Source organism: Triturus cristatus, chromosome 3_1 (genome assembly GCF_964204655.1).
Source record: "Triturus cristatus chromosome 3_1, aTriCri1.1, whole genome shotgun sequence".
NCBI classification, from domain to species: Eukaryota; Metazoa; Chordata; class Amphibia; order Caudata; family Salamandridae; genus Triturus; species Triturus cristatus.
The window spans coordinates 702,424,647-702,713,004 of NC_140583.1; positions in this window are offsets into that span (position 1 = coordinate 702,424,647).

The following is a 288,358-nucleotide window of genomic DNA, read 5'->3' on the forward strand; positions in this document are numbered from 1 at the left end:
TCTTCAAGCTGACTTATTTTTTGTGCAATCCAGAATGGAATATCCTCCTGTCTGATTGTAATCTTACCCAGGACTGCACTGATGGTTTGTGGACCAATGTCAGGTGCAGCCAATCATGTCAGTGCAGCTTGGGCAGCTTGAGCAGCCCTCGCAGGATTTATTGTAATTAGTGATGTAGTTTAGCATTAGGATTGTGCAAAATGTGATACCAACATGAAACATGGCACAGGGCTTAATAATAAGGTAACAGATGAGTGATGACATAGACCCCCTAAATTGTATTGCTACTTTGCCTGTATAGTGTCATAAAAGAAAATAGCTGCCACTATTATTTGTATAGTGAGTATGAATCTTATGTTAGGCATCCATCACATCATTTCAAAGGTTTTCTGGTCGGGAATGCCAAAAGTGGTGCAAATTGTGCATTTTAGTTGACCCCTAAAGAAGTATAAGACATTTTTTATGGATTCAGTAGGTAAATACCTAATGATGTAAATAAAAAAGTATGTTGTACTGCGCTTGTAAACTCACAAATTATTTTTTGTTGTTGCAGGTTTCTGAAATTGTGAAAAGATTATCCTCTGTCGATGAGTAAAAATGTCTACCAAAAGAAGATGTCAAACTGTAGATATGAATGAAGAGTTAATATGATAAGACAAAATTGTTAAAAAAATCATTATGTAGTTGAACAACTTTTAAATGAAATCTGTGGAAAATTCCATAAAACGTGTAGAAACAAATTTGGCAAACACAAACTTTCAAGATTATAAAAAAAACTAAACTACTTCAAGACAGTTTTCAAAAGAGTACTTCAAGGTGTACGCTTGCTTTATTTATAGTTGGTGAATTGAAAGATATGTGTTTCTTCTCTGACGCAGAGTTTGTTACAGAGAGTCAGGGGCAGAGCTTATAAGTGTACATACACTTGAATTGAGTAATCGAGTTCAAGATGCTTCAGTTGCATTAAGTGACTCAAAAGTACTCACCAAGTTAAGTGGTGGTGATATGGTTGCAACTGCAGCAAAGGTCTGCAAAAAAGTGTCTTATTCGTTTTTATAAAAGACTTCAGCAAATACAGAACAAAGAAAAAAAGACAACACATTGACATTATTTTATGGTATGGTATTAGGTGAAATTGTAAACTTCAAAATTCTGAAGTATCACCAGAATTTACTTTATCTAACATCAAATCACCGTAGTTCATTGTATGACAGAATTAGGTGTCAAAAATGCAGACAAATATGTACACAACTCACGATTAAAAGAAAAGATTTTTGCATTCATACCAGAGCTTAGAATTGAACCAAAATGTAGAGATATTCTTCTAATACGTAAAAGCGATATAAAAGAAAAGATATTCAGTATCTGTAAACAAAATGCTCTTAAGGATGGTGTCTGCCTGGCCAATGCAGATGCTATTATTCAAAAAGAAATGTTCCAACTTGAAGTAGATGGATTTATTGGGCAGTTTGTGCAAAATTGCCAAGAAAAGACAGTAGGGACTGCTATGCTAAATCTAATACGAATTATTATGGAAGGTTGTACCATTTCAAATGATAGCACAGTAGATGATAAGAGAAGTGCAGCTTTGTTAGTCTCACAGCTTGTTCTGTGTCATGCCAGTAAGAGTAAGAAGGCAAATTCTAAAGGAAACATCTTCCACAAAAAGATAATGAAACTCCACTACCTCTTTATATTGGCTTAATGGTGCATGGTAAAACTCAAAATGGGAATTAGTTGACAAACTGCACAAATTGTGCATATGTGTGTCATATGAGCGTGTTTGAGAAGTGTCAGCAACAATAACTAAGCAATTCTGCAATGACAGGGTTGCGTGTCCAACAGGCCTTCAACTCTCCACTTTCACTTGTGCTGCAATAGACAGTATTGATCACAACCCCTCATTGTCTTCATTCACTCAGACATTCTATTTAATAGCAATCTCTCTGATACAGAGAAAATCAGAAGCACAGGGTATATCGTTCTCATTAAAAATTGAAAAAAATGAGTGGACCAAGAAATGTACTTCATCCCCACCAGAGTGGTATTTGCAGTTACCATGTACAGTGAAAAAAAACTAAATGTACCTGTAGGTAATATCAATGACATCCAGCCTTCTCATGTTCATAATGAACCTATGTCAGATGAATGGCTGCAGAGGATTCAAACTCTTGATCTCCATAATATAAACAATATGTACCACACCCCGTTGGGCTGCGTTCTACCCCAACAGAAGTGATTCTGTAACAAAATGCCATAGTATATTGCTACCTTATTAAATGAGTCATTAAATTCCCCTTCTATGGTACCCAACTGCTTTGATAAACTAAAGCGTACACTGGCCACAATTATTCCTAATAAGATTCCTGCTCTGACATGTGATCTACCAGTCTATGCAACAGCTAACAATTACATTGGCTACTTCCAGAATTGTATGGAGAAGACAAAATGGTAGTCATGATGGGAACATTGCACAATAAAATGTCATTCCTTGCAGTTTTAGAAGTTTGGCTTGATGGTGTGGATGGGCCAATATTTTAGTTGAAGCCAAAGTTACCAATGTGAGTAAAGTTGGACAATGTCTAAAAAGGTCTCATATAAAATGATCCTGCTACATACACAAAGTTAGTGTTGTATCACTGTATATACTTTTGAAGAACACTTATGATGTATATACTTATGGGCAAATATCCATGAAAGGATGGATTCCACAAAGAGTTACAGAGTCAGTTCATTTTGGTCAACACATTTTGAGAAATTTACTGTAACCCTGCAAATGATCTGTCCTTGGATGTTTGCTATGGACCACACCCGCTATGACAGGTGTATGCCAGCGTTAATTTAAACGCTTGTTGTGCTGAAAGCAAGAATTCAAGATGGTTCTGAAGAATTTTCAAATGGATATTTTGTTGCTTGTAAAAGTGTTAGACCTTATTCCTACATATCACATGATCAAATGCATGAGTATAAGAAGGAAAAACAATCAGATAGCAGGGCAGTTGGTATTCTTGAAATCCTAGTGCACTGATTAAATGGATGGTGTCTGGACCCCTAATTGCCAACATACTGAGACCTTTCGATGAAGAATTGGGATTCAGTGAAAAAGAAAATAACCGTGTTCACCATGAAGACAATGTATCTTGCAAAACTCGATTTGTAAATGATGTTAAAGAACTTACACAAGTGTTTTTGCATGATAACAGAAATCCTTATGCCTGTGGTATTGGCAAAAATATTATGAATATTGCACCCTACTTAATCATGAGTGGTAATGCTAATGAATCTGTGTGCATTGCTGACGACATGGGAAAAACTCAATATGGAATGTTTGTTCAAGAATGCCTGGCATGCTGAAAAAAATCTATTTTTTAACCTATTCCTAGAAACAAGCTATTTTTATTTAATAAAGTAGTCCCAAAGTCAGTGAACCACAAAGTATCCATATTAAAAAGTGACTGTTTACTTTTCACTAGACTGTATATTGCTTGCCTAGATACAGAAGGTCATTTAAAGGATTTTTTTGCCTATTAGAATCTTGATTCTATGTCAGGACAGGAGGCGAGGATTATGCCTCACTCTCTGTGCTTTATTCAACAGCAGCTTATTTTAAAACAACATTTCTTCAAGTTCACATATAGCAAAGCAAAAAAACTAACAGTCCCAGGAGTCTCTGGGAATGACATCACAACACATGCAATGCGAGTCCAACAGTAGTTCCTTACATAACCAATCAGGGCCCACATACATGTATAAGGGTCCTTTCTTTGCTCTGATCCCCCTCTTTCTTCGCCTCTCGCTACCCCAGTTAAGTGCCTTTCCATTATTCTGTCCTTATGGGGCTTCGCAGAGTATCTGTTAATTCTTATTATGCAGCTTGATGTTTGCCTATTTTATTGAATGTATGCGGTTTTTGTAAACTGTAATTGACCAGATCGCGGGAGCGTCACTCGCTCCTTTTGCAATCGTAACTGTTAGTGCTGCGCCGTGGTGCCGTTCTCCGCCCACTATGGGGCGCGCAACCCTGACGGTCCTCGGCTCCTGACGCGAACGGCAGAGCCGAGAACGCTGTGAGCCTTTTTGACTGGGAGCTTGACGGGGTCTGTATTTTGATTCCTGAATGCCGTGAGGAAATAAGGTCTGTACTTCCTGTCAGCCTGACGGGGCGTTCTTAGAGATTATTCGTGACCGCGAGGGTCAATTGAAGAACAAAAGTCCCCAGGCTCGGATTCCCCAATTAAAATAGCACCAGGGGAGCAGTGTTCCTGGGGTAATACCCCGATTGTGCGGCTCAGACCTCTTAAATAAATCCTCTCAGTGCTGCAAACTTCAGCCGGTAGCTGGGCGAAATCCTAACCGTGTGGAGGTAAGTATTTAAAGACATTTACAGGGTGTTTTGATACTGTTCACCTTTTCTTACGATAGGTATGGAAGCCACAGAGGAAGGGTATGCGGGCCCCTTGGATAGTATCCCATGGGATGACGACTTCTACGGCGCGGTAGATGGTTCCATTTGCTGCGCAGTAGATGAAGCCATAGCCCCCATAAAAGAGCGCCTGACTCATCTAATAGCGTGAGAGTGCGCAAAAAGAAGCCAGCCAATCCCTAGTACAGGTAACCCAGTGCATACCCCACCAGAACCAGTTCCCTCTGACATTACCCTAGTTAAACACCCCAGAGAATAAGAAGTGGATGTGGACACTTCTGAGCGTCTAAGGCAAGCCTTTATGGCCAAAACCCTGCCTGCTGTTCCACCTGCAGAGCCAGAACATCAGACAAGGGACCCCTTCCCACCATCCCCGGACTTTCAAGACTATGATCCCTCGGATGAGGAAGCAGGCTAATCCAGACCTTGGCAACCATCCCTCACCCACAGTAAGGTACCAGTAGAGGCCACTCAGTCAGACATGTTAGACCCTGGCCACATCCTGCACCCCGTTAGGCAGAGTGGGTTCCATGCAAGAAGGTGGCGCAATATGTGGCCAACCGACTGCATAACCCACTTGAAAAAGAAGTACGCAGCTGCCTTAAGGCAGAGTTTCCCAGACCTTCCCTAAAAGGGAAAGTGGCACTGACACCTGACATTGATTCAAAGATGGGCACTTTCCTGGCAAAATTTGTCAAGGATCTGAAAAAAAGAATCGATTGGTCTTGGCGAGCTTGTCAGGATAAGCTTCTGAATGCTGTGGGATCCCTGACAAAGATCCTTGACATGGCGGAGGACGCCAAGCCTTCCGGTGCCTTGATTTCCCCGGAAGCGCTCTCAGGGTGGGCACATTTAGGTAATGCCAACTGTGCACTGTCCACAGAGCGCAGGTCGCTGCTTATCAAGGTGGACCTGAAACTTGGGGACTTGGCCACTTCGGAGGCAGGGGCAGTGGCCCAAGGGGGATATTTGGAGAACCTTTTATCAAGGAGCTTGGAAAATTTGTAAACACATTCACCTCCCTTGATAAAGCCCAGAACTCTATCAAAATGTTTTTCTCCCCTCAGGTTTTCCAAGGGGCCGGCCATGGCAGAGGCCGCTCGGCCAGCCGAGGTATCTCCCAACCCTACTGTGGTAAATATTCTTTTTACCTTGACTGAATTTCATACGGAATCTAAAATAAAGTAAAATAGCTCAGAATAACAAGAGGCAGAATCCGTGGTATAAGAGATTTTCTGAATGGGCTTTATTCCAAAATGGCCGACTCGAGTGGCGGCCTTCAGGTTCCGTCACCACGAGGGTTCAGGAAGTGAAGTACAATACTTTATTGACAAGAAGTAACTTTTATAGCTCATACATTACAATGAAATGAATGCAAAAGGCGTAACAATTGATAAGAGAAATGACATAGTGGTACGTAATCGAAACTAGGCGTAATAAGGAGCAGAAAGAAACATGATTGGCTCTGATTATCATGCATAGGTGGATCTATAAGATAATACTTAACATAGATGCGCGCGCAACAGCATGACGTGTGATTGACGTGCAACTAGGGGGTGAAGGGGACTTGACATTTAGCTCTACATGTGGAGACGAGAAGTCTGGGGGGTCAAGTCAACCTAATCCCAAATCATATCTAACATCCTATGTTTAGAGAACTATGTTATCCACAAGAAAAGACTCTCGGACAGAATCTATTCTATACTGACTGTGTGTGCGTGTACAAGCGTCTAAGTGTCTATATGAGATGCGAGGGGCAGAAAACTTTCCATGGCAACAGGGCTATGAATTACTTGCAGGAGGACGGAAAGGCCGAGTCCTTTGCTTGTGAGCTTAGAGGAAATGTTTACCTAAATCACCGAACAGGAATGCATCGGCTGAAGAGCAAAGTAGATAATTCGAAGGTGAAATACAGCTTCTTGGCAGGCAGGCAAAACTGGCCGAGGCAGGCACCGTTAGCTGCACAGGGAGTAGGACAAAGTTCATGGATACAGATGCGAGCTCAAGCTGAAGCTGTCAGAGACAGAGAGCAGGGAAGGCTTTAAGGACAGGATCGGGCCTACTTGCCTGAACTGTAAAAATGGAGTAACTTAGCCATATAAAGTCGGTGGCCTTTCATACTTCGGAATCGAATATCCAGCCCATTGATGGCGGATCTGACAGAGAACATGTTGACGGTGGACGCACATATGTTTGCGTTTTGGAAACTGGAACTGGAGGGAACATACATGTACTTGTGACATGCACATAGAACCGTTGGGGTCCAAGATAGGGGACATAACTGATCAGGAAAATCCACACTTCCACATTCCCTCCTTGTCCCCTACTTGCCCTTCAAGAGATATCAATCTTCATCATTCCATCGATTTGCTCATGGAGCATCATTTCTTCTTCCTTCTTCTTCCGGCATTTTGAACGAGAACCTTGATATGGAATGCATGATGTGGCACACAGACCACAAATCGCTGGTCCACATTGCAGGCATAAACAACAACTGAAGAGCATAAGAAGGCCAATACCTAGGAAGGATAGAACTCTCCATCCCCAGGCTGATATCACACTCCAAAACCACCCGGACCACGTCCAAGTGCCTGGATTTTCGTGTATCTGGCTCACAATCTTATGAAGGCGTGTTATAGCTTTATATACAGATGGCGAATTTTCTGGTATGAATATGCAGCAGCTGGATCCGATGATCCTGCAAGCTCCGCCCCTATCGGCCAGGATGACGTCAAGGACAAGACGATTCTGGAGAACAACAATTCTCATTACTGATTGTTCCTCTGTCAGATTGCCTAGGGCGGCTATAGTCTCGTTTACTACAGCTTCGAGAGTCTTGGTTAGTTTACGTATCAGCTTACTATTTGATATTGTACCTATATAGGGAAAGATACCTTTATTGAAATCTACATACTTGTCCCATGCCGTCTCAGTATAATCGACAACTGGGAGATCTCTTCGCTCTCTATTGTGTACTAAATGAACATTCCGATAATAATTAGGTGGAGCTAGGAAAACAGGTGGCAGAAGGAATGCTATGTAACAGGTACCATCCCAATCTAGAGGCAGACGCATATATGCCGTCTGACCACATATAAAGTAAGAATGGCGAGAAGCTCTAAATGAAGATTTACCTTGATCACTATATTCTACTGTAGTAACGCATTGGCTATGGCCCATATGTATGGAACCAACTTTTCTTACACATAATTCACCCTTAACTGAAAATACTGACATAGTGGGCAGAATTAGTTCAACTTCGGATTTGACATTCAGAATCATAAGATTAGGTGTAAAATTACCTAATTTATACACTTCATTTTCTAGATCAGTTCCTGTTCTACTGGGGCGACCCTCCTTATTAGGATGACAGACTTTGAATAAAACTAGATTCAGATTTCCCCATATCCAATGTTGTTGATAAACTGCTGTGTCTGGGTCTATGGAATTTAGTAAACTAAACCATGCTCCACAGGAGCCATTGTGTGTGAACGGGTGTGGAAAGAAAGGCAGAACTCCTTTGTTATTCTGATAGGGAGGGAGTCGGCCACACACCCAACAATTGGTGGCATTACTAGTCTGATGGGAATGATGTAACATACTAATGAAAGTGTTATTGCGCAGCGCAAGTCTATAAGATAATTCATGTGGCGGTAGGTCACTAAAAGAATGTTCAGCAGCAACATTATAAACATGTCTAGGAATAGGATGATATATGTGCAAAATCACACTCGTAATAATTACTAAAACACTCAATAAAAACAAAATTAATAATGTCCTCATACAGTAGCTACGCAGTGATTTACAATACGCCTGTCGTTTCAACATTTCTCGGGTATTTTCTCTACTCAGGTCCAAGGGATACATGTCGGAGACAATTCAACCGCTTCACCTTGGAGAGGACTTAAACAATCAAATTGTTCGACTATTTGGGCCTAAGCTTTAATTTATAGCACTGAGAGTCATTCTGTTCAACAAAAGGAAGTTTTGAATCAGTCTGTGAGGGAGTGCAGGGCACAGTGTCTATATCCGAGGATAGTCCATGAAATTTCTTAATGTGGCTGGAATGTATCCAGCCCTTGCGGCCCTCAACTTTCACGGCTGTTCTTGTGGTCAGCAGGACTAGCTTCGGTGCTTTCCACCTGGGCTCCAACTGGGTCTTCCGATCAAAATTACTCACAAACACCAGATCCCCCGGAGCAACGTCATGGGGTTTCACCTCAGTGTTGTCAGGAAAAGCTGCAGTTACCTGTGAACGACAAGATTGTAGTGCAGACATCAAGGAAGCCAAGTAATCTGTCAGCATATTACAATTAACATCAGTTATTTTACGTGGTATAGGCGTCCCCCACATATTTGGTGGTCTTCCGAAGATCACCTCATACGGGGATAGCCCTGTTCGAGAGTGTGCTACCATTCTTATGTAAAATAGTGCAACTGGTAATGCTACTATCCAGTCAACACCTTTCTCCTTACATATTTTAGACAATCTGATTTTCAAAATTTGATTATGTCGTTCCACGAGACCTGCTGCCTCGGGGTGTCGGACACAGTGGAATTTCCACTGATATCCCAACAAAAGTGAGACATGTTTCATTAATTCGGATGAGAAAGGCTGGCCGTTATCTGAATATACAACACGTGGTAAACCGTACCGCGGGAAGAATTCTCGAACTAACTGTTTGGCAGTAGTCGGGGCCGTGTAATCTGATACTGGGTACGCCTCAGTCCATCGGGAGAGAGCGCAGACAACTACCAGAACATATTTGAATCCTCGACATCGTTCCATCTGGATATAATCCATTTGGAGCACTTCAAAAGGATGATCAGGAGTCTGGAATCCACCCTGTTCTACGGGAACACTTTTTCCTGGGTTGAACTGACAACATATCATACAGGTACGGACTTTTTGTTTAGCTGCTGCTCGTAAATGTTTGTTGAACCAAATGTGTTGAATGCTATCTAGCATAGCTTTCTCTCCTAAATGCGCTGGGCTGTGAATTGTAGCTATAATGGCCTGGACCATAGAGTCAGGAAGAAACCATACAGATTTCTCCTTCGTCATCCATCCCTGATCTGTCTGGATCCCTCCTAGTTCAGTCCATTTCTTTAATTCCTCTGCAGTAGCATGTGTCTGTATGTCAATTACGTCAAGTGCGGGATCCTTAATTGTCATACACTGTGTTGGTGTCTGAACTATTGGCTTTGTCATGTCTAATGTGCGATTCTGAGCCGTCTGTTTAGCTGTTCTGTCAGCTAAATCATTGCCTTGAGAAATGATATCAGTAACCTTCGTGTGTGCTTTACATTTCATAATCGATATGGCAGTTGGTAGATGTATTGCGTCTAACAAGGCATGAATGAGGGTTCCGTGCTGAATGTGGGCACCATGGGAGGTTAAATAACCTCTCTCTCGCCACAGCACGCCGAAGTCGTGTACAACTCCGAATGCATAACGTGAGTCAGTGTATACATTAACTTTCTTATTTGTAGCTTGAATACAGGCTTGTGTTAGAGCAATAAGTTCTGCTGCTTGGGCTGACAAAGTATCTATACAATTTGTCTCAATAACTTCAGTGTCTGTTGTGACTGCATACGCGGCCACTAAGTCTCCTGTACTTGCTCTCATGCACGATCCATCTACATACAACGTCAGGTCTGGATCTAACAATGGAACGTCTGTCAAGTCTTGTCTAGGTTTCGTCTTTATTTCAATAATTTCAACACAATCATGAGCTAGTGGGTCTGTTCCAATTACAGGTAATAGTGTAGCAGGATTCAATGTATTACACCGTCGGATCTCTATGTGTGGCTGAAACAATGTCAGTTCATAACCGGTAAGTCTTGCTATGGTCAAGTGTTGTGTTTGTGTTCGGTTCACAAGAACTTCTACTGCATGTGGTACTTGTACTGTCAATGGATGTCCTAACACTATGGCATCGCTTTGTCTGATTGCTAAAGCTGTTGCTGCCACTGATTTCAGGCATGCGGGCAAAGCCTGAGCTACGGGATCTAATGTACTGGAAAAATAAGCACATGGCTTGCGTGATCCTGCTTGTTCCTGTGTGAGTACTGACAAAGCAGTACCTTCGCGTTCTGTGACAAAGAGTGTAAAATGTTTGCTATAACATGGTGTTGCTAAAACAGGTGCTTGACATAAAGCTTCCTTTAAGCTTTCAAAAGCTTGTGTATGTTCCTGAGTCCAAGGGAGAACAGTCGATGTGGCTGCCTCCTGTGTGGTTAACTGAATGAGTGGTTTTGCTAGAAATGCGTACTGAGGGATCCACTGCCTACAATATGAAGTGAGGCCTATGAAAGCCCGCACCTCCTTTTGTGTCTGTGGTATTGACATGTTAGCAATTAACTGGATGCGATCTGGTGTAAGCTGCCTTCCCTCCTTGGACAGCGAGTGACCAAGATAAATAACTCGCTGGGCACAGAATTGCAGCTTAGAGGGAGACACTTTGTGCCCCTTGTCGGCTAGAAAATGTAAAACTGTCAGAGAAGCCTTTTCACATTCAGGTTCGCTTCTCGCGGTGATCAGCAGATCATCGACATATTGAAGCAGTGCAGTATTGACTGGCATGTGGATACTGTCAAGTTCTCGTTTCAGTGCTTGGCTGTAGATGCTGGGGCTTTCTGTGAATCCTTGGGGAGCGCGTGAGAATTTAAAGCTGCGCCCATTTAAACTGAATCCGAACAAATATTGGCTTTCCGGATCTATTGGGACGCTAAAAAAGGCATTCTTGAGATCAATTACAGTAAAGAATGTTGCTTCGGAATCAATTGCTGTCAATAATGATGATATATCGGGGACCACAGGAAATTGTGGCACAATGCACTTGTTTAGTTCCCGCAAATCAATAACCAATCGGTATACTGGCGGAGCAGTAGGGTCAGTTCGTTTAAGAATCGGAATTATCGGTGAATTACATACATTGGAGTCTGTTTCTACAACTACTCCTTGGGCAATTAACTCATCAATGATTTTCAGCAAAGCCACTACAGCATCTTGCGGTAACTTGTATTGTCGCATTCGTGGTAATACCACTCCTGCCTTGAGTGTAACTCGGTATGGTGTAATGTTCATGCAACCAACATCAGTAGGGCCTTGTGCCCATAGATGTGCTGGTAAAGTCTGTAGTCGGGGATCCATGTCTCTAGACACATAGTGACCTTTAAAATCACGTAAAAACAACCTTATTCCTCCCGGAGAACAACATATTATGGCTCCTAGGGCTTTCAGAGTTTTAATTCCTAACAAATTTTCTGGGCATGATTTAGTAAGCAATAAATCTGTAGTTCGTGTCAAAGGTCCTATCGTAAGTGGAAGAGGCTGTGATACTTCGTTAACAATAGGTTTTCCTGAAAAACCAAGGGAAACATTTTGAGAGCCTGAGAGGGGTGCCCCTGGAACTTCACTACGTTTTATAGTTGTACGACTTGCCCCTGTATCGAGTAAGAATTTTCTATCTTGACCTAATAATTCACTATGTACATAAGGTCCTTCTTGATCTACAGGAATCTCGATAAGCGGTAAGTCAACTTCCCTCTCTAGGCTGGTTCATGCGTAACGCTGATACTCAGGATATTCATACTGTGCAGTCTGATACATTTGTCGTGTGGTGGTTTGTGTGGCAGTAACAGGCAACGGTGGTGCAGCTGGCACAAACTGTATTGGCTGTTGTGCGGCTGGCATGGCCTGGGAATGTGGCATAGCTCCTTGTTCATTCTGATCTTGTCTGAGTGGCCGTGATCTTTCTTGTGTTTTACCTATGGCGATATTGTGTTTTAAAACTGGACAATCGTGTACGTAATGACCTGGCTTTTTGCAATAATTGCATGTCCCTTTTACCGGTCCTGCTGAATCGGACTGTGTCATACCCTTTTTATGTCCTTCAGCCGGTACTGTCTGAGACACTAGCATTTTCATTTTTGTATCTTTCATACGTCTTTGTTCGTGTTCTTGTTCATCTCTAATTCTATTGTGATGATACTGTAACATTTGTAGCATTTGTGACGGAGTGTTACTTTGCCAGGTACTCTCGAATTTCAATATTCTATTCTTTACTGGAGGTAATGCATTTTCTACTAATTTTGTCACAAATAAATGTGGATACGACTCACTACTTGTTTTTATACCACTATTTATTCCAAAACATTTTTCAAATCGGGCATAATAGTCACTTGTGTCTTCATCATGCTTTTGTTTACAGGCCGTGATTGCACCCCAATCTTCCTTTTTCGTAGTTAACAAACGTGGCAGTACTTGTACTAGTAAACCTGGTAATGCTTTGACTTTATCCCCGAGCCCTGAACCTGCAGCTCGGGCCTTTTCTTCCGTTTCTAATGCTGTCCAATCTATCTTTTGGTCTCCCACTTCCCACTCTTTTTCTTTCAGTTTTTCATAAATACCAGCAGGTAAGAGCACCTTTAATATCGTCATAATATCAGGATAGGTATACTCTCCCATCAGCAACATGTCCTTAATTTCTCGGTGGAAACCCGCTGGGTCTTTGTCATGACTTGGTACTACTTTCTTCATTTCTAACAATTCAATTTTTGATATGGGTGTGTATACAAATACACGGTGAAACTCATTGTCTTCGCCTTTTATTGGGTGCACTTCTCGTAAGGGATTTTGTCTATCCATATAATACGGCGTTCTTTCTCTGCGGGGCAGCGGGAAAGAATCCGGATTTACAAAAAGGACATACTGTTTACGTGACACTAATATTTCTTTAATCAACTTGTTACTAGAACCTCTCCATCTGTTCGTGAGTAGTTCCGTTAATATATCAGGTAAAGGACCAGGGTCAGCATGTTGGCTCTTATATAATATAAGGAGTTGCTGAATCATATAGATTCCAGCTAAACGTTGTTCATCTGCACTAAGGTTAAAAAACGTGTGTGCTACGGTCTCATCACCGTATTTTTCAGGACTGTCAATCCAGTGAACGGCTGATCTGGCCAATTCTTGCTCATCCATGGAATCGAGGAGGTGGTAACCCCTTCGTTCTCGTAGTAGTTTATCTGCGGCTTGGAACAGATGTTCAGGAGACTTTAAATTTATTACAGGCGTCGGATACGTTCTGCTATTATTTGGACATACAGAGTGTATGGGATCAGAAAAGCATCTAGTATTATCACAGGATCTTCCTCTGCCTACGTATGCTATGGTTTCTGACTGTCTTGCGGAATTCCCTGATTCGGAGACTTCATCTTGCTCGAACTCGTCTGTTTCCAATCTTTCTTCGTGAATGCGTTCTATTTCTCTACGGATTTTTCGGCACATGGCTATTATACAGTTTTTCTTATCGTGTCTCCCTTCTGATATATTCTGGCTCCATCTTGTAAGAATAAGCATTGTATTCGGGTCTACCCCCGGACGGTCTTGATTTCTGATCACGCAGTTTATGAGGAAACGTAACAGTTCCCCCTTTATCTCTACTTTCTGGAATTCCATAGCTCTGTTAATACATTCTGGGTCTCGCCCTGTTTGGACAAAATGATATATGTTATCTAGATGCGTAGTCATTCCTGGTAACCTCGCTAAATACTCTGCGGCTCGTCTGATACGTAATGATGCCAGGACCATTTCGTCCTCTTTACCGACCACCGGGTCATATCTACAATCTATAAGGAGTTCCTTAAGCGTACGTTCACTTACGAATTTGGGTGTACGTGAATGCGCTGATTCTTGAAAAATAAGTTTATTTATTCTAGGTGGCGTAAAAGTATTGCTTGCACCTCCCGTGGCCCCTTCAGGGGCGTCGGGTGTGAATGGATTCGTCGAACGTGACACAGCAACTATAGGTGTCGATACCACCGTAGAATCGATTGCGGGGACAGATGCGGAAACAGACGTGCTTGCCGGAGCTCGCGTCGGGACTTGCTGTTGCACGGGGACAGATACCTGATCCTGACGTTGAACCCCTCCGCCAGACGGTCTATGTGGTGTGGGGTTAGCATACTCGGGAGCTGCGTCATCTAGATATGAGGAAAGAAAAACATCTTCTGCGGTTCTGGGATGCCCTTTTGGATGTACCTTAATTGGAAATAATGGGGGTGGCAAGTCTTTTGGCATCTCTGGAACAGCCTTAGGTAGTCCTTCGGCTAGGAGGGGATACATACCACTCATAAGAGCGTTTCTTTGTCTATCTACTTGTTCTGATTTTACTCGGATACCTTCCTCAATTAATATATTTTCTTGAACTTCCTTTGAACTCTCTTTACTCCTCTCTTCCTGTCTACGTGCTTTTTCTGTACGTCTATGAGATTCTTTACGCCATAACTCAACAGCGTCTTTCTGTGACTGTCTGACTTTTCTTTTCCATAACTCTTCTTCCACTTTCATGATGCACTCTGCATCCCAGGTTCCCGCTGCGGGCCACCTTTGACTTTCCGGCAATCCCTTGGTATAATCTACCCATAGATCAAGAAACAATATGGCATCTAAGCCATGCTTGTGATACATAAAATGCCCTGGGGTGTCCCTAGGAGGAATAGGAACTGCTTCTTCGAGCACCCCTTTTCTGGTAGTAATCTGTCTTAACTTCGAGAAGAGCGGCATCTCGACAACTGATCTGATACTTACTATTGAATTCACTTAATACGGAAAACACAATAATGAACGGTGAACAATGAACAATCATTCATACCACAATATGCAAGACATTTGAACACTTTAAACATTTAAACATTAAACATTTTTAAAAAATGACCGACGATGATGACAGTCTGCATGACTAATCACCACGCTGAATTCTTGACCATAACTGAATACTTCGGAATACTTGATATACTGCTAAACAGTACATATACACTGCTAAACAGTGCAGACCGGATTTGTGTACCCAAATCCGTCTTGACCGGCACAACCTATGTGCTGTCAACACGCCTCCCCGGCGATGGTACTCACCGAGTAGCTCCTTGAAACGGAAGGCCTCAGAGAATGAACGGGACTCGATGACTGCGGACAGCGGACCCTCTGGACATCGGGATTTCGAAAACCTGGTGGGCCTCTGTATACCTCGGATCTTGCTCTCTCAGCTAGGCTCTGGTCGGGATACTTCGCACTTCTCACCGCCTCGTCTGGGTTGATCGCAGCCTCAGTCGCCCCCGCTTGACCGGAGGGAGCTTACAGGAAATCCTGCTGGTACGCGTTTATGGTCCGTCCAGCTGTGGCAGGAGACCGGGCCTGCAACGCACCGCCGGCGCGTGAGATGAGAAAGTGTCCCTGTTCGGGCGCCATTATGTGGTAAATATTCTTTTTACCTTGACTGAATTTCATACGGAATCTAAAATAAAGTAAAATAGCTCAGAATAACAAGAGGCAGAATCCGTGGTATAAGAGATTTTCTGAATGGGCTTTATTCCAAAATGGCCGACTCGAGTGGCGGCCTTCAGGTTCCGTCACCACGAGGGTTCAGGAAGTGAAGTACAATACTTTATTGACAAGAAGTAACTTTTATAGCTCATACATTACAATGAAATGAATGCAAAAGGCGTAACAATTGATAAGAGAAATGACATAGTGGTACGTAATCGAAACTAGGCGTAATAAGGAGCAGAAAGAAACATGATTGGCTCTGATTATCATGCATAGGTGGATCTATAAGATAATACTTAACATAGATGCGCGCGCAACAGCATGACGTGTGATTGACGTGCAACTAGGGGGTGAAGGGGACTTGACATTTAGCTCTACATGTGGAGACGAGAAGTCTGGGGGGTCAAGTCAACCTAATCCCAAATCATATCTAACATCCTATGTTTAGAGAACTATGTTATCCACAAGAAAAGACTCTCGGACAGAATCTATTCTATACTGACTGTGTGTGCGTGTACAAGCGTCTAAGTGTCTATATGAGATGCGAGGGGCAGAAAACTTTCCATGGCAACAGGGCTATGAATTACTTGCAGGAGGACGGAAAGGCCGAGTCCTTTGCTTGTGAGCTTAGAGGAAATGTTTACCTAAATCACCGAACAGGAATGCATCGGCTGAAGAGCAAAGTAGATAATTCGAAGGTGAAATACAGCTTCTTGGCAGGCAGGCAAAACTGGCCGAAGCAGGCACCGTTAGCTGCACAGGGAGTAGGACAAAGTTCATGGATACAGATGCGAGCTCAAGCTGAAGCTGTCAGAGACAGAGAGCAGGGAAGGCTTTAAGGACAGGATCGGGCCTACTTGCCTGAACTGTAAAAATGGAGTAACTTAGCCATATAAAGTCGGTGGCCTTTCATACTTCGGAATCGAATATCCAGCCCATTGATGGCGGATCTGACAGAGAACATGTTGACGGTGGACGCACATATGTTTGCGTTTTGGAAACTGGAACTGGAGGGAACATACATGTACTTGTGACATGCACATAGAACCGTTGGGGTCCAAGATAGGGGACATAACTGATCAGGAAAATCCACACTTCCACACTACTCCAAAGGGCAAGGCTCCAGGCGCGGTAACGGCTACCAGGACCAAACTCACTTTGCCAACTTCTATCCTACCGGAGGACAGTGATTCTGCTGCAGAGGCCTGAAAGGACAATCCGCCAACAATAATGCCAATGAGTGTACAACCTTCTTCCAGGGTTCAGGTCGGAGAACAGCTAGCTGGTTTCGTCAGAGAATGGTGCGAACTAACGTCAGATGCGTGGGCTTTGCAAACCTTACAAGGATTTCAGATCAAATTTTACGGAACCCCTAGTCAAGCAACCAGGCCATGACCAATCCAATTCTCTGCAGAAGAGATGAGTCTCATAAATGCGGAAATACAGGACTTACTAGACAAACGCGCTATTCAACGCACAACCATTCATCCCTGGGGGTTTGTCAGCAACATCTTCCTAGTGGACAACCGGTGATAAATCTAAAGGAATTCAAGGAATTGCTGGTATATAGCCATTTCAAAATGGAGGGAATCCACCTTCTTCGAGATGTCTTACGACCCTCTGATTGGATGGCCCTTTTAGACCTCAAAGATGCATATCTTGTGATGCCGATTTTTCTGCCACATCGGCGCTTCCTGCAGTTCCTGTGGCGCCATCAGGCGTTCGAGTTTTAAAGTTTCCCTTCGGGGTATACTCTGCTCCCTGGTGCTTCACCAAAGTTCTCAAACCTGCGGTGGAACATCCTCGAGCACGAGGCATCAGCCTTATTGTTTATTTGGATGAGTTGCAGCTCATGGCTCAGTCCCTCACTCAACTGTGTCAACTGCGAACTGCGGTGCACCTCTTAGAGGGCTTGGTGTTTGTGGTAAACGAAAACAAATCCCTTCTGGTTCCAGCTCAGTCAGCAACCTTCTTGGAGTTCACAATCAACTCCTTAACCGCCACCCTCAGTCTACCGTCTCGGAAAATGACAAAAATAAGACAAGAGCAACGCCGCACATTGGCCAAATCTTGCACCTCACTGCAACAGATTGCTCGCCTCGTAGGCCTCTTATCCTCTTTGATCCAGGTCTTATTTCCAGGGCCCGTGCACTATCAGGCCATGCAACGCCTCGAAGCGACTCAGCTCTGGAAAGGTCTCACATATTCACAGATGGTAGAGCCCACAGGTGAAGTGAGGGATAAAATTTCTTGGTGGCTATCCCACATGGAAGTGTGGAATGGGAGGGCAATCTTCGGTTCTGCCCTGGATCTTATCATAGAATCGGATGCCAGCAGGTCGGGTTGGGGCACTCGCTTCGGAGATTTTTCCACAGGGGGATCATGGTCTCCTCAAGAACAAATGTTACACATCAACTGCTTAGAACTCCAGGCGGGCTCCTTTGCAGTTCAATGTTGGACAAAAGACAATCTTGCATGTTGCTCAAGATGGACAATGTATCTTCCGTTAGATAAACGCTTCAAAGTCCTCTCAGATCACACAACTGGTTTTTGGCAATAATGCCTGGAACATCAGATCTCCGCAACAGCAGAGTATCTTCCGGGCCAGGAAAATTAAGTGGCGGACTGGCACTCGCGCCACCTGAGGGACTCCAGCTTTTGGAAACTGGACACAGAAGTGTTTGCGAGCATACAAGCGGAATGGGGTCTGTTCTTGGTAGATCTCTTTGCATCCCACCTGAATCACCAGCTGGCCCATTTTTTCAGCTGGAGACCGGATCCACTGGCGGCTGCAACGGATGCCCTTTTACAGGATTGGGCTCAGGAACGGGGGTACGCCTTCCCTCCATTCACCATGATTACCAGGATGACGGCTCAGGTCAGGCGCCAACAAGCGGAGGTGATTTTAGAGATCTTAAGTGTGGTTTCCAGTTCTACTGGAACTTACCTTGTATTTTCCAATCTAACACCCCAGTTTCATCATCTCCTTCTCAATCCAGACAAGATTCCCCACCAGCTAGTCCTCAATGGCGTTCTCCAGCTGATGGCGTGGCGATTTACAGGGGATGTTGGGCGGTCCTGGGACTTTTGAGCTCGGCTCAGAACCTCCTTGACAAAGCCTGGGTGGATAGCACGGTCAAGCGATACAAGTCAGTGTGGACCAGATGGACACACTGGTGTCTGCAACGGTCTTTTGAGCCCTTGGGCGTCAAGGTAGTCCAGATAGCCCATTTCTTGAAGGAGCTGGCAATGGAAGGACTAGTCTATCTGTACATCAATACTTTACGCTCAGCAATATCCGCTGGACCTCATCCGGTAGATTGAATTCCGGTAGGGGAACATGTTCTTGTGTGTAGGCTGCTTTGGGACTCAGACAAGCACTACCACCATCGCCAAGATATTCAGCACTCTGGGATATCAGTAGAGTTTTGAACTTGTTTCTTTCCTGGCAACCAAATAGGTTTTTGTCATGTAAGGAGTTGTCTGCAAAATTAGCAATGTTGCTATGTTTAATCTACTGCAGGAGAGTCTCCGACGTGTGTGCCTTGGATATAACCAGCAGAATATTTTCACCCTCTGGTGTATCTTTCATAGTGACTAGAAGGACCAAGACTAATATGAGAGTTATTGAATACCCTGCCCTTCCTGACTCTCCAAAACTTTCTGTAGTCCAATGCCTCAAGAAATATGAACTAATGTCTGAAGAATACTGCCCTCCAGGCGAAAGACAACTTCTAATTGCACTAAAGAAAACACAGATGGCGGTCTCCTCACCCACAATTGCAAGATGGATTAGATGGATCATGCAAGCGGCAGGCATTGACTTGACCATGTTTGGAGCCCATTCTACCAGGGGAGCGATGGCCTCCAAAGCCTTCTCCTTGGGGGCAAGACTGGAAGACATTCTTAATGCTGCTGATTGGTCGACAGACTCGACTTTTAAGAGCTTCTACGTTAAGCCGGTGCTGGATATGAACAAGCTTTGAACCAGCATAATCCTCGCCTCCTGTCCTGACATAGAAGGAAAATTGTTCCTAACTCTCTTGTAGGAAAGTTTCAATTCCATTAAGGACGTGGAGGTGAGGGTCATCCCACCCGGCGAGAAGTTACTCTTCGCTGAAGAAGCCCGCCCTAAGAAGTAAGTAAGGCGTTTTAGAGATAATTTACGAACCTAAAGTGAGCGGATGTAAATGATGATTCTGTACCTTGTTGAGACATGTTTACTGTTCTCAGAGTACCTCTGATCCGTCTCTTGTGTTCTCAGGTTCAGATGGATCCAAATCGGACCAGTAGAAACATTACTGTCACATGACTCGTGGAAAGAAAGAGGGGGATCAGAGCAAAGAAAGGACTGTTACACCTGAATGTGGATCCTGATTGGTTATGAAAGGAACTACTATTGGACTCCCATTGGCTGTGTTATGATTTCATTCCAAGGGACTACTGGGACTGTTCGTTTTTTTCCTTTGCTTTATGTGAAGCTTGAAGAAATGTTGTTTTAAAATAAGCTGCTGTTGAATAAAGCAAAGACAGGGAAGCATAATCCTCGCCTCCGCGTCCTTAATAGAATTGAAACTTTCTTACACGAGAGTTAGGAACAATTTTCATTATCTCCCATTATTTTCTGAGGGAGGATTGCTAAGAAAAAGGACAAAGTCTGCCGTCATCTCTTGTCTGGAAAAGCTTGATGGTACTGTATATAACATGAATAATATTCCAGACCCTGCAAGTTGTGTTATTATGGATAAATTGACAATAATCAATTTCTTAAAATCTGACAACGTATGCAATTTTCGAGACTAGAGAACCTATATATTCCAGTCTCATGTAAGGAACATACTTAACATATCGAAAGGAACTGGCATAGTATTTGACCATTACATAGAGGTGTCTCTGAAAAAGGAAGAAGGAAATAGGTGAGGTTTTGGTCCATGCTATTTTGTAAAAGGTTCAACAAATATACAAAAAAACTGGGTGGCTTTTCAACAAAATGCAGATAACAAAAACTAATTTGTTCCAATTTGTGACTTCTAACTCTTTGAGTCTTGAGATACCAGATGGGAAAATTGTAGTAATGACAAAGGATGATAACATTGTGAATATTTCCGAAAATCTGAATGGTTTTGAACTCAGACCATGTTAGCAAGAAGAAGCTGATACTAGAATACTATTACATGCAAACATGCTAGTGAAAGTGGCCAGAAGTCTATAACATACTGTTGATTCTGATGCAGCAGTTATTGTTCTTTATGCATTTAGCAGCCTAAATATTTCAACTTTGTGGATTGATTTTGGTACTGGGAAACATCAAAGGCCCCAGCCTATTCATGAGTATGCTAATAAAATTGGCAAAAGTGTTTGTGATGGTATTTTATTTTTCCAACCATTTACCGGTTGTGACACTATCCGCATTTGCAGGTCGTGGCAAGAAAACAGGTTGTGAAATGAGGCAAAGTGTTCAGGCTGTCAAGGAAATATTTTTGGAGCTCTCTCATTGCCCACCAGATATTTAAAACAACAGTTTCAGTCAGCTTCAGCAATTTGTAATTAGATTATACAATAAGAACATTAAAACAGGTTCTTTTAAAGAGTGTCGAAGAAGCATTGTGATCAAACCTAATCACTGTCTAGAAAATGTGCCACCAAGAGAGGCTGCCCTTTTACAACACAGCTAGAGAGCTACTTTCCAAGCGTATAATGTGTTGTCTTAATAGTGGAATGTGCATACTGATATGCCTGATCCAGCTCAGTGGGGATGGCTGAGGGAAGATTTCAGATATGAACCTCCATAGTTACTTTTGCCTGATGCTTCAAAATATTGCAAGGAACTTGTCAAGTGTGGATGTAAAACATGTTGTTCCCAAGCATGTAAATGTAAACAATTGTTTCTTCCATGTACCAGTCTTTGTTTTTGTGATAGATAATGCAATCAGGAGGGCATGTTTTAGATGACTGACCAAATTGTATGCTTTGAAAAACTTGACTAAAATAACAATAAATATTAATGCCAATATCATTTGTAGCTTCATTCTTTTTCAATAAAAAGTTTTATTATTTAAATGTTACATAATCTGTTTTTATATTATTACAAAAAATATAGCACAAATAAGCAGGGTATCATTTAAAATGTTGTAATAGACTTTTGGTACACCCTGTATATGGGGCCCAAGTGCCGCTAAATAGTAAGAACATAAACAAGACATTTTTGATGACCATTATTTTTGTTTGAAATTTGTATCTTTAGCTATCCAAAAATTAAAGGGGGGCAAGCAAGTTATGTGGAAAACACCCTGTATATCTATGATATATCTGCATACTTATCATAGTGTATATTGAGTCAATTAAATTGGCAAAAGAAATTACAATTATGTGCTAGAAGACTAGTATTACAATTAAGATCATTTACATGCCCTTGCGGGGGCCATTTTGTATTTTGACATCACGTACCTGAAAAGAGGGGTCCATGTTTGGGGTCCATGTAGGGCCGGACTGGCTGTAGCGGGCACCTGGAATTTCCCCGGTGGGCTGTTAGGGTGGGGGCCGGTTTTGGACCCCTAGAGGGACGCTTTTGTTACTGGGGGTCGGCAATATCAGCCCCCTGTAACAAAATCGTCCGAAACCGGCCCGCGCAAACTGCTTGGCTGCACCCCCCCCTCTCCGAGGGGGCCGTCTGAGCAGTTTGCCAGGGCTGGTTTTGGTTCCAAGTCCGGCCCTGGGCCCATGAAATCAATGTTCATATGACTGCCTAACACTGTGCCAAGTGCCATATTACAATCACATTTTGCACAATTCTGGTGATTTTCTTCTCTAAGCTATCTCACTACATTGTTCACATGACACATTGTGTTAAACATCTATATGTTCTAACCAGATCTGTGAATAACGTACGTAGTTCTGGAGCTGTCATATTTTCTATTCCTGGATAAGGTATGTAGCTGACTAAGACTGACCATATTGCTCCCTAATTGCTAAGTGTACCTAGTCTAGCTTTGTTGTGTGTGGGTGAAAGGTCATATTCTAACCAATGTTGATGTTCTTGGTAAGTTAATGGTATTTCTAGTGCTTCATAAGCTGTGTAGTTATTAGGAACTGTATCTGCAGTGTATGTGTGAAAGACTCTTGAAGGTGTCTTAACTGCTGGGATTGGATCCCATGAATAGAATACCTCTGTCCTGAATGCTTTGTTGGCTTCAATCACGAAGATGATGTTTCCACCCATAAGGGGCAGACCACATTGTTGCAGCATTTGTGTAACCACATGTCTGCAGTTCACTAGTATGTGAATTGCTGGTTCGTCTTCAGCCATATGAATATGTGGAATCAGAGAGAGTGCCTTTTTGGGGCGATCCTTTAAAATCTTCAAGCTTGAACAACCTAGAGCCAATACACAGGGTTTGCCTACTCATTTGAGGAGGATATTTTCCCTAACACCAAGGATGTCTGCTGTTAGTAGATGAGCAGGGGTCTTTGGGTATACAAAAGAAAACTAAGCAGGCAATCCATTAAATAGGGACCCAAGCCAGAATATTGGCAGCATCATGTCGTGTGGCTCCGATATTCTCTTGACTGAATAGGATTGGCCACCAGATTTTGTGATGGATTGCCCCAAAGAAGAAACTGCAATTTTACCCATTCCTCCAACCTCGTCCCAGACACAGTTAAAAAAAAAAATATATATATATATGTGTTTTTACAGTGATGATTACACTTTCCATAGGAAATAACTTTGGCGATGAATCTTCATGCAGCTTTCCCCACCAAAAGTTCATCCTCCTCAGCGCCACCTCCCTGGATCATTTTGGGGTGATCTGCCAACCTGGAGCTGACATAGAGGAGGGCATGTTTTTCTTATTCAATTTCCCGTAGGAACTTTAGACCATACTAAAGCAAAAACAGCTGAACAGAATTTCACTTAATTTGGCAATTAGCTAAATCTTTCCCTAAAAAGCGTGCTTTTTGATTTGGTGTAAATCTGTTCAGTAGATTTTGAGAAATGAATGTTTAATGTTTACAGATATTTATTGCAAGAGGACTGCTGAGGTACTAGGAGATCAAAAGATAAGATCTGATTGGCTGTCGTCAACACCAGCAGAGATGTAGGGGGACCATTTTTAGACTCAGGGACTCAGTCCCAGTGTCCTGATTTTTTTTAAATAGCATATAGGGGTAAAGGTATGATACCATGACTCCCTAGGCCTGGTGGGGACGGTCAGTGAGAAATGCCCCCAGGGACCAATATTAAAAAAAAAAAAAATTAAAATTGTTTAGCAGTCTCATGCCACTCCTCCGGTACCTGCAGAGTATTTTGTTTTAAAAAGGGCAGGGCGCCCTTTTTCAATAAAATCCCGCTGGGATGAGCCAAAGAACCTTTGGTTGTCAAATGTTGTATTAATTTTTTTAAGTGAAGGTGGGGACAGGTAATGGCCACAAGAGCCCCATCTCCCAGGGTCCAACACAAGTTTGTGTCCCAGGGAACCCATCCCCTGGGACTCTGAAGGAGGCAGGCTTGTTCTCTGACCATGAAAGTGTGAGCAGGGAGCACTGGATGCACCACGGGCGGTAGCAGAAAGCAAGGTCACTCTTGCCAGGTGGCAGCACATACATTTATGGCTGGCTGTCACACCGGCACCTGAAGATGGGAGTCGGCAGGCCTATTAGGGTCCTTGGCCTTGCCTCCGGGCCCTCAAGTGGACCCAGAGTGGTGAGTGCCCCGGTGTGACTTGTGCACCTGCAAAAACAAAGAATAATATATTTTTTAGAGTTTGACCAGCCCTGTGTTGGCACCCCAGGATAGGAGATGGATGAGGGCTGGCATGGCTGTGGAGGCCTTGGGCCTCCCCCATAGCCTCCAATATCATGAGTGGGTGCCTTCAGGTGAGACTAGGGCACCCACAAAACTCCCCAAAAAGAAGATGCTGTGTGAGAGTACGCAGAAAGCCAAGAAAGCAGCTTCCCATAATGCTCTGCTAGGGCATTGTTTTGCAGTTTTTCACCCATGAATGGGCAAGGGGACCACCAATGATCAATTTAAGAGTTGTGGTGGACTGCAGGGGACACAGCAGTCCCCGAGGAATGTTTGAAATAAACTCACAGAGAGTAGTCTGAGTCCTTGAATACATGACCCCAGGAGAGTTCTCTATCATTTTCAAAGCACTCTTGAGCTGGATCTGTATGCTTGGGATTTGTCCAATAGCTTATTTGGCCTGAAATGTGTTAAATAAAGACTCAAACACATGTGTATGTGTAGTAAAAGAGCCAATGTTTTGGTTTGTCACCATATGATGACCCTCAACTACCACCATTTTCCCTGATTTTAGTGTGTTATTTTAACCTAGCCTTAATTTAGGATGGTCCTACATATGCCTGCTTCCCTTCTGGTCTGTAATCTTATTGTCTTTTAGTGGGAATTGTTATGGAGTAGATTTGTACATTTATGTTATAAGTGCTTACTATTCGCTTTAACATGGTTTCATATCATCTTGTTCTCCGACTTAGACTATTTACTTTGGCATGGTCTGATGCGATCTTGCTTTCTGACTTTGCCTTGCTTTTGCGTGCACAGAATTATGAGTTCCTACTATTGGATTTGACATGCCCTCATGTCTGAATTTGCCTTGCTCCTGCCTACACAGCAGTGCTTACAAGTTGTTTGGGTTATTCACATTCAAGGTCTTGCTGTTTTCCTGAGCGATTGGTTTTGTTTAATGTACTCTGGAAGGCCTTGTTAGAGCTTCGTCAAGATAGAGGCTGGAAGATGTGAGAATGGAAGAAGGGACGCGAGAGATCCTTACTGCCATGGGGATGCTTGCTTGGAACTTGGCCAGTTCTGGTAAAATTCCTCTGGCGGTGGGAGGAGGTCTTTCGCGAATCCTCTAGTGTGTTTAAAGCTGAGGGTTGCAGACTGAGAAACTGGGAGTTTGGAATCCGAGCAAGGGCAGACGTATTTATCTCGGAGTATGAACCCTGGTGCTGAGCTCTGAACCCCATTGTTAACTTCCCCGTCAGAAGTGGGCTAATATGCAGATGCAGTGTTTGCACCAGGTGATGTATTAAGTTTTGTGGTTATCGCCATTGTGATGTTTAGCCAGTGGCTTTGATCATTTTAGGTGTTTTCTTTGTGGTGTGGGAGGTGCACATCCAGAGTAATCCTCTGCTGTATATATATAAATATATATATAAATATATATGTATATCTTTCTGATCTCTTGCCAGGCGTCCATGCTGTTTGTTTAATAATCAGTATTATTCATGCATTTAGATTATGGTTTGCTACATATATTTGAATCTTGTGCATTTGGCATCTGAGACAGCCTTTGTTTAGAGCGCATTGTGTAATAAACCCCAAGCCTTATTCTACAAGAGAGAGAGTCCCTGCATTTTATTTTACTTGTTCGTTTAAAAGTGTTTAATACTAATGAATTTGCATTCACTGATATATTTGGCCTACCGTTCATTAATAAACTTGTGTGTGTGTTATTTCAAAGCACCTGACTTTATCTTTTGCCTCCAAAGTGGAAATGTTGTGCAAAGTGTGTGTGTGTTAAAGGTACAGTGATACATTTGCCCCTCTTTAGGGGAGCGCAGGGTTTGAGTGTGTCCTTTTTGTGAAAAGCAGATTCATTACAGTATGGTTGTTTGATTAGGAGTGTTTCATTTAAAATATTTCAGTGACAATGAATATTACTTGACATTGCAATGTGTGTATTAATAATGCATTGGATTATGATCATTTATTCAATTGGTGTTAATGGAAAATTATTACATGTAGTTGATTTACTAATATGGTGATTCTTTAACAAAGCTAGTTGATCTGCGTTGATGTCCTGGCCCCTTGACAAAGACAGGCGTCCTGCCTTATGTAAAATGTTTATTGTGAAGCAAAGGGGGAAAGGAGCACACTGCCTCACACCCCAGCTCTCATTTCACTCTGATTTATTATGATAAATGCAGTGCATGGTAACACTTATTTCAGTACAAGTCTTTTAGTTTTTACAATTGTTGATGCAGCCAGTGCTGCTTATCTCTAGACACGTGTTTTAGGATAGTTGTCCTTCATCAGTAGAGAGTAACATGTTGCTTTGGAGGTACTGGAAATGCTGCTCACAGTCTTCTCAGGTCTCTAAACCACTCACTTATTACAGATGCATATACAAAAGCCCATCAGTTCATCAGAACCTTTACAAAAAAAGGGGGAAGGGAGCAGTCTACCTCACATTCCAACACACATATTTGATGGTGCATCCTTTACAGGTGGGGGATTTGTATTGTGGGTGTCATTGCCCACTAGAGGTCACATGTGATTTGAGGGTGTCACCAAAGTTATTTCCATCTATTTAATGTGTAGTATTATTAGTGTAATAAATGACTTTTCCTTTTCATAAGAAAAAGCACAGACTTGACAATAATTTGTTGACTGTTGTTGCGTGTCAGTGAACTTGGTTGCTATCCCACACCACCTACCCTAAGTAGGCCTTGGTCTGCTTTGCTTCCCCGTCCTGTGTAAGTCAATTGTTACAATTGGGTTCTTGGTTCCAAGTAAGGAGACAATTGTGTAGCTATTGCTCATAATAAGATTTAACAAATGTGAAAAAAGCCTAGTAATTAACAGAAAAATGATTAAAGAAATGTTAGTTAGGTGACAATGTCAGTCATAATGTTACATTTTATATCCATAAAAACCTCTGAAACATGCCAGTTACAGTCCAGTGTATAACTTGCAATCCCCGCTATGCACTGGTTATGACCTTACACATCAATTTGCAGTCGTACTTGTTGCACTTTGTTACTGTAGTAAGATCTGAGCATTGCGTTTTATTCTATTAAAAACTAGCACGTTGATACCATATTTGTGTTTTAATTCATACTAAAATCTTAATTAGACGTGCTTCCTGCTTCTAAGATTAGGATTTTGGGGGGAACCAACAAGTGCAGAGGTGAGCGGAGCCTGTTAGAGATCCCTGACCATTTAATGGAGGCAGCTGCACAGATGCACTAGTATATTGCTGTCGCACTAGCCACACTTAGTTACTACTGTAAGATTTGAACATTGCACTTTATTCTTTAAAAAATAAGCAGTTTATGACCATATTTCTGTTTTAATTCATACTAAAACCGTACATAATTGTGCGCCCTGCATCTATGATCAGGGTTTTGGGGGAAACCGAGCAACACCAAGGTGGTAGAGCCTGTTAGGGCTCCCTGGCCATTTAATGGAGACAGCTGTGCCAACGCGTTGGTAAATTGCAGTCACACTAGCCGCACTTAGTTACTTCTGTAATATCTGTGTATTAAACTTTATTCTTTTAAAAACTAGCACTTTATCGCCATATGTGTGTTTTCATTCATATTAAAACCTTACTTAGTCTAATTTCCTGAATCAAATATTGGGATTTTTGGGGGAACCAATCAGCGCCGAGGTGGGCAGAGCCTGTTTGAATTTTTTGGCCATTTAATGGAGGCAGCTGAGTGGATGCTGGGGCAAGGGCCACCCACTATGCACAAAAGCGACCTATTCCTCAGACGTTAGATACCTCAACTAATTTAACTAACAATTAGACCCCTTGCTAATGTTGAAAGTACAAAATTTAGGTACACTAAACAACAACATTGCAACCATAGTATTTGCCAAACTAACTGCACCTTCCGTTGTGACCTCAGCTAGAAATTTCAACCCTAATTTTCGCAAGTTCACTATTATCCAAATAATGGTCATGTACCTCAGTACTCAATCCAAGGTAAAACATCAAACCGAAATATTCCTCCTACTTGACTCTTAATCCCCTGATATCCTGCTTTTAACCAAAACATATTTAACCAAGGAATCCTCTTTAGACATTTTAGCTGCCCTGCCAGAAGGATACTATCTACTGCAGACCAATGATCTGAAAGTAAAATTTGAGAGTGGGGTAGCAGCAGCAATCCAGAAACACCTTAGCTTTCCAGACTTACCTCATTTAAGTTTCTAACTTTCAACAGCCTTTTGAATACATTTCCCCCCTAGTTATCGACCATGCAAAAATACTGTTTATCGCTGACCTCAACTACTGGGCAAATGAAGAAACTGGTGGGCAGCCGTCTACAGATGTAAACCGACATGCTTAGCACCCTAAACCTTGAACAGCATGTCTTCTCATCCAACCATATGAACGGTCACACACTAGATCAAGTTTGGTCCACTAATCTGTCCCTGTCTAATCTCATGATCTCTCCCAGTGCATGGTCTGACTATTATCTGATTAAATTCTCACTAATTGGCCTGCCCCCTCCTAAACCTCCTCATGTCCTGCAATCCCTTTCCGAAACTGGTCTAGACTAGATTCGAATTCCTTTTGTGGCTCACTGGCACTCACTATACAAACTCACACACACGAGCAACTGATTACTCAGAGAGTCTTCTGAGAATACATCCGGTTCCCTATTATATCAGGATGTCAAGTGTTACTTCTGCTAAGTTCTTACTCTTAAGGGGGTATCAAAAGATATTGGAGTAGATACCTCACTGACTTATGGTGACATGCTTCATCATTGGTGCCAATCCACACTTTGTTAAGATGATACTACCAGGGCAGACTCAACCATAGGTGGAAATGGGAGTTCTTAGATCAAGCAAACTGGATAAGCAGGGACACAGAAAAGTTATGTATTAAAAATACATCAAGGTATACCCAAAGGTTTTACTTTATTAGGAGGTTACCCGGGTTATGGATAAAAACTTGAAATTGGTGGGTTCTATTCAATACAATTATTCAATTATACCTTTGTCTTGATGCCAACATGTTTTGGCCCTCGCTGTAAGTGTAATAGAGTCTGGGGCCTTCGTCAGAGCTGTCTCATCAGCACACCATGCACACTCGTTAGGCCTAATGCTCTCTCCTGTCTTGGTTCTTTGCTTCCAGATGGATTTTCCTGTAGTGCGTCTCTTTAAGGGTCATGCGATTCATGCGAAATGGTGTTATGTTAATTAGCGCTGGAATTTTTTCCTTTCCATTAGGGCTTACTAGTTAGTAAGGTCTAGGTCTAACTATAAGCTTGGGCGAAGAGCCAGATCTTCAGCATCTTCCCAAAGCGAAGGAGGTCTGACTCTTGTCTCAATGGGGGTGGCAGAGTATTCCAGAATTAGGTCCTAGTATTGGGAAGCGTGACCCTCCTGTTCGTTTGCGTCTAAAGTTTGGTACCTCTGATAAGTTCCTGTGCATGGATCTTAAGGTGCAGTGGGGGTTGTACTTATGGATTTTTGAGGATATGTACTTTGGGCCAGTCCTGTTTAAAGCTTTAAACAGGATACAGGCAGTTTTAAACATGGAGCACCGCTCCACTGGGAGCCAGTGCAGCTCTTTTAGCAGCGGCTTAATGTGACATCGCCTTCCTTGTTGGTATATAATTCTGGCTGCCTGGTTTTGTATTAGCTGCGGATGATGTATCTGGTTGCGCTGAAGGCCTAGGTATATTGAGTTGGCATTATCGATTTTTGATAGGATCAAGGAGATGATGATTTGGATGCACGTCTCTACAGAAAAATCTTCTGATTTTCCTCAGTTTCCACAGTTGAAAGAAGCAGGCAGAGGTGACCGCTCAAATCTGCGTAGTCATGTTAAGATTTAAATCAATGTGTATGCCTTGGCTTTTTATCGAGTTTTTTAGTGGGCGGGGGACCAATGCTGAAGTTTATTGTTGGGGATGATGATTTTAGTTTTTTCTGCGTTAAGCTTTAGTTGATTTTTGTTCTTCCAGTTCATGATGAACAACATGGAATTTTTGAGGAATTCCTTAGAATCTGTAGATTCGTTGATGGGGAAGACCAGCTGCATATCGTCAGCATAGTTATAGATTTGAACTCCCATTTGACGAAGCGTGAAAATGAGAGAGCGGATATATATATTGAAGAGATGCAGGGATAAGGATGAGCCCTGTGGTACTCCACATTTCAAGTTTACAATGCCAGATTTGGACGGAGAGAGCCAAACTGACTGTTTCCTATCCGCAAGAAATGATTGAAACCAATTCAGGGCATTACCACTGAGACTGCTGAAGCAATGCGGTCCACCAAGATGTCATGGTTGACGGTATCGAAAGCTGCAGACAGGATTTTTCTCAGTTTAGGAGTCGTAAAGTTAGGACTCATAACTTTACTACTACTGAACTGAGAAAAATCCTAATTTTAAGGCTTTTGGTATTCACAGAAGGCATTTAGGAGTCCTAAAGTTAGGACTCCTAACTTCTGTGAATACCGAAATGAGTAAGTGCCTTCTGTGAATACCAAAATCAGTAAGTGCCTTCTGTGAATACGAAAATGGTAGTAAGTTTAGGATTTTGTCTTAAGTTAGTTCTGTTAATCGGGCCCCCAGACACTGCCACATTACCCCTTTGATGAGAAAACTGCACTGGCTTTTTGTAGAACAAAGTACTGTCTTCAAGACTGGTTGCATCATTTTGAAATCCCTCAACAAAAGAATTTCATCTTGTATATCAGCCTGAATTCATTAATACACCCCCAATCGAAACCTAAGATCCATTCACATGAACCTTCTGACAATCCCATATTAAAAAAGATGAGAATGGGTGTTCTCAGTACATGCCCTTCGCATCTGGAACTCCCTTCCTCTTGCGATCAACTACCCCCAGGTACAGTGGCGTAACAAAGGTTTAAGGGGCCCCCCTGCAATGTACACCAAAGGGCCCTGCTCCACTTTTAATATGGAGTGCTCAAGCCTAAGTACTGTACTGAGGGGGCCCCCAGCAGCTCGGGGGCCCATTCACACCGCGAGGGATGCAGTGGCCTGTGCTACACCCCTTCCCAGGTATATGAGATTGAGACAATTACTAACACATGGCTCTTTAAACAAGCATATGACTAAAGTCTGCCAGTAGTGTGATATTCTCCTGTGGCCCAAGTGACAGAAAAATGCTCTGGTGTACGTGCTCTCAACAAATATGAGTAACATAACATCAGTCATGGCCTGCTCCTTACCATCATGACATTTAAAAAATTGCTAAGTCATTTGATTTTTCTTGAGTGATGTCATCAATGATGTCATTGAACATGGAGTGATTTAATATGTGAGGTCATAAGCAGTGATGTCATTGACCATGTCATGAATGATGCAATATGTGACATCATCAGCAGTGCATTGCGGGCGCGCGAGTTATAGTTAGTAGAACTAACTATAACGGAGGTATTTCTATGGTTTTGTACAAGTGAAATGGCCAACTAACTATAACACCCCTGAAACCTATGGTTTTTTCTGTGAATTTCTAAGGTTTTTTAAATGCTAATTTCTAACTATAACGTCTCTGAAACCTATGGTTTTTTCAGTGAATATATATACATACATATATAAACATATATATATATAATCTGCATATCTATATAAATACAAATATAAATGCATCCATACATATACATATACATATATGCATACATATGCATGTTATGTACATGAAAGTTTGAAAAAAACTAAAAAAAAGCAAAGCTAAAAAGCCACCTAATTACAAACAGAATTGCTTTAACTTAAACCTGGGCGAGACCTATTGAATTTTCAATGCTTGTTTACTTTGGTTCCATCAAGAAGGCATTCAGATGTGTCACACATTTGCCATAAATTCTGAATGTTAGCACTCTAGTTGCTCATTAGATCACTGTAGTAAAGCTACTGCTCACCAGGGAAGTCTGCTGCTGGTATTCAAAGTGCATGTTTCAGTCTGCACGTCAGAATTTTTTAATGAAATAGAAGAGGATTTGAGAAGTCAAAATGTGCCCTAATTTTTCTTTCGGCAGCATTAATCATAATTTTATTTGGCAAAATGAACCCCCTCATTTTGTTCCTTTGCAAATTAAATGTTTTAAGTGTTACCACTTTATTCCAATCAAGATGGCTTCAGGTGTGCCATACTTTTGTCATAAGTAGAGATGGGTGGAATTTGTGAAATCCACTTTCGCAAATTATCGCGAAAATGTTAAAAATTATCGCGAACACGCGGAAATAACGCGAAGATGCAGAAGTTTTTTTCCCGCATGTTCGCGAGATTTTCTGCATGGTTGCGGCTCGCCAACTTACCCATGTGGTTGCTCGCGGGCGCGGCCATCTTGTTTTCAGTTGTCTCGCGGTGCATGATCGCGAGCAGAAAGACGTGATCGCGCGACGCATGACGTCACTGCGGGTGCGAACTGTCGCGAGACAGCGCAAATGGCTAAAAACAATACAACATCTCATGGAGAACGCGACCGGATCAAGAAAACTTGTCGGCGAACGCAGGGATTCAGGTAAGGCGATCGCGCGCGCGCGAGAATGTATTATTTTACAGCGCGAGCAAGAACCAAATTATCGCTAAGCTGCGGAATGCGGAAATTTTGTCATTTTCGCGCTTTCCGCGGAACGCAAACATGTCAAATTATCGCAATTTCCGAGAACGGAACGAAATTTTCGCCCAGGCCTAGTCATAAGTAGACTATTAGCGCTCTAGCTGTTCTTTAGAACACTCTGGGACATTCTGTCATTGGGCTATACTTGGGCTACATCTGGGTGATAATTGTGCTACATTTATGCTCTTTTGTCTCTGGTGGCCATCTTGGGAGACTTATTTGTTATGAAGTTTCCTAATTTCCTCATTTACTACAGTCTCCTCAGTAGGAAATACTTTCAGTTTTTTACTTTGATTCCATCAAGAAGGCATTCAGATGTGTCACACATTTGCCATAAATTCAGAATGTTAGCACTCTAGTTGCTTATTAGATCACTGTAGTAAAGCTACTGCTCACTAGGGAAGTCTGCTGCTGGTATTGAAAGTGCATGTTTCAGTCTGCATGTCAGAATTTTTTTAATGAAATAGAAGAGGATTTGAGAAGTCACTCAAAATGTGCCCTTATTTTTCTTTCTGCAGCACTAATCATACTTTCTATGGCAAAATGAACCCCCTCATTGTGTTCCTTTTTAAATTAAATGTTTTAAGATTTACCACTTTATTCCAATCAAGATGGCTTCAGGTGTGCCATACGTTTGTCATAAGTAGTACTGTTAGCGCTCTAGTTGTTCTTTAGAACACTCTGGGAAGCTGCAGTAGAACACAAAGCAATCAACTGACAGTCTCTGCCCTTGTTGGATGTACATGTTTACTGCGAATGTCAGACTTCATTCTAACATGACTGAGAAAGATAATGTGAATTTACAGAAAATAGGCTCTCAGTTTAGCTTATAGATCACCTTCCAAACCTCTGTGGGAAAAGCATGAGAAAATAGTTTTCTCTCAAACAGGATTCATGATATCCCAGCAGAATGCTTTTTCACATGGTAAAATCACCTTAGAACACACCACAATTCCTAAAATGAGTATGGTACCATCAACAAATGATTTATAATGTAACTAAAGTCTTAAAACCTTCTATTAACTGCAATGCTTTTTAATGAGGTGCTATCATGTATATTGTTCCCAAGATGGCTGCCAACACTTCTTGGATGAAGTGCTGACAGCTAATCAGATCTCACGATGAGATGAGTGGTTAGGCTCCGCCCAGCTATATCTATCTTTTTTCCTTTAATATCTAAAAAACTACTGAACAGATTTACACCATTTAACCAAAAGGCACGAGTGTGAACCAAGGTCTACCTTTCTGCCAAATTTGCTTTAATTCCGTTCAGCAGTTCGGGCTGTAGCTGCGACTAACGGTCCCTATGGAAAATTGCATGGGGAAAACACGTTTTGGGACCCCCCTTTTTTCTCGGCCCCCGCTGGACGAATCATCCCGATGATATATAAGTGTGTGTGTGTTTGAAACGCGTTAGGCAGAATACTTATATAATGGAACTTGCCATAACTATACTTGCCATCTGAGTTAATGGAAGTTACCCAGTAAGGACTTCATCTTTGGACAAGTGTGGAACGGTATGTTAAAACGGCAGTCCTGCCGTAGAAGCGCACCACCGCCCTGGATGTTACGGCGGATCCCCTGCCTTGTTATAACAAGGCGGACTCAGGGAACACTGGGAGATGATATTTTGCAAGCAAAGTTAGGTAATTGACTGTTAGCCTATTTGAGGCAATATCAATGAACTATTGCAGTGGCTTTGTGAAATTATTATGTTAATGGACTACCTGTCCCATGGTGCACTTGGGTGTATCTTACAACTCACCTGGGGGTAATTGAAGTGAATAAAAGGAAGTGAGCAAAAACCCATATTGATTATTTTCGCAGCATATATATATATGTGTGTGTGTGTGTGTTGGACTTGGCCCTTTTGGCAGGTTCATCCCTAAACTTTTTGCCTTTCCCCCCGCCTTATTTCTGACGTGGTGTTGGTGGTTTTAGGCCTCTGGGCACTTTAGCACTGCTGTTCAGTGTAAAGTGTGTGCACTCTCTGTGTTACATGTGGTAAGGTTGCCCTGCCCTCCCATAGAAATGCATTGGGGATTCCCTGATCAGTGTGTCAGTGGTTATTCCGGATATGGGAGGAGCAGCATGGTTGAGTTTAGCATGTATAGAATTGTAATAATAAATGCTGTGCAATGGTGTTCACAGATTTCTTATGACTACTTGAGAAATGCCACTTTTAGAAGTTGGCATTTCTGTGTGCTATGTGTCTGCCTGGTGTGAATTGCATGTCTGGCTTGTGAGTGACAGGGGCTGGGAGGAGTGTGTGGCTCCAGGAGGGGCAGGGTGGGTCAGCGCAAGGCTGATTGGGACATCTGCATTGGGATTAGTGGGAGGAGTAATCCCCTGACCCTGAATAGGACTGTGCCCAGCCTGTACAATGCTGGCTCCATCCCCTGTGGTGTGTCTGATCACCTAGCCCCCACCTGGCAAAGGGGAAGAGGAGTTTGGTAAACAAAGTGCTCCAATTTTCCCCCTGAACCAGTTGCATCTCGTTCCCCCATGCCCTGTACCACATGAAGTTGGTTCTGTTCTGTGCTTCTTCCTGAGCCTGCTGAGGCGTGCTTCTGCTGGCGCCCAGGAGGAACCGCCATGAGGGCTTGCCTCCCTGGGCCCAGCATTGCCCCCTTGATCCCTAAGGACTTCTCGGGACTTCTAGCGCCTCATGAGCACTCTGCTTGATTTCTTTACTTTACCCAGAGAGAGGAAAAGGGTGGGCTGTGCAGCGCTGAGCTGCAGCCCTTTGAGAGGGAATCCACATCGTAGGGATTCCACCGTGATGCCTTCATTTTCGTGGGTGCCCACCCCGCTCATCAATATTTAAATTGCGGGAGCCCACCCCGCTTTGATACTGCAATTATCTTTATTTTTATAGCAGGTGCCCACCCCACATTCCTCTTTGCCTTTGCGGCAAAGAAATCACAGCTGTGGCCCAGTGCGTCACGGAAGCCAGGCAACCTTTGTGCCTGCTGGTGGCCGTGGCCAGAGTCCAGAAGTTGCTGCTGACCCGGGCGAGGCTCCCGTGTTGATGGGGAGAGCCCTGCATGCAGCCTCGGATGTTCGGAGCCTTGCAAGCTCCATGCGGAAGTCCCGGTCCCAGGAGAGGGACCGGGTGAAGAGCAGAGTTCCCCGTGAAGCCGGAGACGAAGCCTCCAAGTCTATTCCTGTGAGAGGAGACTGAGAGAAGAGGCCCCGAGAGCAGGGCCGACCCCCACCCCTGCGGGTGCCCATCTCAGCCCCAGCAGAGAGCCCAGTGAGTGGGGATGGCTGAGGGGGAAGTGAGATTGAGGCACAGGACCTGTGCTTAGGGAGTCTGAGCGGCCCCACCTGACAGAGGGCCACTACAATGATGGGCACATTGTTTTATAGCCCCCGTGGGGGTCTAGAGGGCCCAGGGGTGCCCGTGTCCTTTGTTTGGCGATTTTCCCGGATGCCTAGCAGATAGAGGGCAGCTGCAACGTTGGGGGCAGTTTTGTTCCTTCAAGCCCCAGAGGAGGTCCTCTCTGGTTATTTCCCAGTTGTGCCGCGGTAGCGGGCAACTGCAGCGTTTTGCTATATTTATTTTAGAGCATCCCAGTGGGGACCCACCCAGAGGGCACAGTCAATACCAAGGCCTTCTTTGCTTCACAGCTGCACAGCAATTAGCGTAAGCTGCAACGTTTAGGCCAGCAGTTCTTTGGGGGCATTTATTTAATGAGATAGGAGTGAGATGCACTCCTCTGCCTCAGCGCAATTGCGCACTTGTGGGCTCTGCTACATTGGCAGCCGCCCTGACATTTTGGACATAGGGCATTTGAGCCTTCTGAGAAGGCCAGTTGGCCAGGGGGACTGTTAGTTTGATAGGGCGCCAGGCGCTAATGTGATTTATGTGGTGCGCAGGAAATGTGATTCATGTACTGTGATTTATGCACCCTATGTTAGTCCTCTAAAGTGGTTTATGAATGAGGTTATTTGCATACTGTGGTTTTTGCTTGTGAGGTTACCCTCTAATGTGAGTTATGCTTAGGAGTTTATGGTCTAATAGGTTTAGGCTTATGAGGTTGGCGCATAATGTATTTTACGCCTGAGGTGATACTGTGCATAATATGGTTTGTGTTACAAGATGATGCTTAGTAGAGTGTTTGCCAGTAATTACTGGTTGTGTTCTACGCTTATTATATGTTCTACATTTACTAAGTTCACTTTGTGATGGTTCTGACAGTGGTGCAAGTAGCCCTGTCATGAGAATAAAATCCCCTGTAAATATTGCCTAGTGCCGGGTGGCACAGTGTATATGGTGTGATTACTATTCTAATTTGTTTTATGATAATACAAAGGCTATTTTTGATACAACCTTGTGTGGAGTTCCTTTTGTGGTGTACCTAGTGTGTTGTTGCTGTGTGTGTGTTGCGCAAGCGCTTTCCACATTGCCTCTGGGATAAGCCTGACTGCTCGTGCCAAACTAGCAAGGGGGTGAGAAGGGGTTATCTTTGGGGTGTAACTCCCTTGCCCTGACTAGAGTGGTGGTTTCTGCCTGGCTTTGGCGCAAGCCTTAGCCAACCAGAAATCCCATTTCTAACTATAAATATATATATATATTTATATTCTAAGTAAATTGTAGGGTCCCCTACGGCAGTACCACGCATAACATATACAGGGGTTTTAACTCGCTGTCGCTATTCTGTTTACTTCATGATGGACCTTTGTTTTCTATGTAATACTCATTTTGCAATTCTGATGTTTCATTTAATCTTTGTACTGTAGTAATGGCTGCAACAATTTAGGCACTAGCATTTTAATTGGCAATCTGCGATCTCTTGCACAGCTTCACAACTGTTTGATTTTATTGGTGTTTACTTGGGGTTTTTTCATTTATACAATAGCACTGTTTTACACAGATTTGTTAGGGAGCAATATATTAATTGATATTATGCTGTTTTAGTGATTCTGTAGTGATATAAATTTTTGTAGTATACAAACTCTCATATAAGCTATGTCCGATATTATTCAGTGTTTTAGAATAATGAGAATTCTTTTCCTAAATGAAGGGTTTTAGACAACTTTTACATCAGTTTTTATCGAGACTTTATTTTGTGTACTAAACTTATTAAGGCACTTGCCATTGATTTTGCCGGAATTTGTCTTTTAAAATGTTGTCAGTTATATTAGCCCGTAGAGATTGGATGAGTACTTTTCACAAAATTCATTAAATTACTGTACTTAAATGGATATTTAAAATTGAGCAATAATTATGTAATTATATATTTACTGTTTTGCAGTGCTACATATTTCATAATCACGTATGCAGTACTATCAACAGCATTTGTAAAAAAAACTATTTTCTTAGTTATTTGCTCTCTGATTAGTATGTTTTCCATGTTCACTTGTTAACCAATCCCCCATGCCTTATTGGCTACACTTAGTTTAAATGTGGTGCCCCGTCACCAGCGCGTCAGGTGATCAAGATCGCTGTGGCGATCGAAACGCGTCTGGGGCGGACACTTGTCTGTTCTATTGGGTGTTTATTGAATAAAGATATGGAACTGTGATCCCGTGTTTCCTGAACCTTTGGTGAGTTGCGTTGGTGGTCCGTACCTGTGGCGTTCTCCTCTGGGCTTCATTTAGAGGAACAGGACTCTTGCTGTATATATATATATATATATATATATATATATATATATATATGTACATATATATATATGTATATATATATATATATATATATATGTATATATATATATATCAAGGGCATTGAGTTGCCCGAAACGCGCCATGGCGGTGGTGCCGGCCATTTTCGAATAAACACAAAAATGCACCATCAACGGGTCTGCATTTGTCTTTTTTGGGACTGAGTGATCTTTGTGGCGAAGCTAGCAATATATATATATATTTTGTATATATATATATATATATAGTCATATAGGTGATGGTAAATCCGGCATTTCTGTTGTGAAAGCAGCAGGTACTTTGGACAATTCTCCTTGTAACCCACTTGGGGAGTACAGACTTTAATTTTTCATGCACACTAGCAGCAATCACTGTGAAGTATGAACGGACTTCCATACCCAGAAATCAATGTTAAATACGAAGTCCTAAATGGGCGGGGCGTATGGTTTATAGTCCACATGGCTGTCGTGAATGTTGTGGAAAACGCCAGTGAACAAGGGCATGGAGCCCGAAATGCATATGGCAGTTCTTGGGGGAGAGTATGATGTGCCTGCAACCATGAATAAAGCAATGGAGTTACTTACCATCAGTGTTGGCGTCTCCACAAGGGCAACCTTTTCGTGTTTGGAATATAATTATATATATATACATGTATGTATGTATATATATATGCATATACATGGATGTGTGTGTGTATGAATGTGTGTGTGTGTGTGTGTGTTTCTGGGTGTGTGTGTATATGTATATTACCTACTGGTGATAGCCAATAGTCAGTTATAGTTAGGACCAAAGTTTTCATAGGAAAAGCATTTTTGTTTTGTCAATAATTTTGGTGCTCCTTGACGAATCGTCACAAAATCTTCAAAAACATCCCCTTTTTGCTTCAGCTTCTGTGGTGAAAGTTTTGGGGTGATCCGTCATGCTGAGGCAAGGAAAAAGGGGGGTCCAAAAAACATTTTCCCCACGTTATATCCATAGGGATTTTCATCTTTGAACACGACTACAGCCCGAACCGCTGAATGGAATGACACCAAATTTGGCAGAAAGCTAGATTTTGGTCCCGAAAGCGTGTTTTCTGTGATTTGGTGTAAATCTGCTCAGTAGTTTCAGAGATATTTAAGTTTAAAAAATATAGATATGAGTGGACTCATGGATCCTACTGAAATTTGATTGGCTGCCAACACTTCAACCAGGAAGTGTTGGCAGCCATCTTAGGACTTGGCTTGAAGCTGAGTCTCACACAAAAAAGTAAAAAAATAAAGAAAAGGGGAGGCAGGGTAGGAATACCCAGACCCCCCAGATATGGTGGGAGGGGTCCCACAAGGACCCATCCAGGAGTTAAAAGCATTCTTTTTTTTTAAATGTTGCTGCAAATTCGTGTGTGGATCCATGGATTCACAGCAAAATAAAAACAAAAATGTGTGGGCTCCCACGTGTCTTTTATAATAAGTCCCCGAGTGGGCCAAATCCTGGAAGCATATTTTTTAATTATGCTGGGGTGCCCATGTGGCATCCTCACGCATCCCGGGGACCACCACCGCCCCAGAGCAAAGAACAGTAAAGTGATGCGGAGGCCTGCAAGGCCTCTACCCGGCCCGAGGACCGCCACCTCCCCGGGGCTAATGCAATGGGGGGACTTGCAGACTCCTCTACCCCAGGGATCACCACCTCCCCGGGGCTTTTTATTTTTTAAATGGGGTCTCACACATCCCCGATACCCGGGGACCACCACCTCCCCAGGCCAGACATTTTTTTTAGAAATGGTAGGGGGGCTGCTGGACTCTCTCCTGGGCCGTTCTGGTGCCATGGACTGCCACCTCCCCGGGGCAGGCCCTTAATCAAGGAAGGAGGGGGCAGCGTGGCCCCCTCTCCTGGAGCCATACATGGCCCTATGGACCACCACCCCCAGGGCCAGCTTCTGCTATCTCCCGTGGTACCCACCCGTGGGACATAGAAGTTTGCTATAGCTTGGCGGGAACTTCATCACTCCCACCAAGCCACAGTAAACTGTGCTCACTTTCAGCAAGCAAGGTAATTGAAAATGCTCTTGCATGCTGAAAGTGAGCACAATTGCTTTGACAGAGAGGGAACTGCATGGTAGCAGCTCCCTCTGTATCAAAGCAATGCCGGTTCTCGCAGGAGGTGTGTAGCTGTCAGGGACCTCAGGGGCCTGAGACTCCTCCGTGGTCTCAGTGGTGAGTGGGTGCCCTGGAAGTACCCACTTTAAATGGCAACATTCGGCCCAGGGGGAGGGAGAGGGGCCGCACAGCCCCCCTCCCCATTTGTGAATGGCCAAGCTCGGGAGATGGGGTCCCCCAGGCTGATATCGGCCCCCGGAGGATGGCCGCTCGGTCCCCCTCCCTTAAAAGTTTATTTAAAAAAACAAAAAAAGGCCAGTCAGCAGGGGATGGGGTCCCCGAGGCCGAAGTTGACTGAAGGAGGGGGCCGCGCAGCCCCCTCCCCTATTCAATAGCCTGCCCCGGAGCATGGGGCCCCAGGGCCGAAATTGTCCCAGGGAAGAGAGGCCGCGCAGCCCCCTCCAGTAATAAACAAAAAAAAGAAAAAATAAACAGACCAGCAAGTTGCTGGAGGCCCCGTCCCCTTTCTGCACTTCTCTAAAAACGGGCCTCATGGCACACAACTGGTTGGGGAATGAAATCCTCTTGGCTGCAGAGGGACCTTGGGGGCCAAGAACCCCTCCAGTTACCTCCAGTAAGTCCTACACAGCGGAATTGCTGAGAGGTCAGAAGTGGCCACTCCCCCTTTCTCCACCACTCTGTAAAAGCGCCTCCTGACATGCTGCTGGTTGGGGGCAGAAGTCCTCTTGGCTTCAGAGGGTCATTGGGGCATACAAGGCCTCCTGTTACCTACAGTAAGTTCGACACAGCAGATTGCTCAGAGGTCTTCTGAGGCCATGCCCCCTTTCTCCCCCACTCTGCAAACATGACTCCTGGTGCACTGCTGGTTGGGGGATATAAGTCCTCTTGGATTCTGAGGGTACCTGGGGGCCCAGAAGCCTTCTTGTTCCCTCCAGAAAGTCCAACACAGGATTTCTTAAAGCTGTGCGGAGGCCCTGCCCCCTTTCTCCACCACTCTGCAAACGTGACTACTAGTTAAAAGAACCTTAGAAATTCACTTTAAAAACCTAAGGTTGCAAGGATGTTATAGTTAGACTCAGATTTCACTCATACAAAACCAGTGAAATTCAGCAGTGATAATTACCTTAGCTAACTATAACTTACGCCCCGCAATGCATTGCTTATAGCCTCACATATTACATTACACATGACATGGTCAGTGCCATCACTGATGACATCTCAAATGACATCATAGATCACATCATCCACAGAACCACTCACACACCCACACTAGGGTTGGGCGGTGAGCTCCGCATCACCAGCAGAGTTTGTGGAGTTTTCACAACTTTTTGCTCCTCTTAGAGTGCAAAGTTCATTGAAACTCCACAAACTGCTGGTGGAGTGGAGTTTACTAACGCATGCCCACAGCTAGTTTTACAGTTCTGTGAGTTATTGCGACATCTATAACCAATTGGTAATGTCTGTGACCTATGGGGAGGCAGCGCAGGAATGGGGACATTTTTACAGGTAATTGCGGGTCATTAAAGAGTAAGACACTGCTGACCCGTCTACAGAGGCCTGTGCCATTCACCGCTAGCTAAGCATTCTGTACGGATGCAATCAGTATGAATGTCTCGAAGCACGGGGAGATCAATGCCTGATCGCATTACACTCTAATTCTATATTGTTTCTATGAAGCGTTTTGCAAACTAGAAAAGCAAACCATGCTTGCAGCATCACTTGAACGATCAGTGACACACACGACCTCCCTTACTTCATACGGTGTCTATTTTACGTTTAAATGTTATGCGTTTTATCATGCTGAAGTGCCATCTAGTGTTGTAATGTTGAATACATATTTAAACAGCACAGATGTTTATTGGTATGAATTAACAAGGACTAGGTTCACACGGGTTCTGACTATTTTTATTCTACGTTTGTGTTTTGACTGCATCACATTATGAAATAGAAGTATTTTTGCACCTGTCGTCCATTGTAATCTAGCTTTTGTTTTTTATTTAAAGTTTGTGTGCCGGAAGATGGAGCTATTACGAGGGCCCTCAGTAGTCACATGCATGTAAGACAGGAAGCGGGCAGGTTCAAGAACGATTAATTATTTCAGTAAGCAAAATATAGCTACAGCCTCCAATCACATGAGGCCAATGATGTGACTAGATTGCCATGGACCCTAATGCAAGTAATCCAAATCGGCCCTCACTCCCGGCTTTGATAGCTATAAAACGGATCAAACTGGGGCTCAATGGGAATCTCCCTCCCTGGGCCTCTGTTCCACTGCTGCATTACTGATTAATGAACAAAGCAGAACTGCACTCCAAGTAAGTAGTGTAGCAACAGACAATAGGTTATTACTCACACATCTAGCTTCCAACCAGTGCAGTCCTACCGTCATGCAAGTCATGCGACGAGATGGAGGCACACACTTCACAGTACTAAAGAAATGTGAGCAAACAAATGGACCGCAGCAAATGATATACAGATTGACAGACTTAAGAAAGGGACCAATCCACGGACCACACGACTCTTCTGACCAAGAGAATTTGAACAAAATTTACAACATTAAAATTCTAGTGATGCAATTATGTTATAGTCACAAGTTGTCCTTATTTCTTTAAGGACAACTTGTCAGTTCCGCGCGCCTGCCCTCGTGCGCTATTGTCATTTGATGTGCCATTCATTCTGGAGTTCTCGTGCTTCTGCCAGTTTGACAGTTGCAGCGGGAACATCAAGATGAGCGGTTGTGGGTTTTTCTTTCTCCATGCTTAGAACCAATAAAGGTCTTCAAACTATACTTACGCATAAGGATCATCATTTTCACATCAGAACCTACTTTCTACATATGGCGACGAGGATGGGATACGAACCCACGCGTGCAAAGCCATGTCCACACTTCATAGGTACTTTTCATTTGTTTTGTTCAGTGTGCCATGTCCACACTTTATAGGTACTTTACATTTGTTTGGTTCAGTGTGCCATGTCCACACTCCATAGGTACTTCACATGTACATTTTGTTTTGTTCAGTGTGCCAAGCCCACACTTCATAGGTAATTATGAACATTTTTCTTTGTTTAGTGTGCCATGTTCACACTTTAGAGGTATTTTACACCACATCTGCGCATTTTACACATTGTTTCATGTGGTACAACCACATCTGTGCATTTTACACATTGTATCATGTGGTACTACCACATCTGCGCATTTTACACATTTTTTTTTTCATGTGGTACAAGTTGTTTGACCGTTCCACCTTACGTGGATTCGTCACTTAGAATGATTCTACATTTTACAAGTAGTTTGACCATTCCACTTCCTGTAGATTAGTCACTTACAGTGTATTATACTATTTAAAAGTAGTTTGACCGTTCCACTTTCTGTGGATTCGCCACTTACAATGACCGTTCCATTCTCTTGTGGATTCGTCATTTACTCTTCAGTGTTTTGCGGTTCTACTATTTTAATATTGCTGTATATTAATTCATTTAGCTTTTTCGTTCTACACCTGTCCTTCACTCTTTTACTACGCCCTGTATTTCTTTCATCATATCACTTCTACAACTGATTGCTTCAACCCTGTACTTTACTCTTGTTAGCCTGGCCAGCTCTCATTATGTTTGTACTTAGGTTGTTGTTTTATTTAATTGTGTAAGGGAGTGGGTGTTTATCTTTTGTGAGAAAGGTGCATGAGGTGTTTGTATTTATCTTTCCTGCTGTCTTTTCTGCCTTTTTCTATTCATTTTCATAAACTATTATTTTCTTCATATGCAACTTCTGTTCCAATGCTCATTTCTGTTCTCTTTTCATTGCTTTTGTCTGCTCGGTGCGTTTTGTTAAATTTGACTTTCGCAGTTCTTGCTAATAATGTTCTTTTTCTTTTCTGAAAAAAAAGAGGGTGATGTTATAGTCACAAGTTGTCCTTATTTCTTTAAGGACAACTTGTCAGTTCCGCGCGCCTGCCCTCGTGCGCTATTGTCATTTGATGTGCCATTCATTCTGGAGTTCTCGTGCTTCTGCTAGTTTGACAGTTGCAGCGGGAACATCAGGATGAGCGGTTGTGGGTTTTTCTTTCTCCATGCTTAGAACCAATAAAGGTCTTCAAACTATACTTACGCATAAGGATCATCATTTTCACATCAGAACCTACTTTCTACAAATTACCAATGCAGTACTTTGTTTTTCAGTTGGTCAGATTCTTCAAATCCTCGGGCAGTGGCACAAAGTAGGCCCATTTGAGAAGATGCTTGAGGCAAACTAAGATTACTCAATGCGTAACAATGAGAAAAAGCTGATGACAGAGCAATTTGAAAGAGATATGATGAGTTGCCCCAAGGTCAGTCCAGTCATCGTAGTTGGTCTTTATTGCAACAGATGGGTTTATTAATGGGGACAGATGAAGGACATTTGTTGAAGTCAAAGACTGTGCGTTGGTCTGTAATGAAGTAGCCACTGAGACTCCAGGCAAAGAATTATGAGTAAAGACAGGTTCACAAATTACATAATTTAAAACATAATTTAAAACCTTGAGCAAGTTCTCCTCAATAATGCTCTATAAGCACATCAAGGGGCTGTTTCAGCTACTCTAGCATGAGAGGAAAGTGATTGCGTTCCCACTCCCTGAGACTTGCACTTTTCTGAATCTGGTCAGAAGCAGTGCATTGCGGGGCGTAAGTTATAGTTTGCTCAGGTAACTATAACGGGTGAATTTCACTGGTTTTGTATGAGCAAAATCTCATCTTAACTATAATGGTAGCCTATCTGCTGTTAAAGTTAGGGTTACCGGAGATAGGAATTCCTCAGATTTCTTGGTCCTTAAAACTTTTATCACGTTTGACGAATTTTTGTGACGCTTTCCAGACCTATTGCCCCAGTTACGTTGACAAAGGATGGAAAGTTTTGCTGCCTTTGGTCAAAGGAGTGCAAAGAAAAAAGGGAGCTTCAAAACAGGTTTTCACCTCAGTGCATTTTACATAAACTTTTTGCATTGTACGCATCTGAAAAATGGCTGAACAGATTTGAATAAACTTTCACAGCAATACACATTAGACTATGTAGATGATCCTCTTTCCAATTGCAAGCAATGTTGTTCAGTGGTTATGAAGTTATAGGGACCAAAAACATAGCGATATCTATCTAGCATAGTCCTACTAAAAGTAGCAAGGAACCCAAAAAAATAAACTTGACTGCATCTGTAAAGTTTCCGAATTACTACATGAACAACTAACATACACATTTGTGGTCGCCTAATTATATAAACAAATACATGACAAATATGATAGATAAAAAGAAAGAAATCACATTAAGGGTTTAATTTAGATCTTGGCGGAACTCCCACCATTGCTCCATAGCAGTTTCAAGTACTCTGTCGAGCTGATGGAGTTGCCGTATTTAGAGGTGGGCTGGCAGAACCGCCATCCGCATCGACAGACTATTTTCCATCGCGTAAGCGGTGCACCTTTTTCTACCGGAATAACTCCTCTGCAGGGTGACCGTTTTCTGGTGTCGTCATGTCGGTGGATTTCAACCGAGCCTCTTTAGATCTGCTGGCATTGTCCTAGCAGCGGTTTGTTGACCAAGTGATTCCCTGGTGGATTGGAGGTTGGTAAGCACAAATGAATATTGTGCCAATACCCATATATTTTGAGTTTGCTCTGCAAAACCTATGTAGGTATGGTTTTGTGCCCCTTTTTGATACATGTTGCATAGCACACAAACAACATACACACATTATTGAATGCATACCCACAGGCACCGCAAGTACAACACCCACAAGTACCACATTAGCTTTTTTTCTTAGTAGTGTCAACCCAATTGTGTTCATTTTTACTTTGATAAGTTATAAAATAAACACTACTGCATGACATGTAGTAAAGAAATTGCATGTAAGAGCAATGTGGAAATACACGAGGATACAGCAATGGTCAACACACGATTTATAATAAGACAATTGGAAAAGAAGCGTACCTTAAATCCCAGCAACAAAGGAATTGTTTGGCATTGTGGTAAAGTCAAAGCAGCTAAGCAGGACCTGGACAACGGAGTTCAATCCGCAAACGAAAGTGGAAGTTTATACGTCATTTCCTTCGATTTTGCCAACCTAGGGTAGGAGGTATCCCCTCCACAGTTTCCTCGACGGAAAGCCACATTATGATTAGCTCGGCGGTAATCTTGCTGCAATTCTGCTGACTACCGCTTCAGCCTATGACACTATTGCTGCTGATTAAAATTCCTGGCTAAGTCGGCGGCACTCGGGCGGTCTTTTGGACCGGCCATGATCTGCATAGAGTGGGTGGATCGCCAAGTAGGTAGGCTGTGAAACCGTTGACAAAAGTGATGCGGGATTAGATCCGCCAATATCTAAATCAGGCCCTAAATCTGATTGCCACTATGTATTTATAGTTAGGATTCACAGAGATAGGAATTTCTCCGATTTTTGCCCCATCATAACTTTCCACCTGTTTAACGAATCACTTCAAATATATCCAGACTTTTAGCATTTTCTATATTTTGCGATGATGTAAATTTTTGTGGTGAATAGTTAAGGGGGTGAAAAGATAAAAGCTGGGGTGGGTCTCCAAATTAATTTTTTTCACCTGTGCATTTCCATAGACTATTGCATTTGACATAGCACGAAAACGGCTGAACAGATTTACATGAAATTTGGCAGGATTATACATTATGGTGTGCACATGATCTTTTTTTGTGTAGTGCAGGTAAGTAGGGTAAGTAATGTTTACGTTATAAGGCATTTAAACATTAGTGATATCTGTGACTGCTGTACTTTCGAGAAATTTCATTTGATTTCGTGAATCTACTGTGGTACATGGTGATTGGATAATGACTGCCTTTACATAAGTTTAAGGCAGCCATGTTGTTTTAAGGCCACTTTGCTAGTGTTCCGACTTAAGGCCTCAAATATAGGTAAGTATTGGATTTTATTTGTTTCCCTATCTATTTTGTTAATAGGTATGGAAAAATACGTTTCGAAAGATTTTAAAAAAAAATGTTACAGAGTGCCATTGTACTACCTAGAAAGTACAGCGGAACTTAAATAAGTATCTTACAAAATAGAAAAAACACTTTAATATACTATATTTCCCAAATATAATATAGTACAGTGTTTTTTCAATTCTTAAAATATTTAATTGTGTAAAAAAAGAAGTGTACACAGTACAGCAGAAATACCTAAAAACATAGGGCCCGATTCACAGAACTAACTTAAGACAAAATCCTAAACTTACTACCATTTTGGTATTCACAGAAGGCACTTACTCATTTTGGTATTCACAGAAGGCACTTACTCATTTCGGTATTCACAGAAGTTAGGAGTCCTAACTTTAAGACTCCTAAATGCCTTCTGTGAATACCGAAAGTCTTAAAATTAGGATTTTTCTCAATTTAGTCCCCAGAGCATGGTTGGATGGCCATGCCTCAGAAGGAGGTACAGTCTGATGAGGGGGCAGATGGTCCCTGACCAGCACATAAAAACAAGCGACTAGGTCCCCACATCCAAGTCCAATATGGACAGGTTCCTTTTACGAGATCAAAAGGATCCATCTCAGGCCTCCAGCTACTGGAGGCCCCCTTTCAGTTCCAAAACGAGGTCGATGCTCCAGTGCCAGAAGCCAGATTTTCCATGAAGTTGGGATAATGTCAGCCATTGAACTCTGTAGCAACAATTTGCCACCAAGTCACTAGAGAGATTCACCAGGGCAATAAGCCATCTCAGTTAATTCCTGGCAATATGACAAGTCACAGCCGTGTACCTGACTCCCATCGTAAGCATGATATTTTGCCTCCTATTCTCCACTAGTGGTTCAAACCTCCAAAGTCTGCTCATGGGAGCACGTCCCTCCAAATCAGCAACAGTAGCAGGTCCCCGGGTAAGAAGTACCTGATCCCCGCTGTGGGCGAAAGACCCGAACTATCCTGGATTGAAGGGGGAGAGGGGCGCCCGGAGGGAAAGGGGGTTCTGTACATGACCTGTTCATCCTCCACACCACATGCAGATACACATGTCACTGTACCCAGTTTGTTGAAACAAATAACACAGGGCCTCACGAACATCGTCCAAGGAAGCAATAGGCCCAATCCCATTCATTGCCACATATGAACCTCATGGGGATTGCAGAGCAGCTTCTCAAACCCACCAGTATGCCACAACAAAACCAACACCTCAAGATCATAGGAAGGTGCCCCATGACCTGCAATAAGCAGCCCAAAAGTAGCTCCAAGGTAAAGCTTCCAGAAAAAGGGCATGCGCATGCCGTGTGAGAGACCAGAGGGACAAACACATGTCCTCAGGACACATTTAATTTACCCACAACCCCCAAAACTTGCAACACGCCCCCTTCCTTTCTTGGCACATCAAGCATGTTTAGGTAAAAGGTTTCATCCACATTGATAAAAATTACACACATACGTTGGGGAAAGTAGGATATTGAAGGGCTGACAAGGCCCATAAAATGATAGGTAAAAAGAGACATCCACACAACCACAAAGATCACCCCAGTAAAACATTCCCCTCCGTTATGGCGAGGGGGGAGGTCCAAATGACCCACCAAATAAAACTCAGGAGACCCAGTTTCAAAGTTCACTGAATCCTAATATGATGCCCAAACTGGGGCACCCCATTCAGTACCTCACCAAAGATAGGGCAAAATGGATGGACACAAATGCCTCTAAAAGGCAAGCACAGGAACTTTTAAGACTGAGTAACAATGCATGTCTATCTTCAACCAGCCAACCTACAATCCACTGCTCTCATCCAACAAGTCTGCAACCAAGTCACAAGTGCACCACTTTTACTGGGGTCCGCATCCTATTCAGAAGCAACCTCCCCATCTCAACAAGGCCCGCGGGTTCAAGCCAACAATGACCACAGACTATTTATTACGGACATTTTTTACATTCAGACTCTTTATACTGTGCCAATCAAAAAGACCCCCACCCCAGATGCCAGAAAGCTGCAGATGACACCTCCAGACACCATCCCAAGACCTGCAATGTTTCAAAAGTTTTGTATTATTTCACCTTTGTACATCATCTGCTTAACACAGGTGTGGCTGCATCGATCCATTGCAAGAAATCTGCCTAGTCACATGAAGCCTACCTCGTTATTTGCTTGCATAGGGACTGCTACCACCTCACTTACACTTATACTGCACTAAACGCTAGTACTTTACATGCCCTACACAGCGCACTCCTACACAAGACATGGTACCAGCACATTACCGCCGTGGGTGCCCAGATGTCAGCTAAATCATGCTATGTCTGATAGCTGATACCCCATGTCGTGGACTCAGGCAGACTTTACTTATTTCAACAAATAGCCCATGAGAAAGAAAAATGTCTCACCCACCTGTATCTAGGTAGGATTAGGGCCAAGATACAACCCAGTAGAGTAGAACCCCATAGAGTAGTGGCCAACATTACCCGGTATGAAATCAACCCCACAGGGTAAACACTATTTCACTGAGCCTAGTGACTTTCAAACTAAGCTAGACGGGATGCTTAGGTGGAACACCATATATGAAGGCACTGTCTGGCCTGAGCTTTTCTAGAGAAGATGGTCTTGGAGGTAGCAACACCACCTCACCAGCGCACAAACATATTAGCTCCCGCCTCTCTCTGTGGTCCCAGGGTGGCCCTTAGAGTATTTGGGTCAGTATTCTTCAATAATAAATGGACCCGACATGGAGCTCCCATGCAGGGGCAGTCAGCTCAATGATACCAGGAGAAATGAATTCAGAAGGGAAGGGTTGAATGCCAGCATAGATACCCCATGTCAGAAATACTGGGATGCTGAGATAGATAGGTACACGTGGCTAGAAGGGAAGGGGGAATCCCCTAATTGTATGGAAACTTACACTGTATTCGTTGTGTTTCTGAGGAAAAGGAACGATACCTCTTGGCACCAATGAACATTGTGAAGCAATGCTTAACGTACTAGGTATGCAATCAGGCACCTCCATGTTTATGGACACATACTGACAATGTGGGGAGTTTGCCTACATCCAGCTCGTTCCCTGATGGCAGGGCTGTGCACCCTCATAACCATATACACCGACCCCGGCATCCCTGGAGATTATATATTTATTTATTTTTATTTTTTTAATTTATAAGGCGCAACAGCTACTCAAGACGGGTTTCCCGGCGCCGAGACACAGCATAATGATGGCAGGGGAATACTGGCTGTTCAAGTTATTGTTCGAATAGCCAAGTCTTAACGTGCCTTCTAAACCTGGCATGATTTTCCTCCTTATGAAAGGAGGGAGTGCGTTCCAAAGGGATGGTCCAAGGTGGGCGAAAGATCTGCCTCCCATTTTTGCCAGTTTGAATCTTGGAACGCAGAAGTTGGCAGCTGATTGCGAGCGAAGGTTTTGCTTGGGAGTGTAGGGATGAGCCAACGCTAGAAGGTAATTGGGTGCAATGCCAGCTTTAATTCTGAACATGTAGTTCAGGGCTTTGAAACGTATTCTACTTTCTACCCTGAGCCAGTGGAGTTCACAGCGGTAGCTCGAGACTCCGCAGTTTTTGGGGATTCTGCACAGTAATCGAACAGCTGCATTTTGGACAAGCTGTAGTCTACTGACTACCGCTTTGTTGGAACCAAGGTACAGAATATTGCCGTAGTCAAGCCGTGATGTTATGAGGGCATTGACTACGGTTTTTTGAGTGGAGGAGGGCAACATCCAAAGGATTTTCCTCAGCCATTTGATAATGGTAAGGCATAGGCCGACAACTTTACTGGCCTGTTGATTCATAGAAAGGGAGCTATCCATGATGACTCCCAAATTACGTACTTGAGTAACTGGGGTGGGAAAAATTCCCATCTGACTGGGCCAGTGAGAAGGATTCCAAAGATCTCGTTGTTTCCCTAAGAGAAGAATCTCTGTTTTGTCTCCGTTAAGCTTTAATTGATTTCTTGTCATCCAGTTAAGGATGCTTTGAAGCCCTAATTTAAGGAGAGACGGAGATGATGGACAAGATTCAGATAGGGAGAAGATAATTTGGGAATCGTCGGCGTAGGTAATGAGGGTAAGTCCAGATCCTTCCGCTAGGTCGGCCAGGGGTCTGAGGTACAGATTAAAAAACAGGGGGCTCAAAATAGATCCCTGAGGCACTCCGTGAGGGGCTTTAAAAGTGTCGGAGGAGGCCAAGGAGGATGTAATTTGGAATGTCCGTTGAGCCAAGAAGGACCGGATCCATTCGAGAGCTTTCCCATGGACACCGTTTCTGTATAACGCCTTGATGAGTGTTTCGTGGGATATGGTGTCAAAGGCCGCGCTCAGGTCTAACAGCACGAGCGCGACCATTTGACCATTATCAAGGAGGTTCCGGATGTGTTCAGTAACTCCTAGGAGGGTGGTTTCTGTTGAGAAGCCAGCCCGAAAACCCGATTGCGAAGGGTGCAAGAACGAATTATTTTCAGCAAAGGTGGATAAGACCGAGTGGACGTGTCTCTCCAAGCATTTGGAGAAGGCAGGGAGCAAAATATAGGTCTATAATTTGCCGGGAGTTCCGGATTTGCTGTGGGCTTCTTTAGCAATGGCGTTATCATGGCGTGTTTCCAAAGGGCCGGAACTGTGGAAAGTTCTTACGAAGAATTGAGTGTATCCACAATGATTTCCAGGGAGCGATCGTCCAGTTGTTTAATTACTTTGATAGGAATCGGGTCCCTGGGAGAGCCGGATTTGATGGTCTTAAAAATGGTCTTCAGTATGTTAACTGTGATGGGAGGCCAAGATTCCAGGGTGTTCTCACAGGAGGGAGCATATTCCATGTCAGTAGTAGGGGATGGTTCATTATTATTTGTTTTAATGTCCCTGATGATTTTCTCAATTTTTTCGGTGAAAAAGCAGGCTAGATCTTGACATTGATGAGTGTTAAGAGGGGGAGCCGTAGCTGTGGCTTGTGCACCTGCAAGTTCTTTAACCTTATTGAACAGAGTTTTCGGCTTATTGGTAGCTTCCATGATGGTGTTTGAAACAAACAGAGCTCGCGCTTTCGCGCAAGCAGTGTGGTATAAATGTCTGGCTTCATGGTAGGTCTTTTTTACATCAGGGGCGTAGTCTTTACGCCATTGACGGTCAAGTGCCTTACATTTCGATTTTTCAATCTTCAAAAGGTCATTAAACCATGGGGCAGGGTGACGGTGTCTGTTTCCTTTGATATGAGGGGTGGGTAAGCAATGATATCCGAGTTGTACCAACATCTGCTACAGAAGAAAACAACTCTATTGCATCAGGCTCGAGAAAAAAGAACTGCTGATTACTTTGGCTGGGCTCAGTTCAAGGACAGTCTAAAATAAGACTGTTTTCTGACACTCAAGTAAATGCAGGAGGGTCCATAGTAGGCCTGGGCGGAGTTCACAGAGTTCCGCTATGCGGAACTCCGTGAAGTGCAAAAACAGCTCTGTCGTGCTATGCGAGCTTGCGAGCAGCGGAGTACATTCGATAAATGCAGTTCGCAGTGATTTTCAGTGCCAGGTGCTTGTCGGCACTGTGCAATCATCAGGAATGGCACAATGCACAGCGCAAGTAGATTTTTACTTGAGCGGCAGCTTTCTCAATGCGAACGGACGGTTTCTCAACTGGAGCAGTCGCGAGCATATGCGACCACTCGCAATGAGAAACCTGACCGCCCGCGTTGAGAAATCTTGCCTGGATGTTGATTTCCTACACTCACACTCGCCAACTTGATGTTGCGGATCGCGAAAGAGGGAAAATCTCACCGGGGATAAAGTTTCCTCGCTCGTTCTCTCCAACTTGCCTATTACCAGCGCGAGCAAGGGAAAAAAAACAGCTACGCTACGCGAAGCAGAATTTTTCAGAACTCTTGCCATCCACCAACTGTATGGTCTACAAGCTGACATGAAGAAGAGAGAGGTGCCCTTGAGCAAACCTAATATAATTTTCCTGGATCCCCTGATGGGTATCCATACTGTGCCTGTCATTGCTTCCCTTTGTTCTTTTTGTGCTATTTTTGTGTGGTTTTCCACAAGTGGGGGTTTCCTGCTTTAAAAATGCAGCCCTTATGTTAGGTAGAATTCAAGTAACTAGGGATTAGTAATAGACAGTCAGCAAATCTCAAATAATGTGACTGTAAGGAAGTATGGGGTAAATTATGTAGTTGAAAATTCAACTAGAGGGGGAAGGTTAACACCTAAACTGCTGCCCACTGTGCTGATCCCTTTTTGGGGTATTTGGGGTAGTTTGTGCTTAGGGCTTCATAACCGTTTTTCCACATAAGCTATCCATGCCAAATCCTGGGGATTCTAAAGGTACCTAGGGTTTGTGGATTCCCCTCGAAGGGATTAAGAAATGAGCCAAAATACAGCTACATTTATTTTTGGGGGGAAACAATTGGAAAAAAGTGCTGAAGAAGAAAGCGTCTGTGTTTCCCCTGCAAATGGTATCAACAAAGGGTTTGCTGTGATAAAACCACCATCTTCCCATCTTTCAGGAACAGGCAGACGTTTGTCAGAAATCCTTAATTTTCTTAAGTTTTGGCATTTTAGTGGGACATAGCCTATGTTTCCTATTTGTTGTGCTTTCAACCTCCTTCCAGTTAGTGATTGAAAGTGTTGTGAAACCAATAATGGATCCAGGAAAGCTCTATATTTCTGGAAAGTAGACAGAATTCTTAAGTCAGCAAGGGGTCATTTGTATCGATCCTGCAAGGGTTTCCTATACAAAGTAACAGTTGAAATAAAATAATATTGAAAGCAAGTTGAAAAAAATAGCAATTTGTGCGTGCGTTTTCACCTGTAACTTCTTCTAAGTATAACAGATGTTTAAAAGCAATATATTGTTATGTCCACTGGATCCTTCTGGTTGTGTGGGTATATAGGACTTGTAGGTTCTTCAAAAACCTGAGGTGCCTAGAACCAAAAACTGAGCTGCACCTTGCAATGGTTTTTCATTGTGTACCGGGTGTACAGCAATCCACTTTCTAAAATATAAAGACTGAAAAATAGGTATCAAGAAAAACTATGTATTTCAAAAATGGAAACAACATATGGAGTTTAGAAGCAGTGGTTATTTGCACAACTCCTAATATGTGGGTACCTATACTTGCATGTGAATTAGTGTGATTTTTTTTAAATGACTTCTTTTTTACACACTGTCTTACATTTGGAAGGCGGAAATGCATAGAAAATCAGTTGGTGATAACACTTGTTCTACTATTCTATGTTTCCCTAAGTCTCCTGATAAAAATGGTACCTAATTTGTGTGGGTAGGCCTAGTGGCCTCGAAAGGAAATGGCCGAAACATAACGTGGATGTATCACATTTTTTCCAGTGAAAACAGACCCTTTTTTGTCAAGTGCCTAGCTGTGGAGTTTGGACCCTTGTTTAGCCGGCACGTAACGAAACCTAGCAAAACTATACATTTTTTTAAACTAGACACCCAGGGAAATTTAGGATGAAGTGATTTGTGTGGCTCTCATAGGGTTCTGTTACCAAGAGTCCCTTACAAACTTCAAACTTTGTCTAAATAAACTGATTTTACTCACATTTCGTTGATGGAAAGTTCTGGAATCTGAGGGAAGCCACAAATTTCCTTCCACCAAGCATTCTCCCAAGTCTCCTGATAAAAATGGCACCTCACTTGTGTGGGTAGGCCTAGTGCCCGTGACAGGAAACGGCCCAAAACACTATGTGGGCACATCACATTTCTTCCAGTGAAAACTGACTGACTGTTTTGTGGCAGAAGGACTAGCTGTGGATTTTGGACACTAGCTCAGAATGCACTTAGGGAAACCTAGCAAACCTATACATTTTTGAAAACTAGACACCGAGGGACATTCAGGATGGGGTGACTTGTGTGGTTCTTTCAGGGTCCTGTTACCCAGAATCCTGTGCAAACCTCAACATTTCTTTAAAAACCACATTTTCCTCACATTTCTGTGATGGAAAGGTCTAGAAACTGCGAGGGACCACACAATTCCACCGACTCAGCATCCCCCCAAGTCTCCCAATAGAAATGGTACCTCACTGGTGTGTGTAGGCCTTGTGCCGTGACACAAAACGGCCCAACATGTACTGTAGAAATTTTAACAGTTGCAAAAAGACCTTGTTTTGCGAGAGAGTCACCTGCATTTTTGCTCCCGGGCTAGGTGGCCATCTAGGGAAACCTACCCATACCAGACATTTATGAAAAATAGACATCTAGGGGAGTTCAGGGAGGTGTGACTTGCATAGATTCCCTAACGATTTCCTACCCAGAATCTCCTTCAAACCTAAAATTTAGCTGAAAAATCAAATTTCTTCTCACATTTCTGTGTGGGAAAGTAGTGGGATCACCAGGCTGACACAAATTTCCAAACACCTAACGTTCCCCCAGGTCTCCCGATAAAAATGATACTTCACATGTGTGGGTGGGCCAAGTACCCAGGCAAGCGTCTAAAACGTATTGTGGAGACATCAACATTATCTATCACAAAACAACCTGGTTTTGCAAAGGGGGCACCTGCCTTTTTGATCCCTGGTTCGGTGGCCATCTAGGCTGGGGGGGAGATCAGGTGCTTTTGTCTCCATCTGCCCCCCAGGGGAGGCAGAAAAACTGCAATTTTTTTTGGGGGGGGGCATTGGTGTGCCCATTCTGGGCAGCCCCCACCCCTAGGTATGGTAAGAAACATAATCCCTGGTGCCTAGTGGGCTTTCTGCCCCCCTGGGAGGCAGATTGGGCCAATAATCCCTTATCTGCACCCCCAATTGTTTGGGGTTGGGGTCATTGGCATGCTCATTCCAGGCAGCCCTCACCCATATGTATATAAAAAACATAATCCCTGGTGGTTAGTGGGATTTCTGCCCCCCAGTGGGGCATATCAGGGGCCATTGACCCCTCCTGCCTTCTGGAGGGGCAGAAAGACTGTGGCATTTTGAGGGGGAAGGTGGGGGCACTGGCATGCCCATTATGGGCAGCCCCCACCCCTATAAACATAAATAAAATAAATCCCTTGGGCCTAGTGTGCTTTCTGCTCCCCGGGCAGACAGACTGGGGGTTATTGTCCCATCTGTCTCCCGGGAGGGCAGAAAGACTGGAATTAACCAAAACTTGGGGGGGGTGAGGAGCAAAAGGTGCTGATCCTCCCTCCTTGGTGCCTAGGGTGTGGCCTCTTGCGGCGATCCCCAAGCAGGGATCCACTAGGGAATGGTACCCTTTCATTGGAAAGGGATGATTCTCCCCTTTCCAAGAATACCTCTCCCATCTGACTACGTGCAGGGGGGCTGAGATAGCACCCTACGCATGTAGGCAGTAAAACTGAAATGAGCCGATCGGCTTGTTTCAGTTTCGGTGTAGTGAAATGACAATCAGCATGACGTGCACGCTGATCGTCATTTCACTAAAAACATCAGAACAGCCTCTGGAGCTGGGAAAGTCCTTCCCCAGCTCCAGAGGCTGTCTTGATGCAAAAGAAATCCCTCTGGTGATCGCAACAGAGGAATTTCCAGTACCATGTCGTCGGACGCACGGGAGCGGTCCAATGCACATGAGCACTTTTGCTTCAGACGGCTCTCGCGCATCCAGCGCATCGAACAGGTAAGTCACAGACTTAATTACATTAGCCACACCTCTTTGAGAGACCCTCCAAATTTCCTTCCCACTCACAACCCTAACAGAGATCTCTATCTCTATATATACATATATAGATATATATAAAGAGAGAATCTCTCTCTTTCTTTGTGTATTTCACATATATGTGTGTGTATATATATATATATATGTACATATATAGAGAGAGAAAGAGCCAGTCTCTCTCTCTCTCTCTCTCTCTCTCTCTCTCAATATATAATTTCAATTTGCTATCCCTGGGGGGGGGGTGCGATCGCACTTGCCCAGAGAAAAGCAATGCATGGGGGCGGCCAATTCCCATGAGGGCCGACACCCCTGGTTCCAGTGGGCGCAGCATCAAGAAAATCCCTCCGAAATGGTCCAGATCTCAGAGGGAACTGTGTTTGGGTAGCACAAAGCCGTCTACCTTGCCCAACCATATCTGACAGTGGTGACAGATGCATCACTCCTGTGACGGGGTTGCCATCTGGGAAAAGTGGAGATCAGAGGACTCTGGTATCTGGTGGAATCTGGATTCCACATAAACCTCCTGGAGGTCCGGCCCATCCACTGACATTTAAAGCCTTTCTACCCTCCATCAAGGGGAAGCTAGTGTAGATGTTCAGAGGAAACACCGTAGCTATGTGGTACTGCAAGAAACAGGGCAGGTGAGGTTGTGGACTTTCTGTCAAGAGGACCTAATGTCTCTGGACATGGCTGGAACGTTAGGGCATATCTTTGGTGGTTCAACATCTTGAAGGCTCTCTGAATGCCAGGGGAAACAAACAAAGCCAAAGATACCTAGTGGATCATGTAGGGCATCTCCATCCAGGCATGGTGGAAGGTCTCTTTCAGCAGTAGGGAGAGCCTTGGTTAGATCAGTTTGCCACTGTCGAGAATGCACAGTGTAAGCTATTACATCTCGAGTGGAGCTCAGGCATCTTGTATACCTTTCCACCCATAGAACTCCTGCCCAGAGTTCTCAAAAAGATCAGGAGCAACTGGGCCCAAGTCATCTTGGTGGCCCTTGACTAGCTCGGAGAGTTTGGTATCCCCAATTGTGGAGCATGGCCATCGGTCCTCCGATCAGGATGCCCCTTCGGAAGGATCATCTGTTGCAGCAGCAGGGGAGGGTTCTCTAACCAAAACTTTCAATTCTCTGCCTTCATCTGTGGCGATTGAGTGGTAACAGTTGACAGCTTTTGACCTTCCACCCGAAGTCTACAATGTTATCTTGGCAGCCAGACATCCCAGCATAAAGAATGTAGAGGCCTGCTGTTAGGGCAAGTTAGTGGCATGGTGTGCGGAGAAATAGGTTGACCCACTTTCTGCTCTCAGGTCCCTCATTTTATCCTTTCTCTTGCCCAGCAGGGCTCTGCCATGGGCATCCTAAAGGGCTATATTTCTGCCATCCAAGCACTTCTGTGGTTGCCAGATCAACCACCCCTCATCAAATCACCTGTTGTAAATAGGTTATTGAAAGGTTTGCAACACATTTCCACCTTCACACTTTATCATGCCTTAGTGGGAACTTTTCTGATGTGTGCTCGCTTTGACTCATTATACAATTATCCTCAGACTCCTTATCATCAAGATGGCATTCCTGGTGGCAAAACCTCTTCCCTGAGGGTCAGTGAGCTTCAGGCTTTGTCATCCAAGCCTCAGAACCTGAACATCTACCCAGACAAGCTGGTTCTTCGCACTAAAGCTTCCTTCCTGCTGAAAGTTGTCACTCCCTTTCATTTAGGCTAATCCATTACCCAGCCTCCTTTTTGCACTTTGCCACATCACTCCATTGAAGAGGGGCGACTTCACCATCTGGAAGCAAAAAGAGTGCTGTCATTCTACCTTCATCGCACAAAAGAGTTCTGGGTGGACACCCAACTCTTCATGGGGTATGTTGGGAGTGAAGAAGGGAAAAGCCATGCAGTAGCGGACCATCTCCAAATGGATTGTGATCTGCGTTAAAATCTGGTACGCATTGTCAAGAAGCAGCCCCTACAGAGTATAGATGCTCATTTCACCAGAGCAAAGACTGCGACCTCTACGTTAGGATGCGGAATCCCAGTTCTAGACATCTACCAGGCAGCAACGTAGTCTTTTCAGCACATATTCACAAAGCACTACTACCTAGACAATTTGGTCTGCTGGAATGGGCACTTTGCCTGTTTAGTCCTGTAGGATGTTTTGGTGTGAAATTGTTCCGCAGACCCACCTCCATGGAAGTATTGCTTAGGTTTTCCAAGGTAAGGAATCCTTTGGCAGAAGTTTCTATCAGATGAATGATTCACCTATTATCGAAAACAAATTATCTGGTAGAGGCCATATCTAGCCACACATTCCTTACTGACCCACCCATCCTCCCCACTCTGCAGATAGATTTCTAGGGACAGAGCCTTCCCCTTTCAAGGTCCTAGTTTTCCAAAGCAGTGGTCAATGTTCTTTGTAGCTTTGTACTCCTGGAGTGGAAAGTCGCAAAAACAAAACTGACATCAGTGCGCTGGGATGGTGCCCGTGTAGGCACTGCACGTCATTTCCGACACTGACGAAGCCACCTACTGGCATACAGGAGTAATCCTCACAAAAATAAATCCAGATGCAGGCTGACGCCTGGGGATAATTATATGGTAAGGATTCTGAGCCTAGATAAAGTCTCTACCAGATAAGGAGTTACTGATAGGTAAGTAACTTGATCCTCTACGCCACTACAGTTTACTCTCCTCTACTCTTTATACCTCCACGCCACAAAATTCTACTACATTCAGTGCTACCAGACTCTACTCCACGATATTCCATTAGACTCCCCCGTCCAAATTTGCACTTGATTCTTGGCCCATACCCTCTATTGTACAACGCTGTATTCCACTCTGCTTCCATTCTCAACTGACACAGCATTTCATTCTACTGTTGAGATGCCACTCCAACAGTTTTGTCGACTCTGCGCTACGCCACTTCAATGTACACTACTCCACATTATTTCACTCAATACCACTCCACTCTCCTACACTCCACTGTAGGGTATTCCACTATGCACCATACTACTGTTTGCTGCTGCACAGTACAGAGATCCACTCTATGCCATTACAGTGTATGCTACTCCTGTCTATGTTGCTCCACTGTAGGACACACACTCCTCCACTCTATAAAAGTGTGCTACACTTTATGGCACTCTACCACACTCTACTCTACTCTATCCCCGTGCACTCCACTGTCCAACTCAATACTCCATTACATGCCTGTTCACTCTATTGTACAGCACTCTATTCCACTATGCAACACTTTTCTATACTCTACAACACAGTACTCCACTCTACGAGACCCCACTCCAATTTATAAAAGTATACTACCTGCGTTACGCCACTATACTCCTCTCCATGTCACTCTACTCTATGACATGCCAATATATTCTATTATACTTTATTCCACACTACATTACACCACGCCACTCCACTCTACTCTACTTCACTGTACGAGACTTTACCTCACTCTACGCTACTGTACAACATTTTACTATACGCAGCTCATCTGTTTGACACACTACTGTACTCAATGCAACTCCACTTCACTGCACTGTATGCCACCCTGACATTTTACACCTGTTGATACCCCTACATTCCACTGTACCACACTGTATTTTACTGTAAGTGACTGTCCAACACTACTTCACTGTGCACTGCTCTACGATACTCTAATCCACTATACAACACTGTACTCAACTCTTTGTATGCCACTACACCCCACTTTAACACCACTGTATCTGACAAAGCACTTCACTCTCCAGCTACACTGTACACAACACCACTCAACGCCACTCTAGACTATTGTACTCTATAACACTGTTTGCCGTTCCACTCTACCACACTGTACTGTACACCACTTCACTCTCCAAAAATCAGCTAAACTGTGTCACTCTACTCTATTGGAGCCCACTATATTTTCAAATACTATATGACACACCACTACACTCTACTGTACAACACGGTACTCCAATGTGTAATACTTTACTCAGCTGTATGCTATGCCACTCTACTCTACTGCACTCCACACCACTATAAACCATGACACATCCCTCCACTCTATGACAGTTTACTCTTCTCTACCCTACCCAACTCCAGTGTACTTCACTAAACTCCACTGTACTACAATTTCTCCTGCTCTACGCAACTGTACCATACTCAGATCTACGCCACTCCACTGTCCGACACTCTGATCCATTATATGCAACTCAACTCTACAACACTACTACACTCTATGCCCATCAGCTCTCAGCCACTGTACCTCACTTTATGACACTCAACGACATACCAGTATGCTCTTCTCTACGATCCAACACTCCACTATATGACACAACACTCCACAACACTGTACTCTACATCCTTTTGACAATACTCCACTCTGAAACACTCTACTCTATGACAGTCTACAACTCCCTCCTCTCCTGTTTGACATGTCAGTCCACTGTCCAATTCGCCGCTCCCGTCTGTGATACTTGACTCCATTATATGAGACAACATGCCACTACACTATATAACACTTTACTACCCTTTACTGTATGAGACACCACTCTGCACAACTCCCCTCCATTCTACTCTACAACAATAGACTTTAATATACTCTCCTCCACTGTTCTGTCCAACAATCCACATAACAACATTACACTCAATGACATCACTCAATGACACTGGACTGGATTTGAAATACATTTTTATAAAAAAAACTTAAACAGGTTAAAACGTATTCCCTAAACAATCCAAATTTGAACAACACAATCTTTAAAAATTTGAACGTTATATTTATATCTTTCATTTACCATCCATCCACCACCTTCAAATTATTCTAAGTAGCACACCTCGTTACACACACTTTTCAGCTTGCTGACCAGACAACTCTAACTATAAGTTACCACTCTACCATCCACTGTGTTCTCACAAATATTGACGCTCCAATGTATGACACTACACCACACTCGACAACACTGAGCTGGAAGACACTCTCCTTCACTGAACTTCACTCCATGACACTACACTCCACATCACTCTATTACCCTCTATGCCACTCTGTGACACTCAACTCAATGACACTGCACCCACCACACTCTAGTGGACTTCTCTCCACTCTACAGCATCCAACTCTTCTGTTCGACACTCCACTACATTGTATAAAATGCAGCCCTACTCTACGGTACTCCACTCCACTATATGACATACCACTCCGCTGCACTGCATAAACCTTTACCACACTTTACGCTACGTCACTACACTCAACTCCACATTACAGTATTTCACTCTACGACACAAGACCCTATGACATTCACCTTAGCAGTACTGTACGACACTTCACTTTCTGACACTCCAATGAATGATGCTCCATACGATTTGAAACTGTTTTGTATTAAAAAATAAAAACCATCTGCATGCCATCAGAGATACGGAGGTGGAGGTGGTGGTGGTCGCCTTCCATATAAAGAAGGCATTTGATACTTTATCTTGGATATACCTCTGAGAGCCACTCAAGCGCACAGGATTTGGCCCACGGTATATGGCATGGGAACGTTTATTATGCGAGGCACCTAGAGCCCGTGGCAGACGGGACAGGTGGCCCCAGAAGCATTTAATATTGGGCGTGGCACCCATCAGGGTTGCCCACTGTTGCCGCTGCTCTCAGCTCTGAGTATTGAACACCTGCCGGTCTATCTGCGCGATAACCTCTGTGATAAGGGGATCCAGGTTTGCGACACAATGCATATCGTGCCAATGTAGGCAGATAACACGTTACTTTATGTGACAGATTCAAGTTGTGCAATCCCGAGATTATTACAACTTCTGGTCAGTTTTGGAATGGGGGGCGTCTTTGTGTAAACTGTCAAAAAACTGTCCTGTTTCCACTGGCCGCATTGGCTTCATGTCCGGTACGGGCCCATCCGGTGCTGCAACTCCCTTGGAAGTCTCACAACTTCAGATATTTAGGAATCCAGATAACCCATGATGATATCATTCATTATGACCTGAATATGGGCTGCTTGTTGATGGACCTTACCTGATGCACAGAATTTTGAAAGATTCTGACATCGTAGGTTATTGGCCTTGTAGCATTGATCAAAATGGTTTTGCTACCAAGATGCTTATATGTGATGCAGAATTCATTTTGTATGCTCTCTGCCGTCTTTCGGAAATTGGATGGATTCCTATTGTCGCAGGTCTGGGTGGGTAAGAGCAGTACGGTTCAGCTGGAGAACCTACAAGTGGATCTGGAACAGGGTGGGCTGGGACTTCCTGACCTCCAAATGTACCATTTTGCGAGACAATTTAACACACAGCATTGTGGTGTGAGGGGGAATCTAATTGGGAGAAACAGCTCCTGGAGGCATTGGTGCCCTGAACTCATCTCCTCCAGCTCCTGATTGGGAGACGACGGGCCCTGGTGAGCACACCATTTATAGTTGCTCAGGTGGCAAAAATTAGGGAAAGGACAGTGAGTTATGTATTGAGGCGTGAACCATGCTAAGAAAATGCTTCCAACTTGGTGACCTAAGCCCTTTTTATGACTGAAAGGCACCATAAATATGAGACCCTGGATTGAAGGGACTTGCCGAACCGTAGGTAAACAATATCATAATGGCACCTTCATCACTTAGGTAGAGGTGGGCAAACTGTTCGGGATCCGTCCTTGGCAATTTCTAAAATACACCGCACTGTTGCGCACAGCCCGCAAGGTATGTACTGGTTACCGAGACGAACCAGTAGAATCATACACACTTAGGGGCATGTGTATCAAGCTATTTCGAGGTCGCAAACACTGCGAATCAGAAAAAAACTGTGTTTGTGATTGCAAAATAGCCTCCTCCTATGTAGAACAGATTTTTGCAGTGCAAAATAGGTATTCACAAAAGTTGCGAATACCTATTTAGCGAGGATCACGATATGCGAATATGATTTGCGAATTTGCAAATACCGACACACTATTTGCGATAATCGCAAATAGCGTTATCGCAAATTTGCAAAACCTATGTATGAAAAAATCACAAATAGCGAATTCACGAAATTCGCAATTTTGCACATGAGTATTACCACCAACTCTGAGCAGGTGGTAACCAGGTGCAACCTATTAAACAGGCACACAATGCCACAGGGCTTTCCAAAATGGCAGCGCTGTAGTGTTAGCCAGGAGTATGCGGATTCGAGCAGCAGTACATGAAGGAGGCGACAGGAACGGGTCTTAAGAGTGCGCATCACTCTGTTCCAGCAGACAGAGGAAGAGATACATTAGCAGTATAGGCTGGTCTCAGCTTCCATACTGCACTTGATTGCAGAGCTAAAACCTATGCTTGAACACCCCACCCACAGGACCCAAACCATACCACCACATGTGCAGGTCCTCTGTCCACTACACTTACTGACATCAGGGAGCTTCCAGGGAGTGATAGCGTCAGCAGGAGGGGTCCCCCAGAGTTGCCTGTCGCGATTCTTCCATGAATTCCTGGATGCAATGATACAGAGGCTACATCATCACATCACATTCCCCTCCACACAACAGGCATTGCAGCAAACCAAACTGGACTTCTACCAGATTGCCCAATTTCCCCATGTCATTGGTTGCATAGATGGTACCCATGTAGCCCTCTCACCCCCCTCCAGCAATAAGTATGTAATCAGAAACCGCAAATCATACCATTCCCTCAACATACAGGTCATCTGCAACGCCAAATATATCATAACTGATATAGTGGCAAAATACCTTGGGAGTTCACACGATTCCTTCATTTTCAGACACAGTGGGATATACAGCTACCTGCTAGGTAAATGCATGTCAAGCACTCTTTAATACAGTTAAGGGCTGAAGTTAGAGGACACTGAATAACCATATGTCTTTCATCCTGCAGTCAACAGTGCATATGCAGTCCGCAAATTTATTCTTACACCTTACCTCAACCCGGCTAATCTAAGAGAGCAAAGATACAATGGCGCGCACAAGTCAACTGTGTAATTGAGCGGACATTTGGGATACTGAAGAGCAGATTATGCTGCCTGTATAAAAGTGGAGGAGCACTAAAATACAGCCCAGAGACCTGATGCAAGATTGTGGCTACTTGTGCTATGCTCCACAACATTGCAACTAGAAAAGGCATACCAGTTGAACTTAACCCCTTCTGTGTCACGCCCTTTCCCCCTCCTGTGCCGGGCGTTACATTAGTGGGTGGGGTTCATGACGAGATAGTCTCGTCATGGCCACAGCACGACCGTGCTCCATGACGAGACTATCTTGTCATGGGCACAGAAGAGGTTAATGATACAGATCAGATGAGGATGAGGGCTCAGGTCCCCGTTGTAGACCAGCAGGTGATGTAGGGGCAGCTCTGGGCCGACAGAGACATGATGAGATAACACAAAACTATTTCTAGGTGAGTAATGATGACATCATGCAAATGATGATTTGTGCATGACTGTGTTTTTTTTTTTTCCTTTAGCTTCAGGTAAATATCAGTCACACAGCCTACAAACACACTTTATGTGTGGTACAAACTGTTGCACATGTCATGTCCACAGTGCATGGATGAAGGCTAAACAAAAGTCCATATGCCATGGGTTACGTCACCCATTGGCATTCTACTGTGGTGACAGTTTATTTTTTGCATGCACGTCCTGCTGTGGCACGCTCAGGGTGCTGACTGCTCTCCCTTAAAGCATCCAATGGTGTTCCCTGCCTCACACTGCGCTGTCTGTGTTCAGCAATTGGTGGGGTGATGCTGCTTCGGCTTGAGAGCTCCTCACAGTCCCCTGAGCCCAGGGGACCTGTGCCACCTATGGTAGCTGTCTGCAGCTGGTCTACTGCATTTATCACCTGCACCAACCCTATGGCCATATCCTGGCTGCAGTGTGCCATCTCAAACTGCATGCTCACTGTGCGGCGTGACAGCACGGAAGCGGCATTAGACAGGCAGTTTACCCCCTTGCTATAAGTGTCCAGATGGGTGTAGAGACGTTGTTTACCCCTGCGTCTGGATGCCTGGTCTCTTTTCATGGTGGCACAGAGTTCTTTTATTGCACCCGTCATTTCCCTGATGATGTCCGCACACGCCTTATGTCCATCATCTATTTTGGCATGATGCCCTTCTTCATGTCAGTCAGGTTATGGTTCACAGACACCAGCTGCCTGTGTATTGACTTCATTGCTCTTGTTTGCAGCTGCTGTACCTTCACCATGGTGCCTTCCAGTCCGGAAAACACCGTAGGATCCTCTACAGCATCTGCGCTGGTGGTTGCCCTTGGCCTGCGTCTCCTGCATGTTTCTTCCCTACGGTGCACAGGGGGCTGATCATGGTCCTGTTGTGCACGCTGTTCCTGGTCTGGCTGGGCCTCATCCCCTATGGACTCTGGTACTCCCTCTAACAGTGGGAGTGGAGGCACAATCCGGCGGTGTCTCCGTGGGACAGGTGTTGGCAGTGTCGTCTGCTCTGTGTCTTCTTGCCCTGCCTGGTCCTCCGTGTGTGCTGTCTCCTCAACTTTAGTTTGTCATCCTGTGTTTCAGGTTCAACTGTAAATGAAAAGGCACTTATAAATTTTGCTTTTCTGAGATTCTGGGACATGAAGGGGAACTCATGGCTATGGACCATCTCTTTAATGAGCACCTCCTGCTCCCTCTCACTGAACGTGTGCTTCCTTTTCCTCCCAACCTCCTCCTTCTACTTCTCTTTTTCCCTGGGATCCATTTAGTTTTGGTGGTGTTGCAGTCCAAAGTGGTTTGCTTATCCTCCCAGCCTCTCACACAGCCTCAGGCAGTCAGGAACAGCAATTTGCGATTTCTTATTTGCGAGTTTGCAAATAAGGAATCGCTAATATGGAGTTTGCAAACGTATTTATGTGAATTTTTAAGAACCGCTAAATTATAGCCATTTTTTATTTACATCGAGGTTTGCGATTCTCAAATTGCGATTTGCAAAAAATTGCAATTTGAGAATCGCAAAATGCGTTTTTTGATACATATGCCCCTAGCTGCCCCGTTGGATCTAGGTTTACAGAGGCGTTTGGTTTCCTGTCTGTACGTCGCTATGAAAGGAGATAGACCAACAGAAATAGTTAAGTCACAGCGTAACTGGGATGCGGATCTGGAGGTCCATATAACTAATGTGGATTGGCATAGGGCAAGGGCACAGGTGCGCAAGACAGTAAGTAATGTGAGATTCAAACTTATAAAGTTCTATTACCTCCACAGAGCTTATGTAACACCTCAGTGACTCAGTCACATTTAACCTACTAGAGTGGCAGATTGTGTGAGATGTGGGGTCTCTCTGGCTGGATTTGCCCATGTTATATGGGATTGTGAAATCTTAAGACCATATTGGGAAGAGGTTAGCTCCACGATGATCCATGTGACCAGCATTCGCTTAGCACTCACCATCAAACACTGCTTGCGTGGAAGGGTAGGATGGGTTATAAATTCTGTGCTTTTGGTCCTGGTCCTTTCTAGACGCCAGATAGCTATTTACTGGGCATGGGCAGCGCCCCAACACACAATAAATTGAATTCATACCTATTGAAGTGGGCAGTGGCAGAAGGGGTGTGTCTCCGTAGGATCCACACAGATGAAAATGCGGAGAGGGAGCTGGGCCTCTGGGACATGGTGATTGATTGCATAGGGGCAAATCGTGGTGCTGTATCATTGGACCCTTATGCAAGCTGTTCCCGGGCTTCAGTGGGATGAGGACACTCTACCGCTTCCTCCGAACAGTAATCAGAGAGATGGAGAGTATGTGTTAGTCCTTTTATTCCTAGAAGTGAAAAAAAATATACTTTACTGTGACTGTGGGAGATGATCGAGAGCCACGTACTGCTGGATGCTGCATTGGACCCTCTGGGCTCCCCGAAGCAGGCCTTTTATGCAGGTTGCTGGCTGTGTTTCCCTTTCCCCCCACAACCAATGAATATTATGTGACTGTGTATCAGGAAAAATTCCTGTCCTTGGAATTGGAGTGTATTATATTGTATCCTTGAAATTGAATGTTGAAGAACTCTGCAGTCGTCATCTTATGTTTTGTACAGTTGTTTCATGATCTAAAAATGCCAATAAAGACATACAGAAAAAAACATTAACATACAATGACAAAAACAAAGGGGAACAACCTTTACAACGCAACTTTTACAACGCACTACACTTACAACGCATTTTTTACAACGCAACATCCACTACAAGGCATTCCATTACATAGCATGACACTACAACGCATTTTTAAAAACTACCTTTACAACGCATTCCATTACATCGCATACTACCTTTACAACGCATACCATTACAACGCATAATATTACACTACACTATCCAACACTTACCCTACTGTTGCACCCCCTGGAGTTAGAATAGTAATTTTTACCCCTATACTATCCAACACTTACCCTACTGTTGCACCCCCTGGAGTTAGAATAGTAATTTTTACCCCTATACTATCCAACACTTACCCTACTGTTGCACCCCCTGGAGTTAGAATAGTAATTTTTACCCCTATACTATCCAACACTTTCCCTACTGTTGCACCCCCTGGAGTAAGAATAGTAGTTTTTACCCCTATACTATCCGACACTTACCCTACTGTTGCACCCCCTGGAGTTAGAATAGTAATTTTTACCCCTATACTATCCAACACTTACCCTACTGTTGCACCCCCTGGAGTTAGAATAGTAATTTTTACCCCTATACTATCCAACACTTACCCTACTGTTGCACCCCCTGGAGTTAGAATAGTAATTTTTACCCCTATACTATCCAACACTTTCCCTACTGTTGCACCCCCTGGAGTTAGAATAGTAATTTTTACCCCTATTCTATCCAACACTTACCCTACTGTTGCACCCCCTGGAGTTAGAATAGCAATTTTTACCCCTATACTATCCAACACTTACCCTACTGTTGCACCCCCTGGAGTTAGAATAGTAATTTTTACCCCTATACTATCCAACACTTACCCTACTGTTGCACCCCCTGGAGTTAGAATAGTAATTTTTACCCCTATACTATCCAACACTTACCCTACTGTTGCACCCCCTGGAGTTAGAATAGTTATTTTTACCCCTATACTATGCAATACTTACCTTAAATGCAATTTAATATTATGCGTTGTAATGGTATGCGTTGTAAAGGTAGTATGTGGGAGCGGCTGATGTCTCTGCCCTGCACCCTGAATAGAAAGTCAGAGTCATGTCAACAAAGTGCTCAGGAACTGGTTTGGACTGGGCAAAGGCCCCTCTACCCCAGAGCAACAAAGGAATTAGGGGTATAAGTATTGGGACCCTGCCCCCAAGAAATTAGATCCTGCTTGACAAGAAGAACCTCTGCCTGAGAAGAAGGAACTGGGAAAGCTGTAAGGAGGAGTACTGTCCCTGACCTGGGGGATTGGCCTGCAGTGGTTGCCTTACTGCTGAAGCAGAGGAGAAAGACTACAAAGACTTTATTTCAACTTGTGGTTAAAAACATCTCCAATGGCTTGGAATAGAGCTTGCCTCCTGCTGAAGTCTCAGGAACAACAGACTTCACCCCCCAGCTCCCCCAAGTTCTTTGGAAGTGCCTGCTGCTGTTGTTGGGCCTTCTGAGGGACTGCATGGCGCAAGGAGCTGGAAGCGCGACTCAAGGAGGAGAAGCGTGCCGCCGTCGGAGCTGTTGTCGTCGCATCTCGTAAAGTGTGTCGCTGCTGCAGCAACGCATCGAGCGGAAGCGTCTCGCATCATCGAAGAAGTATCTCGCAACGCTGAAGAAGCGTGTCGCCATCGCAATCATCGTAGCTGACGCATCGCTCCGCATCAAGAGAAGAGTCTCGCATCTAGGAAGAAGCGTGTCACCATCGCAGCCATCGCAGCTGTCGCATTGCACCGCATCAAGAAAAGCGCCTCACATCCACGGAGAAGCGTGCCGCCGTCGGAGCTGCTGTCGTCGCATTGCGTGAAGGGGTGTCGCCGCTGCAACATCGCATCGAGCGGAAGCGTCTCGCAAACGTTGGAGAAGAGTGCCGCTGCCAAGGCCGCTGTCGTCGCATCGCGTAAAGGGTGACGCCGCTGCAGCTGACACATCGAGTCGAGTCTTCTCGCAACATTGGAGAAGCGTAACGCATCTGGAAGATCTTCACGTCTTTATTTCTTTGCACCAAAAACATCATCGCATCGACATTGTTGCAACCCTTTCGTTGCCCTGCGTGTCGCATCTAAAAGGTACATTGACCTAAAGTGTCGCATTTAAGAACTTAAGAGAACTAAGCAAAATTCTACCATCTAAAGTAACAGTATTGTGTATTTATGTCGTTTAATGGTCTTGTGGTAACTCTATATAAAGAATCCTTATTTTTAATATAAAACCTGTGTGGTGTCCCTTTGTAGTGTTGTCACTTGGTTACTGTATGTGTTCACAAATGCTTAACCTATAATGCTCTGAGATAAGCCTTGTCTGCTCGCGCCAAGCTACCTAGAGGGTGAGCATGGTTTATTTTAAGAGTGTACCCCCTTATCCTGCCTAGAGGAAAGGTTCCCTGCTTGTCACAAGTACCTACCTGTGCCAACCAGAGAACCCGAACTCTAACATTCCTTATAACATGTGAATTCAATCAATCAATCAATCAATCAATCAATTCTTGCTTTATTTCGATTATAAATTTCAAATCATAAAAGCGTACAATAATACAATCACATATCATAACACTATTTACAAGTTAAAATGGGATTAAAAAAATAACAACTAGTTAAAAGCGAAAAAAGCAAAAACTTGGGTATCCAAAGTGATACATCAAACTAAAATCTTGCGGTATTTGACAATAGATTTCAAATAATTTGCTAATACGAATACCAAATACTCCCCCTCCAACAACTGTAAAAATAATAATGCTGGGCGACATTGCCTGAAACCATTTCGCTTCAAATACGGAATAAGCCATTTTTTTCTTAGATCCGTATAAATTTGACAAAAAAAGATAGTATGCAAAGTCGATTGTTGGGATTTTTGATCACAAGGACAAGAGGGGAGATGTTTGGCCCAATTATTTTGTACAGGGAATGTGACCATTCGGTGGAAAAAATTCATTCTAAATCTTACCAATAGGTAACGCTCATAGCTTGTCGTATTATAGGTAAGGTACGGCTGTAATGTAGGGACCAACTGAATCAATAAAGAATGGGTGGCAGAAGGTTTAGCAATTTCATTCGTCAGTCTTTGTTCCTCCAGATGGGCAAGGGCTTTGTTTTTTAAAGTCTTCCTCGTGATCTCACTTATTAGGGAAGGATTGTGATAGTATGTATCCCAGCCCAGATCATGGAAAAAACTTGCGATATACGAGAGCCACCTAGACCTATGAGCGTTATCCATTGAAAGGCAGTCAGACAAAATAGACTGGGAGAGGGTTGCCTTGTCAGAGGTCCAGATCTTACGCCATAATAAGAGTGGTTCGATTTTGGCTTGGTCCGAGACATGAGCAAGGCCCAACTCTATGTGGCAGGCAAAAGTGCCCGCACTCCGGGGGACTGCGAGAATGTATCTCAAAAAAGAATTTTCCACTTTTTGAATACAGTCTGTGGTCACAAAAACCCATAAACCCGCCCCGTACAGAGCCACAGATAAGCATTTAGCTTTATAGATCATAAGAATTTCTGCGGGAGCTCTATTTCCCAGCTTCCTGGTGAAATTAATAAGGGCTGTAGTTAATTTTAAAAATAAAAGTTTTCTTGCTTCTACAGCCGGCTTCCAGGATAATTTATGATCCATAATAATACCTAAATAGGGATATTTTTCTGTGGTGGCTATTTTTTTTTGATCCAGGTGGATACCCCTCATTTTGGTGGTACTTTTTTTTTGGGCGAGACGTGCCCTCATTACAAACGTTTTAGAGACGTTGATCTTAAGGTCAAGGCCCGCCATAAATGTGGAGTATCTGTTCAGGTTCTTTTGCAATTCACGGGGGGTACGGGCTAAAATCACGGTATCGTCAGCATAAAAAAGTGCGGGTATAGGACGATTATTCACCATAGGGAGGTCCTGGGATCCCCTAGTCATCTCTTTCTCCAGACCATTTGTGTACAATGTAAAGAGAAAAGGGGCCAGGACACACCCTTGCCTAACCCCTCTTTCTACTGAAAAGGCTTCCGTCAACTCTCCCCCTACCCCATAACGTACTCTTGCGGTAGCATTGGCATAGAGTTCTCTAATAAACTTAACCAAATTTGATGGAGCCCCCATATCAGCCAAGTGCCGCTGCCAGGAGCAGCCTGTGACTGCACGGGGAGGCAAGTTTATTACAGCTTGCCCCACGGCCCGGCTTGTTCAATTATTGAGGCTGGACGTTGGGGACTGGAGGGAATCCCTGACACTTTTATTATGGCGAACATCTGCCACTACATGGCCCCCCCTTTTGCGAGGCAAATACAGCGCTCATTCGAGCACAATTTGACCCTAACCCTGTTGCAGTATACCATCCAGATGCACGCTGGGATCTGTAGTCTCCCATTTGACTACGGATATCCTGATAGGTGCATGGTCAGCTGTTCTCCCATCAATGGGAGCGTCGTAGCAACTTCAAAGGAGGGAGAAGATGTGAACCAGTTGAAAGCGGCGTCTGACGAAGGCTAGGAAGCCGAAATGCATTATGCCGCAATTCGCCTCGTGAATAAAGGATTCCTGAAACTTTCCCCGTTGTGTCCTTGGATTGCTTTCAGCCAAGTGATCTTCCTTTTGATATTTCCGCGTTTGCCAGGAGCGCGTTAACAAGGACCCGTCCATCAAGAGGCCTGGGACTTTGCTGGCAACGAACTTTTTTGCATCAAGGGATTGATTCATCCCAGGTCCGCCATGAGAATGGGCCTTGCCAGTGCCGCTGCCAGGAGCAGCCTGTGACTGCACGGGGAGGCAAGTTTATTACAGCTTGCCCCACGGCCCGGCTTGTTCAATTATTGTGGCTGGACGTTGGGGACTGGAGGGAATCCCTGACACTTTTATTATGGCGAACATCTGCCACTACATGGCCCCCCCTTTTGCGAGGCAAATACAGCGCTCATTCGAGCACAATTTGACCCTGACCCTGTTGCAGTATACCATCCAGATGCACGCTGGGATCTGTAGTCTCCCATTTGACTACGGATATCCTGATAGGTGCATGGTCAGCTGTTCTCCCATCAATGGGAGCGTCGTAGCAACTTCAAAGGAGGGAGAAGATGTGAACCAGTTGAAAGCGGCGTCTGACGAAGGCTAGGAAGCCGAAATGCATTATGCCGCAATTCGCCTCGTGAATAAAGGATTCCTGAAACTTTCCCCGTTGTGTTCTTGGATTGCTTTCAGCCAAGTGATCTTCCTTTTGATAATTCCACGTTTGCCAGGAGCGCGTTAACAAGGACCCGTCCATCAAGAGGCCTGGGACTTTGCTGGCAACGAACTTTTTTGCATCAAGGGATTGATTCATCCCAGGTCCGCCATGAGAATGGGCCTTGCCAGTGCCGCTGCCAGGAGCAGCCTGTGACTGCACGGGGAGGCAAGTTTATTACAGCTTGCCCCACGGCCCGGCTTGTTCAATTATTGAGGCTGGACGTTGGGGACTGGAGGGAATCCCTGACACTTTTATTATGGCGAACATCTGCCACTACATGGCCCCCCCTTTTGCGAGGCAAATACAGCGCTCATTCGAGCACAATTTGACCCTGACCCTGTTGCAGTATACCATCCAGATGCACGCTGGGATCTGTAGTCTCCCATTTGACTACGGATATCCTGATAGGTGCATGGTCAGCTGTTCTCCCATCAATGGGAGCGTCGTAGCAACTTCAAAGGAGGGAGAAGATGTGAACCAGTTGAAAGCGGCGTCTGACGAAGGCTAGGAAGCCGAAATGCATTATGCCGCAATTCGCCTCGTGAATAAAGGATTCCTGAAACTTTCCCCGTTGTGTCCTTGGATTGCTTTCAGCCAAGTGATCTTCCTTTTGATATTTCCGCGTTTGCCAGGAGCGCGTTAACAAGGACCCGTCCATCAAGAGGCCTGGGACTTTGCTGGCAACGAACTTTTTTGCATCAAGGGATTGATTCATCCCAGGTCCGCCATGAGAATGGGCCTTGCCAGTGCCGCTGCCAGGAGCAGCCTGTGACTGCACGGGGAGGCAAGTTTATTACAGCTTGCCCCACGGCCCGGCTTGTTCAATTATTGTGGCTGGACGTTGGGGACTGGAGGGAATCCCTGACACTTTTATTATGGCGAACATCTGCCACTACATGGCCCCCCCTTTTGCGAGGCAAATACAGCGCTCATTCGAGCACAATTTGACCCTGACCCTGTTGCAGTATACCATCCAGATGAACGCTGGGATCTGTAGTCTCCCATTTGACTACGGATATCCTGATAGGTGCATGGTCAGCTGTTCTCCCATCAATGGGAGCGTCGTAGCAACTTCAAAGGAGGGAGAAGATGTGAACCAGTTGAAAGCGGCGTCTGACGAAGGCTAGGAAGCCGAAATGCATTATGCCGCAATTCGCCTCGTAAATAAAGGATTCCTGAAACTTTCCCCGTTGTGTCCTTGGATTGCTTTCAGCCAAGTGATCTTCCTTTTGATATTTCCGCGTTTGCCAGGAGTGCGTTAACAAGGACCCGTCCATCAAGAGGCCTGGGACTTTGCTGGCAACGAACTTTTTTGCATCAAGGGATTGATTCATCCCAGGTCCGCCATGAGAATGGGCCTTGCCAGTGCCGCTGCCAGGAGCAGCCTGTGACTGCACGGGGAGGCAAGTTTATTACAGCTTGCCCCACGGCCCGGCTTGTTCAATTATTGTGGCTGGACGTTGGGGACTGGAGGGAATCCCTGACACTTTTATTATGGCGAACATCTGCCACTACATGGCCCCCCCTTTTGCGAGGCAAATACAGCACTCATTCGAGCACAATTTGACCCTGACCCTGTTGCAGTATACCATCCAGATGCACGCTGGGATCTGTAGTCTCCCATTTGACTACGGATATCCTGGTAGGTGCATGGTCAGCTGTTCTCCCATCAATGGAAGCGTCGTAGCAACTTCAAAGGAGGGAGAAGATGTGAACCAGTTGAAAGCGGCGTCTGACGAAGGCTAGGAAGCCGAAATGCATTATGCCGCAATTCGCCTCGTGAATAAAGGATTCCTGAAACTTTCCCCGTTGTGTCCTTGGATTGCTTTCAGCCAAGTGATCTTCCTTTTGATAATTCCGCGTTTGCCAGGAGCGCGTTAACAAGGACCCGTCCATCAAGAGGCCTGGGACTTTGCTGGCAACGAACTTTTTTGCATCAAGGGATTGATTCATCCCAGGTCCGCCATGAGAATGGGCCTTGCCAGTGCCGCTGCCAGGAGCAGCCTGTGACTGCACGGGGAGGCAAGTTTATTACAGCTTGCCCCACGGCCCGGCTTGTTCAATTATTGTGGCTGGACGTTGGGGACTGGAGGGAATCCCTGACACTTTTATCATGGCGAACATCTGCCACTACATGGCCCCCCCTTTTGCGAGGCAAATACAGCGCTCATTCGTGCACAATTTGACCCTGACCCTGTTGCAGTATACCATCCAGATGCACGCTGGGATCTGTAGTCTCCCATTTGACTACGGATATCCTGATAGGTGCATGGTCAGCTGTTCTCCCATCAATGGGAGCGTTGTAGCAACTTCAAAGGAGGGAGAAGATGTGAACCAATTGAAAGCGACGTCTGACGAAGGCTAGGAAGCCGAAATGCATTATGCCGCAATTCGCCTCGTGAATAAAGGATTCCTGAAACTTTCCCCGTTGTGTCCTTGGATTGCTTTCAGCCAAGTGATCTTCCTTTTGATATTTCCGCGTTTGCCAGGAGTGCGTTAACAAGGACCCGTCCATCAAGAGGCCTGGGACTTTGCTGGCAACGAACTTTTTTGCATCAAGGGATTGATACATCCCAGGTCCGCCATGAGAATGGGCCTTGCCAGGGCCGCTGCCAGGAGCAGCCTGTGACTGCACGGGGAGGCAAGTTTATTACAGCTTGCCCCACGGCCCGGCTTGTTCAATTATTGTGGCTGGACGTTGGGGACTGGAGGGAATCCCTGACACTTTTATTATGGCGAACATCTGCCACTACATGGCCCCCCCTTTTGCGAGGCAAATACAGCGCTCATTCGAGCACAATTTGACCCTGACCCTGTTGCAGTATACCATCCAGATGCACGCTGGGATCTGTAGTCTCCCATTTGACTACGGATATCCTGGTAGGTGCATGGTCAGCTGTTCTCCCATCAATGGGAGCGTCGTAGCAACTTCAAAGGAGGGAGAAGATTTGAACCAGTTGAAAGCGGCATCTGACGAAGGCTAGGAAGCCGAAATGCATTATGCTGCAATTCGCCTCATGAATAAAGGATTCCTGAAACTTTCCCCGTTGTGTCCTTGGATTGCTTTCAGCCAAGTGATCTTTCTTTTGATATATATATATATATATTATCTACTGGCAGTCGCCAGTAGATAGTTATAGTTAGGACCGTGTTTCCATAGGAAATCCGCAACATTCTATTTGGAATAACTTTGGCGCCGGTTGACGAATCCTCGCAAACTTTTCAAAATAGGTGGGGCGCTCCGCTCCGCTCCTACCCTGAAAGTCTTGGGGTGATTCGTCAAGCGGGGGCCGAGAAAAAGGGGGTCCCAAAACGCGTTTTCCCCATGCATTGTTCCATAGGGACCTTTAGTCCAAGGTACAGCCCGAACGGCTGAACAGAATTACTTGAAATTTGCCAGAGAGGTAGTCCTCAGGTCAGGGAAGTGCCTTTTGCAGGTCTGGTGTCAATCTGTTCAGTAGTTCCTGAGAAAATCAAAAGTAAAATCATATATATATGTGGGTGGAGCCTAACCACACATCTCATCCTGAGATCTGATTGGCTGTCAGCACTTCATCAAAGAAGTGTTGGCAGCCATCTTGGGACCAATATACATGATAGCACCTCATTAAAAAGCCTTGCAGTTAATAGAAGGTTTTAAGACTTTAGTTACATTATAAATCATTTGTTGATGGTACCATACTCATTTTAGGAATTGTGGTATGTTCTAAGGGGATTTCACCATGTGAAAAAGCCTTCTGCTGGGATATCATGATTGAGAGAAAAATATTTCTCATGCTTTTCCCACAGAGGTTTGGAAGGTGATCTATAAGCTAAACTGAGAGCTTATTTTGTGTAAATTCACATTATCTTTCTCAGTCATGTGAGAATGAAGTCTGACATTCTCAGTAAAACATGTACATCCAACAAGGGCAGAGACTGTCAGTTGATTCCTTTGTGTTCTACTGCAGCTTCCCAGAGTGTTCCAAAGAACAACTAGAGCGCTAACAGTCCTACTTATGATAAACGTATGGCACACCTGAAGCCATCTTGCTTGGATTAAAGTGGTAACTCTTTAAACATTTAATTTAAAAAGGAACAAAATGAGGGGGTTCATTTTTCCATAAAAAGTATGATTAGTGCTGCAGAAAGAAAAATTAGGGCACATTTTGAGTGACTTCTCAAATCCTCTTCTATTTCATTAAAAAATTCTGACATGCAGACTGAAACATGCACTTTCAATACCAGCAGCAGTTTTCCCTGGTGAGCAGCAGCTTTACTACAGTGATCTAATGAGCAAAAAGAGTGCTAACATTCTGAATTTATGGCAAATGTGTGACACATCTGAATGCCTTCTTGATGGAATCAAAGTAAAAAACTGAAAGTATTTCCTGCTGAGGAGACTGCAGTAAATGAGGAAATTAGGAAACTTCCTAACAAATAAGTCTCCCAAGATGGCCACCAGAGACAAAAGAGCCCAAATGTAGCCCAAATATCACCCAGATGTAGCCCAAGTATAGCCCAATGACAGAATGTCCCAGAGTGTTCTTAAAAACAACTAGAGCGCTTACTGTCTTCATTATGACAAAAGTATGGCACACCTGAAGCCATCTTGATTGGAATAAACTGGTAACAATGAAAACATTTAATTTAAAAAGGAACATTATGAGGGGGTTCATTTTGCCATATAAATTATGATTAATGCTGAAGAAAGAAAATGAGGGCACATTTTGAGTGACTTCTCAAATCCTCTTCTATTTCATTAAAAAATTCTGACATGCAGACTGAAACATGCACTTTTAATACCAGGAGCAGACTTCCATGGTGAACAGTAGTTTTACTACAGTGATCTAATGAGCAACTAGAGTGCTAACATTCAGAATGTATGGCAAATGTGTGACATATCTGAATACCTTCATGATGGAATCAAAGTAAAAAACTGAAAGCATTTCCTACTGAGGAGACTGCAGTACATGAGGAAATTAGGAAACTTCATAACAAATAAATCTCCCAAGATGGCCACCAGAGACAAAAGAGCCCAAATGTAGCCCAAATATCACCCAGATGTAGCCCAAGTATAGCCCAATGACAGAATGTCCCAGAGTGTTCTTAAAAACAACTAGAGCGCTTACTGTCTTCATTATGACAAAAGTATGGCACACCTGAAGTCATCTTGATTGGAATAAACTGGTAACAATGAAAACATTTAATTTAAAAAGGAACATTATGAGGGGGTTCATTTTGCCATATAAATTATGATTAATGCTGAAGAAAGAAAATGAGGGCACATTTTGAGTGACTTCTCAAATCCTCTTCTATTTCATTAAAAAATTCTGACATGCAGACTGAAACATGCACTTTTAATACCAGGAGCAGACTTCCATGGTGAACAGTAGTTTTACTACAGTGATCTAATGAGCAACTAGAGTGCTAACATTCAGAATGTATGGCAAATGTGTGACATATCTGAATACCTTCATGATGGAATCAAAGTAAAAAACTGAAAGCATTTCCTACTGAGGAGACTGCAGTACATGAGGAAATTAGGAAACTTCATAACAAATAAATCTCCCAAGATGGCCACCGGAGACAAAAGAGCCCAAATGTAGCCCAAAATCACCCAGATGTAGCCCAAATATAGCCCAATGACAGAAGTGTGCAAAACACTTATTATTTTGTGTTTTTGCAGTGTTATATAGTGCAGACTTGTCAGGTATTGAAGTGCTTTACATGAGCGTTGGTTACATCACACAAGAACAAATTCATTTTGGTTGTAGACATGGGGAGACTAAGTAATTTGACCAGAATCACAGAATGTCGAGCTGAAGCAGAAACTCCAACCTGGTTCCCCAGTTGCAAAGTCTGCAGTTCTGGAAGTAACACCACATCCTCTCCCCTAAGTGCAACATTTAATCAAGTGGTCAACTGGATAAAAAAACATAAAGATAACAAATAATTTAAAAGTGCTTTGTCGCTATTTGAAAACTCAGAAAATATGTCCTTATTTTAGTCTTTTAGAGCACTAACCATAATTTTGATGCCAAGAAGACCCTCTCATATATGTAATTTCTACAGCAAATGCTCTAGGTATTACAGTTTTGATTACATCAAGATGACGTCAGGCGTTCCACACTTTTGTAATAAATATAGAATGTTAGCATTCTAGTTGTTCATTAGGATACTGTTGAGAGGCAGAGGCCAGGGCCACGGACTCTGAAAATTGAAGGCAGGTAGGAGGGTGAAAGGGAACAATTTAACTACACTGAGCAGGAAGGAAGGGCCGTGGCAGCACAACAGACTATGGAGGGCAGTGGAAAGGGGGGCAGGGGCAACAAACCAACAATACAGGACTTGCAAAAGAGGCTGTGGCAATGTAATAGACCATTGAGGGCAGAAGGAGGAGGCAATGGTAGTACAACCATACATGCCAACAGACCCGATTCAGCCAGGAAACGTCCAATGTTTTTAAGCTCAAATGGGCTTTATTTGATCTGTCTCCTGTCTAAAATCTCCTCTTTTTCAATGTAACTCAAAGGGGAAAATCAATACCCCAGTTTTTTTTCAAAATCTCCCTCTTACCAAGTTCAAAATGTTCGCAGGTATGGTACATTGGATCATGGAAGGAAATGGGGTAGGGACATGAACTTGGATAACAGAGGACAGGAGGGACATGGAGAGGTGCGCCAAACTGACCCTGCAGGGCAGGCATCAGGGTTTGCAGCAGCACAATACACCACACAGGGCATGCGGGAAGGGAGTGCAGCACAACAATCCATAGAAAGCAAGAGGGAGGGGACAGGACCATGCACATGGACAACAGAGAACAGAGGGGCAAGAGGCAATGGTAGCTAGCTGACCATAATGGACAGACAGGAGAGAAAGCTGCAGCATAACAGACCATAAAGGGCAGGAGGGACGGATCAGGGGCATTACAATGGAACAGACAAGCCAGGAGGGAGGGAGTAAGGGTCTGCACATGTAAACAGAGGGCTGGGGGCAAGGGGGCAGGGCAGAGGCAGCAAGATAGCCATGGAGGTCAGGCAGGATGGGCACTAGAAGCAAGACACACCATGAAGAGCAACAGTGAGACTATGATGGCATACACACAGACCATGGAGGGAAGGTGGGAGGGGGTCAGCGGCAGCTAACTGACCACACAGGGAAGGTGGGAGGGGCCATGGCAGCACAGAAGACCATGCATGGCAAGTGGGAGGGTTAGTAGCAACACAATGGCTATGATGGGCAAGAAGGAGGGTGCAGGGGCATGTACAAAGGACGATGGAGGATAGAAGGGAGGGTCAGGACCTGTGCACAGACAAGAAAGTTCAGGGGAAGGGGCCTCACAACAGACCGCACGGGGCAGGCAGGAGGAGCAGTTGCAGCACAACAGACTAGGGAGGGCAGAAGGGTGTGGCAGTACAATGGACCATGTAGGACAGGAGGAAGAGGATAGGGGCATGGCATGTGGACAAGCAGGGTGGAGGTGGCAGGGACAGGTTACAGTCATCTGACAATGCTAGGCAGGTGGGAGGGGAGTGGCAGCTCAACAGAACACTCAGAGTAGATAGGAGTGGCAGGTCCATGGAACATGGTGGGCAAAAAGGATGGAGCAGGGGCATGCACAAAGACATCGGAGGGCAGGGGGAGGAGAATAGGGGCAGCAAGCTAAGCACAGAGTTTAAGCAGGAGGTCAATGATGGGGCATAGAATTGGGCAATGGAGGGCAGGAGGAGTGGACTGGTACATCATACTAAATTGAGGGCAGTGGCAGCACATCAGACCATGCATGGCAGGAGGGAGGAGGCTAGTCCATGGATTCACACAACAGAGGATAGGGAGGAGGGGGATGGGGCAGCAAGCTAACTGTTCACAGAAGGCGGGTATTAGGAGCTTTATTGTTTTTAAAACGTGTGTCTGTGCGAACTACTTAAAATATGAACAAGTATGCAGCATAATCTCACTTTTATTCAGGAAGAAGAGGACGTTTGTGACTGTGACTCCGGGCTCACTTGGCAGAAACACCCTCTGACCCTCAACCCCCTATTGCAAAATGTAATGCCCGTGAAAAGGGTAGGTGAACACAGTGTTATATAGAACATAGTCCTGAGAGCACGATTGAAAATGAAAACTAGATATAGTGTATGGTATAAACTATGCACCAAAAAGTGTGATATAAGATGAACCGGGCGTGAAATATAATATGCAATACATTGTGCGCAATGACAGATTCATTGGAGAGCGCGAGATAGCACAGGCACTAGCGCGTGCTATGCGATATGGGCCTTGGAGTGTAATATGCACAGGGCAGTGTTGTGTAACCTAACTAGTCTCTAAAGTTGTAATATAAAATATGTGCTGGGGAGTGTAACGTTGCATATGCACTGTGACAAAGATATGGATCCCAGATTGTAATATGTATGGCATAGCACTGTGCGTTATAACATAGGCATCGAGGAAGGCACGTTAGATGGGGCAATATAACCTGTGCGATGACAAGTGTGGCATGACATATTCACGGGGTGGTGTAACAGTGCACATGGGCTAGAGAGTGTCATAGCATATGCACTAGCTAGTGGAATACAACACAGAGGGGTGTGGCACTCAGCAGGCAATGGTGGGTGTAACACAGCATTGGGCTCTGCCAGGAGCGCGCTGTGACTCTCAAGTGATGTTCGTCCCATTTCCAGAGAGTAAAATAAAAAGTATTACACATCCGGCAGTAGATGTGTGTTTTATTAACCGTGAGGGGGGTTTCTTGCATAGTTTTTGTCGAATTTTTGTCGAATCCCCTTTGAATGGCTTGGTGTGCATGTGTATTAAATGTGCCCGTCAATAGCTACCCATGTTTGTATAAATAAACGACAAGGGTGTCTACCGGGATTAGGCACGGTAGGGCATCAGACATGTCAGAGCTTCACTAGTGGTGTAAATACATTCCACGTGGACTCATTGTATGCATAGTCGCCTTTTAATGAATATCACGCAAATCGTCATGGTGATAGGTACGTACGGTTTGTCCAGCATGTCCTAGGTGTGTCTATAAATATATATTTTTTAAAAATAATAAAAAACAGTGGCCGGCCCTGGTGATTGGGGTCAAAAAAATATAATTAGGAGACAGGCCCTGGGGGATGGGGTCATCAGGGCCAATAAATTAGAATAAGAAGGGGAACCACACAGCCCCCCTTCTTAAAAAATTTAAATTAATAAAAGACTGGCATCGTGCCGGAGGCCACGCCCCCTCCTTGCAGCACTCTGCAAACGCTCCCCCTGGCGAGTTGTAAGTTGGGGAATTAATTCCTCTTCAATACTGAGGGTCCCTGAGGACCAACTAGCCCAACAGGCATCTCCAGTATGCGCCAGGGAGCTGCGCTGCAGACAGGTGTTCTGAGGCCAAGCCCCTTTTTACACCTCTCTGCAACGCAGCTCTTTGGCGCTTACTGGAGGTACCTAGTGGTCTAGTTTGACCCTAGGGACCCTTAGGAGGATTCAAGGGGACTTAATCTCTCAACTTAGAACAGCCACAGTATTGAATTTCCCTTCAATACTGAGGGCCCCTGGGAGCTAACTAGCCCACCAAGTGCTTCCAGTAAGCGCCACTGAGCTGCATTGCAGAGAGGTGGTCCAGGCCGTGCCACTTTTTACACCTCTCTGCAACGCAGCTCTGTGGCACTTACTGGAGGTACCTAGTGGGCTAGTTGGATCCTAGGGACCCTCAAGATTCAAATGAACTTAATCTCCCAACTAAAAACGGACACAGGGCGTGTTTACACAGTGGTGAAGGGAGGGGACGGGGCCTGAGTTAACATGTGCAAAAACGCCCTGTGGCCTGTTTTAAGAGGTAGTTATTATCCCCCTGCCCTAGGGGCTTACAGAGGAGGTCATGCTTATCACAGGGGGACCCCAACGCATAATGTTCCCTAGTGTATGTAGGTGTTTTCACTGTATTCTAAGTGTATTTTAACATAGCACTGGCTCTAGGACTGGTTAGTCAGACTCAGTTACCACCAGTATCCGTCTGAAAAAGTTGAGGGTACAGGATGATTTTGCAACAAGGCTTCTTTCTACTCTTCTTTTTGTTCTTTCTGCACGTTATCCTTCTTCCTGCACTTTTCTTCGTCTTTGAGGACTTCTGTTGCTTCTTTCTGCACTTCTATTTTTACTGTCTGTGCATTTTTTCTTCTTTCTTCACATGTCCTATCTCCGTAGGCATAGTTAGAAATTAGCATTTAAAAAACCTTTAAAATTCACAGAAAAAACCATAGGTTTCAGGCATGTTATAGTTAGGAATTAGCATTTAAAAAACCTCAGAAATTCACTGAAAAAACCATAGGTTTCAGGGGTGTTATAGTTAGCTGGACTTTTCACTTGTACAAAACCATTGAAATTCCCCCGTTATAGTTAGTTCAGCTAACTATAACTCGCGCGCCCGCAATGCACTGATGATGACGTCACATATTACATCACTCATGACATGGTCAGTGACATCACTCATGACATCACTGATGACATCTCAAATGACATCACTGATGACATCACTGATGACATCAGCCTTGTGATAGAGTGGCAGACCTCCTATCACCCTAATATAACCTTTGAGACACACATTCAAAAATAGAGACTAACATTTTCAAAACAATGGACATACCAATACCAGTTACAACAACCTCTTCAGTAATTATAAGATCCACATACACATCCACTCATTCACCAACAGTCCTATACAGTCACTCATACATGTACTCACTCATCATATGTACTCATGCACCTATACATCCTGTTACACAATGCCACTCATCCATAGAGTTACTCACACACATAGTCACTCATGCTAATAAAGAATCAAACATACATTTACTTGCATATACAGTTATACACACACCACCACACTTACTTCTAAGGAAACTTACACATACTTAGTCTTTTAAACAATCACTTATAGAAACACATACTTATTCAAACAGGAACTCTTTCAATCTCTCACTCTCACATATACTCACTTGTATACACCAATAGTCACATATACTAGTTTAAAACATATGTAGTTACTCATAAAGACACTATTGAGACAGTCTATCACTCACTAACACACCCATACACACACTCATCCACCCATACAGTCCTGCACACATGCTGTCTTCAACACATACAAACAGTGAGTCACTCATTCATGCACCTATGCACTACGTAATACCCCCCACCGAACCCTGCAGACACTCAGACTGATACTCAAAAAACCAACTAATAACCTATATAGACACCCATGTAGCTACTCACCAACCCATGCAGCCACTTATACACAAAGTGAGAGACTGATACAGATATTTTCATATTTAAACATTACTCACTAAGCCATGTATCCACTATGATACACTTAATCAGTCAGTTACACAATCAATTTTTCAAAAACAAATCATCCATTTAGACACTTATATACCCATTTATTCTTCCATCAACCTTGAGATATACATATATAAAACATATTTAATTTTCAGAAAAACACACATTCACTGGATGATGTCATCAGTGATGTCATCAGTGATGTCATTTGAGATGTCATCAGTGATGTCATGAGTGATGTCACTGACCATGTCATGAGCGATGTAATATGTGACGTCATCAGCAGTGCATTGCGGGCGCGCGAGTTATAGTTAGCTGAACTAACTATAACGGGGGAATTTCAATGGTTTTGTACAAGTGAAAAGTCCAGCTAACTAGGTCCTCGCTAACAGATTACGTCAAAAGGAGGTTGACTTTAGGATAGCTAAGATTAAGGATCTTGATGGTAATATGGTGGAGACCCCTTCTCTGATTCAAGAGGCTTTTAAAAAATATTATGAAAACTTATACACAGCAGAACCGGTCGAATGCGCAGAGAGGTATTTGGCGGGAAAGGTCTGTCTGGGGGTAAAGGATCAGGACAAAGAGGCATTAACGGAGGAGCTCTCTTCGGAGGAGATTGAAAAGGCAATGATGTCTTTAGCATCAGGGAAGGCTATGGGATCAGATTCGATCCCCTTGGAGTTCTATATAAAATTTAAGAAGAAATTAGAGAGGATAATGACCCTAGTATTCCAAGCTGCGTTTGCAGGGACTACCCCGGCTTCTAGGTCTCAAACCGTGATAGTAGTGTTTAAAAAAAAGGGAAAGGATCCTCAGGAGCTATCTTCATACAGACCTATTTCGTTAATAAATGCCGATAATAAAATCTATTCGAAATGTCTGGCAATGAGACTGGGTACTGTGATCGGCCCCCTCGTCTCATTGCAACAACATGGGTTCATCGCTGGGAGGGGGACTACGGATCACGTCAGGCGACTCATCTCAGTATTTGACTGGGCCCAGGCGATGAACACTCCGGTTGGGGTGGCCCTGTTGGATGCTGAAAAAGCATTCGACAGGGTCTCCTGGGAATTCTTATGGGACGTAATGAGATGGAAGTCGTTTCCTGGCAGGTATATACGGGCATTACAGGCGATGTATCTAACACCAAGGGCAACTGTCCGAGTGGGGGGAGAGGAGTCACAGACCTTTTCGGTTAACAGGGGCACACGTCAGGGATGCCCCTGTTCACCACTTCTGTTTGCTCTGTTTATAGACCCTCTCATCGAAAGCTTAGAGGCGGACTCGGGAATTCCACCGGTAACCTCGTGGTTATACTCAGTCAAAGTCCTGGCATACGCTGACGACCTTGCGGTTTTGTCGTCGGATATGAGTAGTGCTATGCCTAGAATTGAGCCTATAACTGGAAATTTTGGTTCAGTGTCCGGTTATAAATTAAACTTGGGGAAGACCCAAGTCCTGCACTCAGAGGCTGGATTTCCAGCTGAGTTAGGGGTGGGGGTGGCAACTGAGGCGACGTATCTGGGTATAATTATCTCACCTAAAATCCAAGACATCCCGAGTATTAATGTAGAGCCGATACTCGCCTCCTCAAATAAAACCTTGGAGAGAATTAATCGGTTGCAACTCTCCTTATATGGAAGGGGCAACGTTTTGAAAATGTCTATTTTTCCTAAGTTATTATATTTGTTTCGGGCCATCCCTATCCTTTTTCCGAAAGAACTATTTGACAGAATAGAACGAATGTGTTCACGATTTCTTTGGGGCTACCGCCGCTCTAGAAGGGCAATTAAATGGCTCTATCTGCCATTGGAACGGGGTGGTCTGGCTCTCCCAATTTTTTTTTTATACTACTCAGTTTCGATGTTTCAATTAATGGGTGTCTTGATCTGGGGCAAGATGGCTGTGCTGGATCCCGCCTTCTCTCCGTCTATATACGAGTGGTGTCTGGGGAACTCAGCACAAGGGTTACTTTTAAAAGTGCTAGAGCCAAGCTATTATAAAAAGACAAGGTTCAAAATTGTTCAGGCGGCCTACTCAGTCTGGAAGAGGTTCCGTAAATTGTTATCAATTCCTAGTATTTTACGGTATACACCTCTAGACTCAACTGTCTTATCTTCTGTGGTGTTCCAGGATTCTGTTATGCGTAGGTGGTCACAGCTCGATATTAGGGTAGTAGGAGATTTGCTGGAGCAGGACGAGATGGTATCCTTTTCAACATTACAAGACAGGTGTGGGGTTGAAAAGGCGGATTTCTTCAAGTATCTGCAATTAAGAAGTGCCTTACAGACAGTAATAGCGGGGGGGAAATGTCATCCTTCACGAATTCGTATTTTGGATTTAATAAAAGGGAAATGCAAAATAGGGCAATTATACGTGGAGCTCATGCTAATACAAACTGATGATCTGGGTAGGCAGGAGGCAATATGGGAGGAGAAAGTGTCGATAGCTAATTTGGATTTACAGTTGGTAATGCGAACCACCAGTTCCATCTTGCTTTCTGGTAGTCTTAGAAGTCAATCATACATGGCTACGTTTAATTTGTAGTATACGTCAGCAAGGATAGCCAAGTGGAAGGCAGGCATGGGGACTAACTGTTCAAGATGTGGATTCCATGCAGCTGATTCATTGCACATGTTTTTTTCTTGTCCTGCCTTACAACCACTCTTTTTGGATATCGAACGTTTTTTGTCACAATTTTTGGGTATACCAATCTCTGTTACGGCCTCTCTGGTTTTGTTCGGGATAGAATTTAGTACAGATATGGGTAGGCAGGTGTTATCTAATAGAGGATTTAAGTTTATCTGTATGTCAGTCTTGAGGTCATGTATAACTTCTCAGTGGTTGGATTCTGAGCCCCCCGCTTTCACAAGTTGGAGGGCAAAACTTATTGCTATATATAATACGGAATGGGCATTGTACAAATTAAAAGGGATTAGGAAAAAAAAGTTGGGGGCGGCCATCTGGGAGCTGATAAGAACATGGATACAGCAATGACACTCAGAATTGTATTATTGCCTTGATGGTTTTTTTTTTTGCTATGCCAAGAAATTAGAGATGTGTATATTTTGATCTTCTCTGTTTTTTTGTTTTTTTTCTTATTTAACTTTCTGTTATAAATAATGGTCTGTATATAATGAACTGCGTTGCTGAATCGAGAAAAAACTCAATAAAAAAATTAAAAAAAAAAAAAAAAGTATAACACCCCTGAAACCTATGGTTTTTTCAGTGAATTTCTGAGGTTTTTTAAATGCTAATTCCTAACTATAACGTGCCTGAAACCTATGGTTTTTTCTGTGAATATATATATATATATATATAAATATATGTTGAATACTGTAAATAATGTATTGTTAGTTCCTATGGGTTGTTATTCTCCCTGTCTCTATTGTGTTCTGTGGGAGTGTGCTAAAGTACCTATGAGTGCCTATTGAGGTGCTTGCCTCGCTTCAAGGCTGGGCTGGAAAATATCTGAGCTTGTTTTGATACTTTTAGGGCTTTGGTAACAAATTGAGTGTATGTTGTGAACAGCAATGGTCTTACTCTTTTGTGGGTGTGTATTTATATTAGCATGTACCTCCCTTAACCGCTCTTCAAATCTCATGAAACACCTCCCATTTAGTAGTGATTATTCCTTATTTTCCTGCCCCTTACACTTCTCTCTCCCTTTTGTACTATAAAAATGCATTCCTATGTGCGCATGGAACTTGTCCATAGTGGTGGCGATCTCTGCACAGAAAAGATAGGAGTGACACACATGGTTTTCTCTTGCCATATGTTTTTGAGTAGCATGCATACATAGGCGTTTTATAGCTGGCAAATATTAAAAGTAGGTGGTGTCTCATTTACAATGCCTTATTATTGTAATGCAATCCAGCAATAGCATTGCCAACATGGCTAATAATGTCTCATTGCTCCTATTTTTACATCGTGTGCCCCCACAGGAGGTCTTAAATCAAATAGGTAAAGCTTTTTCACTGACAATCAAATAAACTTATAAAAAACATTTTATTTAAAGAGAACACATTGTCATTTTTGGGGAACGTAATGTCCCCTTGGAGTACATTCATCTACCACCGCCATAAGTGCCTGACTGCATGTATCTTGTATCCTGTTTTTTTAAAATTTTTGCCCCAGTCTTACATTTATCTAGTGTGTGTGCCGAGGGCTAGGCTGGCCATTGATATGGGTGAGGTCCTGGACCTATCTAGTGGACTGGAGGGGCAGTCCATGAGGACACCACTCTATGCATTCACAGGTTGAGTACATAGACCAGTGATGGCAGTGTATGGTGTTTTGTGAATCCATAGTTGTGACCAGACCTTTTTATTTGTGTCACTGGACTAGAGGGCTGCTCGCCAACTTATGTAAAGTTCAGCTTCTGTGTGCTCACCCAGATCCTAGCACCAACATCCTATGTGCATCTTGTGCATGTTTGTATTTGCAGCTTGCTCTGTTGTGTGTAGATTTAGATTCCGTATATAGGTTTCCCAATTTTTGCCCTTATATAGGTACAATTCATATTGCCCTTATTTAGGCATAGAAAATCCAGCCCTTATTTAGGCATTGTCCATGCTAACCAAATACAGGCATGGTCTCCTACATTCGTCAATCCACGTCACAACGAGTTCTTGGAAAACCAGACTCTTAAGCCTTTAGGAATTTCACTTGCTTGGATATTGATTTCTCCAAGAACTCATTTATTATGCATGAACATCTATTCCTTAGGGGTTCATTCATTACGTTCCGATGCCTGACTTTTACATCAATACAGGCATTCCTAAACACCTTCAAGGTATAAATATACCTGCACTTGCCCTGGCAAACCACGGTTCCGGTACGGTCTAGTTCGACTGTCTACTTGCGGTTCGCCACAACAAGTTCGGAAGGAGATCGAGTTCCCGCCTGATGCACTGACCAGACACTGTCATTAGATATCGAGTCTCGGAAAGAGATTCCAACCTCACACATTCTAAGCTATGGCGCAAACTAGAACTTAGAGAAACTTTTTGCAACTCTTGAAAAAACTAAAACTATAGCTAGCTATACTTTAGAAAACAGCACCTACTTCTTACCTCGCACTACACTTAGGTTAGGTACTCTGGGGTAGTACTATTTAGAAGCATCAGATGAGTATTCACATTTTAGCCTGTGTTATTTATTTATGTATTTTATGAATATATGTCATAGCTACAAACCATGCTATTGCAGTATTATTTCATCTTACTGTTAACCATGTACGTATTGTACTTCGCATGCTGTCTTACGATTGTAGCAGTTCATATCTCTTGCATGAGAAATAAGACTGTTCAATAAACCCTTTTTATTGAAACGCCTGTCTCTCTATTTCTGTGCAACTCTGTAGAAACGAAGCATGCACGATTGACTGAGTGAAACTGGTATCTATTGTTTCCACGGTTCTGAGATTGTTCCGACTCTAAGGGAAGCAAAGTTGTCATGTCTATGCTGTTGTCAGAAACTAATCCCTTCTTGTATATTTGAGAAGTTTCTAGTGATCTCTGAGTTAGCTGGCACACACAAGTAATTAAGTTTAATGTACTCGATAGAGACATACTGACCTCAGTCCTATGTCAAAATTATAGTGTATATTATTCCAATGCGCAGAGCCTATCAGGGATACAGGAACTACACAACAGCGCGCTACATGCAAAGTGAATGTGTGTATGAACCTGAGTCATAGAGACCTGTTGCATCCATTATGATTGCCCCCTGGAGTGGTCTTTTTGTACAAAATGGAGATGAGCTTGTTTTTCCAGACAGTTGTGGTGTATTGTTGACACTCCTGAAGATGGAGGGAGGATACCTAGTTTCTGAAGTGAGTGAAGCATTGAACGTAGCACCACCCCAAATAGAACAATCCAGTTTTTATGCCCCCCCCACGGGCAGACAGGGGATGAGTCACCAATTTTCCCCTGGTGGGAGAAAGTCCACTAGACACCAGGGATTTCAAAAAGGTGTCCAAAGAAACAAAATGATGGGGCATCCTACTCTGGCATCGGGCCATATTCTCGCACCAGAAGGGGCAACAGTGTCTTTCTGCCCACCTGGGGGCAGATTCGAGCTTTGTCCCATTTGGGGAGGTTGCCTTAAATCTGCCGCCCTGGGGGTGAGGGGTGAAACCCTTCTAGGCACCAGGATTTGTTTTTATATTTGGGTAAAAATAAAAGGGTTGCGATTGTCGCACTCTGACATTGGCCATACCCCCACTCCAAAAGGGAAAACCCAGTCTAACAGCCCCTCCACACCTCCTTGGGGCAGGCAGGGGGGGTATTACCTACTCTCCCCCCAGGGAAGAAAGCCCACTGAATGCCAGAAATATTATTTTATCATAAAATAATGTGATGTGTCTGGCCGATCCTGATATCAGCTCCCACTCTCACCCTGAAAGCCTCAACAGTCTTTCTGCTCCCTTGCGTAATAAAACATCCCATCCCAATGACAATCAAGAGGACATTCGATTATTTTGGGCCAGGAGATTGAGGCTAAATTTTTATATTGCCCACTTGTATTAGTGAATTTTTTGGGCAACAGGAAAAGATCAAACCATGCTTATGGGATTCCCAGAGTGAAGACTTCCATTGACCCTTGTTTGATCCATTCCCAGTGTGGGCACTAGGTCCAGCCACACAAGTGAGCAACCTTTTTTACTGGGACAAGTGGGGGAATGCTTAGTGGTAGGAATTTTATACTTCCCTCAGCATTCCAGAAGTTTCCATCACAGTAAGGAAAATGTGTGATTTTAGGCAAAGTTTGAGGTTTGCAGAGCATTGTGGTTAAGAAAATGTTGTGGGATCAATGCATACCACCCTGGACTCCCCTAGATGTCTAGTTTTCAGTAATGTCTGGGATTAGTAAGTTTCCCAGGGTGGTCACTGATCCTGGAGTCAAATACTACAGCTGCCCCAGTTAACCAAATCGGGTATTTTTGGGGGGGCAGGAAATGTTGGTGTCTCCACTTTGTGTTTTTTGGCCCTTTTCTGTCATGGACACTATGTCTACCCTCAACATTTTTATTGGGACCATTGGAGGAATGCTAGGTGATAGATAATTTGTTGCACCATACAGATTCCAGAACTTTCCCTCACACAAATGTGAGGTAAATCTGTGTTTCTAGCCAAGGTTTGAGGTTTGCAAGGGCTTCAGGTAACAAAACCTGTGAGAGCCACGCAAGTCACCCCACCCCGAATTTATTTACCCAGGTGACCAGTTTACAAAACTGTGCAGGTTTTTGAGGTTTCCCTAATTGCCAGCTGAGTTAGGACTCATAATCCACAGCTTCCCACATTGTGAAAAGGGGTCAGTTTTCAATGGAAAAATATCAGACCTTGAAAAATCATAAAAATTTTCCTACACCCATAAGTCTAGTAACTTGAATAATATACCCAACCTATATGTAATGTACTTGACCCATAAACTGGTCTTATTAAGGCATCCTAGGCAAATATTTCATTTTGCAGAGCCACCTTTTTCTTCGTCATCACATATGAGAGCACCATACAATATGTGAGGTCAACATTCCTGCTGTACAAAAACCTATTTGGTTTGATTTGATAGACTAAACGTTTGCTCCAAGCATAATAAGAACATAGCCGACACATAGGATACACATGACCCCTGACTTGCCTCTTACTGGCACATGCATCAACGTAGGCTTTTGCGATTCCTTAATTGCGATTATTAAGGAATCGCAATTAAGGAATTGCAAAAGCCTATGCATGTAGGAATCGCTATAAAAATAGCGATTCCTACACATTCCTTAATTGCGACTCGCAAATTGCGAGTCGCAATTAAGGAATGCTGTCCCATTCATTCCTATGGGCCTCCAGGCCCATAGGAATGAATTGGAGATTGCATGAGCAATTTGCGAGTACCAGTAGGTACTCGCAAATTGCTCATGCAATTTCAAGGGTGGCAAAATGAAACCCTTTTGCACCCCTGAAATTGATCTGTGCAAATATGTTGCACACACACATGCCGTAAGGGGATGTGTGTGCGCAACATGAAACTTTGAAAAATGCACAAAAGTGCATTTTTCAAAGTTTTGCAAATTACCATGAAGTTCAACTTCATGGTAATTTGCTCCCCCTATTAGCGAAATCGCTATTTTTTTTTACTTTAATGCATTGCATTTAATGAATCTCAATTTGGGATTCCTTAAATGCAATCACAATTTAAGTAATCGCAATTTAGAGATTCCTTAAATTGCGATTTTTGCATTTGGGATGATGCATCCCAAATGCAAAAATACCGGTCGCAAAGGGGCAGATTCTGAGAATATGCCCGTTTGCGACCGGTTTTTCCTTTGATGCATGTGCCTGTTAGTTCACTAATAGCATTGCCGTCAGGACAAGATCAGGAATGTTTCTCAGTCCATCTTTAAAAACCTGTGTTTAATAGGTATGTTACTAAAGCATATATAGTGTTTAAACAATAATCTGTGAAAATTGGGTTTCAGCAAATATATTTATCATTTGCACATCACCAAATAAAGTGTTCTGATTTTTTTCATACTCTTCATTTTTTATTTTTTATTTCACAGAATTACAAAACAAGGGCTTTCATAAGTGAGTTAATTTTTGAATGTTTGTACAGTTCACTTTATAGAGTTGGAATAAGAAATGGCATCCTACAGCCTTTTGTTTCACACTTTCTATACAGCATGTTTGTCAGACAGTTCACTTTCCATTATCCTCGAACTTTGCAGTCAGAGAAAGAAAACTAACGGTAGATGTGAACATGCTCTAGACCTCTGTCTCCGAACACAGAATAAATGTGACAAGATAAAACCAAGATATAAAGCAAGCTTAAATGCTCCTTCACTTCACGAGTAAACAATACACCTATTCTTTGTCATCTCTACAGAAGGGGCGAGTAGGCCCTAAATATAGGTGCCTCTGATAAAATTTGACTCACTATAGTGAACGGGCAAGTAGATTTTTTGACACCTGCTTGTGATGTGTCCATGTTGCATTTTGGATCCTTTTCTGCACTAAGCTTACCAACACAAAAAAGGGGCCATTTTTATTTTGAGTCTTAAAATGTGTGACTCTCCACAGATTTCAGTCATTTTCCACACATGTGTGAGGAGCATGTGTGTTTTACATAAACATTGAGGTTTGCAGGGACTTCTGGGTAAGAACATGTGGTGAGAGCCATGCAAGTCACCACACCCTGGATTCCCTAGATGTCTAACTTTCAGGATTGTGCAGATGTGCTAGGTTTCCCTAGGTGTAACCTGAGCTAGGGCCCAAAGTCCACAGCTTACCACAGCTTGCCAGATTGCAAATGAAGGGTCAATTTTCAGTGGAAAAATGTGACCTGTCGTAGGCGCTAGGCACACTCACACAAGTGAATTATCATTTCTATTGGAAGACTTGTTCTACCACAGAATAATAGAACATTTGGTATTTCCAATTGGGTGTCTCTGCATTTGTGCCTTCCAAATGTAAGCCAGTGTGTAAAAAAGAAGTCAGTTTGAAAAATGCCCTCTGAATCACATGCTATTATGGGTACCCACATATGCAGAGATGTGTGCATAACCACTACTCCTAAACTCTGTATGTGCGGCTCATTTTATAATATATAGGTTTCTATGATACCCATTTTTGACTTTTCATATTTTACTATATGAATTGCTCTATACTCAGTACAAAACGAAAAACCTTTGTAAGGTGAAGCTCAGTTGATGGCTCTGGGTGCCTCTCAGTTGTTGGCTCTGAGTACCTTGAGTTTCTAGACAACCTACAAACCCCATATATCACTGCAACCAAAAGGGTCCATCAGATGTAATGGTATATTCCTTTAGTAAATCTGCCATAGTACCCAAATTTACAGAAGAAAACATTCTCACAAAACTCATTTTCAATATTTAGGGGTCTATTATGATGGCTGGCGGACTTTGTCTGCCATTCATCGCCCCGGGAAATGGAACCACCCGCTAAGGGTGCGGCGGTCCCGCATGGGCAATTAGGATGCGCCCGCCACACTGGCGGGCGCATCCCGCATTTTATGCATTGCGGTGGGCGGTGCTTTCAGCAGCACCCGCCGCAATGCAAAAAAGGCATGTTGTGAATCTCCCCTTTCCAATAGTACCACTCTCTATAAGATTCCTGTGTGGGATTGCCGCAGGAGGGTGATCCCCAGGCAGGGATCTACTCACTAGACACCAAGACATTTTTTAAGGGGGGCGGCCTCTCTGGCAAGGGGCAAAACCTCCCTCTGTCCTCGAGGGCTTAATGTCTTTCTGCGCCCACCCCAGGGGCAGATTGGAGGTTCGTTGTAACTCCAATTTGCCCCTGGGGGACATTAAGCCCACTAGACACCAGGGACTTTTTAAAAATGCAAAATGGGTGAGAGAGGCCCTCCCAGGCATTGGCCCTCTACCCACCCATACAACCCCCATCAGTCTTTCTGTCCCCTGTTAAGGGCAGATTGGAGGTGTTTTCCTCCACTCTGACCCCAGCAGGGAGCAGAAAGACCACTAGTCCACCAGGGACAATATTTGGAGAGGGGATCGCACCCACCCCCACTAATGGGTTAGTGTTCCCTCTCCTCTGTGCTTTAAAAGTTTTTTTGCTCCCCAGGGGCAGATTGGTAGTTTTTGGGAGGCAGAAAGCCCACCAGACACTGACACCAGGGATTAGTTTTTAAAATCAGAATGGGTTGGTTGGCCCTCTGAGGCATCAGGCCTAGCTTTCACCCACTATTTATAACCCTGCAAGACACAAAGCAAACCTGAGTCAATGATAGGACTTTGAACTGATAGTGACGTCCACTTAACAGAAACCTGAGGTGTTCCAGATAAATTGGTAAATTAAAGTATATGTCCTTCACATCGAGTGCAGTCATGAAGTTGCCTTCTTTTAGTGTCACCATGTGAAAGTGTTCGGATTGGATGTATTGGTTAGGAGGGCGTAAATCCAGAATAAGATGGAGCTTTCCATCCTTTTATGGTATTAGGAATATACTGATTATACTCCATTTCCCTGATGTTTAAATGGAACAACTTCTATAGCTCCTTTTTGTAATAACTATTTTACTTCTTCCTTTAGCAGGTGTAGGTGCTGAAGATTGAGGATGTGTCTTTTTGGTTTGGAAATTGAGCGTGTGTTGTTGGAGTTCAAGGTAATATCCTTGACTGATGATATCTAAAACAAATTGGTCTGATGTTACTTCTGTCCACAACTGGTGGAATTGTTGTAGCCTTCCCCCGACAGGTAAAATGTGATCGAGGGGAATGGTTGGGAAGTCACTGCTTGCTGGTTGTGGTTGCCTCGTGGGTGTTCCTCTACCTTTGCTTGTGATTTATATCCACCTCGGTAATACCTTTTTGCTGAATGTTGATGGTATTGCTGTTGTTGGTGTTGGAAGCTTGGGATCTCAGGGGTGTTATTCATGCAGGTTACTCTCCTTAGTAGCACGAAAAGAGCTATTGTTTTTGTGTTGAGGATGGCAAGGCTCCCATTGACTTGGCTGTAAATGTGTACTTTTTGATTTTTTCTAGTTGTGTGTCAGGACCACACAGATGTTAGCCATCAAAGGGTATGTTTAAGATGTGCTGCTGCACTTCGGGTTTCAACCATGATATGCGGAGCCATGCATGACTACGCAACTGAACTGTAGGGTTGATTCGTCTGGCAGCGTTGCCTGCACTATCCAGAGCTCACTGGATAGTTGCGTTGCAGATTTGTTTTCCGTCTACAACTAGGTCTTCCCTCTTTTTTTATATTGATTTGGGAGATGTTGCAATAACTCCATTTCAACACAGGTTGCACTATTGTTTTGTGACAGAAGGCCTACAGAATTGGTGATCCGCCAGTGATTGGCATGTCCAGTTGCCACCCTTTTCCCTGCGACATCAGTTCATTTACTCTCCTTGTCAGTAGGTGAAGCTTCTCCTGTGCCCTGTGATGCTGATATTTTGCAAGCTGTTGTGACTACTAGAGAGCCCACTGTAGGGTGTACTCTAACGTATATTGGGTCTGAAGGAGAAGGCTTGTATTTTCTTTCGATCATTGGTGTAAGGACCCTTGATTTTACAGGATCCTTATATATCTTTGGATGCCTTTAGCATTGATACTATCACAGATAGGTATTGTACAGACCGTTCTGTTTTGGAAAGTGTTTCCATCAAAAAGTCTGTCTTCTCCTCTGTTATGTGGTTTGGTATCTTATGATATTCAGCTGCTCTTTGTATCACACTGTGATATGAGAAGGTGTCATCAGCTGGGGAAGCCTTAGATGGTATTGATGACTCTATGTCTGTGTCCAAAGGATTGCATCATAGTCATCCCATGAATCAGGGCTAAGTTGTGTATCCCTATGTGAGTCAGAGTAGTAATCTACCTGTTCATGTTCTGGGGATTCATTCCCATCCCATATTCCTGAGTGGGTGAGGGTGAACTTGTTTGAGGGATAGAGGCTGACTGATTGTCATGGGGCTTGTGGTCATAGCTCAGTTGCCACCCTTGTGGGTAGTGGCAGTGTTACATCCATCTCTTGACCCTGTCTTTTGGATGGGTGTAAATGTTTTGTGCATGATTTTGTGTAAATTCTCACAAAAACACTGCTTTCTTCTTCTTGAAAAGGTTGTTTGTATGTTGTTTTTGCCTGCTTCTCTGGCACTTTTTCAGATGTTGCTAAGGAAGGCATCATTGGTTTAGGTGTAGGTGGCAGCAAGGTCTTCTTCGATGCCAAGGAGTGTCCATGCTCCTTGCTTTTCAACAAAGGAGCCGTTTAACTTGCGCCTTGCCTCAAGGAGGAGGAGGAGATTCAATGCCGACCATATAAGACTTCCTCAAAGACAACAACTTGCAGAGTTCAGGCACAACACTACATTGCAGGAGTGTGCATAGCATGTGTATCTGCAGTCCACACATTCTACTAATGTACTGTTCCAAAGGATTGCAAAAACGTTTTTAAGGAGTGAAAAAAAGTTGAGGAAGCTGTGGCAAACTTTTGACAAAAAGTTTGACAATATTCTGGGGGAAGCAGTATGGGGGACTTCTAGAGCAGGCTCCATCATTAGCCAGCAGTCCCTGCAGGCGAGCCTGGCACCGCCAGACCTAGAGGAAAGAACCCTAGCCTTGGCTGAAAGATGATTGGCCCTTGGAGAGAGAATGGCCAGACTGGGGTTAGACCCCAAAGAAGATGGGGACAGCAAGATGGTAACTGGATGGGTTGAGTGGGGTGTCCCTGATATAAGGTTGCCCAAGGGGGAAAAAAAGTGGCCCAAGGGGATTGTCCCTAGTTATGTCCATGGAGATGACATAGACAAGTGGCTGGCCTAATGTGAGAGCTCTCAAGATGAGAAAAGTGGGTACACAACACCGAGGGAAACTACACTTGGAGTTAGTGCCAGAAGTTGGTAGGAATAGACAAATCACACTAGATCACATTAGAGGGTGAGGTAGAAAAATCCTACCTATGCATGAAGGCAGCACCAGTCAAGTTGTTTGGTCTCACTCCCGAAGAATATAGACAGAATATCAGAACAACACAAACATGGGTGGGCTTTGTTGACATCAGTCAAAACACTAGATGGCTGCATTAAAGGCAACAACGTAGGCACATTTACAGGGCTTTACAATTTGATTGTTAAGGAGCACATCATGACAAATTGTCACTAAGAGAAGCTGCACCAGCATCTGCAGGGATGTGGTCAAGACAGCTGATGAGTGGGTGTGTACCAGGGTCTCCAAAAGGTCCCAGGGAGGTGACCATAAAAAAGATGGTCAGGACCCCTTCAGGAGAATGTGGGGGTAAGGATAAAAAGAAAGTAGTCCCCAAAAGATGCAAGGGGGATGGGAACCGTGAGCCACATCCCACTCAAAGTGGACATGGCTCGGCCATGCAAGCCCACTGTGCAACACACCCACCAACCCATCCAGTACCCCTTGGCCACGTCCGTCAAATCCCAAGGCCCAATCTGGGGAAGCTGAGGTACTGAGCAGCAAGGCCCACACAGAGGAACCAGTGCAAAACATCCAAACAACACGAAACAACTACAGAAGAAATCAACACCGCCCAAGAAATACGACACCAATCTACATAAACAGACTGTATTTATAAAAGAATCTAGACACCACAACAAAAAAGATCTAACGGAGGGTTCTGGAGGAACGGACTCTACAAGTAATAATAAATCACAGCAGTCCCAATCAATTGTAAACAAGCCTTGGCAAATTTAACAAATTTGACACACCCAAGTTTTCCTTGAAAAAGTTTCTAAGTGTCAATTTCGCTGGTTAGAAGTACTTGGAGAGGCTCAATCCGGCACAGAACTACTCAAGGGGACCATTAAGGTCCTAAGAAACATGTACCTCAACAGAAACAGTCTTCAAGCAGTTCAAAACAAGTAATCCGCATTGCAGTGGATTCCTATGGAATGGTCCAGATGCAAGGCATGAAGGATGCTGAAGATTCTACAAAATGCAACAGAGGATTTCCTGTGGGTTTTCCTCAGTCCACAAAGATGGTGGGGGGATTCTGCTTTCAGGGTTGTCATTCCACGAAGTCCTCTACAGTCTGTCCAAAATTTAGCCGTCCGGAGTCTTGGTCACAGGCTAGTCCTTCCTGGGTAAATAACTCTCCGTCTGAGAGCCCCATCAGCTCTCCGACAAGCTTTGTGCAACTGCACAACAGTGCAGAATTTTTGACTTTATCGACTGCCATTTGGCTTGATTATTATTTTGAGAGCCTTATCTCATGTTGTGTAATAAATCCATAGTTTTGATTTCACCAACTTAGTCCTGGCATTATTTTTTCCTAGAAATGTTTCTGAGTAAAATGTGAAGTACTTATTTTCCTTTACCATGATGAAAGGCAAAGCAACTGTTTTTTTTAGTTTCTACTTTGTTAAGTGCATACACTGGTTAACATAGTATGTGTTGGTCATTTGACTTTTGGTGCAGGCATTCATCATAGCAATGTCCACTTTCACCAACTAATTGATGTTAAAAAAACAGTCACAGCGGAACTCGATCCACCAAGATCTAACTCAGGCTCTTAATCTCTTTCTCCACTTAATTGGCTTAATCACCAGTTAAGTCAAATATGTCTTAATGTTTTATGAAGCATGTTTCTTCGCTTTAAATTCCTCCCATTAAAAAAAAATGACTATATTTTTCTGATATAAATATGGCACCGTGTCCACAGGCCACTGGGAGAAGATGCCTAGTGCTTCTAAATGTGACACTTGGAAATGGGAGAAAGTTTAACTGATTAGTTTTATGGTATCCATATAAACATTAGGTTAATTCTATGTCAAGTCCGTAGCCGAGGATTAGGCTTCAACTTTCGTCACTTATTGCATCCAGTAGCCATTAACCCCTTCGATGCTCATGACGGAGCGGTTCCGTCATGAGCATCGGTTGGGCTGTGCTCATGACGGAACCGCTCCGTCATGAGCACTGCCCCTGGGGGAAGCGCTGGCGCTCCCCCCCTGGGGCATCGATCGTGCCCCCACAGAGGGGGATGGCAGCGGAAGAGTTTCCGCTGCCACCCCCGAGCCCCCCCACGCTTCCTGATGACGTCAGCGCGCACAGCGCGCGCCGGCGTCATCAGGAAGCGTTGGACGCGCTGGAATTCATTTCTTCCAGCGCGTCCAACGGGGAGGGTGAGTGTTTTGCTGCGGTGTGGCGGGGGGGGGGCGGAATTCAAAGGCCTTGAGGCATCGGGGGAGAGGAAAGAGTATTTCCTCTCCCCTGATGTCTCAATGCTGGGCATTCCTGTCCCACGATCGCGCACAGCGTCGCGATCGTGGAGCAGGGATGCCCCACTAGACACCAGGGATGTCCATTTCATCATTTGGGAAGCGACCCCTTGGGCAAGGGTCGCTTCCCAGGGGGAATAATTATTGCACAGACTTTTCTGCCCCCCCTGGGGGCAGATTGGTCCACTTTCGGTCCGTTTCTGCCCCCGGGGGGGCAGAAAAGCCCACTAGACACCAGGGATGTCGTTTTATTGATTTGGGAAGCGACCCCTTGGGCAAGGGTCGCTTCCCTGGGGGAATCATTTATGCTCAGACTTTTCTGCCCCCCCCTGGGGGCAGATCGGTCCACTTTCGGTCCGTTTCTGCCCCCAGGGGAGGCAGAAAAGCCCACTAGACACCAGGGATGTCGTTTTATTCATTTGGGAAGCGACCCCTTGGGCAAGGGTCGCTTCCTTGGGGGTAAATTTTCTGGAAGCCTTTACTGCCTCCCCTGGGGGCTGATCGGTCGACTTTCGGTCCGTTTCTGGCCCCAGGGGGGGCAGAAAAGCCCACTAGACACCAGGGAATTAGTGTAAATAAAAATGGAAGTGACCCCTTTGGCAAGTGTCGCTTCCAGGGGGCAATTTTTATAATATGTATTTGGCCCACCCGCCCCGGGACAGAGTAGCCTTTTTTTTCCTGCTGTTTTCTGCCCCACCTGGCACTTAACCCGATTGACCATTTGGGTAGTAACATAGCATGTTATAATGTTTATTGTTATATTTTTTGTGAATTGCAATAGTAATGTTTTTTTTTTTACTTTTTTGTTCTAGGTGAAGGCTTTTGCTCTTTTCAGTTTGCCGTGTTGTTACTGGTGGTTCTGCTGTTTGCGTAGTTTGGTAAGAGACTCTTTTTTGTACAATGTAAATGTGTTTGATTTCTCTGCATGAATTTTTTTTGCAAATGGTGTAATAATAGCAGTATGTTTGTTTTTTGAGCGTCAAAAACTTTTTGCATTGGTGCTCGATGTGTATTTTGTTGTCTTGTGAGTAATTTGTTTTTTTTTCTTCTTTCTAGTTTGATATCGTTGGTTTTTGCTGTGCCACTGCAGAGTTGGTTTCTGGTGAGTGCAGCTGTCTCTTGTAATTGGATTGTATAGTTTTTGAGTACATTGATCTTTGTGATAAAGGTACACATTTCTTTACTTACTTGGTTTGCACATTGTTGGTTGTTGTTGACTTGTTTGTGCAGTCTTCTATTTTAGTAAGTATAATGGCTAGCCGCAGGATTACTGCTCAGCAGGTTGTTGGTTTGCTGTTTGAGTCTTCCTCTGACCATGGTTCAGAGACTGACTCTGCATCTGAGGGAGAGGAGGCAGGGAACAATTCTGGCAGTGAGTTGTCTCTCCGTATGGAGTCATCGGATGACGAAGATACTCTTAGTGCGGATGAAGTGCCTGTGTTAGAGGAGGAGACTGATGTGCCGATAGTGCGGCAAGAGGCATCTGGGCTGCAGCCTGGGGCTGCACGGCTTCCCGTTGGTGTAGTGCGGCAAGAGGCATCTGGGCTGCAGGCTGGGGCTGCAAGGCTTCCCTTTGAAAGTGATGACCTCTGGGTTGCCCCTGGCATGGTGCAGCCGGCATTGCCAGAGTTTACTGGTGTTCCAGGGTCTAGAGTGAATACTGAAAACTTTTTGCCGGTAAATTTTTTTCAGTTGTTTATGGACGATGTGTTTTTGGCAGAGATTGTTGAGCAGACTAATTTGTATGCCGAACAGTTTTTGAGGGACAACAGTGCCAGACTTAGGCCCTACTCTAGAGCTACCCGGTGGACTCCCACAAATGTTGAAGAGATGAAGAAGTTCTTGGGTTTAACTTTTTTGATGGGCTTGCTAAGGAAGCCATCAATGTCTTCATATTGGTCTAGCAGTCCTTTGATGGCAATGTCTATTTTTCCAGCAGTCATGAGTTGTGACAGGTATTTGCTTCTGCTTCGGATGATGCATTTTGTTGATAATGGTTTAGCGTTGCCACGAGATCACCCTGATTGTGACCGTCTTTTTAAGATTAGGCCTGTCCTTGATCACTTTGTTGATCGATTTTCTGAGATTTATGCCCCTGGGAAAGAAATTGCAGTGGATGAGTCTTTGGTGTTGTTCAAGGGCCGCTTGGTTTTTAGGCAATACATTCCTAGTAAGAGGGCACGCTATGGAATAAAGCTGTATATGCTGTGTGACAGTAGGACTGGATATGTGTCTAATTTCAGGGTGTACACCGGTAAGGAATCTAGGATTAACCTCCCTGGTTGTCCGTCCACTTTTGGAGTGACTGAGAAACTTGTTTGGGAACTTGGTAGAGGATTTTTCAACAAAGGCCACCATTTATATGTAGATAACTTCTACACTGGTGTGCGGTTGTTCAGGGAATTGGCCAAAGTGGACACTTTTGCTTGTGGCACAATCCGCTCTAACCGTAAAGGTTTCCCGAAAGAACTTGTTTGTCAAAAGCTTGTGCGGGGACAGTGCAGTGCGTTGCGTTGCCAGGAGATCCTTGATGTGAAGTTTTCAGACAGGAGAGATGTCTACATGCTGACTACCATCCATGATGAAAGCACTGCACCTGTGACTATTTGGGGTCAGGTCGCTGAAGCGCGCAAACCTGTGTGCATTTTAGACTATAATAGGCACATGGGTGGTGTTGACAGAGTAGATCAGAGGTTGGAACCTTACACTGCTGTTCGTAAGGCTTACATTTGGTACAAGAATTTGGCTATCCATCTTTTCCACTTGGCAATGTTTAATGCTTTTGTTGTGTTCCAGGATTCTTGCCCTGGGTCAAAGATGACTTTTGCTAAGTTTCAGGAGTCTGTAATAGGCAGCCTTGTTGTAGTGGAACAGGCAAGTGTTCCTAGAGTTGGAGTGGTGGAGGATGTTGCTAGATTGAAAGATCGCCACTTTCCAGATCACATTCCTCCCACACCCTCAAAAGATTTTCCCAGTAGGAGATGTAGAGTCTGTTGGTGAAGAGGTACGCGGAAGGAGAGTCGTATATACTGCCCCGACTGTCCTTCTCATCCTGCACTGTGTCTTCCTGCTTGTTTTAGAGCGTACCACACGCGAAAGAATTATTGGGAGCATTCATGAGTGGTAAAGTGAACTGCCTGGTCTGTATTCTTTGGATAATTTGATTCTGTTTCAAGGTTGGTGTTAGTGGAATGTATTTAGTTGCTGATTTTCTGTTAGAAGATTTGTATCTATTTGCGATTTGTTTGTGTTTTTATTTTTTTCTAAAAAAATCCTAAATGTTATGGCGGTGTGTGTAGGCTTGCGCTTGGCTGTTGGTGTGTGTGGACTGGCACTTGGTTGGTGGTGTGCGTGGAATAGTGCTTGGCTGGCGGTGAGCGTGGACTGGCGGTGTGCGTGGCTGGTGGTGTGCGTGGACTGGAGCTTGGCTAGCAGTGTGCGTGGAATGGTGCTTGGCTGGCGGTGTGCGTGTACTGGTACTTGGCTGGTGGTGTGCGTGGACTGGTGGTGTGTGCGGACTGGTGCTTGGCTGGTGGTGTCCGTGGACTGGAGCTTGGCTGGTGGTGTGCGTGGACTGGAGCTTGGCAGGCGGTGTGCGTGGAATGGTGCTTGGCTGGTGGTGTGCGTGGACTGGTACTTGGCTGGCGGTGTGCATGGACTGGTGGTGTGTGCGGACTGGTGCTTGGCTGGAGGTGTCCGTGGACTGGAGCTTGGCTGGTGGTGTGCGTGGACTGGAGCTTGGCAGGCGGTGTGCGTGGAATGGTGCTTGGCTGGCGGTGTGCGTGGACTGGTACTTGGCTGGCGGTGTGCGTGGACTGGTGGTGTGTGCGGACTGGTGCTTGGCTGGAGGTGTCAGTGGACTGGAGCTTGGCTGGCGGTGTGCGTGGATTGGTGATTGGCTGCCGGTGTGCCTGGACTGGCGATTGGCTGCCGGTGTGCCTGGACTGGTGCTTGGCTGGCGGTGTGCCTGGACTGGCGCTTGGCTAGCGATGTGCGTGGACTGGCGCTCTGCTAGCGGTGTGTGTGGACTGGTGCTCTGCTAGCGGTGTGTGTGGACTGGAGCTCGCCTGGCTGTGTGTGAGTAGTGACTTTCTGCTGGTCACTACACACACTGCTAGCTGAGTGCCACTCCACGCAATCCATCAGCATGTGTAGTTGCTGTGTCTGGATTGTGGGCGTGTGAAAGTGATGGGCCCTTGAATGGCGCTGTGTGCTGGTGTGAGTTTTGTTATGTGATGGGCCCGCGGCTGGCGGTGTGAATGGTTTTGTATGTCTCACATATATGAAAGGTGTATGAATGGCCTGTAAAGAGGTTGGAGCCTTGTCGTGGCTTTACAGCTCACGAGCTGTGAGTCAATGGTTCAGTTTCTCGCCCTTTCAATTATTACCAGTGCATTTCATGTTTTGTGAAATCACTTGCTAACACAATTGTATCTACTGAACCATCACTCACCCTCGTGCCAAATCCAACCAGTATGTGTGTGTGCTTGCGGATTAGATGTCTGTGCAGTAATATTTGTCTTTCTGAAGCAGGGTGTACCTTGTCCCTTTTTGGTGAATTTTGTACTGTGTTGCTTTTGTACCTGGTGGTGCGAATGGTCTTGTTTGTATCACGTATGAAAGGTGTGTGAATGGCCTGTAAAGTGGTTGGTGCCTTGACGTGGCTTTACAGCTCACGAGCTGCGAGTCATTGGTTTGGTTTTTTGTGAATTTAATTATTGACAGTGCATTTCATTTTTGTGAAATCTCTAGTTAATAAAATTTAATACACTGAACCATGACTCACCCTCATGCCAAATCCAACCAGCATGTGTGTGTGTTTGAGGAATAGATGGTTGTGCAGCAATGATTGTCTTTAGTAAGAATAACCCACCAACTGTAGATATTGTTGAAAACCCATGGGAGTTCATGGTGATCTCTCTCAATTGAATTCAAATTTTTTTTTTATCCCCAATGTCCTGCAAACCTCCAAATGTCTGCCACATTTTGTTTGCAATTTTACTCCAAAATTCTCACGCTGTAGGAACAATAGTTAATCTGGTTTTGCAAGGGGGGTCACTTTGGTTTTTGACCCGGTGCTCGGCGGCCATCTAGGGAAACCTACCAAACCCACACATTTCTGAAAACTAGACACCCGGCGGCTTCCAGGGAGGTATGGCTTGCATGGATCCCCCAACGTTTCTTTACCCAGAATCCCCTGCAAAACTCAATTTTAACTGAAAAAATCACTTTTTTCACACATTTTGGGGTGGGAAAGTTGTGGCATCACCGGGCTCACACAAATTTACCACCACCCTGCGTTCCCCCAGGTCTCCCGGTAAAAATGGTGCCTCGCTTGTGTGGGAGGCCCAAGTACCCGTGGTAGGCAAGGGACCAAAACGTAGTGAGGTGACATCAAAATGGCCTAATGCAAAACCACCTGGTTTTGCAAGGGGGGTCACTTTGGTTTTTGACCCGGTGCTCGGCGGCCATCTAGGGAAATCTACCAAACCCACACATTTCTGAAAACTAGACACCCGGCGGCTTCCAGGGAGGTATGGCTTGCGTGGATCTCCCAACGTTTCCTTACCCAGAATCCCCTGCAAACCTCAATTTTAGCTGAAAAAATCACGTTTTTCACACATTTTGGGGTGGGAAAGTTGTGGCATCACCGGGCTCACACAAATTTACCACCACCTAGCGTTCCCCCAGGTCTTCCGGTAAAAATGGTGCCTCGCTTGTGTGGGAGGCCCAAGTACCCGCGGTAGGCAAGGGACCAAAACGTAGTGAGGTGACATCAAAATGGCCTATCGCAAAACCACCTGGTTTTGCAAGGGGGGTCACTTTGGTTTTTGACCCGGTGCTCGGCGGCCATCTAGGGAAATCTACCAAACCCACACATTTCTGAAAACTATACACCCGGCGGCTTCCAGGGAGGTATGGCTTGCGTGGATCTCCCAACGTTTCCTTACCCAGAATCCCCTGCAAACCTCAATTTTAGCTGAAAAAATCACGTTTTTCACACATTTTGGGGTGGGAAAGTTGTGGCATCACCGGGCTCACACAAATTTACCACCACCTGGCGTTCCCCCAGGTCTTCCGGTAAAAATGGTGCCTCACTTGTGTGGGAGGCCAAAGTACCCGCGGCAGGCAAGGGCCAAAAACGTAGTGAGGCGACATTTGGGATAGGCAATGTTGATGTCGCCTCACTACGTTTTGGGCTTTTGGGTTTCCCTAGATGGCCTCCGAGCACCGGGTCAAAAACCAAAGTGACCTGCCTTGCAAAACCAGGAGGTTTTGCGATAGGCCATTTTGATGTCACCTCACTACGTTTTGGGCCCTTGCCTGCCGCGGGTACTTGGGCCTCCCACACAAGTGAGGCACCATTTTTACCGGGAGACCTGGGGGAACGCTGGGTGGTGGTAAATTTGTGTGAGCCCGGTGATGCCACAACTTTCCCACCCCAAAATGTGTGAAAAAAGTGATTTTTTATGATTAAAAATGAGGTTTGCAGGGGATTCTAGGTAATGAAACGTTGGGGGATCCACGCAAGCCATACCTCCCTGGAAGCCGCCGGGTGTCTAGTTTTCAGAAATATGTGGGTTTGGTAGGTTTCCCTAGATGGCCGCCGAGCACCGGGCAAAAAACCAAAGTGACCCACCATGCAAAACCAGGTGGTTTTGCGATAGGCCATTTTGATGTCGCCTCACTACGTTTTGGGCCCTTGCCTGCCGCGGGTACTTGGGCCTCCCACACAAGTGAGGCACCATTTTTACCGGGAGACATGGGGGAATGCTGGGTGGTGGTAAATTTGTGTGAGCCCGGTGATGCCACAACTTTCCCACCCCAAAATGTGTGAAAAAAGTGATTTTTTCTGCTAAAATTGAGGTTTGCAGGGGATTCTGGTTAAGGAAACGTTGGGGGATCCACGCAAGCCATACCTCCCTGGAAGCCGCCGGGTGTCTAGTTTTCAGAAATGTGTGGGTTTGGTAGGTTTCCCTAGATGGCCGCCGAGCACCGGGCCAAAAACCAAAGTGACCCACCAGGCAAAACCAGGTGGTTTTGCGATAGGCCATTTAGATGTCGCCTCACTACGTTTTGGGCCTTTGCCTGCCGCGGGTACTTGGACCTCCCACACAAGTGAGGCACCATTTTTACCGGGAGACGTGGGGGAACGCTGGGTGGTGGTAAATTTGTGTGAGCCCGGTGATGCCACAACTTTCCCACCCCAAAATGTGTGAAAAAAGTGATTTTTTCAGCTAAAATTGAGGTTTGCAGGGGATTCTGGGTAAGGAAACGTTGGGGGATCCACGCAAGCCATACCTCCCTGGAAGCCGCCACGTGTCTAGTTTTAAGAAATGTGTGGGTTTGGTAGGTTTCCCTAGATGGTCGCCGAGCACTGGGCCAAAAACCAAAGTGACCCACCAGGCAAAACCAGGTGGTTTTGCGATAGGCCATTTAGATGTCGCCTCACTACGTTTTGGGCCCTTGCCTGCCGCGGGTACTTGGGCCTCCCACACAAGTGAGGCACCATTTTAACCGGGAGACCTGGGGGAACGCTGGGTGGTGGTAAATTTGAGTGAGCCCCGTGATGCCTCAACTTTCCCACCCCAAAATGTGTGAAAAAAGTGAGTTTTTCAGCTATTTTGAGGTTTGCTGGGGATTCTGGGTAAGGAAACGTTGGGGGATCCATGCAAGCCATACCTCCCGGGAAGCCGCCGGCTGTCTAGTTTTCAGAAATGCGTGGGTTTGGTAGGTTTCCCTAGATGGCCGCCGAGCACCGGGCCAAAAACCCAAGTGACACCCCTTGCAAAACCAGGTGGTTTTGCGGTAGGCCATTTTGATGTCGCCTCACTACGTTTTGGGCCCTTGCCTGCCGCGGGTACTTGGGCCTCCCTCACAAGTGAGGCACCATTTTTACCGGGAGACCTGGGGGAACGCTGGGTGGTGGTAAATTTGTGTGAGCCCGGTGATGCCACATCTTTCCCACCCCAAAATGTGTGAAAAAAGTGATTTTTTCAGCAAAAATTGAGGTTTGCAGGGGATTCTGGGTAAGGAAACGTTGGGGGATCCATGCAAGCCATACCTCCCTGGAAGCCGCCGGGTGTCTAGTTTTCAGAAATGCATGGGTTTGGTAGGTTTCCCTAGGTGCCGGCAGAGCTAGGGTTCAAAAACTACAGCTCGTCACTTTGCCAAAAAAGGGTCATTTTTCACTGCAAAATTGAGGTGTGACCACGTTGCGTTTTGCGCCGTTTCCTGTCGCGGGCACTATGCCGACCCGCACAAGTGAGGTACCATTTTTCTTGTAGGACTTTGGGGAACGCGGAGTGGGTGGAAATTTGTGGATCCACGCAGATTCCAGAACTTTCCATCACAGAAATGTGGGGAAAATGTGTTTTTTTTGTCAATTTTTTACGTTTGCAAGGGATTCTGGGTAACAGACCATGGTGGGAGGCAGTCAAGTCACCCCATCCTGGATTCCCCTGCGTGTCTAGTTTTCAAAAATGTATAGGTTTGCTAGGTTTCCCTAGGTGCCGGCAGGGCTAGGGTTAAAAAACTACAGCTCGTCACTTTGCCAAAAAAGGGTCATTTTTCACTGCAAAATTGAGGTGTGACCACGTTGCGTTTTGCGCCGTTTCCTGTCGCGAGCACTATGCCGACCCGCACAAGTGAGGTACCATTTTTCTCGTAGGACTTTGGGGAACACGGGGTGGGTGGAAATTTGTGGATCCACGCAGATTCCAGAACTTTCCATCACAGAAATGTGGAGAAAATGTGTTTTGTTTGTCAATTTTTCACGTTTGCAAGGGATTCTGGGTAATAGACCATGGTGGGAGGCACTCAAGTCACCCCATCCTGGATTCCCCTGGGTGTCTAGTTTTCAAAAATGTATAGGTTTGCTAGGTTTCCCTAGGTGCCGGCAGGGCTAGGATTCAAAAACTACAGCTAGTCACTTTGCCAAAAAAGGGTAATTTTTCACTGCAAAATTGAGGTGTGACCACGTTGCGTTTTGCGCCGTTTCCTGTCGCAGCCACTATGCCGACCCGCACAAGTGAGGTACCATTTTTCTCGTAGGACTTTGGGGAACGTGGGGTGGGTGGAAATTTGTGGATCCACGCAGATTCCAGAACTTTCCAACACAGAAATGTGGGGAAAATGTGTTTTTTTTGTCAATTTTTTACGTTTGCAAGGGATTCTGGGTAACAGACCATGGTGGGAGGCAGTCAGGTCACCCCATCCTGGATTCCCCTAGGTGTCTAGTTTTTAAAAATGTATAGGTTTGCTAGGTTTCCCTAGGTGCCGGCAGAGCTAGGGTTCAAAAACTCCAGCTAGTCACTTTGCCAAAAAAGGGTCATTTTTCACTGCAAAATTGAGGTGTGACCATGTTGCGTTTTGCGCCGTTTCCTGTCGCGGGCACTATGCCGACCCGCACAAGTGAGGTACCATTTTTCTCGTAGGACTTTGGGGAACGCGGGGTGGGTGGAAATTTGTGGATCCACGCAGATTCCAGAACTTTCCATCACAGATATGTGGAGAAAATGTGTTTTTTTTTGTCAATTTTTTACGTTTGCAAGGGATTCTGGGTAACAGACCATGGTGGGAGGCACTCAAGTCACCCCATCCTGGATTCCCCTGGGTGTCTAGTTTTCAAAAATGTATAGGTTTGCTAGGTTTCCCTAGGTGCCGGCAGGGCTAGGGTTCAAAAACTACAGCTAGACTCTTCGCAAAAAAAGTGTAAATTTTCAGTGTGAAAATGTGGTGTGTTCACCTTAGGTTTTGAGCCACTTCCTGTCGTGGGCACTATGCCTACCCACACAAGTGAGGTACCATTTTTATCGGGAGACTTAGGGTAGTTCAGATTTGTAAAGCAACTGTTATTACCTATTGATTTTTGATGCATTTCTCCCTTCCAAATGAAAGACATTGTGTAAAAAAAAAGTCATTTTGAAAAATGATCAATAATTGTCATGCAAGTATGAGTATTCCCAATTTCGAAAATGTCCAAATATGCACTGTTTCTAAACTCTGTCATTTGTTCCCATTTCAGAAATACATAGGTGTCTTTCATACCGATTTTTCCATGTATACATTTTCCCACAATAATTGCTATATACCCGGAACAAAAAAAAAAACCATTACAAAATGCTGCTCAGTTTTTTACTCTGGGTTCGTTGGGCTCTTGGTGAACCTACAAGTCCTATATATCCCCACAACCAGGAAGGTACACCAGATGTAATGGTACATTGCTTTCAAAGAGATGTCATAATTCGAAGAAGTTACTGGTGAAAACGTTGACTCAAAAGGCTGCTTTTTTCAACAAATGTTTAATTTTTCCTATATTTACCTGTTAGTTTCTATAAAGAAACCTTGATGGATCTACACAAATAACCCCTTTCTGAATTCAGAATTTTGTCTACTTTTCAAAAATGTATAGCTTTCCAGGATCCATTATTGCTTTTCTACCCATTTTTACCATTATCTGGAAGGAGGTTGAAAGCACAAAAAATATAAAAAATAGGGTATGTCCCAGAAAAATGTCAAAACTGTGTAAAAAATGTTGGATTTCTGACAAAAATCTGTCATTCCCTAAAAGCTGGAGAAATTGCGATTTCAGCCCCACAAACCCTTTTTTGATATCATTTGCAGAGAAAAACCCAGACGCTTTCATTTGCAGCCACTTTTCCCCATTTTTCACAAAAAAAACAAAATTTTCTGTATTTTGACTAATTTCTGGGAACCCTCTAGGAGAATCTACAAACCCTGGGTACCTTTAGAATCCCCATGATGTTGGAAGAAAAGGACGCAAATTTGGTGTGGATACCTAATGTGGTCAAAAAGTTACAGGGGCCTAAGCGCGCACTACCCCAAATAGCCCAAAAAAGGCTTAGCACAGGAGGGGAAAAGGCCTAGCAGCGAAGGGGTTAAAAGCTTAGAAAAGTTCAACAAAACAACATCTCCCATGATGCTTCGGGAAATGCAAGAAAGTCCAACAGCCAAACAGTGCAGATCCACTTCTACAGCTTCACCGAGGGCGCTCTATCCTGCTCTCTCTTCGCTACTCCAGCAACATTGAGATAAGTGTTTATGCATTTCAATTCTTGCCATGTTTAATTAGTGTTTTCAGACGCGATATTCGTGTATTCTGCTGTGCTTTACATTGTTAACACGCTGCATACTTGCCAGATTTAATTATCTGCATTTGGCTTTCAGCGCAGTCGCGGGAACGTCTTTCATTCCTTCACGGCCGCTCCTAATCCCTATCAGGCTTTGAGTGCAGCGCGGTCTTCCGACTGCCAGGGAAGCCGTGATTTGAAAATCCGACGCGTGCAAGGCATCTCGATTAAGCCCTGGTGGGCATTTACGCTCCGCCAGCGTATTTTATGTAGTTTTGCCTCCATGGTGGAGCGTAATTAGCTGACCCCTCAGCCCTCCCAAAGTAAGTAAAAGTAATTCAAAAGGCACTTACCTGCCATGGCTGTCTCCTCCTCGCCATGGCCGTTCTACTGCCTCCTCCTCGCCGACCTTCTCACACTGAATAACCCCTACTGTGGACGTCTTGCATATGCGCATGTGCACACACAAGACGTACAGCGTAGGGTTTTTACTTACTTTGGGAGGGCTGAGGGGCCAGCTAACTACGCTCCACCATGGAGGCAAAACTACATAAAATACGCTGGCGGAGCGTAATTACCCACCCAGACTTAATCAAGATGCTGTGCACGCGTCAGATTTTCAAATCACGGCTTCCCTGGCAGTAATTACTATGGGAGGGCACGCAGCGGAGCGAAGTTCGACGGAGTTGTTTCCCATTTCCGTGGAACTTCGCTTAGAGGCACTGCGCCTGCTCCGCCCAGGGTTAATCTCAATCCCCCCGCGCAGCCGACGCGTTAGTCACCGTTGCTGAGGCTTGGTGAGGTGCATACGGTCACAAGCTCTGGTGGCGGAAGGTGCTTGTTTTATTTCATACTATGGGATATCCCCGTAATTACCGGAGGCGCAGCTGGAGCAAAACACCATGTATCTTAAACAATAAAATAAGGGACCAGCCTAGGCAGTTCAGTTCCCCTAAATAAAATAAAGGGAAGGAGTGGTCCCAGGCTGTGAGTCTTTTTCCATTAACCCTTCATGGAGTATATTACAACTTACAGGGCATCCCCTGACCTGAGCCCCCTATTTCTTACTCAGGTAACTAGTCTGATTCAATTATGGAAAAGTATGAGGACTACTATGAGGAGGAGGAGGTTACTTACCTCCCTATAGATGTTAATTTCTGCCAGGTGATGGAAGTGTCCATCTTTAAGGCAGTGTTGCATGTGGTGGTGCCTCTGGAGATGAAAATAGAGCAATTACAGGCCCAATACCAACTACCTCTTGGGCAGAGGGAAGACCTATCAGGGCCTCTGAACCAGTTACCTCTAGTGCAGCATTCCACAGGCTCCTCAGAGTCCAAACGCGAGAGCGAGAAGCAGTCCAGGGTAAATCTGGATGCCTTCGCCTGCCTGAAAATTACTTTCATGGAATCCTCTTTTACTCGAGGGGGACCCTCCTGCCCTCCTGACTCCCCAGGGAATCTAGCCAACTTGGCAGGGTCACCCCAGACATCAGATGTGGATGGGGAACCTAGCAGACCTTGGCGACCTACTGGATCTGCTCCGGTGGCTGTAGCAGCCAACCCCAGGGATACCCAAGATCAGACCTTGGATATGCTGAATCCAGATGACCTCTTGCACCCTAGATCAGCTGAATGGATCCCAGCCCTAAGGTGGCATCCTATATAGCGGCCCAGTTGCGAAAACCCCCTGGATAAGTGGGTTAGTTGCTGCCAGGCCAGATGAAAAGATAGTCAAATGTTTGGCCAAATTTGTGAAGGACCCTAAATAAGGCATTGATTGCTCCTGGCGATTGTGCCAGGATAAATTGCTGGCTATAATGGACCCTTTTGACAAACTTCTGGATATGGCTGAGGATGCCAAGGCTTCTGGATCCTTGATATCCCCTGACATTTTATCAAACTGGGCGCAGAGCGCTATTGTTTTCCTAGGGAACACGAACTGCACTATATCCACGAGAGGCATAGGTCCTTAGTAATAAAAATTGATCCGAAGTTAGGCGAACTCTCTACCTCAGAGGCAGGTCCCACTGTGAAGGGTAACCTTTTCGGCGATTCCTTCGTCAAAGCACTAGGAAAGTTTGTGAATACTTTTAACTCATGAGATAAAGCCCAGTCCTCAATCAGAAAGCTATTTACACCTCATGTTTTTGCCAGAGCCAGTTGTGACAGGGTGCGCTCGACTAACATCGCTTACCACCAAGCATCCAGCAAAGGTGGTTAATCCCGCAGAAGGATCAGGCCAAGTTCAGAGAGTTCTATCCAAAAAAGGCGTACCCTTGTAGGAGAGGGTGTAGAGGAAGAGGCCACGGCTGCTTTAATTCTCAACAAGTTGAGTGCGCAATATCAGGTTAGGGTTAATGTAGGAGGAAGACTGGCTCTGTTTCTGATGTCCTGGGAGACCGTGACGTCAGATGCTTGGGTGCTTCAGACTATCATAGGTTCCAAATACAATTCTACAATTCTCCGTTTCAATTCTCCCACCTCAAACCCCTAAACTTCCCGGTAGATCACATGAGGTTGGTGGATGAGGAAATCTCCAGTCTGTTAGAAAAAGGGGCTATCCTGCATTCCTCTGTTCATCCCCAGTGTTTTCTCAGCAATCTATTCTTGGTGGAGAAAAGGGACGTTGGGTATCGCCCAGTCATAAACCTATGGGATTTCAAAGAGTGGGTGGTGAATCGGCACTTCAAAATGGAAAAGCTGCATGTCCTCAGAGATCTCTAGCAGATTCAGGACTGGATGGTCCGGTTGGACCTTCGTGATGCATACCTCATGACCCCGCCACATCGACGTTTCCTCCAATTACAGTGGGGTCACAGGTTTTCCAGTTCACATCCCACCCTTTCAGTCTGTCTTCCACGCCGTTCTACCAAGGTGATGAAGCTTGTGGTGGTGCATCTACGTTCACTGGGAGTATGGATGACAGTCTACCTGGATGACAACCTGCTCATGAATCAGTGTCCACGACACCTGATTTCCCAGTTGCAGTTGACAATCGACAGATCAAGCACTAACTCATGCGCACTCTCTTGAAAACCACGATTTCTTTACGCCATCTGGCTAGGATCGTAGACCTTCTGTTCTCGTCGATATAGGCCATTACATTATCATTCTCTGCAGCGCCTCAACAATTTCCACCTATCTGGTGGATTTGTGGACTTCTAACAACCCTTTGAGGGTCCTGCACGTGAACCGCCTCAAGCCTCACTTCGAGAGGTCCGAAGTGAGCATGCTCTAGGCGACAGATGATGGGGTGGAAGAGGAGAGTGAGCCTCTCCCTGACCTCCTGTCTACCAAGGAGCACGATGGGTCAGTGGAAGGTGTGATTCTCTCCCCTACACTGACCCCAGAGCAGCAGAGTGACTGTCACCAGCGGTTGGGACAGTTTTCCCCACTGTTCTCTCTGACCCCAGGTGTTACTCACTGGTGTACCCATGACATGGAGACCGGTAACAGCTCCCCTGTAAAGCACACAATTTACAGGTTGACTGACCGGGTCAGGACCAACATCGAAGAGGAGGTCTCTAAGATGTTGGCATTATGTGTGATCGGGCTATCCAACAGTCCTTGGGCTAGCTCAGTGGTCTTGGTCCCAAAGGCTGCTGCACCCAGTGCCACTCCAGAACTGCAGTTTTGTGTGGACTACCATGGGCTCAATGCAGTCACCAGGATTGACGTCCACCTCATCCCCAGAGCTGATGAGCTCAGTGATCGGTTGGGAGCTGACAAGTTCCTCAGCACGTTTGATTTAACGTCTTAGTACAGGCAGATTGCCTTAACCGATGGGGCCAAGGAGAGGTCAGAATTCTCAACCCCAGAAGGCCATTACAAGTTCCGGGTGATGCCCTTTGGGTTGAAGAATGTCCATGCCACCTTTCAGAGGTTGGTCAACCAGGTGTTGGCTGAACTGAAGGATTTCAGTGCTGCCAACCTGGATGACATCGCAGTGTTCAGTTCCAGCTGGGAAGCACCTCGGTGAAGTGTTGAGGGCTCTGCAGAACGCAGGCCTCATAATCAAGGGCAGTAAGTGCCAGATCAGGCAGGGTTCTGTGGTGTACTTGGGGCACCAGGTGGGAAGCGGCCAGGTGGCGCTCCTACAACCTAAGATTGACATCATTCTGGCTTGGGAGCCCCCCAAGACAAAGACTGAGGTGAGAGCCTTTTTAGGTCTCACCGGGTACTACAGGAGGTTTGTTGAGGGGTATGGCACCATTGTTGCCCCCTTAACAGAGCTGACTTCCAGGAAGCAGCCCAAGAAGGTGATCTGAACTGAGTCCTGATAGAAGGCTTTTGATGCCCTGATGGCCACCATGTGCACGGCGCCCGTGCTCCAGGGAATTCATCGTGCAGACTGACGCTGCAGAGCATGGTGTAGGAGCGGTGCTCTCACAACTGAACGAAGAGGGCCTAGACCTGCCTTTAGTCTTCCTTAGCAGAAGACTACTCCCCAAGGAACAGAGGTGGAGTACCATAGAAAGGGAAGCTTTCGCTGTAGTCTGAGCACTGAAGAAGCTGAGGCCCTACCTGTTTGGGACTCACTTCCGGGTTCAGACAGACCACAGGCCCCTTGGATGGTTGATGCAAATGAGGGTGAGAATCCAAAACGGCTCAGGTGGTCCATCTCCCTACAGTGAATGGACTTTACAGTGGAACACCGCCCTGGCACAGAACATGCCAATGCAGATGGTCTGTCCAGGTTCTTCCGCCTTAGTGAAGAGAACTCCCAGGAGATTGGGTAGTTCTCCCTACTTTCAGCTGGAGGGGACATGTGTTAGACTTGGCATCTTTTGGTGTGTTTTCTCTGAGTTTTAGCTCTCTGACCTCCCAGTTTTGACTCTCTTTGTGCTGGCTTAATGTTTCTGCGCACTTTTCTCACTACTGATCAGTGGTAAAGTGCAAGTGCTCCTGTGGTAAAATGTGTTATGGATTGGTGTTTCCATGATTGTCCTATTTGATGTATGTGTCAGTCCCTAGTAAATGCACTGAGTGTGCCAGGGCCTGTAAATCAAATGCTGTCAGTGGGCTGCAGCACTGGATTGTGCCACCCACACAAACAGCCTGTAAATGTAACTCTGGCCTGCCATTGCAGAGCCTGTGTGCAGTCCGGGACTGCCATGTTGACCTGGCAAGTGTACCCATTTGCCAGGCCCTAACCTTCTCTTTTCTTACATGTCAGTCACCCCTAAGGTAGGCCCAAGGTACGCCTGTGGGCAGAGTGCAGTGTATGTGAAAGGTAGGACATGCCCTGGTGTGTGTGGCATGTCCTAATACTGAATTCCTACCAATTTCGTTTTTCACTATTGCAAGGCTACCTGTTCTCCATAGGACAGAATGGGGAGTTTATTTATTACATCTATAAACAATACTGGCCCTGGGAACTAGGTAGGAAAATAAAGTTTAGTATGCCTGAACTCAGAATTTAAAGATACATCTTTTGGTGAAGGTGATGTTTACATTCTGTGTTTGAAAATACCACTTTTAGAAAGTAGGTATTTTCTGGCTCAGCCATCCAGCAGGCCTCTGCTGGGTTTGTGGATTGACAGTCTGAGTTTTGGATGACAAGGGCTGGGGAGCAGCAGAGGCTCTAGATAGTCATGAAAGGGCTGAATAGACCTGGACCGCATTTAGAGTAGGGGGAGGAGATTTCCTTTCACCTGAATGGGCCTGGTCTGCCTCTGACAATGGCGTCTCCACCTCCTGCCAGCAAGCCACACCAGGGAGGGCAGAACTGTTTCTGGCTGGGCACAGACACTCTCTGCCTGAACTCTTTTGGACCAAGAAGGCTGCCAAGAAGAAGGGCTGGAGAAGTTGTGAGGAAGAACTACCACTTTGCTGAGTGCTTTGCTGTGTTGGCCTGCAGTGGCTGCTTCTGTCTTGGGCAGTGAAAGGACTGGACTGAACTTTCTGCAATCTATTTTTGTGAGTTTCTCCAAGGGCTTGAGGTAGAGCTTGCCCCCCTGTTCGAGAAGTCCCAGGAACAGCAAAGACTTAAAGTTCTTCTGCCCTCAGCACTGGGGACAGTGTGTTTTTTGCTGCAACGGAAGAAAAAGCTACCTGACGCCGTCTACGACCCCTCTGCTGACTCTGTGTCCTGAAGGCACAGCAGAGGGCACCGACGCAATGCCGCACTGTTACCCTGGTCTCACCGACGCCGCCTGCTGATGTCGCCACCGAGTCAATGCTCGCACCGCGACCTGTGGGCACCGCACTCCGCATCGCCTCACTTGACACCGCCGCCTTGGTATCCTCGACGACGCTGCTCCACACCAAAATCGAGGCCGCTGCTTGCACCGTGGTTCAAGGGCACCCCTCGTAAGGTTACACGACGCACCGTCCTCATCCTGCACCGCAGCCTTGGCCTACCGATGCCGGCGCCATCGACTCCAGTTCGTCAGCCGACGACAGAACTTCAGCAACGACGACGCCGCTACTTGCACCGTGATCAGCACTGCATTACTTTGCACTGCAAACCTGGTCTCCCCAACGACGCCATCTGATGCTGCCAACGAGCCACTGCTGGCACCGCGACATGAGGGCATCGCACGCTGCACCGCTGCACTTTGCACCACAGCACCCGATGCTTGCTGACTCAGTGCTCTGACTTCAACCGTGGGGAGAACAATCTGCAACGCTTGTGACTTCAAGGGCCCGACGACTCCTACACCGAACTCCTACACCGACGCCTGCAGACGCCAGGCTTTCGGGAGCTTAAATGAGAGGTCGCCGACGCCCTGCATTTCTAAAGGTACTGTTTTGCGTGTCTTCCCGACACAGTAGCTGGCCCTCTACGCCGTGGTCACCCAGAACTGTTTGGATTTGTTTGTTCACGATGCCTTGATAGCCCCAGAGGGAGCTATCGACTTCAAGGAACTATTTTTCAAGGTTATTGTGATAACTGAAGATTTCTTAACACTCTATTGTGGATTTTTATTGTTTTTGGTCTTGTCTTAAGTATATAAAAATATTGGATATTTTTCTATACTGGTGTGGTGTCCTTTTGTAGTGCTTACACTGTATTACTGTGGGTTATGTGCAAATGCTTTACACACTGCCTCTAAGATAAGCCTGACTGCTCGCGTCAAGCTACCAAGGAGGTGAGCAGGGGTTATTTTAGGAGTGTAACTCCATCATCCTGAAGAAGGGTCCGTATTTGGACAAAGGTACCTACCTCTGCCAACTAGAGACCGGTTATAAATCTGGCTTTACTAGTGGTGGATACGTTTTAAACTAGCCTAATCTTTGCCTCCAGACCTAACACAGAATAAAAGTGATTTTCTTCTTTTGTTGAGTTAAAGTACTCTAAATTTTTTCTTAGGGACAGAACCAGGCAAGCAGGGCTGAAAAAGAAAATCCTCGCCTGTGTTCACATGAAGAAAGAAGAGGATTGCATGGGATTGCATCCAGATTCTAGATGTTGGACTGCATGGGATTGCAACCAGATTCTAGATGTTGGAGATGTGGCTACACCCCTGCCACTTTTCTGCACATGGCTTGGAGTTGTCTGCCCATTGCTGCCTATTGGTTTGCCATATTCAACAGGATTCATGACATTTTAGGGACACCCCATGATCCGAATCCGATAATAGGTCTTCTTGTCTATGTTAAAAACACTAAAAACAAGCACCGTAAATTGCATGCTTTGTTACTCCTGATGACTAAACGTAGGGGATCTATACTCTGGGGGAACGGAGGGCTCCCACAGTTAAGGCATGGATCACAGACGCCACATTCTGCCACACACAACTGATGACCTTTTAGGAACTGATGCCTGCAGCCTCCAGGCCAGGAAATATATAGGACCCATATCTGGACTGGTTAAAGTCACAGCAGGCGGATATATCTACCCCTCCTGACCCGGAGGTGACTGGCAACGAAGCACCATTGGGGGAGCATTCAGCGAGTCACCTAGACTAGTCTGCATGTTTTAAGTCGGCACTTATGTCTTAAGACAGGCTACTCTTGGGAGGAGTGGGTGTCGAAGCTATACTAGCTGTAACTCCTGTTGCTAAATATTCTGGAGGTGATCCGACTCAAAGTTCATTGCATATGACATGATGTTGAAAGTCCTACTGTCAGCCTGGTGACTACGTATCAAGATTGTAGATTGCTGTTTCCTTTTTGTGTTTTGTTTATTTACTTTAGTTTATGTATGTTCGCTCACTTGAACAGAATTTTTTGATATCCATGATGCTCTATGTCAATAATGTGAGATGTTCGTATTTGGAAAAATGCTAATAAATATATTTTCAAAAAAAAGAGGAGGATGGAGCGTCCTCGGGGAAAGGTGTAGGAGTGGATCTGCACTGATTCGCTGTTTGGAATTTGTTCTTTATCCTGAAGCCTCATGGGAGATGTAGTTTTGTTTACTTTTTCTAAGCTTTTATTGGCTGCTGGATGCAATAAATGAAGAAAGTTAAAGCCCAATCCTCACCTCTGAGTCCTTAATAGAAATGAAACTTTCCTTTACAGTAGCTAGGAAACTTTTCACTCTTCAGTTTAAGTTTCTCCCTTTTCAAAGTGCCGCCTTTACACACAGCAGGCATCTTGCTCTCAGTGGCTGGTAGACACAGTGCCATATTTAGAAATAAAAAAAGCAGCCATTGTTTTAAGTGGGAGAAATGTATAGTGCCGGAAAATGTTCCATATTATGAACATGTGTTCTGTAAAATGTTCTGCACTTTAAGGTTCTTCCATATACAAACAATGGTTGTATGTTTGTGTTATAGATGTAACAGTGCCACATATAGTGAAAGGTATGTCCTGTGCCACAGTTGCATACAAAACAGGCTCTCTGTCACACATAAACGTATGTCCCATTCATAGGCAAACATGCTCATTCATCTCCAGAGACCACGCTTTCACTGGCATACATGGCGGCCCTGTTATTGTGCCCCTAGTTTAAGTATTTTGTTCGAAACCATAGTATCTGTCTCAACGAATATTAATCTTAAATTCAATGAAGCTGGTCATGGGGGTGTTTGGTAACAATACGTGAGTTGCTTCATCTTCAGTAGCTCATGATGATTTTCACCGATCAGAAGTAGCTCTCACTACAGAAAAGGTGGAGACGTCTGATCATTACTCAGGACACAATGAAAAACCATCGTACTGTGCAGCTCAGTTGTTGGCTCTGGGTACCTCAGGTTCTTGGAGAACCTACAAACCCTATTGATCCCCACAAATTAAAAGGGTCTTGTGGAATTAATGGTGCACTGCTTTTGTAAATCAGCTATTGTGACAAAATGTTACAGATGAAAACATTGTTACCAATGGTTGTTTTTTCCTATTTGTTTTCAATATTTCTTTATTTCAACAGTTAGTTTCTTTGGGAAAACCTGGAGGGATCAACACATATAACCCATTGCTGAATTCAAAATGTTGTCTACTTTGCAGAAATATATAGCTGTCCTAGATCACCCATGGGTTTTACACTAGTTTGCACTACAAACTGGAAGTAGATTGAAAGCACAAAAATAGGAAAAATGGGCTACCTCATTGAAAAAAGCCAAAACTGTGATAAAAAAAATGCTTTTTGATTCACCTCGGTATGTTCCTGAATGCTAGGAAGATGGTGACTTTAGTACCTCAAACGGTTTGTCGCTGATGCCATTTTTTTGAAAAAAAGACACTTATCCGGAGCACTTTTTACCAATTTTTCCCCGAAACTCAATAATTAGCAATATATTGCCGATTTTCACTGTCCTCTCCAGGGGAATCCATAATCCCTGGGTACCTTTAGAATTTCCAGGATGCTGAAAAAAAGGATGCACATTTGGCGTGGATAGCTGACATGGTCAAAAAGGTATGGAGGCCTAAGCACGAACTATCCCAAATAGCCGGAAAAAGCTGAGCACTGGTGGGAAAAGGCCTAGCAGCGAAAGGGTTAAACAATGGCCTATACTGGTTGTGAAATTTGAGGTGCTTTGCTACATTGTCAACCACCTTTACATTGTCCATGATGTAGTTTGTGTAAGACATGTGATTATTTTATTTTCAAACTTTTTTTGTGGCATTGGAGTCAAACAATTTCTCAGATATCTGTTACATCCTTAAACATATTCGGCATGCAAGTTATTAGCAGGTAGATGTCAACATTGCTATTGGGTTATGTCTTAGTGGCCTACATTCAATATTCTGTCATGTTGTTCGCTTGCATTCAAGCATTGACTGTTTTTTGTGCTATTTGCTCAATTATTGCAACGCTTTTTGTAGTAATCTGTATTCATCTTAATGTATTGAACCTTAACATGAAGATAGGGAATGATGAGAAAAGGGCAAGGGAAGGGTGCAACTGATGCATGATCTTGGATTAGCACATGTCCGTAGTCATCCTTTTTTTAAACACATTTTATTACGTTTAGAAAGTAGCATATTCCACTGTATATTATATCACATTTTGTTTCTACACCTTGTATGTTTACCACTTTCCGTACATTGCAATTATCCAGCTATCGTGTTACTGCTAGGGAAACCTCTGTAACATTAACTCCCCCCTCCCTCATGAGTCACAACTGTGTGTGTGGTCATTGGTATTCTATCATCTCTAGCATGGAAGCTCTACAATGCAAGTTTCATACTTCGCCCTCTCATATCAGAGCCTAGGGGGTGCCAGTATCCCTACAGCTATTCGTTAAGAAACTATAATGTCTATGGGTTCCCATGTGCCTGTGTTCCCTCCAGTGTATGTTCCCCATTGCCCAAATCCTGGTCCTTCAAGGTGTCCACTAGCGCTTCCCAGGCCCTAGACCTCTCAAGTGAGCCAATCTCACACTTAGCCTTTCTGATCACCACTCTTCCCTCACATTCTGCTCATCCCTCCAGTTCTTTTTGACTTTCAGTCACTCAGGGTCCCCCCAGGTCCTTCAAGTGCCTTGTGATTTCCCCTTTTGCTAAGAGAAAAATGCTAAATCTTGGAATTTACTGGTCACATTTTTCTTGAATGTGTGAGGGAACCAACACAGCAGGCAATGGGCCAGCGAGCAGGAAATTACCTTCTCTGTGACATTGGCAGCCACCATGGCTAACTCCTCCCAGTAGCTGTGCAGTACAGGGTAAGCCCAGAGCATATGTAGGATTTAAGATCCCAACTCCTGTACCATGGACAGGCTGCATCTGTTGTATGAAAGCATTTTATTAATACGTCTAGGTGTAAGCTATTTAAATTGAGTTGATGCACACACAATAGTTAAAGACACATTGTTTCAATATATTTCAAAGAAATGACAATATCCATTCGGGCTTCTGTTCTTCTTTAATCCTCAAAAACAAGACTTCCACTCCCAACGCGTTTCGTCGCTGCGGGATTAACCCAAATGACTTCCTCAGGGCTGGAAGTTAATATAAATAACAAAAATTGGGATCTACAATATTCATATAGATATTAACATCAATAAACCCTTGATAACACTTGTGAAGAGGAAAAACTTATGTGCAAATTTAAACAAATTGCACTTACATATGTGCTCAAATTTCACATGAATTAGCCAATCTTTAACGCATTTGTGTCATGCAGCAATCCTTAAGAACCATATACTTAGTGTTCTTAAGAAACGTATTTAAAAAAAAACAATAACTACTAAATACAGTGCCTTAAATCAATGTCTACAGTAACAGTAACATCAACCTTTGTGAATACCATGTCTGAATGTCTGCAATAACATCAACCATTGTGAGAGGTATGCTATGTGAAATCACTCAATATTAATAATTCTGTACCTTTTGTTCCTTGATTCCAAAATTTCCTAAAATATTCAATATTGCACTGTTATCAGTAACTGCGAGATACATGAGGCATTGGTTAATCAATCAAACGACCGTTTCCTATCATATCAAAAGTCAGCTCTAATAAAACCGTATTATTTAATTCATCGCTTCTCACCTTTGTTAATTAGTGTCATCAGTACATCTGACTCTCCATTTCGTCAAATTCAAGTACGTTCTATTTTAATCATTTTCATTCACCAGAATATAATTTCCAATGACCTACAAACAATTTTAAGGCAATGTAAAAATCATAGTCACAAATCGCCAAATTTCAAATAGAGACTTATTCAATTCCGATCCTTACCCCGTAAATATTCTCTTTACATAAAGTCCAAGATGACGTTCCAATTCCAATATATTATTGATAAAGATTTCCCTTTTGTATCGGGATCTACTAATTAAACAGAAAGATTGCTCAAAATCAGATGCCTAACTCCTAAGTAATTATAAACGCCGTTAGAAAGTCTATGTTCACTCACCAATCTGTACTCCCGCCAAACTCGAATACAGGTACACGTAGGCGACTGTCTGACACTCCCGTCACGTATTTAAAAGGTAAAATCAAAGAGGTGACTGGGTCAGTTCCGCAAATAGACGCCATATTGAAAAAGTAATCAGTACAGAGATCATCATGTTAAAGTTAGATGTACTATACCTAATACCTAATTACAAATAAATTTGTAAACGCGTACTCATTCTCAACTCAATCCGTCCGCCAACTAATTTTATAAACGTGTGTACGCAAGTATCACATAACTTATTTCCTTTAAAGAAAAGTATTCTTTAGTTCGCTTATTTAAGCGCCATCTTTGAAAGGTATTTAAATTGAAACGTGCACCAGTAAAATACATAAACAAGATCTTAAACAATAAAAATCAAAGAGGTGACTAGGTCAGTTGCGCTAGTAGACGCCATGTTGAAAAAGTAATCAGTATAGAGATCATCGTGTTAAAATCAAAAGTACTTTGCCTAATACCTAAGTACAAGCGAACTCATTCTCAACTCAATTCAACCACCAGCTAATTTTATAAATGAGTGTACGCAAAATATCACATTTCTTTTTCCCTATTGAAGTAATGTATTTTTTAGTTTTGATTAAATAATGTCAAAAGGTGATTCGACGTTCACTTATTTAAGCGCCATCTTTGAAAGATATTTTAAATACAAAAGTGCCCCATAACAATACAAAAACAGGATCTAAAACAGTAGTCAGATCAGACTAACTGCAATCCATCACTCTTCTATATGTGTCCAATTAAAAAAAACACATAAGAGAAACACCTCAATCAAATACATAATATTAGACACTCCAGACTTACCACCAATTATTCTCTAATCAAACATGGTATGATGATAACTTAATTTCTAATTGTCTCTACTACAGTTATAATATGCAAAAATATGCGGATTGAGTTGAGAATGAGTACGCGTTTACAAATGTATTTGTAATTAGGTATTAGGTATAGTACATCTAACTTTAACGTGATGATCTCTGTACTGATTACTTTTTCAATATGGCGTCTATTCGCGGAACTGACCCAGTCACCTCTTTGATATAACCTTTTAAATACGTGACGGGAGTGTCAGACAGCCGCCTACGCGTACCTGTATTCGGGTTTGGCGGGAGTACAGATTGGTGAGTGAACATAGACTTTCTAACGGCGTTTATAATTACTTAGGAGTTAGGCATCTGATTTTGAGCAATCTTTCTGTTTAATTAGTAGATCCTGATACAAAAGGGAAATCTTTATCAATAATATATTGGAATTGGAACGTCATCTTGCACTTTATGTAAAGAGAATATTTACGGGGTAAGGATCGGAATTGAATAAGTCTCTATTTGAAATTTGGCCATTTGTGACTATGATTTTTACATTGCCTTAAAATTGTTTGTAGGTCATTGGAAATTATATTCTGGTGAATGAAAATGATTAAAATAGAACGTACTTGAATTTGATGAAATGGAGAGTCAGATGTACTGATGACACTAATTAACAAAGGTGAGAAGCGATGAATTAAATAATATGGTTTTATTAGAGGTGACTTTTGATATGATAGGAAACGGTTGTTTGATTGATTAACCTATGCCTCATGTATCTCGCAGTTACTGATAACAGTGCAACATTGAATATTTTAGGAAATTTTGGAATCAAGGAACAAAAGGTACAGAACTATTAATATTGAGTGATTTCACATAGCATGCCTCTCACAATGGTTGATGTTATTGCAGACATTGAGACATGGTATTCACAAAGGTTGATGTTACTGTTACTGTAAACATTGATTTAAGGCACTGTATTTAGTGGTTATTGTTTTTAAAAAAAATAGGTTTCTTAAGAACACTTGGGTTGTTTATACTAAGTATATGGTTCTTAAGGATTGCTGCATGACACAAATGCGTTAAAGATTGGCCAATTCATGTGAAATTTGAGCACATATGTAAGTGCAGTTTGTTTAAATTTGCACATAAGTTTTTCCTCTTCACAAGTGTTATCAAGGGTTTATTGATGTTAATATCTATAGGAATATTGTAGATCCCAATTTTTGTTATTTATATTAACTTCCAGCCCTGAGGAAGTCGTTTGGGTTAATTCCGCAGCGACGAAACGCGTTGGGAGTGGAAGTCTTGTTTTTGAGGATTAAAGAAGAACAGAAGCCCGAATGGATATTGTCATTTCTTTGAAATATATTGAAACAATGTGTCTTTAACTATTGCGTGTGCATCAACTCAAGTTAAATAGTTTTTATCAATCTTTGATTCAATATTTTGGGGATTTGGGTGGTATCCTCTAGTTGGATAGCACCACAGTTATTTGTACAGAATCAGTAATTTATATTGTGGAATCTTGTTGGAGCGCTAAGTCTATTCCCTAACACCCTAATTTTATTAGGTGTAAGCTATCCCCAATGTAATATATGGAAGTTAATCAATTTAAAGCGTGCAGTTCTAGACACCTTGTGGATGCGCTAAAGTATATTCACCCAGTCTCTATCTGCCATGGGGACTCCTATATCCTCTTCCCATCTGGCTTGCAGGCCAGCTAGTGGCTGAAGTATGTCCCCCCTGTATTGCCCTGAAAAGGCATGTGACTGCTTTTATTGTGCCATCGGACAGAACAATATGGATGAGCTTCCAGGTGGGACCAAGGGCCACAGTCACTGCTCTGTGAAGGAAGATGTGGCCCTGAGGGAGGTCGAATTCTGAGCAGAAGTCGTCAAAAGGGAGAAGCTCACCAACTCTTTGCAGGTCCCTAACTTTCTTCGCTTCTGCTGCTACCCATTCTTCCACCCCTCCACAGTCTACCATGGGGTAGGACGTTCAGCATGGTCATGGGTAGATCAGGGGAGTATGGGACCGAGCTTTGTGTCTTCTGAAGACATCTATTCCAGCAGCTCCTCATTACTTGGAGTTCTCTAGTGGCATCCAGTGTAGGGCGGCCAGCCTTTAGCAGTTCTCGCCAGTACGTATAATTGTGGGACAAAGGACCTCCCTACGCGGTCTCATGCCTGCCTGTCTGCAAGCCATTGTGTGAACCATTGTAGCTGCCCAGCCAAGTAATAAGTCTCAAAGTCACGGCCTGCCAGCCCCCCTCAAGCATCGGGCACTTTAGGGTGGATAAGGGCCCTCTTTTTGACCCAATACCCAGATTAATGGCATGATCAGAGAGTCCAGTTCAGAAAAGTGCGCTCTTGGAATCCACATGGGAAGCATCACAAAGAAGTACAGTAACCTAGGGAGCACCACCATTTTCAGGAGTTCTACTCTCCCCACTACCAACATGAGCAGCACCCTCTAGAATTCTATATTCTGATCTGATGGCTGGCCCGACATTACTCCTTACCTTGTCCGGGGAGTGATAGTAGCCCCAGGTATGATAAGCATCTGGGCACTCATTTCAGGGCTCCTAGTCCCTCCAATGGGTCGTGACCCGTCTCGGCCGGGAATAGTTTTAGGCTTTTGCCAATTACCTTTGAGCCCCAAGAGGGTTCCAAACTCCTCCATCATTCTCTTTGCTCCCTCCAAATCTTCTTTCACATCCTAAAGGAAGAGAAACAGGTCGTCCGCATACAGCGCTATATGCGAATGCGCCCCTATCTGTATACCCTGATATCGACTCCCGATGCAGGCCAGACTGGCCAAGGGCTCCACAGCCAGCGCAAAAAGCAATGGAGACAGGAGGTATCTCTGCCTGGTTCCTCACTCCACAGTGTATCATTCCAATATTGTTCAGTCTGTCTGGACTATGGCATGAAGGTCCTCATATAGAAATTTAACCAAAGCCAGGAAGCCTACCCCTAACTGCATGCACTCTTTTACTGCATTTAGGAAGCTCCATTCAAGGCTATCAAAAGCTTTGCCCATGTTGTTTACAAACTCAGCTGCGTCCCCCACATCTTCATCATGAGCTTCCAATGTCAACACTAGACATCGTATGTTGAGCACTGTGTTGCGGCCCCGGATGACTCGTGGTTGATTAGGATGTATCATTGTAGTCATGTATGGTAGGAGTCTAGTGGCTACAATTTTACTCAGGATCTTGAAATCTAAGTTGAGCAATGACAACGGTTGATAGGGTCTGCAATTGTATGGTAGTTTGCCAGGCTTTAGGAGTGATACCACCAGAGTCTCTCATGCAGTGTTGGGGGGAACCTCATTGCTCTAGCCACCTCTTACAGCTCCACTAGTTTAACCCTCAGCTCCTCTATGTATGTAGCATAGAACTCCACTGGGAGCTCATCTGTACCTGGGGTTTTACCTATTGCTCGACCCTTAATTGCTGCCCGTACTTCCTGGGTAGTGACCGCCTCACTCAACACCTCTGCCTCTTTAGCTATGGGATTCAAAAGGGGGAGTGGTGTCCCAGATTGTTCCCTTGTCCCGCCCGCTGTACTCTTATTAGAGGTTGGTATAATAGCCAAGGAAATGGCGATTGATCTCTTCCTGCCTATGCTTTTAAAGGCCGTCCTCTCCTTCAATCTCAACTATGGCTGAGCCTCTCTTAGTTGGGTTGGCCATCCAATCCAACAAGGAGCCAGTGCGATCTCTCTTGGCATTGGTTCGCTCCATGTACCAGTTATAATCAAAGTATCAGAGCCTTTCAAATTGGACTGCTACCTTCTTGTTAGTCTCTAATAAAGGCTGCTGCATTTCTGGGTTTCCCGGCCTTTGTTTTTCTAAGTCCTGCATTTTCTGTTTTGCCTTCTATACTAGGGGTGAACGGAGCTTGTGGAATTGTTCAATGTGGAATTTCACGGACTTGCATAAAAACTATGTGGAATTCCGCAGAGTTCCGCTCCGCCCTAATGACGAGCTTCTCTAGGCTCCCTTGAAGGCTTACATTGGGACTCGAGGTGCCAAATGCAAATAGAACACAGTGCGCTGGTGGTAAGACGGTTTGCCTTGAACAGAGGACCCCGCCTCTTGAGCAACACGCAATGCCGTGGTTCCTCTCAGCAGACAGCAGCGAGGCTGCCCTGCACAGTGGATCCATCCAGCTGGGTCCCGATTCTATCCTCCCTGGACAGGAAGAACCGGCTACCTTTTGTGAGCACAGGGCCAGAGTCGCTCAGGGCGGGAGCTGAAAACGTGCTGCTCTGGGGCGTGTGTCACGGAGAAGGCAGGGACAGGGCAGGACCATTTTCCTGGTGTAGACCGTACGCATTCCAAAGGATGTGTGACCAGACCTGACCCTGTCACGTCTTCCTCAGCGACTGAACATCGCCTTCATCAGATTAAACAAATATATGGGCTGTACAACAGGGGACTAGTTTTACCTCTTCATTCTTTGTTTCAGTTGATACTTTGATATTTTAAAATTAAGTACCTTGTGTAAAGTAAAAAATGTAACCTTTATAGCGTAGCTGTCTGTACTTCGACATTTCTGTTTTAATGAGCGTTTTTAGTGCTAGCACCGTGTAGAACGTTTACGCTATAGTTCAAAATGTGAAAATAAATACATAAAATATTTTTTGTATCTCCAGTCTTCTCCATGAAGTAGACTAGCATTGTGGCTGGCAGAATGGGGTTAAATCAGTTACAACTTCAACATGGCCACCACTAAAAATGGAGTTGTCTTGTATCCATAAACACAAACCCTTGAGCACATGCTAAATAGTACCGGTATCAAGGTAGGAAGAGTACCTTATAATGAATTGACCTGCTGATTTTTGTGACAAAACAACTGTCATATTTACTTGATGTAACTGTTCAACTACAGGACTGAACTGGCATGCTTCTCACAAGAATTTAAGTGGCATATTTACAAGAACCTAACGCCCCCATAGTGTAAATTTTTTTACGTTACGGCAGCTTTTTTTTAACCGCCGTATTTACAAATTGGGACTAACTCATGTTAGTAGCAATTTTTCAGCGGAAACTTATATTTTCAAGATTGCCACTTCTGTTAGCAGGACTTAACAAAAATGAGATGCAAGGTAGGCGTTCCCGTGAAAAAAAACTGCCGCAAAACACACAATGCGACATTTTCAAGGAAATCCCAGTACATCAATAAACCCCAAAAACTGTTGCTAAGTCAAATTAGCATAAATTTTCAGACGCCAATACTTACCTGGTCTTAAAAATGGTGCAAACACACCTGTATATAAAGGAGCCAATCCTAGTTTATCGTTGGCAACCTCAACGATGCCATGGAGCTCTTGCTACTTTAACTTGGAGCACTAAGAAGACAACCACCACCATTACCACCCCCACCACCAACACCGAGGCAGTCCCGCAGAAGAGAGCAGGTCTACTGCCAGAGGAACATACTCATGCACCTCCATCCTGATGAGGCCATAGTCCATTGCAGGCTAAAAAGGACCTCCATTCTATGCCTCCTCAACCAGATAGCACGAAGGCTGCAGGCCACATCCCAGTGCAGCAAAAACATCCTGCAGCAGACCAAGCTACTTGCTGTACTGCATATGATGGCCTCAGGGACTTCCAACTGACCACAGCCAGAATGGCCAGAGTTTCCCAGGCATCCTTCTCCAGGTTTCTCCCCACTGTCCTGGATGCCATCATCAGCCTGAAGCCTCAGTATCTACACTTCCCCAACACTGCTCAAGAACAACTCACCTACAAGCAAGGCATTTATGCCATTGCTGGTTTTCTGCATGTGTTGGGGGCAATGGACTGCACCCATGTGCAGCTTGTGCCTCCTGCAGACACTGCACAGAACTACAGGAATAGGAAGCACACATACTCCATGAATGTGCAGGTAATGTCAACAATCTTGGTGTGTTCCTGAATGTTGTGGCCAAGTACCCAGGCAGTGTCCATGATTCATTTATCTTCTGTCAGTAGGTCATCAACCAGTGGTTCCAGAATGGCATCTATGGAAATGGACTGTTTGTTGGTAAGTACAAACTGAACACACACCACACACCTGAAGGCACTCAATTATGTAGATCAACTATGTTACAATGCACATGTAGCAATTTGCATTGTGCATATATTGTTACTGGGCCAACTGCTATACACAAACACGTAATGGCAAAGAACAACATACATGTAATTAGTTTCGACAAGGGAGTAGACTAAAATGCACTCACAACCCACTTAGTCACTCACGAAATACAGATCTTGCAAAACTCATCAGCCAAAAATTCAAAGGAATCAATGCAGTGGGTGCCACAAGCCATATGCCTGTGCTACATTAATTCTGAAACAAAGGGATGCGTCCTATGAACAACAAGATGATGAATCTCTCTTCTCTTCCCTGCTCTGGTGCCCAATTAGCTTACATGCACCAATGCAGGTACCCATGAACGTTTGGTGCATGAAGGGACACCTTATTGCACAAAAACAATCACAAAAGGATTTTCTCTTCCTATGTTTTGTTTCAGAATGTAGCATGCATAGTAAGAGCACAAAAACAAAAAGACATGTAAGTGTATTTCCATGTTGCGCATCCCTATGGCTATCCTGGTGAGGCGTATCTTTCCGTTGCATTTCCTGGTGTACGATTTTTCGTAAAGCTGGAAATGTAGCCAACCCCTAACAAGCAAAGTATCAGGTTTAAAGGTGCCATATTCCAAAAGACATACAAAGACTTGGTTTAGCTTTACATGTGCCAGTAAGTAGAGGGCAGCAGGTAACTCTGCTGGTGCATCACTAACAGTGATCCAACTGTGGTGCAAGGGGCTTGTAACTCAGCCCCTTTGAGTTCAACATTTAGGTGCCGATTACGATCCGGTAAAAACCGGGTACGAACCGTCGGTCGGAGAGTTTTCTCCGTCCGACTCGTACCCGGTCGGAAAACTTTACAAACATGGAATTACGATTCGCACGGAAACACCATTTCCGTACGAATCGTAAAAAACACCGACCGACGAAAATATACGTACGAATGTGATCCGGGAATGCTGCGACGTGACGTCGGGACGCTTTCAGGCAGCGTTTCACGACCCAGGAAGTACGATTCGATCCGACAGCAGTCCGGACGGCGATATTTTTAACGGCACCCAAAAAGTGCCGGAAAAGCGAAGTACGGCGCGAAACGACCAGAGTAGGTGGCCCGGTACGCGCCGTACCCCCCCCCAGCCCCCGTACGTATGCGCCAACCCCCCCCAGCCCCCGTATGTACGCGCCGACCCCCCCCAGCCCCCATACGTACACGCCGACCCCCCACCAGCCCCGTATGTATGCACCGACCCCCCCCAGCCCCCGTATGTACGCGCCGACCCCCCCCAGCCCCCGTACGTATGTGTCATACCCCCGTGTATGTACACCCATGTACGTGTCGTACCCCCGTGTATGTATACACCCGTGTACGTGTCGAACCCCCCGTGTATGTACACCCGTGTACGTGTCGTACCCCCCTGTGTATGTACACCCGTGTACGTGTCGTGCCCCCCGTGTATGTATACACCCGTGTACGTGTCGTACCCCCGTGTATGTACACCCGTGTACGTGTCATACCCCCCGTGTATGTACACCCGTGTACGTGTCGTACACCCCGTGTATGTACACCCGTGTACGTTCGAGTCGTACCCCCACCCGTGTATGTACGGTGCGTACCCCCAGCACGTACACGGGTGGGGGTACGACTCGTACACGGGTGTACATACACGGGGGGTACGACACGTACACGGGTGTATACATACACGGGGGTACGACACGTACACGGGTGTATACATACACGGGGGTACGACACGTACACGGGTGTACATACACGGGGGTTCGACACGTACGTACGGGGGCTAGGGGGGTCGGCACGTACATACGGGGGCTGGGGGGGGTCGGCGCGTATGCGGGCACATGTCTCCATGGTTGCTATGGGTGTTCGGTGCGGACGGTGTTTTTTCCATACGGTTGTAACATCGGACGCACGGGATGGATCGTGATTCCTCGGTCGGACTTCACTTTTCACATTTGTACGGTAAATCGTCCGAGGACGTGTCGGACACATTTTCCGACCCGAGGACGTGTGGGGAATAATTCCCAATGCGGTTCGTATGGACTTTTTACCATGCGAATCGTGATTGGCAGTTTGTACGGCACTTGTACGATTCGTACGGTAAAAAGACCGGATACGAGTCGTACGGGGAATTTTTTTGCCGGATCGTAATCGGCACCTTAGTATTCAAGTGCCTCTGGTGTCAGCTAACCTTAGTACAATGTCTCACAATGATGGATATTGCAGATGTACATTCATAGTAATGTGCAAAAAGTGCACAATCAGCAGTGACATTTGATCACTACATACCTCACCCATTCAAAATATGGACTGCACAAAAACTTTTGAATCAATACCTCCAATCCCATGTGCAGCAAAATATCTTTTAAACTCATACCTCACCTTGGTCCAATCTCTCAACATATTGTACACCTCCTAGCATTCATCATTACTCATTTTCACGTTCAAATAATCTGATCTGCCTCACAATTAATAATTTATTCCATTGTTGGCCAGTCCAGTTTGATAAACAACCTCCAGCCCTTCCATCGTACCTTCTTACCTTCATTTATCAACTTTGGTTTGACCTCCATTCATCCAATTTTACTGTGCCTACGTTCATTCCCTTGCCATTACGCCCCTCACTCAGTCCCATGTGAAATCTGATTGGTCTGCTTACCCAATTACTCAAACCAATTTAGTTTTCCTTCACGTCAAATCACAATTTCAAATAAATGTGTATAACCCAATCCATTTGTTAAAGTTGACTGTTTACACACCTCATCAAACCATGATCTATGATGCATGTGCAGTCAAGGTCTATCTATCTCCAAATATCTTAGCTTTCACACTCATTTTCAGTCTGTCATCATTCTGTCCTGCTGTTGCCATGTCTTTGTAAGTAACAATAGTTTATCCATCAATTGTTCATAATTCCTGTTTTGTGTGTCACGGTCCATAAACCCTCTGATTCACAATTGTAGCCTAATATACATTTTCCCACTGTTCCCAAGTGTCACCTTTGTCCATACAATGCCAGTCCTGCCACAGATGACAACGAAGTATGGGATGTCAAACACATCTGTCACAAACTCCCATGCTCAATTATCTCTAGCGTGTGCTAACCTATGTCTTGAGACTGATCATGGTGGCATTCCACAAGACATTGTGGGCTACAGAAACCAGTCTCGTGGGATGAGGGATAGTCTTCTAGCATACTGCCATGAGGAAGGACATGGCCATTGTCCCACAACCTGGTCATGTGCAGAATTAATGCTGAGCGTACAAAATAACAATAGGTAGTCATGTAAGGCAACCCACTAGGAAGGATAGATGGCAACATTGGCAATATGTACAATTTGTCAGTCTGCAACATTCAAGATATCGTGAGACACAACCTCAACAAACCCAGCGCATCCATTTAACTGGCTCCAAGTGTTGGGTCGTCCTCCTGAATCCCAAATTAGATTTAGATGCATAGGAGTCATCCCCATATACACCATGATTAGTCCCTGGAACTCGTTTCACATAATGTGAGAAGGAGTAACTCAGCTCACATAGCAAGATTTTTGATATATGTATCATATTACCTAATTTCAACTCTAGACAACAAGATAACATTTCCAAAAGGAGCCAACTCTGTCAGCTCAGTCATGCAAATACATCAATCTATAAATATGTTTGAGTATGAACATCATGGATGTGGTATATGTCAGACAAAAGTACACTGCTTCACTTCGCTCTGCATTCAGGTTAGCTCAGCCCTCTACACAATCACCGATGTACAGTGGCACACCGAATATCATGACAAACATCTGCTCATCCATATATTGTCTGGGACATGTATGTAAGTACAATTCATATTCAACAGCTACAGCTAGCCAGTGAGAAAGCAAATCCTCCCTGTTGTGAACTCTGCTAGCCCGAAGGTGTTCCGATGAGCAAGAGGAGAGATGACATAACACACTCATCTGAGTAAGTTAATGAAACACAGACACCCATGCTGCACTAGTCATACTAGACAATACTGTTTAACATAACAAAAATAATGACATAAATGGCAGACAATGAAAAACACAGAACATTTAGGGCCATATGTAGGTAGCTAAATACCGGTCGGTAACGGCCGAAATTCGGTAAATATCCTGTTACCGACCGGCATTTAGGCATTTGAGATGTAGGAGGCATAATTTAAACATTCGGTAATTTACCGAATCGGTAACGGATCGGTAAAATACCGAATCGGTAAAATACAGATTCGGTAAATTACCGAATCCTTAAATCATATGTAGGGAGCACTCAAGTGAGTGTTTTATTGTATTCAGGATTCGGTATATAAAACCAAATACAGGTTTGTGATAAATATCGAATACCTTTCAAAAATCTTTTTTTTTGTTTTGACAGTGCCATGTGGCAGACATACATGCCCTTAGGACATGTATGTGTGCCACATGTGCACACATGCACGATTTAGGGGCGCAACAGGGTGTCAATGTGACACCCTGCCACCCTTGAATATGCTCCCCCTATTACCGATTCGGTATTTACCGAATCGGTAATGGTGAATGGCTTCCCATTGATTCCTATGGGCCTCCAGGCCCATAGGAATCAATGGGAAGGTATGCCTCATTACCGATTCGGTAAATACCGAATCAGTATACCGAATCTTTCCGAATCGGTAAAATTTACCGATTTTTTACCTTCATACTATTTACCGATTCTTAAATACCGAATCGGTAAAATTCGGTATTTATGAATCGGTAAATAGTATGTTACCTACATATGGCCCTTAGTGAGAAACCACATAACCCTAGCTCTCATCCAAGGGAACAGGCTGTGCAGTCAGTGCACATCACATTGCATACACACAACACATCTCATCTAATTACAACTAAGAACAACGACTACGAGGTCATTTTGTGTGTGTCACAGTGGTAAAGATAACCGCATGTGCCAGTGCCAATGCACAATGAGTGGATAACAAACAGTGTCCAAGATGATATATACATTTGCTCTAAGATGTCTTGACTTGCAGTGTATTCAGTATACTTGTGACATTGTCAATGTCAAAACTCCATATGTAGATAGGAAAATGTATAGTGTCCCAAAAATGGCCATTATGCACTAACATGTGATGATCAAAACTCACAGGGTCAAAATGATCTGCTTTCATGTCCATGCCTGAACCATTGCAAGTTTAAAATGAAAATTATCAAAACCAATCACAACATTGGCACAAATTGAAGTAACCCTTCAGGCATTGCCATGTGTCATGTAAGCACAAGGATGATGAGTGTAAAATATATGTAAAGGTACCCGTACATCCTTAGAGTTACAACATGGAATTATTACACAGGACTGGGCCAATGGCATTTTAGGGATGTGTAGGTTGAAAACTATATGCAATTCAGTAGAATAGATGCAGGTCATTTTTATGTACCACACCATGTGGAAAGAGAATGTAGAAAGCTGTGCAATTGACACAAAGTCAAAAAATCTACACTGCTAACACTTCAGGAAAGTATACGAATGTACCCTTGTCTCCATTTTCTGTTTCGGCTGATAAAGGATATGCACTATTGCCATGGGTGATGACCCCCATCAAAGTGTCCAACACACAAGCCCACAGAGACTATAATGTGGCACTGGGCCACACAAGGGCCATTTTTTAACGTACCGTTGGAGTCCTCAAATCCCGGTTTGGTTGCCTGGATATTTCTGGTGGAAGACTCCTGTATAGGCTGGAATTGGTGTGCAAGATCATACTAGTTTGTTGTACCTTGCAAAACATTTCCATTAGGAGAAATACACCTCTGCTTGAAGTGCAGGAAGAGATGGACAATCCTGATGATGGGCAGGAGGAAGAACTTGATCCAAGCTAACCTTCAACTTCAGCAGCACTAACATCAAGGAGGGATGACATAATTCGTAACTTCTTCATTAACCCTGAGCGGTGATCTCTGCTCCGTTCACGGAGTTTTTTTTTTTTTTTTTTGAAAAACCTTTATTACAATTTCAGAGAAATACAAGTATGGGCCTACAACCAATAGGCCGGCCGCTAAAATGCAGTGTGACCCTAGGTACAACTGGAACATTCACGTCGATGAAGCCATAAAAGGGGGTCACTGGAGTGTAAATCCTTGCCGTCGGCCGCAGTTGCAGTCCATGAACAAACAAAGGTTTCATATTTTTAAGAAACGCAAAACAACAAACACACAAGGCAAGGAATTTTAGAACAGTAGCATGTGCCCATCGTATCGAGGGAGTAAACCAACCCGGGTAAACAGAGGGAGAGGGGGGCAAGGCCGAAGAAACCAAAGTCGCATGTCGCAGGAGCGTACAGGAATGCGCGGGCTAGGGCGACAGCGCGGCATCTATCTCACGCGTCTGAGGCGGGGCACATATATCCCCGCGATAGGAGTTCCAAGGACCCCACACCTTACTCCACTTGCCAGGCTTGCCTCTCGCCACGTACACCGTTTTCTCTCTGAACATACACCAGTCCATGTGTTCTTTCCACTCGCTGACCGTGGGCGGCCTCTGGGAGCCCCACAATTGTGCAATGTCACGCTTCGCTACCATATAGCCCAGAGTCACCCACTGCGTCTGCGTCGCATTGTAATCAGTAGGCTCCCAGACATTCAACAGACATCGCCGCGCCTCCTGCAACAAGGCCACATGCGTGACTTCTTCTAACACAGCATGCACTCTGCACCAAAACCGAGTCACCTCCGGACATTCCCACAGGATATGGAGGAAACTCCCCAGTAGCCCACAGCCTCGCTTACATAACCCATCCACCGAATATCCCATACGCATCAAACCAGGCCCCGTGACGTACACTCTGTGGAGTATTTTAAGCTGGACGAACCGCAATCGGGCCGGGATAGCCATCTCTTTCGGGGAGGCCACCGCTGACACCCAATCCTCGTCGTCCAGCTCCAAACCGTCGGCAATCCAAGTCTCCCGCAATGAGGCCAGCAAACCCACCCGATCATTAATAAGCTTCTTGTAAATCAGCGAAATGGTGCTATCCGGCACATGGCCGTCCAAGACCTTGTCCTCCAACGGGGAATTCTCCGGAATAGCCGCCGCGTCCGGAAACACGGAGCACAGGGCATGATGAACCTGAGCATACCGATAGTATTCCCTATCATTCAACTGATATTCAGTTTTCAACACGTTCGCGGAGTTTTGGGATTTTTTTTCATTGCTTGCGCTCGTCAACGTCAAGTTTGCGAGCGTGAGCGAGGAAAATAAACCTTTAGGTGAGAGTTTTCCTTGCTTACGCTCGCCAAAGTCTAGTTGGCGAGCGAGGAAAATCCACCTCCTGGAGAAATTTCTCAACGCAGGTTGTTGGATGTCTAAATGTGAGTGGTCACAGCAGGTCGTGACCACTTGTTTTGAGACACCTTCCATTCACATTGAGAAAGCTGCTGCTTGAGTAGAAAATCTACTTGAGCAGGTGAAAGGAAGCTGCCCCCTCTCGTGCTTGGCATGGTGCTGTTCGTGATGTTTTTGCAGTGCATGACAAACACCTGATGCTCAAAATCACAGCAAACAGCATGACCCTAACGCACTTCGCCGCTTGCGGACTCTGGCTAGCGCCACAGAGTTTTTTTGTTACTTTGGGGTGTTCCGCATTGCGGAACTCCCTGAACTCTGTCCAGACGTATTCTTTACATAATGTCACCTCTCATTTGTCTTGTATTACTTACAACTTTCCACAAATTGGTCCATCACGTGATGTAGCATAATAAACAATCACTTCACCAATATCTTGTGTGCTTGGTTTGTGACTTCAGAAGGTGAACAATCATGTAAAATTAAGTGATCAAAACAATAGTGTCAAACAGATCAATCACCTAACAGGGGATATGACACCAATTAAAGTATGACTGGGCATAGAGAAATGTTTTGGGCATTGGAAATACAAAATGCATATGGTCCATCATTGAGAAATAAAATGTGCTTATTGTGTGATGTCCTATGCACAATCAGGTCAGTCTTCACACAATAGTGTAGGACTCGATACAATGTTTATCTGGTGCATCAATGTAGCTGGGCCCACACAGCTCCAATATACTCACAATGTTTGCTAAACAATAGCTCTGTGTAATCTGTGCCACTGGAAAAATGGTGACTGACAGAAGTCACAAAGATACATGACAATGGTGAACTGGATCAACGGTAGGGTGTGGAGAATGAAGAATCAAACGACAGTAGAGCCAGACTAATGAATGTATCAATACAGTGCAGTAAATGCTTTTAACACCAAGCATACACATGTATATTCAGCACTAGCAAGTGACACTACCTCCCTAGCTGACACATGTGTCACTGTAATGACAAATAAGCAAATGTCTTGCATCACAAACACTATGCATGACTCATCATTCAATACTGCATTGATCTAACAATGCTATATATATATCTGCACAAACAATGACATATAGGTCAGCCATGGGACAATTGGGAAAGCATCAGCATTCAACAACGTGTATGACTAGAATGTGTGGATGTCACATGTTCAACAACATGAGTGCGGCATGGCAATAAATGTTGAGAACTGGCAATATCCTCATTCCATCACACTTACTCTGTGTTGACACCCCAAAAACAAAAGCAGACAAACAGTGAAGTGCAACAGGCAAACCAATAAGTACATCCAAAACATGAAAGTAACATGCACCCAATCACAGCATCAAAGGACAACGTATGGTGTACGACGGACCACGAAAAACATGGCAGCACAATGAAGTTGCATCATCTCCCTCTGAAATGCCACTACAAGTTTACAAATGCCAATTGCATAATGTGTGTAATCTAGGTATAAAGCAGCTCCACAAGTCAAAATATCCCTACATCTGCAGGCACAGTTGGACACATATACGACCATGCATCTAATATGAAATGGGCACATACGTTGTATCTCTCAAGGAATGTACCTAATACTCATGAAGACACATTGTTGAGTTAGATGGCCAGGCACTGTGTATCACATGCATTGCAGTCCACTGTGGCCAGCTGACTCCTCTCATCCAGTCAGATGTATGCTAGCCAGAAATCTTCATTCGGGTGGCACCAAGGGAAATCCCCCGTACACCCAAAAGCTGACTACCATGGGGCGAGGAAAGGCTGCACCAACCCGGCCACCTCCTCCAATCTAATTTTGGCAAGCAAATTCCATGTTCCTCAGTGCACCAGGAACTCACGGTGGTGCAAGCAGTGCGCCCACGGCTCTTGGCCAGACACGACCCCTAGGCTGCCTCTGCTCCCCGTCCATTCTTCTCCTAACCTGAACATCGACACCAGGCCTCAAACTGCCCTGCTCTCTTGGAATCTGTGACTCAGCCAGCAGAATTCTCAGCCAGGCTAGATTTCACAAGCCTGGGTACAGCAGTGTACTTCGAGTCTGCAGGGGAACCTCCTAATGCAGGTGATGAAACTAGGCCCTCGTATGTGCATAGTCATGATTCTCCCGCCACACAAGTTTTGCGCAGCTGAGGTTCCTCACCTTCTGCAGCATCCAGCCAGCGCAACCTTCTCCGACCTGATGATGCTGAGAGGCGCATCCCAACATTGGCAATCTCCCAAGTAACCCCAGTGTAGTGTTGGTGCATGTCATGCAATGCAGACTTCCCTTCCTTGCAGGAGCGCCTCTACTGATCACAGTTCCCAGGTGCACCATGCGGGCTTCTCAAGTTAGCAATGTGTCTCCATGTGACCTACCAGACTTTGCCACCAGGTAAGGGCAATCGCTGACACCTCAATGTCTACAGTCGGGGACCACTGGCTTGCGCCTGACATGCCCCACCTCCACCATCACTCTGCAGTAACACCACAGCTCCTCTGCCTATCACTCTGGGTCTCAGACAAAGCCCCCGCCTAGACTGTCTGCGCTTCCAGGCAATGGGCGCCAGGGTGTAGCAAGGATGGCACAATGCAAAATCTGCATCACTGTATATACCAAACAATGCACCAATGTTCAGACATGAGGCACAGATTCAGCGTTTCCTCTTCCCCTGGGACTCTGGCTGGATAGCCTGACTGTTGCTGGGTTTGTGGGGGTTTTCGAACTGTGTTGAACTTGGTCATGGCTGCTCCATTCTGAAAACTGGTGTACTCATTTTCTAATTTTTCCTGAGAGGTGTCTTTGCAAGATCTTTTTGCCTCTAGAGGCAGAAAATTGACAATTGGTCAGCTGTCAGTTTTTTTCACTTTAGCCTCGAGATGTGTATCACTGTTACGCTAGAGTGATGGGCAATTTTGTCTGCTGCGAGCTGATCCTAATGCCATGTAATGACATATTGTACATATGCTGCTAACATAACAATGGATGTGGTTGATAAACATCGTAAACAAATTTGCCAGTAAACAACCTCAAAACTGTGTAGCAGGAAATCTTTAAAATATGTCCATGAGTGTCTTTGTACAAACCATTGTAAATGTGCACTTCTTTGCCTCCACATAAGCAAATACTCCAATGAAATTCTGTAGTAAACATTCAGATTGTATGCAGTTTTATGATTCTTCAATACAAGTAGTGAATGCTTGTTGTTTAAGTCATTGTGTATTGAAAGCCCATTAAGTTGGTACAGATATCACAGCAATGTGTTATGTAACAGCCTTATATATAGTCACACATACAACCAATGGTAATCAGTATGACTAACACTGATGCATTCATTATCTATCCCATATTACAATGTCTGGATATACATGAATGTGAGGACCGAGTGCATGTTGACAGCTCAGGTTTACTGATATCAAGACATATCATAATGACTAAAGGTACCTACACAACACGGATCACATGCCATAGCCATATGGTGTTTATAGGCATGCAATATCCTGCAATATGGTACATTTACTGATCAACTAGCACTTAGTGGGAAAACAATTTGCTGTGTTTGCACGTAAGCATTATTTTTTTTAATACCTGTAATGGAAAACACTTGCAAAATACCTGTGTCAACAATGAAAAATTCCTACCTCCCCTTAGCGGCAAAGGTTTTCACAAGGAGCCCAAAACTTGGCCGAAAATACCCAGAAGTGATGTCAGTATGCATCCTGTTTGATAGAAGAGTGATGTATGTTTCCACTTTCATTGTTAACTACACTGTTAGTGTCTCTGGAGAGTTGTGGAGGTGTTTAGAGGTATCTTCTTCTTTTGTGCTGTGAGAGAGTGGTTTGGTGTCTAGTCTGCTGTCACTGTTTAGAACAGTGGGTTTAGTTGTGTTTGGAGAGATGTTGTGTGAGGGTAGGGAGGGCAGTTTGTCAAAGGGCATTGGGGACCTTACTCTGGCTGGTTATGTTTTTTGTTGTTGTGGAGAGTGGGGGATGGGTCCTGCAGGTCTACGATGTGAAGGTCAGGAAGTTGAGGTGGGCGCAGATCTGCCACCACATGATCAGCATATTTGGGCATATAGGACTGTCCACCAGTGGATACACCGATGGCAGGATTGTGTTGGAAGTGAGAGAGACCGTTTGGATCACCTGGGGATCATTGTTGGCAGATAAGGTGGTACGTACATGACAAAAGTTGTATGATATCCCTGTGGATTTTCAATGTTAACAACTGAAGTCAGTGACACAATGTAATGCATGCAACAGGATGATGGCATCAACTTTGAGAAAACAGAATCTGCTTAGCTCCAACGCAGCCACACTTGCACCATTGTGCAAGTGTGCCTGTGTTGAAGTGAATGATTGGCCATGAGCAGGAATGTGTTCCTTCCTGCACATAAACAATCAGAAAGTGTGTTATCATGTTTCTATGTGTACAGCGCAATGCAGCATACATAGATATTGGACAATGTAATTTGTCTATGAGGACTTGCATTGTGCCGAAGGGGTCTATGTGAGCTGCACAATGCAGCACACATGGCAAGAAGCAAAACCTAATGGGATCACTCATCTATCCTTGTTGTGCAAGAGTCTAACAAGTTTTTGACTGTTCTCAGTGTAGGCGCAGGACCATATGTATGCCAGCCTTTTAAATATGGTCCAGTGAAATATACTATGGGTGTTGTGGTGGAACGCCCATAACAACACTCATTCACAAAGGAACACATCACACAAAGTTGAGTATGAAAGGCTGCTTTATACACAAGGCGTTCTTAAACCATGTCAAGTGTCAAAACAGCCTTGTTAAAAATGTTAGGCCCATATTGAAAACACAATCTGAAGAAAAGTGACGTTGTGGAAGCTACAGTGCCTTGTGAATGTTTCCCCCAAGTTGTAGTCACAATATGATCCTGTATACTTGCAGGATTGTCTTGTAGTCCACAAGCCTGCAATGGCCATGTGTTGTGTACACGAACAGAGATATTACTTTGATAGTTTATACATTTGTATGTAGATTACTTCAATAATGAGCATGACACATGTGAAAACTCATGTCTGAAAGAAAATAAAATCATGTTTCACAGCAGGTAGACCACTGTTCACTCATGGACCCACAAACCACTGGTGAGTGCCCTAGGCCATGTATTTTCCTTTTTGTAAAAACTAATACTTTTAGATGAATGCTGCTGTATTTCGTTGAACACAGTCTGGATGTGCATTACATGGAAATCACCTCTAGCATGATGAGGCAGCACAAATATGAGATTCCCACACATATTTATGATGTACTGATGCACAGCATTAGCCCTCTTGAATTTACGTTGCCCATCCACAGTTTGGAAATGCATCCCTGAACTGTATTAGTACCCATATGGCTTATTTCAGTGTTTTGCCCTGTCATGGAGCATATTTTGCTGCATCCCAACCATGTAGGCACTCTGCCACCATTGAGCAAGGGGGCCTGCTGTGGTGCTAGGCAGAATAAGTGGACACTGTTGTTAATTAAAAATGGGGAGTGCCCCTTATCTTGGCACATTCGTTGCTACCATGCATTTGCAACATGCTGGAGCAGATTGTCAACAAATTTGGAAAGACACCACCCTAAACCATTCTTCTCAAATGGTGCTTATATACAATCTTTGTGTTTGATGTTCAGTCCTACGGTATCCATTGTGTCCCTCTGTTACCTTTTCTTTGGATGCTGTGGGTGCTTCTAGCAAGATCAATACTGTATGAGTTTGTTACACAATGGGCCTGCAATTTGCTTATTATTCTGATATCTGGTGCACATTCTTATACAATCCACAAAGTGAATATGCTTTCTTGGTATAGTATCATGTGTACATGGCAGTATTAGTTCACAATGTCTAGCTACAGAAACATGACATATTAATGGGGTAGTCTGTATTGACTAATTGAGTCAGTGAATCTTGTGAAATAACAATAGCACCTTCACTAAGGCCATAAGTGCAAATTTTACTCCAGCCTATGGGGGTGGATTTCACAGTGTACATACAGTCCAAAACACATTTGAGGGATGTTGGTGATGGGTATGACCAGACATGGAATCCATGTACACCCTAGCCTAATGTAGCTGTCACTGATGATCAGATCATTGGAGCAACAATTGTCAGTGACAAGTATTATTCCAAAGGGGCAGTGGTGGAAATTAGGATCTACTTCTGTGGTTACCGTCACATTTTGTATGGTGCTGGGGTGTATTTTGACTAGTCTGAGTGGGAGCCAGCTAATCAGGACCACAGTCTATCTGCTTTCTCCCTAAATTGTTGTGCTGAGTACTTAGGTACACTGTAGATTGGATACTGGGGTTCCCTTATCAGTCCCTAGTATATGCTACTAAGGTACCCAGGGCATAGATACCACAGAGGTCTCTCATGGGCTGAAGCATGCATTATGCCACTTATGGGAGGCCATGCAAAATGGATCTACAGGCCTGCCATTGCAGTCTGTGTAAGTTGGTGCTTGCACTACTTACTTAAGATGTAGGTTTACTGTATCTAAGGGTCACTGCACTTAAAACCAATGAATCATCCCTATAGCAGGCCTTTGCAATCCTGAAGACAGGGTGCTTGGTTCTAAGTGAAAGGGTGCCCCTGCATGAGCAGGACACCCCTGCAGCCTACAGAGGCCATTCTCCCAGGTTGTAAGTGATTCCAGGCACTGGAAAAACCCTCAGTTAGGCTGTCAGTGTTTCCAGTACCAGTCTTCTAGACCCGGACAGCACCAAATGGTTGCTGCCAACCAGAGACACATTTCTGCCTTCCTGCTGCTGAGCCAAGCTCGAGCAGAGGAAGGTTGAACATTAGGCATCCTGTCACAGGGAGGTGTGACCACCTCCCACATAGGAGTTAGTGTATTGGGACTGGGTGGGTGCGCTTGCCAGTGCCAGAAAATCTGCATGAGGGGCACACATGGTGTCCCTGTGCATAGTTCAGTTCAAACTAGTTCTGGGAGCCTTTGGCTCCTGCTCTGGTGTGAAACTGGACAAAGGACATGAGAGCAACCCCCCCCTCCAGACCCTCTCCTGGGAGGGTCCCCTGAATTTTCCCAACCCTTTCCCTACGGTACTTAAGGGCTTACCTGGGTGTAGGTCCCTAGATTTGTCGTGGGATAAGAGTCAGATCAGACACCACTGCACTTCTACCGTCTAGGCACTCTGGACTTCGCTGGACTTTGTTTGGGCCTGACTTCTTCTCCCTTCCAGTCTGCTGGATCGTCTGTGCCTGTGCATCATACAGGAACCTCCCAAGGCCTGTGAAGCATCAAAGACATCTAAAGTAATCTCCCTTGGAGTGAGGGAGTCACTTGACTGAATTTTCAGGAACCGCAACTAAGTTGACCGGTCTGCAGATCCTGAGCTCCTCTGGACTCTGTCGGCTCTGAAACACCGGTGGTGATTTTTCCAAGCACCTGAGGCCTGCCCTGCCGTCTCACCAAGTTTGAGGCCAGTATCCCTCGTGGGGGTAGCAATAACCGAACCCCTGTGCACCGTGTCCAACTTGAAGTTGCAAAGGCTTGCTGGCTTCTTTGCAAGAAAATCTCCAGGCTCCAAGTAGCCCCAACCTCAAGCACCTTCAGTGACCAGAATCTTCAGCCACACCGCATCTTGTGCATCATGGCCTGCATCTTTTGGTGAGCTGCTTGAGGTCTCCCGACTCCAGTGCCTCTGTCCTGTGGGTCCACTTTAGGGTCACAGTTGTTTCTTTTGAGTTCCCCTGATTGCTCGGGGCCTGCGCTGACTCCCCTGCCTTTGGTGAGTCTCCTGGACCTTTCTGGTCCCTACGTTGCTCCTTCTTTGATTCCTGCGTGCCTTGCCTTTGCCACCGGACACTGACCCCTCAGCACTCAACAACATTCGCGGGAGAGCTCGTGCACGGCTACTGGTCCTCCACAGCTTTGCCTGGTCCTCACAGCTGCAGAGTCAAGGTCATCGTAATCCAACCTGCAACACCCGACATCGGAGGGCATTCGTCTTCCTAGTCTTCTGGTCACCCCTGAGTGACATAAACTCTTTCCCCTCTGCTTGCAGGTACCTCACATCAAGAATCTATCCTCAGATTCCATCGGACATGTCTTCCTTCTTCCACAGTGGCACTTACCTGAAGTCCTCCATTGGGTTCAACAGCGGTTTCTGACACCCCTTCACATGTATGCACCCGGCTTCCCTGGTGTAGGTAACGTGGGAACCAGGGTATCCACAGGTGGGGTGGCTCTCCAACCTTCTGTCTTCCACTGAGTTTCTTCACGGTCCACTTGGAAGGGTACTTAACCTTATAAACTCCAACCGCGACTTGCACATAAAGTTGTACGGAGCACACGGTTGTGTTTCCTTACTGCACACGCTCTCCGTGGGGTCCCTATCTACTCACCTTGGGTGGTTCCTTGGGGTCCCAGCACTTCTATGTCCTCTCTTGACACTGTCTTGACTCGAGTCGTGGTTCTTATACCACTTTCTTAGTACATGGTTTGGTCCCTCCTGGGACCACTGTGTATTTCGTGCTATTCAATGTGTTTCTTTGCTAAAGTATTGTGTGCTTTGTGTTTATCTCCATGTTGGTAATATTGGGATGTACTAGAGAATATTATATAATAAATACATATTTTTATGAATTCTTGGTGTTGTTCTTTTTCACTTAATCTATACTATACGATTGATTCTGGTAAAACTCCTTCTTGACTAAGCCTGAAGGCTGTTCTCCACAGCTACCACTTAGAGAGCTTTCTAATGTTGTCTAAGACCTCTTAAATCACCATAAGGGTTGTCTAGACTGGTGCAAAGTACCCACTTACATTAGCAGACATCATATACCAGGCCAGCCTCTCACAGGCAGTCTCATACAGAAGCTGAGATCTGGTGTACGGAACAATATTGGATGAGTGGCCTAACCCAGGCCCACAACTCGCTTGAATGAGTCAATGCAACCGTAAGACATAGTTAGGTGCCCAACTTCAATTTCATAATAATAGATAAACAAGAGGAGTATAACCCATAGACTAGGTTGAGATCTGGGTAGTTAATGCAAAATAACAACAATGTCTCAAACGGTATCATTAAGGAAGACAAGTATATATGCTTGTACAAGACATTACAGAAAGGAGAAGGGAGACTCATGGAGTGTTTTAGAAAGTACTCTTGGCATTATATATTTAAAGTAACAAAAATTAGAGCTGTTGTATCAGCACTGTCTGCATAAATGCAGGGGCAACGCAAAGACGTACTTGGTGTACTACTGTGCGTGTGACACATAAAAGTGACAGCGCAAGTGACACGTGAAGGAGCAGTGGAAGGGGCACGGTGACAAAGTGAAAAATAATACATACAGTGAAATATAAGGTTCAACAAAACTATTTACAGGATTGGATCACAGTTTAGTACAACATTTAGTGTGAACCATATCTGAATTTGCGCCGTAGATTGCTCTGAATGGTTGACGGCGTTTCGATCCTATTTAATCAGGAACATCATCAGGACCGGGTTGCCGGATCAGGGGTTAAGTTTCCTTTTCCTTTGGGTAGGGAGGTTTAATGTTTTTGGACTTTTACAATACAAAACTTTAAAAATACAACAAAAATTATATATTTGTTTAGGATATATGTTTAGTTAGTGTTTATGTAGGTTAAGTTGTCTTGGTCCCATCTACAGATGTGCCTTAAAGGGGGAGAGGGGTTGATGTTTAATGTATATTTTTTGTGTATAGTTTAAGGTAAGGTAGTTAGTTTCGTGATTATATTGATTAGCATAAGATAGATTGGTGTAGGTTAGCATAGTTTATTAGTATTAGGTTTAGGTTAGGTAGTATATTTTTTATTAATAAAGTTACAATGGTTAGTGATTTGTGGTATCACTGATGTTTAAAGTGGTTCCATGAACTTATGAGTTAGAATTCGGATACATCAGATGTATTCCACCAAAGCTCAATTGATTATCTCAAAATAGAGTGACGTCATCTTCTACGGACAGGCTACTTTCATACTACTGTTTGATTGTGACTTACAAACATGCATGTAGGCTTGCAAAGGTAATTTTAGACATTGCATTGGGATAGTGTGCTGAATAAGTTGTCATCTTCAATGAAGTTCACCAAGTAAAAACAAAAAACCTTAGACAATGGAGGCATTGAGCTCACACCGTGTTGGTTCAATGTAATAGATACGGCCAAATCATGCCCTTCTCTTTTGCTGTGGGACATCACAGCAGCAAGGCCTGCTGCTCTGCCCTATGGCTAAATACATGTGAATGATGCCCAGTGTTTTTGTGTGTACATTCAACTGAACCCCCCATTGATATTGTGACTGCCACCTATTTACAAGTGTGGGTTTTAGGATTAGGCCCCTCCTGCATTTGAGCTCAGGGCTAGAGCGATTTCAAGATTATTGAAAAAAGGTGATTTGTTCTGATTATCATGATCTGAGATGTGTCAATAGGGGATATTATCAAGAAATTGCGATATTTATCGCAATTCGCGTTTCGTGTGAGATTTTTTATTGCCGTTGAACGCTGGAATCTATTGCCGTATTAGCGGCGTATTAGCAACACGGGGCTAACAGGCAAAAAATAGCTTCCTTTTCGAGCGGAAATGGATGGCGATAGATTTAGGATAACGGCGATAAAAAGTCTCACGCTAACGTAAAAAAATTAGTGATGGGCCAAAGAGTGACAGAACCGGATCGCTAATTGGCACCAGGCCTGCATTTCTCACGTTCAGCGTGAAAATGCACTACAAAAGGCCCGTCAAGCAGAAAAATATGGAAAATAGCAGAGAAGCCATGGATGAAGCTGGGACGAGTGCAGAGGCCACAAACAACCCCACAAATCCCCAGGAAGACTAGCTAGAGACCCATGTGAAGGCCAAGAGGAAGCGGAATCCCAAGAAATATGGCAGGACATTGTGTCCAAGGTCCAAGGTGAATGCCGTCGGAGAGACAGGCATTCACCTTGGACAGTGGACGACTGCAAGAAGCGCTGGCATGATACTAAGCGCAAGACCAAGGAGAAACTAGCAGCCAATCTGAAAGCAGCAAAGCAGACTGGAGGTGGGTGTCCAGCTCCACAGGAGGAGCTGGATGAGTTCGAGGAGCAGGTGTCCCGAGTCATCAGTAAGGAGATGGAGGTCGGAGTTGCGGGCCAGGATACTGCTGAACGTGACCAGACAGAACAACAACAGCGTGAGTAACAACCAGGGACTGGGAGACGGAGAGGATGGGCCCAATGGCACTCATGTACAATTAAATATATTGCAGAACATACCCACAATTACTGTGGATTATGTCCCGGATAACCTTGTCCATGGTGGCATAGACACATATCACCCTACTCAAACATTAGATTGCAAGACACATATTGGTGGGCACACAGACTTGGAAATGTGCACAGAAAAGTAAGCCCAATATAGTCCAAGATCAACATAAGACCACAAAATAAGTGCTACATCAAATGGCAAAGTGGCACTTTAACTTGAGATGTGGCAGGGTTGCAAAATGGCCCCCTTGCCTCATCACCACGCATATACAAATTGTCTGCACAAGGACACATCTCTCTCTGACGCCAAAATGAGGATGCACTGTGAATGCGACTGATCATGTGCATGCGTAGGCATGCCACCACCAATGTCAGCACACCTGCAACATTTTGCACTTGTGTCTGAGTTGTGTGCAAGGTTGTTTATGTGCAGTAAAGTCCACCTATATGCACATGCACATTCCTGCACACAACTCAGACACACATGTTGCAGGTGTGTTGACATTGGTGGTGGCATGCCTACTCGTGCACATGATCAGTCACATTCCCAGTACATTCTCATATTTCTGTCAGAGAGATGTGGCCATGTGCAAATAAATTGGATATGCGTGGTGATGATGCAAGGGGGAAATTCTGACATCCTCCCGCATCTCCAGGCAATGTGTCCCCTTGCCTGTTCAAGAGATGCAGTCCTCTGCACACCAAGTGGGGAAGCATCTAGTGAGTCTGCATTCCAGACACACATGCAATGTCACAACAAAGTGACCATGTAGGCCGCTGGATAAAAGATGCACATCCAAAAATGCACACAAACAGCAGACTTCACTCAAAGGGCGATAAAATACAATGAGCAGGGGGCTATGCCTACAACACAACAGTACGTGGACAATGCAGATCAGGAATGTGTCATACAAATATGTACTGCATGCCTTGTCTGTGTGACATACTCACAGAACCACAATGCGCCAGTAAAGCAGTATGACAACCAAAGTATGACAACAAGCAAGGATAGAAAAGTTGCAACAATTAATGACCAAGGCCCAAATGGCACACTCAACCCTTAGGTCAGATTGCACTCCTCTACCCCCAAGTGTACACATCTGCCATACAGAAAACAGCATTCCACATCAGTCCCAATGTGAGTTGCCCATCACACCATCATGTGAAATTAATCTTAACTGTTTGGTAAGTCAACTGTGTCAGTGAACAAATATGCAGTCAGGTAGTTATCACCCACAAGCTAAACCAGGCATTGAATACCAGAACCCTGCTGTTTGCATCTCTTGTGAGGGTGGCGGTGACAAGGCCTGAGCACCATAAATAGGCATTAGGAAAAACATATACATCCAATCACGGACCACTTACACACCACACGTGGGGTCAACCTTGAGGGTAATGGGTTTTGACACTGTCTGTTCAGACAGCAACAACAATAGAAACTCACGCTGCACCATACTCACAACAGGTAAGCCAACGGGAGGACAGTAAGCAATGCATGCAAGATAAAACATGAAGATCAACATGAACACAAGACAAATCACAATAGACAAAGCTACCTGGATGTTCCTGTGTATTACATAGTGCACCGCATGTTGAAACAGCAAGTAGGCTCTCATTGCTAATGTGCCTAAAGAGGGCCCTCCCCACACATAATTCATCTTGCACAAAACACATGCACATGTGCAGTACCCGGCAAAGCTGCAAGTCCGTGAGTGACACTGACAAAGCAAAGCATTACTGCAGGCCCAACATATTGATATTAACATGGTGCAGGCCACCTCACTGAGGTGGCTAGGGTGTGGACCACATCCTTAAAGGAGCAGGTCACACTCTGCCACATCCTCGTGTACATACAACCCCTGACGTAAACAAGACATTTGATGACAAACAATGCACAAGTATCCCAACTCTGACCAAGACCCATATTCTACCCAGCTTGCAACATTTCAGCATTGCAAATGCACAGAAGTGAAAGCCGAACTGCCTGAAAGGTATAATGGGCAGTAAAACCAAAGCTGCAGGTGCCACTATCACACAATGCAGTGCACACACATACCTATTTGAGCTCTTCAACATTGACTACTAGGTGGTACAAGCTGCATTACTCATATAAATGAACAGAGGACACAACTGGTGCCGCTTGTGTGTAGAAATTGTACAATCACATTTGTCATAGCTGTAAACTGTGAGATGACAATGTACAACCACATCACATCTGTGATGTCCTCAAAATAATCACTATCCCGCAACAAATAGGCATCTCCTCAAAAACAGAATGTACACTGTCCTGCAGTCTGCTTGTAAACTCATCCAATGCATGATCATACATGGAAAACACTGTTGAACTGTATCTGCCCTATCACATTGCAGAGGGAGAGACATCACCTCCTGAACAGCAGACTGGCCCAACCTTCACTGATTATGAGAATGATTACCCCACCATAAATCAGGATGAACTTCAAAATCTGCAATACTCCTTCAGCATTCCACCTCCAGGAGCAGGGCAACCCAACAGCATCGCAGCAACCTCACCCCCTGCACAAACCAACCAGCAGCAAGCACCTCCCACCACAGCTGGCTCCCAGGACCTCGAGGACCCCCAACTGGCCTTCCAACGCCGTGTGCTGGAGGTCCAGCGGGAGATGGCTGAACAGGTGCGGGTGGGGTTTGAGAAGCTGGCGGACAAACTTGAGGCCATATGTGGGTGTCTGAGTCCCACCCGGGACCACATACAGAAGATCATGGACACCCACAGCCCGCTTGATGCTCTCCAACGTTCCAAGGCTGACATTGGAGACAACAACAAGTGTCTGGTCAGAGTGGCTCCAGCAATGTCAGCCAGGATTTGGGCAACATCCATCAGATAATGGAGAGCATGGAGTGGATGCAGGCACAAGATATGGCTGCCAGGGCTTCACACAAGCGCGATGTATCTGGAATCTATCATGACCTGTGGCTTCTCATCACTGCATTGCTGCCCCAAGGTCTGGCGCCGATTAATGCTACTGCTGCTTCTTCATCCTCAGCTCTGCCCCCTGATGTGTCAGTGCCTCACAATGCTGCACATACTATACCACCACCCATCTGTGAGGCACATGACAGATCAGAGGATGAAGATGAGGATGATAGTGCATTTGTGCTAAGGAGCAAGCGGTTGCATCCATCGACGCCAAAAGGTCTTTTTCTTCTTGGTGCAGGGCTTAGTATTATGCCCACTGTCCCCTGACAATCACCTTGAACCTCCACATGAACTGCCATAATATTTTGTCTTACCAATGACACTGCAATCAGCCTGCGGACTGAACTCTGCCTCTTCCCTTGGACCTGTTACCACCAAAGGACTCTGTCTGGCCCTCTAACGGGCATCTATGCAATGTGTGCTTTTATGGCCAAGCACTGGTCCAGTCTTCATCCTTTGAATGTAAATAAAAATATTTAACTCACACAGATGTGTGTTGTCCATTGCCAATCAAGTATAGAAGTCTGCAAAAAAGTGTATGGACATACGAGCAATGTGCATGTTTTACCTGACACAGATAGGCAGTGAGATGGCCAGGTATGTGTGAACTAGATGTGCCCTTATTGCTCCAAAACAACAATCTAGCAATATCCCAACCTAGCCCCACGTCCATTAAGGAAATAGGCATGTGTGCTAAAATTTCCCTGTCTGTTGCAGGTCACAAGTAATGTCCCCCTTAACAATTACAAACAAATATCTCTTGGCATATCTACTCACACTGTGGTGGTACTTATTGCGTGTCACATCCCAAGATTGTGCACACCATATCCACATCGATGAAGACAGGGAAGGGCACATGTCTACCATACACATATGGAACCACAATGTCTGCCTCAGTGAAGTAGAGTTGCCAATAGGGACTCACCCCAAAGTGCAAGGCGTCAGTCAGCCCCTCCTTGTGGACAAACTATGCATACCAAATTTGGTCCCCTCTCATGTTGTGACCACTGTGAGTGTATCGGGCAATATGTCTAGGGTTGTGTGGTGCACTGCACTCAGCATATAGTCAGATGCAAGGCCAACATTTCAATGGTGGCATCACTATGAGCCAATGCCAGAAGTAACAGCTGTGACAAGTGTCTATGACACTGCCACTACAGGGAGCAATGCAACATTTCCCCCCTTGTGTGCAGCAGAACAGTGTGCCCACAACAAAACGTTAGCTGGGACAAAATCATAACTATGTGAGTCATGAAAGGAATTTAGGAGAAGTGAAGTCAGTATACCTAACTGCACTACTCCTAAATGCCATTTGTGAATACTGTAAAATGTAAAGTCATTACTTACTCTCAGAAGACTTTGGTGAATCAGGAACACTGTTGTTCCATGTGCCGTTCACAATGTACACACAAATTTACTAAATCATACATGGCCTGGAGATTGAGCGTCCATGCACAGGAACATATCATGCTAAGGAAGCTGACACCCTGGCACTACGCAGCAAGTGTGCCAAGGTTTGCGCAATGTAGATGGACTCAGCACCAGGAGGATCTGAAATGCAGGTGTGTGACGGAATCTGTGCTACCCGGCGCAAACACCCATCTCCATGATGGATAACAGTAGCTAATTCTATTTCCCCTCAATGACATGTCCCTAGGTTGTGTTGTAAATGGGCAACAATGTGCTGTCCAACTCTGTGAGTCACACTTAAGATGTAGAACATCTTAAAAGACTGTCCCTAGACTAGGCCGTAAATTCTACTTGCCACCCTGTCATCTATGCAAGTTCACTGTGCTCACATCTAAGGTATCCTGACACAATACATCCTGCTAAGTAACATGGCCTGACCAGACTTACACATTCCATGAATTTTCCAGTGATGGTATGAGTTGCATACAAGGGAATAAGCCACACTCCCCAACATCATCCCTGACATAATTGCAGGCAGAAATCCAAAATATTTATTAGAACAGTAAAAAGAAAGAATGAACTACCCTAAACTAACACTGATTACTAGAACTACTACTAAAATCTCAACTAACGAGAACATTCTTACTTACCTAAACTATCTACCCTAACTAATCCTAAACACACACCAACATATCTTAGACATCCCCCACCGCCCATCCATAAGGCTCACCACGAGACAGGACAAAGACATCCGAGCTATACATAAACTAACTACACATGTAACCTACACAAAGATAATTTTTTTTGTATATATATATATATATATATATATATATATATATATCGTTTTTTTTTTACAACAAATACATCAACCCCCCACCCAAAGGAAAATGAAACTTATGCCCAAATACTGCATAATAATACATATCTAAAAACTACCTTGAAAACTAACACTAACTATAACCTACGCCAAAACTACACTACCTAACAATTAAAAGAACTAACCCAACACTAACTAATATCAGAAGTTAAAACATTGGGGGAAGAGAGAAGAGGGGATGGTGTCCAACATGTCCAGGCATCATGGCAGTCCAAGGTGTCTTTTCATGTCTTTGATATGTCTGTTTAGATCCGCCATTTCTCGCCTGATCTCTTCCAGAAATACATTGTTGTCATTCAGGATCCTCCTGCCCCTCACTGTGAATGGCACCACCTGATCAGCAGGTGCTGGTGGGACTGTCCCTTGGGGGGGGCCGTAGGGGGATGGGACACCTGTCCAGGCTGGGACCCACCACTGACACCAGAGGGGCCTGGGATGGCCTGTGTGCCAGCTGTTGCAAGCTCGGGCACCGCCTTCCATGTACCTTTTTCCATTCCTCCTGGTACCTCTTTGCCATGTTGCAGTACCATTTTTCCACCTTCTTGACATGTTTAAAGCAGTCCTTCCTCACCTGGAACGCATGTTGTTCGGCTGGCGTGATGTTGTCTGCAAAATATCAATAATGGGAATTTTGATACCTTTAGACTATGTCAATCTTCTCCATTCACATCTGTAATACAAGATCACTTAAACATGGGGGCCTACACTCCAGCGGAACTATGTGAAGTCAGAGAGTGACCTGGACAACGAAATGTTGAATCCTGGATCAGTGACTACATGCTGGGGAGACTGATATGACAGTGCATGGCATGGGACATGTACTGTCACAATAAATGAGATTGACAGTGTCAAACGATGGTGCCATGACTTACCCGGACAAAGGGTGACATGTACAAGCAATCGGAGAAGGGAGGCATTAGCTCTCCGTGTGTAGCACCATCGTCATCCTCTCCAGTGACACAGTGCTGCATGATATGTACAATGCCCATGTGCAGCCCTATGTGTCCCTCACCAACTGTGTGCAGTTCATCAGGTCAGCACCAACACAGGCACTCTTGCACAAGAGTGCAAGGGTGTCTGTGGACAGGGGGGCTTGTTAATGTTTTGGAAGGTTACCCTACCTGCACAGGAGCAATCCTGGGACAGCCCTACTCACACTTTCAACAATGCTGCATCATGCAGCACACATGGAAACCCGTTGTGTGGCTGAACGCTGACTTATACATGAGGCGCTGTACCGCTCTCCAACACTACTACACAATATGTGATGTGTTGACGCAGAGAGGGGGAAACATCGTTTGCTCTAAATTCTCACTCACTCATGCATGTCTTGTATCCGCTAATCTCACTCCGTAGTATATCAAAATACACAGGCCTTTACAATGCAAACAGTCAAAATGCATTCCCCATTGTAACAACATCCTGGAGTCATGATGCTTATAGTGTTGTTATGGGTAATGCTTTCTCACAGATAGCATTGTAGAGCCCAGCATTGTAAAATATATGGCACAGCAATGAAGGCAGAGCTAAAGCATGCGTGGTAAATGCGTGCAGAGTAATGTCACCAATTGGGACAGAGGAGTTCCTACTCCTGATCCAAAGTCAATCAGGGAATGGCCCCAAGGAGACAGATTGTCAACACCATTGCAGTGGCCAAACATGCTAATGAGTTTCATAGGGCCATCTTTGCTGTATGTTTGGGGAACGTGCCATTGATATGCTTGGCTCAAAGATACACACTGCCACTTCTTTGAAGATGGTATGCAGCACACCTACAAATTCACAGTGCCGAACGGTGTCTGAGCACTTACGGACTGAAATGCACTGCCTCCTTGAGCATCATCGGGCACACTTGCACAGTCATCTCAGTCATGGATGTACACGCATTCCATGTCATCTGATAGTCATCAGCAAGCCCACTTACACATCTCCTCTCCTATCAGTGCGATCTGCAATCCATGTAGACCTAGAGGCATATTGACAAGGAATTGGCGGAGACAGGCGTTAGCCCTCTTGGCTTATTGCCTCTATCCGCCACTTTGGAAATGCAAGGCTGCACCATATTATCAAGGATATGGTGCAGACTTGTGTTTCTCCCTGCAATGGCGGTAAGTCTCACAACTTAGCGCCAAAGTAGGCATCCTTGCACCAGAGTGCAAGGGTGTGTGTGTGCAGGGAAGGTTTGTTTCTGTACAGGAAGGTACCCCTTCCTGCACATAATCCTAGAATACCATGTTGTAACTTTCATGTGTGCTGCTTCGTGCAGCACACCGAAAAGTTACAATATGGAATATAAAAAAAGTTTCTGTATGTACTGGAAGGGCCACCTTCCTGTACATATACAAACTATGTAATTTTACTTTTTCCATGTGTGCTGCACAAGGCAGTACACATGGAAAAAGAAAAAATGATGAGAAAAAGCATTCATCTTCGTTTTGCCAAATTACGACCAGGATTTCACTGTTGTTAAATTGTGCGCTGCCACCTATCAACGCCGCACTTGTACATAGGAGGCAATGTTAAATACACCCACTGCACGCCCCTTTCACGCTAAGCACAGCGTGAAAGGGTGCCTTATTAACAAGGAAGCGTTAATACACATGAAGTGGATTAACGCTGCCTCGGTCATGATGCGAGGCCCTTATTGCCAACACAACTTCAATGAAAGTGACGTTGTGTTGGCGATAGGGACTTGATAATATGCACCTTAATTTCAATGTGTGTCACTGACTGGGGATGGGAAAAGTTACAACTGTGAGACAAATGCATTGCGGCACCTCCACTGACCGATTTGTACACACTTCTGTCTTCCACAATACATTATCACACTGTAGGCAAGGGACATGTGATACACACCCATACTGCATTCTACAATGTTGATCATTTGACCCAGACATCCATGACACCGCACTATGCCAATATATGATGTCAAAACTCACCAGTGGCATGTGGGTCCTCGAAGCTGTCGATGTCCCTCTGTGTGATTGGTGGCCGACCATCTGTGAGACAACAAAATAAATATGTGTTGGTTTCAGACGTTAAATCATATGTGTCATATTCCTCATACCAATCATCACCATAACAGAAAATTCTACGTAACTGTAGTGTTGCGTTTCATGTTGGCTACATGATTGGGTCCACTTTGATTGCCATTCACAACAGATCTGTGAATGTTGAGTCGAGACAAACAAGACAATAATGCTAGCTAACATGCACATAATAGTAGTGTGACAAATCCACTAGGCACCATTACAACATGCAACATGATGTTATACATGCTCTGTGTACGATCGCATCGCTGCAGATCGCACAAGGTAGTTTCACAGATGTTGTTGGTGTATGACAATCTGGAGATGTCCGATTTGCTTTGACCATTTGTTCCTATAAAATACATTGTTACACACTAACTATGTTCACAGGCCTGCGTAGCTAACGTACCACAATTTATGAGGACAGCATTTTTACACTACCTTTGGGCCAGCACACAGCTCCAATAAACAATGACTTGGATTGTTCATGTGCAGTCACCCCTCCCGTACACAAACAATCTTTATCCTGCATGCAGTTTTTGCGCAAGTGTGCCATCTTTGGCACTACAGTGCTAAGTGTTGCTCTAGCGCAGTGGGTAACACAGACTAGCACCCTATACCTGTCATTATGATGCAGCGTTGTGTCTCAGATGTGCAAACATTAGGCGTGAACGCATTACGTCTCCCACCTCCCTCAGCAACCTTTTTTCACTTTGACACCAGTGTCACACACAGCCTAATTGTTTTTCGTTACTGTATTCACGATTAAATGTGGAGTTTGTACTTAACACCCTGTAGGCCAGTCTTGACTCCCGCGTAGTCCAGGAAGTCAGCTTCACAGGCCAGCAGACCCTGCCAGCGGTGCTTCCACTGGCGCACGGTACGGTCCACTCCAAAGAACTGGAGCATCTGCACCCGCATATGCTCCCACCTCATCTTCCGCACACGTACATTGAATCCTTGAAGGATTCGGTCTCCCCTCTCCAACATCAAGGGAAGGTAAAATTTGACCATCCACAGGAAGCCCCCCAGTGCCCCCTCGGACATCCTGCCCTCCCTGCCCCCAGCCTGCATCTCCCCGCACACCTTTGAGCCCACAGCCAAAAAAAACCTCTAAAATATCCCCAACAACAACAAAGAAAGTTAACTACCCCAAGACAAACAGCTGACAAACAAACTCAAAAAATCAGTACACAACACTTCACAGACATTATCAACAGGACACAGCAACACTCACCAAATCTCAAAACTGCAGCACACACCACCAAACACCTCCTACACTCTCCACAATCACCAGCAATGTGCTCAAAAGAGAAAGTGAAAGTGCAAAATACTACTCCAGTAGAGAGGAAGCATGCAGACATCACTTCCTGTCTCCTTGCGGCCCGTTTTTGACAAAGCGGTGAAAATCTGCACGCAAATAGGCTCCTGAGTGATATTTTGTATTGTACAATGTGTTGAGCGATGTATTTTTCCGTCGAGCATATGAAAAAAGCATCACGTTATTGATTTAGCGGTCAGATCTTCACGCTAAGAGCAAGTTCATACACAGATGTACAGTCTTAGAACAAAATTCATTTCAGAGCCCTATAACAACACGATATGCTTACTTAGCACACAAATGACACCCTAAATATAATTTTTCACCAAAGATGACACCCTAAATTGCATCTTTCTCCCCAGGTGACACCATCAATTGCACATTTCACAACAAAGCTATCAATCAATCTGGGGAATTGCAAGTGTGCTACCCACCCGTAGGGGTCACGAGGCCCTTGGGGGGGGGGGGGGGGTTTGCAGATCTGTTAGCCAAAGAGCCAGGTCTTGAGGTGTTTCATGAAGGTGTTCTGATGTCTGCCAGTAGCTTGTTCCAGGTCATCGCTGCAATGTGAGAGAAGGATCTTCTGCCTGCTCTGCCTCTGTGGATGCGAGGGGTTTCAGCCAGTGAGAGTTTTGTAAGTTGGAGTTTTCTTTTGGGTACGTGGAAGTTGATTCTGTCATTGAGGTATTTGTGGCCCTTATTGTGTAGGCATTTGTAGGCTGAGTGAGGATGTTGAAGTTGACTATTTTTGCCACTGTGAGCCAGTGGAGTCTTCGTAGGTGTTGGCTGATGTGTTTGTGACAGGGGATGACGAGGACGAGTCGGGTAGCGGTGTTCTGCATTGTCTGGAGTTTATTGAGTATGTACTTGTTGATGCCGGCATAGAGTGTGTTTCTGTAGTACAGTCTGCTGGTGATGAGTGCGTGGGTGACTGTCTTCCTTGACTCAGGGGGATCCATTTGAAGGACTTGCAGTGGATGTGGAGTGTGTTGAAGCAGCTGTAGGTGACGGCATTGACCTGTTGGTTCATGTTGAGTGAAGAGTCGAGTATGATGTGGATGTTTTTGGCGTGGTCTGCGGGGGGAGGTAGTCTTCTGAGGACCGTCAGCCGCCAGGTATTGTCCCATGCTGAAGGTGTGGTTTTAAAAAGGAGATCTTCTGTCTTCTCGGAGTTTAGCTTCAGGCAGCTGTTGGTCATCCAGACTGCGCCGTGCTGCATTCCTTCTTGGAAGCTGATTTTGGCGGTTGTGGGGGTCTTTGGTGTGGTAGAGGATGAGCAGGGTGTCATCAGCATAGGATAGGATGTTGAGGCAGCGTTGTTGGACGATGGCTGCGAGGGGGCCATGTAGATTTTGAAGAGGGTCGGGATCAGTGATGACCCCTGTGGGACTCTGCAGATGATTGCTGTGGGATTGGAGAAGAAGGGTGGCATTCTGATCCTTTGCCTTCTTACAGTGAGGAATGATCAGATCCAGTCCAGGGCTGTACCTTGGATGCCTGAGTCGTGTAGTCTGGTGACTAGTGTGTGGTGGGAGATGTTGTTTAAGGCTCCTGAAAGGTCGAGTAGGATGAGGTCTACCTAGAGTCCTTGGTCGAGGAGGGTGGGGATGTCGTCTGTGGAGGGGAGTAGGGCTGTCTTATTGCTGTAGTTGCATCGGAATCCGGAATGTGATGGATCGAGGATGGCGTTCTCTTTCATGAATCGTGTCAGTTCCCTGTTGACTGTTGTCTCTGCAACTTTGGCTGCGAAGGTGAGGAGCGAGATGGGCTGATAGTCATTAAGGTCGGTGGGGTCAGCTGTGTACTTCTTGAGAAGGAGAATGACTTCTTAGTGCTTCCTGTTGTCTGTGAAGGTGCCCGTTTTGAAGGTGGTGTTGATGTTGCGTAGTGGTTCGTGTGCAATGGCAGACACGGCTCTGTGGTAGACGTGAGGGGGCCAGGGATCTGTGTGGGCCACCGAGTGGATGCCTTTCATGTTGGAGGCGGTGTCTTCATCTGTGCCTGGTGTCCAGTTAGAGATGGTGGGCTGGTTAGTGTCTCAGGGGTGTGGGTGGGCCAGCTGCCACATCCAGTGTGTGGGCCACAAAATTGTCGTAGAGGTTTATGATCTTGACGTGGAAGTAGGCTCCAAGCTTATTGCAGATGACACCCTAAAAAGCATCTTTTACCCCATTTCATGCCTATTTTTCATCTTCTACCCCATTTCACACCCATGTTTTATCTTTACCCCATTCCACTCCCATTTTTAATCTTTTACCTCTTATTTCACACCCTAAATTTCATTATGTAACACAACGGACACACTCAAATAATTATTTACCACAAACGACACCCTACAATTATGATTTTAGCGCAGAGGACAACTTATATTTTATGACTTACACAAAAGGACACGCAAAATATTTGATTTTGGTACTACACTTTACACCATGAAAACTCTACTTTTGCACATTTGACACACTGAAAAGCATCTCCCACCATGAATTGACTGTTGTGATATTATTTGCACTTATTGTGCAACGTACACTTTTCAGAGTGATGTACTTATGCAGGAGAGTAATATGCAGACAGGGTATGTGTGTTGTGTTTTATTGGCACAAACCGTGATTGGGGTCATTTTGCTCTGATATACATTTGATGAGGACTGTCACAATGTGACATGCTCAGTTGAAAAATTTGTCTATTATTCGGTTCCTTCGGACATTTCCTGCTGCATTAACTGTGGGGTGTGATCCACCTGCCTCATCTTCATCATCATTCTGGTCTTCGTCTGGTGCAGCAGGCACTTGGATCCATGGGGTATTGGTGTGCAAACATATATTGTTCAATACACAACATGCTAGGATGATTTTGTTCACCATTTCGGGGCTGTACAGCAGTGTGACGCCTGTGATGTCCAGGCTATGGAAACGTGACTTTAGCACGCCAAATGTGCACTCCACAGTGCACCGGGTGTGTCTGTGGGACGCATTATACTGCCTCTGTGCCTAGGATGTGGGGTTTTGGAGGGGTGACATCATCCACGGGCAAAGTGCATATCCTTGATCACCTGTAAGATGTGAGGGAGAGATGTGTCCATTATTAGTTATGCATGCTGTGTTGTTAGTGTTGATAGTTTTGTGGTGTGTGGTGTGGGATTTGTGCTATTTTGAATTTCATGTTAGCCATGTGTTACTTCTGACTAATTACCAGCATCAATGCTAATTACGTTACCTCACTGTTGAACCTCCCTCCCCGAGCTGATTTGATTGTGTGCGCTGCGCAGTTGCATCACTGGCAATACTACTGTGCAACAATGTGAAGGCCATCTGCGCATATCCGCAGGCAAAACAAGAACACCAGCAGGCACCATGGCTTTCCTACCATCTAGCAATAGCACTCATCTGCCCTCCTCACAGTCAATGCAATGAGAACGTTTGAATGGCAATAGGCCACACCAGACACGGCTCACGTTCAGTTCTGATGCTGCCGCTGCTGTCACCAGACTTGCCCCACCGCACAACACATGCAGTTTCATCTTCAGACCTGCCACAAAGCAACACTCAGCAGCCCCCTCGCCTGCAGGGCCAACTGAGGGCCGGAACGCTTCATTCACACCATCAACATCATCAGATGCCACTCTGTCCACTCCCTGGACTATGTACTCATTCCAGAGCGGAGACTCCGACTCACATACCATGACTACTCAAAATCCATTACACACTGGGAAATGTTTACTGACATCAGACTGTCACAAATCTTCACCACACTGAGCCACAAGGCAGGGCACACATTTGACACCTTCTTTGCATGTGTAAACTTCGTACACTTCATCCACTAAACACACATGTAGTGACCACAGACGCATGCACTTCCTTGTCAGTCAACCCCAAGCAACCCTAGACCACATCCGGACCCACATAAAGTTAGTAGAGCTCAGTCACCGAGGAGATGCTACACACCACCATCAACAGCAACACCCACAACGCTGCAGTCAACACCAATGGTGCGAGACCGCAATTTACAGACATGTATCTCCAACTATGCATACACACTTGCCCCACTATGCAAATCCAACATACAGCATGCAATAAATGCCACCTCGGTCACCAACAACCTTAAAGTTGGCAGATGCCTCTGCTGACACATGGAGGAGAACTGGTGCAAGATTGAGGATACCATTACACATCACAACCTACAAGGACACAAAGCTCATATTCTCCTTCAACAATACACCCAGACACCTAACTGGGCTCCCATGAAGGATTGCTGTAAATTGCAACATGGATGATCATCAGCTGGGGGGTGCTATACGCAGAGGAGACATGAGTCCTCATCCTTGTAACCAAACCATCAGCATGTGACATCACCTGGTGGGCCAACGGCTTCAGCAGCCCTCCCAACTCTAGGTACCTAGTATTTGACTCCTCCATCTCCATGAACCAACAGGTCTACCCAGTGGCCTGCAGCTGCTTCAACTGCCTCTGCATCCTCCATGCAACCTTCCAATGGATCCCGCAATCGTCAGGTAAGACAGTCACCCACACAGTCATTGCCATCAGGCTGGACTACGAAAACACACCATATGCCCACATGGGCAGGTCGGCGCTCAGCTCAGTCTCGACTGTCCAGCACAATACCGACACACTGGGCCTTGTGTACATACTTTCCTTATAGATCAAGTCCCTCCGTCGCGCATATTTGGTTTGAGTGGCGGAGTGTCTAAGCCTTTGGGGATGGATTGTCTACATAGCTAGCCACAGTTCCCACAGTTACTTGTGTTGTTGTGTCTGGTAAGTGGGCATGCTGATTGACATGTTATGTTGTATATGAGATTATAACATGTACATTCTCACAATTGTGAGTTGCATGAATGTGGAGTTGAGGCGTGTGGTGTGTTAAGTTAGCACTTACCAACAATAACTACATTTCCGTGTGTGCCAACCTGGAAGCGCTGGTTTATGATGTAAATTGATACTTGTATAGTGCACTACTCACCCGCAAGGGTCTCAAGGCGCTTGTACGAATACCGGTGTGGAACCCATCCTGGCTTTCCCTGTGAGGCGTCCACTCCTGGGCACCCCCAAGGTGGAGGCCAGGCATCCTTAGCGTTGTGGGGGCCGTTGTGGAGATTAAGCAAGCTATTGCCCAGAGTTGCAGAGTGGGACTCCATGATTGGAATGGCACCGAGGCGAGAATTATCAGGTCCGTGGAATTTTTGAGCCCAAGACCCGCCGAGGCGGGGAATTGAACCCTGGTCCCGGGCTAGACCTCTGCATCAGGGTTTGCCGCTCTAATCATTGAGCCACACTTCTCTATGATGGACTGCTGGAAGATGTAGGAATCATGCACACTCCCTGGGAACTTCACTATGACATTGGTGAACAGTCCCCGGTGGTCCACAATTGCCTGCACATTCATAGAATGGGTGCTTTCTGTTGCGATATATGTGTGCGCTGTCCACAAGGGGCACAAATAGGGCATGTGTGCAGTAAATTGCCCCCATCACCTGCGGGAAACTGACTATGGCATGAAAACCTTGCTTGGTCTCAATCTGGTCCTGCAAAATGTTGGGGAACTGAAGGTGCTGGGGTATCAGGCTGAGTTTGCCATCCAAGACAATCGGGAGGAAGATTGAAAAGGCTGCCTGTGAAACTCCGCCGACTCTGATCGTTGTTGGTTGAAAGGTCCCAGAGGCCAACATGTGCAGCACAGCTAGCAGCTTTGTCTGTGGAGGAATGTTGGCTCTCCGCTGTGTTGGTGGCATCAGCCTGTGGGCTATCAGGTTCAGGATGTGTTCGATGGATGTCCTTTTGAGCCTGTAGTGAGCAATGACATCCTCTGGCGTTAGGTCTGCGAGGCTGAGACGTCTGCGCAGGGCCCACTGTCTTCTTTGGCGCTGCCTCGGTGGTGGTCTTGGGGAGGTGGCAGTGGCGGTAGTGGTTGTTGCCTTCGTGGTGCTCCAAGCTGAATGATTAGTACCTCCATTGCATCAGTGGGTCTTAAGATTAGGCTCTGAGCTACTGTCCCTTATATACCTCCCTTTATCACCATCTGGCAGCTAAAGGGCCTTTGTGCGACTTTTTCTATCGCTCCGCTGGTTCGGGCCATCATTGCTAATAGTGCACTGTGGTGTTAGCGACATTTGTCGCAAACTTTTGAGAAGGAACGCCTACTTTGCATGTCATTAGCGAAAACTATTACTGGCATACAAGGTGATAAATAACCCGGCTGCTGTCACCGGAAAGCTGTTGCTAACGCCTGTTAGTGACAGCTTGGTAATAGGGCGTTAAAAAAAATGCATTAGCGGCACAAAAGTACCTTAACGCAGCGGTAAATGGCTTGCTAATATGCCCCTATATGTTTTCATGGGTGTAGCACACAAGGACCCTGGTCAATCCCATAAAGGGATGTGTGTGTGCATGTAGGAACACCTTCCTGTTCATTGACAATCATTCCCTCTACCCAGAACTTCTAACCCTTTATTCCAAGAGTGCCTAGGTTGATGAAATGTAGCTATGATGCACACAGGTACAATTATGAGTGCAGGGTTGAAGCTTAAAGTAGGAAATCTACACAACCCAGATTTTTCATGATGGTGAAGCATGTTGATAGTAAATTGTACTTAAACACACACTTTGCCTTTCTGTGGTTAAGATACTACAAATGGCAACATCTTAACCTATGTTTCACATCCTTTGTATTGCATTTTTTGAGTGAAGGTGTTTAGCAAGATGTGAGTCAGCATGGGTGTATCTTCTGGGCACGGGTATGTGTCCATTGATTCCACTGTGTATTTGTGATTGAGATCAGGACAAACATCTGACTATCACAGAGTTATGTGAGAATATTAATGAGTATTTTGTAAAGTGGCTACATTTTGTGGCTTGCCACAACAGGAATATGTTGCAATAGGTTAGAGGGCGACAAGTCATTCAGCACAGCAGGGGATGCATTATTTGTGTTAATGAGGTGATTTTGCTACATATACCCCTTGAACCAGATTTTGAATGGACATGGTGCAGCAAATTGTTAAAGTGCTTAAGCCAGCATGTGTCTACAGACACTGGATTGGCCCAGAGTGAAGAAGTGCATAGCCTCCCCTTGTGTTTCCCACAGCAGTAACAATGATGACTTGATGCAAGCAGGAGGACACATGACTCTAAGGCATATTTTAGGGATTGGTACATTGTTGCACAGCAGACCTTTGTTTTAAAGCCCAGGGGTGTGCACTTCGATGATACGCACTGTAGTGTACACAGTCCTTTGATGCATGAGTTTATGGCTGAATGATTACAGACATCATTAGCTATGCATTTCCCCCTGCCACTTTTGAATTTAGATAAGACCCATGATCCACACATGTCTATGTGTGTCATTGACCACAAAACCCAGGACAATGTATTCAATAACATACTGCCAACACAATATCACATTAAGCAACTTTCATGTTGATAAATGCATTTTGAATTATAATAGCAAGACAGCATGTATCCAAGTAACGTGCACAATTGCAACATTGAGAGTGAGGCCCCTACTCACCCGTCACTTACCATGACAGGAATGTGGAATGTGTGGTTAAATGAGCATCGCATATACAACAGGCATGATGAAATTTATAATGGGCCCATTCCTACAATGCTGGGTCAGTAAGCAATACTTAAATAAGAAGGACACATGTGCACCTCCAGTATGTAATCTGTACCTATTATGGAATGTGCAAATCCGCAACACAAGGTCTTTGCATAAGTTGTGCGGATTTTCACGTGAACAACAAGGGTTAGTCCCCTTCAAATGGATCTATCCAGCGTTCTGAAAAATGGTTTTGTGTGCTGCATTCCCCTGCACACATCAAAACAGCAGATGAGCAATTAAAATTAACTGTGGCATATTTAAAAGCCACTGTCACAACAGGACCATCACTCTTTTGGACTTTACTGTGTGAAACCGTGCTTCTCAATATTTACTAGGCAGTGTTGAGCCACCTGATGTGGCTTTTTGAACACCTTGTAATTGTGGTACACTTTCATACTATAATTGTGGGCATACGTACAAGACTGTGACAGACCACAGTGTTAGGCTTCTTGGCTTGACACCACACTCAACAGCTTCTGACACACAGGTCAGAACCGAATGTACAATGATACAGTACAGCATCACATTTCACCCAGCGCTGCAGAGAAATGTAGCTGGTTAGGGCTAATGCAGACACCCTTGCACCATTGTGCGAGTTCCGGCGTTGGCGCTGAGCAGCTACATTTTTCTGCAGTGCATGGTGGAACACAGAACTGGGCTGTATTATTGTACATACATTACAGCCCTGCATTTCAGGAGTGGCGGAAGGCTATGTGATGCCAAGGGAACTGACGCCACACTCCATCACTTTTATTGTTAATCTGACCCCGAGTTGTAAGACACATGACTGGTCAGTTGACATTGTGTGTATGCATGTGTGCTTGATAACCAGTCCCTTACCCCACTATTATATGACATTAAATGTATTTTTAATGAGATGAGCAGCCAAGGGGACATGTGAATGTACCCTCAACTACATATGTAGCTGGCATTTGATGTACAGACATGCGGGTGGACATTGAGACATAAGTAGATGGCCGTAAAAATAAATTCTCCCCACACCTCCCTGTCCCAGGTTGTTACTTACCCTGTTGCTGATGTAGCTGGTCATATTCAGCACTATCCTGTCCCTTTACTCCAACCACTGACTACTCACAGATGACTGCAGACACCTGTTCCTCCAAGGCATCGAGCTTCTTTTGTGGCGCTGGACTCCCACATCTGGTCTGCAGTGCTGCCTATTGATTGCTGGCCAGTTTCTGCTTAGTCTTGCACTTGGCATTATGCCAGTGCTTCTTGCAATTGGTCACTGTCCTCTTGACTTCTGCTACAGCCTTCACCTTGCTGACAATGGACTGCCAAATTAAATTTTTGGTCCCCAATAACACTTTTTAGCTGACAAAGAGCTGGTGTTAATTCTCTGTCACCTACGCAATCAGCATCTTAATTTTTTGGGTTGCTTGAGGCGTTTGTGTGCACTTTTTTCCCACTAGATGCAAAAAAAAGTGAAGTCCGGCTGGCTGATGTGAGTTTTCTTGCCGCTAATTTGTCAACCGTCACTTTTTTCACGTTAGCGTCAAGATTTTTATTGCCCGTGATGCTCGTGTTAACGGCAACTTTTGCAACCGCGAGCTGATCCTATCGCCATATAGCGATGTATTGTAAATACGCCGCAAACATGGCAATACTTTTCGGCGATACAAAGTGTTGCCGCTGAGCAACGTCAAATTTGCTTAGCGGCAATTCTTGTAAATATACCCCTAAGTCACTTTTGACTTGCATGCTACAAATGCACTACAAAGTGAGTTTTCGTTATACACTTTCTTGAAACACTTAACACTTTTGCGTCTTTTTTTTTCCAGAGTTTTATACAGTGTGAACTTGACCTGAATTGGGTATCAGAGCTCTTTAGATAGCACTAGTTGCTTTACATAAGGACACATTAAATTGTGTTAGGCACGAGAGATTAAGGGATTTGCCCAGAATCACAGGATGTTCAGCGTCATTGCTGAGACTCGAACCCAGTTCCCCAGATTCGAGGTCGACCGCCCTAGCCATTAGGCCATCTCCTCTCCCCTGTCATGGAACAGTACCACGTCTTGTGAGATTTGTAATAGAGCTAATATATCCTTTTGTGGTAAAGTTAAAGAAGGACATCAGGATATAGGCTATTGATTATAACAATTGACAAGCCATGCTTGGGTTCTCATGCTTTCTCACTATTGGAATCTTCACAAAATAGCACCAGAACACGGGTGCTCTTGTGTTGTGTGTTTTGTACACACTGCAACCGGTATTTTGTTGTTTATTGTATTATCTAGTCCTGAAGAAGTCGTGGAGTACACCCTACATGAAGAAACAATTGTTGGCTGGCTAAAATAAGAAAGAAAATAAAGATCAAAGAATAATTATTGTTTTTTAACTGTGCTTATAATTCGATATACCATTTAGTGTGTAGTCAAGGGTCTGTGTTCATGATTGTAGTGATCCATGTGATCACATTGTAAAGGGGTAGGGTGAATCCCTCTTCCTTTAAGAGCACTGCGACATATACCAGGTTCTACGACTCCAGCACGAGATAGGAGGTGAGGGCAATAATTTGCCCTTCTTATATTCACCCCAACATTTCAAACTCTAGCCTTGTATCCACATCCATGGCCGTGGCTGGATGAACTGAAGTGACGTTGCGATTAGGGGTGGGCCAGCACCGTTAAACTCCGCTAAACTACTCGGGAAGTGGAGTTTTTTCTGAAACTCCACGTTCCAAGCAGAGCACAGAGTAAAATAAACTTTGCAAGCTCCACAAGCGGAGTTCACCGCCCACCCCTATTCTCGCTACCTTTGTTAACAGGGTATGTCTTGTGTGGGGCGACAGATGCTTCTTGGGGGAAGTATGGTGAGGGGAGTTGTTGGCGAGTAATATAGAGGCCTCCGTGTTCTAAGGCGTCAATATGTAGTTCCTTGATTTTTGTCTTGTCCTTTCCTTCTAGATTTTCACAAAATCTCAGCACCAAAGCCATCTGTATAGCTACACTACTCCATATCACTCGATCCACCACATTCAGCAACTTTCCCTGTCCCTAGTCAGGAGGGGTGAAGGAAGTGGCCTCCCGGTCACTCATGACCACTTCTCAGCCTTCCATACCAAATGAAGAGTCGGTCAGACAGTAGAGAATATAAACCAATATTGTTTATTCAGGTACACTCAGAGTGGAGCCCAGTCTGCCCAGTCGCTAAGAGTGCTGCAGAGGGACTAACTTCAGCAAGCATGATGATACATTGTGTACATTTCAGAACCAATGAAGGCACATCCACTGTGGAATTTTCCAAGCAGATGCAGCAGAACAGTGAAGTACAGAAAATGAGTTTTAATTCACACAATATCTACTACTAAAGGTCGCTCTGCCCATGCCCGCCACTAGACAAGTGGGAGAAGGCCTCTATCTTAAGGGAAAGGTATGTGTTAATAAGAGCAGTGTATTCATTAGTGAAGTAAAACTTAACCTTGGAGAAACACAACTCAACAGAGGCCTTTTCTCGGAAATTGGGAAGAATAAGTTTCAATTATAACTCAAAATGGCGCCGTCATAGAAAAGGGTGCAGCAAATGCGAACATAAAAAGAACAATGCGCAAAAATGAATTTTTCTATTCTAACACTGGCTTTTGAAGTTTGCCCTTCACTGATTTACTATTTTGTCATGGCCCTGTATGATGGATTATCTTGGAATCTAAACGGTCTTCTGGACTGGATTAAACGCATGGCTGTACTGCAATTTGCCTAGCGTATTTTTCCTTCAATCTTCATGCTTCAGGAGACACATTTGATTGGCTCTATTTTTCTGTTATTGACGGAATATGTTCTTGACAAAATAAAGTGCATATACAATTGCAAATCACACTATTTACAAACTGCATTAATACTGTAAAGTATTTATTGCTTACCTGTGCCAGGCTTGCTTGGTTCTAGAAAATAAAATGACTAAAAAGAAAATGCTACTTACCAGTATGCATCTGTTCTTGGCATGTAGAGCTGCAGAGTTGTACACTGTGCATAGATCACCATCTGGTGTTGGGCTTGGATGCTTGCACTTTGTTGTCTTGGAAGAGTCTTAGGTAACTCCGCCCTTGGATGATAGTGCGCATGGGCATCGACTCCATCCTCAGATTATTTTTCGCCATGATGGGAAATGGAGTCAGTAAGAATAAAGAGATGTCCATGAGACTGCATCTAATTAAGATAGTACTGGAACAGATACAGGTTCAGGGGAGACAGTAAATGCCAGTGGGTACCTTGGGGTGGCAATCCTACTACGACAATCTTTCCCTCTAGTAGTAATCCAAACATGGGCAAACCCACAGGGCCACCACCTGGCTATCACCAGGGCGATGTAAGGTAGCCCCATAAATATCCTTTGCATCCATGCTTCCCCTGTGGCACGTGAAGCATTCTTCGCATGCTTCTCCAACTTAAATCACAGATCCCGCAGAGTTTCCCTATTATAGGAGTCAATTTCAATGTGGTCATGGATCTGGTGTGGGTCACTATGGGTCCCCCTCAGAATCCAGGTGGTGGGGGACTGCCTCTCTGCAAAAATGGGCCACCACTTTGGCTCTATGTGACATATGGAGAACTTGGCATCCTAGAGCGTAGCAATACACATATACTTTGGCTGCACACACACCACTTTCACTCATGCATCGATTTTCTGTTTCTGCCATCCACAGACGTCCTCTTGGTCTCACAGATACAGCTATTAGCAAGGGGCATGTCTGACCATGCCCCTCTACTCTTGCACATTGGTATACCAGATTCAGCCCGGTGCCCTAAGTGGAGACTCAATGCGTAGTATCTTCAAGATGCACAATACACCCTAGCACTCAAACAAGAAATTAGGTCTTACTTCCAGACCAACTGGGCTCAGTATCGTCTGCAAGCACCTTCTGGGCAGAATGCAAAGCCACCGTACGAGGATACACTAGTGCGCTCTTTCAGAAAAATGAAACAACTCAATTTGACTGAATCACCCAACTTGAGGCGCAAGCTTTGTCGCTGGAGAGGCGGCTTTCTGGGTCCGACACCGAGGTGGTCCTCAGGGAGCTGATCATCCTCTGGGATTAAAATAGGGACCACTCGCTTGAAAAGACAAGACAACTCTGGTGAGCTTTGTGCACTAGAGTCATAGCTGGGGCAATAAAAATAGGAAACTCTAATTTTGGTTGGTCTCTAGACCCTTGATGGGACGGATCATGCTCGAATTAAGAGACGCCCAGGGCGTCATACACAGATCTACCTCGGATATTACTCACACCATTGCTGACTATTATTCTAATCTCTATAACGCAGTCCCCCATCCCTGAGACAAACAACTCTATCCCCTCCTTAATGAAATACAGCTGCCCCACTTTTCATCGCTGAAAGTCGTGCCCTTGACGGGTCACTCACTCTCAAGGAGATTAATTATGCAATCTCAGAGCTGTTCTCCGGTAAGATGCCAGGACCTGAAGGGTACCCAACGGAGATCTATTCCAAATACAAGGATATCCTGGCATTTCACCAAGAGGCAAGCCAGAGGGGCTACCTTCCCCAAGAGCTTGACCAAGCTACAATTGTGGTCATACCAAAAACACATTTGCCATCTCTCTCCCATTTGGAGTATAGACCAATATCTGTTATCAACAGAGAGGTGAAGATACTGGCGACGGTTTTGGCCATTCAATTATGATCAGTCATTCACTCTCTAATAGACCCTGACCAGTGTGGCTTCATGCCCATCAGTGGCACCAGGCACTGTTTGAGATGGCTACATGTCGCATTAGCCCACGGACAAATATTGTCAACCCCACTAGCCTTACTCCTAATTGACCTTGAAAAAGCATTCGATACTGTAGACTGGACTTACTTGACTAGAGTCTTGGAGAGAATGGGTTTTGTTTCCTAGTTTAGTAGACTGGTACGCATCCTCTTCTCCAACCCAACGGCACAAGTACAAAATAACGGGGTAATATCAGATGACTTTCCGATTGATCAGGGTAACAGGCAAGGATGTCCCCTATCACCCCTCCTGCTTGCATTAACCATTGAACCCTTGGCCTGCCTTATACAACATGATGCACAGGTTGCTGGGTGGCATGGGGACTTGAGACACAAAGAGTGCATCGCACTTTACGCAGATAATGTACTGTTATACCTTTCAAATCCAGTGGAGAAAGGCTCCTGTTTTCTCTGAATCCAACAACTGTTCCCCGAATCATCGGGTTTGACAATTAACCCAGCCAGATCAATTATTGTCCCACTCACACCCTCTAGGGACTGCATAGCCTGGCAGACCAATATTTCTATATGTAGACTAAGTTTCTGATACCTGGATATTGACGTGGTGATGGACCCAGCATTTACGTGGTCTCACAACATTACTGCCCTCACTCGCAAAATAACAGTAGAACTCAAGAAATGGCAAACCTTAACTCTGAATGTTATTGGATGAATAGCACTTTATAAGATGATGATATTACCCAGATTTCTATACCTTTTTCAAAACTACTGTAGGAAGGTAGGATCCTTTTAGCATTGTTACCCCCTGATTTTGCCTGGTTTTATTCCGTTTTCTGACCAGTCTGACTGTGATCCTGCTAATCAAGTCAGTGTGCATCCTCCCCTAAATTTATTGTTGTAAGTACTTTTGCATGATGGGAATTTGAAGGTGAAGAAGGACACAGCAATGGTGGTCAGAGTGAACGTGGAAGAGGCGATGGCGTTGCCAGTTATGGCTTTAAAGTTACCTCTGATGAAGGGCTACAGATCCCGAAATGCATTGGGTTTAAAAGGATTTGGCAACCCAGGACGAACGGTTTATTCCCACCTGCTGTTGGTAAGGCCTGGGTGACCATGCCTGTGGCATTTGATTTTTTTTTTTACTTAACGCTGCCTTTGAAGTGAAGGGCAAACAAGGGATGGAGTTTAGAATTACAATGAATGAATACAAATATGGTTTAAACACGGCATACATCATGAACTTTAGGTTTATTGTGAAAACCAAGTTTCTTGTTCAAGGCTGTGTGACAGAGTGACACATGAATATGTGCCACACAATCTGTAATGTATATTCGGGAATTTTGGGACAGACCACGTCTCAACACCACACACACTAGTAGTAAGCAGAAGAATTACAACTACAAAAACAGGTGTGCATTCTATAGTTTTCTTCAAAGTGCATTGGTATCTCCACAATTGGCTACTGGTGTACCCTAGTAAGTCCCTAGTATATGCTACTGAAGTACCCAGGGCATAGGTACACCAGGGCTCTCCCATGGTCTGCAGCATGTATTATGCACCCATGAGAGACCACTCAAACTGTTATTACAGGCCTGTAATTGCAGCTTGTGTAAGTTGGTGCTAGCACCTCTTATAACAGATATTAGTTTCCTTATATCTGGGGTCACTACACTTAAAACATATAAGTCACCCCTATGGCAAGCTCTTCAGTCCTGAGGGCATGGTGCTTGGTTACAAGTATGAGGGTGCCCCTGCATTAGCAGGGCCCCTGTACAAACCCCAGAGTCAATTCTCCAGGCTTTGTAAGTGCGGTCAGCTATTTAATACATATAGTGGATATCAAGTCAAATACTAAATGTCTAACTATATATTGGTTGCACTGAAACCATTAATGTTTGGTATAAAACATGTTGGAATCATACCTCAACACAGATTCCAGTGTTGGATATAGGATCCCATGTACTAGGGGGCTCCCTAGGGTGCCCCTCTGTATTCCTGATACCGGCCTTCTAGGGTCTAACAGCAAGCTAGTGCTGCTGCCACCCACAGACACGTTTCTGCCCTACTTCTGCTGAGCTGAGCTCGAGCAGGGGAAGGCAGAACAATAGGTTTCCAGCCAAAGGGAGGTGTGACCACATCCCAGACCGGACATAGTGTATTGGGCTGGGGTGGGGGTGCTTGCCAGCGCCACCAGACTGCTTTAAAGGGCATATTTAGTGCCCTACTCGCATACTTCAGTTTAAACCAGTTCATTGGCTCCCGCTCTGGTACGAAAGTGGACAAAGGACAAGGTAGTATCCTCCTCTGTCCAGCCCATCCTTTGAGAGGGATCCTTAAATCGTCCCAACCATTTCCCTAAGGTACTTAAGGGCTTACCTGCAGGTGGCTCAGCAGATTCGTTGTGGCACAAGATTCAAACCCGAAACCACTTCAACTTCTATTGTCTGGACACTTTGGACTTCGTTGGAATTCGCCTAGGAATCAAGACTGCACTGAGAAGACTCCTGCTGCTCCTGGTCTCGTCGTTTTGCCAGTCTTCTATGTCATCTGTGCTTGTGCTTCATCTAGGTTCCTCTCTAGACCTGTGAACACCAAGGACACCTGATGAAATCTTCCTTGGAATGAAGGAGTCACTCCCCTGCATCTGCAGGCACCACAACCAAGCTGACCGGTCTGCTACTCCTTACATCCTACGGACTTCGAAAAGCTCAGCAACACAGGGGGTGGTTCTGCAACTCCCTCAAGGCTTGACCTGTCTTCTAAGCATGTTTGAGGCCGGTATTCCTCTTTGGAACCGCTGGAACAAATTCCCTGTGCAACTTGAATTGCTAAGACTACAAGAGGTTCCAGCATCCAACATCTCTTCCTGGCAAGATATTTGTCCTCACCGCATTCTCTGCACCATGGGCCTGTATCTTTGGTGAGCTTCTAAAGGTCCTCTTGCGACTCCTGTGACTTCTGCCTGTGGGTCCTCCTGAGTGTCTTCTTTGGCTTCTCTGGGCTTGGTGAGTCCCCTGGACCTTCCTAGTCCCATTGCTGCACCTTCTTCTTTTACCACACCTGTTGCTGCTGCCAAGGCTTATTGGTGCTCCCGCCGGACACGACACCCTGGCTCTTGACTTCCGATGTGGGACAGCTCGCAAACGGCTCCTGGTCTTCCAAAGTGTCGCCTGGTCCTCACAGCTCACAGCTGCAGCAAAAAGGTCACCATCATCATACCTGCATCTTCTGTCATCGGTGGCCATTGGTCTTCCGTGCCTCATGGTCACATCTGAGTGGCATAGACCCTGTCCCCTCTGCTTGCAGGTACTCCTCTTCAAGAATCCATTCTTGGATTCCACCAGACTCTCTCACCTTCTACGCCAGCGCACCTTTTCTGAAGTCCTCCATTGTGGTCTAAGGCCAGTTCCGACGTCACTTCCACCTATGCACCTGGCGTCCCTGGTGTAGGCATTCTGGTTCCTTGGGTATCCATGGGTGGGGTGACTCTCCAACCTTCTGTCTTCTAGGATATTACTTCAGGGTCCACTGGAAAGGGTACTTCTGCCTAAAAACTGAGACTGTGAATTCCCAAATGACTTGCATTGAGTATGCGTGCTGTGTTTCCACTCTGCACACAACCTCCAAGGGGTTCCTCTGTACTTATCTCAGGTGGTTCCTTGTGTCCCCAACTCTTCTGAGTCTTCTGTTCAACATCCTGACTTCAGTTGCACTTCAAATTCCACTTCTTTAGTAAATGGTTTGGTCTCCCCCTGGAGACCACTGTGTATTTGTGCTTTCTTACCTGTTTTACATTTGAAATATTGTGTGCATTGTGTTGATATCTCCGGGTAGGAGATATACCAATGTGTTAGTGACAGAGTATAATAAATATAACTATATTATAACTACACTGTGTGGTTCATTTTAATTTAACCTACAGTATATGATTTGTTCTGGTGAAACAAGCTGCTTAACACTCCTGGACTAAGCCTGAAGGCTGCTTCCCACAGCTACCACTTAGATAACTTTCTATGGTTGTCTAAAACCATTAAAATCACCATAAGGGTTGTCTGGATTAGTGCAAGGTGCTTCACTGACATAAGTGTGCACCATATACTAAGCCAGCCTCCTACAACTACCCCATGTTATTTCTCGGCACTGATTTTGAGTGATGGATGTGCAGGCAACCTCCTTCCTTTGGCATAGTTCTCAGGCTCGTCTCACCCTATCGAAGTGTCATTGTGCACCCTATGACAAAGGGCTAGGTATGTCTACCCTGTATTTATACTATCTGGCGTCTCAACTCCTGATTATGAATGACTGGCTTAGCGGAGGATGGTCGGATACTTCCTACATATATGAACTCGCAACAATGGGCTTACCCCGGATTCTAGATTGGCTTTATGGGTGCACGGTCCCCTGAGCGCTTCCGGAAGTAACTCGACAGGTCTTCATGGGGTGGAAGGCAGCCCTCCGACACACAGGATGGTGAAAAAAATGGTTACTCAACAGACCCACCTGTGACATGGTGGGTGGCAGGGAGATGTGCTGGTCCTCGAGGGGTTTGCATGTTGGGGCGTCACTGATGTCTCTCTACTGGGTGATGTCTGGTTGGGTCCCACATAGTCTCCCTACAGGAGTTACAGCAGACGTATAAACCCAATTCTACAATTTTTTACAGCTGTGTCATGCCCTACAGATTTATGTTATCCTTGGCACAATTGTCCTAGAATTCAGTCCCATTGAGGCAAAATTGATAATGTGGTCTCCCAGATATACCACTCTCTAATCACCAGAGCTCCTGAGACAGTTCAGCATTTAAGAGCCTGATGGGAGAACTGGCTAGGGACCCTGGACAACAATAACTGGCTGGATGCCTTGATGGCCCCCAAGGTACTCACAATCTCCTCCAAATATCGATTGATTCAAATATATTAATTACACTGTGCCTATCTCAGCCCCGAAAAAATGTCCTGAGTAGGACTACGACCCAGTCCTGGTTGTCATCGTGGCCAATATTTCCCTGCAGACTTCTACCATATGCTATGGTCCTGCCCAATTTTAGAAGGGTACTGGGAAAATGTCATGTCTGGGATCTCCGAAGTTTTAGATCTGACAATATAACTTTCTCTACACCTGGTCTTGCTGGGAGTGGATTATGGATTGGGTAGCTGAAAGGGACATTGCCATTCGAAGGCAACTGTGGCACCAAAATTGTTGAAGTTGAAAACTGGAGTGGACTGGAACGCCCAACAGGAAAAATGTTATTTTGCGGCGTGTGGATGTCCGAATTAGTATATGAAAATCTGGGGCAAATGGCTGGGGGGATTGGGGGAGAGGGCGCTGATTTAATGGTGTGATAATTGGGGATGGCCATTCATTGATTTCTTATACTGTACTGACTTTGTTTTGCATTGACTGTATCCTAACAATCTGTGATGTAGTGACTCATTAGGTGCCTTATTTTTCTGGCACTTAAATAATAAAAATTGTTTATAAAAAAAAAACAGGGTGCATCCTACTTCCATTGATATGCCTAGGCACCGGCCTCTGATCACTGCATTGAACGCGACCCACTCTAATTGTCCAATTGAATCCATGCCCACATTATCCACAAAATAGTGGACGATTTGTTCCCTAATCTCCTCTAAGAGCACTAAGTCTTCTAGTAATTCTGTCTTGAACGCCAGGTAAATATGTGTGGATGGGGTGTCTCCCACTTCAGTTGCACAAGGAACGGATTGTGGTCCGAGAGTGAATTGGCCAGATATTTTGCATTGGAGACCAGTCTGTGGACGTCCGGAGTACAGAGGAAGGTGTTCTGCCATATGTGCAGTTTGTGGATGCGTTTGTCTCCATGTATCTATAACCCCTATCTTGCTTGCCAGTCCACAAATATGCATGCCGTGCGGTGTGCTGGTGAGTCCTTCAGTGGGGGGGCAGGGGTTAGCGGCCCACATGTGGGTCTACCATGCAATTTCAATCTCCCCCCAAAATCGTGGAGTGTATAAGGTATGGGGCATGGGGTCCTGACAATCCTGTTAGCAAAGCACCATGTTCTACATTTATTTATTTATTATAGCCACATCTCGGACATCCAAAGACGGCAAAAGAGAAATGTGAAATACCCCGCCTGTTGAACGAAGAGAATATTTTATAATGCTTGAACATAATGTGCATCCCCCTGATATTCCAGGAGATTACTTTATGAGTCAAGGTGGTAGCCATAGATTTGCTGTGTGTGTGATCCTGCACCTATCCCGCTTAATGGAATTCCTCACGCTGTGGTATGACCTTCCTCTCTGAGCTCCAAACATAATGGTTCCCATCATGCGACTCATGATTTCCCCCTTAACGAAATCACAGCTAACATCCCAATTCCCATACCCCAGGACAAGTATGTACCCCCATCCAAAGTTTTGTTACTTTCACAATTTACAATTGCACGTGGGAGCACCCACTGCCTACTTAAGGGTGGGGGTGAAGATCAGGTTTGGCCCCCATGGGGGTTCCATCCCTCCAGTGTATCTATCTTCCAGATCTGTCGTAGACTCAACAAAAGTAAGAAAAGCCTACCCCTCTCCCAAAGTGTCCTTCACGGATGATCACTGCTCCCCCCTAGTCCAGCAACCACTTACTTTAGCTCTTCGACAGCATGGGGCTCAGCCAGACTCCAGTTGGGGTTGCTGGGCAATCCAGTCCCAGGCTGTAGGAAGCTGGCTCTGTATATACCATACTAAAGTAAGGTATAGTGTGCACAGAGTCCACTGGATTCCCAGACGCTTTACAGAGGCTAAAAGAGATGATACCTTACTCTCTTTTGTGGTAGTGTGGTTGAGCAGTCAGACTTATCAGAGGTCTGTGTTAAACATTTGTTGTACACACTCAAGCAACACATGATTACACACATTCAAAGACGGAATCCAAGACCAAATGTTTTGTATAAAAATATAAATTTGTTACTTTTATTTCTAGAGCCAAGAGAAACTCAGTTGCTGGTAAGTGCCAGTTAAAATTGCAGTAATTTTCAGGCACAGAAAGAATCGGGTTGCAAAAGCAATAGAAATACTTTACAGTGTGAATGAAAATACTTTTTGGTGTCGATCAACAGTAGCAGTAACTCAGCAATGTAAAAGATAGACACAGTGCAAGTAACAAGAATCCCAATGCAATCCTATGGGAAGAAACAATTAGGCACATTTGCAGGTAAGCACTCAACTTACAGATCCAGTCTTCAGGGTTTTAGACCAACACTGAGCAAACGGTCAGATCAAGGTAGGTACTGCACCACCAGCAGCACTGGAGCGGCCTGGTGCAGACGTCACTGGGCCCAATATTAGACAATGGAGACTGGGGGCACTAATCAAGCTGCTGGTTGCAGGTTGGTGCCGGCGGTTTCAGAGCACAGACCCTGGGAGTTAAAGCAAGCATAGGGAGGGGGGGCGCAAGGCAGCACCAAGCATACACCGGCAGCAGCACAGGGGCGGCTGGGTGCAGAGTGAAAATCAGCGTTGAGCGCCCAATGCAAGTGAAAGGAGAATCTTGGTCGCACACAGAGGCTGCAGGCTCAGAGCAGTAGGCTGGAAAAAGGTGACCAACAGCTGGGTAGGTAAGTAGAAGTGTTGGTGGACACCTGGGAACCATCAGCTGTGCTTCCCAAGGCTGGGGGCTGAGAATACAGGGGTGCCTTTGGACGTCGGAACTTCTTTACAGAAGTTGGTCGTCATCAGGGAGCCCTTTGAGATGAGGCTGCAGGTGTCTTTGTGGGGTCCAGGAGAGGTCAGTCACTCATGGTTTCAAGGTCAGGATCGCTGGGGAGACTTCACTCGCAGGTGGACCACACAGACTCAGGCTGTGGGCATCGGGTGCAGAGTGGGCAGGAACTGGGGTTCCAGAAGGCAAGGGAGTCCTTGGTGTAGAGTTCTTTGTGGACAAGGCCACTGTCCCTGGGAAATCTGGTCTTTGTTGAAGCGCAGGTAGATTTCTGCAGGTTTTTGGAAGTCGCTGGCCGCAGGACAGCCAACGTCTTCTTGCAGAGTCTTTAAAGCTTGAGATAGGCCGGTACGGTTGGGGTCAAGTCAGTAGTCGTCTTCAGGCTTTGCTGCACGGCATCTTCTTTGTCCTTCTTCTTCGTAGGTCGCAGGAATCTGAGGAGAAAGGTTCAAGGGTGCACCTAAATACTGACTTTAGGGTTTTTAAAGGGGTTGGCAGGTAGCAGCCAATGGGCTACTTACGTTTTAGGGTGACTACACCCTTTTAATATTCCCTTGCTTTGGGGAGGGGGCATCCCCTAACCTGATCGGCTAAAATCCTTCCATCCAACACAGAGGATTTTCTGAGGAGGGGGTCACTTCAGCTCACGTCGTCTTTAGGGTGGTCCTGGATGAGACTGGACACACCTCTCCTGACCACTAATTTTAATAACCACCCACCTTGCCGCCAAATGTGGGGCTTTGTGAAGGGGGTGGGCATGCCCACTGGATGGAGAGTCCCTGGCTAGCATAACATAGGGCAGGAAGCCTTTGAGGCTCACCGCCCATGAATGCTGTTTCTGGTTGTGGGTAGATGTGAAGCACCTGTACCCAGAGCAGACTTTGTTTCTGACCCACAAGGTCACAAGGCTCCCACCTCAGGGGGTCAGAAACATGCCTGGAGCTGGCAAGATGGTGCAGACCAGTTAGCCACACACTAGTGGTTCGGTTGTTTATCAGGGAGCATCTCTAAGATACCCTCTTAGTGCATTTTCTAATAAATCCAGCACTGGCATCAGTGTGGGTTTCTTGTGCTGAGAAGTTTGATATCAAACTTCTTAGCATTCAGTAAAGCCATCATGGAGCTGTGGAGTTCTTAATGACAACCTCCCAGTCCATGAAGTCAATATGGCTTCACTGCACTTACGTCTGAGAATGGACTCAGACACTGTAGCGTTACAACAAACAAATGATGGACGGAATGCTGGCAATGCATACATTCTCCCCCAGTCAAGAGATCTGGGTTAAATCCATCGTTCTTTTGCCCACTACACCACCCCAGTTCAGACATGGCCATATGCAAATCAGTCTTGACCCTGTGCCTCATGGGAACAGTCCAGCCCGAACTGCCAAGCCATGTCTTCCCTGGACCGGAATCAAGCATCCTAGGACCGGTTTCTGGCTATCAGCCGTCATCAGCCAGGATAGCTTGACTCCAGTGGCGTAGTGAGCACGGGTCCCACGTCTGGGAATACCCATCCCACTTAGGGCGAAAAGCGTTACAACAAACAAATGATGGACGGAATGCTGGCAATGCATACATTCTCCCCCAGTCAAGAGATCTGGGTTAAATCCATCGTTCTTTTGCCCACTACACCACCCCAGTTCAGACATGGCCATATGCAAATCAGTCTTGACCCTGTGCCTCATGGGAACAGTCCAGCCCGAACTGCCAAGCCATGTCTTCCCTGGACCGGAATCAAGCATCCTAGGACCGGTTTCTGGCTATCAGCCGTCATCAGCCAGGATAGCTTGACTCCAGTGGCGTAGTGAGCACGGGTCCCACGTCTGGGAATACCCATCCCACTTAGGGCGAAAAGCGTTACAACAAACAAATGATGGACGGAATGCTGGCAATGCATACATTCTCCCCCAGTCAAGAGATCTGGGTTAAATCCATCGTTCTTTTGCCCACTACACCACCCCAGTTCAGACATGGCCATATGCAAATCAGTCTTGACCCTGTGCCTCATGGGAACAGTCCAGCCCGAACTGCCAAGCCATGTCTTCCCTGGACCGGAATCAAGCATCCTAGGACCGGTTTCTGGCTATCAGCCGTCATCAGCCAGGATAGCTTGACTCCAGTGGCGTAGTGAGCACGGGTCCCACGTCTGGGAATACCCATCCCACTTAGGGCGAAAAGCGTTACAACAAACAAATGATGGACGGAATGCTGGCAATGCATACATTCTCCCCCAGTCAAGAGATCTGGGTTAAATCCATCGTTCTTTTGCCCACTACACCACCCCAGTTCAGACATGGCCATATGCAAATCAGTCTTGACCCTGTGCCTCATGGGAACAGTCCAGCCCGAACTGCCAAGCCATGTCTTCCCTGGACCGGAATCAAGCATCCTAGGACCGGTTTCTGGCTATCAGCCGTCATCAGCCAGGATAGCTTGACTCCAGTGGCGTAGTGAGCACGGGTCCCACGTCTGGGAATACCCATCCCACTTAGGGCGAAAAGCGTTACAACAAACAAATGATGGACGGAATGCTGGCAATGCATACATTCTCCCCCTGGCTTGGCAGTTCGGGCTGGACTGTTCCCATGGGGCACAGGGTCAAGACTGATTTGCATATGGCTGGGTTCAAACTGGAATGGCATGGTGAGCAAAAAAACGATGGATTTAGGCCCAGATCTCTGTACTGGGGTGAATGTATGACATTGTTCTGCATTCTGTCCATCAATTGTTGTTTTTGCATTTGTCACCCCGAGTGGGAAGGGTATGCTCAGACGTGAGTCCCTTGCTCTCCATGCCACTGGAATCAAGCTATCCTGGCTGACGAGGGCTGAAAGCCCGAAACCGGTCCTAGGATGCTTGTTTCCAGTCCAGGGAGGACCTGGCTTGGCAGTTCGGGCTGGACTGTTCCCATGGGGCACAGGGTCAAGACTGATTTGCATATGGCTGGGTTCAAACTGGAATGGCATGGTGAGCAAAAAAACGATGGATTTAGGCCCAGATCTCTGTACTGGGGTGAATGTATGACATTGTTCTGCATTCTGTCCATCAATTGTTGTTTTTGCATTTGTCACCCGGAGTGGGAAGGGTATGCTCAGACGTGAGTCCCTTGCTCTCCATGCCACTGGAATCAAGCTATCCTGGCTGACGAGGGCTGAAAGCCCGAAACCGGTCCTAGGATGCTTGTTTCCAGTTCAGGGAGGACCTGGCTTGGCAGTTCGGGCTGGACTGTTCCCATGGGGCACAGGGTCAAGACTGATTTGCATATGGCTGGGTTCAAACTGGAATGGCATGGTGAGCAAAAAAACGATGGATTTAGGCCCAGATCTCTGTACTGGGGTGAATGTATGACATTGTTCTGCATTCTGTCCATCAATTGTTGTTTTTGCATTTGTCACCCCGAGTGGGAAGGGTATGCTCAGACGTGAGTCCCTTGCTCTCCATGCCACTGGAATCAAGCTATCCTGGCTGACGAGGGCTGAAAGCCCGAAACCGGTCCTAGGATGCTTGTTTCCAGTCCAGGGAGGACCTGGCTTGGCAGTTCGGGCTGGACTGTTCCCATGGGGCACAGGGTCAAGACTGATTTGCATATGGCTGGGTTCAAACTGGAATGGCATGGTGAGCAAAAAAACGATGGATTTAGGCCCAGATCTCTGTACTGGGGTGAATGTATGACATTGTTCTGCATTCTGTCCATCAATTGTTGTTTTTGCATTTGTCACCCCGAGTGGGAAGGGTATGCTCAGACGTGAGTCCCTTGCTCTCCATGCCACTGGAATCAAGCTATCCTGGCTGACGAGGGCTGAAAGCCCGAAACCGGTCCTAGGATGCTTGTTTCCAGTTCAGGGAGGACCTGGCTTGGCAGTTCGGGCTGGACTGTTCCCATGGGGCACAGGGTCAAGACTGATTTGCATATGGCTGGGTTCAAACTGGAATGGCATGGTGAGCAAAAAAACGATGGATTTAGGCCCAGATCTCTGTACTGGGGTGAATGTATGACATTGTTCTGCATTCTGTCCATCAATTGTTGTTTTTGCATTTGTCACCCCGAGTGGGAAGGGTATGCTCAGACGTGAGTCCCTTGCTCTCCATGCCACTGGAATCAAGCTATCCTGGCTGACGAGGGCTGAAAGCCCGAAACCGGTCCTAGGATGCTTGTTTCCAGTCCAGGGAGGACCTGGCTTGGCAGTTCGTGCTGGACTGTTCCCATGGGGCACAGGGTCAAGACTGATTTGCATATGGCTGGGTTCAAACTGGAATGGCATGGTGAGCAAAAAACCGATGGATTTAGGCCCAGATCTCTGTACTGGGGTGAATGTATGACATTGTTCTGCATTCTGTCCATCAATTGTTGTTTTTGCATCAGACACTGTAGCAGCATATTGCTCATGCAGCTATCCCCTCACCTGTGGTATAGTGCACCCTACCTTATGGCTGTAAGGCCTGCTAGAGGGGTGACTTACCTATGGTACAGGCAGGGTTTTGTGGGCATAGCACACAGAGGGTGTGTGCCATGTTGACTCTTCAGTTTTAGCTGCACCAGACCACACAGTTTGCAATGGCAGTGTGTCTGTGTTAGGTGACGGGTCTCTTAGGTTGCCATAATATGTGAAGCCGCCCTTCAATACACTCTCTGGTCACAAGACCATTGGTACCACTGGTACCTTTTACAAGAGACTTACATGTGGGCCAGAGGTGTACCATTTGTTAAAACAAAGGTAAAGTTTTGGAAAAGAACACAGGCACTGGAAACCGGATTAGCAGGGACCGAATGCACACTCGATCAAAGGCAAAAAGTGGGGGCGGGGGGCACTTTCCAACACAGACTTCCTGGAGGACATTGAAGAATCAAGAACTTGTCTGAGTCACCACTCTTAGTCTCACCGGAAACATCATAGCAAATGGGATCTCCACCTGCCGAAGTTTCTTCTTTGCTTCCAGGTATGAGAAGCGCTATCACTGGATCTCTCTGGAGAAATCAGGAAAAATCCTGGCTGTGCTATTGTCTACTAATATCTATCCCTTCTGTTGAACCTGACTGAATTTAAGGTCCAGGTCTTTGTAAAATAGGAGTCTTGCTACCACCGCAACAGCAGCACCCCTGGGAGCCTGGACTTTGCATGTACCCTATGTGCGCATTCAAAGGCATAAAAGGAGGCGCGGCCCTCCTCAGCTACCACCTCCCTACTCCACTTCTCCAGATACACCACCTTTTTGTTGCCTTTGATTTTTTTCAGGTAGAGCAACCACCAGGATATTATTACAGCATGATCTGTTCTCTGCATCGTCTGCTCTCAGCTCGAGATTACAGACCTTCTCCTCCATGACGGCCAGCCTGAGGAGGGCACCAGAGCCCTCTCAAATCCACAGGTGATGTGCCGCAAACCGCGGCCAGAGGTGGCATGCCTCCACCACATACGAAATACTCAGGGGAGGTCTCAGGTTTCAAAACTTTAGGGTGGGCCCATGCACGCAGGTGCCAACATTGTACCACCGATCGAGGTTTGGGCACGATGCCCCAGCGCCACAAAGGCCGCCCAGGTGATTCCCCAAATTGTAGTGCCCCATGGCGAGAGTGGGGGACCATCCTGCATCTGATAAACACTTCTAGCTGCTGATTCCTTACCTTTTAATTTCTCAGGCCTCAGGCTGGATCCGTTGCCTGAGCGCTAGCCCCGCGTGACATCATCGGTGCCATTCAGAAAAAGCCGCATCAGTCAGCTTTATCGGGTACAATGACCCATTGTACCCGATCAAGCTGACTGACGCAGCTTTTTCAATAGTCCTGAAGAGACCCCACATTGTTTTGTGGGTCAAAACGCCATCGACATACAGAAGAAGCGAACCATTTCCCCAGCACATATCACTGTATATAGCTGCTGTTCACATGGAATTATTATGATAATGGTCGACTTGTACAAACTGTGGAAACCTTGTATTTAATATTCACATTGTCACTTAAGTTGCAGTTCCCTTTTGTCAGTTGGAACACTATGCACAAATGTTGTTTTGATGTATAATGTTTACTCCTAACTTTATTGTTTAAAAAATCCATATAATATACTACACTGTAATCGGTGTGTTAGTGGTTCCTTCGTGCTCTGCCATTATCTAACCCTCTATATCGCGATTGTGCTTATGTATCATAACCTCATAGTATATTATTCCACAAGAACCATTGTTTTTCCTATGTTAAAGCTCCTTGTGGCCCGGCAGTCGACCTTATCCAGAGAGACTCCTGCGAGATCCCAGTCCCGCTCGAAGTAGAGGAGGTCGCGTGACCCATCCAGGAGACCCAAATCCTCTTTTTCTCACACAAGGTCTTTGAGTCACTCAGGGAAAAGGCACAAAAAGAATTTGTCTGCCACCCAGCTCACAGCAGCTGTAGCTTCCAATCATTCTTAGTCTAGAAGACTATTCCACTCTAGTTGGAGGGAGGATTCACCACTATCTCCTCCACTGGAGGTCCAAAACATCTGACAAATGGGTCATTTAGGAAGGCTATTCTCTTCCTTTTCTTTATTTCCCTCCTCCTATATTACCAATTCAATAACGGCTGGTGGTGGATCATCTAGCAGTACTACAAGACAAAGATACCACTCTCCCGGCCAAGGAAGCTATAGAAGGAGTTCCAATTTCAGAAGTAGGCAGTGGTTGCTATTCCCTCTACTTTCTGATTCAAGAAAAACGAACTAAGGGTGGGAGCCCATTTTAAATCTTCAGACCGTTAATCTCTTCCTCAAGAAGAAGAAAGTCAAGATGCTCACGTTGGCCCAGGTCTTGCCTGCCCTAGGCCAAGGAAAATTACTGGTAGCAATGGACTTGCAGGATGCGTATTTTCACATCTCCATTCTACCTGCCCACAGGCATTACCTGCAGGCAAAGGTAGGCCAAAAGCACTTTCAGGTTACCGTGCTACCTTTTGGCCTCACTAGCGCCACTCGGGTGCTCAGCAAGGTGATGGCACTTGTTGCAACATATCTGCGCAGGTTAGGGGTGTAAGTCTTCTCCTATCTCGTCAACTGGCTATTGAATGCACCTTTGCCCCAGGTTGTCGTCTCTCACCTCCAGACTATGGCGAACCTTCTGCATTCACTGGGGTTCACTATAAACATGCCAAAGTCACACTTGACTCCTTCTCAGATGCTCCTTTTCATCTGAGCTGTTCTGGAAACAGTGCAGTTTCTCGCTTATCCTCCCAAACAGTGAGTTCAGGATATTTAGGTTACGATACCAATGATTTGGCCTCTATTCTGGATTTCAGTGAGATTGAGCCTGAGGCTGCTGGGCCTACTGACCTCCTGCATCTTGTTGGTAACTCACGCCAGATGATCTATGTGGGTGCTGCAGCGAGACCTGAAGTTTAAGTGGGTGCAGCAGCAGGGGAATATCTCTGATGTGGTCTGGGTCTCGGAAGGAAATGCAAAGGACCTGCAGTGGTGATTGAAGACCCGTGATTGAATCAGAGGCAGCCCCTCTCCCCTCCCCAAACAGATCTCACACTTGTGACACGTGTCACTCCTGGGATGGGGCGGCCATCTGGGAGTGGTGGAGATCAGGGGTCACGGATCTGCAGTGGAGTCGGAGCTCCACATCAATTTGCTGGAACTTCAAGCGATCCGGTTGGCATTGAAAGCATTATTTCCCTCTGTCAGGGCAAAGTTTGTGGAGGTATTCATAGACACCACCACCACCATGTGGTATTGCAGCAAGCAGGGTGGGGTGGGGTCGTGGACTCTTTGTCAAGAGGCCCAGAGTCTTTGGACATGGTTGGAATAGCAGGGCGTAACCCTGGTTCAACACATGGCAGGTACTCTGAAAACCAGGGCAGACAAACTCAGTAGTCGATGCCTAGCGAATCACGAATGTAATATAATGCAACAATGATCGAATGTCCCCCTTTCAATTTATTGCTCCCATAGATGGCTAAAGAATGCTCAAATGCGACGGTTTGGCATGCAAATATGAAAGTGCTTAACCCCAATTGCACATGTTTAAATCTGAAGATAACTGGTGCGCCGTCGCGCCCCAGCCTCAAGATGCACTGCTGATATTGCAAAAGCCGGTAATATCACGCTAAAATCTTTTTAAAATCATGAACTATCCTATGATCGATATTACTTTATTTACTTTTTCAGGACGAAGCTAGTTTCCTAAAACACATGTTAGTGTTTTCACAGAGTGATATATTTATGATTGTGTTTGCCTCACAGTTTAATTTATTTTTATTCACAAATTTGCATTGTGTATTCTTTTGTAGTAAGGAGTTTGTATTAGGAATAGCAGTTATGTCTCTATAGGTGCACGCTATGTAGGTTGTGTCTTTAAGTGGAGATTAGTATTTCTTCTACTACATTTTGGGCCCGATTCACAGAACTAACTTAAGACAAAATCCTAAACTTACTACCATTTTGGTATTCACAGAAGGCACTTACTCATTTTGGTATTCACAGAAGGCACTTACTCACCAATGAGTCCTTGCCATCTTCCCCCTGGTACCCCTGTCGTGAGGCATCCCAGGGGTCCTGCTGGAGCATTATATCTATTGTGTCTCTGGCGGCACACTGCCCCTTGATCCCCACAATGCCCCTGCCGTGAGGAATCTCAAGGACACTGTGAGGGCCTTCCATCTTCTTTCCAGTATATTTTCTCATTTTAATAACATTGCTGTGTTTTGTTTCGCTACCCCCACTATCTCCACAGCTAAGATGCCCGATTCTTAGGTGTGGGTGGGTGGGATTCTTTTACTTCCAAGGATGCGAAAGGGGGGTGTATGTGCTTGGTTGGCCCATTGGCCCCTTTTTATTCCCCCGTTACCCTTTTCAGCTCGCCTCCTGAATGGGGGTTCGCCTTTTACAGCGGGTGCCAATCCAGGCCTCCGCAGGCCTAGGTGGCATGCAAATAGGAGCGGGTTAGGGGAGGGCCTCCCGCCTCCGGATGGTGTTTTACCCGGGCCCCGATCAGGTCCGGCTTCACCTACCCGGCCCGGGTTCAAACCCCCTCAAGGCGGCGATTCGCTCCTCCCCGCTCCCCTTTTCCCAACTGCACGATTTTCCCCAAAATCACCACTGACCATGTTCTTTGGTGCCTGAAAAAGGTCTCAGTTTATTGATTCACATGTTTATACATTTCAAAATTGTTTTATTATCATATCTACATTTTGTTGTCCATGTTATATATTTACATCATTGCTCTTTAAGCCTTTTTCTTGCATTATGGACCCAGCCTCCTCAATACCCCGGGAGAGAGAGGGGCCCTTTTCGTTGATAAATGAATAGTTTTTTGGTAGACATGCGCTCTCGTTAAAGAGCAGGAGCAGGATTTTGAAATATGGTACTTCACATGATCTGTGAAGAAGCAGTACCTGTTCTCCCCACTTTTCGCCACAGAAAAAGAAAATATAATTCCCTGATTGTAAAAGTAACAACATCAAATATTTGTTTTTTCTTCAAAGCCTGCAAAGTCATTCATGTTTTTACAATGCACGGTGTCGCTCCTTGTTGGTATTATGGGAAATGGCTTTTATAGTAATGTGCATCATAATCAGAGTTGACATGAGTATATAGTGCAAAGCCATTTAGTGGTCGAATAGACTAAACCCGGGCCGGGTAGGCGAACCTGGACCCGATTGGGGCCCGGGAAAAACGCCATCCTGTTCCTTTTTGCATGCCGGTTAGGCCGGCGGGGGCCAGGATTGGCCCCTGCTGTAAAAGGCGAACCCCCCCAATCAGGGGGTGTGCTGAAAAGGGCAAAAGGGATAAAAAGGGGCCATTGGCCCAACCAAGCACATACACCCCCCAACGCGTCCTAGGAAGGAAAAGAATCCCACCCACCCACACCTAAGAATCGGGCATCGCAGCCTTGGAGATAGAGGGGGTAGCGGAACAAAACACAGCAAAGTTAGTAAAAAGAGAAAATTTACTAGAAGTTAGATGGAAGGCCCTCACAGTGTACTTGGGATGCCTCCCGGCAGGCGCACAGTTCAGTGTGAACTGATGTGTGCTCAGTTAAGCTTATCACAGACAGGCTTTAATTTGATTCTGACATGTCCAGTTTTCTTCATAAACACACCGATCACGACGTGGATAAAATTATTCTAGCTTTTGTTTCAAGACTTTTCCTTTCTATTATACACATTGAAGCGATGGGACGAATGCTGTAATAAAATGCAAGCAGCTACGGGCGCCGAAGCGGAACACCACCCACCGAAACACGAGCGGGAAATAAAGGAATAAATTAGTCCTCCAAATGAGAGATTAAGAACCAAAGGGTAATCATTCAGTACTTTGTCCCTGCTGCAAGGGAGGATCAAAAGAGAAAAAGGACAGTCAAAGAGGCAGGACTGACCACTAGCAAGCAAGGATTTTTTTAAAGTACACTGAAACAAACCAATGAAATGGCTTTAAGCCCACAAGAGAAGTATATACTAAAGTACATACAAGAGGTCTTGAATGCTCGAACTAAGAAAATAGCCTGTGCACACACTGCCATGTTTGTGGTTCCTTTGATCTGCCCAAACCACACTGGTCAAATCACGGCTTCACAACATTGTTTACCACCAGAGTGATGGTAAGCCGTCAACATGAGACACACCTTCCCTCTCTAAGGAAAATATCCTCATATATGGTGAAATTATGAAATTCCTGACAATTATGCAACCTTTTTATGAATAAGTCATCGTATACTCAAAGCAGTTTATCCACTGGACGCTGCCTGGAGACCTCTGGGCAAATGGTCCATCCACCCTTTTCAAAATGCTTGCTTAATTCGGTCATGAACAGAAGTAGGTGCTCCCTAAGTAGTTTTCAGTCTTAAGGGGCCGCATTGTGGCTCTTTCTCTAGTCTGCTCACTGTATTTTTTTTTATCTCCTTCTCTTTGCAGCAGACTGAGTCAAACAACTCAGTCATCTTTAACGGCAACCAGGAAAAGGAAGCTGAAGACCTCTTGTAGAACAAGGGCTAGTCACTGTCTTCAGCAAACCACAAGGTGTCCCTGCAGGATAACAGTGTTTTTCTTGCCTGTGTTGCTGCTGGAATGTTGCGTTTCTGCCAATTTAAAACTCTTTTCTAAGGATATTGACTTGGCAAAGACTTTTAGACCGTCATTACAGGTTGCACATACCACAGAAGTCCAATACAACTCAAGTCACATCTTACCGACACCCAATGTCATTTTTAAATCAAGACCCGAAAACTGCTAGATAGGGTATTGGGGGTTCCGAAGCTGTGATAGGGTATTGGGGGATCCTTCTTGTGATCTTCGGCAGTAAGTTTTCGAGGACCGGGAAGCTGTCCACATACATCATGTGCTCGTAAAAATGCTCAGAGGCGATTTTCTTCAGCTCTGCCCTGTTAGTATTTTTTATTCCTATTGGGAAGAGGAAATAAGTGCGGCATTGGGAAAGGCAAACAAGCGTGGCTGCTAAAGTGACCGGTCCGCACCTCTAATTAATAAAATAAACAAGCGCAGAAACAAAAGTGAAATCTGACTGTGCTGCAAATAAAGAATAAATAAACAAAATAGTGCTGTTAGCCATGATAAAGCAGACAGTGTAGCATGCCCTGTAAAAGGTCCAGTCCTTATGGGAGGTAACAAATGGAGACAAGGTGGTACCAAGGAGGTACTGAAAAGCCTTTTTACCAATCGAAAGCCAGCATTTTAGAAGGACAATGACACAAATCCAATGACAAATATGGGTGGAGACTGTACGAGGCTTCCACAGCACACCCTGCTACAGCATGCGAGCAGTGCATGTGTGCTGCCGCTAGGCTTGACCTAAAAACGGTTTCACATTCACAGCAGCTGCGAACGGCTTGGTTGCTTCTTAGCCGCAGGGGACTGGGGGAGCGTTCAAACACGTTGTGTTTCAGAGAGGGTTTTTTTAATATACCATATTCCACCTTCATAAGTTGAAATGTTCTAACAGCCTTTTAGACCCACTTAGCGGGCTCTGACTGCCATTAAAGGCCTGCTACCTTGCTATGGCCTCTCACAGCGCCCACTAAGGAAGGGTATAAGCCTATATTCAGTGTGGTGGAATTTTCCAGAACAATGTCATACTGTTTGGACTACCTAGCACTTTTGGGTGTCTATTTCAGAGGTCTTTAAAAAGGCGCTATTTTGTATTAGTTGACTCCTCATTTTGTATGAAATTGCATCTGAAGTTGAAAGAAATAGACTTAAGTAGGACATCCAAAAGAGTTTCATATTTGGGGCAGATCTGTCTAACAGTCCAAGCGGCAGATTTACAAGGAACTAACGCAGCACGGTGCAGCAAATCATTTTGCTGAGCCATGCTGCACTAGTTTGAAAGCATAGCGATGCAACATATTTACAACAATATGTCGCATCTCTGTGCTTCCCCCTGCGCTGGCGCACAAACTGCTGCCATGCACCGATGCAGGCACCCTTGCACCATGGTGCAAGGATGCCTGCGTGGTGGGGAGATTGTTTATGTGCAGGAAGGGACACCTTCCTGTACATAAACAATCACCAGAGGTGATTTCCTCTTTCTATACGTGCTGCAGAATGCAGCACGCAGAGACAGAGGAAAACCACGAGGAGAAATTAATACATTTCTCCTCGTAGCACCTCCCCTGGGGCGGCGCAGCATTCAGACGCATATCCAGATTTACGATTTCTTGTAAATCTGAAAATGTGTCTGGTTCTATGGGTGTTGCGTGGGAACACCCACAGCAACACCCATGGAACGCCCCTTTCACGCAAACTGCTGTGTGAAAAGGGGCGATATTTACAAGGACAGGAAAAGCCACACAGGGTGGCTTTTCCTGTCCTTGTAAATATGGGGCAGAGAAATACGCTGAAAGTGAGTCACAGAAAGTGATGCACTGGCAGTGCAAGGGGCTTGTAAATCTGCCCCCAAATTTCAAGCAGCCTTTCCATTATTTAGTTGTTTTTTTGGGTTTAATGAATATCTATTCAGCTGTTCTGGACCGTTAAGCAAATGTAAGTATCAATTGCGCATGCTAAACTGTATCTATATATCTGATATTTAATGGAAAATGCCATAGTGCGCATGTGCACTGAACAATAACAAGGACTCCCTCTCCAATTGTTGGCAAACACTGGGAGGGAAAAAGGCAGCACAGCTAATTTCGAGAGCACGAGGAAGTAAACAAAAAAACAGATGGGATAACTGTCAGATGGCTGCCTGTTCTACCTTAGGATACCATGGGGGTTACGGATACCTTTAAAACCCACTCTGTGTAAAAATAACACACGCTTTACGGAACAATGGTATGCATTTTAAATAAGTGTTTACTTGACTTAATTCTTTTAACTGTTGAGGAGTTGTCCAGAGCTCTAGAAGAACTTGAGAAAGAAGTGACACAATTAAAACAAGAATTAAGTGATAAACTATCTGTTGAAGAATGGAATAAGACTCTTGAAGATATTAATTCTCAGTTGGACAAATATACCACAGAGATTAACAAAAGGAAGCTTCGTAAATTTAAGAGGGACACTGTTGACTACAAGTTAGGTGAGGTTTATAGTTGGGCCAAGGTTTACGCCTCTCGAAGACAATAAAGACCTTTTGGTAACCCATCTATGGAGGAAACATCTTCGTCTGACGAATCACAACTCAAAACACATCAAAGAGGACCCTCACCTAGAAATACCAATTCTGAGAGGGATAGTAGACCCTCTACTTCACACACAGGAAACACAACAACGGTTCCTTTTTTAGGGAGAGGCCGAGACACGCCCGTCGAACCAGGAGGGCAAAGCACAGCAGAAACAGACCTGCCTATAGCAAAATCTACCAGAAGCCGGAAAGTTTAGTTATTAACATTTCTCAGACCAAACTAACTACATTTGAAACTCAAACCTTACAAAAAGGTACATCCTACGTTGCCACATACCAGTCTAATGAGCTAGAATCTTAGATTTGCGTTTTTAAATTCAGGAGAACATTACGACTCAAACATTTCTTCAGCAACATCATTGAACCTCAACCAACAGAAGACAAAGGTACACTCATGGATTTAAGACCTAAAAGCATATTTTTAGCACCAATGAGCCACAAAGTCCTTGACTCGTTCAAGACTGTTGTACAAAAGGAGCTGCATGACATATTTAAAACCAATTTGACAAGAAGACCAAATTTAACAAGAACGCAACGTAATATCACGTTTGGCCAATAATGAGAAAATAATGTGTTGCAAAGCAGATAAAGGCGAAGCACTCGTTATCCTGGACACTGACTTCTACTTAGAAAATGTACAGACTCATGTTTCTGACAAAACTATTTACATGGAACTTAACTCAAATCCTACCCAAGAATTCACAAGGGTGTTGAAAACCATCATCGATAAAGCACTAAACGGGGGAACCATCAATGAACACAATAAGACATTTTTAATTGAAGAGAATCCAAGTATACTGTATCTATACATGATTCCGAAAATCCATAAAAACATGAGAAACCCACCGTTCAGACCTATAATGAGTACTAGAAATTCAATACATGAGCCCATTGGTAAGTACATAGATCGACACTTACAATCCAGTGTGCAAAAGATGTCAACCTGACTTCATCATCAAACTTAATAAGATCAAGCTTAGCGAAGACGCAGAACCACTGTTATGTACTATTGACGTAAACTCCTTGTATACCTCTATTCCACATGACTTAGGTTTACAGGCGATGGAATCCTTTCTTGTAGAAAGTGAGAAAAATGAAGACCTTAAAATATTCTTGTGAGAATTAATGCATTTTACATTGTATCATAGTTATTTCACCGGGCAAAATCGGTCTACACCCAGCTCTCAGGTGACTCTATGGGCAATTGCGCAGCTCCTACGTATGCAAATCTTTTCATGCATCGATTTGAATTAGACCACATCCTATCCAAGACCATCTGGCAAGATAATTTGATCACCTACCACAGGTACATAGATGATATATTTTTAATTTGGAAAGGTCCTGAGAACAATTTACTTCAGGCTATTGGTGAGATTAATACCATTGATGACCGTGTTCAGTTCACACATACTTTGGATAAGATTTTTTTTTAACTTTTTTAGACGTTGAGATCACCATACAGGATCACAAGTTGATAATGACCGTGTTTACTAAGCCCAGAGACAGAAAAATTTCCTACATTTTTCGAGCTTCCATCAAATGAGCCTGAAAAAACACCTCCCATATTCACAACTACTCAGAGCAAAACGCACCTTGTCATCTGAGGAATTATACCATGAGAACAAAGAGAAAATAATTTTGAAATTCAAACACAAAGAATATCCAGAGTTCATCTTACAACAAGCAGAAGAAAGAGCTGAATCAAAAAACAGAACAGATCTGCTCAAACCCAAAATACGCACAGAGAAAAAAGATGAAAGGATGGTATTTGTTTCCAAATATTCAACCAGAAGTCAAAAAATCAAACAAATCATTTGAAAATATTGGCCTTTACTACAGGCGGAAAAGGATTTTAAAGGAATATTTCAACAGTTTCCTATCTTTGCTTACCAACGTATAAAGAATTTGCAGCAACTTTTACAGAGGAACACAAATCGTAATCATAAAACATACACAGGTACTATCCCGTGCCATAATTGTGGGAGTTGTAACAACATAATAAGAGGCACCAGTTTGATGCATCCTACCCAAGGGACTCCGATCAAATTGCAAGTGACAGCTACTTGGGATACAAGCAATGTAGTGTATTTGCTTGAATGTCCATGCGGATTACCGAACGTAGGGAAGACAGAACGAAAAATTAAAACACGCCTGGTTGAACATAAAAGCAATATACGCTTGAAGAATCAAAAATCGATTGTCGCAGTACACTATTCTTACATGAATCATAACATCAGTCAATTAAATACTTGATTTTGTAACAAGTTGCCATAAAAGAAGAAAGAGACAATAATTTTTTTTTGTTACAACGCAAATTGTATTGGATACATAAACTGAATTCGCTGCATTCTAATGGACTTAATGAACGTTTGGAATTCAGTTGTTATCTATAAGCATTTGCATTGTGAACACTCAGTGATATATAACTTTGGAATCCAGTTGTTTTTCGTGATTGTACTGTAAATATTATGAAACTCACACACCTCTTGAATATGATGGTATTTTAAAATGTTTATTTTTTCACAGGTATTATAATGCTACGTTTTGACAATGTCGAAATGTTTACTCTATTGATTTGCACCAATATTCATACACTACAGGTCTTAGTAACTGGGCTTGATACTCATTTTGCCAATCACATTGTATTACCTGTGTTGATATGATTTTTCTAGAACACGGTTTTCTGGTTTATCATTTCCTTGCATGAGTTTATTTTCAGCATTGGTAAGATTTTCTAGCATGCTTTTCTTCAGTTTATTGTTTAGAATGCACTGGTTCCTTATACGAGTCTGTTTTCCTATTTCCAGCGTTCATCGAACGTCCGTTTTCACTTGTTTCTAACCAGAGCAGGTCACTTCCGGTTCTCTTTATATTTGCATCAGGTTCACGAATGCCGGTACATACATTTACACCGCATAAGCAGTTGCATGGAGCACGCTCTTTCTGAGCTTTTTCACAGGTATGAGGCTTTATACCGATAACGCTCGATGTTACTGGAATTATGAACTTAGTCGTAAATTGGTTCTGTTTCACACACTGAATGTTTCTGTTTTTATTCTCATTCACATGATGAGATTCACACGGTGAATTGTCTCCTGAATTTTTCTTTTGTATTGTCCTTTCGCACTGTTTAATTACTCGCTTTTCTCACGATCCTCTTCACACACCATTATACAATAACAAACACGAAAGTTATCACTGCACGTAGCTTCTTGGACAAACTTGAATTTATTTTCAGCACAATTTTTCAGCACTTGTTTTTTCACGATTCACGGTCACCTCGCGCATAATTATTACTCCTCGTCACCCTCTGCATGTTTTTCACAGAGCACCGTTTATTATCCATCACGATACGTTTTACAGTTCTGCGCATTCTGCCTCAGGGTCTTTTAGAGTACTTTATTTCTCTTTTTAGGGATTACCTCCTGAAATGCATCGGGAATGTTTTTGAAAATTCCTGTGAATTGAATAATGGATGATTTCACATGTCTTTTGCAATGATGGATATAATTACGTAAAAGCATGGATATTTCATCATCTGCAATATATTGATGAATAAACTTACGTTAAACACAATAATTGGAGAGTTAATTGGATAAAGCAATCTTTTTTCCGCATAGAAGTGCTTACATGAGTTGCCCTTCCAGTGGTGAAAGACTTCTTTCACTACCATAGTCTTCACCATGGTGCATGCCACTGGCTTGAAGGGCAGTTTTATAAGTCACAACACTGTCTAAACAGGTGAGAAAATTGTCAAAGTTCTATATTCGCAATCGAGAACACAGTGCTGAGACTGATCTGTGCTGTTTTCATCCTTCCCAGAGTTATCTACTCAATTGCATTACAGTGCTCTGGCAGATAAACTGCTGTTCCTGAGCACTTTTCACAATAGAGAACATAGCGCTGAGACAGCGGTTAATATGTGTCCTAGCACTGTATTCTTATTGTTCAGGCTTTTATTTTCAAGCCTCCCTTGCTGTTGAAAAAAATGAGTTTGGAGTATAGAGGTATACATTATCCCCACCCCCGGCAATGCAAGCACAGTTAAATTAAAACAAAATCCATCTACTCTTGGGCAAGGTTGGTGTGTGGGGGCACATGCTATCACCACCCTTGTGCACAGTGGAGGTAGCTACAATAAACAATCTGCCCTTGGGTAGGGTGAGGGAAGAGACCCCTAATAATCCACAGGTTAAAAAAAAAACCCTACCCAAACACATTTGTTTAAAATTACTTCCAATGTTCACAAACATCAGAAGAGAACAAAAAATGTAATTGAGCCCAGGGATTTGGGTTGTAGAAGATTTTGGGGCAGATTTACAAGCCCCTTGCAACACTTTTGCGACGCAGTTGCATCACTTTTGTGACACAGCGGCGGCGTAAAGAATGCAGCCAATTTACAACGTGACGCATCTAGGGAGATGAGTCACGTTGTAAAGCCCTGCATCACATTGTACCTGCGTCAGGTATAATGTATGCAGGTTGGGCATTCCCACGCAGGAAAGCCTCGTAGAAGTGACCCAGTGAAATCTACAAGATTTCACTGCGCCACTTCCAGGATGCCACTGCATCAAAACCGTACACCTGCTTGAAGCAGACGTAAGGAGGGATGCAGTTCAATGACTATTGTCCTCCCCATGCATTGCTGGAGTTGCATCGTGCTTGCGACACAACTCCAGCAATGCGTGACTTTTGGGCCAACAGATGCATCAGAATTTCTGACGCATCTGTCAATCCTTGCACCTTGGTGTGCCGTATGTAAATACGGCGCATCCATGGTGGTGCAAGAGTATAGCAGGATGGCTTAGGGAAACTTGCGCATCGCTTCAGATGCATCAGTTTCTTGTAAATCCTCACCTTTGTTTTTGAAAGAAGTATCAATCAATCACTGAATTTGTAAAGCGCACTACCTACCCATGAGGGTCTCAAGGCGCTGAGGGGGGGCCGCTACTGCTCGATGAGCCAGGTCTTGAGGTGTCTTCTGAAGGTGAGCAGGTGCTGAATCTGCCATAGGTGGGTGGGGAGGGTTTTCCAGGTCTTGGCGGCGAGGTAGGAGAATGATCTTCCGCCGGTGGTCTTTCGTTGGATGCGGGGGACAGCCACGAGGGCGAGGTTTCTGAGTGGAGCTGGCGTGTGGGGCTGTAGAAGTTGAGTCTGGCATTCAGGTAGGCTGGTCCGGCGTTGTGGAGTGCTTTGTGTGCATGTGCGTGGGTGAGGAGTTTGAAGGTGATCCTCTTTTCGACGGGGAGCCAGTGCAGGTCTTTCAGGTGGGGGGTGATGTGGCTGCGGCTTGGTACGTCGAGGATCAGTCGTGCGGAGGCGTTTTGGATGCGCTTAAGTCGACGCAGGTGCTTGGCTGGGATGCCTGCGTAGAGTGCGTTGCCGTAGTCCAGCCTGCTGCTGACGAGGACCTGTGTAACAGTTCTCCTTGTTTCGGGAGGGATCCACTTGTAGATCCTGCGTAGCATGCGGAGGATGTTGTAGCAGGAGGAGGAGACGGCGTTGATCTGCTTCGACATGGAGAGGGAGGAGTAGAGTACAAATCCAAGGTTGCGTGCGTGGTCGGTGGGGGTGGGTGCCGTTCCCAGCGTTGTCGGCCACCATGAGTCGTCCCAGGCCGAGGGGGTGGGTCTGAGGATGAGGACCTCCGTCTTGTTCGAATTCAGTTTCAGACGGCTGCTCTGCATCCAGTCGGCGACAGCCTTCATTCCCTCGTGGAGATTCATTTTGGCGGTGTGTGGGTCCTTGGTGAGGTAAAGGATGAGCTGGGTGTCGTCGGCGTAGGAGATGATGTTGAGGTTGTGCAGATGGGCCACTTGTGCGAGGGGGTTCATGTAGATGTTGAACAGCGTCGGGCTGAGTGATGATACCTGGGGGACGCCGCAGATGATGTCGGTGGCTTTGGATAGGAAGGGTGGGAGTCGGACTCTCTGGGTTCTGCTGGAGAGGAAGGATGTGGTCCAGCTGAGGGCTTTCCCGTGGATCCCGGCTTCTTGAAGGCGTGTTTTTAGGGTGCGATTGTGGTAAATAAAATATTACGCTCTATGTATTTCAGAATATCAATAGGATCATGCATAAAGCAAGAGGCTGAGTCTGTGGTATCAGGTTCATAAAGGGCTTTATTCCAATAACTCGAGTCAAAGGGAGAATATTACCATCACCACAAAGGATCTGGAAGGGACTCAAAAGTATTCTCAATATTCTCAAAACATTATTCACAGAGTACAGTATATATACATCTCTCAATTGTACGTAAGCAAAAGAGCAAGAGAGAATGAGATAAGAGCATGTGGGCGTGTAAGTAGGCGTGAAGGTGGGCGTCCATGTGGGCGTCCACTTGATGATAATGGGTAATTTGTCATGTGTGGGTGGATACCTGGAGGGGGTTGCGTGATCTGCTGGAATTGTACTGGAACTTTTGCCTTACTTGTGCTCAACTCGAGCATGACGTGTAACTGACGTGGGGAGGGTTGCTATGCAACCGGACAAGTCTGGAAGTGAGGCCTTCAGTGAGTGAGGCCTTCAGTGTCAGAACGACCAGCACATCTTGTATTATCTGATATCCGATGTCTGGAGCAGGGACTGATTTGTGACATAGGTTGCTCATCACCAAGAGCCGATGTGGCATTTATTTCTTCGTTTACTGCTGAAGTCTTGCACGGGGGCTATGGGCTTTTCACTGACGTGAGCTTTGTAATCACACAAAAAGAGACAGAAAGGCTAGGCTTTCTCCTTTGCAGATGGGTCATGTTTAAATTCCTCCTTCTCCAGGCAGGAATGTATTTCTCGAGGAGCGAAGCAGATAACTTGAAGGCTGAATACAGTTTTGGCAGGCAACAAGCCGGGCCAGGCACCGTTAGCCGCGCAGGAAGTAAGACAAAGGTCATTGATACAGATGCAGGTCCAGGCTGGAGCATTCAGAGGCAGAAGGCAGGAAAAGGCTCGATGGCAGAATTCAGGGCCTAACTTGCCAGAGCTGAAAAACGTGAAAAGTACACCATATAAAGACGGTGGCAAGGCATACTTAGGAACGGAATATCTGACCCATTCATGGCAGATCTGAAAGAGGACATATTAACGTTGGACACAATTGTATTTGCGTCTTCATAGCTTGAAGTGGAGGGAACATACATGTACTTGTAGCATGTACATGGAGCCGTTGGGGTCTAGATAGGGGACACAATTGATCATAAAAATTCATATTTCCTCATTCCCTCCTTGTCCCCTACGGACCCTTCATGAAATATCGATCTTCAGGAATCCATCAATCTGTTCATGTAACATCATTTGCTCTTCTTTCTTCTTCCGGGATTTTGAATGAGAACTTGAACGTGGAATACATGATGTGGCACACAGGCCGCAAATCGCTGGCCCACATTGTAGACACAGGCAGCAACTGAATATTATTAATAGTATCAACCCACAGACGGTCAACACTTTCCATCCCCAAGCCGATATTAATCCCCAGAGCCAACCGGACCATGTCCACGTGCCTGGGTCTTGATGTATGCTTTGGGCAATCTTGTGGAGCCTTGTTATTGTTTTGTATACAGACGGTGCGTTATTAGGAATGAAAGAAATGATATGTAGCACGTCCCACCCCAGTCTAAGGGCAGTTGCACATAGGCTGTCTGGCCACAAATAAAGTAGGTGTGTCGTGATGCTCTGAAATAGGACTTTCCTTTGTCTTTGAATACTATTATAGTATCACACTCACTGTGCCCCAAATGTACTGAGCCTTCTTTTCTGACACACAAGTTCCCTTTTACTGGCAGGACTGTAATTGAAGGCGGACCTAAATTGTGTATGGGCTTGACATTCAACACTATAAAGTCGAGGGTCACATTTCCTTGCAGATACTCTTCATTTTCTAGATCTGTACCTTTCATTTGGGGAAGTTCCTCTTCATCTGGGAAACATGCTTTGTTCATGACTTTATTCAAGTTACCCCATACCCACTCGCCCCTACACTCCTTGTCTTGACATTCTTTGGCATCACCGTTGATGGATGTCATTAAGGCAAACCATGCTCCGCAAGAACCATTATGGGAGAATGGAAATGGGAAAAGAGGCAACACTCCCTTCATCTTTTGATACGGGGGAAGTTGGCCACAGACCCAGCAGTCTGTAGCATTGCTAGTCTGATGTGAATGGTGCAGCATCTGAATAAAGGTATTGTTGCGTAAGGCAAGTCGATATGATAGCTCATGGGATGGCAGATCACTAAATGTGTGCTTTATGGTATCATTAGTGGAGGAGTATAAGAGTGAGGCAATAGGAGGAAAAATAGCATGTAGTATTAAGCTGATACATATTATCGTGATGCACAGAAGAGATAGAAAAATCAGTCACTATACATCTACCACGTAATATTTTACAGTATTTGCTTTTTATCTTGCTCCATCAATGTTATTGTCCAAGATCTTATGCAAGCCAGAATACATGTTCAACCGCTTCACCACCTAGTGGACTTAATTGATCAAACGGGTTCTGACTTTTTAGATCTGAGTTTAACTCCTGCTGGGGAGTCTCCTCTAGAAAAGGGGGCTCAAAGTCCAAGCAGTCAGTGTTCTTTTGGAAAGTACAGTTATTCCCAAAGTAACGTTTGCAATGATGTATCCATCCTTTCCGTCCCACCTCGGCTTAATAGGGCTTGATCTATCAAAGTTCCGGATCAGCGATGGAGTGTCCCTTGACCTGGGTGTTGTCAGGGAAGGCGGCAGCAACCTGCGAACAACAAGAGAGTAGTGCAGACATCAAGGAAGCCAGGCAATCTGTCAGCATGTTACTATCAACATCAGTAATCTTTTAGGCATTGGAGTGCCCCACATATTTGGTGGTCTACCAAAGACCACTTCATAGGGAGATAAGCCTGTTCTAGAATGAGCTACCATTCGCATGTAAAAGAGGGCAACCGGCAGGGCTACCATCCAATCTACACCTTTGTCTGCGCAAATTTTTAATGTCCGATTATGTCTTTCTACAAGGCCTGCTGCTTCAGGATGTCGCACACAATGGAATTTCCAGGTATACCCTAACAGAAGGGACACCTGCTTCATTAGTACCAGGACATATTTGTAACCTCTACATCTGTTTATTTGGATATAATCCATTTGGAGCACTTCAAAAGGGTGGTCAGGTGGATGGAATCCACCTTGTTCCATCGGAATGCCTTTACCTGGATTGAATTGGCAACAGATCATACATGTTCTGACCTTTTGTTTCGCTGCTGCACGCAGGTGCTTGTTGAACTATATATTCTGTAAGCTATCTATCATTGCTTTCTCTCCTAAGCGTGCAGGACTATGTGCGGTATTTATAATCACTTGTACCATCGAATCAGGAAGAAACCATGTGGATTTGCCCTTATTCATCCAACCCTGATCAGTCAGTACCCCTCCTTGTTCCGACCATTTCTTTAATTCGTCCATAGTAGCATGTGTCTGTATGTCTTGTACATCCTTGGAAGGATCCCTAACTGTCATGGCGTTGGACACTGATTGAACCTGTAACTTTGTCATGTCTAGTGGGGTCTGATCTGTCTGTTTAGCAGTTCGGTCTGCCAGATCATTGCCTTGGGAAATGGTATCTGTGGCTCTAGTATGTGCTTTACATTTTAGGATAGCCATGGCTGTTGGTAAATGTATTGCTTCCAGTAGGGCTTGAATAAGGGGGCCATGCTGTATCTTGGCCCCATGAGAGGTCAAGAAACCTCTTTCTCGCCACAGAATCGGTGTAAATGTTTACTCTCAGGTGCTTTAGCTCTTATGCACGCTTGTGTCAGGGCGATGAGCTCTGCTGCTTGTGCTGACAATATGTCTATTCTTTTAGTCTCTATTATTACAGTATCAGTAGTCACTGCATATGCTGCCACTAATTCTCCCGCCCCTGTCCTCATGCATGAGCCGTCAACTTATAGTGTTAGGTCGGGGTCTGGGAGTGCAACGTCTGTCAAGTCTTGTCTTGGTTTAGTCACGGTATGTATTACTTCAACACAGTCGTGTGGTGAAACGCTTTCTGTACTGGAGGGCAAAAGGGTAGCAGGATTCAGTATGTTGCATCGTCTGATCTCTATGTGTGGTTGAAATGGCGTCAACTCATAACCTGTCAGTCTAGCTACAGTCAGGTGTTGTGTTTGTGTCCGGTTCAAGAGAACCTCTACTGCGTGTGGTACTTGTACTGTCAGAGGGTGGCCCAGCACTATCGAGTCACTTTGTCTTATGGCTAAGGCCGTTGCTGCAACTGATTTTAGGCACGCAGGCAAAGCCTGTGCTACTGGGTCTAATGTACTAGAAAAATAAGCACAGGGCTCGTGTTTTCCTGCATGATCTTGTGTTAGGACAGATAGTGCTGTTCCATCCCGCTCTGTCACAAAAAGCATAAACGATTTGTTGTAATCAGGGTTTGCTAAAACTGGTGCTTGACATAAAGCTCTCTTTAATTCTTCAAATGCCACAGTGTGTTCTTGTGTCCAAGAGAGGACTTTAGTAGAAACTGCCTCCTGTGTCGTTAACTGTATCAGGGGCTTGGCTATGTAAGCATACTGGGGAATCCACTGCCTGCAATATGAAGTGAGGCCAATGAATGCACGTACCTCCTTTTGTGTCTTGGGCTGTGAAAAACCAGAAATCAATTGAATACGTTCCGGTGCCCACAACTAATTCCCCTGAAAGATCACAATAAAACATGAGAAAAAGGGGAAAGCACCATACCTATTTCCTCGGCTTAATTTCTAAGGGGGCTAATTTCTAAGGGGCTTAATTTCTTAAGGGGCTAGCGGGAAGCGAATTTCCTCAGGGGCCAGCAGAAAGCCAATATTCTCCTCCTTCCCCCCTTTTTGACAGGAGGAAATCTGAAACAGATTTCACTACTGTCAAACACTATCAAACCCTGTGTCTTGTCAACACTATTAATCCCTGTGTGTAGCTACTGGGCGTAAGCAAAATTATAGGAGATACACAGCGTATTTGAAACGGCGAGAAATCCTTCAAATTAATGTACAAACCTCATTGTGTTAGCTCATAAGCTGGCCAAATGACATCTCATATGCAAATGTCCCTATTACATGAACCTACACCAACCTGAAGTCAATATTAATGCTAGGAGGCCCTAATAGGAATGCTAAATTACCTAAATATTCGGAAAACCAAGTTTAAGAACAGTTGGTAATGTTGATAATTAATAATTTATCTGCTAAAGAAATCAGTCATTTTGCAATAATTTCCACCTATACAATAAATAGCCTAATTTAAAAACAAGTCAACTTTTGGGGCCACCACTTACAAGAATGAGCTTACTAAAGCAAACTTTAAAAAGGAAATCCTGTCAGATATTTTCTCATTACCCTAAATACCGAGCCTCATTTGTCACTCTGGGGTGGCAGTCCTTATTTAAAACAGGCCTTTCAAGAGTTAAGATGCGAGTGCACAGATCATAATGGTTCCTTAATGTCCAATCTGGAAACATATGACCGAGGCTGCCTGTCTATAAGAGAAAGGCAGTCGTGATACATATTTTAGTCTTGCATAACTTTTTTCTTCTTTTATTCATCTCCAATACCAATTAGACATACACTGATAACGTGTTGTCTGCTATTTTGACAGCATGATAAAGGTAATATCATGTCTGTGAAATTTAGTAATTGTGACCAAGTTCCAGCCAAGCGCAGCGCAAAGATTTACGTCGTCATGACCATCTCTGTAACGCCCAGGAGAACTTGTATTAATGCTAAACATACTGGTCAATACAACACAAAAACAAAACATATATAAAATACATATGCCAAGCCATCAGTATACCAAGCACAGAAAGCATAGACAATTGCACTAACATATATAAATGAGCAGCGATGCGCAATTACAGTACCTACAGCTCAGAGGCGAACATTCTGGCCTGCTTAATTTGTCAGGCTTATAATCAATAATTGATTTACCTGCCCTATACACCCCCAACTGACAGTGGGTCATCCCAATGATGACCAGCTGGCAGCTGAAATCACCGTGTGAAGTCTGACACACAGGATCAGCAACAATAATCAAAAATGAAGAACACACGAACCTGTCTTTTTTTTATAAAAATGAGCTATGCATCTTTGTACACAATGTACCCTCATGTCCTAGTCGAAGATGCATCTCCCATCTTTCCTCACAGACCCGTAACCACTGGATCATTTATCCAATGCAACTGGTGGCAGCTTGTGGCCACAATTCAAAAATGTCTGAATTTGAAAATCGTTTTTATATAGGCATATAGCCCTTAAAATTCCAAGCAAGAGCAACATTTTACTTTCTGGCCAGAAGCAATATAACAATTGCTAAAAAATAAAACAAATCTTCTCCATAGACATTTCCTCGGGGCACTGGTTTTGCACAGAATAGAACAAGGGAATCTTTCTCGACTTACATTTCTCAGCTGCCCTGTCTTATCAGAGAAGCTAAAAATAGCCCCTCAGCGCGGCCTGAGCCTGGGCTGCCAGCCATCTTTTTTTGTTTTTCCTACTCCTGGCCCCCAAGGCTCTCCGGCTGCAGGCATTACACAGATGCAATGTCAGAGAAGCTTTCTAAGCAGTGCCTCTGTTCTGCTCCTCTCACCGGCCCCCACCTACACTGGCTACAAGGTCAGAATCTGTCTCCGATTTCTGTATCACATTCTGCTCTACACAGCCCCCACCTTCTCCTCACTCTGAAGCTGTCAAAGACAAAAAGACTACTCAATTCCATAAAAACTGCAATAATTCGCACAATTGAAAAATTATTTTTACATACAATTTGCTCTCAGGGGGTCATAATCTTACCGACTTGACCCAGCACATTGGCTCACTGGACCACCAAGAACACAAACCTGTATTCTTGAACAATTTGCAAATTCGAAATACCCACAATTCTTTTTCTCAAGCTAAACCCTTAATGGATCACTAATTATTTTTCGTTAACACTTTGTACATTAGGGGTGTCATCAAATCACAGGTGTTGCTATTTCCCTAGCTACACCCCTCTCAAGTCCCTTTTAACAACGTAATCAAATGTTGGACCATGAAAACACCAGCTATGCGCTGTTCGTTTGGTGGGAGGCTCAAGAACCTTTGGGCTACTATATCATTATTATATGTATCGTGGTACTTGCGGTGGCACTCTAACTGGTCCTTCTACTGGGGCCACTCTTGCTAGGTCCTCTGAAAGGACGGGATAAATACCAGCAACGTCAGTATTTCTTTCTCTGTCAGCCTGCGCTCATTTTACCTGCTCCACTTCCTCCTGTAACATCTTTTCCTTGGCTTTTCCAGACTCCAGTCTACTTCTCTCTGCTTCGTGAAACACTTACTCTGTCCTCCTATGTGACTCCTTGCGCCAAAACTCAATGGCATCCTTCCGAGCTGGTCTACATTTTCTCTTTCATAAGAGTGTCTCGTTGTCTGTCTACTTGTTCTGCTTTTACTCGGATACCTTCCTCAACTAATACGTTTTCTCGGGCTTTGTCTGAATCCTCCCTACTGTTATCCTCTTTTCTGAGCGCTTTCTCTATGCGTCTATGCTATTCTTTACGCCATAATTCAATGGCATTTTTCTGTGACTGTCTGGCTTTCTTTTTCCATAATGCTTCTTCTACTCTCATGATGCAATCTGCATCCCATGTCCCAGCAGCGGGCCATCTCTGACTCTCTGCTAAATCCTTGGTGTAGTCCACCCATAGATCAAGATATAATACGGCATCTAGGCCATGTTTATGGTACATAAAGTACCCTGTAGTGTCCCTAGGTGGAATAGGAACAGCTTCCTCGAGTATCCCTTTTCTAGTTTTTATCTGTCTTAATTTTGAAAATAACGGCATTTTGAACCTTGCTACTTAATCTTACTCGGTCTTGAACACAATAATTACAATAAACACAATAATGAAGATCGAACAATCACTCATACCACGACATTTAAAACACATTAAAACATTTTAAAATGAACAACGATAATTAGAATAAAACTAGCTAACTGCATAATACTAGATGTACTGCTGAACAGTACAGATACACTGCTAAAACAGTGCAGACCAGGCCTGTGTACCCAAACCCGTCTTGACCGGCACAAACCAATGTGCACGTCTAGATGCGTCCCCAGCAACGGTACTCACCGGGAAGCACGGAACGGAAAGCCTCGGAAGTCTGGACTGGACTAGACCAAACTGGACTGGACTCGACTCGTGACTTAGATACTTCGGAACTTCGGAATCTGGTGGGCCTCTGTATACCTCGGACACAGCTCTCTCGCAGGTGGGCTCTGGGTAGGACAATCTGCGTTCCTCACCGCCTCGTCTGGATGCCTGGTCGCAGTCCGTCCCCTTCGTTGGCCTGAGGGAGTTGGCGGGAAGACCCGCGACGTGCGCGCTTGAAGTCCGTCATGGCTATGGAAGGGGGCAAAACTGGACCCTCATCTCCGGCGTGTGGGGAAAGAGATTGACCCTATTCGGGCGCCATTATGTGGTAAATAAAATATTACGCTCTATGTATTTCAGAATATCAATAGGATCATGCATAAAGCAAGAGGCTGAGTCTGTGGTATCAGGTTCATAAAGGGCTTTATTCCAATAACTCGAGTCAAAGGGAGAATATTACCATCACCACAAAGGATCTGGAAGGGACTCAAAAGTATTCTCAATATTCTCAAAACATTATTCACAGAGTACAGTATATATACATCTCTCAATTGTACGTAAGCAAAAGAGCAAGAGAGAATGAGATAAGAGCATGTGGGCGTGTAAGTAGGCGTGAAGGTGGGCGTCCATGTGGGCGTCCACTTGATGATAATGGGTAATTTGTCATGTGTGGGTGGATACCTGGAGGGGGTTGCGTGATCTGCTGGAATTGTACTGGAACTTTTGCCTTACTTGTGCTCAACTCGAGCATGACGTGTAACTGACGTGGGGAGGGTTGCTATGCAACCGGACAAGTCTGGAAGTGAGGCCTTCAGTGAGTGAGGCCTTCAGTGTCAGAACGACCAGCACATCTTGTATTATCTGATATCCGATGTCTGGAGCAGGGACTGATTTGTGACATAGGTTGCTCATCACCAAGAGCCGATGTGGCATTTATTTCTTCGTTTACTGCTGAAGTCTTGCACGGGGGCTATGGGCTTTTCACTGACGTGAGCTTTGTAATCACACAAAAAGAGACAGAAAGGCTAGGCTTTCTCCTTTGCAGATGGGTCATGTTTAAATTCCTCCTTCTCCAGGCAGAAATGTATTTCTCGAGGAGCGAAGCAGATAACTTGAAGGCTGAATACAGTTTTGGCAGGCAACAAGCCGGGCCAGGCACCGTTAGCCGCGCAGGAAGTAAGACAAAGGTCATTGATACAGATGCAGGTCCAGGCTGGAGCATTCAGAGGCAGAAGGCAGGAAAAGGCTCGATGGCAGAATTCAGGGCCTAACTTGCCAGAGCTGAAAAACGTGAAAAGTACACCATATAAAGACGGTGGCAAGGCATACTTAGGAACGGAATATCTGACCCATTCATGGCAGATCTGAAAGAGGACATATTAACGTTGGACACAATTGTATTTGCGTCTTCATAGCTTGAAGTGGAGGGAACATACATGTACTTGTAGCATGTACATGGAGCCGTTGGGGTCTAGATAGGGGACACAATTGATCATAAAAATTCATATTTCCTCACGATGGCAGACCGTGTCGAAGGCGTCCAAGAGGTCCAGGAGGATGAGGGCTGAGGTTTCGCCGTTATCGAGTTGGCGCCTGATGTCATCTGTGGCGGCGATGAGGGCTGTTTCAGTGCTGTGGTTTCGTCTGAACCCGGACTGGGACGGGTCCAGGATGTTGTAGTCTTCGAGGTGCCGGGATAGTTGTGTGTTGACGATTTCCTCAATGACCTTCGTCGGGAAGGGGAGCAGGGAGATGGTTCGGAGTTTCTTGAGGTAGTTTGGGTCCGCCTTGGGCTTCTTGAGGAGGGCGTTGATTTCGACGTGCTTCCAGCTGTCCGGGAATGTGGTTGTCTCGAAGGAGGCGTTGATGACCTTCCGTAGGTGGGGTGCGATGGTTGCGTCGGCTTTGTTGAACACGTGGTGAGGGCATGGGTCTGAGGGTGATCCCGAGTGGATGGAGTTCATGACCTTGCATGTTTCTTCATTGTTGACGTTGGTCCAGGAGGTCAGGTGGTTGGTCTAGGTGGTGTTCGTGGGGGTGGAGTCTGGCGCGATCGGGTCGATCGGGGTGTTGAAGCTGTTGTGGATGTCTGCAATCTTCTGGTGGAAGAAGGTTGCCTATTTTTGGGAAAAAAGACAAAAATCATGACCTAGATAGACGAATAGAGTTAAAATAGATAAATAGATAGAGGCAGATAGAAACATTGCATTGATAGAAAAAGTGCATAGATAGATAGATAGATAGATAGATAGATAGATAGATATGAGATTAGAATATACAGCAGTACTTCAATCACAAATAAAATCGTTCAATGTCTATATAAGCACAACATACAAGAGCACTAAAAGCAAACTAGAAAGCCATGCACGTAGGTCACACCGACTAAGGGGACGGTTATGATGCGGCCCGTAAAGTTCATGGCAGCATCGTAATGGGCCTGCTCGGTTTGAGGAACTTCGATTTTTGATCACGATCGAATCGACCCGCCATTTTGTGCTACGCCGCCATTTTGTGTTGCCATCACTCAGGCAGCACAGCGAACAAAGTCTATTCAGCTTTTTCTGCAGCCTGGTGTCGAAATACGCTTTCTGCCTCTATTTACAAAGCTGGTGTTAGAACTAGCCGAGTACACAAATCCCTGTCTGGCTTTCCTAATCCCCGTCTCAACTATCTGTTGGTTCACACTATTCTTTCCTGACCTTAACTTATCGTCTGGCCTTCACTGTCTCCTGCTAACATTCTCTCGTTTCACAACTGTCCTCCAACACACACAAACGTATCTCGCCACCTGCAAGTTAGTTACAAATCCGTTAATAAATTAGCTTGAGGGAGGTGTGACAAACATAGTTTGAGGAGAGGTTTCTTCGAGTCATCTGACACTTCTGTTTTCAAACCTTTCCTACTGGTTTTGTCTTGTTTTCGAACTTTCCTTATTGGCTCTTTTTTATGTACTCTGGGTGTATAGTTGGTTAATGTATATTTTACGTATGGGATATATAAGATTGTGCGCCACAGTGTGAAGTGGCAGTCTCCTGAGAACCTACTTTGTGTACTTCTAGGATAACTGTACTAGCTGCAGCTAAATAAATCTTATCTTCTAACGCCTACAGAGTGTCCCGTGTCTCTGTGTAGCTAAGCAGGAGAACTCCGGAGACTTGGGCGTACCCTGCGCCGCCAGGCCCAAAAGTTCTGGTTCTTCAACTGGTGCCCAACGTGGGGCGGCTTCAGTGGTACCGGTTCTGCCCGAAGGTCGTGAGGAACCCCGCAAGAAAATTCCGGAGGGGTCGCGAGCCACATTAAGCGACCCCTGTATGTCGAAAGTGGTCCGAAGGTATTTTGCAGTGCGGTTACTCCTTCCTGACGGCTACTGAAGACCGCTGCCCTGACTGCCGCCCTGCTTTGGCCCTTCCTTTGATGAGGTATGGTAAGGCGAGACGATAGACGGGCCTCTGTTGGTGGGAGAAGACGTCCTTAGTTAAGTATTTTCGTGGGTCGCGCCCACAATTTTGTTCTTTGTTGATTCCTTTTGGTTCTTAGATTTGTCTATTCCAATAAACAAAGCAGAGGGTTAGTGCATTTGTGCTGCGTAAACTGAGTTTTACTCCCTTGAAGTTTGTGAACAGTCCGGTGACATCTCGAGATGCCTGGTCTGACTAAGTTTGGAAGAATTTGTTGTCTTGGTTGTAATAGGGATTCCCGACTTGAGGACTCTTGTCCGATTCCTTCGGTTGGAACTCCCACATATGAGCTCTATTCAAAACATGGTATCGGCCCCATTGCCTTTAACGAGACATGGACCCGATACACGAAGAAAGATGGTGTTCTAAAATGGCCAGAGAATGGTAGTTTTGATCCTGATGTGCTAGACAATATGGAAGCAGTTTTATTCAAAAGAAAATCCCGGCCGGCAATGTTTGACTCTTTCCGCCTTTGGCGTAAGGAAGCCAAACAGAAAGAAATTAAACAAGCAAAACGAGATAGGAATGCACAGGGTATGACAATTACCACAGGCTGCCCAACAGTTTAAAGATGATGAAATTGACAATGCGACTGAAATTTCAGAAAGACAACATCGTATGGCGATAGATAAATGCTATCCGGTGTTGCCTGTTTCTCCTTCTGATAATAAGAAAGATATAGAAGAAGATCCCCTAATGTCCCACTTATTAAGGTTGCCTCCGCCCTATGCACAAAGTACTAATGCACCTCAGCCGTTACAGCCTGTTCAGCCGCCAGCGGTACTTCCGCCTGTTCTGGCTCTTCCGCATTTGCCTCCTCCAGTATTACCGCCCTTGCCGGTTTTACCGTTAGCCTCAACTTCTTTGCCCTCATCTCCTGATCCTAGATCTCCTTTGCCTTCTGCTCCTCCTGCAATTATCAGTTCTTCTCCTGTCAGTTCTCCTAATACTCTGTCTCCAATTCTCATGTCTAATTCTCCATCTGTGCGTAAGCGTCTCACAGACACTGTTACTGGTATTCTATCTCCTTTCTTTGAAGCTTTAAATGTGTCTCTGGCTTTTGCTCGAAGGCAATCCCGTAGTCAGTTCCCAGATTTTGAAGAACGAGAGAGGTTGGACTCTTTTGCACGTAGATGGATCAAGAAGGGTCCACAATACAGTGTACTTGATATTATGCCTACCTTTTCGCAATGGAATGCGCCTACGCAAAGATATGTTTTTAATGTAATGTGCGACACTCTCATTAAAGAATGGGAAGATGTGAGTTTGAGTCCGATCCCACAAGACCTGTTAAATGTTCAGACTGATTTTTATAAAGGACTTATTGTGGGTTCTAAGGTTGAGGAAGCTGTAAGGACGCTTATTTCTTATAGATCCTTATTGTTTTCTCAGGCTTTCCTTGATTCTGATCCGTCGGTTAAACTGACGTTGAAAAATTATCCTATGAGAGAAGTTCCTCCAGTAGGGAAGGAGGCGGTAGCGGGAGTAGGTGGTAATGCACCTATTCCTGCTCATTTCCAACGTATATGGGTACATGTGCCTTGGAAGAGATCTGAAGTTTTGGCTCTTAAGCAGACTCTACCGGATCCTCGTAAAAACCCTGCAGGTTATTATAAAGAATTATCACAGACAGTTGATGCTTGTATCATGAACTTAGCAGATATTGATATGCTAGTGGGAAATGTAGTCCCACAGACAATATGGGCTAAGATTCGTAGAGAAGATCACGCGCAGGAACTAGGTGCTACTAGGGATGTTATAACTACTACAGATAGAAATCAAGTGGGTGGCGCAAAGCCTGACGCTTTGATCTCGGAACTCCCTGGTAGGATTATTACCTTAATGAAAACTATGATGCCTGCATTGAGAGTTAATTGGGATAAACTAGCAGCATGCACACAAAAGAAAGATGAAAGTGTCTCTGATTTCTTTACTCGTTTTGAGGAGACATTTATCGACCACAGTGGTCAAGACATGGCTACCGAGGGTGGGCAGCGATTATTTGTGGACAAATTTTTATTCAATTTGCTTCCCGAGCTGTCACACAAATTAAAAGATTCAGAAAGTTCATGGGCTGTTTCTTCTTCTGCCCAGATATTGGCTACTGCGCAATATTATGAGAATAGGGACAAAGAAGAAAAAGAGAAGCAAGAGAAAAAGACGAATGAATTAAAAACAAAGGTTCTCTTGCAACAAGCCTATCCTCCTCGTTATGCTCAGCCTCAATTTCAACAGCCTCCGCAGTTTCAGAGGTTGTGTCAAAAACCTGAGCCATACATTCCACGACCTTTGTTAGGACCTAATCAATGTGCCTATTGTAGAGAGGAAGGTCATTTTAAGAATAGTTGTCTGGTTTTATTACAGCGCAATGGAGCATTACCGGCTCCACGAGGTCGTGCTGGCCTCCAGTCAGCAAACAGAGGTAGAGGTCGAGGTGTGTTGACTCAAGAACAGCGTGCCCTTCCTTCTCCCAATTCCATGAACTACTTTGATCAGCAAAATGTGAGGTCTACTCAGTATTACAGTGAAGACCATTATATTGAAGGCGAGAATGAAAGTCTTCATGCTAACTAGGACAGCCATGGACAAAGTAAGGGAGTTGTGCCAATCCCAGTAGATCAAAATGGACCTTATGTTAATGTCACTACAATGGGTGTTTCAGAGCCATTTCTTCTAGATACTGAGGCAATGAGAAGTTCTATCATGCATTCTAAACTCCCAGCCGAAAAGCTGGGAGAGAGGGTGGTTCAGGTGGAGGCTGGTCTTTGGACGGATGCATTGGGGAGATCGGTTTCTGTCCTGGGGTGGGATGTGCACCGGCACGTAGAGCGGTGTGTCATGGCATGCATTCTTTTCGGTGGGTCTGGACCCGGCGGGTTCTCGCCGCGGCCGTTCGTCGGTGGAGGTGGAGCTTCCAGGTCTTGGGGACCGGCTGGGGTGGGCGGGGGGCGGGGGACTGGGTTGCGAGCGGGGGCGCCGGAGGGTCCTGCAGGGGCGTTTGTTGGGCCGGACAAGGGTGCCCCAGATTACACTAAGCCTTTTACGCTCTATGTTCATGAGAGAGAAGGTTGTGCGTTATCAGTTTTAACACAGCAATTTGGAGACAAACAGCGGCCATGCGCCTATTTTTCGGCTACATTAGATCCTGTGGCTAAAGCATTGCCCAGTTGTCTCAAAGCGACAGCAGCAGCAGCAATTTCTATTTGACAGTCTGCTGGAGTGGTGTTGGATAACACTCTCATTGTCATGGTGCCACATGCAGTGGATACTTTACTAAACAGAACGAAAACACAGCACCTTACGAGTGCTCGCCTAACTGGATACGAGCTGACGCTTTTGTCTAGTCACATACACATCAAACGATGTAATACCCTGAATCCAGCTAGTCTGTTGCCCCTTCCAGTTGAGGAAAGTGTTGAGGAACAGCATGATTGTTTCTTCCGTACTGAGGAAGAGACAAAAGGAAGAATTGACCTGAAAGACACACCGCTAGAGAATCCGGATGGAACTCTATGGGTAGACGATTCTTGTTTTAAAATGCCTAATGGAGATACAGTTTCAGCCTATGCTGTAACTACTTTACATACAGTTGTGGAAACTGCACGCATTAGACACAATTCAGTGCAAGCAGCAGAATTAATAGCTTTAACGAGAGCTTGTGCATTGTCAAAAGAGAAAAGAGTGAACGTGTAACTGAATGCCAATACGCTTTTGGTGTAGCGTTCAACTTTGGGCGTCTCTGGAAGTAAAGGGGTTTTCTCACTTCACATGGCACCAAAATACAACATGGTCAGTTAGTGACTGATCTCCTCGAATCACTTGCCTTACCCACCCAAATAGCAATTGTGAAGTGTAGTGCACACAAAAAGATTACGGATGATGTTGGTCGAGGAAATGCGTTTGCAGACGAAATAGCGAAGAAGACAGCGAGAGATTCAACAAGTCGAATGTATGTGGCAGGACCTGCGAATTGGGTCAGAGAGAGAGGAATGTATGAGAACACAGTGGAAAGTGTAAAAGCGATTCAGAAAGAGGCTTCAGAGAGGGAGATAAGCAAGTGGAAAGAAAGTACAGGAATGTTAGATGAGATGGGCTGTTGTGTGGAATTATCTGAACATCAACGTTGGCTGTTACCAAATGCCTATGTTCTCCCAGTGGTTACTATGGCACATGGTCCAGCCTACTTAAGTGCAAAAGGTATCTGTAAACTTCTGGCTCCAGTGTGGCAGAATGAAGGTATCCCAAAATGTGCAGACAATGTAGTGAAGCACTGTATTGTTTGTTTAATGTACAACCCGGGAAAGGGAACCCCAACTCCGGCGGGTCACTTTGCTCCTCCGACATATCCATTTGAGGTGTTGCAAATCGATTATATTCATATGGAGCGATGCAACAACCTCAAATATGTTCTGGTGGTAGTATGCGCCTTTTCAAGATGGATAGAAGCATATCCTTTAAAAGATAACACAGCCTTATCCACAGCTAAAATCCTTCTAAAAGAATTTTTCCCCAGGTTTGGTTTGCCGCGCATTGTCTGGAGTGACAATGGGAGCGAATTTGTTGGCCAAGTCATGCAGAAAGTTTGTGCAGGTCTTGGTATCAAGCAAAAGTTCCATGCGGCAAATCATCCACAGTCAGCGGGTTTAGTAGAATTTTACAACGGAACCTTGAAGTTAAAACTAGCAAAGGTTCAAGCGAGTACAGTACTCAATTGGCCCGATGCTTTGCCGTTAGCCTTGCTATCCACCAGAACTGCAGTACACTCTCGTTTGGGACTTAGCCCTTACGAAGTGGTTTTTGGACGTCCGGCTAACATATGGGAAGTCCCTCGCCCTAAGAAATACTCAGACTTGCCATATCCAATGCTGATTGACTATTTGCATGATCTTACGACTAAATTGCGTGTTCTCCATCAACAGGTTCAGAGTGCTCTGCCGACGGCTTCCACAGACCCTGGTCATTCCATCCGACCAGGTGACTGGATTTGCATTAAAAATTTCCAGAGGACAAGAAATTTGGAACCCAGATGGCGAGAGCCCCTGATGGTTTTACTCACAACGAGAACAGCAGTGAAAGTCGAAGGAAAGAAAAATTGGATTCACGGTGTGCATTGTAAGAAAGTGCCTTTGCCTTTGCCCTACGATCAATGGGTACACAGGGGTATTGGTGACTGTGAAGGTGCGATTCGTACCCTTCAGTGATGGACACCTGAATGGGACACTGTCTGAGAAAGAGGACGACGACGTTTTGCAGGAAGCAATTCCATCACATCGTCGCTTGGATACGACCAATCCACGAACATTGTTCCAAGACCAGAGTGTTCCGGGGAAGGAACAATACGATCTGAGACCTAGACCAAAGAACACTTAAAAGATTTCTCTCTTGTGTAGTATTCTGTCCCGGTTGCAGGGTCACGGTAGGAGTCTAGATCACGACCTGAGTAGTGGCAATAGGCCTGCAGGACTTGTAGTGTCATAGGACGGCAGACAATCGTGATTGAGCGATTGAGGAAGATTGCTGTGAGCAACCATTAGAAAGATGGAAACTACACTAGGTAATAGAGAGAGAAAAGATGAAATGAAGAAAGCATCCTGTAAAATAATGTACAGTCGTTTCAGCATAACTTTATGTATCATTATATCATTGTGTAGTGCTTTGGCGTTTGTCGGTTGGATTATTTATGCTTTGCAGCCAAAAGTTGTCTCCCCTTCTTCCTCTTTGTCTTCTTCTACTGTCTCTCCACATCTCTTTCATACTCTTCCTCCACATGAACTCATTAGAAGAACTGAATATTATAACAATTCCTTTGTCCAGCTATTACATCAGCACCAGTTAGTGGTAAATACAACTGACTGTTGGGTGTGTGGTCTTATGCCACATACCACAGAGAAAGGAATGCCATATTTAGTTCTCCCGTTCTCTTATGAGGGTTCTGCTGGGGCTTACTTCGTCATTTTCTCCAATGCTTATCAAAGCAAATTCAGACGATCCGTTAGTTCACATGTTAGTGATCCGGATTTTAGTCATAGTTCTTTGATTAAGGGAATGGTAGCTATGGCTAAAATCATGGAAAACAGTAAAATCTCCATTGACGAAAGAAAAGCGTACACTAACTGGAACGTCACCCAATATATATCTAGTCTTAGTGATAAAGTTAAGAAAAGAAAATCCGCACCAATTTGGACTATACCACATCAGGGCAACTTCTGCTTACAGATAAACGATCGCTCTTCTGACACTATACAAAGGAATAACTGCTCCTATACGTATGTTTATTCCTCTCAGAACTCGCCTCCTCTAGTGCCGTCTCAAGGCACCTATTTCATTTGCTATAATAGAGCTTATGCGTGGTTACCAACGGGTTTCGCTGGTACTTGTTATATAGCTTTTCTTCTTCCCCCTACTTACACCGCTTCCGCAAATCATCATCGAACCAGATACGGCAGAGGGATTATTGATTCGAATGACACAGCAGGTCAAGAGGGAGGAGATTTCCTCAAAGGATTTCTTCCCTTCTGGGGTCCAATGACCAACATCAGAAATAAAAGGCAACTAGTCCGTGTCGTAGAGACTACAATAGACATCACTGTAGGTGCCTTAAGTAACATCACGGCAGAACTATAAGCGGACCGTCTTATGACATTACAAAATCGAGTTGCCTTAGATTTTGCTCTCGCAGATCGTGGTGGAGTGTGCAAATTGATCGGGTCAAGTTGCTGTATTTTCATACCTAATGACGCTCCGACAGTATACCAAGCTATCTCCAAGTTGCACATAATCTCTGAGTCTATTCATCAGGACGAAGGAGATTGGTCTTTTACGGAGTGGTTTTGGGGACTACTGTCTAAATGGGGTTGGAAAGCATTGACATTTCTTGGTATAATTCTGACCATTATTTTCTCCTGTTGCCTTTGTATGCACTGTGGTCCCGCTATCTGTGATCTTTGTGCTACTATGTGCATCCCAAAACCCAAACCGCAAGTAACAGAAAACATAAGAATGATGTTACAGCTACAACTGGATGACCTCATGACTATCGACATTGACTCAGATTAGCATGAGTCTATCTTACCTGAGTTCTGGCAAAAGGAGGGTCTGAGGAACTTCGATTTTTGATCACGATCGAATCGACCCGCCATTTTGTGCTCCGCCGCCATTTTGTGTTGCCATCACTCAGGCAGCACGGCGAACAAAGTCTATTCAGCTTTTTCTGCAGCCTTGTGGCAGGTACCTTGAGGTGCCTGCCACAAGGTGCAGAGATAAACTGCACCTCCAATTTCACTGTAGGAGCCAGTTTATGGCCATAATGCATGCTCCCATAGTGAAATATAGGAATGCAACCGAACAGTGTTGAGTCGCATCCTAATGAAGCGGTCGGGTCTGCCGACCTGGTGTCAGTCGGTACGAGGACCGAGTAGGTGTCAGGCGGAAGTCTTTTATCGAAATCAGGGCCTATGTTTGTTTACAAATATAACTGTACTCCTCAAATAAATTACATAGCATGAAACACTGAAGAGTGCTAAGAAAAGGGATAACTTTATAAAAAAAACTGTTTCAAATGGACACAATCTAGTATGCTATGAAATAGCATGTTACTCTTGCCTGAATTTACAAAAGAGTTGGCAGGAGATGGGAAATGATTAAACTGGAGTGTGCCCTGTGCTCAGATCAAAAACGTGAAGAGCTGGAAAAAAGCATCCTTCTATCACCTAAGGCTCTAAACGCAACACTTAAGTACTATTCAAGTAAAAACAAAAACATGAGCAATGAAGGAAACTGCATTGTGTGTGGGTATGTTCCTTTTGAAAGAGCAAAATGCAGTCCCTTAAAGTGAAGTTAGCAAGTGGCTGTAGTAGACTGATAATCAAACGGTAGACTGACCCATTGCCCCATGCCGTATGCTGTAGGGGGCGGAAGCAAAATATGAATGACTAATAATACATCTATGAATAAGGTAAGCTAGCTGAAAGCTCCTTTAAGTAAATATATCATACAAAACGTGTCCGACCTAAAAAGCCCACCATCTGATTTATAAGTTTGGTACTAGTAGTTCTTGCTAATCAAGCACCTGCCACTGTGTGGGACTCGGCTATGGCTCCACCCATCCAACAATGGAGATGAAGGGCCCAGAAATGGCAGAGGCAGAAAGCATTACCCTGCATAGAGAGGAACTGAACGTTTTTAAGATAAAAAATTTAGCCAGGCAGTATGATTCTATTGTACTCACATTTGTAGAGGGAAGAGCGGACAACTTGCCAGAAGACCAAAACTGATATATATTAACCCGACTAAATGGCCCAATAGCACTCCCCTGCCCCAGGACAGCCAGCCCAAAAAAAGGATGCACAAATGCAGTTTGAGCACACCACCCTCAACCTCACATAATACAGAGATCGAGAAGATGACTATGGACGGGACGTGGCTTGGTGCCGAAGGAGTAGGCAGCACTAGCCTGCGCTCCAATCGGTGAAGCCCCATCCAGTGCCATCCTGATGCCATAAGACGGCCTCAGGGGCCCAAATATAGCACTACGGTACCCCCAGTCTGCAGGAATGGTGCAGAGGTGCCACAGATAGGCACCTGAATGAAGTTTGGGGGACCGGCGGAGCAAATGGATGTGGCAAAGAGGGAGAGGCAAAATGGCGACCAAGGATCCCCGCTACGCTGCGGACTACATTGCCCTTTGAGGAACCCTGCGGGTGTGACGGAGAGAGCGTGGTTGTCAAGAGGACCTCGGCGACCAAGTGAGCAGTGGCAGAGAAGCAGAGCTGACAGCTGCAGCCAAAAGTGCTGCTGGTAAGTGGCAAACCCATGGCGATACTGGCTACAGTGAGGTGGCAGAGAGGGGAGTGCCTCTTGCCGCAGTTAGTGGTGCGGTGTTGGAGCTTGCGGTGATGTGGGCTCCACACTCAAGGACACAAGCTCCTCGTCTGGGCAGTCAGTATTTCAAGGGAGAGACGCGAATCGGGCTGCAACCAGCGGTAGGGCGCCAGCACTTGGGGCTGCGGGAGGATCCCCAGATTCCATCCCTAAGAAGCAGAGTGCATGGAGTTGCATGAGTGGACCATAGGCTGTCCGGCCGTCAGACCTCAGGCTGACCCCTGCAACCACATCAGGGAAGAGGAGTCTAGTGTTTTCTGGCCAGTCTGTAGGCCGTGTAGAGGCAGCATAGTGAACTGCGATTTACGATGTGGCACTGACAAACAAGTTATTTACCTTTGGCAACGCGTTATCTGATAGAGACAATATCTAGCTGCAGATTCCTTACTTTTAAATTTCCCAGGCATTATGCTGGATACAGAAACCTTTGCTTGAGCAGTACCCCTGCACGCCATCGGGTGTCTCCACGTTATGTCATTGGTCTTGTTAGCATTAGTTATGAATTCATGGTCACCTATACAGGGGCCACCTAGGTGTGAACACATCAGCTACTTTTCACTTTTCCATGCCAGAAGCACAGAGCCATGAAGTGAACTGACTTGTGTGTGTCACAACTAGGGCCCTTAACAGGGAGGTGCCTTAGGCCTATCGAATGAATCAGCAGAGAGGGGAGGCATGGATGGGTCTGTAAGGAATCTGCAGCTAGATATTTTCTCTGCCAGATAATGCGTTGTCGAAGGTAAGTAACTTGTTCATCTGATAGAGACTTCTAGCTGCAGGTTCCTTACCTCTGAATAAATACCCAAGCCATACCATCCTGGAGGTGGGCGGCGGACGGATTATCTAAACTAATAGTCCTGCAGGACCGAATGGGCGGAATGCCTGTCATTGCCATCCTGACTGTCCAGGCAGTAGTGCTTGGCAAACGTGTGCAGCCCAGGTTGCTGCTTGGCACATGTCCAGAACTGGGACACTTTTGGCTACAATGGGTCTGTCGGGGAAATACAATTGCTTTGGGATGTTCACAATATAAATACATTACATGTAACATGTATCCATGATTCAGGAAGAGAAAAGAACAACACCCAAGCGAAAGTTTCAATCAATATTTTAAGAAGTAACAAATAAATTGGGCTACAATGGTACAATTGAAAGAATTGTGAAAGAGGGGTGACATGTAGAAGTAAATACAGACAATACACTTAGTTCACTTAGTATAAAAAATAAAGGAATAGTTGGGAAAGTGCGATTTTTGGTAAAGTCCATATGATTGATCGCATACGCCTCCTGTTCATATGTGAATAGGCTTTTGAACTGAGACGTTGCGTAGACTCTTAGTATGCGTCGACGTTTCGACCCTATGTAAGGCGCAAACATTTTTAATAAGCGTCACAGCGGGTCTTCTTTGGGACGGAGGAGTGTATGTAGCCTGTGGAGTAAAAGAACTTCTTTAAGGGTGTGTGCTAATGCGAACAAGTGATTAAATCAGCGTTCAGAAAGGTAATGATGCTTACCCTGCGCAAGAGTCATTAATCACTGCGCGTGTATTATGCTTCTTTTTCCAAAAAACGGGGTCGATTTATGTTTGACCTGTGGGGTAATAATATCAAATATCAATGAACTGATAGCTATTTACAAGGACCGGACAAACTATGGGCTTTAACCAAGCTCAGACAAATAAATCAGGCTTTGTGCAAGTGCATATGTGGCTTAGTGTACAAATAAAGAAGCGCCCCAGAAAAAGTTGCTCCGAACATGAGGATAACATAGAGGTACTAGCACGTCTCTAAGCAATTAATTCCTTCATGCCAGTGAGGTGATTTACCTGAAGCAAAAAAGAGAGGGATTTGAAGCCGAGCCTGTTTGGAAAGAAGGTCAAAAGCCAGGTGGTTGTCTATTTCAAAGCGAAAATGAGGGATTTAAAGAGGAGCCTGTTTAAAAGGAAGTCAAAGGACAGCTTAATAATTGCTGTTTGTCTATTCATGCCAGTCGGGTGATTTAAAAGTGAGGCATTTAATAAAGAACTAGTTCGGAGGTAAATAATTTCCAGCATGAACATGATACACAGTTAATTAGAACGTACCTCACAGGAGACACGAGTCAAAGAGGTTTGGCAAAAGTCCAAGTAGTTAATTCTTTCAGTCAGTCGGGTGATTTACTGCAAAGAAAGTGAGGCATTTAAAAGACGAGTCTATTTTAGATTTACAGAAAGTCAAGGGCCAGGGGGTTAAGACACTTGCCACGATCTGCTGAAAATTACATCTCTCCAGCTCTCAGTGCGAAGCGATACTGAGGCGGGAGATTGGAGCCTGTTTATGTATGCAGATGAGCGTGGCTTTGACGTGCACGTTCTCACATGACAGAGGGAGCAGGGATTTTACCAGTAACACCTGTGTAGAAGCAAGGGATGTGATGTAAAGAGAGCAACTAGCTCGCTAACTCTGTTGTGGCCATGAGTCAAGGGGAGGTGTCAAAATTGACATTAAACACAGCCCAAAAAAATGAAATACCACATTTTGAAGGTGTTCCAACAGTCAGATAACTAATTCAAATAGCGTTTAAGCACTGGGTAAATAATGACATTTAGCTCAATGCCCACATTGTAACATGTTTAAATATTAACACAAATGGAATACAGTTTATTTAAACAGTAGGTTGGTCAGCAGAATAATGCAAATTAGTTAGTCATATGTAGTCACAAGGAAGCATATTCAGGGTATGCATAAACAAAAATTGTCACTGACTTTTTCCATAAAAATTTTTTTCATTCATGAATTAAAGTACCATAGTACAAGTTAAATATGGTCATAGAAGGGTTTACTGCGCATGGTCATACAAAATCATATGCAATTGCAAGATTCTAAAGTCTTGTCATTTGCTCATATGTCTCCTCCTGTTCGTTTAACCCATTTTTAACTGAGTCTAGCAGGTGAATCCATCTGCATTCTTTAAAGTTGAGTGTTTGGAGTATGCTCCCGCCCCTAGGATGGAGTGTCGCCTTTTCAATTACCCACCATTGTAGGTCATCAGCTGTGTGGTTGTTTGTGATGAAGTGGTCAGCCAGGGGGGCTCCCTGCACATTACAACGGATTCTACTTTGATGTTGTAGAATCCTAGTTTTTACTTTCTGGGTAGTCTGTCCTACGTAGATTTTTTCACAGGGGCATTTGATGGCATAGATCACATTGTGACTGTTGCAGTTACTGTGATGTCGTAGGTGATATGTTCTTCCAAGGTGTTGAAAAGTCGTACCAGTTAGTGTAGATTCACAAGCCTTACATGTGCTACACTTGAAATGTCCCATTAATGGTGGTAAGTTAAGTTGTTGTCTCAGGTCTTGTGGTTTCTCCGTTCCAAGGAAGGAACTTACTACATAGTCTTTGATGTTTTTGGCTCGTTTAAAAGCAAACATGGGTTTCTCCTGTATTCCAATTTCAGTGCTTATTAGATTCCAATATCTAAGTACGACTTTCTTTATTTCATGACTGCGTATGTTGAAGGTGGACACACACACCAGTTTCTGAATGTCTTCCCTGTGTGGTTGGATTTCCAGCAGAGTTTCTCTGGGTCGGTACCAAGCTCTTTTACGTGAGCGATTTAGCAGGCCTTTCGGGTAGCCACGATCCCTGAGTTTTTTTATGAGAATGTCTGTTTCTTTGTAAAAGTCACTTCTTTTGGAGCAGTTCCGCCGTAATCTTAAGAATTGACCATAAGGCAAATTATCCCTGAGGCATCTTGGATGATGGGAATCATATTTCAAGGTGGTGTTTCGTGCCGTTGGTTTGGTCTAGAGTGTGGTAAAAAGTCTTCCCTCCTCATTTTGTATTGTTATATCCAAAAAGTCAATGGTCTGATTATTATAGGACATGGTGAACTGTATGTCAGTGGTACGTCCATTAAGCCATGTCTTGAACTCCATTAGACTTTGTTCACTGCCTGTCCATACCATAAGCACGTCATCGATATAACGCTTCCAGATTGAGATGTTATTTAGGTAAGGGTTGGTTAGGTCATATAGGTAAGTATCCTCATAGTCATCCATATACAGATTGGCCAAGCTAGGAGCGAATCCAGCTCCCATGGCTACGTAGCCATGGTTCATGCTGGAAATTATTTACCTCCGAAATAGCTCTTTATTAAAAACATAAATCAACCCCATTTTTTGGAAAAAGAAGCATAATACACGCGCAGTGATTAATGACTTGCGCAGGGTAAGCATCATTACCTTTCTGAACACTGATTTAATCACTTGTTCGCATTAGCACACACCCTTAAAGAAGTTATTTTACTCCGCAGGCTACATACACTCCTCCGTCCCGAAGAAGATCCGCCGTGACGCTTATTAAAAATTTTTGCGCCTTAAATAGGGTCGAAACGTCGACGCATACTAAGAGTCTACGCAACGTCTCAGTTCAAAAGCCTATTCACATATGAACAGGAGGCGTATGCGATCAATCATATGGACTTTACCAAAAATCGCACTTTCCCAACTATTCCTTTATTTGTTATACTAAGTGTACTAAGTGTATTGTCTGTATTTACTTCTACATGTCACCCCTCTTTCACAATTCTTTCAATTGTACCATTGTAGCCCAATTTATTTGTTACTTCTTAAAATATTGATTGAAACTTTCGCTTGGGTGTTGTTCTTTTCTCTTCCTGAATCATGGATACATGTTACATGTAATGTATTTATATTGTGAACATCCCAAAGCAATTGTATTTCCCCGACAGAACCATTGTAGCCATATAATACAAATACCCAGGTTCTGAGGGACACAGGGTCACCACATTATTTTTCATAATCAGAACTGGGACACTTCAAGCCAACTCGATGGTTGCAGTCTTCCGCCTGAAGGAATGAGTTTCTAAGCTCTCATGGGGCTAGCAGATTTTAATGCAGAGAACAACCCAGCGGGAAATGGTCAATTTCTGCACTGCCTGACCTTTGTTAGCTCTCATGTAACCCACCTTGAGTTGGTTGTCCACCCAGAACTTGTTTGTGCGGTCAAGGTAGAACGACAATGCTCTTTTTGGGTCCAGACAGTAGAGATGCTCTTCTTCCTTAGAGAGAGGCAGGGGAGCAAAAAAGTTGGATAGCGTGAGTGAAGCTCTAGTGAAAGCAGCCCCCTATCTACAAACGTTATCATGTGGGGAGGCTTGCATGACAATGCCTGTTATCACCACCAGTAAGGCTGTCTTGATGGTAAGCAGCTGAATGGGACAATTATAGAAAGGCTCAAAGGGAGCACACATAAGGTATTTGAGAACCAATTTAAGGTCCCACTGGGGCATGATAAAGGACGTTGGTGGAAACATATGTACAAGACCTTTTAAGAATCTATTTACAACAGGGGACTATAACAGGGAGGGATGGTCCAGCATCCGGAAGAAAGCGGACTGAGAAGAAAGATTATCATTGAGAGTACCCAAAGCAGAGTCCTGCTGGGTAAGGGTAAGAACGAAAAGAATAATAGTGGCTAGATGAGCAGTAACAGGGTCAATAGACCTTAATGTACAATATTTTACAAATGTTTGCCAACAGCAGGCGTAGACTATCTTATGGGAGGGCCACCTGGCTGCCAAACTAACATTACATACTTCGGGAGGAAGGTTAAAAGCTGTGAACTATCACCGCTCAATCTCTAAGCATAGAGGCGAGAGTTGACAGGCTCGGGGGGAGGACCCTTCCCTACTACTGTGATAGAAGGTCCTCCCAAAGTAGTAATCTGATTGGAGGATCGATGCCTATTCAAAGAATCTGGATACCAGAATCTCTTTGCCCGGTTCGGAGCCACAAGAATGACTTGGGCCAGGTCATTCTTGATCTTCTAGTACACAAAGGGAGTCATTGTCCCTTGTAGAGGATGAAAGACGAAGAATTACGTAGCACACTCAACTCTTACAGGGAATTTATCATGTCCAGTGGATATAAAACCACTCGGACAGGCCTTTGTTTAGTATTCGTATTCATTTAATTCAGAAAAAAACTAAAATACTCAAAAAGAACTACTGGGCAACAATGTATTTATTTGTGGAAGGCAGAGCCCTAGGTAATTTCCTTTTCGACTACCAATATACAAATTTCCTTCGTTTTGCAATGTCAGTGGGCCTGAAAATGTGCAATTGATTAGATACAAAATATTCATTGTGATGCTGAAACTGAAATTACCTTTTGCCCCTTATTCTGCAATCTAAAGGTTGTCACCTCCTTTCAGCGCTCCAGTGCCCCCATGATTACGTTAGTAGTTAGGTGCTCATTGTGCCTGACAGCCTGGTCCCCACATTTATGACAGAATGTAATTAAATGCACCAGAAGCCTGCATTACGGAAGCCAGTGGAGAGCTTTGTTTCCATGCGGTCAGCCAAGCAACGGCAAGTCTCTTCAAGTGTCATGTTTTTACAGTCAATCCCATTCCCTTTAGTCTAGACCACCTTAAAGTGCCTGTCTTACTTTCTCTTACTTACCTCTCACCTCACCAGTTTCTTACGAAAATTGTCTGACCATGAGTAAATGACTCCTTTTAGTTGGAGGTATGGGCGAAATAAGTGATTCGACGAGAATACCAGGATATTGAGCTGACGCCAAGACTAGAACTCAGTTCCTCTCCTGCCTAGGGCCTGAGCTGATCTTCATCTATACCAGGCGCGCAACACCCATTGGACTCAAAGGGCTTCAGCCCCCCCCCCCCCCCTCGTGTGTGGCAGCCCGGGATGAGACAGCTCTCGAGCACTTCACAGGTCTTTAAAAGACCATTTGCATATTAATGAGGCCTCGCTGTTGTTTCACCCCTTCTAAGAGTCCCTGCAGTTCCACTTTGCCTATGGCTTAAAAGATTCAGCCCCCCCCGAATTTTTTTCTTAGCCCCCCCCCCTGAAATGTGGCTCTAGTTGCGTCTCTGATCTATACTACCCACTAGTGAGCACTTTCTCTGTGTAGAGGCTTTTCCATTGATTATGGAATGGGTGTGAAACTGTGGCAGATGTGAAGCTATGTAAAATACACAAAAGAGGGTCCCTGACAGCATAATGAATAAGGGGAGAACCGGGGAAAGAAACAACAATAAACGCTAATCTACCCCTTATCTAGTTTTTTGTACAGTTCTGTAAAGAATCAAGAATAAACAATGTCCCACAGAAATATGGTTTGCTTAATTTATTATCGAAAACAATGTTTTCCCTTTTTTGTAAATACTCTCATCACATAAATATATACAATAAAAATGACATTCAATAGTTCTGCATGAAATTCATAGACTGCATGGGAGCCCTAGTCTAGTAAGAAGAGAGCCATACAAATTCAGTACATGTCTCCACAAATAACAAAAGAAAAACATGAAAAAAACATATAATGTGAAAAAACACAGATAACAATATCACAATAGACTCCAATCAGGAACACAATAACAAATTACACACAATATACAAAAACAACGAAGATGTGCTGACGCGCGTTTCGGGGGAACCATGTACTTTACACCATCCTTCATCAGGGCGCAAAGTTCTAAATTTAATTCAGTGCAGATGAGTCATCTGTCATCATGGATATATTAAAAACGGGCTCTACACAGAACAATATGTTATATTCTGTGGGAGCAAACAAACAAGATCAATATGTACATAATTACGGATTTTTTGCATTTTACATTTTTTTATTAATTAGAAGGAGCAAGGTGACTAAAGGTACACCACAACCACCTGTGTATAGTGGTACAGGGAAATCCATATCACCCAACGTGTCATATAGCTAGAAACAGATGGTGACAATGTAGCGATAATTAGAGAAAGACACACAGATCCGAAATAAACCCAATGCAGAAAAGAAAGTAAACAGATATAATGGAAACTAATACACGGAAAAAATTAAAGGATAACATCAAAACTAACCCATATGATTGCATCCAGATATGAACTTGGAGTAAATGACTCTGACAGGGCTGTTCCTGAGAATAGAATGGTTATAGAAAATAGAACGAATATTTAAAAGATCTGTGACTCTTGAATAACTACAAGAAAAAAAGGAATGAAAGGATGATACATACTGTCTCTATAATGACATGCCGAGGCCCTGGATACGTCTAATCAGGTGTGTGACGTAGAGAAGTTAAGAGATGAGGGTTATGGAGCAAAAAATAAACTGGATGAGCTACACATTGCAACTTCTACTAGATTTATGTAGACGGAAAAACCTAAATCAGTAACCTTACATATGGTTCAGCAGTCAGAGCCTCAAGACTCAAAAGTAGTCGTTCATCAGGATAACGGTTCAAAGTAGATGGCCCACTTCGTGGCAACTAAGGGACATAAAGACTAGTTTAGGTATGTACCCCAATGTATTGAACACTCCAAATAGCTGTAACTAACACAATAAGTGTAGAACCACACTTACAGGAAATGGGCTTGCCAATCCCAAGAGAGGGGACGATATGCTTTAATAGAAACCCTCCGTAGTTGATGTCCGCTCTAAAGGTCAAGTATATATGGAGCCAAATAAAGGAAGCTATCGACAATAGGCACACCCACAGTTAGTTCTGAATGTCTGGTTCTAATCTTAGCTAGTGTACTGGACATGGGATTGTTGTTATATGCTTGGACCAACATTTTGATTTCCACTTCCAGTCTTTCCAGGGTCCTATTAATCGCTCAGAGCACTGAAAACTACTCAGCTATACACACACCGCAGATTACTACCCTGAATGCCCCCCACATTGAGCAGGGTAAGTTGACCAAGCCGGTAGTTAATGCAAAAAAAACTTAAATGGCGGTACAAATTTCTTAAATGCTGTGTCCCTTAGCACGTGTGAGGGAAGGCGCCATGAGAACATATGCAGTAGGGCCTGGGGAATTTGTAGCACCACTCGCAGAGGGGAGTGGTCAGACAGTGCATGCCAAATGTTCAACAGAAGTAGACCAAAGCTACATCTATAGATACTAACCACAGGTTGATGCAGGACCAAGAGTTGAGTGAGGTAGAAAACGGGTGCCGTCTCGTCCCCTGGAGTGGGCACATCGCCACACATCCAGAAGTGCATTGTCAGTTATGAGAGAGTTTAGTGTCTCTGCGTTTGCGGGTGTTGTAGTCTGGTGCTCTAATGATCTAGGTTCCTTTATAGCACAACGGTAAAGTCTCAACAGCAAATTAATGAGCAAGGGTCACGCTGTGCTATCAGTCTACAAATATGGTGTAAGAAGTTGTCCGAGTTGAGTCCATAAACAGCCGCCATGATCAATGGATGCGTGTATACTGTGCCCTTCAGTATAACATATCTGCCATTGGGGTCTATGTGGGTGTGCGTGATGCGCCATGGAAGATACTTCTTGAGTAGGATGTTACCCCCCTTAGCATTGTTTGAGTATACTGATGAGTGGGAGTTGCCCCACCAGCGGGCGCGGAGCCGAGTCGTGTTACTGGTGAATAAGTGTGTCTCTTGCAAAAAGCAGACATCTACATCATGTCTCATGAGGTATGCATGCATGAGACGGGATTTGCATTGGTCATTGATACCCTGAATGTTCAATGTTAGAAAGGTTACATTAGTCATGGTTCAATTGTTGTATGTACCTGTCTTGACTTGTCTCACTGTCTGTGCCGAAGGTTTGTGGGAATTGTACCATTGGAAACGGTGGTGCAGCCTCTTAATATGACAGTTAGCTGATCCTGAGTTACCTTAAGCAGTGAGGAAACTGTAATCAAATCTAACAAACCTCTAAACCATTGCTCTACCAGGACCTCCCAGGCCTCCCCACCCACTCCAACCCCCCCAATCAGGTTGAGGTATTGTACTCACCCCGCACTCAAATCCCAAACTTCTAAACATGCTGGTAGAAAATCACGTCTTGCTGTCTGTACCGCCAGAGTAAAGTCAAGGTAGAAGGAGAGGGTGTTTTCCTGACGCCTGATGTCTCCTAGTTCTCTGGCCTTCCACAGGATCACGTCACGGTCTCGATAATTCAGTAAGTGGGCTATTATTGGCCGAGCAGGAGCTCCGGGAGGCAGATGTGGACCTAGCGAACTGTGTGCCTGTTCCACAATGAAGATATCAGACAGTGTTGTACCAAACAGTCCGCAGAGTAAGGATTCCAGGTAGTCTTCCATCTTGGAGATGTCTGTAGATTAGGGGATTCCAATAATGCATAGGTTATTCCTACTAGAACAAGATTCTAGGTCTTTGTTCTTGGCACAGCTGAGATCAAGCACCTTGTCCATTTTTAACAAGCGCTGTCGGTCTTCGGTGAGGGCGTTGTCAGCATCGGAGACCCCGGATTCTAGGTGCGCAATCCGGGAGTCATGCGAGTCCACCCGCTGTTTCATCTGATCAAGCCTGGTAGTGAGATGATCTATTTTGGAGACTATTGTTTTTGGGCTGGATTTGACCTATGAGAGAAGAGAGCGAATATCATCCTCTTGTACTCCCGCATTATCCGTCTGCATTGCCTATTGTTCCGCATCTTGTGAAAGTTCCCAATGGTGTCCGGTCTGCCATTTTTCAAAGATAAACTTGTTCTGTTTTGTGTCTGTCTTCCCCATTTTATTATGATTTGGAGTGTGTTGGCACACTTGGGTAGGAGACAGGGGAGCACCTGGCAGCGCCACGGCCCGTGGGGCAAGTCAGCTGGTTGGTATCTCCTTAGTTTGCCTCCTGTTGCAATGCGGGGGTTGTGTAGTTTATGACCGTGGTATCCAGCTGTAATTGATGGTATAACTGCCTCGACCGATTCCCAGCAGCCTCATTGTCATCTATTTCCTTGGTAGGCATAGGTGATTAGGGCATTTCTGGCTGCTGGGCACGTAGTCTGCAATGTCCCTGTTGTATGGCGCTCACAGCTCGATCTGCCTTGCGCCCAGGCCACCACCCCGCCCCAGGTGGCTCCGGCCAGTCCCCGATGCCAGCTTCTCCAGAGGGCTGTAGCTGTCGAAGGGCCAGGGGAATCTTCTGTGCACAGTATCAATTTCTATGCCCTCTTGCTGGTCTACTCAGGTAGCAGGCTAAATCTCACTACGTCCCCGCCGATGGATGCCTCTCCCAACATAGGTGAGGGACGATATTTTAAGCGCACCGATAGGGCCAACAGTAGTTTGTATGAGTTCACGTTAGAGGTGGTACTAAGGCAGTTCAGAGGGATCCAAGTTATGTAGAGTCTTGTTTGTGGCAATGTCCCCAGGGCAGGGGGATCGGCTATGCATGGTCCATGGGCCCAGCGCAGACAGGAGTGGGCTGGCCCGGTGCAACAGTGATAGGTCCGCTAAGGTTCGCTAGTTGGGTCACCTTGTGGGCGGGGGGGTTGATATGATTGTGACGCATCTGGTGTGTTCTGCCGCTGATGGCCTGCAGCCAACCCCCCTCGCCTGACTCCTTACTTTGTAGCATAGCGTGGTAGCTGCTGCAGCAGGCGTGGGGCCTGTTTCATGGTTTCTTCCGCTGCACTAGTCCTTTGGGCCAGCCACAGCACCCTGGCCGTCCACACAGATCTTGCTTACCCACCACAGTGCCCGGGCCCATCAAGTCGCTGTTCTCACTGTAGATTTTTCAGGCCTCCATCAGTGTAGGTGTCACAACTGGGCTGTACTCCACATATATGCCGCAGTGTAGTCGTGGCCTTGATGTGCAGTTATGCATCCAGCACTTTGCACCAGAACGCACCAGGCACGTCCCAGCCAGTTCTCTCGTGGCCTGCTCTGCTGCGTCATCGGCTGACAAGTTCACATCTCCAACAGCAACCACACGTCACTCAGATTGTGCCCACTGGATTGTAGGTGTGCCATGCAGTGAGGGCAGTGTCATCTCTCTCTGTATCTATCTGGGAGAGTATACGTTCCCTCGGATTGTGGCAGATATTTTGCTCGGCCGGCAGAGCCCACTCAAGGTGCGGCCATCTTGCAGCCGGCGAGACCACACCCCACTTAAGGATACTTTGAAATGTGTCTCAGACCTGCTACTGCAAAGCCTGTATGTGCCGTTTCACTGCCATGCCGACTTGGCATTTAAAACCTCTTGCCATGTCTTAAACTCCTTTTTTATTACACATAAGTCACCCCTAAGGTAGGCCCTAGGTTGCTCATGGGGTAGGGTACTGTGTAAATAAAAGGGAAGACATATACTTTTTAGTTTTATGTGACCGGGTGTTGAAAAACTTGCAAATCAGTTTTTCACTACTGTGAGGTCTACGCCTCTCAATAGATAACTTTGGGTATGCCTTAATACATTTATCAAGTACAATTCCTGATTGAGAAGGAGTAGAACCACCATGTTTGGTACCTATGGACATGTAATGATACATTTTATTTAATGGTAAAGTTGGATTTATTATTGCAACTTTAGAAAATGCAACTTTTAGAAAGTTGGAATTTTTACGCTCTGAAGCCCTTTGTGCCTGCTGCCTATCTCCAATATATGTCTGGGTTTGGTGACAGCTGGGCTTTGTGCATTCCCTCTGGACAGTCACACACAAAGGGAGCTTAGGTATGCCTTTTGGGCCCTTCACATTCTGCTGGGCCATTAACATCCTGATGGGTCCTCCTGGACAGGAGGGGAGAGAGTGTCTGGCACTTGCACCTGAATGGCATGTGTCTGTTCCCACACAAATAACTATCTGCTCCCCTGTAGTGTGCCTGGAGCCAGGGCAGAAAAGGGAGGACCTTGGTGCACTTTAAAGTCCCTCTTTGAAGTCACCTCCCCTCAAAGGCATCACTGGGTATAAGAACTGGACTTGTGACCCTATCAAGTCAGTAGACCTCTTGACCTGTGGATTCTCTGTCAGGAAGAGGGACTGCTGTGCTCCTGAAGGTGTGCTACTCTGCTGGACTGCTGCTCTGGAAGAACTGCTTTTCTGCGGTGCTGAACTGCCTGCTGTCTTCTCTGCCTGGGTGAGAAGGACTGGACCCACACCACTTGAACCCAGAATAACTCCATGGGCTTGTCTGCTTGCGTTCTGTTCTGAAGTCTCAGGGACATCAAAGACTTCACTACATTTTTCCAATTAGCACCTGGACTCTGCCATCTGTGAGTCGCACCCTGCCAAGTGGTGCCAATTCAGTCCTAGGCCCGTGGAAGAGGGTTTCCCTGTGCTCCGGCACCAAAATCCGTGAATCGTCGACTTTGCACTTTTCGTGATCAATGCATTTCCTTCACCACCACTTCGAGGACATCACAGCACCTACAGTGCGGCTTAATGCCTCACAAGGGATTTGATGATGACGCATCTCCCAGCTGTGCGACTCGGAACCAACCTATCACCTACAATCCTAAGGATCGTCAGCAACGTATCATCTCTGACCAAAACTCGCATCTTGCTCTTTGCCGTCAATGCTTCCTCCGTGAAGCTACTGTTTGCAGTGCATCCTGCATGGCTCTGGTATCCAACCCGTGCTCCATCATGGTTAGCCTGACTTCAGATTTTACCAGAAAGCCCCAGTTGGCGGTTTAAGTTTCTAGGCACTATATTTCAAGAATTCTTTTCAAGTTCATAATTCCGGTTCTACTTATTGGCGTTTTGTCATTTTGGTTGTGTTTTATTCATGAAATTAATCCCTATTTTCTAACATGGTGTGGATTAGTTTTGTGTTGTGTTTTCGCTGTTTAAGCGTTGAACAAATACTTTACACATTGCCACTTCAGTTAAACCCGGCCGCTCTGTACCAAGCTACGAGAGGGTGAGCACAGGTTAATTTATAGTGTTTATCTGAATTACCTAATTATGACTGGCCCCTGCTTGCACAGGGGGCATAGCTTTGATAGAGACCCAATTTCTAACAGTAGGCCTGGCGCACCCAACAGGACATGGCCTAAATGCAACATGGACACATCACATTTTCCACTTAAAACGTACGCTTTTTTTGCATTACGAGTGGTGTGACTATTGGACCCTAGCTCAGTCGGCAACTAGTAAAACCTAGCAAAGCTGTAATTTTTTGAATACTAGACACCTAGCGCAATCCAGGGTGGGGTGACTTGTATGGTTCTCACCATCTTTTTCTACTTAGAATTCTTGGCAAGCCTCAATGTTTGAAGGATGAATCACATTTCCATCATATTTCTGTGAGGAAAACTTCTGCAATCTGTGAGGAGCTAAAAATGCCCTACCACCCAGCATTTCCCCAAGTCTCCCAATAAAAATGCTACCTCATTTGTGCAGATAAAACTAGTGCCTGCAACAGGAAATTGCCCAAAATGCAACATGGACACATTACATTTTTCCATTGAAAACTGACCATTTGTTTTGCAATGTAGGTAGCTGAGTATCTTAGGCCCGAGTTCAGTCGGTAACTAGCGAAATGTTAGAAATGGGGGTCTCTATTTGGCAATGGTTTGTCCAACTAGGGACAATACTCCAAAAATAACCCCTGCTCACCCCCTTGGTAGCTTGGCACAAGCAGTCAGGTTTATCTCAGAGGCAGTATGTAAAGCATTTGCACATAACCAACAGTTAGGGGTGGGCGGAATTCGCGTAATTGTGTTACGCAAATCTCCGCGAAACGGTAAAAAATCTCCGCGAACACGCAGAAATTCCGCGAACACGCGGAATTGCTTGTTCGCGATGCTTTTTTCCTGTTCACAATTGCTGTTTGCGTGCTCGGGGAAAAATATCTCGCGAACACGCATCTTGAGAACGCGAACAAGCAAAAATTTCGCGAAATCGCGGAAAGCAGACTTTTGAGCAATTTCGCGTTCTCCGCGGAACGCGAAATTCCGCAAATTCCGCGAGCGGAACGGAATTTACCGCCCAGGCCTACCAACAGTAGTACATTGAAAACACTACAAAAGGACACCATACCAGTTTAGAAAACTATCCACTATCTTTATTTACCCAAAACGGGACCAAAACGATAAGAATCCAACATACAGTACTTCAAAATATATACTTTGCAAGATATCCTTAAAATTGCAGAAATATCTCAAAAATACAGTTCTTCCGAGTCAGTAGCTCTGTCCGGGGCTACCGCGATGCTGAAGACAACAGAGTCTAATGTTCCAGCCGACTACATTGGTACGTGCGTGGATGGACTCGTGAACAGTACCTTTCTTGTTGCAGCTGGTAATGGAATCGGTGCAGGGTGGGTTGCCCTCATGATCCGATGCAGACAGCGGCTCGGTGACAATTGTTCAGACGGGGTCAATGAGACCAGGGTGCAGGGCGAGGCATTGCTCAATGCGGTACTGGCTGGTTGCGTGCAAGCGACAGAGTCGGTTAGCGGGAGCTGGCGTCAGTCGGCCCAGACTGCTGTGTGGATGAAGCGGTGCATCGTGAAACTTAGGAACGGTGCCCCGAGCCACGATGCTGTCACGGTTATCGAAATCAGCAGGCAGCGATGGCATCGGTGAGACCAGGGTGGCTTAGTGAAGTGAGGTGTTGTGGAGTGCTGTGCCCACAGCTCATTGTGCAAGTAGCGGCTCGGTGGAGGCGGCGGTGGTCATAAGTGAGACCAGGGTTGTGGTGTGAGATGTGGCGGTGCTTTCTGCGGTGCCTTCGGGAAACACAGCTGGGCTACGGAGGAAGTGACGGAGATGGCTGCTTTTCCCTTCTCTATGACTACTAAAACAATGGTTTCCGAAGCGGTACCCAGAGGTTGATGAAGTCTTTGCATTCCCTGAGACTTCAGAACAGGAGGCATGCTCTACTTCAAGCCCTTGGAGATACTCAGTACAAGTAAAGAAAGTTCAGTCCAGTCCTTTCACTGACCAAGGCAGAAGCAGCAACTGCAGGCCAACCCAAAAAAGCAACAACACAGCAAAGGGGCAGTCCTCCTCCTGGCAGCTTTTCCTGCTCTTCTTGGCAGGTTCCTTGATTCTAGCGAGTTCCAAAGTTCTTGGGTCTGGGGCTCAATATTTATACTCAAAACTCCTTTGTTCTCTCAGGCAGAGACTCTCTGTGCTTAGTCCAGCATTGTTCAAGGCAGACCAGGTCCATTCAGGTGCAAGGAAATCTCCTCCTGCCACTCTCAATGCAGCCCAGGTCTGTTCAGCACAGCCTTACTCATCCAGGAAAGGCAGGACACACCTTGACCCCCCAGTGGCTGTCTGAAGAGAATGCACATCTACAGCCCCTGTCACTCCAAAGCCAGACAGTCAATCCACAAACCCAGCAGAGGCACACAGGATGGCTAAGTAGGAATATGCCTACTTTCGAAGAATGGTATTTTCAAACACAGAACATAAAAATCATCTTAAGGCATACTAAACTCAATTCCCCTATCTTTTCCCAATGTGAATTTATGCTTATAAGATTTAATAAGTAAAACTCCCACTCTACCCTATGGGACAGATGGCCTTTTCATTGTGAAAAACAAAATGCACTGAAATTCCTTACCAGGACATGCCAAACAAATCAGTACATCTCCTACCTTGAACATACACGGCACCCTGCCCACAGGGGTACCTTGAGCCTACCTTAGGGGTGACTTATATGTAGGAAAAGGGAAGATTAGGGCCTGGCAAGTGGGTGCACTTGCCAGGTAAACATGGGAGTTACAAACTGCGAGCAGACCCTGCAGTGTCAGGTCCGAGATACCTTTTCAGGGCTACTAATGTGGGTGGCACAATCAGTGCTGCAGGGCCACTAGTAGCATTTGATTTACAGGCCCTGGCACACTCAGTGCACTTCACTAGGGGCTTACCAGTCAATCAGATATGGCAATCATTGAAACACCAATCCGTAATAACAATTTACAGCAGGAGCACTTTCACTTTAACACTGAACAGCAGTGAGAAAGTGCGCAGAGTCAAAATGAGGAGGCCATAAAGCAAATAGAAAGGGGAAACAGGCCAAAAAATGCTAGGTCTTACAGGAAACCTAGCAAACCTATACATTTTTTTAAATTAGACACCTAGGGGAATCCAAGGTGGTGTGACCTGCGTGGCTCTCTCTAGCTTTTCTTACACAGAATCTCTTGCAAACCTCAAAGTTTGACTATAAAAATAACACATTTTTTTCATATTTCTGCGAGGATAACGTCTGGAATCTGGGAGGAGCCACAATGTCCTACCACCTAGCATTCCCCCGAAGTCTCCCAATAATAATGCCACCTCTCTTGTGTGAGTGGGCCTAGTGCTCGCAACAGGAAATGGCTCGAAATGCAACATGGACACATCACATTTTCCACTGAAAACTGCCCCTTTTTTGCAATGTGGGTAGCAGTGGATTTTGGCGGAAACTGAGAAACCCTAGAAATCCTGTAAATTTTTCAAAACTAGAGACTTAAGGGATTCCAAGGTGGGGTGACCTGCATGGCTCACACTCATGCTTTTTGCCTTTTTCCCTCCACATTTTGCTCAATTCGTTTTTATTGACTTTAGGACTCTGGGCCCTAACCATTGCTAAAGTGCTTTTGGCCGTCCTTTAAACAGGATAAAATAGGTGTTCACCTTTTTGGCATAATTAATTACCCTGTAGAATGGTATACCATTTACCCAGGGCTTGTAAATTAAATGATACCAGTGGTCGTGCAACACTTATTGTGCCACCCACTTAGGTAGCAACGTAAAACATGTCCCAGGCCTGACACTGCAGTCTGAATGCAGTTTTTAACTGCCATGTCGACTTGGCATTAAAACCCCCTTGCCTAGCCCCAAACCCATCTTTTATTACAAGTCGCCCCTAAGGTAGGCCCTAGGTAGCCCATAGGGCAAGGTGCTATGTAATTAACAGGCTGTACATGTAATTTTAGGTTTTACATGTCCTGGTAGTGAAAAACTACTAAATATGTTTTTCACTACTGAGTGGTCTACCCCTTCCCATAGGATAACATTGGAGATTTCCTATTACATTTAATAAGCTCGAATTTCCAATTTAGAACAGCTAGCTATGTCATGTTTTGTGTCTTTGGAATTATAATAAAAAGTCCTATTTAATGGTACAGTCAGGTTTTTGATTGCAAATGTTTAAAATGCCACTTTTAGAAAGTTGGCAACTTTCTGCCCTTCACCCTTTTGTGCCTGTAACTTGTCTTGGGTTAAATGACTGCATGTAACTGACAGACTTTGTGAATTCCTCCCGGAAAGTCACACAATTGAGGGATTAGGTGTGCCTCGATGGGTCATCTGTTGGCAGGATGGGGTGGCGGAGCTGAACACAGCCTCTCTTGCAACTGAATAGGTTGTGCTCTGCCTTCACCCAAAGAGCCTAATGACCTCACATTGTCACTGCAGCCAGCTTGGAGCCAGGACAGGGTAGTCCGGAAATTCCATGCACTTCGAAGAACCTTTCTAAAAACCGATGCCACCTTTCAGAAGAAAGGCACCATTGTATAAAAATAGAATCTTTAGACCCACTCTTCCATACAGTACTGGGCCTGCAGGAGGACTCTCAGAAAACCGCCCGCTGCTATCACCTATTGAGCTACTGGGAACTCTGCAAGACTTCTGCTGTAGTTAGAAGGACTGCTGTGCTCTCTGGAGTCTGCCTTGAATCCTCAGAGGCCAGCCCTGCATCTTCACCTGTCACCAGGACTACCAGAGTGATTCCAAGGGCAAGTTTGCTGCCCTCCAGTTGAGAGCCAAATGGACACAAAAGGGTTTAAACCCGCACCTGGACCCAGTAAGTCCTGAACCCCCAGTGGGGATCCATTAGTCATGGACTCTTGGTTGTGGTGCTAAAGGTACACAGATGGGCAAATCCCAAAACTGAAAACGTAGAACATTTTGGGCAAAAACTGCTCTGAAAACCAGAAGAGACCAGGACCAATCTGTTCGCCTATCCTCCCGAGGTGCACCACCAGTGCATCTTCTACCACTAAGCTCTTCAGCAGCAAATCCTTTTCAGTGGTCCCTTGTTAAAAGGGTAGGCCACTTCGTTTAACTGTCTTCAGCTGCAGCCATCTGCCTTGTGCCCCCGGAGAATTTCAACTTCATTTTCAGAGACATTGTCCGAATGTAAAAATCTTCACCATGGCTTTGATCCAAGGCCATCTGATGACAATGCTCCTTCCTTGGACACCACCAGCAGCCTTGCCCCACTGAACTTTTCCTTCTCAGACACTTTTTCTTAGAATTCTGAAGGTAAGCACTGACCAGGCCCAATCTACTTTTTATTTCCGAACGACGTGCCATTGCGGTCTGCCATATTTTTTTACTTTGACCTAGTCTTGCGTGACTAGATGTCCACGGTCGGTGGTTTAACCTTTCTGGTGCTAGTGTTTACTAAAAACTTTAAAAAATCATTACTACTCCATGTTTTCTTTTGCTTTGTTGTCAAATAATTTATTAATTTACTTTATTTTGTACTATCAGTGTGTGAATTTTCCTGTGTTGTTTTTCCACTTTGTTACTATTTGTGTGCTGCATAAATACTTTACACATTGCCTGTAAGTTAAGCCTTACTGCTTTTTATGCCAAGATACCCAGAGTTAGGCCCAAGTTAATTTAGGGACTTTTTGCCGTTCACCTCGCATGTGGTTGTGGTTGTTGCTTGATCAGGGCTCACATCCCAGTCAACCCACAACCCAATTTCTCACAACAGGTGTTTGCAAACCTCATACTTTGGCTAAAAAGAACACATTTTCCTAAACATTTTTTGATGAAAAATTCTGGAATCTGCGCAGAGCCACAAACTTCCTGCCACCTAGCATTTCCCCAAGTCTTCAGATAAAAACAACCTCATTTGTGTGGGCAGGCCTAGTGCCTGTGCCAGGAAAGGGTCTAAAATGCAGCATGAATACATCATATTTTCCCAATGGGAATTGTACCTTTTTTTTGCAATTTTGACAGCTTTGGAATTTGGGCCCTAGGTCAGCATGCACCTAGGGAAACCTAGCAAACCTGTCCAGTTTTGAAAACTAGACACCAAGGGAAATCCAGTGTTATCCGAAAGCTCTTGCAAAACTCGAACTTTGGTGAAAAACACAGATTCAATTCACATATTTGTGTAGGAAAGTTCAGACACCTCTGGGGATCCACAAACTTCCTACCACAGAGAGTTTCCATTTGTCTCCCAATAACCAATTGTATAAGTGTACCAATAGAGATACCACACAAAAGGCCCTAAAGCGCTATGTGGAGAGATCAGCAATAAGGGTAGTTGCAGTATTTGGGGTCGGAAGGGCAGCTACCAATGGAAACTACCAATCACAGACAATTATGAAAACTACACTTCCAAATCTGGAAAAATTCGCAAAATTGCTACCCTCTAGTGCTCCCCCAAATTTTGGATAAAAACGCTGCCCCAGTTGTATGTCTGGACCTAGTGCATGCAACAGGAACAGATCTAACCAAGGTCAATGGAACATCTGATGTAGGACTGCCATTTAGTCAAGTTTGATCTGTTCCTGTCACTTTCATTAGTCCTAGTCACACATGTGGGTTACAGGTTTCGTCGTAAGAAGAGGGGAAACAATGGGTGGTAGGAATTTTCTGAATCCCTATGGATTCTGGAAGATTATGTCAAAGAAATGCTAGGACAATTTAGATTTTAGGCAGAGTTTGAGGTTTAAGGGGCAGTTAAGGTAAGTAACTGTTATGGGATAGACTTGTAACACACCACCCTAGACTGCCCCGGGTGTCTAGTTTTCAGATATGTGTGGGCTTGGTATGTTTCCCTAGGGTTGTTGCTTAGTCAAGGCCCAGTTAACACAGCTACCCCCTTTGCCAAATCAGATTACTTTTTTGACCAGAAAGGTTGATGTCTCCACATTATGTTTTGGGGCTTTTCTTATTGTGGATGCTAGACCCTCCCATACCAGAACGGCAGTGTTTTTATCGGCACAAGTGCGAGAATGCTAGGCAGTAGGAACTTTGTGGATCGCTGTGTATTCTGGAAGTTTACATCACATAAATGAAAGGAAAGGGTGCGATTGCTGGTACTTTGAGGGATGCAGAGCATTGTGGGTAAGAAAAAAAGTCCTGCCATCCAGAGGGCTTTCGGGACAAATTGGGGGCCAACACCCCTTTTGGGCTCAGAGTATGGGCTAATGTCAAAGTGGGACACCCACGGTCCTTTCTTCTGCCCCAAATACAAAATCCCTGGTGTACAGTGGGATTTTTCCCTCCCACTGTGGACGTATATTGGGCAACCTACCCAATTGGGACAAATTCACTATCTGTCCCCAGGTTGTGGCAGAAAGATGTTATTGCCCCTTCAGAGGCAGGGGTATGGCTTAATGCCAGGGTAGGCTGCCCCATCCTTTTGTTTGATTTGGTGACTTTTGACATCCCTGGTGTCTAGTGTGTTTTCTGCCCCCTGTAAGAGGCAGATTCATTCAAACCTCCAACCTGCCACTGGGGACAGAAAGACAGTTACGCCCATTTTTTGTGTGGGGCAAAGGGATGCCCATTGTGGGCAAAACCAAATGCAATGTTTTATTTAATATCCATGCCTTAGTGTGTAGTAGAGATAGCGCCCCTCTGGGGGAACAGGTTGGGGCTAAATACCTTTATCCACCCCCTGGGGTGCAACAAAGTATAGTTGAATAGGGAAGTCCAGGCCCATGCCCGGAGGGGATCTCTCTCCAAATAATAGTGCATAAATGCACTCCCTGGTGTCCAGTTGCCTTTTTGGGTAATTGCCCCCATCTACCGCTGGGAGAGGACAGAAATATGTGAGCCCTTTTTTGGGGTGTGGTTGGGGGCACGGCCATGCCTGTAGTAGAAAACCCCCATACTAATTATTTATTTTTCTCTGTTATCTAATGGGCTTTCCGCCCCCCAGGGGGGCAGATTGGGGATAATCACCCCCATCTGCACTCTTCCAGAGAGGAGATGGCAGAAAGACTGTGTTTTTTGGGGTGGGGGCATGGCCATTCCCATGGGGGCAGTCCCCACCCCTATGTGCTTTTTTGTTGTATTTTTTCAATGGTGTCTAGTGGGCTTTCTGCCCCTCCCTCCTCCACAGGACAGAGATACCATTGGAAAGGGAAGATTCGCCCCTTTCCAACTTTACCATTCCTAAGAGAATCAGTGCTCAGGGAGGCTGCAAAATGCCCCCCAGCGCAGATGGAACAAAAGTAAAACAAGCCCATTGACTTGTTTTACTTTGCCTTTAGTGAAATGACAGTGTGTCTTGTGCGCTGATTGTCATTGCAGTAAAAAAAGCCCAGAGCAGCTTCAGCTAGAAATAAAATATACATCTTTATGCACCTCTTCGGTGTTGTCTAGGTGCCAACAGATGCACCGGGGAGGCAGTGGGGTCGATGACCACTGTCCACCGGCTGCATTTTAGGGATTAAGTACTAAACTAATACTTTATATCGACCATTAAAACGTTGTGGGAACATGTTCCAAAAAATGGATCCCCAAGGTCCTCTCTCAGTCAAAAAGGGGTACTTTCATTGTGACCTGCTGTTGGTTTGTAATTTTTTTTAGTTCAGTACAACTGAGTTCTATAAAATGAATAAAAAAATACCTTTGCCAGATGTCCAAAAATGACACTTCAGTTATTTTTGTTTTTGTACATTAGTTGCAACTCTATGTTCTCAGAGGGTGCTGCACATCAAGATGCTGAAGATTTTTAGCATTACAAGGAGATTTCAATGTTCTGAGCTAACTATCCTATAGTGATAACTTCAAACACATCATAAAAATTCACTTTTCTAAGGCAACTGATTTAGAATGCCTTGACTTTGCACTTTAGTTACAACCCTTTGCAGTGAACAGCTGCAGTTGTTTTATGCATAGAGGTCAAAGGTAACTAACGTGCCATTTGATAAATAACACCACAGCCACTCTTTACACTAACAGCCCAGAAGAGTTGGTGCTCGGTGGTGTCACCTACCGTGCTATGTAACTCTTGGGCATAGAGGTCTCCTTGGCCTCCACCTCTGTGCTATGCTCAGCCAGCCTTGGCATGCGTATGTCTGTACTATATGTATATATATATTCACTGTAAAAAAACAAAGTTTACAAGGATGTTATAGTTAGCAAATAAAATTAAAAAACCCTTAGAAATTCACTGAAGAAAATCAAAGGTTACAGGATGTTATAGCGAGGCTCAGATTTCACTCGTACAACACCAAAGAAATTCAGCCATTATAGTTACCTGAGTTAACTATAATTTGCTCCCCTGCAATGCACTGCTTACAACCTCACATATTATATCACTCATGACATGGTCAGTGATATCACTGATGACATCACTGATGACATCAGTGAAGACATCATCCAATGACTGTTTTTAAAATGTTTATAAGTGTTAAATATATATATATATACTAAGGTGAATTGCTGAATCTGTGGGTGTATGAGTGTCTGTATGGATGGTTCAGTGGGTGGGTGACTGACTGTATAAGGGAGTGATTAGGTGTCTCAGTAAATGTATAGGTGAGTGGCTGGTTGTGTACATGAGTGTATCTGTCTGTCATTTGATGTCTAAGTGGGTTAGTTGGTACATGAATGACTATATGGGTGATTTATTGGTTGTCTGACTACCTCTATGGTTGTCTGGGTGTCTGTGGGTGAGGAGGTATGTGACTGCTTGCATGGATGAGTCAGTGGGTGAATCAGTGCCTGTAAGGGGTACTGTGTGCATATCTCAGACGTTGTATGGGTGAGTGAGTGTCTGTATGGCTGTGCCGGTGATTGAGTGCATGTGTCCGTATGGGTGAGTAACTGGGTATGTGAAAGGCAGTATAGGTGTGTGATGGGAATATGAGTAACTGTATGTGTTAGTGAGTGAATATGAGAGTGGCTATTTAGATGAGTGTGTGCCTCTGTCACTAACTATATAGGTGAGTACATGTTACTATTTGTATTAGTAAGTAAGTGTGTGTGTGTGTGTGTAACTGTTTGGGTGAGTAAGTGGCTGTGTGATTGACTGTATGGGTGAGTGTCTAGGTGTGCGAGTAGTTATGAGGCAGACTCACTCAGTGTGTGAGTGCTTGTATGAGTGTATTAGTGAATATTTCAGTGTATGAGTGAGTGAATGGGTGTATGAGTGACAATATGGGTGAGTGAGTGGAATTGTGTGTAGATCTATGAATCAGTGAGTAGGTGTGTAAGTACTGGAAGGTCTCTGAATGGTTGTGTGGGAGCAGCAGTGGGTGTCTAAAAGATTCAATAGGGGTGTGAGTGGCTATGACAGAGATGCTGTAGATGATGTCATCACTGATGTCATCAGTGATGTCATTTGAGATGCCATCAGTAATGTCACTGACGACGTCATGAGTGATGTAATTTGTGAGGTCATAAGCAGTGCATTGCGGGGGTGGAAGTTATAGTTAACTCCGGTAACTATAACAGCTGAATATCTCTGGTAGTGTACAAGTGAAATCTGAGCCTAGCTATAACGTCCCTATAACCTTTGTTTTTTCAATTCATTAAAAAGATTTTTAAACGTATTTGCTAACTAATAACGTCCTTGTAACCTTTGTTTTTTTCTGTGAATTTGCAAGGTTTTTGAAATGCTAATTCATAACTACAATGTCCCTGTAACCTTTGTTTTTTGTGTGAAGTTTTAAGGTTTTTTAACTAGCAGTCACGTTTGCAGAGTGGTGGAGAAAGGGGCCGTGGCCTCTGATAACTTCTCAGCAATCCTAATTTGTTGGACCTACTGTAATTCCCATACAGCAGGATTGCTGAGATCTGATACCCCTCCTGAGGTGGATGTCTGCCTGGGGGGACACCATCCCCCGGGGCTAGGCCTTTATTGAGTTATTATACAAAAAGGGAAGCGGGCCGCACCCCCCCTTCCAGGCCATGTTTGGTCCAGGGGACCCTATCCACAGGGACGCTGCCATTTCTGTTCTTTGTTTTTTTAAAGGGAGTGGAGACTACATCCCGAGGGCCTAGACATTTCTTATTTTTTCTTTTCTTTTTTTTGAAAGGGCCCCCCTCCCTGGCCATTTTCAGCCACGTGGACCCCATCCCACGGGGCAAGGCCTCTAATTGGGGACGTGGGGGAGCCTGACATCCAATGGTCCCAGCCAGCTGCAGCCTCCTGCTGGAGCCGGCATTGCTTTTTACACTCAGGGAACTGCTGATATTCAGCTTCCTGGGTGTAAAAAGCCAAGTGTGTGCTGCTTTGAACAAGCAAGAGCAAAATGCTCTCGCTTGTTCAAAGCGGAGCACACAGTTTGATATGGGATGGCTGGATCAGTCCCATAGCAAACTGCAATGTCCCGGGGTGAGCACCCCAGGAGGATATTGCTGGAGCCGGCATTGGTGGGTGGCTGTCCCTAGGGCCATTTACAGCTCCAGGAGGGGCCCGCACGGCCCTCCTCCCATTCTAATAATAGCCCCGTGGAGATGGTGGTCCCCTGGGCAGCTGGGGGCACATGGACCCCTCATTTAAATATAATAGTCCCAGGGATGTGGCAGTCTCTGAGGCTGCATGGTGGGGCCAGAGCCTCACCATGCATTTTAGTTTACATATAGCCCCGGGAGGTGGCGGTCCCTGAGGCCCATCATTATCATTTATTGCCCCCTGGACCTGGCCCACCCGTGGGCTTAATTAAATGAAGTGCGGCAACCCACGCTTCATTTAAAAAAAAAATGCCTGCATGATTCGCAGATCCAAAGCGACTCTTGCTGAAGGTTCTTTAAAAAAAAAAAAAGATTTTTTGGGCCCTTGGGGTCCCTGTGGGACCCCCTGGACAGGCCTAGGGGGTCAGGATGTTTCTACCTGGCCCCCTTTTCTTTTTTTTTTACGTTTTTCCTTGTGACTCAGTTCAACCGAGTCACAAAGTGGCTGCCAACACTTCCTGTTTTTAAGTGTTTGCAGCCAATCAGATCTCAGGCACAAGGTTGAGAGGGTTTGCGGATCCAGCGCAGCCACAGTTGTATATCAGAGAAATCTTTACATTTCTCAGGAACTACTGAACGAATTTACACCATTTAACAAAAATAGGTCTTTCTGGACCAAGAGCTGTCTTTTTTGCAAAGTTGGTGTAATTCCGTTCAGCAGTTCAGGCTGTCGCCATGTCTAAAGTTTCCTATAAAAATTAACATGGCAAAAAAGAATTTTGGGACCCCCCTTTATCTCAGCCCCTGCTTGATAAATCACCCGAAACTTTCCACACAGCAGCTGAAGTGAGTGGTGTATTAGTTTGGAAAATGTTGCGAAGATTGGGCAAACAATGCCAAAGATATTTGCAAATGAAAAAACACTCTTCCTATGGAAACTAGGTCCTAACTATAACTACGATGGCCAGTAGGTAATACATATATAATTGTGTATAAAATATATGTCTCTAACTATATATATATATATATATATATATATATATATATATATTATCTACTGGCGGTCGCCAGTAGATAGTTATAGTTAGGACCGAGTTTCCATAGGAAATCTGAAAATTCTATTTTGAATAACTTTGGCGCCGGTTGACGAATCCTCGCGAAATTTTCAAAACTAATGGGGCGCTCCGCTCAGCTCCTACCCTGAAAGTCTCGGGGTGATTCGTCAAGTGGGGGCCGAGAAAAAAGGGGGTCCCAAAACACGTTTTCCCCATGCATTTTCCCATAGGACCTTTAGTCGAAGGTACAGCCCGAACGGCTGAACAGAATTACTTGAAATTTGGCAGAGGTAGTCCTCAGGTCAGGGATGTGCCTTTTGCATATATGGTGTCAATCTGTTCAGTAGTTCCTGAGAAAATTGCAGTTAAAAGCACATAAATATCTATAGCCGCGCACCGTGCGCGCACGGTACGCGCACCGTGCCGTGCGCGAGCGTAATTCTGATTGGTGGATTCATGACAGTCAACATTCGAAGCGGTCGAAATCAGGAAGTGTCGACTGCCATTTTGTGTGTTGTGTGTGTGACAGGGAAAAAGAAAGGTGGAGAACGTGAAAAGGGGGCAGGGTAGAGAGTTCCTGACCCCCTAGCTTTTGTCAGGGGGTCCCTGAAGGACCCCGAAGGGTGAAAAAACATACAAATTTTTTTCAAAAAATCGCGGGGTGCACGCACGGTGCGCGCACCCCCCAGCCGCCATTTTGAGTTTTAGAGGAAGAAGAGAGCTAAAAACACAAGTGGAGAACGTGAAAAGGGGGCAGGGTAGAGAGTCCCTGACCCCCTAGGCCTTCTCAGGGGGACCATGAAAGACCCCTTAGGTCAAAAAAAAAAAAAAAAATATCGCAGGGTGCGTGCACCGTGCGCGTACGGTGCGCGCACGGCGGCAAAAAAACATTAAAAAAAATAGAATTAAAAATCAAGTTGAAGTGTTTAGATGTTGGTTGGCTCTAAAAAGATCCGTTGTGTTCATTGAGTGTTTTTTTGTACCTACAAGTAAGTACCGATGCAGAGTCTAAAGTTCAAGAGGAAGACTCTGTTGCCTTCATCTGTGAAATGAACACCGTCTCCTCTATAAATGCCTTGTATGTTGTAACGCAAGTTGTTGTGGTATATAGAACCCATACCATAGTCTCTGAGGAAAGCCAAAACAGACTTATTGACGTGCTTTCTTGCTTTGTCAATCTGCGGACAATATTGGTTGGACCAGTTCCACTTTTGCCTTTGGCATATATTAGAATATACAAAGGTAGTTTGTGGAAAAAGTGACATCAATTGCACAAAGGTGTCCTTAACAAGCATTTCCAGACCTACCCCAGTTAAAGTGCCTAGGTCATTTCCACCACAGTGCACAATTATAAGGTCAGGCTGTGGGAGATGTAGAAAGGATTTCACCAAAGGCATTAATTGGTGCCACTTTAACCCTCTCTGACCAATCCATTTAATGTCTACATTTGGCAAAGCAAGGTCTTTCACAATACCTCTTTTTTCTGCATACTTTTCACTCCAGAAGACATAGATATGACCTACAATCCACACTGTGAACATCTTTCAAGGAGATCTGGATGCACTCAGAAGGTGTCTTTCAGTCGAATGGCAATATGAAAAGAAAGATAGTTGTAAAATGGAGGCTTACATACTTTTTTTTTTAAATAAAAAGAACTCATTGGCTGTTTCAGACCATTCAACACTAAAAACTAGGCTGTATGTTTAAATTTTTAAAGCATTTTTTGTATTGGTTCAGAAAGATGTGTTCCCACAGAACATTACTTTGGATTTGCTGTTAGGTTTGAAAAGTCAAGCACTCTTGCTCTTTGGATTAGAAACATTGTGTGCTGAACTTCTGACCTCTCTGCTCACACCAGTTTTCCATTACCTGTTGCTATGGTACCAGGCAGAAGTCATGTTGGGGGTAGGGATCATTTGGAAAGGGTTGAAATTTGCAACCAATAGAAATGTGTGTTTCCATTTGAAAAAATGTGGGAAGCACTGTGATTTGAAATTAACATGTATATGTGTGAAAAAAGAGAGGGAAAGATTGCCATTTACTGGTTCTGCTGAGAGGTGTACAGTTCAGAGATTCTGGCTCTGATAATCTGCTGTGTGAGTGCCACATTTCTTTCTCAACTATCTACTTTTAAAGGTGAGTTATGAATTTGAGAGGGGATGTATGTGGTGCATTTTGATATAAAAAATAGAAATGTGATTCTTGTTTTAAAGTTGTGTTTTACATTTTATGTTTTGGAAGATATTTAACTGCCTTGAACTTGTAAGATATTATGGAGTATGTCTTCACCATAAGTTAATGTGTACTGGTATCACCCAGGAATACTGTTTTCTGCCTAGAATCACACCATGACTCTGTGTGCACAAAGGAATTGTTGTCAGAGATTTAATTCGTGTTGGTCTGGTTCTGTAAGACTTGCATTCGTAGGAAAGGGGCAGCTTGTTTTCTTGAACTGTGATGGTTAGCATACAGCACATATCACTATCTCACAGATGAAAGGCAAATGCAAACACATTTGAAAACAACAGGGTAGATTTTCCTTCCACTCATGCCATGGGTGAGGTAGTTCCTACATGTTCAAAATTCCAATTAACCCTTACCATACATGTACTCTTACATACATCTCTGCAGTCTTCATGCAGTTGTGCAAGCATCCATGCAGATCTCTCTTGCACCTGACAATAAACAGTCTCCAGAAACACACTCTTAGCACACAGGCAGCTGCTTCTCCTGCACTCCCATGCTAAGTATTCAGCACTCTGTGGTATTTTAGATAGTGTAACGCTACCCCATTCAACATCATCAAGGCTCATTTCCTTTGCTCTAGTCTAATCACTCACCCAGGTTCCACATGCTCATGGTCTCAAGTAGCTGTTAGGACATGTGCTCTTTTCTGCTTCTCTAAACTATAAGGAAAATGTGTCAGGCTGTTACAGTAATTAACACTTGCTCTACCACAGTAGTAAATGTGCTTTGAAATTGCCAATCAAATATCGTTTTCTGCCTAGAATCACACCATGAGTCTGTGTGCATAAAGGAATTGTTGTCAGAGATTTAATTTGTGTAGCTTTTATTGTGTAAGACTTGCAGTCGTCGGAAAGGGACAGCTCATAGGATAGGATTTGAAAAGCTCATAAAAAATATAGTAATATATTTAAATTACATAAAGGTATTCTTTTTGTTTCTTTCAGGTATTGCTGAACAACACTGAAATAAATTAAAGATGCCTATAAAATCAAGAAAGAGAAAAGAACAGCAACAACATCTATATTTGAAGACAACTGGACAACAAAAATTAGTTGAAGAACCTCATGTTGGAAAAAAGAAAAAACCTTCTGGTAAGCAGACTAAGGATTTTATAAATAAAATCCTCAAGCAAAGTAAAAATGTAAAAAATATATCCACTGGAAATAGTGTTTCAAGTAGAAAACAACAAGACAATCGACAGAATATACTAAATGCTAATGTACAATCAGAAGTAAGAAAGAATGACTTAAAAAGAAAAATAGATTTTAAAAACATTTGTAGAAAAATGTTTCAGAGAAGAGTGATGTTCAATTTGCTAAAGGGTGTGAAAAAATATAGGAAGAAACATATTGAATCAATTGTTGCAAAGGCTTTGGAATTAAAAAGAAAACTATTCATTTTAATTTTGAACAGGATCCGTACATTAGATAAATTAGTGAATGTAATGAAGTCAAAAAGAAAAAGAAAAAGAGAAGTGAGAAAAAAAACTTTTGTAAAGTGTTCTTAGGAGAATGGAAGCATAGTTCAAGTACTGAACCATTTTTTAATGAAGAGAGTTATCTTCAAAGTAATAGTTTGTTGCATGTAGTTGACACCAGTGGTCGAGCATATGAAGTTAAAGATGGTTGTGTAATGGAAAAGGAGAAAATGGTTCCAAGAAATGAGGAAGAAGTGTTAGCTGATGAGGTTATGGGGAGACGTCCTAAAGCCCCAGTGTACACTTGGAATTGTAGTAGTATTTGTACTGTACGACAGGAATCTATTGATAAATTTCGTGACTTTCTAAGAGAATATAGTAAAAAAAAGTGTTAAACAGAAGATTAAGGTGCTTCAAAGACTAGATCCATGCAGAGTGAGAGAGAATACCGGTTTGCAAGCACATTCTCTGGCTTGTCTTTCTAGGAAAGTTTGTCAAAGTGTTTTTCACCATTTTAGGATGCTGGCAGTTCATCATACTGAAATGAGAACGTTTGTGAGAAGATTGTATTTTGCTAAAAGTCCAGCACTAAAGTTACATGAGTTGAATAGTGCTCTGTTCCGTGGATCTGTATCAGATGTGAAGAAGGTTTGTGAGGATATTGAGTTTTGTTACATTGGTCCAGAGCAAGAAAGTGCAGGAAATGACACAGTTATTGAAGAAAATGTGGAAGAGAATGTAGAACCCACTGTTAGTAAAACATTTGAAGATCAAATGACAAAATTTACTATCATCTCTAATGAAAGACCAAATATTACTTGTATTTGTTGCCGGAGAAGCCATTATAAAACTCAAACAAGGAATGTTGATCTCTATAAAAAAAAGTGAAAAAGAAAATAATTCTAAGTGGAAGGATTTTGCTACATATTTATTTCTGGAAAATTGATTTGATTTGGGTGAAGATCAGCGTATTTGTAAATACTATTATAACAAGTTAGAAGAAAATAAAATGCCAGCTAGAGCTGTACATAATAATTTAGAATTGGTTGATATTCCTGCAAAACTTAGTGATTTAAATACGAATGAGTCTATACTCATTCAATGTGTCCATCCATTTCAGACTATAGTTCGTATGGAGCCCAAAACAGGTAAATTACCTCCTTCAGATTTACAAAGAGGTTTAAAAGGAAGAGTTGTCTATTTGCCATTAGATTTGAAAAAAAATATTGAAACAATTGATGCAGATAGTTTGGAAACTGAACCATTAGTTATTCTGGTTAATGGTGTACCTACAAAGAATAAGAAAATTTGGCAGGAGCTGGTAGATGTACGAAAAGTACAAAGAGCAAATTTATATTTGAAAAGAAATAATAAATGGTGTGAATCAATTTATATGGATGAAGACGAAGAGGTTTTACTAGCAGACACAGGAATACCAAGTCAAGTCAAGTCAAGTCAAAGTTTGCTTTATTCGGTTAAAATTTAAAAACCATCAAAGCACAGTACAGTAGTTCATTTTGCGGGCAAATGCAATAACAAAGAAAATCATAAACACAAAGAATAAATACAATACAATTTGGCGCTGAGTACAATAAAAGTATGTCATACAGTTAATTCAACAATATTACAATTTAAAAATTCATTTCTCAATAAAAATTCCATCTTCAACAGTTAATTAGGCACAATACTCTTTGGGAAATGAGGGGAGTAACTAGATAAACTGAGCCCTATTTCTAGATCTTAAAGCACCCACAATGAAGCTCGCAACCCCAAAACAAATAAATGGGGACTCCAACATTTGTAAATATGCCAGCGCAAGCCTTACTTGCTCAAATTGACGAGTCTTGAAAATCGGAAGAATGTATTTTTTACACTGAGAGGAGTAAAATTTACAAAAAAATACCATGTGCAACAAGTTTTGTTCAGAGGTGTTGTCACAAGGACAAGGCCCCAATGTTCCCTCTTTGAAAAAGCCTTTGGGGTAAGCCAGGAGCCAGGGGAGCAAACCATGCTTAAACCTTATTAGCAAAAACATATGAAAAGGTTTGTTGATATAGGTTAGATAAGGCTGGATCTCACCACTTAAACTCAGCGTAACAAACCTCCTAACTGTTGGTTTCCCCAACTCGTCTCCTTCCCTTGTCAGCATAGCTCTTGTCAAGAACTGTGTCTTAAAGGCCTTAATTTGCTCTTTACTCAGCGGACAAGGACTGGTAAACAGTTCAGGGCAGCCAAGCGACTTCAAATAGTTTTTGATGTAACAAATCCATGGGATAGATGTCGCTTCATCTAGGGACAAACAATCTTGGATAATTTGTTGGTTTAGATTTGGAGGCTGCTGCGCCCAGACCCTCAACCAACATAGTAACGGGGCCACAGATATTAGGTCAACAAGATATCTCGCCCCCAAATCCTCGTGTATATTAAAAGTAGGTGCAGAGGGGGGAAGAGACAACAGTTTCCAAAAAAAAGTATTTTCTACTACTTGGATGTCCGCAGAGGGCTTATAACCCCAGATCTCACTTCCATATAGGGCCATGGGAATACACTTAGCTCTATACATTTTTAATAGAGCAGGTAGCGGTTTACACCCCAGACGCTTTGCAAAGCCCAACAGAGCGCCTGTAGCTCTGGCAAGGTTATTCTTTTTCTGAGCATGTTGCATGACCCAAGATATTCTGTCGTCAAAGACAACCCCTAGATATGGGAATGTCTGCACTTTTATTAATTCCTGCCCATTACAGAAAAACTTCACACTTTTCGCTCTTCCCGAGCCTATTGACATGGAATGTGATTTTTTCAAATTAATTAATAGGTCTAAAGAGACCATAAAATCATAAAATCCTTTTAAGAGAGCTTGTAAACCTCTCGCGGTCCTAGCCAACAAGACAGTGTCATCCGCATATAGTAACGCGGGAATCATTTTAGTGCTGGCTTTGGGAATGTCATTACTAACCATGGTTAGAACCGCACCCAAATTGTTAATGTAAAGTGAGAAGAGCAGGGGAGCAAGAATGCACCCCTGTCTTACTCCACGCTTTACCTGCCAAGCATCTGTCTGACTCCCGTCGTCACTGTAGCGAACAACTGCGGTGGTGTCCTCATGAATAACAGCCAAGAAGGAGATCAGGACTGGATCAAGCCCCAGAACGGCTAATAAGGCCCATAGTTTTTGCCGGTTTACAAGGTCGAAAGCAGTGGACAAATCCATAAAAGCTAAATGGAGGTCCCCCTGCTTAGCGACCGTGTATTTTCCAATAATGAGATGTAAATTAGGGCATTGGCCTACCGTACCCCTTCCTTCTCTGAACCCATATTGTAGGTCAGAGATTATAGATTTCTCCTCCAACCACACTGATAAACGAGCAAGGACAACTTTACCGATTACTTTCATGGCAGAATCCAGGAGAGAAATAGGCCGGTAACACGCCGGGTCATCTCTTGAGCCTTTTTTAAAAAGAGGGACTATCACAGCTTTGCCCCAAGATTTAGGAGCGCCGACCACGGAAGCAGCATTAAAAACACGAGTTAAAAGTTTAGCCCAAAACCTTGAATCAGCCCTGTAAAGGTCAGCGGGAACTCCATCCGGACCTGGGGCTTTACCCATTGCCAGAGCCTCAATGGCCTCCAGGACCTCTTCCTCCTTAAAAAGGATTCTTGAAGCTAAGGTATTATTCGCATAATTTACTGGATTAGGTTCTTTGATCTCCGAGTAAAGGCCACTAAAATGGGCCACCCATCTGTCTGGTGAGATGAGACATTCTTTGTTAGTATTCTCCAGCTCATTAAAAAGAGGACTATTAATAACCTTCCAGAACTGGCTGCTATTTTTCTGGATACTTGCATCTGACAAATCATCCCATGCCTTGTTCTTTAACTCATTTTTCCTGTCCTTTATTGCTTTTTTATAACATCTTCTGGCCTCGACTATCTTACTAGGATTGATATCGGGTTCTTTCAGTGCCAATAAGAGAACAGAGTGAGCACTAGAACAGGTATGGTCAAACCAAGTTTTACATTTCTTGGGCCTTGGTTTCCCCTGAATGGTAAGATTTCCCATAGCTTGTTTAGTAATTCTGTCAAAGGCATCCAGAATGGCCCTAGGTTGTGCCTCTGCCGAAAGACACAAGCTAAAATCCTCTTTTTTACTTTCATATAAGTTGTCAAGGAAATCTGCCGGAGTAATAACATTCCATCTCAAACGTCTTCCCTGACTGGTAGACTCTAAGTTTGTATTAGAGAGCAGAGGCAGAGGAACATCTTTCCTCAGTGCCTTGACTTTAATTTCCAGAGTGAGTGGATTATGATCACTTAAAACATTTTGTGTGACACGAAAGGTACCCAGTAGGTTCATCATAATGCGTGGTACAAAAATGTAATCAATTGTACTACCACAGCCTTGACCAGTAAACGTATGGACAGGGACCAACGTGTCTTGAGCAAGCATGTATAAGTGATAGGTCGATACCATGTTCTCCAAATATATCCCACCCTTAGAATGTTCAAAATGGGTAGCTTCATATGGACAAAATTCATAATGGTAATTAGCAAAACAATTAAGATGGCATACGTGAATGTTAAAATCGCCAAAGAGTAAAAGAAAATAAGGTTTACCATAGATTGCGTCATACTCTTCCAAAAAACTGGACAGTGCTTTAAGATGCTCTAACTCATCCACCCTAGTGAATGAGTTATAAAAGTTAACCACCAAAAATGATGGCAAGTTAACACAATCCATTTTCACCGCTAAAATGTGAGGAGAGTTAGTAACTACCAACTCCATACTATATAGTAACTTTAGACTAAATAATAACAAAATACCCCCTCGAGGTCTCCCCATAACAGAGGGGACAGCATATTTAATAAAGGACTGATACCCATCCAGGTAGTAAGGATCTGTAGCCTCCCATGTTTCTTGTAGAGCAATTATATGGTAAGAGGAAAGAAAAGCCCTCCAATTTAGATCACCTCGTTTGGAGCGAAGACCAGCAATATTCCATGATAGGACAGTAATTGTATCTATTGCTGGGGTGTCCACTACACACACTTGCTCTACTCCATTAGAAGGCAATTCAACACCCAAATTATCAGAGTTGAGGATTGGAACTACAGAATCTTCATCAGGACGCCTTTGTGTGACACTTATAACTGCCTCTGACTGTAAAGGTAAGATTTCAACTGATAAAGCAGAACATTTACTAGTGTTATCCACAACAGGTGTCCTGGGAGGTAAAGACCCAACGGAATTGGAAGGCACAGAACTAAAAACATCATTATGGGTATGAACTCCACCAACCCTGAGTCAGTCATTAGCATCTAAAGTACCAAAAACTTCAAATCTATTACTCAATAGCAGTGAATTACTTACAGGAACTTGCTGAAAGGGGCGCTCTCTCAATCTAACATGCCCCGAAAAGGGTGGTGGATAAAAAAAGCCCAATGGAAGGACATTAACATAGTCTTGTTGGATTCTAATAGACACTGCTTGTCTTAAAATGTTATCAACAATATCAGGGGAACTAAAATTCACAATAACACAGTCAACCTTCAGAGTCTTAATAGACTTCCCCACCCAGGGTACCCTTCTTACCATTTTAAAACAATCAAAGAGGTGATTCCCCAAGACTGTCTTCCCAGCCAAAAAGTGAAGGGCTTTATTTTTCAAGGAGGACCAATGTTCCTCCTTTCCATCACAAATTTTTGGGACATTTGCCAAAATAACCGTATATGGACAAGCCTCTGGTGGCAAGTGCAGTGGACGCTCTTTATGTGTAGATTCCCCCCGTGTACTCCGTCTTTCAGTGAGACCCCTCGGCCCCAAACTAACACCATTAGATCCCCGATCAGATGGTAAGGGGATTATAGGGCCCGTGACAGGAATGGACATAGAGTCAACCAGTTCAGATACTCTAGAGGTGACTTCACCCAAGGGAAGTAGATCAGAAGGCTTAGGCCTTAACGACGGGGCACCTTGACCAGCAATATGACGTTCAATCAAAGTAAGTCTGTCGTCAATCCTGCTAAATCGGTCCAAGACTGGCGATATAATTGCCCTCAGTTGCTCGTCCAACAACTTAATCAAATCAGCTGGAATGTCCCTCATAGTAGCTATGTCCCCTTGAGCCCCTTGCTCAGTAAGCCCACTTCCCTTAGAAGGAGTCACCTCAACCACTGGACTACCCACCGGATGGACCAACCCTTGACTCAAACCTTTATTCCTAGGTTGTTTAGCATGTTGACGATTTCCATAGGGAGCATGGGTAGCTTTTCTCTTTCCCTTTGGTACTTTAACAGGGGCAACAGAAGAGGTCTTTAACTGCCTAGTGCGTGAGGCTGGGGGGGAGAAAGAAGGACTAGAGACATTCATCGAAAATTGGGCACTGGAATGACAAGTCTCTAATGCAGGTCCAGAAGAGATAGAGTGGGTAGCCTGCGTAAAAACAGCTGAATTAAGCTCGGTAGAGGGCTCTAAAGATAACCGTCTTTCCACAATTTCAATCTCTTTAGACACTGCATTTTCAGCTTTTTTTAAAAAGGCGTCTAAGGTCCCTGACCCCCCCACTGTAGAGCCCTTGTTAAACATTTTCGCCATAGCTTAAAATGCTGCGAAATACCTACAGCTAATATGACCACTGTTATCACAGCATGGATTAAACCTTAGCAGCAAACAACGTAACAACCAACTTGGTGGAGCAAAGTTACAATCCCCATAAACGTGTGAAGCTGCTGAAAGAGAGGTGGCCCAGACCAGCCTCGTCCAGCCCCGGACGGCCACAGACGGCCCGCCCTTTGCCCGGGCTTCGCCCGGCACCGCCCGCGCGCGTCCCGCGACGTGGAGGAAGTGCCGGATTTTTAAGTGCCTCCTGACGCGGGAAACGCTGTGGGCGGGTCTCCGGCCGCACAGGCTGCTGGGAAATGTAGTTAGCCACTCAGCGACCGCTGTTGGTGCTTGCGGCGGCGGAGGACGGCGGAGTCTGCAGGACAATACACACAAGGCGCACCAGGCAGGACAAGCGACAGGAGTCAACAACGCACCCCCAGGTCAGCAAAGGAGCAACCCGCTCTGCCGAGGAAGTGCCGGATTTTTAAGCGCCTCCTGGCGCGGGAAACGCTGTGGGCGGGTCTCTGGCCGCACAGGCTGCTGGGAAATGTAGTTAGCCACTCAGCGACCGCTGTTGGTGCTTGCGGCGGCGGAGGATGGCGGAGTCTGCAGGACAATTCACACAAGGCGCACCAGGCAGGACAAGCGACAGGAGTCAACAACGCACCCCCAGGTCAGCAAAGCAGCAACCCGCTCTGCCGAGGAAGTGCCGGATTTTTAAGCGCCTCCTGGCGCGGGAAACGCTGTGGGCGGGTCTCCGGCCGCACAGGCTGCTGGGAAATGTAGTTAGCCACTCAGCGACCGCTGTTGGTGCTTGCGGCGGCGGAGGACGGCGGAGTCTGCAGGACAATTCACAAAAGGCGCACCAGGCAGGACAAGCGACAGGAGTCAACAACGCACCCCCAGGTCAGCAAAGGAGCAACCACAACTGGGCAAATTGAAAAAGTGGATAAGTCAAAAGATGAACATTTCAGCATACATCCTCTTCATTCTAAAGAAGTTATGGGAAACACTATTGATCTGTTTCAGAAGAAAAAAGCAAAAGGAACTCCCGTGAGTGTATGGGAGGAGAGCTTGGAAGTTCGTTGTTTTCCCCAGCTGTTTCCTACAGGAAAAGGTGGACGATATGATGAACGTCCAGTACAGATTCCTGCTTCTGAGTATCGGACTACAAGATCATATGCAGAAGATCCAAGATTTCGTCAAAGTATTCCTTATTTGTTCCATCTTTTATTTGAAAGTGACTTGTCTGCACTATCTTATGCAGTAAATCACATTTTAAAAACTGGAGTACATCTACATAATGTGTCTGCAAAGGATTGAACAAAGTGCAACAGCGAGATGATCATTTGGAATCTCAATTGATTAATCTGATGGCTTGTCAGCGTGGGACTAATGAATATTGGTACCGACGCCATGGAGAATTGAAATGTATGTTACGGAATTTAGGAACTCCAACATGGTTCCTTACCCTAAGCTGTGCTGAGTACGCTTGGGATGATTTACTGGATTTTCTTCGAGAGGCAAATTCAAATATTGAAAACATCCAATACAAGACAGCAGGAGAATTGTGCTCATTGCATCCGGTTAATGTTTGCTGATATTTCAATCATAGATTTGAGGCTATGATGTCCTTCATCTGCAATAAAAAAATCCACCTCTTGGAGAAGTTGTGGATTTCTTTTGGAGGAAAGAGTACCAAGCAAGAGGTGCTCCTCATATTCATATGCTGTTGTGGATCAAGGATGCCCCAAAATTTGGAACAGATTCTGATGATGCAGTTTTATCTTTCATTGAAGGATATGCAACATGTGCTATACCTAAAAGCACAGAAGAAAAAAACTTAAAAGAGCAAGTTTTACGTTTCCAAAGTCATGGGTGTGGAAAATACTGTCGACGAAAGTACAAGAGTAAAGATAAATTCTACACAAAATGTCGATTTGGATTTCCACGACCTGTTCTTTCAAAAGGAAGAGTAAACAGTTTTGTGTCAGCTGTGCAACATACTAGAACAAGAAAATCGCCTAAAAATACCTACAACCTAAGAAGAAAAGAAGAGTCAAAATATATTATTGATTACAACCCAGTCATTTTATCCATGTGGAATGCTAACATGGATATTCAGTATGTAGCTGACAATTCTATTGCTCGGTATGTCACATCTTACATCACTAAATCTGAGAAAACGGAATTGAAAGAAATGTGGGAAGAGATTTCTCACGAGAAGACTGTCAGTAAAAAGCTATACAGTTTCAGTTTAAAGATGTTATCGCATCGAGAAATTGGGTCATACGAATGCTCAGATAGGTGATCATCTGCAAGTCTGTACTCCAAATCCAGAAGAATAATTTGGGTAAGTTTAGGCCTTGCAGGAATGCGAAATCTATTCGAGAAATTGAATATTTAGCAGAGTACGAACCAGAAAGTACAGACATTTTAAGAACAAACATGTTGGACACATATTACCCAAACAGAAGTCATCATCTTGAGAACATGTGTCTCAATGAAGTGCTGCAGAACTTCATTTTTAAACGGAATACCACAGAAGACATCAACATGGAAAATATATGTGAGGAAGGATGTTTGGTAAAACAAACAAAGGGAAGTTTGATTAATCACAGAAAGCTGAGTTGCGACACTACGGACAAGAAGGAATTTTACCACTTAGCAATTTTACAGTTGTTTAAACCATGGCGTTCAGAGGATGAATTACTTGCACATTTTCAAAGCTATGAAGATTCCTTTAATGCATGCAAAGATACCATAGAATGCAGTACTTTCACAACTTATGTACAAATGTTAAATGAAGAAATTGAACAAGAAGCAACAATTGCAGCTGAAGTAGCTAGAGACAGTTCACAAGACAGTCAAAGTTCTGGGACGCTCAGTCAAGATCCTCTAGGACAACCAATCGTAGAAAATGAAGCTGCAATAGCCATGACTGAAGTGGAAACAGCTAAGAATCGAGCTCAGGAAGATTTAATAGACTTACCAAATTTGGAACAACAACTGAATGATGAACAACAACAAATTTATGAGGAAGTCACAAAACAAATTGATCATGGATTACTACATGAAAATAAAGAGTGCTCATGCACATCATTTGAACCAATCAGAATGTATGTGAGTGGACAAGCTGGAACTGGAAAACGTTTCTTAATTAAAGTAATTAGAAGCTACCTACAGAAAAAAACTGATTCAACTTTGTCTTGTGTTGTTACTGCTCCAACTGGGTTAGCAGCATATAACATAAAAGGAATTACCCTCCATCGTTTGCTAATGTTACCAGTAGAGCATGAGAACAAAATACAATACCACAAGCTAACAGGAGAAGCATGTTTTGAAGTTTCAAGAGTATTGAAAAAAATGAAAGTTCTCATTATTGATGAGGTAAGCATGGTATCAAACTTAATGCTTGCCTTTGTGCATTTAAGAATGCAGCAAATTCTAAAGACAAACTATGACGTGCTATTTGGAGGAAAACATGTTATAGTTTTGGGGGTTCTACTGCAGCTCACTCCAGTTAAAGGACAACCAGTGTTTCATACTCTTACACATGAAGACACGAAAAAGTCGTTAGGAAGTATAGGTAATGTGAATATTTGGACATACTTTGAGTACAAAGAACTCATTACCAATATGCGGCAAGCAAATGATGATGATTATGCAAGTATTCTCAAAGATATCAGATTTGGACTACTCACAGAACATGGCAGAAAAGCTTTACAGAGTCGATTGCTATGTAATTTGTTTCCAACAGAACAATTAGTTCCAGAGAAAATATACAAGAAAATTGCAGGAAAAAATACTGTAATCTGCTTAATGCCAACACTACATGAATGCTCTATATTCAATCAAGAACTTTTGAAATTGGAAAATGAAGAGATTATAAAACTGGAAGCTGTGGATAAAATACAGCATGAAGGAATAACTATTATATTGACAAGCAAATTGACAACTAAATTGGATTCTCTAGAGAAAAACATATCAAACAGCTGGTTTAGAAAAGAATCTTTATGTATGTATGAACTGTCGAGTAATTTTAAGACATAATTTGGATGTAGAAAAAGGTTTAGTGAATGGAGCTATGGGTAAAGTTGTGGGTTTTGTTAATTACAAGAAAAAAGATGGAATTTGATGAGATTGAAGAGGTTAAAGACATTAGTCGTTGTTCAGTTCGTTTCTTGCTTGTGAGAGACTTATATGTACGTAGGAAGCAGTTTCCGTTTTCTCTAGCATATGCTGTAACTATTCACAAATCTCAAGGATTAACTGTAGATAGTGCTTTTGTAAACATTGGATCTAGTGTGTTTAAAGAAGGTATGGCATATGTTGCTTTGTCACGCGTGAAAAAAATATCTGGTTTATTCATGATAGACTTTGATGAGTCAAAAGTTAGTGCTGATGCAAACTGTGTAAAGGAGTATAATAGATTAAGAAGAAGCTATGCTCCTCATTTAGGTCAGTATCCTGTGTTTGAAAAACGTGTTTGTCGGAAAAGGAGAATTGAGAATATCTGTAATGAGGATGTACAGAAGAGTAAACAAATAGAGACTGATGTGATTGTAAGCAAAAAGAAAAAGGACAATGCTGAAGAGGTTGTTGGTTGTCATTTTGAAAATAGCTCTGGTGTCAACTGCTACGCTAATGTAGTGCTGAATGTTGTATTTTATCTTGAAAGTTTGAAAGAGCAGATAATACTAAATCATGAAAAAAGATTCTGTTCTCGTCTGAGTTTCCTTTATGAGAAGCTGAGTAATGATAAAACTAAAATAGAAAGTGCTTCTGATGTTAGAAATCTTTTAGATGTATGTTCTGGATGTACACAGTTTACTCAAAATGTCCAGCAAGATGCACAGGATTTCTTAATGTATATGCTTATGGTACTGGAAGATGAAGGGGTAGAAATAGAAAATATGTTTGGTCTCTCTTATAAATGGGAACATAGTTGTGAAAACTGTTTGAACACATGCAGCTCTAATGTTGATTCTGAAAGGTTCATATATTTAACATTACCAGAGAGTAAATCAGTGACTTTTAGTACATTAGTTAAAGATGCAAATCACAACATGGAATAATCTCAATGTAAATCAGAAATGTTATCAATGTTATTTTTAAAGAAATATGGACAGTATGTAATTTTAATGATGCAACGTTGTAGAGCTGATGGAACAAAATTGGACACTTTAATAAAGAAGTTTACAGGAAATCAATTGTCAATATCAGGAAAGACTTTTGTTGCAGTTGCAATAATTTTCCATGATGGACCTTGTATAACTTCTGCTCATTACACAGTTTATCTAAAATGTGAAAAAGGCTGGACACTGTGTAATGATTCACAATTGATTTTCAAGCAACGTTTGCCTGCAGAATTACCAAATTCCTACTTAATTTTTCTAAAACCAACATTTTAGATACAAATTGCAGCATCTGAAGAAACTATTATTTCGATTTTATTGGACTACCATTGGATATTTCACCAAAAAAGAATTTAAAAATTACCATTTGGCCTGATGGAAAGGTAGCTGTTTCTATTGTGGACTTCTTTGACAGATATTATTTTGGTGTATGTGCTTAAGCAACAAGATTTACAGACGATATTTATTGCAAATAGTTATTGTTCTTAGAAGATATTTTTAATATATATGTTACATTTCTATCAAGGTATGTTTTACTGAGGATAGATTCAGGGTTTTTCTTTTAAACAATCTTTCAGATTGTTAATTTTTGTGCCCGCTGTTAAGTGATGAATGCAATTGATATCACTATTTTCAGTGAAATTCAATATATTCTGAAAGCAGCAAAAAAAGGGCAAAAAATTACTTTGTTAAATATGAAAATATGTGTACTGTATTCTAAAATGTATTATTAAATATTAATACTTTTTTTTTTTACAGATCGAGAAAGACAATTTAGGAAATGTAATCCCTTTTTCTAGCAATTAAAAAAAAACATTTATTTCTAATTAAGTTATTTTGTTGGTCAGGTAAGTTTAAAATATCTGTATTTCTCACCCCTTCACTTTCATGCTCCCTTTTCTTCACTTCTACTCACTCTGCTTTTCTTATTCCCCTTCCCTCCTCTTCCTCTACTGCTCTTTCGTAACTCCCTCACTCCTTCTCTACTACTCCCCTAGGTTTACTGCTTCATCACTATTTTTTCAACCATGTTTCTCTCCCTGTTTCCATATGTCTCAGTCATTCTAACTGCCTTACTCCTTCTCAGTTCCTTCCTCTCTGTCTCTGTTTCTGTCTCTCTCCCTTTTTCTGTCTTACCCTTAATTTCCTTAACATCTCTGTTTCTACCACTTCTCTCTCCATTACTCATTTTCCATCTATGTTAATTTTTTAACCCTCTCCGTCATTCTCCTTCCCTCACCTTCCCTCACCTTCCCTAACTGTCACTATCCTTTACTCATAGTCACTCCTATTCTCCTACTTCACTTCCTCCTGTCTGTATCTCACACCCCTTCATCTTTTCGCATTCTTTCCTTCACTCTCCCTCACTCTCCTTTGCCCATTGAAATCCTGACTCCCTTTCTCTCACTCCAGTTTCCTAAATCCTTCCATCCACTCACTCCCCATCTCTCACTTTCCCTTACCCCCTTTTCTAATCCTCATACCCCTTATCTCACCATCACTCCACTTCTCTTACTTTCAATCCCTTTACCCTGCTGTACTTCATCCGCTTCATCTGTTACTCCCTTTTCCTATCTCCGTCCCTTACTCCCCTTTTCTCACTCCCCCTCCATCACTCTCCATTACTCACTGCCATTCCCTTACTCATTTACTCTTCTTACCTGTATCCTCTACCCTTAGTGCTTTTGTTGCAGTCAGTCTCTCACTTCCCTTTCATGACTGATCATAATTTCCTTTTCTCACTCATTCTGTCTGTCCTTTCCTCCTCTTCACTCAGTCATTTCAATCATTTCAATCATTCTTGTATACACTACACATTCATTCAATCAAAATAAAAAACAGTATATTAAGAATATAGCTCTTTTTGGATAAGTGAAGTGAGTTCTTAAAAGAACTGTTTTTATTTGTCTTTTTTTTGTTTTATATTTTTTTTTTAGTTTTCAATTTTTTTTTTATTTTTTGTGGGATTTTTTTACAGCACCAAAACAAAACTGGGAATCAAAACACTGCTCAACAGGAACCAAAAAAAAATAAAAAAAAAAAATGACCTGGACCATGTGTGCTGCTGTATACGGCTTTCAATTAAATTTATGCTACTCTCTCCATAGCAAATTACCTCATTGCACATATTGCAATGAATGTGCACTTTTTGGAACAGGGGCCGGATGTCAAGAGGCCTGGTGCATGGTGAATCTGCAGCCGCAGATGATGTGCTCGGCTGAGAAGGTCCAGGTGGAGGGTTCTCCCTTAGGGCTCTAGTGGTTTCACGAGCAAACTGAATTGGATGCATTGATTTAAAATGCCTGAGCATGCAATTAACGCTGAAGGAGTATTTTTTGGCCGGATTCCCTCTAGACAGGACACTTCCGCAAGTGACCTTTGGCGCATTCACTTTTTTTTGCCCGTCTGGAAAAGTGAAATAATTCCAAATGAAAGAGTGCTTCTGTTTGCTCTTTCTTGGTGGTTCTTGAAAGGTCTCCTCACTGTCTGAAGATGACTGGTGTTCTGCCATTTCACTGGAGTAGCTCTTCAGCAACCTTCTCTCCGGAAATTAGTAGAAAAAGTGAGGGTAGTGGGTGTGGTGTTTGATGATTCTGAAACAGAAACTAATATGAACCAATGAAAAGTGTTGTTTTGTAATCACATGACTTGCCGTGCGTGCACCGTGCACGCCTCATACGCGTACCGTACGTGCACGGAGCACGTACGGAGCACGCATGCATGCGCACTCGGAGCACGCACGCATGCGCACTCGGAGCACGCACGCATGCGCACTCGGAGCACGCCGGTATGCGCACCCAACGCGCACGGTGCACGCACGCATACGCGTACTGAGCACGCACGTAGGGTCTACGCGCGCAAGCGTGTACGGAGCACGCGCGCACGGAGCACGCACAACGTACGCATGCGCACTCGGATACGCAGGTGCGCGCACCATACGCGCACGGTGCACACACGCATGCGCATACGAAGCATGCGCGTAGGGAGCACGCGCGCATGCACGTACCCAGCACGCGTGCACGGAGCATGCACGACATACGCATGCGCACGTGGAGCGCATACCGTTCGCGCACGGTGCGCAAACGGTCAAAAACCCTTAAAAAAAAAAATGTGTTTATAAGTTTATAGAAGATATTACCTATGCTGTTCAACTTTATCCAAATTTTAAAAAAAAGAGCTGAGCCATTCAATATTACAGGATACAGTCAATCTATAACTATATACATAGGTAGTTTATTGTAAAATAATTATATAAAAAAGATAAAAATACATATACAAATTAGCATTTAAAAAACCTTACAAATTCACTGAAAAAAACATAGGTTTCACACACGTTATAGTTAGGAGTTAGCATTTAAAAAACCTTGCAAATTCACTGAAAAAACCATAGGTTTCACACATGTTATAGTTAGCTGGACATTTCACTCATAAAAAACCAATGAAATTCCCCCGTTATAGTTAGTTCAGCTAACTATAACTCGCGTGCCCGCAATCCACTGCTGATGACGTCACATATTAAATCACTCATGACATGGTCAGTGACATCACTCATGACATCACTGATGATATCTCAAATGACATCACTGATGACATCACTGATGACGTCATCCATGTGATAAATTACCACATCTTCTCACACCCTAATATAACCTTTGATACACCGACTCAAAATTTAAGAGTTCCATTCTCAAAACCATACAAACTGCAATACCAATAACTACATACCCACTTATTAACTCTTAGGTCTACATACACCTCCTCTCATTCACCTGTACAGTCACTCATACTTACAGTCACTCCATACAAAACTATCATATGCATTTACACACCTATATAGACACTCACACACTACCAATCATCCATAGAGGTACTCTCACACCTACTCAGTCATGCAAATAATCACACTCCCATTTACTCACCGATGCGGTTATACACACTCAAGTTCACTTACTCATAAAAATAGTATCACATTCTTACGCTCTTATAGAATCATTGATACAAGCACACACTCATCCCTACAGTCACTCCCACAATCACACACTCTCACATCTACCCACTTATATACTCTTACACGCATATATACTGACTTCACATATGTAGTTAGTCACAAAATGTACCACGGAGATATACATTCAATCCCTAACACACCCATACATACACTCACTCAACCATACAGTCCATCACAGATGCACTCTTAAAACCATGCACCCATAGAATCACCCACTCACACATCTATGCATAGAGTCACACACACCCTACCCACCCAAACACTCATGAACCCATACAGATACTGAGACAAGCAATCAATAACTCATATAGACACTTATATAGGTATTCACAAAACCATGCCGCCACTTATACACTAACATACAGACACATACAAACATTTACACAGTTTAGTCACTAGTCTGCAGTAAGATACATTTAATGACTCACTTATAGAGTCAGTTACGCACCAAAGAAAATCATACATTGACACACTTGTACACCCACTCATTCTTCAACAGGCCTTTCCCTATATATATTAAACATATTAAAATTGTTCAGAAACACATACTCAATGGATGATATCATCAGTGATGTCATCAGTGATGTCATTTGAGATATCATCAGTGATGTCATGAGTGATGTCACTGACCATGTCATGAGTGAAGTAATATATGACGTCATCAGCAGTGGATTGCGGGCGCGCGAGTTATAGTTGGCTGAACTAACTATAACGGGGGAATTTCATTGGTTTTTTACGAGTGAAATGTCCAGCTAACTATAACATGTGTGAAACCTATGGTTTTTTCAGTGAATATATATATATATATATAATTGAGGCCGCCCTGAAGGGTCTTGGGCTCCAGAAACGGAAAACAGTTTTTTTTTTTGGATATATATATATATATATATATATATATATTATATATATATATATATTGCACAGAATTCTCCCCACAGTTCCGATCGGAAAGAAGGCGAGCCACACCAATCTTGCTGCAAAATAGTAGGTTTATTTACACGAGGGGGCAGAAGACGCGTTTCGGCTGTCAAGCAGCCTTGGTCACATGACCTCTTCAGTAAACCAGGAAGTATATAATACAAATACGCGTTAAGCACGTCGCAGCGTGCACAAAGTGACAGTGAAGACAGACTTAGACAATCGTGGGATTAAACAAAACTTTACTTATAAGTCGCGAGTTATCAAACTGTAGTAGTCACGACCCACAGTATCAGCAGTTCAAATAATTCATTGCTGGAACAACCATACAATAATTCAAAACAAAACACATAAGGTACAGAGTCATTGCTTGTTGACAATTATTTATATCGAAATTCTTGATAAAGTTAATCATTAATGTCAGTGCATCATGAATAAAGTTTTGCAGACGGGGAGTGATCCTACGCGGTAGACCTGCGTATCACACAGAATACTGACATGTAAAAGGTATAGTGTCCTAATAAGTTGGTTATAGATGGTGTTATGTATCCATATGTACAAACTGAAGGTGCAAGGTGAAGGTATAGTACCCTTATATTTGCATCTGTGCATATTAATCCAGTGAGGGATGTGCGCATAACAGGAACTTTACCAATACGTCATATCCGTGACTATTTGTAGTGAACTGGTCTATCCGTGAACCCCCAAGCTGCAACAACAAGAAAGAATAGTATTACATTAGAGCTTGACATGTATTATGACATTACAACGATCATAAAGCATCAATACTCAGGATAAAGCATATATGGCTCGGGTTTACTCATGGTCTATCGAGCATGACATACCAGACATGAAAAAAGAAAACATAACACGATTGTCCATTATGTTCAAAGTGAAGATAAAATCAATATCATAGAAGAGAAAAACAACTGGTTTCCAAAAGGGCCAAGCCTGGCTAAAAGAACCCATATAAGAAATCTACAAATGTGAATACATTTCTTCATCGTTATTAAGCCCTATCGGAAAAAGGCTGCCTGTCTGTAATATGAAACGAGATTCTAGTCTCCTGAGGGACTGTATCCTGTTGCCACCTCTGGGATGTTTGGGCACACTGTCAAGCGCAAAGAACTATGGTTTAGTCCAGTCACTGGAATGGTATTCCCTGAAATGTCTGGCAGTGCTGTAACTTAAATCTTGGTTAGTTATTGCTCGCCAGTGTTCCAAGATGCGTTTCTTGACTGGAAACGTAGTGGACCCTATATACCATTTGGGGCAGGGACAGGTGATGGCATAAACAGTATAGTCAGTGTTACAGTGGATCAATTTTGGAATCTTCCACAGTTTCCCTGTCTTCTGCAGGGTGACCTCTTTGACATCATCAGAATGACTACATGCTTTGCATTTTCTGCATCGCTTAAAGCCCTTACCCTGTTCCAGCCAGGTCCCTTTCTTGGGTTTGAAATGGCTATTGACCAGTAGATCTTTCAGGGATGGATTCTTCCTGTATGAGAAGGATGGATTAGGTCCAATCCTAGCTGACAATAGGGTATCCTGTGTAAGGATATCCCACCTTTTCCTCAGAATATTTCTCAATTGATCTGCCTGGGTGGAAAAGGTAGTGATAAATCTAAGTGGTGTCATGTCAGTGGGAGTGGTTTTCTGTGCTCTCGTTGTTTTGAAAAGGGCCTCAGTTCTGTTGATATTGTCTGCTTTTCGTACCCCCTTCTCAAGCATTTTATCAGTATATCCTCTCTCTCTGAATCTGGTCAGCATATCTTTTTTTGTATTTAGGTAGGCGTCCTCCGTGCTGCAATTGCGTTTTGCTCTGAGTAGTTCTCCGTAAGGGAGACTCAACCTAAAACTAGGCATGTAGCAGCTTGTCGCGTGCAAAATGCTGTTCCCAGATGTTTCTTTCCTAAAAAGGGTTGTGGCTAGGGTGTTGTTGATGATGTTCAGTTTGATATCTAGAAAATGTACAGTCTGCTGGCTGTGTGCCATAGTAAACCTCAAGTTCATACGATTGTCATTCAGAGCATTGTTAAACAAAAACAGATCACTTTCCATACCTTCCCAAATGAAGAAAATCTCGTCGATGTACCTGAGCCAGAGATGGATGTTTTTAGTCCACCTGTCCAGGTCCTCGCTCCAGAGCACTTGCTTCTCCCACCAGCCCACAGTGAGATTTGCGTAGCTGGGAGCGAAGCAAGTGCCCATCGAAGTACCCTGCGTTTGTTTGTACCAACTGCCATTGAACATAAAAACATTCTCAGTGAGGCACATTTCAATCATTTGGAGGATCATCTGTGTGTGGCCAAGCAGGTGTACACTTCTGGTTTTAAGAAAGTCCTGACAGGCTCTTATGCCATCGGGATGGCGAATGCTGGTGTACAAACTCTCTACGTCAAGGCACACCATCCAAAACTTTGGACCCCAATGCAAGTTCTCAATTTTTTGTAGGAAGTCCTTGGTGTCCTTGACGTAGGAGCTGAGATCTTTGACAAAGGGGAACAGGAAATGATCAATATAGATGGAAGTATTTTCAAAAAGACTATTTTTAGAGGAGACAATGGGACGCCCTGGGGGATTCTGGGGGTCCTTATGTACCTTGGGCAAAAGGTAGAAAGTGGGTGTGGTTGGTGTGGTGTTGGTGAGGAACTTTTTGTCATCCCAACTGTTGAGCTCCTCCTGAGCCCATTTGTCAATCATTACATGATATCTATCCTGTAGTTTATCAAGGTAACTCTTGTCTATTTTCTCATAACAATTACTATTCGAAAGTTGTCTGTTGGTTTCTTTGACATAAAATTCCCTGTCCATGATAATCACATTTCCCCCCTTGTCGGACGGCTTGATCACAATGTTGTCATCTTTTTGTAAGGAAATTATAGCATCCCACTGTTCTTTAGTGATATTTCTCCTGCGTGTGTATGTCTGTGTGTGTTTATTCAGATCACAAATCACAGCATCTTGAAAGACATCGATATTGTCTCTCGGTGTTTGTGGGATGTACTTGGAACTGGCTCTAAAACTCGTTTTCGTAGATTGGTTGGGGTCAGGGGCTAGATCTGTGTCTATCTCCCTCTCAATTCGTGTGCCACCTAAGTTGGGCGATCTACTGATAGTGAGAGTAGGATATGACATGCTCAGGTCTTCGTTGGCTAAATCATGCATAGTGCTTAGAATTTCTAGGTCATTGGTGTCAAGAGATGCGTGTTCAATAATGTTCGTATTTTGTGTCATTGGGATAGGATCGGGTTGCTGAGTTTTCCTGCGTGCAGTGTGGATTTTACACAACTTAAGCTTTCTGACAAATTTATACAAATCAATGCGTATTTGTGCGTAATCAAGAGGACAATCTGGACAAAAGGATAAACCCAAAGCTAGAACATTTTCATCAATCTCAGTTAAAACCCTCTTAGAGAGGTTCATTACCGTAAGTGTGGTCGTATATATATATATATATATATATATATATATTAATTAACTGGAAAAATCAAAAGTCACAGGGACGTTTGGTTAGATTGACATTCATCCGTACAAAACCAGAGGGATACAGCAGTAATAGTTAGCCTAGCTAAATATAACTCCCCTCCGCAATGTACTACTTGAAAGCATACCAGAAGGAGCAACTTAAAATCCCACAGAGAAAAAAAGGAGAGGGATCATCAGTATCCAGACCTTCAGCCCCTGCTCCTGATAACAAAGTTCCAGCTGAAGTGCAGAGAAGATGCAGTGAAATGTCACCAGAACTAAAGCATTTTGCTGTCTTCTGCATAAACCATAACACAATTATAACACCTGGGACTAGATCTGTGTCTATCTCCCTCTCAATTCGTGTGCCACCTAAGTTGGGCGAACTACTGATAGTGAGAGTAGGATATGACATGCTCAGGTCTTCGTTGGCTAAATCATGCATAGTGTTTAGAATTTCTAGGTCATTGGTGTCAAGAGATGCGTGTTCAATAATGTTCGTATTTTGTGTCATTGGGATAGGATCGGGTTGCTGAGTTTTCCTGCGTGCAGTGTGGATTTTACACAACTTAAGCTTTCTGACAAATTTATACAAATCAATGCGTATTTGTGCGTAATCAAGAGGACAATCTGGACAAAAGGATAAACCCAAAGCTAGAACATTTTCATCAATCTCAGTTAAAACCCTCTTAGAGAGGTTCATTACCGTAAGTGTGGTCGTATATATATATATATATATATATATATATATTCACTGAAAAAACCATAGGTTTCACACACGTTATAGTTAGGAATTAGCATTTAAAAAACCTTGCAAATTCACTGAAAAAACCATAGGTTTCACACATGTTATAGTTAGCTGTACATTTCACTCGTAAAAAACCAATGAAATTCCCCCGTTATAGTTAGTGCAGGCAACTATAACTCACGCGACCGCAATCCTCTTTACCGCGCCCACTTTACGCAGTTAGTGCCGTGCACGCACGGTGGTCACGCGGTGCGCTGCGCGCTCCGCGTGCCCACGTTATGCGGGATGGGCCATGTACGCACGATGCGCTTCGCGCACCGTGCGCACATGGGGGACATATTATGCGCATCGTTGTGAAATGTATTCTTTATTAATTTTACAGTGGTGATATGCCATGCACAAATGGTGCCCTTCGGGCAACAGTTGCACACGGGGTGGAGAGAGTGTAGATGATTTTTTCTTAAAAAAATTTATACCATACGCGTACAGTAAGAGAAATCAGCGATTTTCCAAAAAAATAAAAAAAAATTTTTTTGGGCTTGGGGGTTGTTTGGGGACCCCTATATCAATGCTGGGTGGTTAGGATCTCAATATACTGCCCCTTTAGACATTTTTTGGCTTCATTTTTGCTGCCCAACTCAGAGAGCGAGAGAGAAAATGGCGGCCGCCGCTTCCTGGTTTCGACCGATTCGAATGTTTACTAAGATCTAAGAGCCAATCAAAATCACGCTCGCGCACGCCACCGTACGCGTACGGTAAGCGCACCGTAAGCGCACCGTAAGCTGGCTCAGATATATATATTGATTTAAAGGCTATTTTCTCAGAATCTACTGAACAGATTTACACCAAACCTACAAAAGGCACTTCCTTGACCTGAGGACTACCTCTCTGCCAAATTTCATTTAATTCTGTTCAGCCGTTCGGGCTGTAGCTCTGTCTAAAGGTCCTCTGGAAAAATGCATGGGAAAAACGCGTTTTGGGACCCCCCTTTTATCTCAGCCCCCGCTTCACGAATCCCCCCCGAGACTTTCAGGGTAGGAGCGGAGCTCAACGCCCCACCTATTTTGAAAATTTTGCGAGGATTCGTCGACCGGCGCCAAAGTTATTCAAAATAGAATGTTGCGGATTTCCTATGGTAAGAGGGTCCTAACTATAACTACCTACTGGCGACCGCCAGTAGGTAATATATATATATTAATTAACTGGAAAAATCAAAAGTCACAGGGACGTTTAGTTAGATTGACATTCATCCGTACAAAACCAGAGGGATACAGCAGTAATAGTTAGCCTAGCTAAATATAACTCCCCTCCGCAATGTACTACTTGAAAGCATACCAGAAGGAGCAACTTAAAATCCCACAGAGAAAAAAAGGAGAGGGATCATCAGTATCCAGACCTTCAGCCCCTGCTCCTGATAACAAAGTTCCAGCTGAAGTGCAGAGAAGATGCAGTGAAATGTCACCAGAACTAAAGCATTTTGCTGTCTTCTGCATAAACCATAACACAATTATAACACCTGGGAAGCAGTCTGTGGTTGTAAGTTTGCAGAATGTGAAAAACCATACTTGTTAATGTTTATTCTTTTTTATTGCAACAGTTCAAGTTCTGTCAGAAATGTAAACTAAGAAAAATGTATTAGGATTTCATCTTGAAACCAAAACAAGATACAATGATGAAATGGAGAAGAGACTTCTTAGATACAACTTAAGGCTGCTGGTGTTATATTACCCCCATTTAGTTTTTATCTATCGTAACAGAATGTAGTCCTGTAATGTTTTATAAATTCCTTTCCTTGAGTTAAAAACAGTCTTTCATTTCTAACAACTTACTGTAGACACTACTTCTAATAGGCCGAATAATGTTTAAGAAACTCATAATTCATATACATTTCCACACAATACCACATTTTGTTATCCTAAATTGTCCTTAGAACTTCGGTTCTAGAAACAGCAGACGTAAGTTTGTTAACTTTTTACATAGTCTTGATTTGAATGACATCTCTATGTTATTGCACTCTGTCCATCCTCTGACACATTAAATATATTGTGTAGTGTGTAGAGGTTATATTAACTCCTTCATGAAATTTGTTTGCTATAGTTGTGAACTTCTTTTTTTAAATGAAAATTTGTCCAGCTACAAAGTTTGTAATGTTGACAACATATACAAACATACTCATGTACACTATGTTAAATTTTGTAATCTCTTGTTCAAAGCTATCAACAATAATAGCTGTATCCTGTTATGCAACTCCTCCTGTTATCAACTCTTCATTTTCCGTAGATTCCTGTTCTGGACCAAAGCAACAAATCTGCACATCATCACAAACCTTTTCTACCTCTTCCACAGTACCATACAAAAGTGCTCTATTCATTACTCCTAAACACAAAGCAGGAATTTCCACATAGTACAATTTCCTAACTAAAGTTTGCATTGATGGGAGATGTACAGCTTACATCCTGAAATGATGAAAGGTGCTTTGCCACATTATCTTTGACAAAAAAGGCACTGAGTGTCCCTCCAAATGCTTTCTAACCTTGCAAGGATCCAATCCTTTTTAAGTACTTATTTTGTGTTTTAAACCTTTGAAAGATATGTAGAATGTTCTTAGTATATCAATGGAATGATGTTGAATACTACAAACACTACTACAAATCTATTTGTGTACAGGGCCTGACTATGCCTTCCCTCTACCTCTTCTACAATAACTTGTTCGACATTACTAAACAAACACAAGGAGATGATGGTCTGAGTGCTGATACTTTTCAGACACTCACCCCAGTCACAGATCTCGGCTGAATCCATCATCGTTCTTTAGCTCACTTCGCCACCCCAGTTCAGACCCATCCATATGCAAATCAATCTTGACTCTGTGCGTCCTGGCTACATTCCACCGTGAACTGCCAAGTCAGGTCTTCCCTGGACCAGAAAAAAGCATCCTGGGACTAGGGTAACACTCTTCATCAGCCAGGCTAGCTTGAATCCAGTGGCAAAGTGAGCAACACCATCACCTCTTTCGCAATAGGACTGCCATTCTTCACTACATAGCATTGCACTTCTTCATCAATGACATGAATTAATGTGTTATCCTAGAGATAGCTTTCTTCATTAAAGAAAGGCTCTGTAGTAGAAGTATATATCCATTCTCCACAAAAAACTGTACAAAAGATAGTTCTATTGACTAATTTTTCTTCTGGCTTTGTCTCCTTTTGTACAACACTATTTTGTCAAAGTCTTCATTCTATTTATAATCAAAATGAAAAGCTTCTTCTTCAAAGCAAAGGTCTTATCAACTACTCCCTCAACTTGTTCTTTCTGTTCCACTGCCTTTCCTTCTTCTATACTACTTCATATTTCTCAGTAGTTTTACAACCACTCTACAATAAAAAGTTCTGGCTCTGATTTCCTTAAACTGCTTCTGTCTCCTGGTTAAGGTGTGTCCATCTTTCTTACATTTGTTTCTGTTCTTGTAGTATAGATTTTATCCACTCTTATTCTTTCTCATAGTTTACTTTTTATTTTCATTATTTTGTAATCTTTATAGGTATTCACATTCATTTTTAAGAAATAACTTTGTCCTCTTACCAGTAACTCTTTTTTCTTTCATCACTTTTTCAGCCTTTTTCCCCTTTTGTGTCTTAGATCTGTAGAGATACTGTAGTCTCTTCTGTTGCTTTTTCCTCCAAACCATTGAAGGCATTCTAACTGTCTGTAGATATGTAGATATTGGTCTGTAAAAAAAAATTATTTTTAATTTTTCTCTAGCCAACAAACCAAGTACTTTTCTACTGACTTACACATAATACAAAAACAGTTTTTCTGTTATGTTTTAGATCTACAGTTGAACCTAGCTATATAACAACATACACTTACTTCAGTATACCTAACCCAAAGCAAAACACAAAACTTGTATTTATTAGTTACCTTATAATAACATAGAACCCTCTCATATAACACAGCTGCACCATGTGTCAATTCTTACTCATACCTGCTGAAAAACCAGTTTATCCCTTCTGTAGTAAATTTTAAAATGAACATCAATCAAGTGTAGAAGTAGATACAGTGTCTCAACACTGTAAATCCAAAAAGACAAGATAAGAGCTATTTGTGTACCTCTCTACCACTGTGGTTCTAAAAGACTACATATTCCGCACTAAAAATTTTAAATACATGTGTTTGTGGTTGAATACATTGATACTCCCTGGATGATTGAGTGAGTGCATGAGTAGTGCCTAGGTGATTCCCTTATGATACAGGTAGTGCATGGATGATTACCGGAGTATATGAGAACTCCATGGGTTGTTCCATATCTGCATAGTTACTGTCTGTGTGTTTGCTAGAGTATCTCACTAATATATAAGTGTTTAGATGAGTGTATGAGTAGTGCCTGAATGATTAGATAAGTGCATGAATAATGCCGCAAAAATTCAATACATGACTAGATAGTGGTTAGAGGATTAAATGAGTGCAAATCTACTGCCTAGATGATTGCAAGAGTGCATGCATAGTATAAAAGTGATTTATAGACTGCATGGATACTGCATACCTGATTGTTTAAGTGCATACATAGCATCTGCCAAATTTGATGAGTGCATGAGTAGTGTTTCAGTAATTGGATGAGTACATGGCTGCTGCCCATGTGTTTTAGATTGAGTGAATAGTTAGTGCCTGGGTGTTTAAATAAGTACACTTAATGAGTGCATCAGTAGTGCCTGGCTGATTAGATGAGTAATTGACTAGTGTCCAAATATTTGGATGAGTCCAATGTTAAAGCTTAAGTGATTGGAAGAAAGCAAGTGTAGAGCTGAGGTGATTGTATTAGTGCAACAATATTGGCTCAGTAATTGAATGAATGCATGGGTTGTGTCTTAGTATTTTGATTAGTGGATGAGGTGTAAGTGTGTGTTTGGATGAGTGCATGGGTTGTGCCTGGGTGTTTGAATGACTGTTTAGGTACAGCCTTGGTGGTTGTATAAATTAATGGTTAGTACCTGGGTAATTGAATGAATGCATGGGTAGTGCCTGCATAGTTGAATGACCACATAATTAGTGCCTGCGTGATTGCAAGAGTGCATATGTAGTGCCTGGGTAAATAAATAAGTGTGTAGACAGTGTGTGAGGGATTTGATGAATGCTTGAGTAGTAGCTGAGTGATTGAATGAGTGCCTGGCTCACTGTGAATGTATCTTCATTGCTGTTAGATATATTACAGTTGTGAATATCAGCTCATTGTTTAAGTTCTTTTGTCAGTGTGAAATTACCTGTTTAGTGTATCTATCCTTTTTTACTGAGATTTGTGTGAGAGAAGTTTAGATATCATACTTGATATATATTAGATACATGGCTCTCTAGGAGCCTATTTAGCTCAGTTACTTAGCGTGCAAATGCATCAGTAAGTTTCTAAAACTGAAAACAATTTTCCTCACTTTGTCAAAGTACAAAATATTTTGTTAATGGCATACCTACATCATTTCAAAAATATTTCTTGTATCTTAAAAACCTATATTCAGCATTTCTCAAAGAAAGTTATACACCAAGTGAAGCTAGCACAAGAACTCTCAAGAGACATTCTGCACTATTAACCTCCTCAATTTTAAACAAAACATGTTTAAAGAAATTCACCACCCTCACCATATACATGACATTTTCAACAGCCTTAAATAACATAGATCACCATGTAAACATATATGTGAATTCATAATAGATATACACCTTCAGGCCATCTTTCCCCAAATATATAGTTCTCTACATTTCTAAGTAAGTGTGAGAGTCCCTTGGTACATGTAAGTATCTGCAATCAGAAAAAAACATTTCTCTCCATCTAAACATAAGGAAAATGGTCATGTAAGTTAAAAACCAAATTGACAAACCCTTCCTAATGCATACCTAACAAGTATTACTACTTTAGAATTCATATACAGGCACAGCACATTTTCTTCTCTTTTATTCATGACTACACTACTCCTGTTTAATAATGTGAGTAAAAGTACTACAATTCCCAGATTCACAATAACATAGATCTAGCTGTTCTGCACATGATGTTTAGGCATTTAACACATTGTCATTTTTAAAGGCTTTGCTAATGGTAACCTTAACAATACTAACATCTTAAACATATACCCCTTGTCATGTTGCAGCGATTATGCACAGAACTATGCGCAGGAAACCAGGACCTCAGTGAATTGTGGTGTACCAAAAAACTCACCTCAGTACCCAGAACCCCTATCCGACTAGCATCAGTGTCTCATTCTTTCTCCGTATCATCTCAAAGCTACCAATGATTAGACAACCCAGAACAAGCGACTTAGAGTACTCTCAGGAATGGTGGGAATCAGAAACACCTTTTCGTTATTATTCTCATATCAGTCCACATCAAGAGTAATCAGAGACACAGTAAAGTTTAAAATGTTTATTTTTAACTACGTACTCTAAGGTGCAGTACTTTGGCTAACATAAGCAGACAAATGATTAAAAACAAAACCATCAGCATTGTTACAATACCATAGAAAATGAAGGGAGAAATCATATTACAAGTGGAAAACAACCACCCTCCCTTCGCTAGTAAACTAGTTTTATGAAACTAATAGAAGGTTTCTAGGCTTAAATGGGGAACCCCATACCGTAAAAATCAGCTTAGGTGAATCACATCACAGGATCAGCTCTGCTCTCTGCGTCTGGAAAGGTTTTCTCCAAGTGTCTAAATCATGCATGCAAATGCAATATTAAAGGCACCTGAGTTTCAGATATTTGCAGCTGTGTGCGTGTTATGTCTAGAGCGTGGGCCGATCAACCTGAATTCAAAAGCATATATTGTTAAATGTGGATATTATTATTTGACTTTGACGGCTTCTGCACACAGTGTTCAGACTAAGGTTGCGGTGCATATCTAGGGATGTGAACAACAGACCATTCTCATGTGAAGAAAAAGCAAGCAAGCAGTTTTTCTTGCAATAACAGCTACCTGTGTCTTGTGCAAAAGCAGCAAAGTGGCAAGATGGCGTTCTACATCTAAAGCGCTTATGCTAACATAGCCATGTGTGCACATAGAACCCCGTCCTCACTACAGTCAGATACAGTTCATCTGATATATTTTTTCATATCACTGTGATTCTCTTTTTTTTAATCAAACTCCCATATACATCTTCATTTCTAATGTATATATTTTAAATAATTAAAAGGTTACATACATACCAGTAAATTAAGTTCATGGATTATATTGTTGTTTTAGATCTTTCTTGATAGTTTTGACAGTGCTAAGATTTGTATAAACTAAGCACATGAATGGTACACCAGTCTCATACAAAGCAACTATAAAATGGCAACCTCTTCAAATTTCCAGTCTGTGATCATGAGAAAGGCAGCAAATGAAATCATGTTTTTTATTTTAGACTACCTTATCTCCACTTGTGAATGGTTAGCATCTGTTAACCGTTTTCCTCTCTTTCAGAGTTCCTAACTCCGATTGTTCACAAAGTTTTTACGATGACCGTGGGGAAATCGCAAAAATAAAAGGGAGTCTAAGACGATATTTAGCTTAAGTTTTTTTTTTCAATTTAAATACTGCACAATAGTTTATTACAAAGTCCTGAATTGAGAATTAAAGTTTACCATTACTGAAATTTTGTCATAACTCCTCAACTTTTTGAAAAATAAATCTGTGTCTTTATCACCCTTCTCGCCAATACACTCTGTGTAACTAGTTACCCAGTGGAACCAGTAGGCCTTAAGTTCTCAGCACATTCTAGACAGAACATGCTACTTACAAATTAGATACAACAGGTGTGGTTTACTTCAGGGATTCAAAAGCATATCCAGGTATGGATTACATCTCTTTTTTTGAAACAACAGCAAATAATAGGACTTCTTGCTAATGCATCCAACACATTGCCTAATTTTATTCACCTACATGCTGACAGTATCCAATCAAATATATATAAATATATATATATATATATATATATATATATATATATATCCAGCTCTAGAATCTTCACTCTACGAATGAAGGGGACTGTACACGGCAAGGTTTCTCGTTGATATTTTATTTCATATCCGAGATTACAGCAGGACGCGTTTCGGCGTTCGCGCCTTTTTCGACTTGTGTTATATATATATTGTTTTTAAAGAAAACACTTCAATTTTATCTGCTTTTCATTTGAAAAACTACCTCATTCAGCTCCATTCTTCTCCTGACTGCTATTGCTCATTCACTTCAAAATGCTTAGAGTGTGGTTTGTTGGCCACAGCTATGTCTATTGAGCTAAAGAATCTGCACAAAAGTGAGGTATTGACAGGGACGTGGGTTTGCCAAATGTAGAGATTACATGGTTTGTTCAAGAAGGGCTAAAGGTTCATGAGTTGCTGGTTTTGGTTAAAACCATTGTGGATTGCCAAGCTCTTCACCTCATGATTGTGCACTGTGGTGGCAATGACCTAGGCACATTAACTGGGGTAGGACTGAAAATCCTAATGGAAGATGCCTTTGAGAAACTGATCTCGCTTTTCCCTCGCACTATCTTGGTGTACTCTAATATATGCTAAAGGCAGAAATGAAAGTGGTCAAATCAATTCTGTCCACGGATTGACAAAGCCAGGAAACATGTTAATTAAGCTGTTTCTGCATTACCATTACATGTGACCAATCTATAACAACAACCTGTGTTTTGATATGCATGGAATTTATAGAAATGATGGAGTGCACTTTACTGATGATGACAACAGGGGGTTTCTAAGCAACCTGGTACTCTGCATTTGGTCTTATGTGTAGCTCTCATATACACCCAATCAACACAAAGGCTCTTGTCAAAACTACCCTAGTACTTAAAATATTGTTAATTATTTTGATAAAGATCCTTTTTTGTTGTTGTGGGAATCTTCGTAAATAAGTAGCAACATAGCAAAAGGAAAGCAGACATTCAACGGGCACCAACCCATGCAAAAATAATGTAAAAAAATACATTCTAAACTTTGCACTACACATATTACTATGTGCATGGTTTAAAAAAACCCACATATAAACTCATGTTTTTGGGCTAAGTTGCTTTAAAAACCATCTTTAAAACCAATTTTCTGTTTTCCCTGTTATTTGGTGTAGTTGCGACAACGTCGTTAACCGCGAAGATGGCAGCTTTTCCATAAAATGTAAAACATATATGTGCACACTTATTACAGTATTTTGTACACACTAGGGGTTTATTACTGTATTCTCAAAAGTAATGTTTTTCTAGTGAGTTTCTATAAAAACCATCTCTAAAATCTATTTGCGTTTTTGCAGACACACGGGGAGTCACGACGATGTCCTTAACTGCGACGATCGTACCTTTTTTCATGAAGTGTAAACACATATTACAGTATTTTACACACTAGGGGTTTATTAATGTATTGTCTAAAGTCATGTTTTTCTACTGAGTTTCTATAACAACCATCTCTAAGACCTATTTTCCATATTTGCGGTGATGCCGGGGGTCGCAATTACGTCGGTACCCGTGATCACAGCGAAGACATAGCCAAAACACAAAACAAAATAAGGAATTCAATTGTCACCACAACATAAAAAAATTATATCTACATAATTCATTTTAACCATCACACTAGAGAAATCACTATCTAAATTATACTATAAAGACATTTAACAGTCTCTCAATATCTCTATATCTGGGTATATTATTGATTCAATGGTTTTTGTGAATAGTTGAATAAGTCTCCAATTGGGTCTGTAACTGGCTGCATGTGTCCCTCAGTGGGCCTATATGTGGGTGCAGTATTCTCTGTGAGGGTATATAAGTAGGCGCATAAGTCTTTGAGTGAGTTTGTGATTCTGTGTACAAGTCTCTGACTGGGTATGTGAGTGGGTGTAGGAGTGTCTAAGTGGATATGTGAATGGGTACATGAGCCTGTGACTGGATCTATGAGTGTGTGCATAAGTGTCTGAGTGGGTCTGTGAGTGGGTGTATCAGTCTTTGACTGGGACTGTACCTGGGTGCATGAGTCTCAGAGTGGATCTGTGAGTGGGTGCATCAATCCATCAGTGGGTATGTGACTGGAAGCATAAGTCTCTCAGTGGGTTTGTGAGTGGGTAGGTTTGTTGCTGGATGTATGAGTCTCTCAGTGGGTCTGTGACTGGGTGTATAAGTCTCTGATTATATATCTGAGTGGGTACATGACTCTCTGACTGCATCTGTGAGTGGGTATATAAGTCTCTGAATGCTTGTGTGAGTACACACATGGATCTCTCAGTGAGCCTGTGACTGGATGTATTAGTGTATGAATGGGTATGTAAATGGGTGTATGAGTGCCTGAGTGGATATGTGAGTAGGTACATGAGTCTGTGACAGTGACCGGCGAGTGTGTACAAATATATATATTTTCACCAATATTTGCGATGTCGCTGCGATAGCTGCACTCGCAATGTCCCTGTGATAGTACACCAGGGGCTGTGCTGTCGCGGTGTTGTCGCGAATATTGCGCATGATTAATAAAATCTATTTTGGACACAGAACATGTGTCACTAACACCCCCATTTCTCAAACATAGAATCAGGGTATCCATCCTGACCACTTATGTTAGCTTTGATACAAATTTTCAGCTCTGGGAACCATTCCCAATCAATAAAATGGCGGCTGCAACTTTCTGTTCAGGTTGCATCCAGCCAATCCAGCAAATCAGAGCATTCCTGCTGGTGCGCGCATTTGCAATCAATCGCGATGTTGCTACGAAATATCCACAACCACGCGAAATAGCTTCAAAATATCCACAACCAGAGATATCACTATGTTGTTCTATAGAAATGCGAGGGGGCTCACTCGGACCCTCCACTGCCCCGGAGACTGCCTCCTCCCTGGGGGCACAAACATTAATTCATTTTGAAAACCCAATGCAAGGGAAGACCCTTCGGCCTCCCCATAGCCCAGAGGACTGCCACCTCCCCGGGGCTAAAATAAATAATAATGCGTGGGTGGCTCCAGCCCCCTACACAGCCCAGGGGACAACCACCTCCCTGGGGCACAAATACAATAATGAAGAGGGTTCGTCACTGACCATGTCATGGTGATGTATTATGTGAGGTCATAAGCAGTGCATTGCGGGGGCACAATTTATAGTTAGCTCACTAACTATAACATCCCAATTTCTCTGGTTTTGTACGAGTGAAACGTCAGCCTAGCAATAACATCCCTGTAATCTTTGTTTTCTTTAAAGTTTTTTCATTCCAGTTCCTAATTATAACATCCCTGAAACCTTTGTTTATATATATATATTCATTGAAAAAACCATAGGTTTCAGAGACGTTATAGTTAGAAATTAGCATTTAAAAAACCTTAGAAATTTTCAGGGGTGTTATAGTTAGCTGGCCATTTCACTTGTACAAAACCATAGAAATTCCTCCGTTATAGTTAGTTCTGCTAACTATAACTCGCGCGCCCGCAATGCACTGCTGATGATGTCACATATTGCATCATTCATGACATGGTCAGTGACATCACTGATGACATCACTGATGACATATCAAATGACATCTCTTTTCCTACAAGAACCCTTTTTGCTTGTTTTTTTTGTTGGTGTTTTTCCAAAAATATCAAACAAAATGGCATCTGGATAGCAGCAGGAGGAAATATCTTCTGAAGAAGAATTCTTGCAGGAGGCACCACGTCCACAGAGGCCGGATTCTGTCGTGTGGAAATTCTTCACTTTTCCGCCTGGAGAGAAGAAAGTAAGGTGACGTGCAGATTTTGTGACCGAGTCCTGTCAAGAGGCAGTGAAAAAAAATACTCTTGTGGCACTGCTTCTATGTACAAGCATCTCCGGATCACACATCCTCTCAATCTTGCTCGGGAGGAAATGAAGCGATCTGCATTAAACCCCTCACCTGCTGTTGCAAGTACGTCTGGAGCATCCTCAGGAACACCTGCAATGGACATTAGGCCAGAATTCACCTTTCTCGAGCAACACTGCGTGAAGTGTAAGAAACATATGCTTCGGTGAGCAGTCGGTGAATGCAGTTTGTGCTGCGCAACGCAACCATCGTTGTTAATTTTTGGGTTTTTTGGTTTTGGAATGATAAGTTATTCCAAAAGTTTCCTGTTTTATTCATTCTTTTTTGTTCATTTTTTGAAAAAAACACCCAAAAAAATTCAAAATTGTTCAAAAGAAATAAATACAAAAGAAAAAAGAAGAAAAAAAAGTTGTTATCAGAACTACCTTATCTGGTTAAAGAAAGAACTATAATTGCAAGGTAATGTGTGAAAGTTTGGTTGAATATATTTATACAGCATGATTAACTGAAAGAATGCATTAGTAGTGTATGGTGAATTTATAGGTGAAGATTTATGAGGAAGTACTGCAACGTGACACTGCAAGCTCTTTAGCTGCACTGCACTGTGGCACTTCCGAAGCACAGGGATGTGACATATGTACATGAAGATGTTGCAGCTCTGTGCTTCCCTCTGCACTGCTGCACAAACTGCAGCCATGTGGTGACACATGCACCCTTGAACCATGGTGCAAGGATGTCTGTGTCATGCGGAGATTGTTTTTGTGCAGGAAGGAACACCTTCCTGCACAAAAACAATCAGTAAAGGCATTTTCCTCTTGCAATGTATGCTGTGGAATGCAGCATGCATTGAAAGAGGAAACAATGAGGAGAAATGAAAACAATTCTTCTCATTGCGCCTTGCTACACCAACTCTAGGATGGCGCAGCATTCAGACACATCTCCAGATTTACGATTTCTCATAAATCTGGAGATGTATCTTGTTCTATGGGTGTTGCGTGGGAACACCCACAGCAACACCTATGGAACACCCCTTCAATGCAAAGTTCTGTGTATGAAGGGGTCATATTTACAAGGAGAGGAAAGACCACGCAGGGTGGCTTTGCTTCTCCTTGTAAATATGAAGGAGTGCCTGGCGCCATCACTACATTACAAAAAGTAACGTACTGGTGGGGCAGGGTGCTTGTAAATCTGCCCCATAAGTGCTTAAGTATTGGCAGACTGATACAATTAGAACATAGTGCTGGATGGGCGATTGAAGAATTGCATAAGACTGACAGGAGGTATCCTACGCTGCATGGGTACTACTTCAGTATTTAATGGAGTGGGTCAATAGTATGTATCTGCTAAGAGATTTGTAGGGATTATGCACAGAATATGTTATGTGTACTTGTGTTGGTGCCTAAGTCATTTTATAAGAATACCACAAGTAACTGGAATGATGACAGTGCTGCAAACAGAGTGAACACTTAATTTATAAGTGCTTACGTATTGGTGGAGTGATAGGATAAGTAGCTAGTGGTAGATAAGTGATTAAAGAAGTGCATGGGACAGACTGGACGATTCCTACCCTGCATGAGTACTAACTGGGTATTTAGAAGAGTGTATCAATAGTATGCAGCTAATTAGAGGTCTGCTTGGATAATGCACAACATCTTATAGCTGTACTTGTGTTAGAAGCTAGGCCTTTTCATAAGTTCATGACTAGTAACTAGAATAATTACAGTATTACAAACAGAGTGTATAGTGAATTTATAAGTACTTAGGTATTGTTGGAGTAATAGGATAAGTAGATAGTGCTGGATGGGCGATTGGAGAAATGCATGGGACAGACAGGAGGATTCCTACACTGTAAGATCCTCAAGGAGTGCGGAAAACCTACTACTGAAACCTCAAAGGTTCAACAAGAAGAAAACATTCAAACGATCCTTCTTGGGGATGGCGTCCAGGATATGGAATACACTTCCCCCAGAAACCAGACTAAATACCTCTACCTCATCTTTCAAAAAGGAAGTTAAAGCGATTCTCATGGCAAAATTCACCTGAACACAGACTAAATAAATTCTGTGATCAACAGCTCCCTTACTAGTAATCCTTACTATGTTAAGGCTCCAACTAAACATCCTACTCACTTTATCTGCCCATGACTTGACTCAATGGGGATGTTTCCTGTTATGTACCCTACTGCTTTTTGCTCAAGATGTTATGTATACGTGTGTTTCCTGCATCTATTTGTTTGTATAACTAACAGTTGCTTAATGTAAAGCGCTCTGATATCCCCAAGGATCTTGTTTGCGCTCTATTAAACCCTCAAAATAAATAAATGCATAGGTACTAACTGGGTGTTTAGAAGAGCGGATCAATAGTTTGTAGCTGGTTAGAGGTGTGCATGCATAGTGTACAAAATATTGTACATGCACTTGTGTTAGTGACTACGCCATTCCTTAAGTATACGACTAATAACTGGAGTAATTTCAGTGTTGCAAAGAAAGTGCGTGCTGAATTTATAAGTGCTTAGGTATTGGTGGAGTGATAGGATACGTAGATAGTGCTGGAAGGGTGAATGGAGAAGTGCATGGGACAGACAGAAGGATTCCTAGACTGTATAGGTACCAACTGGATATTTAGAAGAGCGTATCAATAGTATGTAGCTGGTTAGAGGTCTGCATGCATAGTGTACAAAATATTGTACCTGCACTTGTGTTAGTGGCTAGGCCATTCTTTAAGTATATGACTAATAATAGGAGTAATTTCAGTGCTGCAAAGGGAGTGCATGCTAAATTTATTAGTGCTTAGGTATTAGCAGAGTGATAGGATACGTAGATAGTGCTGGATGGTTGAATGGAGAAGTGCATGGGACAGACAGAAGGATTCCTAGACTGCATAGGTACTAACTGAGTATTTAAAAGACTGTATCATTGCTATGTAGCTGATTAGAGGTCTGCATGCATAGTGCACAGAATATTGTAGCTGTACTAGTTTTACTGGCTTGGTCATTCCTTAGGTACATGACTAGTAACTAGAATAATTTCAGTGCTGCAAAGAGAGTACATGTTGAATTTATAAGTGCTTAGATATTGCGGAGTGATAGGATACGTAGACAGTGCTGGATGGGTGATTGGAGAAGTGCATGGGACAGACAGGAGGATTCCTAGGTTGCATGGGTAGTACTTTACTAAGTAGCTGGTTAGAGGTTTATATATATAGTGCACAGCTGAATGTAGTTGCGCATTGATGGTGTTTGGATCACTTATTCTTACCTTGACAGTAGTACATATCAAAAAAAGCTAAACATTGGGATGGTCAGAGCCTTTAGAGCTAGAGAACTAGGTCAGCAGAGCTGCTTTAGAGCCAGAGAACCAGGTCACAAGAGCTGCTCTAGAGCCTAAGAACTGGGTCAGCAGAGCTGCTCTAGAGGGAGAGAACCGGGGCAGCAGATCTGCTTTAGAGGGAGAGAACCAGGGCAGCAGAGCTGCTCTAGAGCCTAAGAACCAGGTCAGCAGAGCTGTTCAAGAGGCAGAGAACCAGGTCAGCAGAGCTGCTTTAGAGGGAGAGAACCAGAGCAGCAGAGCTGCTCTAGAACCAGAGAACCAGGTCAGCAGAGCTGCTTTAGAGCCTGAGAACCAGGTCAGCAGAACTGCTCTAGCGGTAGAGAACCAGGTCAGCAGAGCTGATTGAGAGCCAGAGAACCAGGTCAGCAGAGCTGCTCTAAAGCCTAAGAAACCGGTCAGCAGCGCTGCACTAGAACCAGAGAGCCAGGTCAGCAGAGCTGCTCTAGAGCCAGAGACCTTGGTCAGCAGAGCTGCTCTAGAGGCCGAGAACCAGGTCAGCAGAGCTGTTGTAGAGCCAGAGAACCTGGTCAGCAGAGCTGCTCTAGAGCCAGAGAACCAAGTCAGCCGAGCTGCTCTAGCTGACACTGACTGACTGACACTGACAGACTGACACTGACTGATTGACACGGACTGACACTGATTGACTGACACTGACTGACTGACACTGACTGACACTGATTGACTGACACTGACTGACACTGATTGACTGACACTGACTGACACTGATTGACTGACACTGACTGACCGACACTGACTGACTGACACTGACACTGACTGACTGACACTGACTGACACTGACTGACTGACACTGACACTGACTGACTGACACTGACTGACTGACACTGACACTGACTGACTGACACTGACTGACACTGACTGACTACTCTCTACTACTCTACTACTCACTCTACTACTCTCTCTCTACTACTCACTCTCTACTACTCTCTACTACTCACTCTCTACTACTCTCTCTCTACCACTCTCCACTATTCACTCTACTACTCACTCTCTACTAATCTACTACTCTCTCTCTGCTACTCACTCTCTACTATTCACTCTCTACTACTCACTCTCTACTACTCACTCTCTACTTCTCTCTACTACTCACTCTACTACTCACTCTCTATTACTCTCTACTATTCACTCTCTATTGCTCTCTACTACTCACTCTCTACTACTCACTCTCTACTACTCACTCTACTACTCACTCTACTACTCTCTACTACTCACTCTCTTCTCTCTAATCTCTATTACTCATCCTCTACTCTCTACCTCTCTACCTCTCTCTCTACTACTCTCTACCTCTCTACCTCTACCTCTCTACCTCTACATCTACACCTCTACCACTCTACCTCTCACTACACACACACATATGCACATATATATATATGCATTTATATATATGTATGTGTATATATACATACATATATAAGCATATATATAATCTGCATATCTATATAAATACAAATATAAATGCATGCATACATATACATATACATATATGCATACATATGCATTTTATGTAGATGAAAGTTTGAAAAACACTAATAAAAGCAAAGCTAAAAAACCACCTAATTACAAACAGAATTGCTTTAACTTAAACCAGGGCGAGACCTATTGCATTTTCAATGCTTGTGTACTTTGGTTCCATCAAGAAGGCATTCAGATGTGTCACACATTTGCCATAAATTCTGAATGTTAGCACTCTAGTTGCTCATTAGATCACTGTAGTAAAGCTACTGCTCACCAGGGAAGTCTGCTGCTGGTATTCAAAGTGCATGTTTCAGTCTGCATGTCAGAATGTTTTAATGAAATAGAAGAGGATTTGAGAAGTCAAAATGTGCCCTAATTTTTCCTTCTGCAGCACTAATCATAACTTCTATGGCAAAATGAACCCCCCCATTTTGTTCCTTTGCAAATTAAATGTTTTAAGTGTTACCACTTTTTTCCAATCAAGATGGCTTAAGGTGTGCCATACTTTTGTCATAAGTAAGACTGTTAGCGCTCTAGTTGTTCTTTAGAACACTCTGGGACATTCTGTCATTGGGCTATACTTGGGCTACATCTGGGTGATATTTGTGCTACATTTGGGCTCTTTTGTCTCTGGTGGCCATCTTGGGAGACTTATTTGTTATGAAGTTTCCTCATTTCCTCATTTACTACAGTCTCCTCAGTAGGAAATACTTTCAGAT